Below are 247981 nucleotides of genomic sequence, written 5' to 3'. Positions count from 1 at the left end.
GGAGCAGGGAGGTACAACTGCAGTTGTACAAGGCCTTGGTGAGACCACACCTGGAGTATTGTGCGCAGTTTTGGTCCCCTAATCTGAGGAAAGACATTCTTGCCATAGAGGGAGTACAAAGAAGGTTCACTAGATTGATTCCTGGGATGGCAGGACTTCCATACAATGGAAGACTGGATGAACTAGGCTTGTACTCGTTGGAATTTAGAAGATTGAGGGGGGATCTGATTGAAACGTATAAAATCCTAAAGGGATTGGACAGGCTAGATGCAGGAAGATTGTTCCCGATGTTGAGGAAGTCCAGAACGAGGGGTCACAGTTTGAGGATAAAGGGGAAGCCTTTTAGGACTGAGATGAGGAAAAACTTCTTCACACAGAGAGTGGTGAATCTGTGGAATTCTCTGCCACAGGAAACAGTTGAGGCCAGTTCATTGGCTATATTTAAGAGGGAGTTAGATATGGCCCTTGTGGCTAAAGGGATCAAGGGGGTATGGAGAGAAGGCAGGTACAGGGTTCTGAGTTGGATGATGAGCCATGATCATACTGAATGGTGGTGCAGGCTCAATGGGCTGAATGGCCTACTCCTGTACCTATTTTCTATGTTTCTAATAGACACGAGAATATACAAGTGGAAACAAGACAGATGAAAGACCCAATTGGCTTAAAAGCTTGGACAGAGAGGGTATGGAATTGTTCTTAGCTTTTTTTTGGATCTTGACTTTTCAGATGCAGGAGTAAGCATAATTGACTAAGTTCTATGATCAAAAATGAGAAAATCTGCAGATGCTGGAAATCCAAACAACACACACAAAATGCTGGCAGAACTCTGCAGGCCAGGCAGCATCCATGGAAAAGATTCGGGCTGGGACTCTTTGTCAGGACTGGAGAAAAAAGGGTTGATTGCACAGTGTTTTGTTACTCTTTTTTGGGGGGGGGGGCGGAGTGGCACAAAAATGGATCTGCTCCGAATCATGTGCATTAATTTCAATCCAGTATAACTCTCAGTTTACCAAGGCCGGTTGTTGTCTCAGTGTTAAGTCCAGTGGTACTCCCAGTATGCTCTTCAAGGTCTCACTGAAAACAGTGACTAGTGCTGGAGAGATAAATGGCCTCCAGGAGGAAGAGATAAGAATGTCTTCAGATGAAGTCTAACCTGAATACTAAAGACAAAGCAAAAGCTTTCAAAACCTCTGAATCCAACCAGAAGTGCTGTTGTATAATCCATCTCTGCTTCCTCCTAAGATCTCCCCGAGGACAGAAACCATCCTTGAGTTAAAACAGAATTAATTCTGTTCAAAGTTTAAAGTACATTTATTATCAAAGTATGTATAAATTACACAACCTTGAGATCCATCTGCTTACAGTCAGCCACAAAAAAGAAACCTGAAAGAATCCTATTTTTAAAGAAGACCAACACTCAGTGCGCAGGAAGAGGGGGAAAATAACACATCGCGCGAACAATGAAAGCAAGCAAAACATTCAGAACAAAATTGAGTCCGTAGACATGAGACCTGGAATAGGTCCATAGCTTCACCGCAAAGCTCGCAGATACAAAGCCGGGAGCAGTCTCACAGCCTTAGTGCCACAGAGAGAGAAGTGAACGTCACAGAAGAGTGAGCAGAAATGGCCCGACTCTTGCCTTTGGTCCAGTCGCCCTGCCATTTCTGCCCAGCTAGGCCTGTCCAAACACCAGGTTGTCCCCTGCACTCAGACCTGGGCCCCACTACCACATTCTGGCCCATACTCGACCTTTCCAAATCAGCTCAGTGCTTAGATCAATCACCCTTGTCCCTGCTTCAGGTGGATGAGCTCCGAAACATTTCCACTCCAACTCCGTCTTAAAGATGCTCCGACCACTTCTCTCCAAATATGCCACGCTCTGACTTGGCATCGCACCTGTACGCCTTGACCGTCGAGTCAGCCTTGCCTTCGTTCGCCATGTCAAAAAGAGCTAAGGGGACTGGATATGTTGCAGAGAGTTTAGATATGCCTCAAGCCAAATGGTTTCAGTGTAATTACAGTACTGACAGACACTCTGCAAAGATGGTCAATGTATTGATAGAAAGCAAATCACGTCTTATCTAGGTAATCAACTACCAATCTTCCTACTCCTAATCCCAACAAACTGACTAAGTGCTGACATCAGTGCTACCAATTGGCACTTCTTTACCATGACCACCTCACATCCAGCCTTTGCCACAGTCTTGGTCTAAACAGGGACCGAAAAGAATCAAAATCTAAGGTTCAAGTCAGATTGACTGTTCTTCACACCGTAGCACCAAATGACAATAGCATCAAGGAGCCTAGGTAAAATTACACCAATAAGTAAAATAAAAAAAACTCCCAGTGGTTGGAATTATGTGTTCATTAATCTAGAACAAAAATAAACAATTGGTGGAGAAATTCAGCAGAGCAGGTGCCATCTAAGAGAAAACAAGAATGCTCAATGTTTTGGGTTGAGAACCTGAAAGCCCTACCTCATTCTCTCTCAGTTCTTTATATTGGCCTTATGCCCTCTATACTAGAAGTCCTGGCTGAATGGTGCCACAACAATAATCTCTCGCTCAATGTCCGAAAAACCACAAGAACTGATTATTGACTACAAGAGGAAGAAACTGGAGGTCCATGAGCTAGTCTTCATCAGGGGATTAGAGGCAGAAAGGGTCAGCAACTTTAAATTCCTCAGCATTATCATTTCAGAGAAAATGTCTTGTGTCCACCATGCAAGTGTCATTACACTGAAAGCACACAGCACCTCTACCTTCTTAGAAGATTCTGTATGTCTTTTAAAATTTTGACAAACTTCTATAGATGCATGGTGGAGAGTATATTGACAGGTTGCAGCACAGCCTGGAATGGAAACATCAATGCTTTGAATACAAAATCCTATGAAAAGTAGTGAATACAGCCCAGTCCACAGGTAAAACCCTTCCTGCAATTGAGAGTATCTACATGGAGCACTGTCACAGGAAATCAGCATTCATTATCAAGGATCCCACCACCCTGGCTATGCTCTCTTCTTGCTGCTGCCTTCAGGAAGGAGATACAGGAGCCTCAGGACCCACATCACCAGATCCAGAAACAATTATCACTCAACCATTGGACTCTTGAACCAAAGAGGATAACCTAACCCAACTTCACTTGCCCCATCACTGAACTGTTCCCACAACCTATGGACTCACTTTCAAGGATTCTTCTTCTCATGTTCTTGAAATTTATTGCTTATTTATTTTTTTTATTATTATTATCTTGTTTGTTTTTTCTTTTTGTATTTGCACAGTTCAGAATCAGAACCTATCTTTGTATTGTCTGCAAACTTGGCCACAAAGCCGTCAATTCCATCATTTAAATCATTGACATATAACATGAAAAGAAGTGGTCCCAATACTGACTTCTGTGAAACACTACTAGTTATCAGCAGCCAACCAGAATAGGCCCATTTTATTCTGACTCTTTACCTCCTGCCAGTCAGCCAATCTTCTACCCATGCTAGTACCTTTCCTGCAACACAATAGGCTTGTATCTTATCAAGCAGCCTCATGTGTGGTACATTGCTGAACACCTACCGCAGTTTACCTATTGCTACAATAGTTCAACGGTGAATGCAAACTCACTGGCTCTCTACTTGGCCTTGGATCACCTGGGCAATAGCCTTTTGAAAATCTAAGTAAACAACATCCACTGAATCTCCTTTGTCTCTCTTGCCTGTTATTTCCTGAAAGAAGTCCAGCAGATTTGTCAGACAATTTTTTCCAAACCATTCCAGAATCTATCGATTCTTGAAAGATTATTGCTAATGCCTTCACAATCTCTGCAGCTACCTCTTTCAGAATCCTGAATGTGGTCAAACTGGTCCAAGTCACTTATCTACCCTCAGACCTTTCAACTTCCCATATACCTGCTCCTTAGTAATAGCAAATACACTCACTTCTCCCACAGCCACTTGCAAATCTCTGGTATACTGTTAAAGCCTTCCACAGTGTAGCCTGATGCAAACTACTTAAGTTCCTCTTTGTCCCCCATAGCTACCTCTCCAGCGGTCTGATATCCACCCTCACCTCTCTTTACTCTTTATATACCTGAAAAAGAAACATTTGGTATCCTCTTTAGTATCTTTACTCTCCTCATGGTTTTATTAGTTGCCTTCTGTTAGTTTTTAAAAGCTTTCCAATCCTCCAACTTCACAGTATTCTTTGCGATATATGCCCTCTTTTTACTCTGATGCTGTCTTTGACTTCCCTTGTCAACCATGGTTGTCCCATCCTCCCCTCCCATTAGAATACTTCTTCATCTCCGGGATGTATCTATCCTGTGCCTTCTGAATTGCCTCCAGAAACTCCAGCCATTGCTGTAAAAGTTTAAAGGTTCACTTATTCAAGTCTTGAACTCTGAAATTCTTCTTCTCCAGATAGCCATGAAACTGAGAAAGAAAAGGACGGCAGCATACTCATCGACCCCAAATCCCCCCTCCCGCACACAAAAAATGAACAAAAACAGAATAGGGACATCAACCCCCAAATCCTCCTCCCCTACACCAAAAAACAAGAAAGATCAGGTGAAGAACACAATATAAAAAGTATAAGACTAAAAAAAAAGTCTATAGTCCAAGAAAATATCCATTCCCATATCCAACTGGCAGAAAATCTGGTTAACATTCTCTGGGCACAGTGGCTGGCCATACAGTCTCTCCTCTCTGGCAGTAGAGCAATCACACCAGTGATCAAAAGGCAGGCAGCCAGTACTCACCCTCCACATTCATCTCAATGTTTCCATCACCTTTGTCGCCTTAATCAGCAAATGTACTTTGTTTATTAAATTTACTTTAAAGTTTAATGTGGACTGTTGAAACTGTCAACCATCCCTTGACCTCTGAAGTTGCTGCAGTTACAGCTGGAATGATATGTTGCATTAAGGAAGGCAGTTGGTGGAAATCAATTATTTCAGCTCCAATATATAATGCAGAGCTGTGTTAAGATACAACAACTGCATTTGGTGATTAAGGTGGTTCTTGGGTGTATCTTACAGATAACCATGTGGGAAGGCACAGCTCAAACACCATCTATAATTTTGCCAATGACACAATTATTGATGGCGGAATTGCAGATGGTGATGAAGGGGTGTACAGGAGTGAGATAGATCAGCTGGTTGAGTGATGTCACAACACTAACCTTGCATTCAATATCAGTAAGACCAAGAAGTTAATTTTAGTCTTCAAGAAGGGGAAATCAAGGGAACACGCACCCATCCTCATCGAGGGATCAACAATGGAAAGGGTGAGCAGTTTCAAATTCCTGAGTGTTAACGTCTTTGAGGATCTGTCCTGGGCCAAACATCTCAATGCAGCTACCAAGGCGGCATGACAGTGGCTATATTTCATTAGGAGTTTGAGGAGACCGGGTCTGTCACGAAAAGACTCTCACAAATTTCCACAGCTATATCATGGAAAGCATTCCAACCGCTTGCATCACTGTCTGGTATGGAGGGGCCACTGCACAGGACTGGAAATGTTGCAGGAAGCTGCAAACTCAACCAGCTCTGTCACAGGCACTAGACTCGGGGACATCCTCAAGATGGCGGCATCTATCATTAAGGAACCCCGTCACCCCAGACATGCTCTCTCCTCAATGCTACTATTGAAGCAGAGGTACAAGAGCCTGAAGACACACACTCAACATTTTAGGAAAAATGTCTTCCGCTCCACCATCAGATTTGTGAAGGCACAATGAAGCCATGTATACTATTTTTTTGTTCTCTCTTTCCAAGACTTACTTAACTTAATTTTATAGTATATATATTTCTTACTGTAATTTATCATTTTTTGTGTTGTACTGTACTGTTGCCACAAAACAACAAATTTCACAGCATACCGTAAGCCCATGATATTAAAAGCAATTCTGATTCTGAACATAAATCACAGGGTAGTACATGATGACATACAGTATACTCGCCTTGATAATAAATTTACTATAAATTGCTAAGTGCTGATGGATAAAGAGACTTGGGTATTCTTGAAGACTAGTCACTGAAAAAGCTATCTGATGTAATAATATTTCCTGTTATTTTTATCATTATGTATTTATCTTATTATATGTGTTTTTTTGTGTGTTGCATCGGATCTGGAATAACAGTTATTTTATTCCCCTTTACACTTGCGTATTGGAAATGACATTAAACAATCTTGAGATCAAACACTGATGCCACAACCTGTTAAGGCAGCAAAGTTATGTTAGCCTTCATAGAAAGAGAATTTGAAAATCAAAGCAATAATATCTTACTACAATTACTGTATATAGAGCTTGGCAGGACCACTCCTGGAGTATCATGGACAGTTTTGATTGCCTTATCAAAGAAAGGATTTATTTGCCATAGAGGGAGTATACAGCCTTCCCCACCATTGAGGACATTTTGAAGAGGTTGTGCTTGAAGGAAGCAGCATCAAACAGCCTCATCGACCCATTACAACCATCAGGGATGTGGTACATGACCCTGAAGACCTAGACTCGGTGATTCAGGAATAGCTTATTCCCCTCTGCTATCAGATTGGTGAATGGTCTATGAATACCAATATATTAATCCTTTTTTTTGCTGTAGAACATAGAACAGTACAGCAGAATACAGGCCTTTTGGCCCATGATTTTGCACCAACCTTTTCACCTACTATAAGCTGCGCCAGGTGCGTCGAGCTGCAGCCCCTTAGGGATCAGATTAGGGAACTGGAGATGAAGCTCGATGACCTTCATCTGGATCAGGGAAATTGAGCTGATACAGAGGAGCTATAGACAAGTAGTGTGTTGTTGGCGCGTGGCCAGGTGGTTAAGGTGTTGGTCTAGTGATCTGAAGGTCGCTAGTTCGAGCCTCAGCTAGGCAGCGTGTTGTGTCCTTGAGCAAGGCACTTAACCACACATTGCTCTGTGACGACACCAGTGCCAAGCTGTATCGGCCCTAGTACCCTTCCCTTGGACAACATCGGCGGCATAGAGAAGGGAGACTTGCAGCATGGGCAACTGCCGGTCTTCCATACAACCTTGCCCAGACCTGCGTCCTGGAAACCTTCCAAGGTGCAAATCCATAGTCTCACGAGACTAACGGTTGCTATATATATATAGGCTAGTATTCACACCAGGGGCCTTGGGAGACAGATAAATGGGTAACAGTCAGGAAAGGGAAGGGAAAGAGTTGGATACTAGAGAGTACCCCAATGGCTGCCCCTATTAACAATAAGTACTCCTGTTTGAGTACTGTTGGGGGGTATGACCTACCTGGGGGAAGCAACAGTGACCACGCCTTTGGCACAGGGACTGGCCCTGTTGCTCAGAAGGGCAAGGGAAGGAAGAGGATGGCAGCAGTGATAGGGAACTCTATAGTTATGGGGTCAGACAGGTAATTCTGTGGATGCAGGAAAGAAACACAGATGGTAGTTTGCCTCCCACGTGCCAGGGTCCGAGATGTTTCGGATTGCATCCACAATACCCTGAAGTGGGAAGACGAACAGCCAGAGGTCTTGGTACATATTGGTACCAACGACATAGGTAGGAAAAGGGAGGAGATCCTGAAAACAGACTACAGGGAGTTGGGAATGAAGCTGAGAAGCAGGACCTAATAGTAGCAATCTCAGGATTACTTCCTGCGCCATGCGACAGTGAGTATAGGAATAGAGTGAGGTGGCGGATAAATATGTGGCTGAGGGATTGGAGAAGGGGGCAAGGATTCAGATATTTGGATCATTGGGACCTCTTTTGGGGCAGGCGTGACCTGTACAAAAAGGATGGGTTGCACTTGAATCCAGGGGGGAGCACTATCCTGGCGGGGAGGTTTGCAAAGGCTATTGGGGAGAGTTTAAACTAGAATTACTGGGGGTGGGAGCCAAACTGAAGAGTCAGAGAAAGGGGCAGTTGGCTCACAAATCGAGAAAGCTTCTAGACCCAGTTTGAGGGAGGATAGGCAGGTGATAGAGAAGGGATACGCTCAGACTGATGGTTTGAGATGTGTCTATTTTAATGCAAGGAGTATCATGAACAAAGCGGATGAGCTTAGAGTGTGGATCAGTATTTGGAGCAATGATGTTGTGGCCATTACAGAGACTTGGATGGCTCAGGAGCAGGAATGGTTACTTAGAGTGTCAGGCTTTAGATCTTTCAGAAAGGACAGAGAGGGAGGCAAAAGAGGTAGGGGCATGGCACTGTTGATCACAGATAGCGTCACGGCTGCAGAAAAGGAGGAAGGAGGAAGTTATATTTACTGAGTCTCTGTGGATGGAAGTGAGGAACAGGAAGGGGTCAATAACTCTTACTAGGTATTTTTATAGACCTCTCAGTAGTAACAGGGACATTGAGGAGCAGATAGGGAGACAGATTCTGGAAAGGTGTAATAATAACAGGGTCGTCGTAGTGGGAAATATTAATTTCCAAAACATTGATTGGCATCTTCCTAGATCAAGGGGCTTAGATGGGGTGCAATTTGTTAGCTGTGTTCAGGAAGGTTTCCTGGCACAATATGTAGATAAGCCTACAAGAGGAGAGGCTGTACATGATCTGGTATTGGGAAATGAACCCGGTCAGGTGTCAGGTCTCTCAGTGGGAGAGCATTTTCGAGATAGTGATTATAATTCTATCTCCTTTACCATAGCATTGGAGAGGGACAGAAACAGACAAGTTAGGGAAGTGCTTAATAGGAGTAAGGGGAAATATGAGGCTATCAGGCAGGAACTTGGAAGCAAAAAATTGGGAAGAGATGTTCTCAGGGAAATGTATGGCAGAAATGTGGCAAATGTTCAGGGGATATTTGTGTGATGTTCTGCATAGGTACGTTCCAATGAGACGGAAAGGATGGTAGGGTACAAGAACCATTGTGTACAAAGGCTGTCATAAATCTGGTCAAGAAGAAAAGAAGAGCTTACGAAAGGTTCAAAAAACTAGGTAATGATAGAGATCTGGAAAATTATAAGGCTAGCAGGAAGGAGCTTAAGTATGAAATTAGGAGAGCTAGAAGGGGCCATGAGAAGGCCTTGGTGAGCAGGATTAAAGAAAACCCCAAGCCATTCTACAAGTATGTGAAGAGCAAAAGGATAAGATGTGAGAGAACAGGCCCAATCAAGTGTGACAGTGGAGAAGTGTGTATGGAACCAGAGGAGATAGCAGAGGTACTTACTGAATACTTTGCTTCAGTATTCACTACAGAAAAGGACCTTGGCGATTGTAGGGATGACTTACAGCGGACTGAAAAGCTTGAGTATATAGTCATTAAGAAAGAGGATGTGCTAGAGCTTTTGGAAAGCATCAAGTTGGATAAGTCACCGGGACCGGACGAGATGTACCCCAGGCTACTGTGGGAGGCGAGGGAGGAGATTGCTGATCCTCTGGCGATGACCTTTACATCATCAATGGGGACGGACGAAGTTCCGGAGAATTGGAGGCTTGCAGATGTCGTTTCCTTATTCAAGAAAGGGAGTAGAGATAGCTCAGGAAATTATAGACCAAGGAGTCTTACTTCAGTGGTTGATAAATTGATGGAGAAGATTCTGAGAGGCAGGATTTATGAACATTTGGAGGCATAATATGATTAGGAATAGTTAGCATGGCTTTGTCAAAGGCAGATTGTGTCTTACATGCCCGATTGAATTTTTTGAGGATGTGACTAAACACATTGATGAAGGTAGAGCAGTAGATGTAGTGTATATGGATTTCAGCAAGGCATTTGATAAGGTACCCCATGCAAGGCTTATTGAGAAAGTAAGGAGGAATCAGATCCAAGGGGGCCTTGCTTTGTGGATCCAGAATTGGCTTGCCCACAGAAGGCAAAGAGTGGTTGTAGCTGCAGACATCCCACCTCTCTCGGAAGTTCCGGGAGTCTCCCGCATATTGATAGCGGCTCCCTGACGCCCGCAAATTAAATACAATATCCCGGAAATTGATTTTTTTTTTTGCGTGAGGGAGAGGGAGAGGGAGAGAGAGAGAGCAAGTGACAGATGTAGTGAGAGAGTGACAACAGAGAGAGCATCCTGATTGGTCTCTCTTTGTGCTAAGTAGACCTATCAGTTTTCTCTGTAGGCAGGCTTTACAGTCTATCTCTCTCTCTCTCTTTCATTGTTCATCAGTTCAGTTTAGTGTCCTGCAGCACCATGGCAGTGTGTTCCAAAAAAAGAAAATATAAAACTTACTTCACCCCATACTACACTAAAGTGTACCCCTGCCTAATAGGGGTAAAAATAATGACAGTGTTGCTCATTGCACTGTTTGCAACAGTGACTTTTCTATTGCCCATAGTGGGTTAAATGACTGTAAAAGACATGTTGAGGTGAGTTTAACAGATGTCATTCATTTATTAGCATAGTTAACGTTATTTAAACTAGCTGGCTAGCTGCTAAGGAACTACTCAACAGGGAATATATATATGTGTGTGTGTATGTGTAAATAGTTTCAATATGTGATCAGATAAATGTCCTGTATACATACACCCTTGGCGGTCGACCGGGAGGGGGGTGATATGGGGTTGTGGGGGGCGAGGGTGGTGGTGCTACATCCCTGAAATGAGATTTTGCAGGGTGGGATGTCTGTAGACGGATCATATTCTGCATGAAGGTCAGTGACCAGTGATGTGCCTTAAGGATCTGTTCTGGGACCCCTTCTTTTCATGATTTTTATAAATGACCTGGATGAGGAAGTGGAGGGATGGGTTAGTAAATTTTCTGATGACACTAAGGTTGGGGGCGTTGTGGATAGTGTGGAGGGCTGTCAGAGGTTACAGTGGGACATTGATAGGATGCAACACTGGGCTGAGAAGTGGCAGATGGAGTTCAACCCAGATAAGTGTGAGGTAGTTCATTTTGGTAGATCAAATATGATGGCAGAATATACTATTAATGGTAAGACTCTTGGCAGTGTGGAGGATCGGAGGGATCTTGGGGTCCGAGTCCATAGGACACTCAAAGCTGCTGCGCAGGTTGACTCTGTGGTGAAGAAGGCATATGATGCATCGGCCTTCATCAATCGTGGGATTGAGTTTAAGAGCCGAGAGGTAATGTTGCAGCTATATAGGACCCTAGTCGGACCCCACTTGGAGTACTGTGCTCAGTTCTGGTTACCTCACTACAGGAAGGATGTGGAAACTATAGAAAGCGTGCAGAGGAGATTTACAAGGATATTGCCTGATTGGGGAGCATACCCTATGAGAATAGGTTGAGTGAACCTGACCTTTCCTCCTTTGAACGACGGAAGGTGAGAAGTGACCTGATAGGCTTTTTCGAGAGCTGAAATGGCTAACACAAGAGGGCACAGTTATAAAGTGCTTGAAAGTAGGAACGAGGAGATGTCAGGGGTAAGATTTTTACACAGAGAGTGGTGAATGCGTGGAACGGGCTGCCGGTGCCGGTGATGGAAGCAGATACGATAGGGTCTTTGGGTAACCCTAGGTAATTTCTAAAATAAGTACATGTTTGGCACAGCATCGTGGGCTGAAGGGTCTGTACTGTGCTGTAGGTTTTCTATGTTTTTTTTCTATTCTAATGTCAATCTAACCCTTTTCTCCCACATAGCCCTCCATTTTTCTGTCATCCATGTGCCTGTCTAAGGAAGGTCCCTAATCTATCTTCCTCTGCCAACCCTGGAAATGTGTACCATACACCCACCACTTTCTGTAAAAAACTTACCGCTGACATTCCCAATCACCTTAACATTAGCCACTTCAGTCCTAGGAAAAAGTCTACAGTTATCCATTTAATCTATGCATTTTATCAGCTGTACACCTCTATCAAGTCACTTCTCATCCTCTTTCATTCACTCAATCTATTCTCATGAGACTTGCTCCCTCATCTCAACAGCATCCTCCTAAATCTCTGCAATCTCTCTAAAGCTTCCACAGTTTTTCCTCTGAGGAGGCAACAAGAATTGAACACAGTACTTTAAGTGTAGTCTAATCAGAGTTTTATACTGCAGTTTTGTACAGCTCTTGAACTCAGTCCTTCAACTAATGAAGGCCTTCTTAACCACCTCATTAACTTATGGGGCAACTTTGAGGGATCTATGGACACCAAGATCCCTCTGCTCCTCCACACTGCTAATAATCCTACCACTAACCATGTTCTCTGCCTTCGGGTTCCATCTTCTAAAGTGCATCACTTCACAATTCTCCGAATTAAATTCCATCTGCCACTTCTCAGCCCAGGTCTGTAACCTATGACAATGATGACACTATCCACAACCTCACCATCTTTCTGTCATCTACATGCTTACTTACCCACCCTTTCATTTCCTCACCCAAGTCATTTATAAAAATCACAAAGAGCAGGTGTCTCAGATCTGATCCCTGTGGAACACCACTGGTCAGCAACCTCCAGGCAGGATATGCTTCACCTGCTACCAACCTCTGCCTTCTGTGGGGAAGCTAATTCTGAATTCATGCAGCAAAGGTTCCTTGAATCCCATGCCTCTACTTTCTGAATGAGCCTACCATTGGGAACATTGTCAAACACAACTAAAATCCATATGCACCACATCCACATATCTAACTTCATTTTGTCAGTTTTAGTAATAGACTAAGACAACTACGCTCTCCTAAGAGCCTATATGAGGTCATTCTTACCCTTAGCCAATTGGCTCTATAATGAGTCAACCTATAGCCAGGCAAGAGATGACACCCCCCCCCCCCCTCGGCCGTTAGATTCTCTGAGGTAACTTATTTTTTATTCTTTCTTACTTCTCTTCTTATATTTGTATATATGTGCACTTCTAGTTCTGTGACATTAATTTCCTTTGGAATCAATAAAGTATCTATCTATCGATTAGCTTTCTTGAACAAAGGAGCAACATTTCTCACCCTCCAGTCTCCTGGTACTGCTCCTGGAGCCAGTGACAATGCAAAGATCATCTCCAAAGGTGCAGCAATCACTTTCCTCGCTTGCCATAGAAACTTTTCCAGCTCTGGGGACTTACCCTAAGCTCCTAATGTCCTTCAGAAGTTCCAGTACATCATCTTTTTTAAAATTGACGAGTTCAGCATATCAGTCTGTTTTACGTTGTCCTCACATTCATCAAGATTCCTGTCACTGATTGGTCCTACCCTCACTCTAGTCATCTCCCTGATCTTCACGTATGTGTAGAATGTGTTTTGGTTTTCCTTAATGCTGCTCACCCAAGCCTTCTCATGTCCCTTTCCAGCTATCCCAAGTACATTTTTAAGCTCCTTCCTGGCTACCCTGTAACTCTCTAGAGCCCTATCTGAACCTTGCTTCCTAAAGCATAAGTATACTTCTTTCTTCCTCTTGACCAGATGTTCCGCATCTCCCCCACCTTACCCTCATTTCCCTGCCTTAATGGGACAAACCCATTAGAACCACATGCAAGTTCTTCCTAAGCAACCTCCCCATTTCTGAGTACATCTGTTCCAAATTTACGCTCCCCAGATCCTGCCTAATAGCATCAGAATTCACCCTCTCCCAAATAATTTTTTTCCAATACTCTCTGTTCCTATCTGTGGCAAAGTCTATGGTAAAGGTTAGGGAGTTGTGGTTACTGTCTCCAAAATGCTCATGTACCAAGAGATCTATCACCCGACTAGGTTCATTGCCCAGTACCAGATCCAGTGTGGCCTCTCCTCCCATTGGCCTGTCTACATACTGTGTTGGGAATCCTTTCTGAACAATTCTGCCCCATCTAAAACTTTTGCCGCAAGGAGGTGCCAATCAATATTATGTAAGTTGAAGTCTCTCATGACAACAACCTTGTTTGTTTTGTACATTTCCAAAATCTGCCTCCTGATCTGCTCCTCATTGTCTCTGTTGCTATTGGAGCATCTATAGCATACTCCCAATAGAGTCATTGCTTCCTTCCTGTTTCTGGACCCACCCACCCACACTGACTCAGTAGACAATCCAGCCATGACGTCCTCCCTTTCTGCATTTGTGAGACTGACCCTGATTAGCAATGTTACTCCCCCACCCCTTTTACATCCCACCCTGACCCTTTGGAAACATCTAAACTCTGCAACATCCAGCAGCCATTGCTGCCCTTGTGACAGCCAAGTCTCTGTAATGGCCATAATGTCGTATTTATTTTGTAATTTATAGCAGTTTTGTGTTTGCATTGTACTGCTGCTAAAAAAACAGATTTCACATCATGTAGGAAAGCAACAACGAACCTGATTCTGAGCACAAATGTGGTATTGATATCAATGATCATTCGAGTGATAATAGGAAATGGCAGTGCAGGGCCAAAGAAAACAGTGGCCTAGTCCTCCTCCGGTGCACTGTGTAACCAGGGGCTGATAAGGCATGATGTGTGATGGTTCTAGCACTAGCTAGACTATTGCAAGAACACATGTTAGATTATATGTTTGCAATCTTCACAGACCTGGTGTACACATCAGTATTTGGATAGTAAATGCTTACAATAACAATACTATTTAGAAATAATGTTATTTTTCAATTTTCTTTTAGATTACTATTAACGTTTGAACAAGTTTTCTAAAATGATTTATTTATTTCAATCTGTCTGTTATACTTTTATTTCTAGTAAAATAATGAATCTAAATAAACAGCAGGACTCATACTTGTTCTTTAATTGATTAATCAATGATAATCTCTGGTCAAAGCTACCATGCTGCATTGGCAGATCATGAGAACTACCTCAGGGCTGTTACCTTGGATGCTTCAAAAGTGTTGGAACTGAAGGAGGAAAATTAAGCACCATGATTGGAAGTGGGAAATTCGTACTCAAGTGTGAATCATCCAGTAAAATTTTAACAATGGATTTTTAAACTCTTGCGCTAGATATAATGATGTTGGAACTATGCATAGATGGAAAACAATGCAAACTACGTAAAACAATCAAAGAGAAAGCTTACCGCACCGTTAAGTGTTTTTCATGGGCAGCTTTCTCAAGTGAATGAAGTCTCAATTTATAGACAGGCATAGAAACCCAGGCCAACATTCACTGTGGCGCCAGAAAACTGATGCACTGGCAGTGATAGCAATTGCTGGGCGAAACATTAAACTAAATTCCTGCCAATTCTCAGAACAAGGACTACTGAACTATGTTTAATAGTGGTACAACGCATAGAAAATGCTGGAAGAACTCAGCAGGCCAGGCAGTCCTGCTGGAGGGTCTAAAAGACCATAAGACCATAAGATACAGGAGCAGAAGTAGGCCATTTGACCCATCTAGTCCGCTCAGCCATTCACTCATGGGTTGATCCAATTCTTCCAGTCATCCCCACTCCCCTGCCTCCTTTCCATACACTTTGATGCCCTAGCTAATCAAGAAACTATCTATCTCCGCTTTAAATACATCCAATGACTTGGCCTCCACAGCCACTCTTTGCAACAAATTCCACAGACTTACCACCCTCTGACTAAAGTAATTTCTCCGCATCGCTGTTCTAAATGGACATCCTTCAATCCTGAAGTCATGCCCTCTTGTCCTAGACTCCCCTACCATGGGAAATAACTTTGCCATATCAAATCTGTTCAGGTCTTTAACATTTGGAATGTTTCAATGAGATCCCCCTTCATTCTCCTGAACTCCAGGGAATACAGCCCAAGAGCTGCCAGATGTTCCCCATACGGTAACCCTTCCATTCCTGGAATCATTCTTGTGAATCTTTTCTGAACCCCCTCTAATGTCAGCACATCCTTTCTAAAATAAGAAGCCCAAAACTGCACACAATACTCTGTGTGGTTTCACGAGTGCCTTAAGAGCCTCAACATCACATCCCTGCTCTTATATTCTATACCTCTAGAAATGAATGCCAACATTGTACTCGCCTTCCTTACCACTGACTTAATCTGGAGGTTATCCTTTAGGGTATCCTGCACAAGGACTCCCAAGTCCCTTTGCATCTCTGCATTTTGAATTCTCTCCCCATCTAAGTAATAGTCTGCTCATTTATTTCTTCCACCAAAGTGCATGACCATACACTTTCCAACATTGTATTTAATTTGCTACTTCTTTGTCCATTCCCCTAAACTACCTAAGTCTCTCTGTTTCCTCAACACTACCCGCTCCTCCACCTATCTTTGTATCATCAGCAAATTTAGCCACAAACCCATTAATCCCACAGTCCAAATCATTGACATACATTGTAAAAAGCAGTGGTCCCAACACCAACCCCTGTGGAACTCCATGGTAAGCAGCAGCCAGCCAGAATAGGATCCCTTTTTTCCCCACTGTTTTCTGCTGATCAGTCAATACTCCACCCATGCTGGTAACTCTTATTTTGCTAAGCAGCCTCATGTGCAGCACCTTGTCAAAGGCCTTCTGAAAATCCAAGCACACCACATCTACTGCATCTGCCTTATCTACCCTGCTTGTAATTTCCTCAAAGAATTGCAGGTGAGTCAGGCCGGATTTTCCTTTCAGGAAGCCATGCTGGTTTTGGTCTATCTTGTCATGTGTCTCCAGGTACTCCTTAATCTCATCCCTAGCAATTGATTCCAACAACTTCCCAATCAGTGAAGTCAGGCTAACAGGTCTATAGTTTCCTTTCTGCTGCCTCCCACCCTTCTTAAATAGCGGAGTAACGTTTGCAATTTTCCAGTCATCCGGTACAATGCCAGAATCTATCAATCCTTGAAAGATCATTGTTAATGCCTCCGCAATCTCTCCAGCTACTTCCTTCAGAACCCAAAGGTACATTCCATCAGGTTCAGGAGATTTATCCACCCTCAGACCATTAAGCTTCCTGAGCACCTTCTCAGTCGTAATTTCCACTGCACAAACTTCACTTCCCTGACACTCTTGAATGTCCGATATACTGCAGATGTCTTCCACTGTGAAGACTGATGCAAAATATGCATTCAGCTCCTCTGCGTCTCTCATTACAATATTTCCAGCTTCATTTTCTATTGGTCCTATATCTACCCTCAACTCTCGTTTACCCTTTATATATTTAAAATACCTTTTAGTATCTTCTTTGATATTAATCACCAGCTTCCTTTCATAATTCATCTTTTCCTTCCTAAGGACCTTCTTAGTTTCCTTCTGTAAGTTTTTAAAAAGCTTCCCAATCCTCTATCTTCCCACTAGCTTTGGCTTCCTTGTATGCCCTCTCTTTTGCTTTTACTTTGGCTCTGACGCCACTCGTCAACCACAGTAGTGTCTTTCTTCCATTTGAAGATTTCTTCTTATTTGGTCTTGGCCCAAAACATCGGCTGTATTCTTCTCCGTAGATGCTGCCTGGCTTGCTGAGTTCCTCCAGCACTTGCAGCCTTTTCTCGTTTTTAATAGCGGAGCATTCTCTGATAATAAGGATATAAAACATAGGAGTAGAAATAAGTCATTTGGCCCATCAAGACTTCTCTGCCATTTGATCATGGCTGATTTATTTTTCCTCTCACCACCATTCTCCTGCCTTCTCCCCATAAAATTTCATGCCCTAAAGAACCTATCAAGTTTCACTTTAAATATACCCAATAGCTTGGCCTCCACAGCTGGTTGTGGTAATGAATTCCACAGATTCACCACCCTCTAGTTATAGAAGTTCCTCCTCATTTCTGTTCTAAAGAGCATTCTTTCTTTTTTGAAACTGTGTCCTCTGGTCCTAGGCTCCCCCGCTGTTGGAAACATTCTCTGCATGTGAACTCTATCTAGGTCTTTCCTTGATGGGTTTCAATGAGACCCCACACCTTTATTCTCCTAAACTCCAGCAAAGCCCGGTTACCAAATGCTCCTCATACATTAACCCTTTTGTTCCTGAGATCATTCTGATAAACCCCTTCTGGACCGTCTCTAATGCCAGCACATAATTTCTCAGGTAAAAACCCCAAAACTGCTCACAATATTCCAAATGTATTCTGTCCAACATCTCATCAATTCCCTCAAAATAAACACTAACATTGCATTTGCCTTCCTTACTACCAACTCAACCTGAAGGTTAACCTTTAGGGAATCCAGCACTCAGACTCGCAGGTCTCTTGGCACCCCTGATTTCTGAATTCACTGTTTAGAAAATAGTAACTGTTTTATTCCTTCTATCAAAATCCATGACCATATACTTTCCTATGCTATATTCCATCTGTCACTTTGTCCATTCTCCCCATTTGTCCAAGTCCTTCTGAAGACTCTCTGCTTCGTCACCACTACCTGCTCCTTCACCTATCTTTGTATCATTTGCAAACTTGGCCACAAGGCCATCAATTGCATCAACCAGATCATAACGTACAATGTGAAAGGTAACTGAGCCCCGTGGAGCATCAATACTCAATAATCAACCATCAATAATCGTGGCAGAAAAGGCCCCCTTATTCCCACCCTTTACCTCCTACCAGTCAGCCAACGTTCTGTCCATCTGAGTATCTTTCCTGTAACACCATGGGCTATTATCTTGTTAAGCAGCCTCATGTGTGGCACCTTGTCAAAAACCTTTATGAAAATCCACTTAAACAACATCCACTGACTCTCTTGTCCATCCTGCCTGTTTCTCAAATAATTTCAGCAGATCCATCAGGCAAGATTTCCCTTTAAGGAAATTTAAGGGAAATGTTCAGCCTATTTTATCATGTGCCTCCAAGTACCCCAAAACCTCATCCTTGATAATGGACTCCAACATCTTCCCAGCCACAGAAATAAGGACAACTGGCATATAATTTCCCTTCTTAAAGAGTGGAGTGACATTTGTGATTTTTCAGTCCTGAAACCATTCCAGAATCTAGTTATTCTTGAAAGATCATTACTCATGCCTCCACAATCTCTTCAACCTTTTCTTGTAACCCTGGGTGTAGTCCATGTGGTCCACGTGACTTACCTATCTTTAGACCTTTCAGCCTCCAAAACTCCTCCTTAGTAACAAGCAGTTACAACTGGACTGATCATGAAAATTGTAGTTTCCAGGTCACACTAGTTTATCCCAATAAAACACTTACTTAAACTACAATTGAACTAACTTGTATGCAACATCTTTGTTGATTGAGGAGGCTGAGTTATTTAAAGTTTGAGGAAGATCCATCCTGTAATTTTTTGTATTTAAAAAGAAGTATTTGAGGAGTCTGATTCCTGCGCCACAAACAGGTTGGAAGGCATTGCATAAACATAAGATTCTGGAAATCTTGAACATCACACTAAGTGCTGGAGGAACTCAGTAAGTCAGGCAGCGTATATGGAGGGGATTAAACAGTCAACATTTTGGGCTGAGACCTTTCATCAGGAAGTTAATATAGCTGCTTTTAGAAAACATGGATAGCCCACAATTACTGTAAGTCCTTATCTATAATCAGGGCAAGACAATTTTCCTCAAAGGTTCTGGGCTACTGCCTCAATGAGTGTTTATATATGCATTTGATTTTTGTTTAATATTCCACGTTTTAGCTTTTTTTGTTGTGGTTCATGGGATTTCTTTGCATGTGGGGGCGGTGTTTGATGTTTTTCTTTGAATGGGTTGGTTCTATGGTTCTTTGTTTTGCAGCTGTCTGTGGGGACGACCAATTTCAGGGATCTATGCTGCATACATACTTTGATAATAAATATACTTTGAATCCATTTCCTTTCTCCACCTGGAAGTCGGGCTTCACCCTGAAGGGCATCGATGATAGCAATAATCCTCATCGGAGAATCTTCCATGATTGCACTGGCATTCCAGGATATTTTACCCACAGAGGTGCTTACCCTCAATCAGCAGGTCTCACCCTGGATGCAGCAAGTTGGCTTTGAAAACTCCAGCCTGACAGCTATTCTCATCTTTGATGACTGAACTCCCAAACAAGAGAGGCTGTTAAAAGTCAAGACAGCCTCAATATACTCACAAGATTTGCCCTCTAGGAACGATGGCTGCTGGGGAAGGCAAAATGTTTCCAGGTTATTCTACATTGCTTTCATTGTTTATTACTGAACCAAGTAATTGCTATATTGGAAAACACAAATCCTACTGTATTACTCAATGTTTTACTTTTCCATTTTGATTTATATTTGTATACAACTGAGGGGCAGCCACTTGACCCATCAAGTCCCCAAGCATCCCCACCCATCCTGCTTAATTTCCCATCAACCTTTCTGCCTTCAGCCCAACACTAAGGGGTTAATTTAGAATAGCCATTTCGCATACCAACTGTGGGAATTGGGAGGAGACTGGAGCCCTGGAGAAATCTTGTGCCGTTACAGGGAGAACGTGCAAACTCAGACAGAACCCCAGGTCAGAACTGAAGCTGAAACCCCCTGTCTGCTTTCAGAGTGATGCATTTAGCCTCCATTGACTTGGTGTCACCTAAGATAAGAAACTGTCTTCTTGTCGATACGGCTTTTAAAGAAGATGCACAGACACTCAATATACTTTGTATTTCTTTACCAAAACACAATCAAAACAGGATTCACTGTTAAAGTTTGGTAAAATCTACTTGAATACACTTTGAAACAAGAGTACAACAAAATAGAATATACTTCAAATGTTGAAACTGTACAAACATCTTCAGTCAGAACACTGGTAATCTCCCTAATCACTCATTAAGGAGGGAGTTTCAATACCAGAATCCAGTTTTAAAAAGCAGGTGGTTTTGAAGGGTTTAACATCGTTTTGGTCCATTGTTTCAGGTTTTTGAACACATTTGAACAGTGAGCACTGGTGAAATCCAAAGGCAGTACCAGGGAAAAAGGGAGAGAGTCGCCATGGAGGAGCTGAACATTAACTGCATATGGTACCTCAACAGTCCTAACCAAAACAATTCTCCCCTCCCACATACATCACAGTTCATCTTCAACATGTACATAAAAATTGATAAAATAGATGGACAAAAGGATGTTAATTATAATTTCATGTAACAGTTTTCTTTTTAAAATATTTGGGTCCTGATGGCAAGACTTCCTCTTTAATTGAAGTCAACAGGTTTAGAACTACCTGAAAAGGAACAGCTCATTGCACTAAGCTAGACTGAACATGTGACCTTTAAGTGGCAGGAAAATAAAAGCAAAATGTTTATACATACACCAAGGCAAAGTAACACAGGTATTATTTAAAAAAAAAGGTTATAGCCAAAGGTCGGTCACTTAACTTGACCAGAATCTGTGTCTGGCAGGTTCTAACTACCATAAAATAACATGTTACTCCATAACAATACTGTGCTTCATGTAAGATTAAAAAGAGCTTTTAACAAAAAGCTAGTTTGTATATAGCTTATCTTTTTTTTTAAAAAATGGAAAAACTCAAATGTCATTTAACATTGCTCACTAAATGTAATTATACAAATCCTGAAAATACCAAACCTCCTCCAAATAAAAGTAATAACTTCCGTTTCAACGTAATCCTTCACATTCCATACGGTTTGTAGAGAACTCACTTAGCACCAGTAGAAGGAAAAGTACTGTGTGCACACAGTGTTATTTAACAAATGTCAATATTCCTTTGAAATGCAATAGGCAGCATTTAGTTTTAAAAGAACCAGTGTTACCAGGAATTCTCTTGCAGGCCAACTCTGCAAGAAAATGATATTTCAGGGTAGTTTATGGTGACATATACGTACTTTGATAATAAATTTACATTGAACTCTGCAACAAGCTCTTACATTTACAGAGCAATGGGCTGTGAGTTGTTACCATTATATGACTCTTCAAATAAATAACCATTGTGCTAATTCATTTTATGATTCCAGGGAAGACCTATGAGGCTATTTTCTTAAAGGTAACAGGATGTGGAGTGTGAGACATGCTGGGAAGGGCTTCAAATGGAAATTAAGGGAACAACATTTTAAAGTACATTTTAGTCTGTGAAAATGGTAACTCTTAAATTGGGACGGATTTATATTAGTAAACATGACAGAAGACTACTGCTTTGCTATTTATTAAAACTGAACCAACGGAAGGATTGGAATGCTGGGAAAGAAGATGCAGTCCTCTGCTTCAAACACTAAGTTACAGCCAGTGTGAACTGTGTCGTCATTAACATGGCAAAGACAAGGTCACATCTGAGCTCAAAGACAATAGACAATAGGTGCAGGAGTAGGCCATTCGGCCCTTCGAGCCAGCACCGCCATTCACCGTGATCATGGCTGATCATCCACAATCAGTACCCCGCTCCTGCCTTCTCCCTATATCCCTTGACTCCGCTATCTTTAAGAGCTCTAACTCTTTCAAGCATCCAGAGAATTGGCCTCCACTGCCCTCTGAAGCAGAGCATTCCACAGATCTACAACTCTGTGTGAAAAAGCCTTTTCCTCAACTCCGTTCTAAATGGCCTACCCCTTAAAGCACAGACAAGACCTCATAATAAAATGGTGGCTGGGAGTGGAAGTAAATTCCTGATATCACTTGTGCTTTAAAATTTCTGCAGTCTTCAGAAAAACATTCCAAACCAAATCACCAAAACATTAGTGTTTCAGAAGTTCTTAATATAGACTTAAAATGTAGTGAAACACATGGTCCCTTTTTTTTTTGGATCAATACGCAATGAATAATCAATTGCATTCGAATTCATTGAAGTATCATTTGTTCCTATTTGAAAAGTTCCTTTGTCAGCATTTGATGACGTGGCTCACGACCCACGGCAAAGCGTGGGATGGAAAAGTCTACTACCTGCTGGAAAAGTCCCACTGCCAACTCTACTAACAGTTGCACAGCTATTTTTCACCAGTCACCGTGCCTTCTGCCTCTGTTTTCATTGTCAAAGGAAGGGCGATTGTTGAGGGTGCACTGACAACCACCCAACGAGTCACTGTTTTGCTGCCCTCCACTGAACGCTCTTCCTTAATCATGGGCATATTATGGACCTCGGCTCCCACCTTTGCAGCCATGCCTTCCTGTTTGACGTCTGCTCCTTTGATAACTGCAGTAATAACTCGAGCAGGACTCTGGCTGGTAGACTGCTGGGCAGGCACTGCTAGTCTCATCACAGGTGTTCCTCCTGCTATGGGCATCGGAGAAAGAGCTCGAATAGCTCCCTGAGCTCCAACGATGTTAATGCTGCCGGTCGTAGCCAAGCCTGCCTTTGTCTGTAAGTGACACTGGGTTATCTGTGTCGCAGGGATAGTAATAATTTTTGTAGGCTGCATGGTGACCTTGTCTCCATTCTCTGTTGTAGGAGGTACCATTGTTGGGATGGTTTGGATGAGAACCTTTGGAGTGGTAACAGTCGTGTTTGTGCTGGTTATTACTGTTGAAACCGGGTTCACTGACTGAACGGCCACTGATGAAATCTTCTGGCCCGAAGAGGTCATTACAACAGGCACCTGCATTGCCACACGGACAGTTCTGCTGTAGACAAACAAGCACAAAGTATGAGAAACGTACAACTATATTTAGGCTCCATTCTTACCATATGTTCTGCATCTGACACACTGGAGTTGTATAGTCACACAGAAACAGATCCGTCAGCCAATCTGATCCATATTGACCGAGAAATCCCAACTGAGCCAGTCCAATCTGCCTGCATTTGGTCTATATCCCCCCTCCCCTGAGCCTTTCCTATCCCACGTACCTTTCTGAATACCTTTTAAATTTTGTTAATGCACAGTACTGTAGTAATTTTATGTATTCCACTGTGCTGCTGCTGCAAAAAGTAACAAATTTCATGACATATGTGAGTAATGATAAATCTGAATGTGCTATTATGGACTGAGAGTGGGAAAGGGGAAGGGAGAGGTATTCCGTAAGGATCAGTAAACCTATTGTTTGGAACCACATGACTTTGCCTGGCATCTCAGGGCTGGGTGTGTCTGCACCCACACTACCATCTGCCAAAACACTTTCTCTCTGCCACCTGTATCTGTCCCCCAGCCTTCCGGTGGCACTCCACTCTCACCAATCCTGACATCCTTGGCTCCTGACAGATTTACAAAGTCGCTCTCCGCTCCACGTTGTCAAATACAGTACTGTGCAAAAGTCTTAAGACACCCCAGCTATATGTACTGTACATGCCCAAGACTTTTGCACAGTACTGTAATCTGACTCAACCACTTGCTCTGGCAGCTTGTTCCATACACTGACTATCCCCCAGGCGAGGAAGCCGTACTTCTGGCTCCTAATAAATATTTCCCTTTTCACCTTAAACATATGGTTCTTGATTTTCCAACCTTGGGATAAAGACTGTCGCATTCACCCTCTCCATGCCCCTCATCATTTTATACATCTCCTTTTCCGACACTTCAATCATAAAGTCGCAACCTGCACAATCTCTCTCAATAACTCAGTCCCTTAAGTCCTGACAACATCCTTGTAAACCTCCTCTGTACTTGTTCCTAGTTTAAAGGCATCTTCCCTATATCAGGGTAACCGAAACTGCAGCATGCTACCACCCACAATGGGCCCCCTACAATTCACCTACCAACACAATCGATCGACAGATGACGCAATAGCCACAGTTCTACACACCGTCCTTACACGTCTGGAGAAGGATGCTTATGTGAGAAAGCTGTTCTTGGAGTACATTCAACACTATTAATTCCCTCCAGGCTCGACAAGAAGCTCCTGTCAAGACCTTGGCCTTGACCCTGCCTTGTGCAGCTGGATTCTGGACTTCCTGTCAGATCGCCGACAGATGGTAAGAGAGGGCTCCCTCCCCTCTGACCCTCAACACAGGTGCCCCTCAGGACGTGAACTAAGCTCCCTCCTTTACTCTCTGTATACCCATGACTGTGTTGCCACCCACTGCTCCAATCTGCTAATTAAATTTGCTGACGACACTACACTAATTGACCTAATCTCAAATAATACTGAGGCAGCCAACAGAGAAGTCACCACCCTGACACAGCGGTGTCAAGAAAACAATCTCTCCCCCAATGTTGCAAAAACAAGGCAGCTGGTTGTGGACTGCAGGAAGAATGGAGACGGGCTAGCCCCTATTGACATCAATGGATCTGGGGTTGAGAGGGTAAACCGCTTTATGTTCCTCGGCATAATCATCACCAAGGATCTCACGTGTCTGTACATACCGGCTGTATGGTGAAAAAGGCACAACAGCGCTTCTTTCACCTCAGGTGGTTGAAGAAGTTTGGTGTGGGCCCTCAAATTCTAAGAACTTTCTAAAGGGGCAGGATTGGGAGCATCCTGACTGGCTGCATCACTGCCTGGTATGGGAACTGTTACCTCCCTCACAGGATTCTGCAGAGAGTGATGCGGACAGCCCAGTGCATCTGTAGATGTGAACTTCCCATGATTCGGGACATTTACAAAGACAGGTGTGTAAAAATGGCCTGAAAGATCATTGGGGATGTGATCCAGCTGCTACCATCCGGAAAACGGTACCGCAGCATAAAAGCCAGGACCAACAGGCTCCCGGACAGCTTCTTCCACCAGGCCATCAGACTGCTTAAATCATGCTGACACAACTGTATTTCTATGTTATATAGACTATCCTGTTGTACATACTATTTATTATAAATTACTATAAATTGCACATTTAAACAGAGATGTAATGTAAAGATTTTTACTCATATATATGAAGGACGTAACTAAAAAAAGTCAATTCAATTTTCCAAATGTGGCTTCACCAATGTTCACTACAACTGTCAGTACAATTACCTTTTAACAACATACTTGTTTTATGATCACAAGGCCCTGCTAGACATGAAGAACTTGACGTATCGCAGGTCGACCCCATCAGCAAGTTGCTCGTTGGCAGAGAAAGTGAAGGAGCTGGACTTGGTGCAGGAAAATATAGCAACCTCTCTTCTCTGCATTCTACTTATCAGACCCCCATTCGAAGTATTTCCACCCTAGCAAACATCTGTTTATTTACTTATTTATCAGGATACAGCCAGGAACTGGCCCTTCTGGCCCTTTGAGCCACACTGCCCAGCAACCGCCTAATTTAATCTGAACCTAATCTTGGGAGAATTTACAATGACAAATTAACCTACCAACCGGCACATCTTTGGACTGTGGGAGGAAACCAGAGCACCTGGAGGAAATCCACGCGGTCACAGGGATGGGGAGAACGTACAAACTCCTTAAAGACAGCAGCAGGAATTGAACCCATGTCACTGGCACTGTAAACGCTAACCACTACGCCACCGTGCACGTTGATGGATTCATGAATACACTCTTTTTATATTGATACCTCCCAAAGAGTAAACTATAGCTTTCCTCCCCTCACAAAAAGAGTGAACCACAAATGGCAAACATCTACCACAAACACAGTAAAGCTTAATATCAGAACCAGTGTCTTAGAATGAAAATTACACAATAAAATGCACTCTCCCCAGAAAGTGCCCAACCATTTGAAAGAACCATTTCCACATTCAATATAATCTTTGTTTTAAACTCTTCTTCTATACTGTAATGTTTTATAACACATTTTATGCAGGGATATTTACAATCAAAATCATGCCGTTTGTATTGTGCAGCCCATGCACTGCACAAAACTGTTACAAAAAAACCTTTCACAAAGTCACAAGGTTTAAACAACATACCATTCCTGAATCCCAGCTGTTTAAAAACTTTGTATGCAGATGATGAACTTCATGTGCCAAAATCAGATATATTACAATTGTGCGTGCACTTTGTGACACTTCTTGCAATATATTAGAGCTGTCAAATCACTCTTGCAATATTTCACTTTGTAAGCCTTTGTGGTTTTATTTTGGCTCTGTGGTAGAACCCATGTCTCTATATTGTTTTTCCTTCCCTCCATATGAACAGCAGACATGAACATACAAATTAAGAGCAGGTGTAGGCCTTTCTGCCCCCTCAAGCTGCCGCCACCATCATCCGAAAGTGATCTCAGCTCTCCAGTCCTGCCTACATCCTTTCACTCCATTGCCTGGCATAGACCAGGCAGCTGTATGTTAAATAAATTCAAGTACACTCAAGTTACATCAACAGATTAACTCCATTTCAAATCTTACTGAACTTTGTATGCTCTTCTTGCGGTCATTCAATCTGCTTCTAGTTTGCAACTTCAACTCCCGACTGACTCCCCTCCTCCAACCACGCTCACAAGCATGTGTACAGTTTTGGCTGCCATATTACAGGAAGGATGTGGTATCATGTATAGACAATGCTGAAGAGATTCTTCAGGAACAGAGGGCTATGGTTTCAAGGGAAAGAAGGTTTACTACCCCTGAAATGTAGGCGGCTGAGAAGTGACCTTACAAAGATGAACAAAATTATGAGAACACTGAGGAATTGATAGGAGCAAGTCAAAATCTTTCCCCCAGGACAGCTGAATCTAGAAGAATGTAGAGGTTTACGGTGAGAAGGGAGATATTTAAAGGAGATGAAGAATAAGTTTATCCTCACAAAGGCTACCGAATATCTGGAAGAAGCTGCCAGAGGAGGTGATGGAAGCAGATACAACTGCAACATTTAACAGCTGTTTGGACAAGTACTTGGGTTGGAAAGGCTGAGGGATTCAAGCCTAATTCAGGCAAATGGGATGAATACAGATGGGCATAACAATTGGCACGGGCGAGGCGTGCAAGATCCTTTTCTGTACTGTCCATGGGATTACAGCCGAATCTGGTCTCACCTCCTCTAAGAGGAGCAGAACCTTGTCATAGGATTTGGAGGCTTGCTGCCTCAATGATCGAGAGAGTTGTGTTGGCTGGAGTCAGTGCCTTGGCTCTTGGCAGGGTCACCCATACCAAACAGGTCAAAGAAGTCAGACTAAGAGTGGTCCACCGGTCCTCCAAGTTCAGGGGTTCAGCTCAGGCCTGACAACTGACCGGTAAACCAAACTGTTATCGAAACAGCATAAAGAATCCTTCTACATCTAAGTGTGACGGTATTCCTGAGTCTTCTCTGGCACTCGCCTGACTGACAATAGTGAAAACAGAGTGACTGACATCATGGTGGAAGCCCTGAATACCGCCAGAGAGAGAGAACCTTCATTGCTGCCCTAAACTCCAGCAGTGCAATGGGCAGTAGAAACTGGTCTTGCCTAATAGATTACAGGCACATGTGAAGATAGGACACTGATTACTGACTATAGTCCAATGCTTTTTAAGTTTATGAGCAAATTTGCTCCAAAATTGTTTACTGTGACAAAGAATTTCAATTAAAAATTAAAAAGTCCCACCAATTGTAACCCTGCAAGAATGACTTTTAAACAAATCGCATTTTCCCATTGAAGAGAAGCAGCTATTTTACCTCATCACTGGTGTATCCCTTTTAAGCTAAGCTATTCACATAGGATTAGATTAGTAAACTTTGTTCCTTTTGATATTTAATTATTACCACTAGTTATGTAATGTTAATAACTTAAGGAATCCCATATGCCTGGGTCAGTTTAGAGCAGAGCTGCTACACTGCACCCTAACATTAATTAACCTTGTTGTAGAACAACTGAAATTCATCAAGCTGATTGAGGGGACTTGCAATACAAGTATAATTATTTAACAATGAATTTAATGGAATTTGATGTACAAGTGTAGGCAAGAAGAATTCTTTAAGAATTGCAGAATCATAAATCTAGTTCTTTTTTGGTATTAATTTAATGGATTATGATCTGAAATAACAAGTTTGGCCACCAGGATTAAAGTGGTGTTCAGCTAGGTTTGTTAATTTTTTTTTAATGCTCAGATTAAATCTGAGGAGAAAACTAATTATCAAACACTTAGCTCATCTATTCACTTTGCAGAAGATAACCAGGCAGAGTTTATTCTATCTTTATTGACCACTGCAAAATTTTGACACCTTATTTATTCATGTGTTTTGATAATTCACTTCTAAAACCAAGCAAGATTCGACAAGAATGTTAAGGACAAAAGGTCCATCCTGGATTATTTGACGTCACAATCAGCTTTCACTTTTGGATGCATGGCATGATAGGAACACTAGATGGCAGCACCTGCAATAACTGGGCTGTGACCTCAATCAGCTGCAAATCATAATTCTTTCAACCAAAGAGCTAAGGGATGAGTTGAGCATTTATGACAGATAGGATAGCTTTTCTGTTACTTTCCTCTCTAAATGACAACATTATTTTGTGCATATCTGGATCATTTCCATAAATTCTTGCATATCAAACAGCAGCTGAAGCAGAAAAGCGAAAATACAACACAAACTATATAATTCCCAGCCATAAATAAATGAAGTTATTACAACAATATGGTGGGATCCAGACGAATTTTATTCTGTAATGATGCCATTTATTCATACTGAGCATAGAAAATCAGCATAATACATAGCATGGGTTATCCAACGAAGTGGTGACCTGCAGACTAGACATAGCCTGAGAAATATTCCGGAATATTCTTTGGTAAACGTCAACCAACAACTACAAATGACTAGCTTTCCTACAAGCCTCAAATGCCCAACTCCATTTTCTGCCCAGGTTCCCCACAGATCGTAACAGACTGCCGAGAGTGGCCTTGTCTAGCTAATATATTTGCACATGATCAACACTGGATATGAACACCAGATATAGCATTTAATACTGCTTACTTATTTCTAACCCGATAGAATCTATTTTATTGTACGTGCAACCCATCAAGTTGAAAGTGGCTCTCTCGCCACAAATGCTGCCTGAGCTGCTGAGTACCTATCTGCACTTCTCCACTAAGGTTCATACTTCATACTGCTATACCATGGTCAGAGCCAGCAACCAATTTGCCCCCGTATTCCAAAAGAGCAAGCTGCAGTTATTTATTTATTAAGCTAAAGCACGGAACAGGCCCTTCGTGCCATGTCACCCAGCAACCCCCCGATTTAATCCTAGCCTAATGACAGGAAAATTTACAATAGCCAATTAACATACCAACCAGTACGTCCTTGGAATGTGGGAGGAAAGGCATGCGGTCACGGGAGAACATACTAACTCCTGATGGGTATCGTCAGGAATTGAACCTGGATCACCTGTACCGCAAAGCACTGTGCTAACCGCTATGCTACCGTGCTGCCCCGTTACGCACCCCTCCAGCACAGAATGTTCCACTGCACTCCTCAGACGTGTAGTCAGAAATGAAGGAAAGAAATAGAATTGTCTAAGAGGTAGGGTGTTAATAAGGATCTTAAAGGACAAGGATTTGGAGGTGCTGAGAGAGCAAGTTCCAGAGTGAATCTTGTCAGTTTAAGATGCTAAAGAACCATTAAAGGGAACTGCAGTAATGGCCAGAGAGCTGAGGAGCAGGACACTGAGGGGATATTTGTAAGGGTGTTGTGGAATGGGCAACATATGAATGAAATTAAGCAACAAGGTAAAACTTTTCACTGTGTGGATTTGGGAGAACATAAGCCAACGTAGATCAGTGGGAATGGGCCAGCACATTGGCTTCAGGAGCAACAGAAGCAAACACTGGAATTACCTGGGTACAATGAAGCGCAAGTGAGGACAGTGACCCTGTACTGGACAGTGGACAGAGGAAGGTGGAGTAGTTACCAGCGGCTAGAGTTCAGAGCTGCTCAAAGAGGGGCAATACACTGATTACAGTGGATGTTCTTTGACTGTTCCAGTGCTTCAGCAGAGGCATAACACTGCTTGAAAAAAAAGAGAGACGGGCAGAAATTTAGAACACGGCAGCACGCTCAAGAATTTTGAAGAGGGAAGTGCTGTTGGAAATCGGGCACAGCTTGCGAGAATTGAGATGAGTGGGATGGGATGGGGGGAGGATAACAGCAGGTGAGAAGGAACCACAGAGAACCAATTAACAAAGAGTTGGGCTGACAGCACTTTGGTGGATCAGCTTCAGAAGGCAGGCTCTGGGACTCAGGAGCAAGGTGAACTGCTGAAGGCACAAGGGAATATAGAAGAGAACACACACACACAGATTTGGAATCACAGTTAGGCACTGGGGCTCAGGAACAAGGGAATATAGAACAGAACACACACACAGATTTGGAATCAGAGTTAGGGAAGCAGGTGTGCAGTGTGGAAGCTGCAAATGGGCAGACCAACTTCAGTGGCAAAGAACACCATGATTTATTATGCCTGTTAGGAAAGGGTGCTGAGAAGAACCAAGAGCAGTTTAAGGGAAGGCTTTTATTTGTAGAGTACTTACCATGTTATCAGACTTAATCCTATGAAGAACAATAACTGACATATAGAAAGTATGGCACCAACCGCAATGTCCCATAAATAAAAACATAATGAGATGTGATTTTACTTATAATGACTTAGATGATGCTACTGAAGATGAGCAACAGCTTACTGGCGGTTCATAAAGCAAATAATACAATTAAATGATTAATGTTTCTGTGGAAAATTGTGGCAAACAATCAACACAAGAATAGGTGAGAGAAGGCGAGGCTGACTAGGCGTGCGGGTACAAGGTGAAATCGAGGAAGCCCAGAACGTACTGATGTGGCGGGGCCGGGTCCCAGTGCAGGGGACAACGCAGTGTTTGGACAATTTAAACACTGAGCTGGATGGCCTGAAACGGCAAGGCATCAGGACCGGAGGCGAGGGTCAGGCCAGTTCTGCTTGGTGCTCTGCAACGTTGACTCCAGTCTCCGCAGCGTCAGTGCTCCGGGCCGCGAGCTGCGTGATGATTTGCCCCACTATCTGATGGATCGAGGCAGCGGGTCTATGGACTCACTTGCGTTCTGAATGCTGTTACTTGCTTTTATTCTTTGTAAGATCTGTGTTTTTCCTTCTCTCTCTGCACATTGCGTGTTTTTTGAAAAAATTGGGTTCTTTCCAGTTACAGTTACATAATTTATACACACTTTGATAATGAATTTACTTTGAACTTTGATATAAAATGTACCATGGCATTATTCTGTTCAGGGGACTGGTTATGGTACAGAATGCAGGATCCTGAAGTAGGATAGGAAACAGTATTACCACAGGAGTCCAAGAGGACTCAACACTTGATATAAACTGGATGCAACAATACATCACTAACCCAGTTGTAAACTACATATAACTAACCGGGTTAGTGCCAGATTTTCTAAGTGCTCATAGCATAAGAAGTGGAGAAGTCAGAGGAGAAAGCAGAACTGAGGGAATGCAGTATTAGTGAGACAGTTTAAAAGGGAGAGGTTAAACAAGGAAACGTGATCGAATAATTCCTGGAATGGGGGTTGAGTTTCAGACAGAAAAGAATCAATTCCGATGACGGGTCTTCAACTTGAAACATTAACACTATTGCTCATTCCACAGAGGCTGCCTAAATGTGCTGACTGTTTCCACCAATTTCTGTTTTAATTACTTTTGCATCATGGTCAAGAGAAGGGTGTGAGCCAACATGTACAGGCTCCATCTGCAGAGTGTCAACAACAATTAACGTAACATCCACACCAGGACCACGAGTCTCAAATACAGTCAGACTGATCAACACTTCCACCCATCAACACCCCCCCAAGTAAACGCACATCACCCAGTGTCATTTTATGTACATTCAACCAGTCATCTTGTACATTTTTATAGAATTATTTTTATATTTATTGTGCTTTATCTTGTGTTCTTTATGTTTATTGTGTTTTTTATGTTGCATCGGATCTGAGTAACAATCATATTGTTCTCGTTTGCACTGTATACTAAAGAATGACAATAAACAATCTTGAACCTTGAACTCCTTCCTCAAGAGTTGACTTTTATTCTCTTTAGTGAAAGTAATCAAGCGACTAATAAGGAATCAGACTTTCTTTTTAATCCAGCAACCTATTCCACTGTGCTGCCTCAAACAGGCATTGTAAACAAGTTCCCAAAATACTCGCAACCACTTACAGCAGAACCAACTAACCTTGGAACTGTTGAGGTTACTACCGGTAGGGAGGTTGTAGGCACCGGAGATAGGACTCCACTGGGACTTGGCGACCAGACCTTCACCGTCGCAGCCCTCCCCAGCTTCACAACACTCTGTGGTGCTGAACTCCTCGCTCCTCGAGAAGCTACTACAGATTTTGAGGAAATGTGAGAAGAGATATTTTCTAAAGATGGAGAAATTCCTTCAGATAAGTGGCCAACTACATCAGTCCGGATTTCAGGTGGATATGATCCCTCGTTGTTGGCATCAGCTTTGTCCTCATCAATAATTACTAAGTTCTTGGGCATTTCTTTAAACTGATAGACTAAGCGTTGTCCTTCCACCTTGGCCAGGATCCCCCTTTGGTAATAATACCTAAAGAAAGAAAAAAACAGACGTTGTTGTATAATATCTCACAACTCCATGTTATCCCGACATTATAGACTTTCACCAGTGTGAAAATCACTCAAGTCTGAAATATTAACAGGAAATGCAACAGTCGCTGGGGTTTCTCTAGATTCTTTCAATGCAAAGAAAACAATGAATTTCAAGAAATCCAAAGGGTCACTACCATATGACAAACTGGAATGAAATGGAACTGATATATTTGTGCAATTTATATCAGCTGAGTACACAAGCTTGATCCTTGCACACGTGACCAAGGATGGATGGTGACACTGTAGACTAGAGACTGAGCCAAAGTGTTGGCAATCTCACAATTTCTCAACAATGCTGCAGACTCCCATTCACCATGCAGAGTGCCCAGCCCACCTCTGTCACATCACCCATCTTCAGCCCATGCTTCAGGCCATCTACTGTAGAAAGCTTCATCCAGGTATTTATTACCACCAGAGGCAACGACTGTAATACCCTCCATCCACATTTTGCAAATTTTGGTTCAAAGGTTTATGCCCTTTATCCCAACGCCCATCAAATCTCATGTTTCACGCCTCCAGTCACCATCATCCTGTATCCACCATGTGGATCATCCTCAATTCAGTCAATGCCTGTGATTGAAAACTCTCACTCTTTCTTATAATCCAGCACGCTAATGACCATCTCTCGGTTAGCAACCCCATAAAAATTTCACTTTGCTCCGATTCTAGCTTTTGTACTTCTGTTGCTATCTATCCATCACTGACTTTATCCTCAGCTGCCCCTGCTAAGTGCCACAGCTCTTTTTATGAGCTTCTTCTCTTTGACATGGCCAATAGAGATAACAGAGTGATTTAGGCAGTGGTCAATCCAATAGACATTGATATGGGAATGACAGATCTGCAAACATCCTTGTTATTCCTCATTTGAACAATAATAGGAGGTGCAAGTACCTGGATCAGGAATGATCCCATAAGGTCCAATCACATTATTGTTATAAGACAGGAAGCTGCCAGCCCTACACCTCATTCTCTAATGTGTGCAAAGTAACTTGCCCTTTTGATTCTTCTGCACTTGCGTAACAGGCAAAGCAGAAGAGCAAATCATTCTTCATTTGTCAACTTGTTTTAAACAAACAGGCACTTTGGACTGAAAAGCTTAAAACTCAATAACAAGAGCTAATACTTTGAGATGGCCTTTACCTTAGAGCCCTCCCCATTGTCTCGTAATTCATGTCCGGCTTGTTCTTGTGCTTCCCCCAAAGCTTGGACACGGCCTTAGAGTCAACCAGTTTGAAGATGCCCTTCTCCCGCTGAGTCCACTTGATGTATCGAGGGCAAGTGTTTTTGTCTTGTAGTAAGTCAAGAAGGAACTCCCAGAGATATGTAGTGTTCCCTGGGGAGGAAAAGCATAAGATGCATGACACAATGCAAGACAAAATGTGAAGGCTCAAGTTCGAGTCAAGGTTTTGAAAAGTTTTCAGAACAGTACATCACAATACAGTGGATTCCGGCTAACTGGGACACATTGGGACCAGTATATTTTGGTTCAATTATGCAGCTGTCCCAATTAGCCGAAGTTTCATGGAAATAAGATACAGGAGCAGAAGTAGGTCATTCGGCCCATCTAGTCTGTACCGCCATTCAATCATGGCTGATCCAATTCTTCCAGTCATCCCAACTCCCTTGCCTCTTTCCCATATCCTTTGATACCCTGGCTAATCAAGAACCTATCTCTGCCTTAAATGCACCTAATGACTTGGCTTCTACAGCCGCTCGTGGCAACAAATTCCACAGATTTACCACCCTCTGACTAAAGTAATTTCTCTGCATCTTCATTTTAAACGGATGTCCTTTAATCCTGAAGCCATGCCCTCTTGTCCTAGACTCCCCACCATGGGAAATAACTTTGCCATATCTAATCTGTTCAGGCCTTTTAACATTCAGAATGTTTCTACTGGTTCCCCTCTCATTCTCCTGGACTCCAGGGAATACAACCGAAGAGCTGTCAGACGTTCCTCATACGGCAACCCTTTCATTGCTGGAATCATTGTTGTGAATCTTTTAACCCTCTCCAATATCAGTATATCCTTACTAAAACAAGGAGCCCAGAACTGTACAAAATACTCCATGTGGTCTCACTAGTGCCTTACAGACCCTCAACATCACATCCGGGCTCTTATATTCTATACCTCTAGAAATGACTGCCAACATTGCATTCACCTTTTTCACCTCCAACTCAACCTGGATGTTAACCTTTAGGGTATCTTGCACAAGTACTCCGAAGTCCCTTTGCATCTCTGCATTTTGAATTCACTTTCCATCTAAATAATAGTCTGTCCGTTTATTTCTTCCACCAAAGTGCATAACCATACACTTTCCAACATTATATTCCATTTTTCTGCTTCTTTGCCCATTCCCCTAAACTATCTAAGTCTCTCTGCAGGTTCTCTGATTCCTCAACACTACCTGCTCCTCCACCTATCTTTGTATCATCGGCAAATTTAGCCACAAATCCATTAATACTGTAGTCCAAATCATTGACATACATTGTAAAAAACAGCAGTCCCAACACTGACCCCTGTGGAACTCCACTGGTAACCAGCAGCCAGCCAGAATAAGATCCCTTTATTCCCACTCTGTTTTCTGCCGACCAGCTCCACCCATGCTAGTAACTTCCCTGTGATTCCACAGACTCTTATCTTACTAAGCAGCCTCCTGTGCGACACCTTGTCAAAGGCCTTCTGAAAACCCAAGTACACCATATCCACTGCATCTCCTTCGTCTATCCTGCACGTAATTTTCTCAAAAAATTGCAGTAGGTTAGTCATGCAGGATTTTCCTTCCAGGAAACCATGCTAGCTTTGGCCTAATTTTGCACGTGCCTCCAGGTACTCCATAATCTCATCCCTAACAATCGATTCCAACAACTTCCCAACCACTGATATCAGGCTGACAAGTCTAATGTTTCCTTTCTGCTGCCTCCCACACTTCTTACATAGCAGAGTAACACTTAACAATTTTCCAGTCATCCGGTAAAATGCCAAAATCTATTGATTCTTGAAAGATCATTGTTAATGCCTTCGTAATCTCTCCAGCTACTTCCTTCAGAACACGAGGGCGCATTCCATCAGGTCCAGGAGATTTATCCACCCTCAGACCATTAAGCTTCCTGAGCACCCTCTCAGTCGTAGTTTTCACTGCACAAACTTCACTTCCCTGACACTCTTGAATGTACAGTAGACTGCAGATGTCTTCCATCTCTGCGACTCTCATTACAGTATTTCTAGCGTCATTTTCTATTGATCCTATACCCATCCTAAACTCTCTTTTACACTTTATATACTTAAAAAGCTTCTTAGATTATGAGGACACTCAGTCCTTGTTTATTGTCACTTAGAAATGCATGCATTAAGAAATGAAACAATGTTCCTCCAGAATGATATTACAAAAAACACAAGACAAACCAAGACTAAAACTGACAAAACCACATAGTTATAACATATAGTTACAACAGTGCAAAGCAATACCGTAATTTGATAAAGAACAGACCATGGGCACGGTAAAAAAGCCTCAAAGTTCCGATAGCCTCATCATCTCACGCAATAGTTAAAAAGGTATTAAAAACACAAATTACTGTTTAACTGAGTAACATATTATGTATCTAAATGACATACAGAACAAATGCAAACACTACCAATGCTGCTACAGTTCTATAAAAACTGTGTATTAACTCCTAATAGTTGGAGACTTCCGGTAGAGCTCATGGAGTGAGGTCGTGTTCTTGACTCGCTCCATTACCTCTGAGTTTTTTTCCTATGATCAGCTACATTTAAGCTAACCATTAAGGCACCGATTTTTTTAAATACCTTGCAACAAATTGTGCTTTTTTTGATATTTGGAAGTTTTTAACGTCTGCTATGTCTAAGAATGGGAAAGACGGTAAACCTCTGGTTAGACCAAAACTTACCGATCCTCCTCCAAGTGAACCACCGTTAATTTTGAAAGCTATATCGGATCTGATTCAAGTGGAAATTTCAACTACTAACTGATTCGTGTGGAAATTTCAACTAAACTGCAGAAAATTATTGATGCAATCGATAAAACGGAAACATCTATCACGGAACATCAAACTGCTATATCTAATCTTCAAAAATCCACGCAACAAAATGAACTCAAGATGGGGAAAATTGAAGAAACAATTACTGTAATGAAGAAAAAACTCAACTTTCTCACTTTTAAAACTCTTGACTTAGAATGCAGAATGCGACGACAGAATATCCGAATTATTGGTATTCGTGAAGCTGCTGAATGTGATGACCCTATAAAGTTTTTTTCTCAACTTTCAAAAGGTGCATTTCCTATCTTATTTCCTGACCAACCACCACTATTGGATCGGGCTCACAGAGTCCCATTATATTCGTCCAAGTCAGATAAACCTCAGCATGTTATTTTACGATTTCATTATTTTCAAGACAAGGAGAAATTGCTTCGATTCGCTCGACCTAAAGGTTACATTGATTTCTCGGATCTTCATTTCCGTTTTGTGGAAGACTTTAGTAAACAGATTCGGGATCAACGTGTCCGTTACAGATCTGTGATGTCGGAACTCTACAAGATGGATTTAAAACTAGTGTTGCTTTACGCTGCACGTTTAAAGATTCGTTCGCCGGATGGGTCTTCCCATTTTTTCGACTCTCCATCGGATGCTCAGAGTTACCTGGATCAATTTTTACCTTCAACATCTTAATCGCAATTATTAAATCATCTCTGTTTGATCAGAGGCAGGTAATCTGTTGGGTTTAATTTTTTTTTCGCTTAATATGAGGGCAGAAAAGGTTTTTTTTGGTTTAATTAATTAACATGGTTGCCAATTTTTTTTTAACTGCGTCATTCCTTTCTTTTTCCCTGGGGATTCTGGGTGGCTATTCCCTCTGCATCATTTTACGTATTTCCTTTGAGGCCTTAAACTTTGTAGTTTTCAAACGTACTTTTTGTAGTTTTTCCTAACTAGTCTATGTTAATTATCTCATTTTCTTGTTTAATTACAGGGTCTGTTCTTTGTTAACTGTTTTCTTTATATTTACTTGTTTTTTCTTTGTATTATATCGTGTTCGTTTTAATCAGTGTACTTTTTTTTATTCCTCTAGTGTTTTATAACTAGTTGATCCTTTTATTTATATATATATATATATATATATATATATATATACACACACACTTTTTTTTAGTGAGCGTCTATCGGAAGTCATGGGGGTAGTTCTAGTGCTTGCTTCTTTCTGGCTGGTCTTTTTTAGATTTAGCTTTGGGGTCACGGGGGGCGGTGGGAGGGGCTTCACTTTTTAGTTTTTTTCTTCTTGGGCTACTTACATTACCGAAGTATTGGTCACATCTCCTTCCCGTTATCTCTTGTTTGTTCTGTTCCCTTTCCGGGTTCGTGGGTCGAACCTATTGTCAATCCTTTCTTTTGCGGGTTGACTTTAGGGTTTACGGCGGGTTGATTTTAGGGTTTATGGAGTCTACTATTAATTTTGTCTCTTGGAATACTAACGGTCTTAATCATCCAATTAAAAGGAAAAAAGTTTTTAAAGTATTCCGGAGACTTAAAGCACATGTCTTATTCTTACAAGAGACCCACATACGGAGGGGGGACAGACTACGTTTTTTTAAATTTTGGAAGGATCAACACTTCCATTCGAATTCTAACGCTAAGATTCCAGGAGTCCCTATTTTTATAGATCCCTCAATCACTTTTGTACAACACGATATTATTTCTGATCCGAATGGTAGATTTCTATTGATTAGTGGTCTACTCTTTAATAAAAAGGTAGTTTTGGTTAACATCTATGCTCCTAACAGGGACTGTCCGGAATTTTATAAATCATTATTTAATCATTTCCCAAATTTGAATGAGTTTTCACTAATCTGGGGTGGGGATCTTAATACTTGTTTATCTCCAGCTTTGGACCGTTCGGCTCCTTTACGGACCTTACCCAATAAATCTGCAACCTTGATTAACTCATTCCTTTCAGATTCCGGGTCAACGGACATTTGGCGTTTTTTGTATCCTCAGGAAAAAAATTTTTCTTTTTTTTTCCACATGTTCACCGTTCCTATTCAAGAATTGATTTTTTTTTATTGACTCTCGTCTTATTTCTTCAGTGGTTAAATGTGAATATGACTCTATAACCATTTCAGATCATGCTCCACTTAAGCTTTCTATTAAAATTCAGGCCAATACACAAAGTAATAGACAATGGCGTTTTAATTCGCTGTTGCTTCAGGACTCGGATTTTGTTAATTTTATGAATGAACAGATTGATCTTTTTTTTTACAATCAACTATACAGAAGATATTTCTATGAACATCCTCTGGGATACTTTTAAAGCTTATATTCGTGGTCAGATTATCTCGTACTCTGCTGCTTTGAGGAAGAAGTTGAAGCAGGAGGAGCTGGTTATTGTGGACAAGATTAAGGAAATTGATAAGAAATATGCTACAGCTCCCTCTGAGAAGTTGTATAAACAAAGAACTGAACTTCAAATGGAACACAGTTTATTACTTTCGTCCTCGATTGCAAATCAATTAATGAAATTGAATTTTATGTACATAGTGACAAAGTTGGTAAACTGTTGGCTAATCAGTTGAAGACTAATTATATTAAATTTCAAATTAATCAGATTAATAATCAAAAAGATCAACTGATATTTGATCAAGCTGAGATTAATCAATTCTTTTTTGATTTTTATTCCTCCTTATATCAATCAGAATCTCCACGAGACTCTAAATATATGTATGACTTTTTAGATAACTTAGATATTCCTAAGATTTCACAGGATATATCTTCTATGCTAGACACTTCCTTTACCACTGATGAGATTAAGAATGTTATTTTCTCTATGAACCCGGGGAAAGCTCCTGGCCCTGATGGGTTTACCGTGGAATTTTATAAATATTTTGCATCCTCATTAATCCCTTGGTTATTTAGGGTTCTGGAGGCCTCATTAAAACTTGGTAAACTTCCCGAATCCTTCTATAGAGCATCGATTTCTTTAATATTAAAGAAGGATAAAGATCCTGCTCAATGTGCATCTTATAGACCAATATCCTTATTAAATGTTGACTCTAAAATTTTTTCTAAATTATTAGCAAACAGATTAGAAAAAGCACTTCCTTATATTATTTCCGAAGACCAAACAGGTTTTATTAAAGGTCGTTACTCTTTTTATAACATTCGCACACTGTTAAACATTGTTTATACTCCCTCACAAAACGATCCTGAGTGCGTCACTTCCTCAGATGCTGAAAAAGCTTTTGACAGAGTCGAATGGCCTTACTTATTTAAGGTGCTCGAAAGGTTTAATTTCAGTTCTAAATTTATATCTTGGATCAAATTGTTATATCATTCTCCTATGGCTTCAGTTCCTACTAACTTTTTAAGCTCACCTTTTTTCCCTCTTTCTCGAGGTACTAGACAAGGTTGTCCTCTTAGTCCTTTATTATTTGATATTGCATTAGAACCTCTTGCAATTGCTATTCGAGAATCTCCAAATATTATTGGGATAACCCAGGGCTTAAAGTCCCATAAAGTATCACTTTATGCTGATGACTTACTCTTATATATTTCTAATCCTCAAAAATCTATCCCTGCTGCTTTAGACTTATTAGCACAATTTAGTCTTTTTTCCGGTTACAAGTTAAATCTCAGTAAGAGTAAACTTTTCCCGATTAATAAGCAACTTCCCTTGTATCAGAACCTTCCGTTTAAACTGATTAATAATCATTTTTTCATATCTTGGGATTAAAATTACCTGTAAACATAAAGATTTATTCAAGACTAATTTCCTACCCTTAATTGATCATATTACTCAACTTTCATTTAAATAGTCTCCATTATATTTAACTTTGATTGGCCGTATTAATGCGGTTAAGATGTTTATTCTGCCAACATTTTTATATGTATTTCAGGCACTACCGATTTTTGTTCCAAAATCCTTTTTTGACAAAGTTGACTCTAAAATTTCTTCATTTATTTGGCAAAATAAAAGCCCAAGACTGGATAAAATACATCTACAGAAAGCTAAGAGAGGTGGAGGTTTGGCATTACCTAACTTTAGATTCTATTATTGGGCAATCAATATTCGACACATGAAATTTTCGTTACTTGATCAAGATACACTATCCATTCCTAAATGGGTAATATTGGAATTACAATCTGCTCAAGGTTATGCACTTGGCTCCATTTTAGGTTCTTCTCTTCCTTTTGATTTGAAACGTCATAAACAGGTTTGTAACCCGATAGTTAAATATACCTTACGTATTTGGTTTCAATTCCGAAAATTTTTCGATCTTAATCAATTTGGGCTTGCGATTCCTATTTTAGGCAACATATTCTTTCCCCCCCCTTCCACGGATTGTGCTTTTCAAATTTGGAAGACTAATGGTATTTCACGGTTTTTGGATTTATTTTTAGATGGTTCCCTTATGTCTTTTGAACAATTATCTAACAAATATAACCTACCAAGAATACATTTTTTTAGATATCTCCAAGTTAGAAATTTCCTAAGTACTATACTCTCTTCCTTTCCAACGTTACCTCCTACATATATTTTAGATACTATAATTAACCTTAATCCATGTCAGTAAGGTGTAACGGCTATTATTTATAATACTATTATGAAACTTAGGAAAGCTCCATTCCATAAGATTAGGTCAGATTGGGAAAAGGAACTGGGCTTTAATATTTCGGCAGATGACTGGGCGCATATTTTACAACTAGTCAATACTTCCTCTATCTGTCCTAAACACTCCCTAATTCAATTTAAAGTTGTCCATAGAGCACGTATGTCCAAAGATAAATTAGCTCATTTTTAATCTCAGATTAATCCTCCTTGTGACAGATGTCATGGGGAGATAGCCTCCTTAACTCATATGTTTTGGTCCTATCCTACTCTGGAAACTTTTTGGAGAGACATTTTTAATATTATTTCAAAGGTATTGAATATAGATATCTCTCCCCATCCTATTATTGCTATCTTTGGATTACCTAAAGTTTCCAGTAATCTTTCTCCTTCAGCCCGTAGAATGATTGCATTTCTTACTTTAATGGTGAAAAGATGTATTTTACAACATTGGAAGGAGACTAATGTTCCAACTACGTTCTTTTGGTTTTCCCAGACGATACTATGTTTAAATTTGGAGAAAATTAGAAGTAATCTTTATGATTCTTCAGCTAAATTTGAGCAGACCTGGAGATCTTTTATTCAACACTTTCATTTAATGTAAATTTTTTTTCTCTCTCTCGGTCCATATTTACATTCCCCTCTTGCTTTTTAACTGTTTTTAATGGAGGTCGGGTTTGAGGACGTGATTGTTTTAAGTTGTTTAACTCTACTTGATTCCTAGCTAGCCCATTGCTTTGCTTTTTAGATTAGTTGCACGGTGGGTTTTTTTGGGGGTTTTTTTTGGGTTTTTTTCTTCCTTTCCTTATTGATATGTATGAAAACTAGTACACTATTATATTACCTTGTTATTTTATATCTAAACTGCACTGTTTGCACTAATTTTTTTTTGTGTATTAATATTTCTTGTAATGTTATATTGCAACAGTGTATTAGTGCCTATATGGTTTACCTTTTGTGTACTAATTCAATAAAAAGATTTAAAAAGAAAGAAAGATTAAGAACTCCTAATAGTTATAGAAACATAGAAAACCTACAGCACCATTCAGGTCCTTCAGCCCACAATACTGTGCCAAACATGTCCTTACCTTAGAAATTAACTAAGGTTACCCACAGCCCTCTATTTTTCTAAGCTTCATGTACCTTTCCAAGAGTCTCTTAAAAGACTCTATCGTATCTGCCTCCACCACCATGGCAGCAGCCCATTCCCCGCACTCACCACACTCTGCGTAAAAAACTTACCCCTGACATCTACTCTGTACCTACTTCCAAGCACCTTAAAACCGTGCCCTCTTGTGCTAGCTATTTCAGCCCTGGGAAAAAGCCTCTGACTATCCACACGATCAACTGACTATTTCATTCAGTGTATCAGAAATCTGGTAAATGGGCTTGTCAATACCATTCTGGGGCAGCTCACTCACCTTTGGTTCACACCGAACACTCAGCTCTCATCTGTGACTCTAAATAGCTGTTCACATGCGAGAGCAGCCACACCCCAGTACACTGCTTCACCAGGTGGGCTAAACCAGGTGAGGGTAGCCAGTGGGTCGATACTCCAGTAAAATAGGGACATGCCTATCCTAGCGTGTGAAGCCAGCTACGACTGACTGGGACAATGATGTCAACAACGAGATCCAACGGCCAAGAAGGTGGTTCTGCAATGCTTCGTGGACAGCGAAGAGCATGATAAGGCACAGAATTTACGGTTATCTACGACGGACAACCAACACACTGCCATGTTCTTCTTATTGACTGTAAATGAACAAAATTAACGCAGATACCTAGTGCAGATAATTAACTGCCCTCGTACAATGCTATCGATGACTGCATCGTCTAAATCTTCATTTTAATTGCAACATTCAAGATGACTGGCGATACCTTCAAATTCTTCGTAGTTCTCAGCTTGTTGGAAGTAGAAAATCATTTCATTTTTCACTCCTCACCATTTCTGGCACCTCCAAGCCTGAATGCTTGAAACCACAGTTAAAAAAAAAAGTCCTAAATTGTCTGCAACACGCATAAAAGTTGCTGGTGAATGCAGCAGGCCAGGCAGCATCTCTAGGAAGAGGTACAGTCGACTTTTCGGGCCGAGACTCTTCGTCAGGACTAACTAAAAGAAGAGCTAGTAAGAGATTTGAAAGTGGGAGGGGGAGGGGAGATCCAAAATGATAGGAGAAGACAGGAGGGGGAGGGATGGAGCCAAGAGCTGGACAGTTGATTGGCAAAAGGGATATGAGAGGATCATGGGACAGGAGGCCTAGGGAGAAGGAGGCGGGGTGACCAGAAGACTTTTAAGTTCCTAAATTGTCTTACTGCTTATTTTTCGCCAACTATCAGTGACAAAAAGACTGATTTTACAACACAAGCAACCGATACAATTTAAAAACTGTTTGCTTGAAGCACTATGTAGTGTTTAATGGCCACACCACGGTCACTTGACTAACACTAGTTAGAACCTGGTCGACCATAGTCTTCTGTGCTAATTAAGTGGCATAGTGTCCCAAATAAACAAAGGGAATCCCAGCTATTTTCTCAATTAGTTTTTTGTTCTTTGAGAGTTGTCCCAAATAAGTGGCTACCCCAATTAATCAATGGACCAATTAACTGGAATCCACTGTACTCCAGAAAGTACAATTAAAGCAATAGGACATACGTTTGACATCTCTTTTCTTTCTCCAACTGTATTGAGTTGTTAACATTTACCACATGACAGAGGAAGTTCTACTGTACAGCTGTCTCTCTACTGCCAACTACAGGCCAAATGGCATTGGTGCAGCAGCTATTCAGCAGTGATTGCTTGGACCTGCTTGACTAAGGATATACAAGACAGCATAAGCTATGCAAGCAGAAAAGGAACCACAAAATGGAATAGCACAGCCATGTGTACAGGCCTACTGGAAATTATAAGATAATGCAGTACAAGAATGTGCAAATTACTTTCTACCAAATATTCTTTAAATAGCAATGCAGAAGAGTGACAGAGCTTGCTAATGACCTTTGTAGAATCAACCACTTGTCTCAGGATATTGTGGGACTCATCCTTATGCCGCAAATCGCTGAAAGCCCCTGCAACACAATACAAGGAATGATCCAAGTTTCAAATGCTCTCTCTTTTTCCAGAAGCTTCCACTCGTTGCTGAGGCAGGACTGCTCAGGTGTCTGTCACACTTTGGTAGTTGGTGATTGCACCTGCAAGGTGAGTACCAACAACTCCATTGTGGAGAGTAGCTACAAGATCCAGCTTACAGTCGACGGTGAGTGAACCAACACCAAATAAATCACATCCTCACCAGCCTGCCTTTCAATATTGTCTATCCGTGATGGGATTAGCAGGAGTAACCACAGTATTTGTGGACACCATGTCCAAAGCTAACACAAACTACATCACTGCATTCAGGTACGATTACTGCACTGAAAGGAATAAACTTTCATCTCAAATCCAGATCAGACATTGCAGTGGTTCTGTGGATCATCACCACCATCACAGCTAAGCATATTCCTCACTTCACTGTTATCATCCAGGGAAAATACAAGGGGTGCCACCTGGACCTTCAGCTGTCATCACGGGAATGTTACCATTCAGGACAAGATGCACATTACACAGACCTAAGCAATACCACAACCAACCAGACCAAAGCTCGGGAATCAAGCAGGTTTGGTTGTAAATGGTGGGACTTGGTGAAATAACCAACAGGAGGCACCTCCTGAAATATCATCTTCCACTCCAGCCAGACTGAACATTTGTATCTTTCGTTTGTTATGTGCTGTGTCATATGACATGGGCGATCATGGTCTTTCCATGACCATGATTGCCCCAGCAAAATTTTTCTACAGAAGTGGCTTGCCATTGCCACCTTCTGGGCAGCGTCTTTACCAGATGGGTGACCCCAGACATCATCAATACCACCGTGCTGTCAGTGGTCACATACCAGGACTCGTGATATGCACCAGCTGCTCATGTGACCATCAACCACCTGCTCCCATGGCTTCATGTGGCCCTGATGGGAGGTGGTGGGGGGCTAATCAGGCCCTACACCTTGCCCAAGGGTGACCGGCAGGCGAGCAGAGGGAAGGAGCACCTTACACCTGCTTTGGCAGAGACATATCTTCACACCACCACCCAAACTTTCTTCACCATCACAATAACCAGATGAAATTATTTCACATGAAGAAGAAACTGGACACATTGATACAGAAAAGGGAATGGGTTCCAACAATTCATGCCCACAATGCTCAGGATATCTACTCCAGAACTTGCTGCGTCTTTAGCTATACTCTGCAGTTACAACACCTGTGCTAATAAGCAGTTTGGATTCTGCCAAGACTATTTCAGTTCTAGACTATGTAATCTGGCAACACAAAAATTAAAGAACTGAACTCCAAGATTAACCATATAACATCCATATAACAATTACAGCATGGAAACAGGCCATCTCGGCCCTACTACTCCGTGCCAAACTCTTACTCTCACCTAGTCCCACCGACCTGCACTCAGCCTATAACCCTCCATTCCTTTCCTGCCCATATAACTATCCAATTTAACTTTAAATGACAACATCCAACCTGCCTCAACCACTTCTGCCGGAAGCTCGTTCCACACAGCTACCACTCTCTGAGTAAAGAAGTTCCCCCTCATGTTACCCCTAAACTTTTGCCCTTTAACTCTCAACTCATGTCCTCTTGTTTGAATCTCCCCCACTCTCAATGGAAAAAGCCTAGCCATGTCAACTCTATCTATCCCCCTCATAATTTTAAATACCTCTATCAAGTCCCCCCTCAACCTTCTACACTCCAAAGAATAAAGACCCAACTTGTTCAACCTTTCTCTGTAACTTAGATGAAACCCAGGTAACATTCTAGTAAATCTTCTATGTACTCTCTCAATTCTGTTGCCATCTTTCCTATAATTCGGTGACCAGAACTGTACACAATACTCCAAATTTGGCCTCACCAATGTCTTGTACAATTTCAACATTACATCCCAACTCCTATACTCAATGCTCTGATTTATAAAGGCCAGCATACCAAAAGCTTTCTTCACCACCCTATCCACATGAGATTCCACCTTCAGGGAACTATGCATCATTATTCCTAGATCCCTCTGTTCTACTGCATTCTTCAATGCCCTACCATTTACCATGTATGTCCTATTTTGATTAGTCCGACCAAAATGTAGCACCTCACATTTATCAGCATTAAGCTCCATCTGCCATCTTTCAGCCCACTCTTCTAACTGGCCTAAATCTCTCTGCAAGCTTTGAAAACCTACTTCATTATCCACAACTCCACCTATCTTAGTATCATCTGCATACTTACTAATCCAATTTACCACCCCATCATCCAGATCATTAATGTATATGACAAACAACATTGGACCCAGTACAGATCCCTGAGGCACACCACTAGTCACCGGCCTCCAATCTGACAAATAGTTAGCCACCACTACTCTCTGGCATCTCCCATCCAGCCACTGCTGAATCCATTTTACTACCTCAATATTAATACCTAACAATTGAACCTTCCTAACTAACCTTCCGTGTGGAACCTTGTCAAAGGCCCTACTGAAGTCCATTTAGACAACAGCCACCGCTTTACCCTTGTCAACTTTCCTAGTAACCTCTTCAAAAAATTCAATAAGATCTGTCAAACATGACCTTCCACGCACAAATCCATGTTGACTGTTTCTAATCAGACCCTGTCCATCCAGATAATTATATATACCATCTCCAAGAATACTTTCCATCAATTTACCCACCACTGACATCAAACTCACAGGCCGATAATTGCTAGGTTTACTCTTAGTACCCTTTTTAAACAATGGAACAACATGAACAATATGCCAATCCTCCGGCACCATCCCCATTTCTAATGACAATTGAAATATTTCTGTCAGAGCCCCTGCTATTTCCACACTAACTTCCCTCACGGTCCAAGGGGATATCCTGTCAGGACCCAGAGACTTATCCACTTTTATATTCCTTAAAAGCACCGGTACTTCCTCTTCTTTAATCATAATAGTTTCCATAACTACCCTACATGTTTCCCTTACCTTACACAATTCAATATCCTTCTCCTTAGTGGATACCGAAGAAATTAGGTGAATGACTGCCTTCAACATCGAGGCACCATAATCACATGTGACATCAAGGAGCTCAGAATTAAAATCAAGTCACTAGGGATCAAGGCAAAGACTCTCCAGCAACTAGAATTATATTTGCACCACAGATGACCTTTTCTGTTAGAATCCTATTACCTGAGCCCTGGGACATCACTGCAGGAAATTCTTCTCTATCCTAATCCTAAACAATGGCATCAAATGCGGACATGCTGACTGATCAATATGCAACTCCTCAGACAGCAAAACTGTCTGTGAAGGATATGAATAATCAGAGCATCACACACAAAATGCTGGAGGAACTTAGCAGGTCAGACAGCATCTGTGGAATTGAGTAAACGGTCAATGCTTCAGCCCGACACTCTTCTTCAGGACTTAACCATGACTCTTGGGCAGATAATTGGTAAATAACATTCACACCGTATACCAGGCAATGACCATCTGCATCAGCTTAACCACGTACCCTTCACTTCACATGACATTACCAATCTTGAATTCCCCCCATTATCAGTATTTTGGAATTTACCACTAACCCTGAACAAGCCATATCAACACCAGAAGTACAAGAATAGGTCAGAAGGTTGGGTATTTTCCATAAGGTTCAAGACAGAGGCAGGAACAAACATCCTACACTCATTTGTAGTGAAAATCAGACATCCTTTGAAAGCTTGGCAAAATCCAACAAGGAGATTGCTTAAATATTCACTCATTCCACCCCAGGCACAGCAAGGCTGAAGTACCCACAGCCACTAAGGGCAGAGTCTCATACCCATGACCTTCATTACCCAAAAAGAACTGGTCAGCAGGTACACAGGATCATCACTACAGGCTTCCCTCTAAACCATTAACCACCTCACTTGGAAAGAATATCATCTCCCTATTACTGCCAGATGAGTAATAGAACAGTACAGCACAGGAACGGGCCCCTCGGTTTACCACGTACAGTACGCACCAAACATGATGCCAACCTAAGTAATCCTATCTTATCTGGCCAGTCTACATCTTTCTGTTCCCTGCCTGTTCATGTGTCTGGCTAACTGCCTCTTGTATCTGCCTCCACCAATTCCCCCGGTTCATGTTCCAAGCACCAACCACTGTGCATAAAACTTTTATCTTGCAAATCTCCTTTAAACTCTTCCCCTCCCACCGCAAACCTACGCCACCCAGTATTTACATTTCCACCCTGGGAGACAGACAGACTACTTCCGCTATCTTTCATAACCTTATATACACTGGATTCCAGTTAATTGGAACCCATTGGGACCAGTACATTTTAGCCTGATTGAGCAGCTGTCCCAATTAGCTGGAGTTTCATGGAAATAGATTAAAAAGTATTAATAAAAAAGACCAACTAATTATCATTGAGTAACAAATTATGTATTTAAATGAAAAATATAATGAATTAGAACATCACCAATACTACTACAGAACTATAAAACTGTGGATTGGCTCCTAACAGTTATCCACAGAGGAATTCATCCAGTGCACACTGCCATGTTCCATTGATTGACTGTAAGTGAACAAAATTTGTGCAGACACCTAGTGCAGATAATAGACTGCCTTCATACAATGCTTTCGATGACTGCATCCTCCAAATCTTCATTTTCATTGTAACATTCAAGATGATTGTTGATACCTTCAAATTCTTCATAGTTGCTAACTTGAAGTAGTAAAATCATTTTATTTTTCAGGCCCAGCAGATTTTGGCATCTCCAAGCCTGAATGTTTGAAACCACAGTGAGCAACATATTTGAATTGTCTTGATGCTTATATCTCGCCAACCATCAGTAATAAAAATCACTGATCTTTGACCACAAACATAGGTACTTAAAAACACAAATGACGCTACTTAAAAACTGATTGTTCTAAGCATGGTTCAGTGTCACGTGACTGACGTTAGTTAGAAACTGTCCGGCAACAGGAGACTGTTAATTAAGTAGCACAGTGTCCCAAATAAACAAAGGGAATTCTGTCTATTTTCTCAATCAGTTTTTGTTCTTTAAGAGTTGTCCCAAACAAGTGGCTGCCCTGATTAACTGATGGCCCAACTAATTGGATATCCATTTTGTATTTCCATCACATCTCCCCTCAACCTCTGATGCTCCAGGGAAAACGATCCAAGTTTGTCCAGGGGCCTCAACCCAAAACATCAACTGTCCATTTCCCTCCATAGCGCAACCTGAACTGCTGAGTACTTCCAACGTTCTGTGTGTTAATCGAAGTTTGTCCAACCCACGCTAATATTCTCCAATCCAGGCAACATCCTAATGAGTTTCTTCCAGAGTGCAGAGGCCAGAAATGCAAACAACTTTCTAAACTTAAGTTTTATGCAGCTGCAACATGGCTCCCCAACTTGAATACTCACTACCCCAACTGAAGAAGACAAGCATGCCTACGTTACCACCATGTGATGCCATTTTCAGGGAACTGTTTTGTCAACGTGGGAATTTGCAACTGACAGCTACACTTACCTTTCCCTTCTCTAGCCTTCTTTTTCACAGACAGATCCGACGCACTATTAGGTAACCCAGACTGCTGGTTCTTTGGTTTTCGACCAGCTGTAAAACACATTGGAATGTCTACTTACTACAAATCGCACCACGGCAATCTGGCCCCAGCTAAGTTAAACAGTTTAAATGCATCAAAGGGAGAGAAAAAGGCTACAGTGTACCTTTGTTTTAAAAACTACTTATTAGGTGATGTACAAGAAGAGGAGACCATAGTAAAAGCTTGGTTGCATAGCACCATAATAACTGGCGAACTCCAGAAATCAGGTGGCAAAAAGACAGTGCCAAGGGATGCAGTGATCAGGAAAGGGTAAGACAAAAACAGGCAGTGGTGGGGGGGGGGGGTAGTGGTTTGATCTTAAGGGGGCAGCAGGGCTAAAATTGGGGTAATTGAAATATTTGATACATGCTATATAACAAACACATGAGATTCTTCAGATGCTAGAAATACAGAGCAACATAAAATGCTGGCGGAACTCCCCTGATGAAAGGTCTCGGCCTGAATCGCCGGCTGTATATTCATTTCCATAGATGCTGCCTGACCTGCTGAGTTCCTCCAGCATTTTGTGTGTATTACATGCTAAATGGGCAAGCTTTTGTTGCATTGAATTCCTCCTGGCAATTCCTCCTTATCCAAAATTAATGTCGGCTTCAGAATTTTGTACAGTCACAGGAGTTAAAAATCAAATTTAGGTTCAAACAACCATTTATCTAACATGGAAAAATGAAACACTCATTTCAGAGCCTTTTAATTTTGGGCATCTTATTTAGGGGGGAGGGCGACATGGTACCATAACGGTTAGCATAACACTATTAAGCACCAGCAAACTGGGTTCAATTCCGTCACAGTCTGTAAGGAGTTTGAATGCTCTCCACATTTCGTCCAGGTGTTCTGGTTTCCTCCTACATTTCAAAGACGTACGTGTTAATCGGTTAATTGGTCACATGGGTGTAACTGGGCAGCATGGGCTCATTGGCCGGTAGGGCCTGATAAGATGCTGTATCACTAAATTTAAAAAAAACATATTTCTATTCCTCCCAGTGCGTTTTGTTCAAAATATTATGCACACAAATGAATGTGAATAGTCTTGATTCACCTCAGCCAATGAACCTCTTGCATAACAATAATGGCAAACTACTGAACACTCATCTCCGCGTTACAGCAGAGTAATCGTGACCAACCGATGTTTACGAGACCACACCATTATCAGAGGCACTAATCAACTGAATGAGGAACTCTCTCCCACAGCCTTATCCTCCCCAATCCAACAGGTAGATCCCAACTCTTAAACTGGAAGAAGCCAGCACAAATAAGGGAGTAAACTAAAAATCCTCTGACCATCTCACTCAGTACTAGCCTTTAAAGTATGTGGGAGAACAGTGGATGGATCAGCAATCTCTATTAATTTAAGCCAATCACATCACACTGAAACTCTAACCACCAATGGAGTTATATTAAACATCACTCTGATGGATACTGATTCAGTGGTTAACAGCTCTTCACGGCACTAAGATTTAACAGTTAAATACACAATTATAATGCACTTGTTGAATTTTATTTTATCCAGAGTGAACAAACAGAGCACAATATTCCCTCATTACAAAAATGCCATTTCCCTTGTATGCAGAAAGGAGATATATTTTATACCTTTCTTTTTTTTGGTTGGCTCAGGGGTTTCAAGTATCGGCACGGCAGGGGAAGTGTCCATGGGCTCCGGCTCCTCCGTCGACACTTCCACCACCGTTTCGGTAATCACATCAGGTCTCATTGCAGCGTGGACAAATTCTGGGGTCGACACACAGGGTGGTACAAATACCTGGACTATATAAGAGGCAAAAAAACACACACACAATTAATCCTCGTAAAATGCACACTTCACCATTTACTTCCTACTTGTAACTCTTCAAGTAAATAACTCCAACATTCATTTTAAAAGCTCATTACACATTTAGTACAAAGTGGCTTCCATTTTGCATCCAATTTAATAAAGTTACAGCTTCAACAATTGTCACTTCAACTAGTTACCATCCAATTATCTGTTCCAAAGTGAGGACACCTTAGGAAAAACGGTCTCTGCCATACACCTTCGCCACAACAAATACGAGTTGTTTCAGGTGGACGATGAGAGTAAACAGAATCACACAATTTCATCCAGCTCAAATCTTTACATGAGAAGTAGAATCAAGCAAAAACATGATGAAAATCATGCGACCCCAACTTGAAAGAGTAGGAATAGCAACAAAGAACATATATCAAAATCAAATCAATTGAACAGATCAGAAGGAAATTGGCAATTTTGTTTGGTCAAGTCAAGATGTGTGATTTTGTAGACTGTGTAGAATACTTTGCCGGCTGGTGGCACAGTGGCATCAGTGCAGAGTTCGAATCCAGCCGGCTCCCTCGCACACTTTCCATCCATGCTGGGCTGAGCGTCGAACTAGCAACTCGGCCTCGTAAAAATAAGAAAGCCTGCCAAAATAACGCAGTCACGACGGCGTCCCGATGACTCCACTCAGAGTTAAGGGCTTTCTTCTTCTTCTTCTGTGTAGATTACTGGGCAGACTCAAGAATCTAAGAGGCTAGTTACACTGAGTGTGTAATGAATGTCAACCCTTGACAGTCAGTGAGAATTACTGTCTGCTAGTTTATGTAGTGTGGTTTGGACCTACATACAACTATACAAGGTTTGCTTTTGCTGCTATGAAAAAAAAAACAAGTGCTGGAAACATTCAGCAGGTCAGGCAGCAGATACACAGAGGGAAATTGACTAAAAAGATCATCAACTTGAAACAGCCCAGAAATCTGTTGAGTACTTCTAGCAATTTTCTAGTTTTTTCCTTTGTCTTTTATCACATTTGATGGTGTTCAGCCTTACAAAGACTAACTAAACATTTGCAAAAGGAGAAAGAATACTTGAAAAAATGAGAATAATCAGAGAAACTATCAGTGAAAGTTGTGAAAAGAGAATTTTGTATTTCTATGGAATTCATTGTGTATTCAGGAAAGGACAAACCACAAAAGTTTGAAATCTTGTGGCTTCTGCATATAGATGAACACACATAGTGTTTCAGAGATTGACAAGAAGAATGATCAGCTCATATTACATGTCACCACTGGTTATGGGATGAATATTAATGGAAACACCAACATGAACTCTGCCCTTAAATAAAAAGCAAGAAATTTTATCAACTGCCTGATCAAGGAATTGTGGTTTCAACTCAAATGGCCCATCAACCAAACATGGACCCTTTTCCCAAAACAACAGGATGCCTTCAGTAGCGTGCTCCAGACATGGAAGGCCAGTCCAGATGTTACTTGTGTGTTATATCAGCCTGTAAACAGAGCTTAAGAAAACATTTCACCTCCAAACTGCAACCTGCAGAAACAGATACAAAATCAATTTTAAAAAGCAAAATGAATCTTAACACATCTGTAGAAAGTGTTCCACTGGCTCAGAAAGTAAGCCTTAAAATGGTCAAACTTTCCTCACTTGCACAGCTTTTCCCAGTTTAAACTTAATGGACCTGAAAGTTTGGAGAGGGTTGTGGTCCTCACTGCTGCCCACTCATTTCCTAAATGATAAAACTTACACATTAATGCAAAACTAAATTTAAAGTCTTCATGACCTTACACTCTCATGGCATATTGCTGTGTACCATCAGAACAGCCCATGGGTGCAAACGATGAAACTTTGCTACTGTAGTTTATTAACATAAAAGTAATAATCTTCACCTGTTAAAGCGACAATACAGTGGACTCTAATTAATTGGGCCATCGGTTAATCGAGGCAGCCACTTACTTGAAACAAAAATTAATTCCCTGGGACAAAAACTAATTGAGAAAATTGACGGGATTACCTTCATTTATTTGGGACACTGACATTTAATTGGGACAGGCAACTGTTGCCTAACAGGTTCTAACTAGTGTCAATCGCACACAATTTTGTGCCATTAGATGCCATAATGCACTTTGAGCGAACAGGTTTTAAATAGTGTCAGTTGCGTGTGTTCTGTTCAAAATACAGTGATTTTTGTCACTGATAGTTGGCAAAAAAAAAACAGTAAGGCAATTCCAAACTGTTTAGCTCACTGCGGTTTCAAGCATTCAGTTTTGGAGATGCCAGAAGTGGTCAGGAGTGAAAATGAAATGATTTCATCTTTCAACAAGTTAGGAACTGCAGAGAATTTGAAGGTATCAGCAATCATCTTGAATCTTGCAATGAAATAAAGATTCGGAAATGCATTCGCCAATAGCATTGACTGAAATCAGTCCATCACTGATTTTGTTTATTGCATACATTAAGTAAACTTCTCCTTTGATAACTATTAGGAACTAATTTACAATTTGTTCTGTATTTTATTTAACTACATAATTTGTTACTCAATTAAATGGCAGTTTTTAAATATATATATATACCTTTTTTAACTATATTCATGAAACTTCAGCTAATTGGGGCAGCTACTTAATTGGGCCAAAAGTACTGGTCCCAATGTGTCCTGATTAATTGGTTAATTGTATTTAATTAGGAAGTAGTCAATGAAAAAACTTCCAATCTATCTACTCTTCCTTTGTACCCCTTCCCACATCCTTCTTCATCTCTCTCTTGCCTAGCAATAAACCCGAAAGAGCTCTTTATACAGATCCACCTGCTTCAGTTCCTACAATATAACCGAGAGATGACACAACCCATTTGGATTCATTGTGTGATGCAGGTTATGTACAACTCTCAGAGTTAAATTATTGTACTCAATGACTCTGAGTACATCCCAGTAGTAAAATTTCAATCAAAAATGACCCACCACTTAAAAGGTGATCAACTCAAACCATCAAAATAAATTATTTGACACCAATTATCTTTTTTTTCAAATGACAATTAAAGTTTCAAGTGAGATCAGAAGGTTGTTGGTTGTATGTAGCCAGTCACAACAAAACAACAGGGATGTGCACATTTGTTTGAAACATTAAACAAAGCTCACATGATTTAGGAGACAGATTCAAAGAGGAACAGAAACCTCAGCCAGTATTTCACACTTGCTCAACCAACACTTGCATAAACAATTAAATGGTCACTGATAACAGTGGCATTTTTCTGGGGCAAAAAGTTAAGATCATTTTCAAACATACAACAGTGAATAAAGTACAAAGTGATCTGGCACATTGTAAGGAATAAAAAGCTATAGGAATGTAATTTCTTACTTTCCTTAGAAAATTTTCCCCAAGTAAAAGGGTTGCAAACAGAATCAGAATCAGGTTTAATATCACCGGTCGCTCTGCTATGGCAGTACATTGCAATATATAATAAAAATTATAAATTAGGACAAGTATACTGTACAAAGAGAGCAAAAAACAGTGAGGCAGTATTCATGGTTCATTGTCCATGCATACATCTGCTGGTGGAGAGGAAGAAGCTCTCTCTGAAACGGTGAGTGTGTTTTCATGCTCCTGTACCTTCTCCTTGACGATATCAATGAGAAGAGGGTATGTCAAGGATGATGGGGGTCCTTTTTGAGGCATTGTCTTGTGAAGGTTCCCTCACTGCTGGGGAGGCTAGTGCCCATGATGGAGCTAGCAGAGTTTACAACTTTCTGCAGTTTTTTCGATCTTGTGCAGTGGCCCCTCTACACCAGACAGTGATGCAACCAGTTAGCATGCTCTCCATGCTACACCTGTAGCGTGAGTTTTTGATGATATAACATGTCTCAAACTCCTAATAAAATATAGCCGCTATCATGCCTTCTTTGTAATTGCATCAATGTGTGGGGCCAAGGATAAATCTTCAGAGATGTAGGCACCCAGTAACCTGAAACTGCTCACCCTTTCGACTGCTGATCCAATGATGAAGATTGATGCGTATCCCTTTAATTTCCCTTTCCTGAAGTTCACAATCAATTCCTTGGTCTTGATGCTGAGTGCAAGTTTCTTATTGCGACAGCACTTAACCACCTGATCTATCTTGCTCCTGCATGCCCTCTCGTCACCATCTGAAATTCTGCCAATAATAGCTGCATCATCGGCAAATTTATAGTTGGCAGAATTTCAGAGGGTGATGTCATAATACTCAGAAGTAGCTCTCTGCTCTCAAATAAAACACACACCATGAACAGAATAAATTGACAATTAACAGCAAAATTTTAAAGACAAATTGATCAAGATTAATCAAGAAGGTACCCTTCAATACCTCTCTCAATCTGTTATGCCTTCCTGCCCTAGCCTGGTCTCATCTCAACGCAAGAGTGGTCAAAGCTACTCCTGCACAATGGCTTCTCTTTCCTCATCTCAGGGGAACCTCAAAACATTCCCTCTAAGTTTCATTCCAAGGGCTCAACCATTGCTGATAAAACACAGTATGTAAAAGGTAATGAGAGCTGTGGGAAGAGAAGGTTCGTCATGAGGAACTGGCTCACTAAACATTAAGCTGATGTCAAATTGGATACAGCCTGAATTTTAACTACAGGTACATTATAATCAAAAATAATCTGTAGTAATGCCATGATTATCAAACATCCTGTAAGAAAATTATTAATTCTCAAGAACATACCGTGCTGTATCTCTAAGCAAAAATAAATACAATAAACATGAAAGTTTTGACACACTTTCCCAACAGTTTAACTGTGAGAAAACTCTATAAAGTGCAGATCTAGATTTCTGGTTCATGAAGCTGAAAAAAAGTGTTCTTTATGTATGCAGACAAATGTTTGTGGCTGCTGGCTTGAATCAGCTCAGAAGTAAAATCCCATCTCCACAACTATGACAGTGACATGTCATTATAGACATCCTTCTATCAAGGTGGTCATTCTGAAGATCAGATATATAGCCAGGATCATTTGTAACATCCTATCCCAATTAGATAGTATTTACAATTATTCAAGTTAACAGAAAATTACTGGAAAGTAATAAGAACTCGCCATTAACAAGCCAGCAATTTTCATTGTAGGAGGTAAAACCGCAGAAATTCTTGGATTATTTACATTTCTTTGTAGTAAGTGTCGGTGAAGCCCCAAAATTGCCACTCACAATGGAAATAAATTTAAATCAAATTTTTGCCAATAATGAAAATTAACCTCAGTTAACTATCCAAAGTTAACAGCTTACATCCTCAAGATGCTGTCAAGAAGCAATTTATGTCTCTGACATAACACTCAATCTTAGTTCCAACCCAGTGAGCCTAACAGCAGTAGTGGGTAAATTATTGAAAGGTACTCTATGTGACGGGATATGTAAGTATCTGGATAGACAAGCCCTAATTACAGATAGTTACCATGGCTTTTTGTGCGGTAGGATGTGTCTAACCAATCTTAAAACATTTTTCAAGGAGGCTACCAGGGAAGTTAATGAAGGACGGACGGTGAATGTTGTCTATATGGACTTTAGCAAGGCCTTTGACAAAATCCCACATGGGAGGCTGGTCAAGAAGTTTCAATTGCTTGGCATTCAAGACGAAGTGGCAAACTGGATTCAACATTGGCTTAGGTGCAGAATCCAGAGAGTGGAAGTAGATGGTAGCCTCTCTGACTGGTGTGCTGCAGGACTGGTGCCGGGTCCATTGTTGCTTGTCATCCATATTAGTGTCTTGAAAGATAATGTGGAAAACTGGATCAGCAAATCTGCAGATGACACCACAATTGGGAGAAGTAGTGGACAAGGAAGGCTAGCGGAATCTGCATCAAGTGGAAAAAATGAGTCACAAATGGCAGATGAAATTTAACGCAGACAAGGGTGAGGTGTTGCACTTTGGGAGGGCAACCCAGGGTAGGATTTGCACAGTGAATGAAGAGTCACTGAAGAGTGCAGTAGAACAAAGGGATCTGGGAATGCAGATCCATAATTCTTTGGAAGTGGTGTCACAGATAGATAGAGCCATAAAGAGAACTTCTGGCACATTGGTTTTTATAAATCAGAGTACTGAATACAGGAGCTGGTGAGGCCAAATTTGGTGTATTGTGCACTATCTGGCCAGCTACCTACAGGAAAGATATCAATAAGATTGAAAGAGTACAGAGAAAATTTCCAAGCATGTTGCCAGGATTTGAGAGCCTGAGTTATAGGGAACGGATGAATAAGCTTAGGAGTATGAGGAGAGATTTGGTGGAGGTGTAGAAAATTATCAGGGGTATAGAGAGGGTAAATGCAAGTAGACTTTTCTCACTGAGATTGGGTAAGACTAGAACTACAGGCCATAGGTTAAGGGTGAAATGTGAAATATTTAAGGGGAATCTAAGGGGGAACTTGGTCACTAAGCCGGTGATGTGTGTGAAACAAGCTGCCCGTGAAAGTGGTGGAAGTAGGTTTGACTGCAACATTAAACAGAAGTTTGGGTAAGCACATGAATGGGATGGATATAGAAGTCTATGATCCAGGTGCAAGTCAATGGGACTTGGCACAGTAATAGTTGGGCTCAGACTAGATGGGCCAAAGAGCCTGCTTCTGTGTCATAGTGGTCTAAGATCTAGACAATGCTCTGAAGCGATTAGGAAGGCTAATAAAATGTTGGGCTATATAAAGCGCTCAGTAGAGTTCAAGTCCAGAGATGCTCTCCTTAAACTGCATAACATGCTTGTGAGGCCACACCTTGAGTATTCTGTACAACTGTAGTAGTCTCCATATTTTGTGAGGGTTGGGAGGCACTGGAGAGAGTCCAGAGAAAGGTGACTAGACTCATTCCAGGTCTGCAGGCTATGAGCTATGAAAAAAGATTGGAAGAATTATATTTTTTTTGCCCAAGTAGACTTAGAATAAGAGGAGACATGATAGAAGTGTTCAAAATCATTCAAGATATAACTAAAGTGGATGCCAGCCACTTCTTCAAATTTAATTCGTCAACGAGGGCACAGGGCCAGAGGTGGAGACTGGTTAAGGGGAGGTTTCAGACTCACATGAGGAAGCCTTTCTTTACACAGTGAATTGTGGACACATGGAACAAACTACCTAGTTGTGTAGTTGAGAGTAGTACCTTAGAGGCATTCAAATCTAAACTTGATAGATATTTCAACACACAAAATAATCTGCAGATGCTGTTGTCAAAGGAACACTCACAATGCGCTGGAGGAACTCAGCAGGTCAGTCAGCATCAGTTGAAAAGATTAGTCGACGTTTCGGACCGAAACCCTTCGTCAGGACTGAAGGAAGAACTTTGGGGAGGACTTGAAGAATGCTGGTAGTTGAAGAAAACAGTAATTTGAAAGACAAAGGGGTGGTGGAGGGGAAGCAGGGAGGTGATTGGCAGGAGAACAGCGCGTAGTAGAAGGAGGCGGAACTATGAGGGAGGTCATGCTACCAGGAGAAATAGTAGAAGCAGATACAATCACTATGTTTAAAAGGCGTTTAGACAGACACATGAACAGGCAGAGGATGGAGAGACAAAAACTACATATAGGAAGATGTGAAGTTTAAATTGGCATCATAGTCAGTACACACATCATGTGCCAAAGGGCCTGTTGCTGTACTGTACTGTGCTCTATTGCTATCCAGTGTCACAGTTAGTCGCTCTTAGAATGCAAAACTGTTTTAACACTCAAATGTAAATGAGAAGGATTTACTTCAGAAAATAATTTAGTATTCAGTGCAAGAATGGCTTCAGACATGACTGGGTTAGGAAAAATCATCTGGGAAGCCACAGTTCCAAACAAACTGTAGATTTGCTATATTTACCAGAGACAAGTCTTTTAGTTGTTATATATTGCAATGGAAATTTTTAGGTGTCAAACACGCTCAGATTTGTGCTGTTAACATTTGATCATCCACCAGATGGCCCCACATGAGGATTTCCCATCGTAAAAAGAGCAGCTAGAACCTGGCATGCTTCCAACCCTGCCAGCAACCCACAGCATTTAAACAGCTTATGGCCTTCTAAGTCTCAGGAAGCAGTCTGCATTCCAAACACCCTCGACAAATCGAGGGTGGATAAACGTTTATATACATAACGTTTTCTTTTTTTTAAACAAATGCATCTGACCTCCACATCCCAAACTCCACTACCTCTTCTTCATATTCAGGCTTCAGACCCTGAATGCAATCAATCCCACCAGTTTTGACCACTTCTCAAAATTAAGCAATATCTAAACTGCTGGAAACCAGACAAAAAATACTAACGTATGCTGGAAAAAAAATTATGCTCCACATGTGTTAACTTCTATTACTGTAGTGCCTTACTGAAGCAAACGTGGGTTTCAGTCACATAAATATCTATTAATATCCTTGCTAACTGTGAAAGGCTTAGAGAACTACAACATGGAAAAAGGCCTTTCAGCCCAACATACAAAATGTCTATCCACAGTAATCCCATTTTCCTGCATTTGGCACCTATCCTTCTATTTCCATAAGAAAGTAGGACATAGAAGCAGAAATACACCATTCAGCCCATCCAGTCTGCTCTGTCATTATTCCATCACGGCTGATTTATTTTCCCTCTCATCCCTATTTGCACAGCATCTCTCCGGAACCTTTGACACCCATACTAATCAAGAACCTAACAACCTCTACTTTAAACATATTCAACAATATGGCTTCAACAGAAATCTGTGGCAATGAATTCCACAATTCACCACCCTCTGGCTAAAGAAATTCCTCATCTGTCTGAAAAGGACATCCTTCTATCCTGAGGTTGGACACTCTGGTCCTAGACTCTCCCCTCATTGGAAACATCCTCTCCACGTCCACTACATCCTGGCCTTTGTATATTCAGCTTCAATGAATAGTCAATATGGCTTTATGTGCAGTAGGTTTTTTTTTGAGAAGGTTAGCAAGGAGGTTGACGAAGGAAAGGCAGTGGATGCTGTTTACATGGACTTTAGCAAGGGCTCTGACAAAGTCCTGCATGGGAGCCTGGTCCAGAAGTTAAATCACTTGGTATTCATAATGAAGTGGCTAATTGATTTCAATAGTGCCTTACTGGGAGAAGCCAGAGAGCAGTAGTAAATGGCTGTCTCTCTGACTGGATGCCTGTGACTACTGGCGTACCACAGAGAATGGTGCTGGGGCCATTGCTGTTTATCATCCACATGATAATATGGTCAACTGGATCAATAAATTTGTGCAAGATTTTGTGCAAGATTGACGGGGGGGGGGGCATATGGAAGCAGTGAAGGTTATTAAAACTTGCAAAGTGATCTTGACCATCTGGGAACATAGGCTAAGATAATGACAGATGAAAGTGTGAGATGTTGCATTCTGGGAAGACAAACCAGGTTAGGATTTTCACAAAGGTCAAGCACTGAGGTTTGCCTTAGAATATAGGAACCTAGGGAACATAGCCTCTAAATTCAGGGGAGTAGATTTAGGACGGTGATGAGGAGGAACTGCTTTTCCCAGAGTGGTGAATCTATGGAATTCTCTGACCAATGAAGCAGTGGAGGCTACCTCAGTAAATATACTTAAGACAAAGTTGGACAGACTTTTGCATAATAGAGGAGTTAAAGGTTATGGGGAAAAGGCAGATAGGTGGAGATGAGTCCATGGCCAGATCAGCCATGATCTTATTGAATATCAGAGCAGGCTCGACAGGCAGCTTCAGCTCCTGAGAACACACCAGAACAATGGAGTCTGCTGGACAATGGAGAGTGACACCTATAAAATGCTGGAGGAATTCAGCAGGTCTGGGAGCATCTATGGATGGAAATAAACAGTTTATGTTTCTGGCCGAGATCCTCTATCACAAAGCTGAAAAATTCATCATCCTGAACCTATAACACTCTCCTGAAACACAACCATAATGCGTACCACCTACATAATCCACAACCCTGTGTAGCATCTACTTAATCCACAATAATGTGTACCATCTACTTAATCCACAACCATATTGTGTACCATCTACAAAATCCACAACCATGTGTATAATCTACATAATCCACAACCATGTCAACATCTACAAAATCCACAACCATAATGTGTACCACCTACATAATCAACAACATAGAACATAGAATAGTACAGCACATTACAGGCTCTTTGGCCCACAATGTTGTGCCGACCCTCAAATCCTGCCTCCCATATAACCCCCCACCTTAAATTCCTCCATATACCTGTCTAATAGTCTCTTAAACTTCACTAGTGTATCTGCCTCCACCACTGACTCAGGCAGTGCATTCCAAGCACCAACCACTCTCTGAGTAAAAAAACTTTCCTATAATATCCCCCTTGAACTTCCCACCCCTTACCTTAAAGCCATGTCCTCTTGTATTGAGCAGTGGTGCCCTGGGGAAGAGGCGCTAGCTATCCACTCTATCTATTCCTCTTATTATCTTGTACACCTCTATCATGTCTCCTCTCATCCTCCTTCAAAGAGTAAAGCCCTAGCTCCCTTAATCGCTGATCATAATGCATACTCTCTAAACCAGGCAGCATCCTGGTAAATCTGCTCTGTACCCTTTCCAATGCTTCCACATCCTTCCTATAGTGAGATGACCAGAACCGGACACAGTACTCCAAGTGTGGCCTAACCAGAGTTTTATAGAGCTGCATCATTACATCGCGACTCTTAAACTCTATCCCTCGACTTATGAAAACTAACACCCCATAAGCTTTCTTAACTACCCTATCTACCTGTGAGGCAACTTTCAGGGATCTGTGGACATGTACCCCCAGATCCCTCTGCTCCTCCACACTACCAAGTATCCTGCCATTTATTTTGTACTCTGCCTTGGAGTTTGTCCTTTCAAAGTGTACCACCTACATAATCCACAACCATATTGTGTACCATCTACATAATCCGCAACCATGATGTTTATAATCTACAAAATACACTAGAGCAAATCTCTGAGGTTACTTCCACAGAAATCACCGAAATTCTTAACTTCGGCACAACAGAAAGAAAAAGCCAGCAGGCTTAAGGGAACCCATCACATTCCAGTTCACCTCCAATCCCCATGCTTTATTGATAATTCATCCAAAGGATTGCATGGATAGGTGACTGAAAATCTAAGGTTACTTTCACTGGAATTGAGAGGACCAAGGGACAAGTTGCTTGAAAGGGTGTTGACATGGTGTACAAAGACTTTCTCTTCATTCATTCAGGAATAAGGATTTCCCAGGCTGTCAGCATTTAATTCTCCATCCCTAGTTGCCCAAAGATAGTGAGCTCTTCATAAAGACAAGATATTCTGTAGATGCTGGAAATCCGGAGCAACACACACAAAATGCTGGAGGAACTCAGCAGGTCAGGCAGCATCTATGGAGAGGAACAAACAGCTGACGTTTTGGGCCGAGATTCTTCTATCAGGACTGGAAAGGAAGGGGGAAGAAGCCAGAAAAAGATGGTGGTGGGAGGGAGGAGGAGGAAAACAAGCTGGCAGAAGATCAGTGAAACCAGGCAAGCAGGAAGATGGGTAGGTGGGGGAGTGGGTATGCAGCAAGAAGCACATGGGTGATGGATGGAAAAGGAAAGAAGGAATCTGATAGGAGAGGACAGTAGAGCATGGAAGAAAGGAAAAGAAGAGGGGCACCAGAGGGAGGTGTTGGGCAGATGAGGAAAAGGGGTAAGAAGAGAGCCAGAATGGGGACTGGAGAGGGAGAGAAGGAGAGGGGGAGAGAAATTACTGGGAGTTGGAGAAATTGATGTCTGTGCCTTTAGGTTGGAGGCTACTCAGATGGAATCTTCCAACCTGAGAGTTGCCTCATCGTGACACCAAAGGAGGTCATGGATTGACCTGTCAGAATGGGAAGTCAAATTGAAACCGGTGGCTACTGAGAAATCCTGCCTTTTGTGGTGAACGGAGCAAAGGTACTTGACAAAGCAGCCCCACAATCTACATTAGGTCTCCTGAATGTAGAATCACGGGTGAAGTGTCACCTCATCTGGAATGACTGTTTGGGGTCCTGAATGGTGGCAAGGGAGCAAGTGTCAGGCAAGTGTAGCATCTGCCTACTTGCAGGGAGAAATGCCGAGAGAGATCAATGGGGAAGGACGAGTGGACAGGAGGGTCACAAAGAGCACAATCACTGTGGCACAGAGTGGTAGTGGGGAGGGGGGGGGAGAGATGTGCTTGTTGAAGATGGCTGAAGGTACAGCGAATAATGTGCTGGAAATGGAGGCCTGTGAGGTGGTAGGCAAGAAGAAAGAAATCCTATCCCTGTTATGCCGGCAGGAGGATGGGGTGAAGGTGGATATGTGGAAAGTGGCGAAGTGGGTGAGGGGAGTACCGATCGGTTTGAAAGGGAAATCCCATTCTCTGAAGGACATCTCAGATGTTCTGGAATGGAAAGCCTCATCCAGCAAACTGATGCGGAGGAGACAGAGGAACTGAGAAAAGGGAATAGTTTGACAGAGTGGGAAGAGGTATAGTCAAGATAGCTGTGAAAGTCAGTAGGTTTATAGAAAGATCAGCAGATACTCTGTCTCCACAGATGGATTCAAACAGATCAAGAAAGGGGAGGGAGGATTGGTAACAACTTCTCCTCTAGAATCTCCATCAGCATAGATGCACCACAAGGCTATGTGCTTAGCTCCCTGCCTTACATGCTTTATACCCACGATTGTGTGACCCTTAGCTCCAATGCCCTTGCTGACTTCACCACTGTTGCTGGCCAAATCACAGGCATTGATGAACTGGCAGATGGAAGGGAAATAGTAAACCTGGATGAATGACACCACCACAATAACCTCACACTTAGCGCCAGCAAAACCAAAGAGCTGACGAATGACGACAGAAAGAAGAAGCCAGTCCTCATTACAGGATCAGAGGTGGACAGGGTCAGAAACTTTAAAATCCTTGGTGTATCATAATCAGAGGATATGTTTGGAACTAACACATAAGTGCTATCACAAAGAGGGTATGACAACACTTTATCTTTTTTAGAAGTTTGCATAAGTTCTGCATGTCATCTAAAACTTTGACAAACATCTATAGATGAACAGTGGAGAGTATCCCAACTGCTTTCATCATGGCCTGGTATGGAAATACCAATGCCCAGCAACAAAATTGTCAACAAAAAAGTGGTGGATACAGCCCAGTCCATCACAGGCAAAACCATTGAGTACATTTACATGGATGGTGCACTGTCACACTGTCTTTATGCATAGTTTTTTTCCATAAATTCTACTGCATTTTGTCACCTTCCTGTAAATATCTGCAAGAAAATGAATCTCAATGTAGTATATGGTAATATACACATACCTTGATAATCAAGCTCAAGGATATTGTCATCTGATTATACAGGTGTCCCCCGCTTTTCCAACGTTCGCTTTACGAAACCTCACTGTTATGAAATACCTACATTAGTACCCTGTTTTTGCTACAGAAGGTGTTTTCACTGTTACGAAAAAAGGCAGCGTGCGAAAAAAAAGCAGCACGTGCCCCGAGCAGCCGCTCTCCTCCGGATTCAGAACTGCATTCTCGCCGGCATTGCTTAAACTTGTGCCTGTGAGCAGCCGTTAGCAAGATGAGTTCTAAGGTATCAGAAAAGCCTGAAAGAGCTCGTAAGAGTGTTACACTTAGCGTAAAACTAGACATAATTAAGCGTTTCAATCGTGGTGAACGAAGTAAGGACAACATGAGTTTGGCTTGTGGAAGTTGACGAAGATGATGTTGAAGAGGTTTTGGCATCTCATGACCAAGAATTGATAGATGAAGAGCTGATACAATTGGAAGAGGAAAGGATAACAATCAAAACCGAATGCAGTAGCCAACGGACTAAAAGTGAAGTCATCCAAGAACTGAACGTGAAGCAGCTGTGTGAGATTCTCGCTGAAATGATAAAGTACGACTTTAATTTTGAAAGGGTACATCGGTTTAGGGCACATTCACAGGATGGTTTGAGTGCTTACAAAGAACTGTATGATCTAAAAATGCACGAGGCTAAGCAGTCAAGCATGCCTTCCACATCAGCCACAGCAGACGACGAACCTCGACCTTCGACATCGAGGCAGGCAGACATAGAAGAAGATGACCTGCCTGCCCTGATGGAAACAGATGACACGCCAGTGTCCCACCACCCCAACCCCCGGGCCATGGACAGATACCAATCCACGGAGAATGAAGCGGTAGCCGGGACGTACCCAGCACATCTTTAAGAAAAAAGCCGAAACAAACAAGCTAATTAATTAGGTGCCGCCCGGCACGTAAACGTCGGCCCAGATCAGAGGTGATTGCCGATTGCGTCGCCTCTGATCTGGGCCGACATTTACATGCTGGGCGGCACCTACTTAATTAGCTTGTTTATTTTGGCTTTTTTTCTTAAAGATGTGCTGACTGCATTCCGGCCACCGCTGCACCCCTGCATTCTTCGCGGATCGGTATCGGTCGGCAGCCCGGAGGGTGGGGACCACTGCACCACCCCGACCTCCGACGACTCAGCCTAACACACCATTATCAATATGCTCGGTGCTGTCCCAATTCCGGTAAGTGATACTACACTGTACATACATTATTTCTACTTTATATCAGCTGTGTATTTTTATGTGTTTTTTGGTATGATTTGGCAGCTTCATAGCCTAAAGGTTACTGGAGAGTGCTTGCGCCGTGTTTCCGCCGAGAGCGCTTGGGTGAGATTTTCGTTACAGAGAACAGCGCAGCAATGATTGTGGAAAAGTATTTCTACTTTATATAGGCTGTGTATTCATCATATAATTCCTGCTTTTACTGTATGTTAGTGTTATTTTAGGTTTTATGTGTTATTTGGCATGATTTGGTAGGTTATTTTTGAGTCTGGAGACACTCACAAATTTTTCCCATATAAATTAATGGTAATTGCTTCTTTGCTTTACGACATTCTGGCTCACGAACCGTTTCACAGAAACGCTCTACCTTCGGATGGCAGGGGAAACCTGCACATATATACCAAACGAAACAACACTCCTCCAGACCACAGTGCACCCACAAAACATATCACACACAGCACATGAACAAAATATTACCACAAATAAGTTAATAAAATTCAAGATTCATGTAGTGATGTAACCTTGGTGGTGGCGAGGTATTTTAGTCTCACAGCCTGAGGGAAGAAGTTGTTACCCAGTCACGCAGTCCTAGTCCTGATGCTTCTGTACCTCCTCTCTGACAGGAATGGGTCAGAGATTGTGGGGCGGGTGGTAGTGATCTGCTGCTTCGCTCCCGATTAATGTCGGAAATTGGAGGAGAGAGGGGGAAGAGCTGGTCGTTTGTAATTATCCTCTGTAGGGTCTTACACCCCAACTCTGAGAGGTGTCAAGTGATAGTGATCTGCTTTCCTTGAGGTGAGAGCCACAATGCTGTTAGGGAAGGAGTTGAAGGATTTTAACCCAGTGAGGGTGAACAAAGGGGGATATATTTCAAAGTCAACATGGTGCATGGCTCGGAAGGCAACTTCTAGATAGAGACGTGCCTCTGCTTTTGTTGCCATTGCCCTTCTACCTGGCCATTTGTGTGGAGGGCCCTAGCAGTGCATCCTATACAGTGCCTATAAAAAGTATTCACCTCCCCTCCCCCTGGAAGTTTTCGTGTTTTATTGTTTTACAACATTGAATCACAGTAGATTTAATTTGACTCTTTTGACACTGATCAACATGAAAAGATTCTTTAATATCAAAGTGAAAATAAATCTTTACAAAGTGATCTAAATTAATTACAAATACAAAATGCAAAATAATTGATTGCTTAAGTACTCACCCAGTTTAACATGACACACCAAATCATCACTGCTGCAGCCAATTGGTTTTAGAAGTCACATAATTAGTTAAACGGAGATCACTGTGTGCAGTTAAGGTGTTTCAATTTTATTGCAGTAAAAATACACCTGTATCTGGAAGGTCCCACTGCTGGTGAGTCAGTATCCAAGCAAAAACTACACGAGGACAAAAGAACAGTCCGAGCAACTCTGCGAAGAAGTTATTGAAAAGCACAAGTTGGGAGATAGATATAACAAAATTTCCAAGTCACTGACTATCTCGGAGTACAGTTAATGTTGATCATCAAGAAATAGAAAGAATATGCCACAGCTGTCTATCTGCCTAGAGCAGCCCGTCCTCAAAAAGTGAGTGACCATGCAAGAAGGGGATTAGAGGGGGGGGCCACCAAGAGACCCATAACAATTCTGGAGGAGTCACAAGCTTCAGTGGCTGAGATGGGAAAGACTGCGCATACAACTATTGCCGTGGTGCTTCACCAGTCACAGATTTATGGGAGCGTAGCAAAGAGAACGCCACTGTTGAAAGAAAAAACTCATATGAAATCTCCGCTAGAGTCTGCCAGAAGGCATGTAGAAGTCTCTGAAGTCAACTGGAAGAAGGTTCTACGGTCGAATGAAACCGAAATTGAGCTTTTTGGCCATCAGACTAAACACTATGTTTGGCATAAGCCAAACACCTCACCTCATCAAAAACACACCAGTCCTACTGTGAATCATGGTAAAGGCTGCATCATGCTGTGAGGATGCTTCACTGCAGCAGGCCCTGGAAGGCTTGTGAAGGTAAAGGGTAAAATGAATGCAGCATTCAGGGAAATTCTGGAGGAAAACCTGATGCAGTTTGCAAGAGATCTGCGACTTGGGAGAAGGTTTGTTTTCCAGCAAGACAATGACCCCAAGCCAAAGCTACACACAAATGGCTTAAGCACAATGTTATTGTCCTGGAGTGGCCGTCAGAGTCTAGACCTCAATCCAATTGAGAATTTGTGGCTGGAGTTGAAAAGGGCTGTTCACTCATGATCCCCATGCAATCTGACAGAGCCTGAGCAGTTTGTAAAGAAGAATGGGGAAAGACTGCAGTGCATCAGATGTGCAAAGCTGATAGAGACTAATCCGCAGAGACTCAAGGTTGTAATTGCTGCCGAAGGTGCATCTACTAAATACTGATTTGAAGGGGGTGAGTAATTATGAAATCAATTATTTTCTGTTTAATAATTGTAATAAATTTAAGCCTATTTGTAAAGACCTGTTTTCACTGGCATGTAAAAGTTTTTTCCTCTGTTGATCAGTGTCAAAAAAGCCAAATTAAATCCACTGATTTAATGTTGTAAAACAATAAAACATGAAAACTTCCAAGGGGGAGTGAATACTTTTTATAGGCACTGTATATCAAGGGATAAGGAGAACTGAGAGGTGTATTGAGTTTAGGCATGTTCTTATTAAATGGTGAACAGGAAAGAGGTGCTGAGTGGCCTGATCTTATCCCTTTGGTCTTCCATCAGGTATCATCATGATATGGAAGTCCATTCCTGTGGACTGTCACTGGGCAAAAACTTGTAGCCAACACCTTCAGCACAGTATACAGCAGTTCAAGTCACCAACCTGCCAAGGGCAATTCACAAATTTGTGTCAAATTCTAAGTCTGCCAACACACACCTCATCCTGAAATGAACAGAAACAAAAGTGTAGTCACCCACAAAGCTGAAAACTAACGGGGTAAGATATAGGAAGCAGTATGTTTCCGAAAGGCAAAGGCTTGTGTGTAGTTTTTCCATTGATTCTATTGTATTTCTTTGATCTACTGTAAATGCCCGCAAGAAAATGGATCTCGGGGTAGTATATAGTGACATACATATACTTAGATTAAAAACTGCTGCTTCCAATTGTAAAAGTCAGGCTTGAGAGTGGAATAAAATATCAAAGTTTACATGTGGCATTGAACTTGGAGAAGGGGCACGTAAACACTAAAGCAATTTCAATGTGAACAAGTATGAGGTGGTTCATTTTTGGTGAGGAATGTAAGATTTGAAAGACAGAAATTCACAATTACAAGTTGCAATGCCAGTTATTCAAGTCATAAAAAGCACAAAGTACATGTTCATTCCTAGAAGTTAAAAAAGCAGAAGTTGCACTAAACTGATATAGAACCTTGGTTAGACCACATTTACCCCAAGTACTGTGCAGATTACGCGACCCCATATTTCAAGAGGAAGTGAAGACACAAGAAGTTGTAAAAGATTTACAAGGCTAAGATCAGAATGTAGAGGTTTTCACCAGCAGAATTGAACAGTTTGGGACTCTCTTCCCTTGCAAAAGGAAGGCTAAATAGTGCCTCAAAGAGGCCTTTTGAAAATATGAGAAGGTAACAAAACCAAAAACAAGGGAAACACTAAGGAGCTGGGTATGTTGAATACTGGGGTCATAAATACAGACTGTCACTAATAAATCCAGTAAGGATTCAACAGAAACTTCACAACCCGGAGAGTGGCCGGAACATGAAACTTGCTAATACATGTAGCATTTGAGTCAATTAGCATAAATCTTTTTAAAGAGCAAGAGAAAAGAATAGCATGTGCTGATAGGGCGCTACTAAACAGGATGAGAGGGGACACGTGTCGAGCATAAACATTGGCACAGATGCTTTTAACTCAATTACCACATACATTCAGCTCAGAGCAATACTGCTTAAAGACTAAAGATCCTCAAATGTAACTACTAGTAAAACTAAAGTCCCAAAGTAATTGAACAGATAAAATTATTGTTGCAAAAAGTTATACATTTTAAAACTTTTCTCTAACACTTTAAACAATGGAAATAATTGACAAAAAGGTAAAATTTACTATGTTTTCAAAATCCTTTGACCAGACTGAACAAACCACAGGTACTAAATAAAATTGGTACATTAACATGAGCACCACTACTTCCTTAAAAGTTTGTGCAGATTCAGCATTTCATCAAATACTTTTGACAAACTTCTCCAGATACTCTCAACTGATTCCACAACCTGCAGTCTTGCTTTCAAGGACTCTTTACAACTCATGATCTCAGTATCATTCTTTATTTGCAGTTTACCATCTTTTGTACAAATGTTTGTACATTGGTTGTCTGTCAGTCTTTATGTACAGTTTTCTCAAATTCTACTGTATTTCTTTCTTTTCCTGTAAATGTCTGCAAGAAAATGAATCTTAAGATAGCACATACACCTACTTTGATAATAAATTTACTTTGAACTTGCTACCAAAGAATGTTTGATGAAGAGACCAATTTGGGTGATTTTCAGTATTGTCTGTGAACACTACTTCATGTCAATTATAGGAAGGGCACCTGCCTCTCCAGAGAAAAATGGACACATGAAATCATCTCCAGTGGCCTAACAAATGTGGTCAGCATCAAGCTGCAAGTGCTTGCTACTGTCTAAGGGATGCTGTCCACACTACTTCATAGAGTTCAAGTAGGGTCAACCTGCACTTACAAGCCTGCATGATTCTTTATAATCACAAGGTAATGCCTTCTGCAACATGAAATCTCATGCTGGAGAGGGGAGGGGAGGGGAGGGTCAGGACACAGAACAAGCCCTGATCACAAAGCAGCTTTATGAAGTGTTTGTTTGCTCACTTTGTCCAGTCTAAGCCAAAATAATGATTTTGAATATCTGACATACTATTAGTTAAAAATAAAGAAAACTAAAACCTTAAACACAAGTTGAAGAAAATTTGTTTAACATATAAAATTAACAATCAAATATAATCCTTCAGTACTCTTCTCCTCCATAGAAACAAATGAAAAACCAGTCCTAGAACCAGGCTGTTCAGAGTGCGAACACCGTTCCCAACCTGCACTCAGTAAAAAGTCCAAGGTAAAGTCCATTCAAGAAAAAAAATCACTAAAGGCTGACCAACAAACAAACAACTGAGATATCTTCCTGTAAAAACAAGTCTAAAACTAGAGGGCAGAGGATTATAGTGAGAGGGAAAGAGTCAAAGGGAAAATGTGGCGGCAAGTTTTTCCATAGAGGATGGTTTGAGCTGCCAGACGAAATGGTGGAGGTGGGTACAATTACAATGGTTAACAGATATTTAGATAGGTTTGTAGATGGGAAAAGGTTGGAAGGATATGGGTCAAATGTAGGAAAATTGGATTAGCATAGATAGGCATCCTAGTCAGCTGAAAGATTTGCTCCCATTAGACCACCAAGATATAACAGCAGAATTGGCCATTTAGTCCATTGAGTCTGCTCCAATCATGGCTGATGTTTTTTTTTAAAAAAACTCCATTCTCATGTTTTCTTGCTGTAAAGCTCAACACCTTTACCAAATAAGAACCTGTCAATTTCTGTCTTAAATATACCCAATGACTTGGCCTCCAATATCCTAGGTGGCAACAAATTGCAGAGATTCATCACCTTCTGGCCAAAGAAATTCTTCCTCATCTCAGTTTAAAAAGGACATCCCTTTATTTTGAAGCTGTGCTCTTAGATCCTAGACTCTCCTACTAATGGAAACATCCTCTCGACATTCACTATCCAAGCCTTTTAATAGTCCATAGGTTTCAAGGCAACATTGCCTCATCCTTCTGAATTCCATCAAGCATAGACTGAGTGTCAAATGCTTCTCATACATTAGCCCCTTCCTTCCTGCGCTAACCATGCTGGAGAACTCTGTGAGTCAAAATCTCAGCCACTAATTATGTGGAATTAATGGACGAACTCTTTCAAACACCCTATCCAAATAGATATCACATACCTGCCCAGAATTTCAGTCCTACTACTAAATTTCATCTTACATTTAAAAGAAAGGTAGAGGAGCCCAAGCAAAAACACTCGTACCTTGACTACGCATCACCAACGGTGTATTTGAATGGAAATCATGCAAGGACATCCTAAACTTGACACATCAATATTTTTCTCTTTGTCTTAATCCCAGAGTCCCTAATACTGGAATCTCCCTTCACTATTATTTTTGGGCCTCATTCAAGTGCTAGAAAGCTTTTAAGCCTTAGCAGCTCAATAACAGCGCAAAATAGTTGACTCTGGATATCAAATCAGAGTCGGTGAGAATGTGGGAAGAATGAGAAAAGGGACTAAAGTAGAGTTAGGGTGAATAGGTGGTTGATGGTCAGTGTGGGCGCAGGGCCTGTTTTTTTTGCTGTCTCTCGATATGTCTCAGTATTTCTGAACCCAACCGAAACTGAATCCATTAAAAGTTCAATCAACATTCCCTACAGAACTAAAAATAAAAATCTCTCCATCAATAATCAAAATTTGCCAGCATTTATTCCAGATCTGAGCACGATGCCGCTGGGAGAGCATGCACGTGTGCACAGCTTCCTGGCACACAGATTTTCAGTTCTGCAATCCACAGAATGAGCTTCTGGATTACATGCCACAAGTTCATTGTGCCCAAGGTGGAATTCAAGACAAACACTTCATATTTCATCTAACATTAGGATACGTTACTTCAGGAAAGAAAACATCCAAATAAAAAATTTCACAGTCCCAAGAAGACTGGAAATAAGGGAGTTTACTTTACAATAGGCAAATTATAAATTACATTCAATGGTAATGAATCTTTGACAAACAGGGATGAGCTGTATAGAATAAGACTTAACCTTCACATCAAAGTTCAGAGCTTTCAACCTTCTGAGAGGATTACCTACCACTGTTCTTGTCATCCCTCAGGCTGGTTGGAGAATCCATATGAAGCAGGGCTTCAGCTGCCTCAATGGTCTTGTCTGTGCAATGGACATGACTGCTGTGGACAGATGCTTCCACTGTGAGAAGAGAGACATAGAATTTGTAAGCCAAAATATCAAGCGCTGCATACAATGTGCTATCCGAATGCAACAAGTCTTAAATCAAAGCTTTAACTTGCACTATAATTTTAGTAATGGTCTCATTTCTCAATGTAAACCAATTCTATTGAACTGTTAATACCTTAGGCCTCCAAAAGTCCCTTCCTACAGCATGGTCCAAGCCCAACTGTAAATACCTGCCTACTTGCAGTCTGTACCTGTTTTGGTTTCTTCATGCTGGACAACAGCATTTACAGACGCACCACTGTGCAACACCAACAGATCTGGAAGGAAATGGGACATCTTGGTAGGAAGCTCCATAACCCAAAGTGACAACTTTAGTTTTTTTAAAAATATATTTTAATGGGTGTTGGGTGGCTGCAAAATATTAAATAGAACCTTATACAAGTTAAATGTGCGAATTCCAGGTATTAAATACCTGTCTAATCAAAGTTTTCGGACCTGTCAGAACACTGAAAGTAGACAGTGCCGAACCAACTCATGGTTAAAACACAACTATTGTAGTCATACGTCAAGCCATGCAAATGGTTGACAGTGTCAAAGGAAGGGGAGGTGAAAAAAGAACACGCTTGCATCTCTTGGAAGCACGTGTAATAAAGGGATGTTTCTTTCCAACAATGGACTGTAGAAGCAGAGAAGCAATGAATTTTGCAACACTCTTTAAATCCGATGGAAAACTATATTTAAAAAATACTAATGATACTTTGTTTTAACGTGAGCACAAGAGGCAGAATACTAGCTTGTTAAAACCAAAGTTGTTATGCTCAAATTTTTAGCTATTTTCCTGATCGGAACAGAGCAATTACGTGTATGTAACTGTAAAACTGCAACACAAATAACAAATGTAAAAAAAAGTGACATTTTGTTCGAAGAAAAACATCACAAAATGTTGCAAACAGCACCATTTACATCCACTCATACACTGTGATGTGGTCAACAACTGCAAAGGAAACCACAACACTTACACTTGGAACTTGAGAAAAATCACAGTTTTGCTCTAGAAGCACACTGAATAAAATAATTCATATAGGCAGACTGTTAAAAGAAATTGCATAAGAAAAAGTATATTATTTTGATTTGATCACGTCATAGCACTTCAAAGACAATCATACACAGGGTAAGCCTTCAAGAGCACTTACTTAGAACTGAATATACAACCTTGATAGAAGACATAGCAGTCTGTTCATTTAAACTCTTAAAAGAAGATTCACTATGCTCAGCGACACTATTACTTTTTAAGAAGTGCACGTCACTGAGGGGCAAATTCAACTACAATTCTAACATACACAATTGAAAAGGTATTTGTTATAGACAGCACAACATTCCGGCCAAGACCATTACCAAGGGCAAATAAAACAACTAAGCACTCGCCCACCTACAGTCTGACTTTCGCTTCCCACAAAAGAATATTTTCAAAAGGAATGTAGTTCCAACACAGTTTGGGGGGAAAGAACTATACACTGCAGACTTAGATTACAAGTCAACAGAGGTGTCAGTGCATGCTTTTAAAATTTAGTGATCTATTAAAATTTCCATTGAAAGGCTGGTATCAATTTAGATGGTAACATTAAAGGTGAAACATTCAATTCTGTTTTCACACAGTAACACTGACAATACAGGCCATATCCAATTAAAAATTAATGAAAATGTTCCCCTTCACAATTTACAAAAAAAAATCTTTTTTAAAAAAAGAGAAAATTGCAGATGCTGGAAATCTAAGCAACACACACAAAAATACTGGAGAAATTCAGCAGGCCAGGCAGTATTATGGAAAAAGAGTATAGTCGACATTTCGAGCCAACACCCTTCATCAGGACTGGAGAAAAAAAAGACGAGGAGTTAAAAAGTGACTTAAAACATGCAAAATGGAGACAATTTTTAAAAAATTTTCTTAAGAGAATTAGAAACAGAATTTCAGAGTACTGTTTATTTTGAAATCAAATTGGGTATCCACATGTCAAATGAGCAAAGGAAAAGTGCTGTAATACATATACACACACAAGTGACAAAAGGTTACAATGTGACACATTTTAAAGGAAAACTACTCAGAAGTACTGGTAAATTGCACTTGCAGCATTTTGCTTCCACACGGAAACTTCAAACATACAAAGTGATTCCCACGTGAAACACAAACATGTCGTCTTAAAACTACACTTCTACAAGCACAAGAGATTACGCAGATACAGGAAATCCAGAATAACACACACGAGGTCAGACAGCATCTATGGAGAGGAATAAACAGTTGACGTTTTGGGCCAAGACCCTTCATCAAGTCTGTGTATATGTATCTCCACCCTTCATCAACTGGTGAAGGGCAGGGGTTGGAGAGACTGGAGTAGTGGTAATGGAACTATTAATAAATTCCTGGAAATGGATGTGGAAGGTCAATCATCCCAGCCTCAGGCCAACCAGCTTCAGGTACTCCATCGATAACCTTCCTTCCATTAGAAGGTAGAAACGGGGACGTTCCCTAGCGATTACACAGTATCTAATTCCATGTGCAGCTCTTCAGTGAAAAATGTCCACACTTGGACGAAGCAAGACTGAAAAATCTTCAAGCATGAGCCCGATAAGAAGCAAGCAAAGGTGCCAGTCCATGAGCACCTCAAAAGGGGATCTAACCATCTTCCCTTGATATCCAGCAGCATTCGGATCATTTGATCCCTCGCCAGCAACATGCTGGGTTTCGGGATGGGGGCGCTTCTTATTGTTCAGAAATGAACCAGCCCTGAGACTACCAGATGTCTAGGTTTCCTTTGCCAAGTAATTCACCTCCTGACACCCACTTGCAGACGCTATTTTGACAGCACTTCCCCATCTCCAGCACTGAGAGGTACGAGTGCAGGATACACATGACCACCATCTCCTTGAGGTTTCCCTCCAAATCACACCCCCACTGTATTATTGCCCTTCTCCCCATCATCCTTTAAACCCTGTAACACTCTCTGCAGCAGCACTGAGGAAGCACCTTCTCAAGCAAGGTTGCAGCAGTACTAAAGTTCAGCTGACAAGTACCTCTTCACAGGCAAAAAGTGATGGAAGTGAACTAGGCATGGGCCTTGGCAGCAATGTCCACATCCTGAAAACTGAATTAACTAAGTTAAAGCATTTACAAGGAGGTGCTACCATGCCAACATCAGGCCAAAGTTCACAGGAGTGAGCAGCAAACTTCAGCTCAACTGACATTTGAAGGGAAACAAGATTGCAGACCAGCGAGTTCATGGGACCCCTCACCTTCATTCCAAAGCAATCACTTTTAAATCTAAACATGACAACACCATTAAAAGTCACTCCAGTTGTTTCACCTAAAATATTAGTCACACTCAGTGGCCACTTTATTAGGTATACCTGCTTGTTAATGCAAATATCTAATCAGCCAATCATACAGCAACTCAATCATTAAAAGCACACAAACATGGTCAAAAGGTTCAGCTGTTGTTCAGACCAGACACCAGAATGGGGAAGAAATGTGATCGAACTGACTTTGACCATGGAATAATTTTGGTGCCAGATAAGGTGGCTTGAGTATCGCAGAAACTGCTGATCACCTGGGATTTTACACACAGGAGTCTCTAGAGTTTACAGAGAATGATGCAATAAATAAAAAAAACATCCAGTGAGCGGCAGTTCTGTGGGAGAGGTTAATGAGAGGTCAGAGAATAGCCAGATTGGTTCACACTGACAGGAAGGAGAAAGTAATTCAAATAACTACCTGTTACAACAGTAGTGCGCAGAAGAGCATTTCTGAAGGCACAACACATCAAACCTTGAAGTGAATGGGCTACACCAGCAGAAGAACATGAACTGTGCCTAACAAGTTGCCCACTGAATCTATTTTTACATCAATATCGAACCAGCAGTCACGATGCCATCTTTGTAGTCTGGAGGAACAGAGAGATCTTGGGGTCCATGCCCGTAGATCCCACAAAGGTGCCATGCAAGTTGATAGGGTGTTTAAGAAGGGTTATATTGTGTTGGCCTTCAAAATTCGGGGGATTGAGATCAAGAGCCATTAAGTAATGTTACAACTCCATAAAACCCTGGTTAGATCACACTTGGAATATTGTGCTTAGATCTGATCAACTCATTATAGGAAAGATGTGGAGAATTTAGTGAGGGTGCAGACAAGTTTTACCAGGCTGCTGCCTAGATTAGACAGCATTTCTAATGAGGAAAGGTTGAGGGAGCTAGAGCTTTTCTCTTTGGATTGAAAGAGGATGAGAGGTGACTTGATAGAGGTGTACAAGCTAATAAAAAGCATTGATCGAGTAACAGCCAGGAGATTTTTTTCTCAGTGTGCAAGTGGCTAATATAATGGGGCATAATTTTAAAGTGATTGTAGGAAAATGTAATGCAGATGTCAGATGCAAGTTATTTTTACACAGTAAGTGGTGGATGTGTGAAACGACCTAGGAGGGGTGGTAGTAGTTAGGTACGTCAGGGGCATTAAAGAAATTCTTAGATAGGCACATGGATGATAGAAAAATGAAGGGCTACGTTGGAGGGAAGGATCAGCTTGATCTTAAAGTTAAAAGGTCGGCAAAACATGTGGACTGCGCTTCTGTGTACCACTCTCCAAGTTGGACAGCCCTTTCCAGCATCAGCGCAAGGGCAACTATGCCAGTCTTTGATTCATGAATTTCCACTAAGCCATTTACTATTTGAAAACTGAGTACTCAGTTTACAAACTATTGCAAGGTATGGTAAATCCCGTGCCACTCTCTAAAAGCAGGTTACACTACATCAAGAAATCATTCAGCACAAAAGCCAGGAAGTTGATGCCAAATAAAAACAGAAAATGCTGGAAATTGTCAGCAGGTCACAGATGCTGCCTGACCCGCTGGGTACTTCGAACTCACCCCGTTCAGATTTCACGTTTCCAGCATCTGCAGCATTTTGATTTTGGAAACTGCTGCCCTTCTTTTCAAGGAGGAATGCTGACATTACCCTGCGGAAACACTGAATGCTCAAGTTCGTGAAGAGCAAGAACTTTCCCTACTTGCCCACTGAGCTGTGGCAGTGACCAATATATAAACACAAGAAATTCTGCAGATGCTGGAAATCCAGAGCAACGCACACAAAATGCTGGCGGAACTCAACAGTTCAGGCAGCATTAATGGACCTGATGAAAGGTCTCGGCCTGAAACATCTATTGCTTATTTTTTTCCATAGATGCTGCCTTATCTGTTGAGTTCTTCCAGCATTTTGTCTGTGAACAATATTGGCCCCTTATGTTGGGGCTTATCCATCAAGTGCAAGTGAAGTGTAACTATGTCTTGAATGCTGCTAAACTACTCCACTAGCACTTAAGATCAACTTTTATATCTATGTTATCTTGCTTTTTCAGATTCTAATTATTAGACATGTACAGTATATTTTAAGCATTAGCTGAATGTGTTACTTCCCCGATCTTTGCTTTCCACTCTGCAAGTTTCTGAGCAAGATTCCGCACTGAAATTCACTGTCCCACTTTGAGGTTGGGACTCTGCATCTACTGTTTCAATGTGATTTGTAAAGGAGCCACTCATTTGCTTGCCTGAGATTTACAATGAAAAGCTTCTGTGCAAAGGACCACAGAATGCAACTATGAATCCAATGAAGAACAAGCAAGAACAAGCAATGACAAGTGTCACGGAGTTCTGAATTTTTTCACTTTTCGATTAACAACTGACCACCAAATACAGACCATTTTTATAAAACCACAAGCAGCAGGTCAACTGAATTTTAAGCACATATACAGAACTGCTCTTTCTCCAGGCAGTGCATCAGATAAACACTGTCTGAAAGCTGGCAACACTGCAGAGCCAGTGAAGCACGCCAGTGCAACTGGGCCAGTGTGGTTAGATCAGAACTGTGAAGTTCCTCTGTTCCCAATGTTTCTGGATGACATGCAGGCATGATCTCAATGTGTTGACAAGAGCTGTAAACAAGTTACAGCTACGGAAGCAGTTAACAGTATCACAATTTGCACATTGTTCAAAGCAAGTAAAAAGAAAAAAAATCTCCTCACATCAGTTAAATACGTGAAAGATATTGGATCAGTTCGAAGTCTTTTAGTTATTCTCCACCAGAGAACTAATCCTTTCTATCAATGCCTAGGGAAAGGTTAGGGAAGAAGTTAGCTAAAAATTCAATCATACTGGCAAAAAATGTAGGCATTAAGACCTTGAGTAAAACACCAGTTATAGCGCAATGTCTCCAAGCATAGAATAATCCAGAAATAGGCATCGTTTAAATTTACATATGAATAATGACCTTAGTGAGACTGGCACTACAATCTCAACAAAAGTCGTAAAAATAACACTAACAACAACTTATCTGGCACTTCAATTAAAAGACAATGCATTAATCTATTAGTTGAATGTAAATCTGTCAAATTAAGGTTTTAATAACCTGATAACCAACTGTAGAATGATGGGAGGCTGATACATTTAACTAAGAGGCCAAAATCGGTTTGAAGGGCAGCTATAAATACACAATGTGTAGCTGGGGATAAATTTGGGTTCCTGCGTGGCCCTGGGGTTTCAGGTTTCACATTAGGTTAGTAGTCTGTTGCTCTCACATATACATATAGCCGGCCTGAAGCTTATATATCAGTGCCACCTGTTCGAGATCAACACAACTTTGGCCAAGGTGGCCCGCTCTCGGTTGCTTCCATTTATGGAAATATGCTGGATACCTAATCTTGGTGCGGAACCGGCCGAGTGAGTAATTATACACGGAGTCTGAACGCAGCTCAAGTTGCTCATCGCAGTCTCTGCCAAAGGCAGAACAGCAGGCACCCAGGAAACTCTTTACCACGGAAGGGAACGGAAAGCTGACTTGCCAGGCAGGGTGGCCATACTCCCGAAGACGACGTATTTGTCGACACGATTCCATTTGTGGATTTACAAATTGTGGGTCCTTAGCTCATACAAATCAGGACGAACTTTAGCACTAACTTTTCTTTTTTTAAAATTAAACACCACGCTTATTTGCCAAGTCAATCAAATTTGAATCGTGCGTTGAAGATGCACGCAGGAGATCAAACCGAAGTTTTGAATCCTTGTTTCGAGTATGTCCCGAAATGGAATGCGCTCAAATTGAGCTGTTTAATTTTATGTCCAAACCGAAACAGCAGGAGACTTATACATGCACTTGCCTCAAAACAAGGCCATGTGCCAAATGTCCAATGCTTTCGGACCAGACATTAAGCATAACGCTGAAGGGCGGGAGTATGACCACACGGTTCATTAATAAAAAGAGGTTTCCCGTTAGCCACAGGCAGACAAACCTTGGAGTTTACGAGTTGTTTGTACAAGATCCCTTCCACAAACGTTGGCATATAGTATCAACTTGAAAATTATTTGCTTCCTCTTTTTTTTCCTCTTGTTACGCTCATTAGAAGGATTACTGGTGATTTTTTTATGCTTTCGAGAAAATGGCTTTCGTCATCACTGAACTCAAGCAAGCCTCTATGACCAGCATATGTTTCAGAATGCACAGGTTTCTTCCGAAATGTGTGTGTTCGGGCAGTGTTTTATAAGTACGCACGAGGGGCGGAGCCAGAAACGATTTTTAAATAAAGCATTACACGTATTTCGGAAGATATTCCTTATAATCAACACTGTCCGAATAGATAAGGAGTTTATCTGTACTTGCTTAGTAATAGAAGTATTTTACAATAATTGTGATTGGGTTTTTAAACTGTAATTATGTCAGAACTATGCCAAATAAGAACGTTCGTAATACCAACCCCCCCGACCCAAGTTTAGAGCAGCGACCCCCCAACCCCGGAATAAAGTAAAGGATTTGTTCAGGTGTTGGGGCCGGCAGTGGTAGCGGTGGGTAATGGGGGCCGTGTACTGTGGTGGAGCGGTGTGGAGTGGTTAAATCGCGCGCTTCCGCGGCCAGGGGACGGAGCGGCGTGGCCGCGGCTCACTTCCGTGTTTACAGACCCTCCCCTCCCCGGCCCGGCCCGGCCCGCAACCCAGCCTGATGGCAGCCAGCTCCCCTTCCGAGCGTCCTCTCGCCCCCGGGCCCCCACCCCCGGCCCCCGGGCGCGTCTCCGGCCAAACGTCCCCCTCCCACCGAGAGCGGCGAACGCTGCGCGTCAATCACACGGAACCGAACGGCGGCGCTTCCGCCATCAAGATTGGTTGTGGCAGCGCAGTCAGGAGATGAATGATTTAATATATAAAAAACACACACCAACCCGCCCCGAACATCCCGCGACCCCTGTTTAAAAGTGCGAGCTCTTTCTGAATGGAGGAGTCATAAAATACATCAGTCAGAGGCTTCAACTGTAGATTTAAAGCCTCAAGTATTAGCGAGGCAAGACAGCGTGGCAAGACGTAGGAAAGACAACAATCCACCACACTTCCTGGTTCCGTAGCTATTAATATAAACTAACGGCAAACGCGCACAGTCAAATAGCGCTCTGCTAATAGACGCATTCCTCCCAATGAAATTCCACTGGATCACTAAGTCCTCCAAATAATATTTTGCAATGACGCAATATATAAAAAATAAGAATAATCAGGTTTTATTACCCTCTCCCCTTCAAAAAATGATCAGGAAGAGCTGGTCTCGCCATGCAGGTTGCTAACAAGGTGATCACTTCCTGATCAACCCCCCTCCCTTCCTTATAGTAACGGGACTTAAGCAGAGCGCAGACAGTCAGATACCACTGACACTCGCTGCGCAGCGCCCGCCGCTGTGCGCGGGCCGCAAAGTTCTTACTGATGAGTTTTACCGGCTTGGATGAGTAAATCCAGCTGATTTTTCCGACCCTCGTGAAGTGAAGTCGCCATCTTCTCCGCAAACAGCAGCAGCAGCAGCAGCTTCCCAGAGAGTCAGAGAGTGCTGCCGATGGTATCACTGCGCAGCGACAGGAAATCTTTACACACGCACACAGCCGTATCCGTCCGCACAGCCACACACTAACCGCAACTCAAAACAAATCTGAGCCGAGACCCGAGACCCGAGCCAGCAACAGCAGGAAGTAAAACAACCAAACAGCCCGCGAGAGAGGGAAAAAAATATTCACTGCAAACTGGCCCTTTTTCCCCCGATTTCTTTTTTTTTATTTTGCAAAACATTTAACCCTTCCATATGATTGATTTCACCAAGTGTGTTTCCGCAGCCTAAAAGGAATCATACGGCAAGGGTCGCTTCTCCCCGCACGTTTAAGGGTGAGAAAGAGATCCAGAGCTAGACACCATCCTGCTATTGTTTCAACTGCAAAACGCGCGCTCCGCTTTATAGCCGGTGTTAAGTGCGAGGGCAGGTCCACAGGGGAAGGATGTGATCGTAATCTTTCCCCAAACCGAAGGACGACATGAATACTTTCTCCTCCCCCCGTAAAAAAAGTAACAACACACATGTTGTTGTGTTAGGTCAATTTCAAAGTCTCAGCTAAGAGAGCGAGAACAGCTGGACAAAGTTCTGTTGAAAAACAGGACCCCATTCGGATTTCCGACTCAGTGGCAGTTACACCGCACATTACAGTGATTCGAGTAATAAAGACGTTACAGGTTATAAACGAATCTGCTAGAGACCCCCACTTTAAAAGTTTTGAAAAAGTTTTACAAATCTGATTAAAACCAAGCGTGTAGTTGCAAGTTTATTAATTTTAAGTAACATTTTTGCAGTTCCGCATTCCACGTCTAATTTGTACATTTCAGATACTTCACGAACCAGGCTAATTAATCTCGAGCATCGAAGGTCGAGAATTCCTAGCGATACCTGTTGCCCTAATTATTCTGCTCTTGCCCGACAAGAACATTTTAAAAAATGCATTAGATTTATCGTACCTCGAGGTCCACTACGCCCACCTTCTGCAAAAACATTCTGCTACTAGGAAGGAATAAAACTAGAGAATCCAGTCCCAGGCCAATCTTCCTTTTCTTTCATTGAACACCTCCTTGACTTCAAAGCGAAATAGCTACTTTAAAAAATTTGAAATATGGCACACTAACACAAATATTAAAGTTGTGGGGCATGAAAGTTAATAATATTTAGTATTGGTGTAACTATTACTGGCAGAGGGAGGTAAGACAAACACTATATTTACTAAAAGTTGAATTGCAGTATATCGTCCAGTGCTTTACAGTTATAAAGAACACTGGACTCGAATGACATTACAACTTTTTAAAATGATCGTGCATGTAAAACATTCCATTGGACTAGAGCATCAGAAGCACTAAAATGGAGCACAGAAAATCAACTGCTTCATTGAAGAAATGAGAATGTGGATCCTTTCACCTGTATTCTATGCTCTTGCAGGTGAAAAAATTTGAATATACAAAATATTGTGGTCGATATATTTAGCAAATAAAATCAAATTTAAAGCTGCAGCATTTAAGAATCCACCACAATTAGGTCAGGCAATAAAAGGGGATGCACTTTTTAAGCGCAAGCCCTACCAGAGCAGATTCATGGCAATGTTAAAAAGACATTGGACCAGAATTAGGCCATTCTATCACTGTTGATTTATTAGCCACCTGAACCTCATTCTCCTGCCTTCTCCCTGTAACCTTTGACACCCTTACAATCAACTTCCACTTCAAATATATCCAATGACTTGACCTCCACAACTGTTTGTGGCAGTGAATTCCACAGAGTCACCAGCCTCTGGCTAAAGAAATTCCTCCTCATATCTGTTGTAAAGGGACATCCTTATTTTGAGGCTGTGCCCTCTGGTCCTAGACTCCCCCACGATAGGAAACATCCTCTCCACATCCATTCCATCTCGACCTTTCAATATTCCAATAGGTTTCAACAAAAAATTCCATTATGTGCATTGCTTGTAAACTGTATCCTTAATTTGTAACATTAGTCATATTTATAATCTTTCAATTTTATTTTCACTCATTTTTCAAATTTATATTTGGATGATTCAGCTATGCACATGTCCACTGACTCCAGCTGCAGCTTACAAGTTTAGTCAAAATAAGCTTAAAGTCATAAAAGAGCTCCAAATACATAGTTTTTCAAGTTACGAATAATTCTTAAAGCAAATGCTTTAAAATACCTGCATTCTGCTTTCTTCAACGCAAATGTGAACTTCTAAATATTTGTTCATTTTTCATCATGAGTTATTTCAACAATCAAACTGTTCCATGCATTATAACCATCAGCTTATGAAATAAATCCAAGATTTCAGAACTCCACCTGAGATTCAACCTGTCTGATTTCATTAATACAGATCCCTGAAATAACCTACAGCTATATTCTAGGTCATGTTTCTGTCTGTTTTAGGAGCAGTATCACAGAACATTCAATCATAATTTAGTAAGTAAATTTGATATTCCCTGTTGTATGCTGCAGAAATAACCCAAGAACCTCAAAAATGAATGGAAAATTATAATGGGCATGCCTCATTAAGATGCTTGCAACTACAGATCTGTGTTTTAGGCACAAGATGGTGCTACAGAGCAGTTTTTAAACATTCTGAAGGTCGAGCAATTGCCCCTGTGCATTTTCTGTTTTGCAGGAAGTAACAAAGCAAGCACATACAGTTGTTCTTTTTTCCATAAACCATGTAGTCTTTGCTTCCCCTCTCCCCAAAACAATTACACAGCCATACCTAATATGAATATTCACCAATATTGGGCAAAAAAGCATGAACCATCTGTCATTGCTATAGAGTGTCAATTGGAATCAGAATCAGATTTATTATCACCTATGTGACACGACATTTGTTGTTTTGCCACAGCAGTACAGAGTAACCATGAAAATTACTATACATTACAAATAAATAGTGCAAAATAAGGAACAGGGTGGCATTTGTGGACAGTTCCGAAATCTGATGGCAGAGGGGTAGAAGCAGTTTCTGAATCATTAAGTACAGGGTCTTCAGACTCCTGTATCTCCCTCCTGATGTGGTAACAAAAAAAAAGGCCAGAAGGGTATGTCCCAGATGATAAGGGTCCTTAATAATGGAGGTTGCAATTTCAGGTCCTTGATGGTGGGGAGTGTTGTGCCCGAGATGAAGCAGGCCGAGTCTGCAGCCTCTTGCGATTCTGTCGAGACCAGGCTATGCTGCAACCAGTGAGCATGCTCTTAAGTGTACAGCTATAGAAATTTGCAAGAGTCTTTGGTGTCACATCAAATCTCCTCAAATTCCCAATGCAGCAGAGCAACTGGTGTGCTTTCTTCATGATTGCATCAACGTGCTGGACCCAGGACAGATCCCCTGAGACTCTGACACCGAAGCTGCTCACCCTTCAATGAGAACTGGCGTGTGTTCTCCATAAGTCCATAACCAATTACTCGATCCTGTTGGTGCTGACTGCCAGGTTGTTGGCGCGATGTCAATCACTCAGCCCAACCATCTCGCTCCTGTACGCCTCCTCGCTGCCATCTAAGATTTTTACCAATAACAGTGATGTCATCTGCAGACATATAGATGACATTTGAGCTGTGAGTGCCAAGAGTGCAGAGAGAGTAGAGGAATGGGCTAAGCATGCATACTTGAGATACGCCTGTGCTGAATGTCAGCAAGGAGATGTTGTCACCGATCCATACTAACTAGGGTCTCCCAATGAGGAAGGTAAAGGTTCACTTACAGACAGAAGTACAGAGAAAGGTGCATTCTACATGCAGACTATTTAGTATTTATCATAACTTGAAGGTTTAATTGATTTTAGACAGTCATGATTAAGACCGATGATAAAGATAACACCAAAACCAACAGCCGTTGAAACTGAGGGTCCACATACTCAATAGTTCAATGGTTTACTTTAATTTCAGAGAAATGTATACAATATACACCATGAAATTCTTATTCTTCACAGACATCCACAAAAACAGAAGCGTGCCCCCAAAGAATGAGTGATAGTAAAAATGTTAGAACTCCAAAGCACCCCTACTTCCCCTCCCACGCGCAAGCAGCAGTAAAGCTACAAACATCCCTCTCCCCCACTTACTTCAGCAAGAAAAAAGACATCAGCCCCCTCCATCCGCCAAGCACGCAATAGCAAAGCCCCCAATAAAGACCACGATCTGTAGTACAACAAAAACTAATCGTTCACCTGACGATTCAACATTGTTTTATACCTTGCTTTGTACTTTAAATGGGCTGCCGGCCTATGTTGTTACTACAACACCTAGAATGCAGCAAAGAGTTATTCCCCACCAGCAGTGAAATATTAGCCCCCTGTTTCAGCCAGTGAGGAGGCACTAACATATATAAAACCATAAGACAGTAGAGTACAACTAGGCTATTTGGCCCGTCATGTCTGCTCCGCCATTTGATCAAAGCTGATCCATTTCCCTCTCACCTCCCTTCTCCTCCTTTCACACCCTGACATATCAGTAATCTATCAACTTATACGCTGAATGTCTGGCTTCCACAGCCACCTGTCGCAACAAATTCCACAGTTTACCACCCTCTGGCTAGAGAAATTTCTCATTTCCATACTAAATAGACATCCCTCTATTCTGAGGCTGTGTCCTCTGGTTGTAGACTCCTCCACTATAGGAACCAACCTCTCCACACCTACTCTATCTAGGCCTTTCAACAATGAGATACCCCGTCATTCTATAAATTCCAGCAAGTACAGGTCCAGAACCATCAAACGCTCCTCATTGGATAAGCCTTTCAAAGCCAGAATCATTATTGTGAACCTCCTTTGAACCCTCTGCAATGTCAGCACATCCTTTCTTAGATAAGGGGCCCAAAACTGCTCACAATTCTCCAAGTGAGGCCTCACCAGTGCCTTATAAAGCCTCGGCCTTACATCCTTGCTCTTATATTCTAGTCCTCTTGAACTGAATGCTAACAATACATTTGCTTTCCTCACCACCAACTCAACCTGCAAGTTAATCTTTCGGGAGTTCTACACAAGAACTCCTAAGTTCCTCTGCACCTCAGATTTTTGAATTTTCTCCCCATTTCCAAAATAGTTTGCGCTTTTATTCCTTCTACCAAAGTGCATGACAATACACTTCCCAACACTGTATTCCACCGGCCACTTCCTTGCCCATCTTCTTAATCTAAGTCTTTCTGCAGCCTCCCTACTTTCTCAATGCTACTTGTCCCTCCACCTATTTTCATATTGTTCAATACATATCAAAGCATGTTTGCTACAGTGGGTACCCACAGTAAATATACTATTATATTACATCTTCCGTAAACAACTCTTACAATGCTTTCAGATCCAATCAAAATTTATGATGCTAACATTTTGAAATGATTCCTGATCTTTTTCAAATAAATTGATTCTGACTTGTGGTGTAGCAAAAATTTACTGCAAATAGGGTCACAGACAGAGCCATGCAGCATGGAAACAGGCCTTTAGCCCATTGAGTCTCTACTGGCCATCAGGCATTCACTTCTACTAATCTTACACTAAACCAATTTAATTTTCCTCCAGACTGCCATCAACTCTCCCTCAGAATCTACCACTAGAACCAACTTACACTGGCCACTCAGGAATTGGGAATTTGGGAAGAAATGGGAATAGCCAGAGGAAACCAAAGTAGTCACAGGGAAAGTTTGCAAACTCCACAAAGATGGCACCTTAGGTCAAGATTGAGCTTGGGTTTCCGGGGCAGTGAGCAAGCAGCACTGCATCCACTGTCCTTGAATCCACTGGATTTACTCCTTTTAGTCTAGCAGAGCAGAAAGAAGCAAACCCAAATGTTTAAATCCTTACCCCCATCAATTTTTTCCCCAAACTCAAATTATTAGTTATATTTGTAAGTTTAAAGATGCCTCATAAAATATGCATTTAATAACTCAATTTAACTTGTCTTTTAAATTGTTCATGTAAATGTGAGTTATTTCCCTCCCATCCCAAAGGCGTACCTATCATGTTTAAATTATTACTCTGGATGATCAGTGCATTAACTTCAAGCACAAGTTATAGCATGGAATGCCCTGCAATGTATAGCAAAGTGCAGCAATCAGAACCTCATTACCACACATCGGCAGGATTTCCCACAAAGCCGCTTGTCATGGTATGTACATTTGACTGACTTCCCTTCTTCCATAAGCCGGCTGGTGGCATAGTGGCATCAGCGCCGGACTTCGGAGCAAAGGATCCCGAGTTAGAACCCAGACAACTCCCCTGGCACGCTTTCCATCCGTGCTGGGTTGAGCTTCGAGCTAGCAACTCAACCTCATAAAAAAAGAAATAGCCTGCTACAGAAACATCAACAGCAAAAAGTTGATGGCCTATGCTCTCTCGTGAGTTTAAAGGCAATTTCCTTTTCCTTTCTTCTTCTATAACTCCAGTACAATTCCCAAGATCCTCCTCAACTGTGGCTAAAGTTGAATCAAACAGCTTAATCTTGAAAAAAAAGCCAGATGGCAAATATATTATTTGCGCTTATAATCTGAATACAAAAAATTTCTCACCTCCTTCCTAAAGGACGACAAAATCTTGCTATACATTGGAGAGGCCCAACATGGACTGGGGGACCACTTTGTCAAACACCTCAGCTCCATCCGCAACAAGTGGAATTTCCTGGTGGCCAACCATTTCAATTCTTATCATCATTCCTATTCTGACATGTTAGTCCACGGCCTCCTCTTCTGCCATGATGAGACCGCTTTTGGTTGGAGGAGCAACACCTCATCAGATTCCATCTAGGTAGCTTCCAACTTGATGACATGAACATCAATTTCTCCAAATTCTGGTAATTTCTTCCCCTCCCGATTCCCTCTCCTTTATTTCCCCCTCAGGCCTGTTACCTCTTCTCCTCACCTGCATATCACCTCCCCCAGGTGCCCCTCCTCCATCCCTTTCTCCCATGATCCACTTTCCTCTCCTATCAGCTTCCTTCTTCGCCAGCCCTTTGCCTTTTCCACCTCTCACCTCACTTCATGCCTCCTCCCCCACCCATCTGGTTTCAATAATCACCTTCCCGCCTCTCCTCCTCACCCTCCACCTTCTTATTCAGGCATCTTTCCCTTTCCTTTCCAGTCCTGATGAAAGCTTGTAACAGTATCTGGACCAACTGGAAAAAAAGCAGATGGAATTTAATGCCGACAAGTGTGAAGTGTTGCACTTTGGCAGGACCAACCAAGGTAGGTCTTACACAGTGAACAGTAGGGCACGGAGGAGTGCAGTAGAGCGAAGGGACCTGGGAATACAGGTCCATAATGCATTCAAAGTGGTGTTACAGGTAGGTAGGGTCGTAAAGAAAGCTTTTGGCACATTGGCCTTCATAGATCAGTGAGGAGGTGGGATGTTATGTTGAAGTTGTATAAGATGCTGTTGAGGCCTAATTTGGAGTATTGTGTGCAGTTTTGCTCAACTATCCACAGGAAAGATGTCAAAAAGATTGAAAGAGTACAGAGAAAATTTACAAGGATGTTGCCAGGACTGGAGGATAGGGGTTATAGAGAAAGATTGAATAGTAGAACTTAATTCCCTAGAATATAGAAGATTGAGGGGAGATCTGTTAGAGGTATACAAAATTATGAAGGGTATAGATGGGGTAAATGCAAGTCGGCTTTTGGGTGAGACTACAACTACAGATCATAGGTTAAGGATGAAAGGTGGAATGTTTAGGTGGAACATGAGGGGGAAACTTCTTCACTCAGAGGGTGATGAGAGTGTGGAATGAGCTGCCAGCGCAACTGGTGGATGTGATTTAAATTTCAATGTTTAAGAAAAAAGATTGCAGAGGTACATGGATGGGAGGCCATGGTCCAGGTGCAGGTTGATGGAACTAGGCAGTTTAAATGGTTTGGCACGGACTAGATGGGCCAAAGGGCATGTTTCTGCACTTTTGTTTTCTATGACTCAGGTTCTCACCCCTAAATGTCGATTGTTAGGATTTTGACGATTGTAGGGATGACTTACAGTGGACTGAAAACTTGAACATGTAATTATTAAGAAAGAGGATGTGCTGGAGCTTTTGGAAAGCATCAAGTTGGATCAGTCACTGAGACCGTCGAGATGTACCCCAGGCTACTGTGGGAGGCAAGGGAGGAGATTGTTGAGCCTCTGGCGATGATCTTTGCATCATCATTGGGGACGGGAGAGGTTCCAGAGGATTGGAGGGTTGCATAATTTGTTCCCTTATTCAAGAAAGGGAGTACAGAGAGCCCAGGAAATTATACACCAGTGAGTCTTACTTCAGTAGTTGGTAAGTTGATGGAAAATATCCTGAGAGGCAGGATTTATGAACATTTGGAGAGGCATAATATGATTAGGAATAGTCAGCATGGCTTTGCCAAAGGCAGGTCATGCCTTATGAGCCTGATTGAATTTTTAGAGGATGTGACTAAATACATTGATGAAGGTAGAGTAGTAGATGTAGTGTATATGGATTTCAGCAAGGCATTTGATAAGGTACTCCACACAAGGCTTATTGAAAAAGTAGGGAGGCATGGGATCCAAGGGGACCTCGCTTTGTGGATCCAGAACTAGCTTGCCCACAGAAAGCAAAGAGTGGTTGTAGATGGGTCGTATTCTGCATGGAGGTCGGTGACCAGTGGTGTGCCTCAAGGATCTGTTCTGGGACCCCTTCTCTTCATGATGTTTATAAATAACCTGGATGAGGAAGTGGAAGGAAGGGTTAGTAAATTTGCTGATGACACAACGATTGGGGGTGTTGTGGATAGTGTGGAGGGCTGTCAGAGGTTACAGCGGGACATCGATAGGATGCAAAACTCGGCTGAGAAGTGGCAGATGGAGTTCAACCCAGATAAGTGTGAGGTGGTTCATCTTGGTAGGTCAAATATGGTGGCAGAATATAGTAGTAATAGTAAGATTCTTGGCAGTGTGGAGGATCAGAGGGATCTTGGGGTCCGAATCCATAGGACACTCAAAGCTGCTGCAGAGGTTGACTGTGTGGTTAAGAAGGCATATGGTGTATTGGCCTTCGTCAACCGTGGGATTGAGTTTAAGAGCTGAGAGGTAATGTTACCACTATATAGGACCCTGGTCAGACCCTACTTGGATACTGTGCTTAGTTCTGGTCACCTCGCTACATGAAGAATGTGGAAACTATAGAAAGGGTGCAGAGAAAATTTACAAGAATGTTGCCTGGACTGGAGAGCATGCCTTATGAGAATAGGTTGAGTGAACTTGGCCTTTTCTCCTTGGAACAACAGAGGATGAGAGGTGACCTGATCGAGGTGTATAAGATGATGAGAGGCATTGATCGTGTGGATAGTCAGAGGCTTTTTCCCCAGGGCTGAAATAGCTAACACAAGAGGGCACAGTTTTAAGGTGCTTGGTAGTAGGTACAGAGGAGATGTCAGGGGGTAAGTTGTTTTTTTTTTAAATGCAGAGACTGGTGGGTGCATGAAATGGGCTGCCAGCAATGATGGTGGGGGCAGATACGATAGGGTCTTTTAAGAGACTCCTGGACAGGTACATGGAGCTTAGAAAAATAGAGGGCTATGGGTAACCCTAGGTAATTTCCTAAGTAAGTAGATCTTCAGCACAGTTTTGTGGGCGAAGGGCCTGTATTTTGCTGTAGGTTTTCTACATTTCTTCATTTCCATAGATACTGTCTGACCTGCTGAGTTCCTCCAGCATTTTGTGTGTGTGGCTCTTACAACCACTCTAGTTGACTATTCACAAGTCAGCTCTGCTGTAAACACTCCATGGGTTCTTTTTCACCAGAAGGCAACTCTTCATAAGGTTTGAGAAGATTATGTCTTCCTTAGCTGGGGCTGTTGGAACCAGAAAATAGTCTGGGAATGAGAAGTTGTCCACACAGAACTGAGATGCAAAGAAATGTCTTCACCCAGAGAGCAGAAAATCTCTGGAATTCTAGAGGCCTATGGAGGCTCAACCACATTCAAGGCTTATCCCTAATATCTAAAAACCTAAAGACATGGAGTCAGTGCAGGAATGTGATTCTGAGGTTAATTAAGAAAGGTATGACCTCACTGAACAATGAAGCAGGTACAAGGATCCTATCCCGAAGACAAGTTGAAGCAAAAATAAAACGTCTTTATCTCTAAACCTCAAAGTAAGTTTATTATCCAAGTACATATACATCACCACATACAAACCTGACATTCATTTTTTGTGGGTATACTTAATAAATCAAATAACCATAATAGGCAATCAGCCTGAAAAAGACAATAAACTGTGCAAATACAAAAAGAAAGAAATAATAATGATAATAAATAGATGAGCCATAAATATTAAGAACATGAAATAAAGAGCCCTTGAAAGTGAATCCATAGGTTGTGAAAACATTTCAATGATGGAGCAAGTGAAATAGAGTGAAGTTATCCCCTTTGGTTCAAGAGCCTGATGGTTGAGGGGTAATAACTACTCTTGAACTAAGTGGCGTGAGTCCCGAGGTTCCTATATTTTCTTCCTGGTGGCAGCAGCAGGGGGAGAGCATGGCCTGGGAGGTGGGGGTCCCAAATGATGGATACTGCTTTCCTGCAACAACACTCTGTGTAAATGCGCCCAATGGTGGGGAGGGCTTTACCTGTGATGGACTGGGCTGCATCGACTACTTTTTTTTGATAGGATTTTCCATTCGAGGCATTGGTGTTTCCATACCAGGCTGTGATGCAGCCAATCAATATACTCTCCAGTACACATCTGTAGACGTTTGTCGAAGTTTTAGATGTCATGCTGAATCTTCACAAACTCCTAAGGAAGTAGAGGGGAGGTCGTACTTTCTTCGTAATTGCACTTGTGTGCTACGCCCAGGACAGGTCCTCTGAAATGATAGTCTTCATGACAGGTCCTCTGAAATATTTTCAGTACAGTGAATATATCAGTTTTCCCATTGGTTAGTTTACCTCCTTCATAGCATTTTACTGAGGGCAATCCTTTTCTTTTGAAAGGGCCAGCACTTAGTCATTAGAAAGTAACCAAGTACCCAATATGCATGCACTTGCTGAGGGTCTGAGACACACTGACAGGTTTGGGCAGCAGGGGACAGGTGGAGAAGAGAATCTGTCTGTTTACACTCTGTGTAAGGATACAAAACCCAATTGAGTTTAATGGGAATAATAAGTCCGCAGACTAGAAAGCAAAGATTTTTTACCTACATTCATTTAAGGTTTTCAATCATGTATTTTTTTATTTTTAATTATTTCAAATTTTAAAAACTTGTGAATTTCTCTGCCAAAAGCATTTAAAAGCCATTAAAATGACTTACCATATGTCATACCTGGCAAAAACCCACTTTAAGCATTGCAGTTATTTTGGGTTCATGCTTCTGCTCAACACCTCCCAACACTTAGTCACCATTTGGATTTCATTGGTGAACTCTAAAGACATAAGGCTTGGGAAAATAGGCCCCTCACGTCCGGCCCAGGAAAACATGGGCATGCAGCAACCATGGTTACTGATTGGGGCCAGCAGTCCTTATTCAACATAACCTGAATTAATAGTCAGACCATGTTTAAAGCCAGAATAAATTTAGTATATTTTCATGGATAAGGAATAAGATTTAGCAATTTAACTTTCACACTTTAGCTTAAAGAGTAAAATATTTATTTTACAGAACTCTACATTAACGTGCAGTAAACATTTCTATTTGCTCAAAATAACAACATTATTTTGGTATTAATCACAAGATGAAACAATATAAGTACAATACACACACAATTTATGCACATCAAACACCCATCAGCTTTCATGGGGGGGGGGGTCATGTGATTTATACACCCTACATCAACTTTCATGCCTTTGCTTTCAAATTCAAAATGGGAGCACACTATCTTGAAAGCTAGAAATTGATGGCAATGCCAAGTAAAAAAAATTGCTCTGAAGCAGCTCACGTCATTCTTCAGGCATAATTGGAAATGATAATTTATAAATTGGTTCAGGTAATTATTTAACACTGCAATTCATAACCTTATTTGTGCACCTTAGTTCACCCTAGTTTCCTTGAAAACATCACCACTCGGTAAGTCAAATTTGATGGGTTTGTGGTAAAATCATATCTGAAAGTACTTCCCTGTCCACAAAACAGAAACGCAAACCACTGGGAGGGTTAAAGTGAGCAATGCACTGCACACAGGATTAACAAAGACTTCCTTTGTCATCAATTAAGGAAACAAGTTTTCCGTTGCGGTATTCTGACATTGCAATAGTTGCTTTAATGTCCAGATACAGCAGCTACCAAAACAGACTAGCTTACAATGATATCCTGGGGGCAAAAAATCAATTGTGGGGCAAAAAATCAATTGCAGGTCAAACTCAGCTGAAAAGCAGACAACATATTAATGAAGTTAAACAGTATTATGAAAAAGCAATTAATCAACAAAAAATATCTAATGCTATGTGGAATAGAACATTTACATTTCACCTCTCCAAGAAAAATTATTAATTTGCAGTACACCCTTCATTATATGGCGAAAGAAATGAGATATAACTACCAATGGCAACAAGTTCTGAACTATCTGATGATTTAATGGACTGAAGAAAAGTCAATAGCCTTATTGCACATTGACATAGGCCAAACAGTAGTGTTCTGCCTTCTTGAACTGACAGAAAGCCTAAAGTGGATTGACCTTAAGCCATGCCCACTGTTGCAAAACTATCCTCTACGCATATATAAAAAGCTGGTGGAACTCAGCAGGCCAGGCAGCTTCTATGGCCAAAACATCAACTGTTTACTCTTTTCCATAGATGCTGCCTGGCCTGCTGAGTTCCTCCTGCATGTTGTGTGTGTTGTTTGGATTTCCAGCATCTACAGATTTTCTCATACTTGGTATTTTCAATTCCTCTGAGCCTCAGCAAAGTTTATATGGATCGACAGATTTAAACATTTCCCTGGTCTCATTTAATGTAATGTCACTCTTTGGATACTTTCTACAGTACTGAAGATTTCCCCTGTGTTTTGTTGAAACATAGCACAGAATGAGCTGAAGCAAGTCTAACTGATCTAGGTTCACTGCCAACAACACCTCAACATTTTGCGTCAACTGCTAAATTACTATAATCTCTGTCCTGAACGCCAACTTCAGAACATCTTTTATGAGAGTGAATCCTTGCAAGACCTCAGGCCCTCATGGTAAACTGGGTAAGGCACTGGAAACCTGTGCCAACCAACTGGAGAGAGTGTTCAAGGACATCTTCAACCTCTCACTGCTGCAGTCGGAGGTTCCCACCTGCTTCAAAAGGGCGACAATTATACCAGTGCCCGAGAAGAGCAGGGTGAGCTGCCTCAATCACCATTGCCCGAGAAGAGCAGGGTGAGCTGCCTCAATCACCATTGCCCAGTTGCATTAACATCTACAGTGATGAAGTGCTTTGAGAGGTTGGTCATGGCCAGAACGAACTCCAGCCCAAGCAAGGACGTGGAACTGCTGCAATTTGCATATTGCCACAATAGGTATACAGTGGATGTAATCTTACCGGCTCAGCTTTTGGCCTTGGATCATTTGGGCAACAGCAATACCTACGTTAGGCTGCTGTTTGCTAATGTCAGCTTGGCGTTCAGCACCATCATACCTCAGTGCTAACCGACAAGCTCCAAAACCTGGGCCTCTGTACCTTCCTCTGCAACTGAATCCTTGACTTCCTCCTCACTGACAATCAAGTTCAAGTTTAATTGAACAAACAAAAATAATAATAAAGCCCAAGTCCCTGAGTGTCATGGCCCGTAGACTGAAGGTGCATGGATGTTGACCCGGAGCCATGCTGCCACAAGAACAAGCCACAGCAGTTCCTCATCTCGCACAAGCAAAGCCGTAGGTGAATGCAATCCAGCTTGTCTTCCACTGAGCGAACTCTGGTCTACAGCACAGACAGAAGGGGCCAGCCCCAACTCAGTATGGAATCCAGCTCCAAACAGCCAGCTCTGGCATCTCCTTCCCCGGGAGCCACAATAGGCGACCCCAAGGCACAGGGGCCTGCTCCACGCCACGGCTGAGGCGACGCAGCTCCCGCGCTGTTGGTCTTGCTAATGAACCAGTGACTCAGACTTGGTGTCCCACATTACCAATGTCCATCAGGGTCTTGCGATCACAATAAAAACGTCCAAGACAACCTCCTCCACCGTTCGTTGGATTGCGCACCACCTCTGACACCTTCTTCCCTGGGTAGCCGGTAACACAGAGCGCAACGTCCAGCTCCACTGCTATCGAGCAACTCACTGGTGGGGTAGACCTGCCTTACTTAATGTTACTAAAAGATGGTAAAAAAAGACAAAGGTCAAAGTAAAGTTATTATCAAAGTACATCTACGTAACCTTATACAACTCTGAGATTCATTTTCTTGCAGGCATACGCAGTAAGACCAAAAACACAATAGAATCAATGAAAGACCGCATCGATGAAAAGTCGAATAATTGCGCCTCTGTTTGGACTCAGAGAGACCACTGCTTCCGAGCGTGCTCCGTCTCACCGGAAAACACTGGCACACATCAGGATGAGTGCTTAGCCCACTGCTCTACTCTCTCTACAGCCACGATTGTGCAGCTAGGCACAGCTCAAATGCCATCTATAAATTTGCCAATGACACAACTGTTGTTGGCAGAATTTCAGGTGGTAGCGAGAAGGCGTACAGGACTAAGAAAGATCAGCTGGTTGAGTGGTGTCGCAACAATAACCTTGCACTCAATGTCTGTAAGACCAAGGAATTGATAGTGGACTTCAAGAAGGGGAAGGTGAAGGATCACACACATCAGTCCTTATCGAGGGGTCAGCAGTGGAAAGGGTGAACAGTTTCAAGTTTCTGGGTGTCAACATCTCTTAAGATCTTTCATGGTCCCAATATATCGATGCAGTTCCAAAGAAAGCACGGCAAGGGCTTTATGTCGTTTGGAGTTTCAGTATATTTGGTATGTCACCAAAGACTTCGAGCAAATTTCTACAGCTATACTGTGGAGAGCATTCTAACAAGTTGCATCACTGCCTGGTATGGGCGGGGGGGGGTGGTTCTGCACAGGATAGGAAAAAGATGCAGAAAGTTGCAATCTCAGTCAGCTTCATCATGGGCACTAGCATCCCCAACACTGAGGACATCTTCAAAAGGCATTCAAAAGGTGTTGCCACAAAAAGGCGGCATCCGTCATTAAAGACCCCCATCATCCATCAAGAAGAATTTACAGGTGCCTAAAGACACACACTCAATATTTTAGGAACAGCTTCTTCCCCATTGTCGTCAGATTTCTGAATGTAGAATGCACCCATGTACACTACCTCACTTTTTTTGCTGTCCTTTTGCACTAATTTAATATGCATCTTACTGTAATTTGTACTTCTATGTATTGCAATATAATGCTGCCACAAAGCAACATATTTCATGCCATATACCAGTGATGTTAAATCTGATTCTGATCAAGCTTTGTGCATTCACAGCCAAATCATTTACATAAATAATGAGTAAGAAGGGTCCCCATACTGACCCCTCTGCCGCATCACTAGTCACTGACCTCCATTCTGAAAAGTGACCTTAAACCGCCTCCTGCTTTGACCTCTGAGCTGATTTTGAACCCACTTCACTAGCTCTTCCAGATTCTATGGGAATTAAACTTCTAGACCAGCCTACCACGCGGGGCCTTGTTAAAGGCCTTGATAAAATCCAAACAGACAATAGCTGTTCATCTATGCTACCCTCAACTACCTTTTTGCTTACCTCTTCAAAAAAAATCTCTGAAAGCTTCACCAAGCACAATTTTCCATGATGACCTCTCCTAATCAGACTGCCTATCCAAATGCTGATCAATCCTGTCCCACTACTGATGTCATGCTGACCAGCCTGTATGGGCCAAGACACCGTATCTGGTCTTGGTACTTATATTCAGAAGTCTGTGCTTTCCATCCCTGCTATTCACTGTAAGGTAGGCTACCAATCTTGGATGTCCAACTCCCAATATCCCTTATTGCCTCAGCTGCAGGGAGCTAACATAGTACTTTCCTGAGCTGCCTACTCTCAGCAAATATACTTCTCTCGAGCTGAATTTTATCCATACAACTTGTTGCAATTTCTCCTTCCACATTCTTTCTTCTCTCTACAATGTTGGCCTGTAACCAAGATTGTCTAGTTATCCACAATTACAATTCATTTGTAGCTCTTTCTGTTTTCCTTTGCAAGTTATCAACATTATATCTAATATAGACTGGTTTCCAGATCTTAGCAATATCTATGGCTGTTACTAGATGTAGTACTGTTAAGGACCAAACACAAAATACTGTTAATAGATGTAGTACTGATAAGGGTCAAACACAAAATACTGCAGGAACTCAGCACGTCATGCAGCATCTATGGAAAAGAGTAAAGAGTCAACGTTTTGGGCCCAGACATTTCGTCAGGACTTTGTGTTTATTTACAAGTAGCATTAATTAAACATTATTAGTTTGCATTCACTTTAACAGTGCACTGGTTTTTCAATGTATTAATCACACACTATAGTCAAAATATACTTGAGTTATTGTGTCCACACTGGATTTCTATCCAACATATTGAATGCTGATGGCAATTGCAGCAGGATGGGATAGGGAATGTGGAGGTTGAATGAAGCTGCCGTTTGCTCCTATGCGCTGTACTCTGACCACCAATGGGGATGTGCGAGGCTGCTGAGGAACAGGTTGTTGGAGCTCTGTTGATTTTCTGCCTCATACACAACTAAAGGCATGATTTCATGAAGCCAGAGAAAAGCAGTTGACTAATCACTGCACAGCTCTGCAACCGAGCTCCTCTTCCTGGTGTGACAGTGAGGCAGAGCTGAAGCCACAGCAGCAGTGACACAAGAATGGCCTTCAGCAACTACCACACTCCCAGCAACGTTGAGAACAACGTACAGGGATATCAGAGATTGCAGACAGAACCTCTCTCAGTTGCAACAGACATCCAATTTTCCTTACTATTTTCACTAGTCGCATGACAGCTCCCCTTCCCTCCCTCATACTCTAAACTAAACCCCATGGTTGAGCCTGGAGCTCTCAGTGTTAAATGGTCCATTACAGAAAATTCAAGTCACACTCAATGAAAAACCTCTGGCAATATGGCTTAAACTGGTTCACCTGCCATATGCTGGTGTTTTGTACATGGCAACAACTCTGTCCAGTATACACATATGAGACACCCTGAAGTCTTTAAGCTAAACAAAAACTTATTCTTATTGTGCAAGCTGTGCCCAATATAGTCAAGCTATTTGATAATGACCACACAGCTGCAAACAACAGACAAGGAAAACTGGAGCCACGCAAAGTATGTTTCAAGAATGTGGTTATCTAGGGGTTGTAAAGCTGGAAAAGGTTGCAGAGGTGACGAGAGCTGAGCCTGTGAGAGGCTTTGAAATCATAGGATGCACTCAGAGGCGACTTTATCAGTGGAGCGGAACCCAGTGTGGTCTTCTGCTGCTGCAGCCCATCCACTTCAAGGTTCGACGTTGCATGTTCAGAGACGCTCTTCTGCACACCACTGATGTTACGCATGGTTATTTGAGTTACTGTCAGCTTGAACCAGTCTGGCCATTCTCTCATTAACAAGGCATTTTCACCCACAGAACTGCTGCTCACTGGATTTATTTTTGTTTTTCCACATCATTCCCTGTAAACTCCAAAGATTGCTGTGCATGAAAATCCCAGAACATAGCAGTTTCTGAGGTACTCAAACCACCCCGTATGGCACCAGTCATTCCACGGTCTAAGTCATTTAGGTCACATTTCTTTCCCATTCTGATGATTGGTCTGAACCTCCTGATCAGGTCTACATGCTTTTATGTACTGAGTTGCCACCACATGATTGACTGATTAGATATTTGCATTAACGAGCAAGTGTACAGGTGTAACCTAATAAAGTGGACAGATATATTGTATATATCTGCAAAGATGTTATAAAATGAAAGCATTTTCCAACAAACCATCCAAAAACAGGTATTCAATTATTATTTAACAAGGTATAAACTCAATTAATAAATTTCAATACTTCAATGATCCTTAATAATATCAATCCACACAGAAAAAGGGGACACGTTTATCAAATTCCCAATGAAAGTAAAGCTGTGTCTGAAAACGCACTGTGAATAGGAGAAAATTAACATAATCACCAAATAGTATGTCCAGCACTGAGGTTATGATGATAAAGAATTTGGGAACAAATGGAACATTTCATTGGACATAAATCAATGAAAAAGTTCAAGTTCAACATTCAAAGTAAATTTATTATCAAATTACATATATGTCACCACATACAACCTGAGATTAATCTTCCTGCAGGCATTCACAGTAAATATAAGAAACACAGTAGAATCAATGAAAAGTTGATAGAAACCACTCAGCAGGAAGAACAAACAACCAATGTACAAAAGACAACAAGCTGTGCAAATACAAAACAAAAGAAGAAAAAATAAGCAATAAGTATTGAGAAAATGAGTTGAACAGTTCTGTGATGGGACAAGTGAAGTTATCCCCTCTGATTCAAGACCCTGATGGTTTCCAAGTTCAAAGTACATTCATTATTAAAGTATGTGGACTATATACAACCCTGAGATTCGTCTCCTTACAGGCAGCCACAAAACAAAGAAACCCAGTAGAACCCAAAAACAATCCATGCAAGCAATAAGAGTAAGCAAATTGCATTCGGAACTGAAGTTCATGATAGCGAGTCCACAGCCACGAAACAAGTCAGTCATCCTGCAACCAATTCAGAAGCCCACTTAGTTGCAGGTCACAGCCTCAGTTCAGCGAAGAGATGAATAAACCTTGCGAAGCAGTGAGCTGAACTGGTCTGCCCTCACCTCCAGCCCCGACACCCTGATCTTTTCAATCTGGCCCGGTGGTTAAACTGCCCAAACCTCAGGTTGTTCCTCACTTTTAGAACTGGGCCCTGCTACTTCGATTCGACCTGTACCAGACCTTTCCAATTCAGCCTGGTGCTTAAATTCGTCAAAACTCGAGTCTTTCCTCTGGGCCCTGCCACCTTAACTCTGTCTTGCCTCAGTTCTGCCGCAACGAATCACCTCCCAGTCCCCCCTCAGCAATGGCCAAATATTGGCTCATTCCTCGTTCCTGGGCCCAGGTCCCACCACCTCATTTTGGACCATACACACTGTGCCGTAACCATCCTGCACCTTCAAGGCTTCATTCACACTGCAAAAAATGCCAGTTTGTACAGACAGTTCAAAAGCTCAACTTCAAAAGGGAAGTTACAGGCTACTGATTGCAATGATCGTTTTCCAGAAAATGTGTGACTAATAAAGTAGTTAATAGTTTTGTTCGCTACCAGCAAGTAGTTGCTGTGCTTCACCAGTGCCACCTTAAGCCAAAACCGGTTGAGAGGTAGTACCTGTTCCAGAACCTGGTCGTGTGGGTCCTGAGGCTCCTGTACCTTCTTCCTGATGGCAGCAGTGAGAAGAGAGCGTGGCCTGGATGGTGGGGTCCTTGATGAGGGGAAGGTTTTACACGTGATGGATTGGGCCATATCCACTACCTTTTGTGGGCATTGGTGTGTCCATAGCAGGCTGATGCAACCAGCTAACATACATTGCACCACGAGGAATTCTGCAGATGCTGGAAATTCAAGCAACACACATCAAAGTTGCTGGTGAACGCAGCAGGCCAGGCAGCATCTCTAGGAAGAGGTACAGTCGATGTTTCAGGCCGTGACCCTTCTTCAGTCCTGACGAAGGGTCTCGGCCTGAAACGTCGACTGTACCTCTTCCTAGAGATGCTGCCTGGCCTGCTGCGTTCACCAGCAACTTTGATGTGTGTTGCTTGATACATTGCACCAGACATCTACAGAAGTGTTTCAAAGTTTAGATGACATGCCACATCTTCACAATATTCCAAGTAGAGGTGGTGCCGTGTTTTTCCTCACAGTGGCACTTACATGCTGGACCCAGGACAGAGCTTCTGGAATGATAACACCAAGGAATTTAAAGTTGCTGACCCTCTCCAACTCTGATTCCCCAATGAGGACTGGCTCATGGACCTCTGATTTCCTCCTCCTGAAGTCAATAATCAGCCGCTTGGTCTTGCTGACATTGAGTGAGAGGTCATTGTTGTCACATCACTCAGCCTAGACTTTCAACTTCCCTGCTATATGCTGATTTGTCACCCACTTTTGTTTCAGCCAACACAGTGGCGTCATCAGCAAACTTAAAAATGGCATTGGAGCTGTGCTTAGCCTCACAGCCAACAGTACCAAACGAGTAGAGCAGGGGCTAAGCACACAGTCTTGTGGTGCACCTGTGCTTACGGAAATCGTGGAAGAAATGTTATTGCCAATCCAAACTGGCTGTGAGAAAAATCGAGGATCCAGTTGCACAAGGAGGTATTGAGGCCAAAGTCTTGAAGCTTATCGATTAGTTTTGAGGGGATGATAGTATTAAAAGCTGAACTGTAGTCAATGAAGGGCACCCTGAGAAGGTAATATTGTGCAGAAAGAGGCCAAATGGCAGATTATGTGTACTGGCAAATATTATATTTTGTTAAACGTACAACTAATTCACATCAGTGCAGTATGCACTGGGGACTCGTATAGCAGTAATCTTTAAAAGACTACTTAAGTAGTTCCAGCTCAATATCTCCAGATCTCCAGGCTGTAAACAACAATGCTGATCTAGTGATTCAACTTGTAAATGATAAAAAATGATTTTTAAGCTCAATAGGGGGTGCAATCCACACTGATGTAACCTGACCTTTCAATGATTAAATTTACTTTGCAAGCTCAACTGTAGCAAGAGACACCTTGCCAAGTGGGAGGGGTGAAGATGCAAACAAAACAGTAAAACTCTGATAATCCGGCACTCTTTGGACTAGCAGATTTTCTAGACTATTGGATGCTTCCCAAGCCTGAGAAATTTTGCTGCAAGTCTGCTGAGTCTAACAATTTTATTTTATTTAAAGAGCGCAGTAACGGCCCCTTTCGGCCCAACGAGCTTGCATCGTCCAATTGCACCCATGTGATCAATGAACCCCTATTAACCTTAAGTCTTTGGAACGTGGGAGGAAACCAGAGCATCTGGAGGAAGCCTGTGTGGTCAGTGGCACATGGTACAAACTCCTTACAGACGGTGGCGGGAACTGAACCCAGGTCACTGTTACTGTAATAGCGTTACGCGAACTGCGATGCTATGTGGTGCCCAAAATCACATGCTTTAGGTAAGGCCAGAACACACAGCCTTGGTACAAGTACGGCACACTAACTGATTGCGTCAATAGATTTCTAAAAGTTCAAGCACTCCCGAAACCTCCCTCCAGCTGCCTGCATCCCTTACCATGGAGCTCCAGCTCCAGAACTCATCCCTGGTTCCAGCCACATCTGGACCATGATCCAGACCCCATCCCCGGTCTCTCTGCTGAACCACAGATCTGCACTCACATCTCATTTGAAGTCTGGGCTTCTGGCAAACACTCCAGAGTAATGTGAGAGCCAGAAGTCAGATTGTCAGTATTTCCAAATGATTGGATATCGGGTCATCAGCGTTTTACTGTGTATTGAGACCCCACAATATGGCAGCTGGTCACCTCATTTCTGTACAACAATGCTCAGCACAACCTAATATCACTCATTGATCACAGCATTTTCTGTGGAAGCAAACAGACAAAAGGTCAATGTTCACCTACATAGAGGGAGAAATTTGAAAAGAAAAGAAACACTTACCTTCTTAACAGGCAATTAAGGAGCAGCACTGGCTGTCAAGTACACTACCATCTGCTTTACACACGGGAATATAGCAAACAATTTAAAAGCTGTATCAATTTGGGTGACATAGTGATGCAGCAGGTAGGGTCGATGTCTCAAAACTCCCGTGACCTGACTTCCAAAGCTGTCTGTGCAAATTTGCATATTTCCCTGTGAACCCCATGGGTTTCCCTCAGGGGATTCCAAAGATGAGCTGATGGGAAAGTTAACTGGTTACTCTAAACTATCCCTAATGTAGATGGGTGGCAGGATAGTCAGGGTGAAGTTGATGGGCAAATGGCAGGAAACTGGGAAATAAATGGGGAGAGGGGGAATGGGATTGCTTTAAAAGCTGGTGTACTCTCAATAGGCTGCATGGTCTCCTATGCTGTAAGGAAGAAGAACGGAAAATACAATGTTTCAAAGCATCCATTTAATCATTTAGTAAATGCAGTTGTACGTTAACTATTTCCAACTATTTGCTTCTACAACCTGGGTAAAATGGCCAACTTATTTTCGCTCCAGCTGAGTTGTTGTGCCGGAGTGTGCAGATTGTTGGGATGAATCCCAATGCATTTCCATCACACTCCTGCTCCCACCTCCAAGCATCCCATCCATACAGTTCTTACCTGCTTCTGCTGGATCTGTCTCAATCTCCTGTTCCTCAGCAACATCTTGCATCAAGTAAGTTTCATCATCATAGACCAAAATCTGTGCTGCATAGCTCTGATCGAGCCTGGCACTGGGAACTGGTTCTACAATCACTGCAGGGTACCCTGGACCCTTCTCTGCATCCTGCGGGACAAGGCAGTAGAAACATAGGCAGAATTGTAAAAAGATATCATTAAGATACTCTTCTCAGCACAGTATTTTTAATGGCTTTGCTTCTTTGTATTTTGTCATTCACTTAGTCATAAATGCCATCAGGAACATGACTAATTTGCTTATCTTTGTGTAATAGTACCACAAGCTAAGGAGACCATCACAAAAGGAGAGCTAATCTTAACTTCTCTCTTCACTGCTCCCGCTACTCAATACTAGATATGGTGAGGAAAAACACGAATAATCTGGTTTTATTTTATAAATAATGAGTTGATTAGATGGGCTGAATGAACTTTGGCTGTTTTATCTTAATTTTAGTCTTCGGATTGAATATAATCCAGCATAACTCATTAATCATCAACTGCTAAATATGAGAGAATCATTTTACAAAATTTACAAGATTAATTACAGAATTCAGAACCATAAGATTGTCATCCATTGACGTGTTTTTAAAAAACTTTACTGTATTTAAGGGTTAAGTCTTCAAACAGGTAAAGGGTGTAATCCCAAAAGTTAAATTGGTTTGAATGTCAAATGCTTCAGATGAATTATACAACATCTAAGTGGAACATTTACATTGAAAAGCTGGAATAGGAGGGAAAAAAATATACCCACTCGTTTCCTACACTTTCAAATGGGTTCTCCAATATTAATTTTAGCTGCTTAAATGAAAATTTATAGAATGGATTCCAAATGGTCTTAAAACTTCTGCAAATCACACAGGCTGGAGTACACCTCAACAGCATCAACAATGCAGGCAGAGAAGTCAGAAAGGAAAAAATAAGCTTGGAGTCCTCAATTCCACATACGTCCAACCCCTTCAACAAAGCCGTATGTGTAATGGGCACCAGATAAGGACAGAATTGAACCAGCTATCTATATGAATATTTGCACTGTTCACTACGAATCAGCAAACATACAAGTCTCAGCTCATAGCATAATATCTCAAGGTGTCAGCAACTAAAAAGATGAAGAAGGAAACTCCAAAGAAAAAGAATGGTGATACAATTGAGTGGGTACGAAAGAACAGGTACCTGTTGGAAGAGCAGTGGCAGAAGCAACATAGTTTTTTCCCTATCAACAGGTTTTGAGATTGCAGTTTTGGCAATTGCAGAGGAATTTCACCTAGGTTTTAGAAACAATGCCGTTTTCTTTGGAATAAGTGATTTCCTATACATTTATAACTTAGAATGAAACCATATTACAAGAATTTCACAGAACGTATTTAACAACTTGCAGGTTTGCTATACAATTTGATGTTTTCCATTAGCAGAATGCAGACCAGATGCCTATTCTCCCTGCTGCGTGCAATTGGATCTCTACGACGCCACTGGGAGCAAGCTACAGCAGGCATGAAGCAGAGACCATTCTTTACACAAACCAGTATTCTGCCTTTAACGTCAAAGCACGCCAAACCACAGGGTTATCGCTGCTGTGTGGCCGCAGGAGAAAGTAAATTGTACATCCTCTAAGTACTTCCCTACACTGTTAGAAAAGCGGCAGATGATGGAAATCTGAAATATATTAAAAACACAACAACAAATTCTGGAAGTACTTAGATCAGGAACCAAGTGAGAAGATTAAAAAAAAGAATAACTGTTTCTCTATGCACAGTTAGCTAGCTTCATTGGTGACATATCACTTAATGTGTAATAATAATAACAAGCAGACGTCAAACTAATGATGTAACGGCTCACTGTACAAGGAGATTAGTGTCAGAGCAGGAGTTTGGTGTCAGAGCTTTTCATCCTGGATCAGCACTATATCAGAACAATGGATGCCATAACTGAGCTAGTTCAGGCTTGCTGAGTTCCTCCAGTATTTTGTGTGCAGCTTATATTATCATGTGTATGTGTATCATACATAAATAGTCAATAATCAATTTTTACTCCAATACACTAGAAAATTACGCAGCATTGATAGTAATATTTAATTGTAGGTAATTTTTAAAAGTATACAGACCACCAAGGTTGTGGATTATTTTGTACTTTTTAAAATAAAATCTTACACATTCCAAAAAAAATCTGTATTGGCAGTAATATATACTGTCAACCGTGCATTTTGCTATAAGAATGCAGAGTTTAAAATGTGGTTAGCATGTAAAGACTACCGACCAATCACGTTTATTGGTACAGATCAAATACACTAGTCAATGTTACAACCAACCTATATCTGCAGTCAGGTACCCAGACCAGCACAGCTATCCGTGCCTGCTTTGAAAGGGAGAATATAACTGCAGCTGTGGAGATCCCTGCTGCACCTGGTGACCCTGTGATCTCTGTCTCGGAGGTCGATGTTAGGCTGTTTTTAAAGAGAGTGAACCCTCGCAAGGCAGAAGGTCCCAACAGAGTACCTGGTAAGACACTGGCAGAAGTATTCAAGGACATTTTCAACCTCACACTGCCACGGGCGAAAATTCCCACTTGATTCAAAAGGGCAACAATTATACCAGTGCCTAAGAAGAATAATGTGAGATGCCTTAATGACTATCGCCTGGTAGCACTCACATCTACAGTGATGAAATGTCTGAAAGGTTGAGTAGACTGAACTCCTGCCTCAGCAGGGACCTGGACCCATTGCAATTTGCCTATCGCCACAATAGGTCAACAGCAGATGCAATCTCAATGGCTCCCCACACGGCTTTAAACCACCTGGACAATACAAACACCTTCATCAGGATGCTGTTTGACTATAGCTCAGCATTTAACACAATCATTCCCACAATCCTGATTGAGAAGTTACAGAACCTGGGCCTCTGTACCTCACTCTGCAATTGGATCCTCGACTTCCTAACCGGAGGACCACAATCTGTGCGGATTGGTGATAACATCTCCTCCTCGCTGACGATCAACACTGGTGCACCTCAGGGGTGTGTGATTAGCCCACTGCTCTATTCTCTGTATACACATGACTGTGTGGCTAGGCATAGCCCAAATACTATCTCTAAATTTGTTGATGATACAACTATTGTTGGTAGAATCTCAGATATAGACGAGAGGGCGTACAGGAGTGAGGTATGCCAACTAGTGGAGTGGTTTCACAGCAATGACCTTGCACTCAACGTCAGTAAGACAAAAGAGCTGATTGTGGACTTCAGGAAGGTTAAGACAAAGGAACACATACCAATCCTCAGAGAGATCAGAAGTGGAGAGAGTGAACAGTTTCACGTTCCTGGGTGTCAAGGTCTCTAAGCGCATAATCTGGTCCCAACATATCAATGCAGCTATAAAGAAGGCAAGACAGCGACTATACTTCATTAGGAGTTTGAAGAGATTTGGTATGTCAACAAAAACACTCAAAAACTTCTATAGATGTTCCATGGAGAGCATTCTGACAGGCTGCATCACTGTCTGGTAAGGGGCGGGGGGGGGGGTGCCTACTGCACAGGACCAAAAGAAGCTGCAGAGGATCGTAAATTTAGTTAACTGGGTACTAGCCTACAAAGTACCCAGGACATCTTCAAGGAGCGGTGTCTCAGAAAGGCAGCGTCCATTATTAACAATCTCCAGCACCCAGGGCATGCCCTTTTCTCACTGTTACCATCAGGTAGGAGGTACAGAAGCCTGAAGGCACACACTCCGCGATTCAGGAACAGCTTCTTCCCCTCTGCCATTCGATTCCTAAATGGACATGGAACCCATGAACACTACCTCATTTTTAAAATATATATTATTTCTGGTTTTTTGCACGATTTTAATCTATTCAATATACATATACTGTAATTGATTTATTTATTTCTTCTATATTATGTATTGCATTGAACCGCTGCTGCTAAGTTAACAAATTTCATGACACATGCCAGTGGCAATAAACCTGATTCTGATTCTATGGGCAGAAATGTGCATCTCTGGATGTTTAGTTGCATCATGAACAATTTAACTGCAATTATAGAACTCAGAAGTTGTGGCAGGCATCTAAAAATACCTGATTTTGGCAAATGATCGCCAAAAAGATATTAATATTTATACATATTAAAGGTGTAATGTTATAAAAGATATAACATAACCGAATCTAAACTGAAACCTGAAACCTACTCCCAAGCATTCTGTATAAACTTTTAACGAGTATTTATCAGCTTCTATAGCAGTGGCCCTGGCAAACCAAAACTGGTGGCATTAAAAATTCAACGTGCACCACATAATTAGCAGGAGAGAATACTTGAATCTCTGATGCCTTCAAGCAGTAATGCAAGACACTATTGTATACTTACAATACTCAAATGATGAAAGAGTATCAACTTACAGATGATTCCGGCACCCAATTCCGTACGCAGAGTAGAAAAAAGATCCAAAAAAATGCAGACTGAGCTAAAAATAAAATTCAGTCACAAAGGCTACTCACCTGCTTCTGCGTACAGCTTCACAGCCAACCATCGTACCAGTAAACATTTCCATATTTCATGGCAATATCAATTTAATCAATGTAAGAATCAAAAATATTAACAGTTATTCATTCACAATGAACAGAAAACTAATACGAAAAGCTATAATAAAAAGTGTTACTTTTGAAAGCGACATTCCTTCTCAGAAAAGAATAAGAATAAAGCACATCTGAAGGCCGGTTATAGTTTGAGCTCCAAGTAGGTGCACCTGAGGTAACTGCTTGTGATGCTGCATGAACCAATGATGTACCTTCACTATGTATCTTGGAAATTTCATTAGTTACTTACAAAAATATACCTGTTTAAATTATAGAATCCAAAGAGTCATTTACTTCCAAGATCCATTAAAAAGTGATCAAACCTGGGCTGTATGTTCAGAAAGTTGTTCACTCTATTTATTCAGTACATTGCATGTGATTGTGTTTAGTACAGTGTGTGTACAAGCTGGGCAGTCTTGCACAGTGAAAATAGCAAATGGAAATCTTTCTCCAGGGAACCGATCCAGATGAGAGGGAAGTCATTGGTCAAGCCTGTCGGATGTCTGGGAAGTTATTCGGAAACTGTGCGTGTACTGCCTCTTAAAAGGAAGCAAGATTGGATGTGACTAAGTCTCAACCCAGGGTTTTGTCTGAAGGAGGGAAGTGATTTATTAGTTTTGATTAACAAACTTAAAGTTTTTCTGTCTTAGCAGTAACAATCCACTGCTTAAGGTCACAATTCAACACTGCATGGACTCCTATAGTTTCAAATAGATTAAAAAAAAACAAGTTTGAACGTCAGAAATGGTTATCATGAAACTATCATACTGTTATAGATGTCTGCCTTGTTTAATAATATCTATCAGAGAAGGCAATCTACCAATCTTACCCAGTCTGGCCTATATGTGACTCCAGACCCACCATTGTGGTTAACTGTTAACTTCTCAGTTCAGCATTATGGATGAATTTTAAATTTCCAGCAACATCCACACCCCATAATGAGTCTTCACTTTACATATTAGTTTTTACAAATGTTTAGAGAGTTAGCAGTCGCACCTTCAGTGTTGAGAAAGTGCAGAAAAGCACGCAGACTACGTACTAAAGACTCAAAGTATTCCAGATTTTGAATGGATTCAATGTGCCAGCAAAAGTTATTCATTGCATAACAAGGGAGGATATGCATGAATGTTAAATAGGACAGAAGCATAGTTATTTTGGAAAGAAGAGGGGGAGGCGGAAATGCCCCTTCGCTGACCTGCTGCTGGTGGTTCTCCATTACATTACTGGCAAAGTCAAACACCAGGCTTCCACAGTCCACCACTGCTGATGTCATAGCACATTTCCTGGGACTTTCAGAGCAACGGGGAACAAAGCGATCTCTCGCAACAGGAGGCTGCACTCAAGCTGTCCCGTGTTGGGAAACGGCCCTTTCCCTTCAGGCACATACAGAACCATACAGCACTTAGAGGTGTTGTTCAAAGCGTAGCACAATCAAAGATGGTGCAGCACAGAAATAGGTCCCCCTGGGGCATGTGTCCTTTCTGGCTCCACTTCCTCCGCTTATGACTTGAGGTAAATGTCATTCCAGTAAAGTGTTGCTTCTGCAAGAGGTTAGCGCACCTGCGGAAAGAAAAGCAGGTAAATTTATTGGCTTTTAAAGGCCACGCACAAAATGGAAAGATAAAACCAAAATTAAAACATACAGTGATTTCAGGGTTTTTTTTTGGTAACTTGACACTTGGCTTAACAAGCCCATAAGCGCCCATAGCTGGACTCTTTCCAACGCAAACCTTATCTATGCATCAATGCATCAGACTTGTTGAAATCTCTGCCAAAGAAGCGGAAACAGTGAACAGTCTTTCTCTTTAATAATGCTGAAGGGCAACAGAGGGCACTAGTGAGCAAATCACAGCAAGATCAACTAAACTCTGCAACACACACAAAATGCTGGAGGAACTCAGCAAGTCAGGCCTCATTACAGAGGGGGATAAACAGTCGACATCTTGGGCTGAGGCTCTTCAATAGGACATATCTGCAGAATCTTGTGTTGATGATTTGTACTAGACTGCACTGAGGTAGCAACACGATTTGGATCAGGACAGATATTCATTTAACACAAGCTTTAGACTATTTTTCATGAAGCTTGAAACTACTATTTTCATGATTTCTTTAAAAAACAATTTCACAAGAAACTATGTTAACTATGTGAACACACAAAATGCTGGAGGAACTCAGTGGGTCAGGCAGCATCTATGGAAATGAATAAACAGTCAATATTGCGGGCCAAGACCCTTCTTGAGTACTCTGTATTTAGCTACGTGCATTTTTTTTGCTTTGTAATCACAGAAATGCAATGAAAAGATCAAGGTGAGGAGGTAAAAGTTAAATTATATTTTTCCATGGTCGAATTCAATTCAGCAAAGCTTCCAACACAACTGGTACTGACCTCACTGTACACGTAACATTGGCTTGACCACCTCTGGGATTACCTGGTTATTACTTGCAGCATTTACACGTATTGTGACAAGTGGCAAATGATAAATGTCAGTTTCTTGATTGCAAATCAAAAACTAAAGCACCATGAAAGGTCACGGCACAAGGCAGATCAACTAAAGACAATTATTTGAAATCTTTATTGAAAACTTTACACAATAGAGAGGGAAAACCCTGAAATTTAATCTTGTTGTGAGGTTGAAATCATGTGCCCCAGCTGTGATAATTCCAGAAACATCCAACACTCACAAGTGCCCTAAAGAATTGAATCTAATATTATTCTTAATGTGGGCTTGTTTCTAAAGAAATCTAGAAACGCAGGAGTCCTAAGGAATGCTATGGCGTCAGCACGGAAATGGCTCACCCACCCGCTTAGGCCCATAAACCACTGTTTGGCCCAAAATCTTCTACACCTTTCCAATCTATCTACCTCTCCACTGTCTTTTAAAATTTGCTCTGATACCCGCCCAATCTCTTCAACTAGTAGCTCTTTTGACAATTGTGGAAAACAAACTGCCCCTCAAGTTCCTTTTAAACCTGTGCCCTCTTACCTTAAACCTATATCCTCTAGTTCTTGGTTCCCCAACCCTGGGGAAAAAGACGAAATGAATTCACCCTGTCTATGTCCCTCACGGTTTATACACCTCTATAAGATCACCTTCCAGTCTCCCCAGTTTTTAAGGAATAAAGTCATAGCCTGTTCAATCTTGCCCTATAACTTCGTCCCTCAAGTCCTGGCATCATCCTTGTAAATCTCTTCTGCACTCTTTCAAGTTTAATACCTTTTCCACAGCAGGGCGACCAAAACGGAACACAATACTCCGAGTGCGGCCTCAACACTGTCCTGTACAACTATACCATGACCTCACAACATTTATACTCAATGCCCTGACTTACAAAGGCCAGCATGCCAAAGGCCTTCTTCACCATCCTGACTACTGTACCTGTGCCTGTGACTTCATATTCAATGAAACAAGTACTCATACTGCAAGGCGCTCTGTTTTACAACATTTCCCAGGGCCCTGTCATGAAAGTTCTACCTGGATTTGACTTTCCAAAATGCAATACCTCACACTTATCTGAATTAAACTACCTTTGCTATTCCTCAGCCTGCTTACTCAGCTATCAAAACCCCTCTGTAAATTTAATAACCTTCTGCATTGTCAACAATACCACAATTTTAGTGTCATCTAGAAACTTACTAACCAAACCTTGAACAACATTGTTTTCTAACTTGTTGATCTGGATGACAAACAGCAATGGGTCCATTACCGGCCCCTGAGATTCAACACTAGTCACAGGCCTCCATTCCAAGAAACAACTTTCCACCATCACTCTCCACTTTCTACCTCAAACAACCAATAAATCAGCTCTCTCTGGATTCCATTCCTAACCTTCTAGAACAGCCTTCCATGTTGAACCTTAAACTTACAGAAATCCATACAAGCCATGTCTGGCACCGTGCCCTCATCAAGTTATTTGGTCATCTCATCAAAAAAACTTAATCAAGTTCATAATGATGTTGCTATATCTTATCTCCCAAAATACTCTCCAGTGAATTACCCATCACCCACATTAGACTTACTGGATTAGATTTCCCAGGTTTTCCTTTGATATCATTCTTATATAAAGGCAAAATTACTTGACAGCATTTTGAACTATAGTCCTGAACATTACTCAATACCGAGACACCAATTTAAAATTACAAAGGGAAAACAGATAAAGATAATTACCAGAGGAATCAAGGTGTCCATAAACTGACAGCAATATACCAAGGGCTGAAGAACAATTAACAAGAAACCAACTGCCCATCTCCATTACCATAACCATTATTACCTTAACCAAAAAATTCAAGAACAAACCCTTTGATATTTAAACAAAATATTAGCAATGCATTGCTGATTCATGCTGAACATCCCCTCAGGTCCCTTACTTTGCACTGGATGAACCCTGACAGTTCTTCCGCTGATACTCAACCCTTCAAAGAGCTATGGTCTCACTCACTTTCCGGGCCTTCTCTTCAGTGATCCAAGGCTGACACCACCTTTTCAACAATTTAGCTTCATCCCACAACAGGCCATGTTTTAACATTGAACTCTTTCAAATCATCTCCTCTCTATTCATTGTTTACTCTTCTTAGTCTAGGCCCTTGGGATTGGGGACAGTGTGGGAACCTTATACTCTGGCTCAAATTTCCAGTGTCAATTCATATACAGATATTGGCAGTGGTCAGAGACACAGTTCTTTTGTTTCTTAAAACCCCTATGGGTCATCCTCTTCTGTCAGCCAATCCAGCTAATTTCCTTCCCTTCCCACCCCTTGTCCATATCACCCTAGAGTAAAACCCTTCCCACACATCACCCTTTAGCTTGTACTCCATCTCCTCCCCCACCTTCTTATTTTGGCTTCTTCTCCCTTCCTTTCCAGTCCTGATGAAGGGCTTTGACCTAAAAAGTTGACTGTTTATTCCTATATATAGGTGCTGCTTGATGTGCTGAGTTCCTCCAGCATTGTGTGTGTGTGTTACTCTGGAATTCCAGCATCTGCAGAATCGATTGTGTCCAGATGTAGGGTCTCGATCAAACCATCCAGTGGTGCTGGTTGGCCATCTGAGTTCCAGCAGCACCTCCATGTGCATGTCAATTTCTCCACCCCTGAATCCTTCCCCCAACACCCAAACACAACAGATTTCCTTTCTGTCCCACTTTAATGTGAGCAGAAATTCCCATCAGAATGTCCATTCTCTTCAGAACAACCATTAAAGTGATGTCCTTGTATTCCCCATCCCCCAATTCCTCTGACGCGTTTCCTTCTCTGCCCATCAAGCATAAAACTCCCTGAATCGCACTTTCAAAACACACAACTGTTTATCTTTTCACCACAGCTGAAGCGCTCACTCACCTCAACTACGAATGCCTCTGCCTCAGTAAAGCCAGTGCCTCAACAAATTCTGTAGGTCAGGACTGTAATTTTTTTTTAACAAAACCACTCAGACCCAAGAAAGCAACAATAACCCGTAACTTTTCTCCACAGCCATCTGCCTCTGTTAACTCTCTACTTCTCAGTCCAGCCTCTCTTTCAACATGAAGCAAAAGGATTAAGTTGCTCAAAAATGAAAAACACTTCTCTCGTTCCCTTTATGACGTCAGATCGGAGATTCAGATTAACTTTATCTGTCACATGTACATCGAAACATGCAGTGAAGTGCATCATCTGTGTCAAATCAAATCAGTGAGGATCAGCTGGGGGCAGCCCACAAATGTCGCCATGCTTCCAGCACCAACATAGCATGCCCACAACTCACTAACCATAACTGCACATCTCTGGAACGTGGGAGGAAATCCATGTGGTCACAGGGAGTACGGAAAAAATTCCTGACAGACAGACGGCAGGAACTGAACCCTCTTCAGTGATCGCTGGCCTGTAAAGCGATTGTGCTACTGTGCAGCCCATATTCACCTGATCCACACTAAACACTGAAGTGGTTCGTTCCTTCCCCTTTGGGAGTCAATTCGCCCCCAAGAACACCTTCCCCAGAGTACAGACCCCAAACCCGGCTACATTCCAGACACCCGACCATTGAGGCTCACCCCCCTCAGATCCCAAACCCCCAGCTCACACTCCAAACTAATGAGCAAGTCGCATTTATGTAGGACTGCCAGAGCTTTACTATACTGGCTGAGCTCATTAGTACTATTAAAAGGACACCAGAGCACCCAGTAATCACGCAGTACCTTGGGTAACAGTTACCACTCTCATTCACATCACTGCTAAGTAACATATTGGGTTACAGACAGCAGTTCGAGCAGCTCGTGTCTGACCTCGAGGTTAAACTCACTTAAGAACGGACCATCAGGAAAATGGGTGAGCCAAAAGGTGCAGTGAATTTAGAAGTGTTTGGTCTCTCATTATCTTTTCATGTAGAAACAAATACTTTAAGTTCATTGTTTATAATTTGGATAGGTATTCGGGAGAGGTGGTAGGGTATAGCCTTGAAAGAAGTCACCTCAGCGTGAAGAGTTCTGAAATGACCGAGTTAAATGTGAGAGACAGCAACTGTAACTATCACTGCCTGTGATCAGGGATAACTCAGGCGTGTTCTACAGAAGAGCTCTCTGCATGAGCTCGCTAATTCACACTGGAAACAGGCAGGAGCGCTAAGCATTCTGAAAAACTAATCTACAGTTTGCACTGAACACTGTCCAATGTGACAAAACAGTACACTGCAGGAATAAGGAGTCGGCAAAATCAGCAGATTCAATTCACTCCATCTGTCCACAGCACATAAACTCTAAGGAGTTTACAGGCTGGGCAAATTTCAATTGAGAAATTAAATTCTTTTTTTCCTCTGCAGGTATCAGGCACAGTTTCATTCCAGTTGGACTACTGCACAAGTTTTCTCAGAGATTTGCAGAAATGTTCCACAGCCACAAGTTCAAATTCACCAATTATGAACAGGCCTCCTCCAAGATTGCCTTTGTTGAATTATCCTCCAGCGCAGAACTCGCCAATTTGATTTACTCTACCTGATAGCAAACAGGGAATGCAAATTGCAAGGAAGGTTGATTAATACAACCCTTGAAATGCAGACAATTCTAGTCAGCTATTCCAGTTCAGCTACAAAATTGAATCTAACCGGTGATGTGGAATACTACCCAGGTATATCCTCTTCAAAAAAAAAAGTACAGGACAATTCCAACCAAAGCAGTTAAAGCCTGATATATTTCAACAGCCTGATGGGGGAAATGTCATCAAGATTGTCATCAAATGGCCCTGACCAACAACGTACACACTGGTGCAAAGCTTGGGCCTCATCATGCCCCTAGCACCTTAGCTGGCTATCTGCACTGTACTTTCTCTGTAAATGTAACGCTATATTTTCCATTCTGACATTGTTTTCCTTGGTACTACGTCAATGCATTTACATTCAGAATGATCTGTCTGGAGAAAATTCAAAACAAAACTTTCCATTGCACCTTGGTTCTTGTGATAACAATAAGCAATTACCAAGTCTCCACTCAAATTACACCAAGCCAAAAATAATAACGGTCATTTAGAATGAGACCTCCGAGTCAGGAATTCGCTGCGTAATCTCATCAAGGTAAATGCACAATCATCTACAGTTGCGACATTTATTATCCTCTCCCTCAGAAAAAAAAACAAACGTGATGTTCACATGAAAACAAGAAAATAGGAGCAGAAATGGGCCAGCTAGCCCCACCATTCACCATGAACATGGCTGATCCGCCTCAGGCCCGAATCCACTTCTCTGCCAGTTCCCCATTGCCCTCAATTCCCCAATCAGTCAAACACTTGTCTTTCTCTTCTTTAAATACTGATGACCTAGATTCTATAATCCTCTGTGATTCCAGACATTTACCACACTTGCAAGAAGACATTCCTACACACCTTAGTTTTCACTTGCTGACAATTTCAGTGCCCACTCCCAAGTATTCACTACCCCTTGTCAAAATGCACACCCGTCGTCCAAAAAAGCAACCATACAGCTACTTGCTGCACCAAATCAGCAACACCTGACACCTGAGTAGCATCCTTAAAGTAACATGGCATTTCACCAAGACGCTAGGAGGCAAAATACACGAACAAGCTAAACAAAGAGATACGAGGACTGGTGATCAAAAGCCTGATCCAAAAAGTTCAATAACAGCAACAACTAATCACCCCTCTATCCTCCAACAAAACAGGCCAACTCCTTCTGACCAGCTACCACAAGCCAAGCTACACTGAGAGAGAGAGAATAGAGCTAATGACATTAGCTGATGTTCGGCTTCTAAACGCAGCAAATTACTATCAAACTGAAATTGCTTTATTGTATTGGTTTATTACTGTCACACGTACCAAGATACAGTGAAAAGCCTGTATTATACACTGTTCACACAGATCAAATCATTACACAGTGCATCGAGCTAGAATAAGGTAAAAGAGTAAAGATAACAGTGTAAAAGCTACCAAAAAATGCAGTACACATTAAAGTGCTAAATCACAAGTTAAGTTGTGAGGCTAAGAGTCTATCTTATCGTACAAGAGGTTCATTCAGAACTAAGATAACAGAAGCTGTTACATGCTTTCAGGCTTTTGTACCTTCTGCCCAAAGGGAGAGGGGAGAAGAGGGAGTGTCTGGGGTGGGTGGGGTCTTTACTGAAGTACAGACATAGCCCATAGAGAGCTACATGACTACAGATGTTTTATTTAATAGATAATAGCAGTGACCTTGAAGTGCACAGCATACCGAATTCTGGAAATGGGTAACTCCCTTTCTCAAGAATAATTTGCAGAAGAAACTTAGAAGTTGGTGACAGAAGTCCCTTCCTATTGTTAAGTGTAAAGTTAAAGAAGCAGACTTCCCAGAGCTCTGCACTTGTGAGCACAATCCAGTTGGCTTGCCTCCTTTGTAACAGATATAATGCCAATACAGTCCCACTCAAAGCAATTTCAGTTGAACCTCATTATAGGATTTAAATCAATCCATACCAGCTTTCATGCATCCCAAGTTAATATTGAAAAAAAAGCCACGAATACTCAGCAGGTCACAAACATCTGGGTAGCGAGAAACAGTGGAAATCACCATTTCCTTCTCCAATGGTGCCCTAACTAGTTGAGTATTTCCAGCATTCCCCATTATTTCAATTTTCCAGCATTTGCAATTTTTCTTTGCTATTCAGTTCAAGTTGAAATTATGGTAAAGCAGTGCCAGTGATAGGAGTGGAGAGCATGACGTGAGACCATTGAAGTTGGGTGTAGAGGTTCTGCCAGCTGCTCACTCTGTAGAACCTACTTGCTCCTTGGCTTTATGCAAAGAAAAGAGCCATCAAGACCATCACAGAGGCTGCTGAACAGGCCTCCAGGTGGCTATGGATCAACAGGTGTGACACGTGGAGCAGTGCTGCTGGGACACAAGCCTGTGCCTGATCAATCCTGACAGGGTCGCCTGGGCGACAGTATCTGAACTTGAAAAACCCGAAGCACCCTATAACCCCAGGCTACATCACTGGTGACGTGCCCTAGCACAACCCTGGATATATCTCAGCATCCACTTCCAACGGTGTTACTTCAATACAGTCCAGCTGACCTAAAATTAGAAAACCCGAACTACAGCGTTCTGAAGTATAACTAAAACAGTAAAGCCTTTGAAACTATATACATTAAGCATTATTCAGTAACACGGCTAAGTGTGAAATACATACTTGATTGCCATTACAGATTTTACAGCATACGCAACTCAGTTACTTGGCCATAAAAATGAAATGACTGCTTAAACACAGAAATTGCCACTTCAATGAAGAAACCAATGGCCCAAGTCACTAGAGTCAGGATTACATATCATACTGTACACAATACAAAGAGACAAGGCAGCAATAATGGCAAATAAATTTCAAACAGGTGACCATTCTTAAACCAGAGAATAAAAGGACTTTCACAGCTTCCTTCACATGGAGCCTCAACAATCCACATAGAGCATTTTTTTACATTACAGATAATTAAATACTTTGTTCAAGTGTAATTGGTTTGTAAATTGCTTAGAAGGTCATGAAAACCTCTGTATAAAAACAAATGCTTTTCCCCGCTGGAGTGGTAAGAGCCATCAATTCTACCTTCACTGGTTATCAACCACAGTCCTTTAGCCCAATTAGCCTCGATGACCTTTGAATGAGGAGAGGGTCACTGATTATTCTCTATCCTAATATAGCAAAATGACGCAATGCACTTCACAGAATGCACTCGGACCATATCAAATATTAAACCCCAAACAAAAATGTTGTTGGATCATAATCGGAGAGATAGACCTCTAACTGGGGCTTCTCCCACACCAAGTTACACAGAACAAAAACAGAAGTATGGAAACATCGAAAGCAGGAGCAGGAATGAGCTATTCACTCCTTCAAGCAGACTCCACCATACACACGTGACCACAATTTCCCATTCCCAACATCTGCCCAGATCCCTTGATATCTTTGCTCGTTTCTACACACTCTAAAGTCTTTAATGATTTGTCCTCACTTCTATGTTAGAGAATTCCACAGACTCCTTAGGTGAAATGAATTCTCCTCCACCACCACCCTCATCACCTGTCCTATATTGGGTACATTGTATTCTTTGGCTTTGGCACCTGGTTCTGGACTGTAAGGAATATCTCTACCACATCTAGTTTGTCCAGTCCCAACAGGATTTTATAACGTTCAATAAGGATCCTATCTAAACTCTGGCGAAAAAGCCAAACTGTCCTAAACTCACTTTACTCTCCCATTCTGCTATCTCAGGAATCAACCTGGTGAAATTCTACTACACTCTATCCATAGATAAAGACAACTAAAACTGCATGCAATTGACAAGGTATGGCGTTATCAAGGGCCCATATAATGACAGGAAGAAGTCTCTCCTGCTTACTCGAATTCCCTGACAGTTAAGTGCAACTTCACATTTGCCGTCTTCACTGACTGCAGTCATTCATTGGTGCATTAGCACACCAGGTTTCACCACATCTCTACTTTTCCTAATCTCTTGCTATTTAGGTAATAATCTGGTTTTCTGCTTTTGCCATCAGTGGATAACTGAATGTGCTTGCATTGTACTGCATTTACCATACATTTGTTCACTCACTCCGTTTCTCCGGATTACTCTGGAGTCCCTCAGCATCCTCCTCAGAGCTCACAATTCCACCCAGTTTGGAGGGGGGGAATATATATTTAATTCCCTCTTCTCAATCATTAACAATAGATTGTGAATCACTGGGGTCCAAGTCACTGCCTACCACTCTCAATAGGGTGCATGAATTCCAACTTTCTGTTTCTTGTTTGGCAACTAGCTCCCCATCCATGACAGTACACAAGCGGTTCCAGAATTTTCTGTTTTTATTTCAGACCTCAAACACCTGCAGTTTTTTTAAATTTTTGATATGTGCAATTTGCCCCAAAAGGTCCACTCTCTCTTGCCTTCATCAACCCATTTTCCCCCGGTCCTGAATTAATGCTTTGTAAAGTCTTCTCACCACTGTGGTTAAACTAGCTAGCCAGTAGTTCATGAGTTTCTTTTCAAACTTGGGTGCAATGTTCATCACTTTCCAACCCCATAAAATTTTAGCCACTGTCCCCATGATTTTCTCCTCTAATTCCCTCAAAATTATAGTATGCATCCCATCTGGTTTGGTGACTTAACTAGTTCAGAGTCAAAGTACATTTATTATCTAAGCATATATAACTTATACACAAGGGTTGTATAATTAATACATACTTTAATAATAAGTGCACTTTAAACTAGTTAAATCAGGGGTTCCCAAACTTCTTTGCACCGCAGACCGGTTTAATATTGACAATATTCTTGCGGACCAGCCGTCCGGTGGGGGGGGAGGGGTGGTGTTCAAGTAGGATTAAACTCACCTCAACATGTCTTTTACAGTTAGGGTTGCCAACTTTCTCACTCCCAAATAAGGGACAAAAGTAGCAGTCAAATCCTGGGACACTTTACCCCAGGAAAGACTACCAAGACCATGCAGACTTGCGCGGGCACCTGTGTGCGCATGCGCGTACGTGACGATCTTTTTCCCCACAAATCGGTTTTGCCTTCATCTTTCCGACTATACTGTACATACATTATTTCTACTTTATGTAGGCTGTGTACTTATCATATCATTCCCGCTTTTACTATATGTTAGTGTTACCTATTTGCGGTTTTATGGTATGATTTGTTAGGGTTATTTTTTGGGTCTGGGAACACTCAAAAATTTTTCCCATATAAATTAATGGTAATTGCTTCTTCGCTTCACACTATTTCGGCACGAAAGGTTTCATAGGAACGCTCTACCTTAGCGGGGGAAATATAGGACAGGGGCAGTCCCGTATGGGACAAACCAATTTAGCCCAATATATGGGATGTCCCGGCACATACGGGACAGTTGGCAACCCTATGTTCAAGTTCAACAGTGCGTGACAGGGAATGAGGAAAGGTGCAGCTGACTCATATTGTTTCCTCACAGCCCGGTAGCACATGCTTTGCGGCCCTTTACCGGTCCGCGGCCCGGTGGTTGGGGACCGCTGAGTTAAATCACCAGGACCAGATGGGTTGCATCCTATAACTCTGAGGGAAATAAAGGAGGAAAAAATTCAATGCAGTCAATTTTCTTATACCTCCATGCGACCATATTGAACATATACTATGCTGCTACTATCTCCTTCTTCCCCATCAGTTTGGAAACACCATCTTCCCTGGTGAAAATAGATACAAAGCACTCATTTTATTCCTTAACAGCTTCCTCAGCATCCACGGTTAAGCTCCCAATTTGGTTCTCAAAAGGACCCACTCCACCACATAGTACTATATATATGCTCATAGGAACTTACGACTTTCCAGTTATTTAATCTTTTCTGACCTTCTCTCTTAGCCTCCTTGGTGTGAGTTTTCATTGCCCTCTGATTCTTTAGTAATCAGTCTGGTTCTTATTGGTATTCAGAAATCACGCACGTCCTAGGCAGCCTTTTCTTTCTCACTTCATCTTCCTCTGTAGCTGCTTTTGTTATTGAGGGAGCTTCCTTCACCCAAAGAAAGCCCAACATTATACTACAATTTTCCCCGTCAACTTCTGTTTCCAGATACCCGGACCAGACCCACCTCAGTCCACTGAAATTGTCCTTCCTCCTGTTAATTACTTTTGTTTTGGATTGTTCCTTGTCCTTTTCTATTACCAGTCTAAACCTTATAATGTTATGGTCACTATTCAAACACCTCCAGTACCTAATAAAGTGGCCACAATGTGTGTTCATGGTCTTCTGCTTCTGTAGCCCATCCACTTCAAGGTTTGACATGTTGTGCATTCAGAGGTACTCTTCTACACACCACTGTTGTAACATGTGGTTATTTGAGTTTCTGTCACCTTCCTATAAGCTTGAGCCAGTCTGGCCATTCTCCTCTGACCTCTCTCATTAACGAGGCATTTTCATCCACAAAACTGCCACTCACCGGATGTTTTTTGGATTTTTGTGGAATTCTCCGCAAACTCTAAAGACCGTTATACGTGAAAATCCCAGGAGATCAGCAGATTCTGGGAAACTCAAACCACCCCGTCTGGCACCAATAATCATAACATGGACAAAGTCACTTGGAGCACATTTCTTCCTCATTCTGATGTATGGTCTGAACGAGTGAACTTCTTGACCATGTCTGCAAGCTTTTATGCATTAAGTTGCTGCCACATGATTGGCTGAGTAGATACGTGCATAAATAAGGTGTACCTAATACGGTAGCCACTGAGTATAGTTTCCCAATTCCATGCCAATTTAGTTTAAAACCTTCCCAACAGAACTGGCAAATCCTCACCCAGGATATCAATCCTGGTCATGCCTAGATGTAGCTCATCCAATCTGAACTGGTCCCACCTTCCTCAGAGCCCATTCCAATGTCACAGAGATTGGAATCCCTTCACCTTACACCAGTCCTCCAGCCACATACTCATCAACTTAGCCTGTTATTTCTACTCTGATTAACACTTGGCACTAGTAGTAATCCTCAGAGTACTACCATTGAAGCTTTTTTTAAAATTTATCTCCTGGATTCCTACGTTCAGCTTGTAGAAATTCTTATTTTTAATATAAAATTAATACAAACATAGACCATCACAACTTAATACCAAGCAGCTGTGATAGTTTAGTAAGCAACATCCTCTCAAACCCAAACAAAATATGCAAAAGTTAAAATCCTTCAGAACAATAGCAAGTATTTCCATTGCTCTTTTTGGATGGCAACACACCTCCAACGCTTCACAGATGGTTTGACACCTGAACATATTAGAAAGATATTAAAGTCAATAACCAAAATGTGTCATAAGTTTAAAGTTACAAGGAACATCTTGAGGAAGGAAAATGGTAAAATACAGATTTAAAGTAAAGTATATATACAGAAGACTACTCTGAGATTTGTCCTCCTGCAGGCAGCCACAAAACAAAGAAACAGCATGGAACCCATTCAAAAAAAATTCAAACATCCAACACGCAAAACAAAAATTGTGTAAATGGCAAAAAGTGAGCCAACAACACATAGAACATCAAACCAGAGGTAGTCATTTTAGATCAGTTCAGCACCGCGCCATGCTACTAGCCCAGCTGCAGGGGTATTCTTCACCAAAGTGCCCCAGTCCACATTGATCACCTGCTCAAACTGCTCAAAAACAGCAAAAAAAAAGGATCAACCAGAATCCAGAAACGCATGCAACTTGAATCTCAAAGTCCCCCAAAACAAATCCACAGCCTCGCTGATCAAACCTGGTAACATAGATCCCAAAACTCCCGCACTTTCCTTCAACAGCAGTTAAAGAACGGGAGAAGACGACTAGTCAAATGCAAGCACACGGCACCAAACACCTGCCCTTCCTCCACACTTATCTTTGTCAAATTCAACCTTGCTCGATGCTTCAATCGAAGAGAAGCAATGGAGTCAACCACGAGCTCACGCCCTCGATGCCTCAATTGAAGAGAAGCAACAGAATCGATCGTGGGCTTGAGCCAAGTCTCCAGGCTACCATTCTTCCAGGCCACACACTCTACTCCAAACCTATTCGTAAATCACAGGTTCCAATCGCACGCAGCTTCGTAGTAGCATCAGATTTGAAAGCAGCAAAAGAAGTAGCTTCATGAACTGGCAAGCAGGATGTCGCCATTGGTCGCAATGTTTACTGACGCCATCTTGAAACAGATGACAAGATTAACAATAAATTAATGGAGAAAATTTCAGAGTTCAGAACCTTGGCAACCAAAGAGCCAGTGGCTACTGGTGGACAACCAACAGTGGTCAAAGACTATTGAAATGATTGACAGCTAGAGGTGATTACAAGGGCAAGGCCACAGAAGGATTTGCAAACACGGATGAAGTATTTTTTAAATTAAGCCATTACCTTATCAATAGCCAAGACAGATCTAGTGAGTGAAAGGCAAAGGGATTTGGTTCTAATTAAGATTCACAGAGCTCAAGTGATCTCATGCTTTTGGAGGGGGTATAACATGGGCAACCAGCCAGAAACAAGGTCAAAAGAAGAATGTTTTCATTACATGAGAGCAGCATGACCTGCTGTAAACTGACAATTCATTGCTGTTTGTTAAAATCTGTGAAGTTCGGCACCTCCCACCCATTAAGTCTCGAAGCCGCCAGTACACTTCAATGCTCATTTTGAAGCCTCAAGCAAAAAATAACATAAATTCTCCCTTTCTAGCATGACCCATCTAAACATTTTTAGTTTTACCCATCAAGAGCTTACTTTAGATTTCTAAGGTATTCCTTTCTGACTTCCCTTTGTCACAGTATGCACACTTTACAGTTGTCACTGGTGTACGGTGAATAGCTTGCACACAGCAAAATCTCAGAAGCAGTAATGACTGGTTAATCACTTATGGGACAGTGTTGGTTGAGAAATAAATATTGATCATATCTCTGTTGCTTGCTTTGAAATGGCCACGGTGGAGACATTCACACCCACCCTAGGGAGTACGTTGAAAGAAGCACTTCCCATGATGCATTACTGCCACAGTACTGGAGTGCCATGTCAAAGAGGACTGCACGCTCAGGTCACTGAATTCATGACCTTTCTGACTCTGAGCCAAAAAATGTGTTAATACAGCATCTTTGTTGACCTCAGGACTTTCAATCCACTTTAAACTATTCTGGAACTGTAGTCACCACAGCAAGGCCAGAAACATCAACACTGTTGCAGACCCAGGTCTTATCAATAGAAATGTGACTATGATTGGATGACCCAAGTTTCTGAATATACTAACCAGGAAACAAATAGCACCCTGGACAATGAGGAGATCTCTCCTGCTCTTCAAGGAGTGACATTTTTCTGTACTGTACTCCCTTTTCACCTATTACTGCATTCCTGTACATGGTTCTAACTCCATAATCAAGTTCGCAGACGACACTATGGTGGTTGGTCTGATCAGAGGGGATGACGAGACGGCCTACAGGGACGAGGTTCAGCACCTGACAGCGTGGTGTGCCGACAACAATCTGGCCCTTAACACCTAGAAGACCAAGGAGATCATTGTGGACTTCAGGCATGCCAGGAGTCACACTCACATACCCATCTACATCAACGGAGCTGTAGTGGAGCGTGTATCAAGCTTCAAGTTCCTTGGTGTCCACATTTCCGAGGATCTCACCTGGTCCCTGAACTCCTCCATCCTGATCAAAAAGGCGCAATAGCGCCTTTATTTCCTGCGGAGCATCAAGAAAGCTCACCTCTGCCCCAGGATACTGACGGACTTTTACCGCTGTACCATTGAGAGCATACTCACCAACTGCATCTCAGTGTGGTACGGCAATTGCCCCGTATCAGACTGCAAAGCACTCCAGCGTGTGGTGAAAACTGTCAAGCGGATTACCGGCACCCAATTGCCCACCATTGAGAACATCTACCATAAACGCTGCCTGGGCAGGGCGAAAAGCATTATCAAGGATGCATCTCACCCTAACCATGGACCTTTACTCTCCTCCCATCCGGTAGGCGCTACAGGAGCCTCCGCTCCCGCACCAGCAGGCACAGGAAGAGCTTCTTCCCTGAGGCTGTGACACTGCTGAACCTCTCTTCACAGCACTAAGCAGTATTGCATCCGTATTGTACTGTCTCAGTACTTTCATATTTGTGTGCTGTAGCATTTCTTTTATTCGCAGTTATTTTGTAAATAACACTTTTCTTTGCATTTCTGGTCAGATGCTAAATGCATTTCATTGGCTTTGTATCTGTACTCAGCACAATGACAATAAAGTTGAACCTAATCTAATCTAATTTTTCTCTGAGTTGATGGATCTCAGTTAAATGCCTCCCCTAAGACAGCACTTCTGAAAGGCTCCACTCCCTCTGTACCAAACAGACTTTGGTACAGTGCAGGTTAACGACTCTGCATCCTAACAAAGCAGGTTAACGACTCTGCATCCTAACAAAGCAGCAAAAATATAACCCAAGCCAAGACTGATAGTTAGAAAACTGCACTGAGACCGATAAAGTGTGCAAATTCCCATTCAACCATCTGTATGCCATGATGAATAACCTCAGTCAATCCATGCACTCCCACCTGCTTGAAAAGGGCAACAATTATACCAGTGCCCAGGAAGAGCAGCGTGAGCTGCCTTAACAGCAGTCATCACATCTATGGTGATGAAATGCTTTGAGAGGTCGATCGTGGTTAGAATCAACTCCTGTCTCAGGAAGGAACTGGACCCACTGCGGTTTGCCTATCTGCAAACCGATAGGTCTACAGCAGATGCAGATGCGATCTCAATGGCTCTCCACGCAGTCTTGGATCACCTGGACAATGCAAATACCTATGTCAGGATGCTGTTTATTGACTATAGCTCAGAGGTTAACACCATCATCCCTACAATCCTGATTGAAAAGCAACAGAACCTTGGCCTCTGTACCGCCCTCTAAAACTGGATCCTTGACTCCTTGACTTCCTAACTGGAAGACCACAAACTGTGCGGATTAGAAATAATATCTCCACCTTGTTGATAATCAACACTGGTGCACCTCAGGGGTGTGTGCTTAGTCAAATGCTCTACTCTCTCTATACCCATGACTGCATGCAAAAGCAAAGCTCAAATGCCACCTGTAATTTCCTGATGATACAACCATTGTTGGCAGAATTTCAGATGGTGACGAAAGGGCATACAGGAGTGAGAGATAACAGTTAGTTGAGTGGTATCGCAGCAACACCTAGCACTCAGTGTCAGCAAGACCAAGGAGCTAATTGAGGACTTCAGAAAGGGTAAGACGAGTAAACACAAACCGATCCTCATAGAGCGATTAGAAGGGGAGGGAGTGAGCAATTTCAAGTTCCTGGGTGTCAATATCTCTGAGGACCTAACCTGGACGTAACATATTGACGCAGCTGTAAGGAAGTTTGGAGTTTGAGGAGATTTGGTTTGTCAACTCAAAACACTCGAAGACTTCTGCAAATGTAATGTAGAGAGTATTCTGACTGGCTGCATCATCGTCTGGTGCACAAAATCGAAGTAAGCTCCAGAAACTTGTAAACCTGGTCAGCTCCACCATGGGTACTAACCTCTGTAGTATCCAAGTCATCTTCATGAAGCAGTGCTTTAGGATTACGGTATCCATCAATAACGATACCCCCACCCACCCCACCCCCCAGGACATGCTCTCTTCTCATTGTTATCACTGGGAAGGAGGTACAGAAGCTTGAAGGCACCACACTCAGTGATTCAGGAACAGCTTCTTCCCCTCTGCCATCCAATTTCTAAATGGACATTGAACCCATGAACACCACCTCACTACTTTTTTTTATTTCTGTTTTTTTTGCACTATTTATTTTACCTTAACTATTTAATAGACATCCATGTACTTAATGTAATACAGCTTTTCTATATTTATCATGTATTTCATTGTACTGCTGCTGCAAAGTTAACAAATTTCACAACATATGCCGGTGATATTAAACCCAACTGACAATTCAGTACTACAAAAAGTGAGGCTATTTACTCGTAACTGCTGACCTCTGATCATTTCTAAAATAAAGTGCATCTGGAGACTGACCAGGAATAGCACACACAAAATGCTGGAGGAACTCAGCAGGTCAGGCAGCATCTACACAAAGGAATAAGGGGGTCAACATTTCCCTCCATCAGCTCTCAAAATGAAACGTCAACTCTTTATTCCTTTTCACAGATGCTGCCTGATCTACAGAGATCCACCAACATTTTGTGTATGTTACCCTGGATTTCCAGCATCTGCAGAATCTCTTGTGTTTATGATTAGTCTCAGCTCTATTTCCCTTTGTTACTGAAAAGCACAGTGATATTATCCAATACTCACATGCAACATTGACGGCTATTGCCCCATCAAGTCTATGCCAGATCCCAGACCAACCCTATCCATCCCATTTCCCCGACTTCCCCTGATCGCATCTTTTACAAGCTCAAGAATTCCAGTCTGATTCTCCCATCACCCATCTACAATCACATATGGCCATTTAAAAAAATGACAGCATCACATCCACAGAGGAAGGGAAAATAAATTCTGCATCATCGTGAACAAGAACACATTCCAAGGCAGATGTCCTGAAAAAGTCACAAAACAATTCTTCTAAAGTCTCTCATTAGCCTTCAAACACCCATTTGACAACAGTGCCCGGTCCAGTCTGTTCCATCAGCAATCATACACACATGCACGTTGTTCATTGCAGCCAGGCTGATCACAAAAGCACCTGCACACCTCCAGCTGCAGTTCCTGTTTAACACAGCCTGCTCTGGTGAGTTGGATTTATTTTTCTTTTCCCTTCCTGTCGACACTTCTCAAGTACTCTGCGTTCTCTTCGAAATGGCACGCAGCTGGATCCCTTTTAAGGCTCCACTTCTCGGAAGATGCCAGGAATCTTCGGATGCAAACCGGCATCAGTCATTCTCTCTTTCGACCCCTCCCGCCCTCTCTCTCCCAAACCACAAGGACGCAGCTACACTCTGCCCAGCAGCTCACAAACTAAACTCGACAATGGGAAATATCCAGAGGGTGGAGAAGCTGAGAAATAATAGTCACTTATTTCATCAGATAAGTAAAGCTTTTGATTTATGTTCAAATAATATGTTAACTTTTTTAAGCTGCTGTGAAATCTGGCACAATAGCGATGGCTTACTGCCCTCAGCTCTGTAATGAGAAATTGAATAACAGCATGTGATACTGATGAAGTTGCTGTCATTAGACTTCAACATCTCAAAGCCATTAACAGGAACACTTTCAGTCGGACTTCTCTTAATTCTTCAATGCAGCTGTCCTCCCACTCACAACCTCTCCTCCTGTTAATTATCAGGCTACTCTGCATCAATTTGTACCTTGGATTTCTTTCACAGCTCCATACAATCAGGTTGTGTTAGAGGCATTCAGTTCTTCGTTCCATTGTGTCATTATTGTCCCAGGATTGCAATTTCTCCAGTCCTCTGTTGTATTGACAATACAACAGTGGTATTAACTCCAAGGCAGTCAGCCATTCAAAGTCCCAGCATCCAGTGATTACATCACAAAGCAACACATTTGTACAATTAAAACATCTCACCACGTTCTTTCATTATTACTACACCCTGGTGAAAACACATCAAACAAACACCAACTGTTGTGCCCCCAGGGAATGTACAAACTTGGTAGCTTGATCACTCTCCTTCAACTTAAAGCAACGTTTGCAGAAGTCTGCCTCATCTCTCAGCTAATGTGAACCAAACCAACAGCAACTTCTAAAATACTGTTACTGTCAAAAATTTCTGCTTCAGCCTTAAGCATTTCAGAATCCAGATTATAACCACTGACATTATGTTCATTACTTTCGAGCAGCAGTACAGAGCAAGACAGAAATTGTGATACATTACAAAAACAAATAAATACCGCAAAAGACAATCTAAAACTGCTACCGTAGAGAGCAAAACCTCAGCATCACTCCAACTAGTAAAATTTCAATCTACTCTAAACCCAACTGCCCTATGGCTCCACACAATTTCCTTGAATTTTGGTAGCTTTGATACATTTTTATTGCAAATCCTCCCAAGGCTTTCTTTATATGAATGGAAACTATACCATTCTTCTGGTTGGAAGAGCAACTCTTATTCCATCAGTTGCCTCCAACTTGACGGCATAAACATAGATTTCTCAAACTTCTCATAATTTCTCAGCCCTCCCCCTCTCTATTTTTCCATTCCCCATTCTGGCTCCCCAATTAACCCTTCTCTTCTCTCTATCTGCCTATCCCCTTCCTCTGGTTCCCTAAAGAATCAAAGACCAGGGAGGAAAGAAAAGAATGGGTAGATGGAGAAATGAAGAGAAAAAACATTTTCTCATGAAAATATTTTCATACAGAGGATGATAGGGACTGGAACTCACTGCCTGAAGGCCCACACTCAACGGTTTATGAACAGCTTCTTCCCCTCTGCCATCAAATTTCTGAAAGGACAATGAACCAACCCATGAACACTACCTCACTATGTTTCTGCTCTTTTTGCACTACAAGTTTAAATACATATATTGCTTCTCTAATTTATAGTTTTTTTTGTCTTAAAATATACAACTGGCGCAAAACCACAAATTTCACAACATACACAAGTGATATTAAAGCCTGATTCTGAAAAGCTAGGTGAGACAAAAGGTATCATGACATTTAAAATCTCTCGGGATGTGTATCTGAAAAGCTATGACATGCAAGGCTATCGATTAAGTTCTCCAGCCTAATTTTATTTTCTAGCACTTAATTATATCCCTCGTGTAATCCAACATAGGCACAATGGGCCAAATGGTCCCAGTGTCATAAGCCTGACCTTGTTCAGGCCAAGACAATTTGATGACCAGCTAGAGTTTTGAAAAGATTGCTCTGGGATTTGAAGCAACTGGTTTTGAGATAACTCAATGTTTCATTTGAATTGTGGTCCCTGCTCACAATGGGTTACCATCAGGCTGGATGCTGAGCACAAATCTCAATCCAAACCACACAGACTGGAAACAATTCAGTGCAGTTGAGTTAAGCATTGCTAACAACTCAATATGCAGTCAGGAAAGGATGAACAATCAAGTTTTATATAAGCAACTTACTGAAAATCTGAAAAAAATACCAACTTACTACAACAAAAGTTTTTGGGTGACTCCATGACAAACTTTCCCTTCACCTCTTAGACTTAACTCAGGGTGAAAGGTTAAGGATGTTTGACTTCTTTGGGTAAAATACTAATATACAGTTGCAAAACAGATACTGGAAAACAGCATTCCAGATTAAAACTAATCTCATTTCAACAATCTCACCAGAAAAGGCTGCATGGTTAATGTGGCCATATCCGTAGGACACATGGGAAAAAACTAAATCTTCATGCCCCTATTTAGAAAAAAATTTAATGTCCTATCCACAAAGCACCTTCAGAAAACCAAGGCTTATTTTGTTAATATACTTAAGGTGAATAAATATACCCAGCTAATATAATGCATCAATTTTACAACTGGATTCAGTACACAATTTGTTAATTTTCCCCAAAAAATCCTCCACAATACATAGGGTTCCACATTTGCAGATTTCATGTGGGAATACAATTCAATGGTCAAAATTTGAAGTAAATTTACTAACGATGTGCATAGACGTTACCATATACAACGCTAAGATTAATTTTCTTGTAGGCATACTCAATAGATCCAAGAACCATGATAGAATCAATGAAAGACCACATCCAATAGGATGACAAACAACCAATAAAGTCAATTTAATTCAATGTGCAAAAAAACAAACTATGCAAATACAAAAGAGAAAAAATAATAAAAATAAATGAGCAACAAATATCAAGAACATGAGATGAAGAGTCCACGCAATTGAGTCCACAAGGCTGTGCGAACAGTTCAGTGATAGGAGAATTGAATAAAGTTGAAGAATAAATTTTTCTTGGGTTTCCAGCCTGGTACGGGTATAGGTTATAGCATGCGTTTCAATTACAAACTGTCATCTTCTTCAGGGATGATGCCTGGGCATGTCTAATCCAGTGGTATTTATAGATAAAATTAGAGGAAAAGAATTTTAAGAAAGACCAAAGGTCTTGCTCAATGCAAGAACTGGCATTCGATTGTAAACAAGGTGGGAGAGTGGAAACCTGATTGGATGAGGGGCATAAATACCACCAGACTAGACATGTCTAGGCATCATCCCCAAAGAAGATTGTATAGTTTGTCATCAAGACATTGGTTATAATCGATACCTGCACTCGGCTGGAAGCCCAAGAGGAGTTTATTCGTCATACATGCCACGAAAGCATTAGATCCTTTTTAAATAAAGGTATCTCCACTGGTTCAAGAGCTTGATAGTTAAGGGGTATGAGTGATGGTGTGAGTCCTGAGGCTCCTGTACCTGATGGCAGCTGTGAGAAGAAAGCATGACCTGGTGGGGTCCTTGATGATGGATGCTGCTTCCCTACAACAGCACTCCATGTAGTTGTGCTCAATGGAGGGGAGAGCTTTACCCACAATGGACTGGGCTGTATCTACAACTTTTTGTAGCATTTTCCGTTCAAGGGCATTGGTGTTTCCATACCAGTCGATATACTCTCCACTACATACCTACAGAAGTTTGTCAAAGTTTAAAGATATCATGCTGAATCTTGACAAGCTCTTAAGGAAGTAGAGGCGCTGCCATGCTTTCTTTGTAACTGCACTTATGCGCTGGGGCCAGAGCAGGTCCTCTGAAATGAAAATACTGATGAATTTGAAGTTACTGACCCTCTCCATCTCTGATCCCCTGGTGAAAACTGGCTCATAGAAACATAGAAAACTTACAGCACAATACAGGCCCTTTGGCCCACAAAGTTGTGCCGAACATGTCCCTACCTTAAAAATTACTAGACTTCCCCATAGCCCTCTATTTTTCTAAGCTCCATGTACCTATCCAAAAGTCTCTTAAAAGACCCTATTGTATCCGCCTCCACCATTGCCGGCAGCCCATTCCATACACTCACCACTCTCTGAGTAAAAAACTTACCCCGACATCTCCTCTGTACCTACTCCCCAGCACCTTAAACCTGTGTTCTCTTGTGGCAACCATTTCAGCCCTGGGAAAAAGCCTCTGACTATCCACATGATCATTGCCTCTCATCATCTTATACACTTCTATCAGGTCACCTCTTATCCTCCGTCGCTCCAAGGAGAAAAGGCCAAGTTCACTCAACCTATTCGCATAATGCATGCTCCCCAATCCAGGCAACATCCTTATAAATCTCCTCTGCACCCTTTCTATGACTTCCACATCCTTCCTGTAGTGAGGTGACCAGAACTGAGCACAGTACTCCAAGTGGGGTCTGACCAGGGTCCTATATAGCTGCAACATTACCTCTCGGCTCCTAAATTCAATTCCATGATTAATGCCAGCCAATACACCGTATGCCTTCTTAACCACAGGGTCAACCTGCGTAGCTACTTTCAAATCTCTTACTATCTCTTCTTTCAGTTAGTCCTGACGAAGGGTCTCGGCCTGAAATGTCAACTGTACCTCTTCCTATAGATGCTGCCTGGCCTGCTGCGTTCACCAGCAATTTTTATGTGTGCAGCTGCTTTGAGGGTCCTATGGACTCGGACCCCAAGATCCCTCTGATCCTCCACACTGCCAAGAATCTTACCATTAATACTATATTCTGCCATCATATTTGACTTACCAAAATGAACCACTTCACGCTGTCATGTGTGACGCCAAGCAGAGGTACCGGACGGATGATGCTAATGAGAGAGATAAGAAAGACAATGGAGAAACATTCAAAATGCTAATAAGAGAGAAGATAGGGATTAACGGGAAAGAAACACAATTCAGATATTGACAGACCAGTTGCTTTGAACCTGAACTGTTTGAAGTTTGATGGACAAGTGATACCCCAGCAGGGGGATAAAAGGAGCAGGTTTGCTAAGGCATGAGACACACCATGAGACCCTGGAAAGAGCAGTATGCCCCCACAAGTTGGTGAGAGTTTGGAGGACCGGTTCACGGGAATTGGTCAGAGGCTCACAGGGTGTAAAGGTACGATCGGTGGGAACCTGGGGTGTGTGTCCGCCCTTGCCTGGGTGCCGGGTTCACCGCGGAAGAACGATCGTATCCGGAACGGAGGGGTCACAGTCGGTGACCACAGCGGGATTAGAAGACATCAAAAGGTCTGCCTGAAACCAAATTGCATCTCTCTCTCTCTCTCTCTCTCTCTCTCTCTCTCTCTGTCTCCCCCCCTCCAATGGTACGACAACAGCAATTACTGCGAACTGCACTAAACTGAACTGAATTCTGCTTCACTTAAAACTGATCGTTATACCCCTAGACTGCGATAGAGCTTGGTTGATTCCTATTACCCTAGTTCTGTGTATATGTGTATTATTATTGCTAACCTGTTACATTTATATCTTTACAATTAGTGTACTGTATTACTGATTTCTTTAATAAAACTTTATTAGTTCCTAGTAACCCAGACTCCAACCAGCATTCCATTTCTGCTGGTTTGGCAACCCAGTTACAGGGTACATAACAATACTTAGTTGGGTTGAACTCCATCTGTCACTTCTCAGCCCAGTTTTGCATCCTATCAATGTCCTGCTGTAACCTCTGACAGCCCTCCACACTATCCACAAGACCTCCAACCTTTGTGTCATCAGCAGACTTACTAACCCATCAATCCACTTCCTCATCCAGGTCATTTATAAAAATCACGAAGAGTAGGAGTCCCAGAACAGATCCCTGAGGCACACCACTGGTCACCAACCTCCATGCAGAATATGACCTGTCTACAACCAGTCTTTGCCTTCTGTGGGCAAGTCAGTTCTGGATCCACAAAGCAAGGTCCCCTTGGATCCCATGCCTCCTTACTTTCTCAATGAGCCTTGCATGGGGTACCTTATCAAATGCCTTGCTGAAATCCATATACACTTCATCTACTGCTCTTCCTTCATCAATGTGTTTAGTCACATCCTCAAAAAATTCAATCAGGTTCGTAAGGCATGACCTGCCCTCGACAAAGCCATGCTGACTATTCCTAATCATATTATACCTCTCTAAATGTTCATAAATCCTGCCTCTCAGGATCTTCTCCATCAACTTGCCAACAACTGAAGCAAGACTCACTGGTCTATAATTTCCTGGGCTACCTCGACTCCCTTTCTTGAATAAAGGAACAACATCCGCAACCCTCTAATCCTCTGGAACCTCTCCCGTCCCCAGTGATGATTCAAAGATCATCGCCAGAGGCTCAGCAATCTCTTCCCTCGCTTCCCACAGTAGCCTGGGGTACATCTCATCCGGTCCCGGCGACTTATCCAACTTGATGCTTTCCAAAAGCTCCAGCACCTCCTCTTTCTTAATATCTACATGCTCAAGCTTTTCAGTCCACTGCAAGTCAGCACTACAATCGCCAAGATCCTTTTCAGTAGTGAATACTGAAGTAAAGTGGACCTCCAGTTTCCTCCTCCTAAAGTCAACAATCAGCTCCTTGGTCTTGCTGACATTGAGTAAGAAGTTGTTGTCACAGCATCACTCAGCCAGATTTTCAGTCTCCCTCTTATATGCTGATTCATCACTACCTTTGATTCAGCGAACGACACCAGTCCTCATAAAGAGAACAGTAGTGGAAAAGGTGAGCAAGTTCAAGTTCCTGGGTGTCAACATCTTTGAGAATCTATCCTGGGTCCAACATATTGATGCAATTACAAAGAAGACACAACAGCGGCTATATTTCAGTAGGAGTTTGAGAATATTTGGTATGTCACCAAAGATGCTCGCAAATTTCTACACTTTACCATGGAGAGCATTCTAACTGGCTGCACCACTGTCTGGTATGGGAGAGGGGTCACTGCACAGGATCAAAACACGCTGCAGAAAATTGTGTAAACTCAGTCTGCTCCATCATGGGTGCTAGCCTCTCCAGCATTCAGGACATTTCAAGGAGCCATACCTCAAAAAGGCAGCATCGATCATTAAGGACCCCCATCACCCAGCACATGCCCTCTTTTCATTGCCACCATCAAGGAGGAGGTACAGGAGCCTGAAGGCACTCACTCAGAGATTCCGGAACAGCTTCTTCCCCTCTGCCATCCATTTTCTGAATAGACATTGAATCCATGTATATTTTAATCCATGAATATCCATTGAATCCTGCAGGTACAGCAGGCGGTGAAAAAGGCGAATGGTATGGCATTCATAGCAAGAGGATTCGAGTACAGGAGCAGGGGTGTACTACTGCAGTTGTACAAGGCCTTGGTGAGACCACACCTAGAGTATTGTGTGCAGTTTTGGTCCCCTAATCTGAGGAAAGACATTCTTGCCATAGAGGGAAGTAAAAAGAAGGTTCACCAGATTGATTCCTGGGATGGCAGGACTTTCATATGATGAAAGACTGGATCGGCTAGGCTTATACTCTCTGGAATTTAGAAGATTGAGGGGGGATCTTATTGAAACGTATAAAATTCTAAAGGGATTGGACAGGCTAGATGTAGGAAGATTGTTCCCGATGTTGGGGAAGTCCAGAACGAGGGGTCACAGTTTGAGGATAAATGGGAAGCCTTTTAGGACCGAGGTGAGTAAAAACTTCTTCACACAGTGAGTGGTGAATCTGTGGAATTCTCTGCCGCAGGAAACAGTTGAGGCCAGTTCACTGGCTATATTTAAGAGGGAGTTAGATAAGGCCCTTGTGGCTAAAGGGATCGGGGGTATGGAGAGAAGGCAGGTACAGGGTTCTGAGTTGGATGATCAGCCATGATCGTACTGAATGGCAGTGCAGGCTCGAAGGGCCGAAGGGCCTACTCCTGCACCTATTTTCTATGTTTCTATACTACCTCACTACATTTTTCTCTTTTTACACTACTTATATATTAAAGTTAAATTAATACTTCTTACTGTAATTTACAGTTTTTACTATATATTGCAATGTACAAGTGCTGCATAACAATGAATTTCACAACATATATCAGTGATAATAAACTTGATTCTGATTCTAACTGACCTCATTAAGCAGTTAGGAGGCAGAAGAATCAAAGGTGAATTTATGCTCAGGCAAAGAAATGAGGAAAATTGGAACTTGTGGGAATGCACTTCTGGGAGCCAGCTTAGACTCTTCTTTCATTGTAATAAGTAAGCAAACTTGATTTAAAGGGCAACACGGTAAGGCAGTAGTGAAGCAATACGAATACTTTCTCCGTGACTGCATGAGTTTCATCAGGGTGCTCTGGTTTCCTCCCTACCCCAACTATGGCTATAAATTACCCCTTAGTGCCAGTTGGGGAAAAAAAATCAAAAGATAGTGTCAGACAGAATAAGTTACAGAGTACAAGGAAGTAAAAGAAAATAGATTAATGGGATTATTCCCTCGGGAGTCAACGTCAAATATGCTAGGAATGGCCTCATTCTGTACTTGTCAGAAGTCTAAGATACATGGATGTACAGCAAAAGTGGATATCAGGACTCATGATACACATCTATTGACGTGCTGTTATAATGCACTAAAACCCCAGCATCTGCTAGCTCAGCTTCACTGTGTACCTATTAAAGCTCTTGCAATGAGCACAACCCCTCAGTAATTCGAGCAAGGGTTTCTCGTGACCATCATTTAAAATTTGGGAAGATTTAAAAGAGTCACATGCTTATCAAGAAAGGCATTGTGCTGAACATCCACAGTGATATACAGCCTTTAAAAAATATTTTTTGAATGCAACTCTAACAACAATAATGGTTTTCAGAATGTTACAAACATTCGTCTTTCAGCTTCATGAACCTTTTCTCTTCCTCACTGTCACAGCCTAAAGTAATAAATCAAGATCATTTTCTGCTGCCTGGATAGAATTAACAGGCATATCTTGTTCCCCACCACCATATCTGTCCATCAAAAAAAAATGCTCTGCAGGAAATGTTCAGGAGTTATTTTGTTGTCCTCACCTTGCTCCCTGATCTGGACACACTTGCCCCTGAGGCAGATGAGCAGGAAATTCTGGTCAATTTGAGTCATAGCTCCTGACCTGCACTAAGTGCATAATGTTTTAACTTTAGACCTTTCAAATACAATTAAAGCCAAATCACTGTGCAATGAGAAATCAATCCTGACATAGAAAGAGAAATAAATGACAGCCTGGTATAAATTATCACCATTACATGTTAGAGAGAACAAAAATGATCTACTAACAAAAACATGCATCATTAATTATAAAGAGTTTGTAGCTTACTTCCAGGTTAAGCTTGCAGCAGACTTGCAGTAAATGACAAAGGCACATTGTCTCCGTTAAGTAGCACTCAGGATAATGAGAAGTTATGGTCCTGAGATCATACTTCTGTTTATTTGTGTGCCTTCCAAAAGTGGTCATTGAATTTATCTGATGGAGCCACAAATGAGAAATGGAAGTGTGCTGTTATACCCAAATGCGGTCAACCAACTACAAAAGCAAAATAATACAGAGCAACACAAAAGACTTTCAGGCATAGGAGCAGAATTAGACCATTCTCTGCTCCTATTTCTTATGTTCTTACTTGGCCTATTTAGTCTCCTCCGCCATTCCCTCGTAACTGACTTATTATCTCTCTCACCCCTATCCTCCCACCTTCTCCCTATAACCTGAGACACCCTTCCCAATCAAGAACCCATCAACCTCCAAACAACAGGAATTCTGCAGATGCTGGAAATTCAAGCAACACACATAAAAGTTGCTGGTGAACGCAGCAGGCCAGGCAGCATCTCTAGGAAGAGGTGCAGTCGACGTTTCAGGCCGAGACCCTTCGTCAAGGCTAACTGAAGGAAGAGTTAGTAAGAGTTAGTTTTGTCTTACTAACTCTTCCTTCAGTTAGTCCTGACGAAGGGTCTCGGCCTGAAATGTCGACTGCACCTCTTCCTAGAGATGCTGCCTGGCCTGCTGCATTCACCAGCAACTTCTATGTGTGTTACCCATCAACCTCCATTTTAAATATAACCAATGACTTGGCCTCCAATGAATTCCACAGATTCATCATCCTCTGGCTAAAGTAGTTCTTCCTCAGTAACACACACAAAATGCTGGAGGAACTCAGGTCCGGCAGCATCTATGCAAATGCATAAACAGTCCACGTTCTGGGCCAAGACCCTTCATCACAACTGGAAAAAAAGGGGGAAGATGCCAGAATAAAAAGGTAGAGGAGGGGGAAGGAGGACAATCTAGAGACAGGTTCATTTTTTAAAAATTTATTTATTCATTTATGGGATGTGTGCATTGCTAGCTAAGCCAGCATTTATTGCCCATCCCCAGTTGCCCTTGTGAAGGTGGTGATGAGCTGTCTTCTTGAACCGCTGCAGTCCGAGTTGTGGGTACACCCGGAGTGCTGTTAGGGAGGGAATTTCATGATTTTGACCCAGCGACAATGAAGGAACAGCGATATGTTTCCAAGTCAGGATGGTGAGTAACTTGGAGGGGAATTTCCAAGTGGTGGTGTTCCCAGGTATCTGCTGTTCTCATCCTTCTAGACGATAGTGGTCATGGGTCTGGAGGGTGCTACCGTAGGAACTTTGGTGTGTTGTTGCAGTGCATCTTGTAGATGGTACACACTGCTGCAACTGTTCATCGAGGGTGGAGGAGTTGGATGTTTGCAGAAGGGGTACCAATCAGTGGGCTGCCTTGTACTGGATGGCGTCAAGCTTCTTGAGTGCTGATGGCTCATCCAGGCTAGTGGCAAGTATTCCATTACAGTCCTGACTGAGCTTTGTAGATAGTGGACAGGCTTTGGGGAGTCAGGAGGTGAGTTACACGCTGCAGGATTCCTAGCCTTTGACCTGCTCTGGGAGCCTGGCACAGGTGAGGCCAGGTTGGTGGGGGAGAGGACGAAGTAAGAAGTTAGGAGGTGATAGGTGCAAAAGATAAAGGACTAGAGAAGAAGGAATCTGATAGGAGAGGAGAGTGGACCAATAGAGAAAAGAAATGAGTAGGGGCACTGGAGGAAGGTGATAGGCAGATGAGGAAAAGAGGTAAGAGGCCAGAGTGGCCAATCGAAGAAGAGGGAAGGGGGAAGGAAAAATAATTACTAGAAGGAGAAATTGGAGTTCATGCCATCAGGTTGGAGGCTGCCTAGATGGAATATGAGGTGTTGCTTCTTCACCCTGAGAGTGGCCTCATTGTGGCAGGAGAGCAGGCCAGAGGCCAACATGTCAAGACAAGAATGGGGTTAGGTTAGCCACCAGGAAATTCCGCTTTTTGCGGGTGGACTGGAGGTGTTTGACAAAGCAGTTCTCCAATTTACGTCAGATCTCACCAATTTAGGAGAGGCTGCATTGGGATCAGTGGCTACAGTAGACAACCCCAAAAGATTTGCAGGTGAGGTGTTGCCTCACCTGGAAGGACTGCTTGGGGCCCTGAATGGAGGTAAGGGAGGTAATGGACAGGTGTAGCATTTCTGTCACTTGCACAGATATGTACCAGGAGGGAGATCGATAGGGTAGAATGAATGGCAAAGGGAATAATGGGAGGAAGTGACCTCTGCGGAAAGCAGAGAGTGGGGTGGGGGGTAGGGGAAGAGGTATAGATGCGTTTGGTAGTAGGATCCCATAGAAGGTAGCAAAAGTTGCATAGAATGATGTACTGGATACGGAGGCTCGTGTGATGGTGATGAGGACAAGAGGAACTCTATCCCTGTTAAGGCGGTAGGAAAATAGAATGAGCATGCTTGTCCAGGAAATGGAGGACATGCGGTGAGGGCAGCGTCAATAGTGGAGGAAGGGCAGTCCCCTTATTTGAAGAAGGAGCATATCTCTGATGTCCTGGAAAAGAAAGCCTCATCCTGGGAACAGATGGAACTGGGCAGAGACTAAAGAACTGAGAAAAAGAAATATTATTTTTACAGGAGACAGGGTGGGAAGAGGTATACTCAAGGTAGCCGTGGGAAATTGCATGTTTATAAAAGATATTGGTAGACAGTTTGTCTCCAGGGATTTCTCATATTTATTCCAAAAGGCACGTCCTTCTATTCTGAAGCTGTGAGCTCTGGTCCTCGACTCCCACTCTACAGGAAGCATCCTCTCTATGCCCCCTCTATCCAGGCCTTTCACAATCACACAAAATCCTGGAGGCATTCAGCAGGTCACACGGCATCTAAATAATACAGATGCTGGAGACAGCAGAAAAGGCGACTAAAGGTGCTGGAGATACACATAAAGTTAAGCAGCATCTATAGGGAAAGAAAGAGGAGGGAAGTTAAGAGATGCGAGGGTTTACCAGGAAAGTTAGCTATTTTCCCTTTTCCACAGGTACTGACTGATACGCTGAGTAGTTCCAGAATTTTGTCTTTTTATTCGGGGGTCAATTGACCAGCTAATAAAGAGTGAGTTAAATCAACCCATCCAGAGTAGCTATCTTTCTAATGTACTGAGTTATTAATTATATAGAAACAAAGGCAGATGACATGCTAGTGTATATAAAGTTAGAACTTGCATTATAAACCTCAATCTAACCAACAGATAGATTACCTTCAGATCATGCTACTTATTCTCCCTTTGCTGACAGGATTTGATCAATTGTTACACAATTTAGTTAACCACCAATAACCAGTGAAATATGCATGCAACCCGAGAAATAGATGGCCTTATTATTCTAAAGTACACAATTTACAGAGGTTGATTAGGTTATCAAGTCACATGCCTTTGGGCGAGGGAAGAAACCAGAGCACCAAGACGAAGTCCATGCAGTCACAGGGAAAATATGCAAACTGCTCACAGACAGCACCAAGGATCACGATTCTTTCTTAATTTAGCGATACAACGCAGAGTGGTCCTTTCCAGTACCTCCAGCCACTTCACCCCAGCATCCCCAACAAACCACGCATTCCACAGGGAAGACATACAGAGACTCCATACAGAACGGTGCTGGAACTAAACTCCAATCCAGAATGCCCTGAGCTGTAATTGCCTCCCGCTAACTGCTACACTGACATGGCACCCCAACCTGGGTCGCTGGAGCTGCAAGGTAGTGAATAAAAACTGTTCCCTTCCACATCTTGCAGCGCATTGCGAGGCGACCTTGCCATTTCTTTAGCAGTTGTCTGTTTTTCTCACAAGGCCGAATCGCTAACTCGACACTCGACCCTGCAAGTGTGCAAGGAGCCGGCCGGATTCAAACCCGAGACCGTTCACCTCGAAGTTCGGTGCTGATGCCAGCTAGCACGTAAAAGTACTTCCACACATATCATATCTGGCAGACAATCAAAACATTTGCAAAGGGTGTGAAGTACAGAACCCAATGGATTTCACTATAAGGCATACTACAAGCCGCCAATCCCAGTTGATGCTGTGGATTACGCTTGAACAACTAAAACAATTTAAATTAGCTCATATTTATAACAGTTGGATGCAATTTTAAATAATATTATAATTTTTGTTGATATACTTCTGAGGGTGATAGCTTGGACAGAAACAGAATCAGCAAGGTGATCTCCAGTAATGGTCCTTTCCTCTGTCTCTTCTGTCAGAGAAGGTACAATTCTAGACTGATGGGTTTTTGAAGCCAATATCAAGTTCTTTACCAGGCTCAACAACTATGTATTTAATTCAAAGATCTGTTAACCTTCTTGGCTTTTGCTAATTTATAGACAAAACCACTGAGTTACTTCAGACCTTCCTGTACATGCACACAGTCTCTTTAACATTCTTTAGTATCTGGTGGCTGTGGTGTTGGAAAGAAAAGCAATATGTCCATAAATCACCACATGCTGCAAACACCAACTGAGGCAGGGAAAGGAAACGAGACACACATTCTGATAACAGGTCATAGAGTTGTACAGCATAGAAACAGGCCCCCAAGCTCACCATGTCCATGATAAATAATTATACCCATCTATAGTAACCCCACTGCCTGCATTAATTTCATATCCCTCTATTCCCTGCTCATTTCATCACCTATCCAAGATGCCTCTCAAAAGGTTGATACTGTTCCTGCTTCCACCACCTCCTCTGGTAGTTCATTCCAGTTACCAACATTTTGGTGGTAAATATTACCCCTTAATTCCCCTAGAAATCTTCTTCCCTCCAGGTTTTAGACACTCCATACTAAAGGAAACAAACTAGTGTTCCCTCCATTCCGGGGAAAACAGACCTAGTGTTTCCAATCTCTTCTGGTAACTCTAGTCATCCAATCCATGCAACATAATTGTGAAACACACACAAAATGCTGGAAGAACCCAGCAAATCAGGCAGCATCTATGGAGAGGAATAAACACTCAACATTTCAAGCCAAGGCCATTCATCTGGAGTAGAAAGGACAGGGGCCGAAGTCAAAATAAGAAGATGGGAGACAGCGAGGAAGAGGAGTACAAGCTAGCCACTGATAGGTAAGACCGGGTAAGGAGGAGTGAAAAAATATACTGAATAACTTGGCCTCCTCAGCCACCAGTGGCAATGAATTCCAGATTCACCACTCCCTGGCTAATGAAATTTCCCCTCATCTCCGTTCTAAAAGGATGCCCTTCTATTCTGAGGTTGTGTCTTCTGGTCTTAGACTCCCCCACCACTGGAAACATCCTCTCTACTTCCATTCTATTGAGGCCTTTCAACATTTGATAGGTTTCAATGAGGTCACCCTTAATTCTTCTGAATTCCAATGTGTAGAGGCCCAGAGCCATCAAACACTTCTCTATGACAAGCCTTTCAATCCTGGAATCATTTTTGTGAACCTCTCTTGAACCCTGTCCTATGTCAGCACATCCGGTCTCAGATAGGGGGCCCTAAACTGCTCACAATAATCTATGTGAGGCCTTACCAGTGCTCTATGAAGTCTCAACATGACACCCTTGTTTTTTTTTATTCTAGTGCTCTCAAAATCAATGCTAACATCACATTTGCCTTCCTCATCACTAACTTAACCTACAAATTAACCTTACTGGAATCCTGCACGAGGGCTCCCAAGATAGTTTGCTCCCCAGATTTTTTTCATTTTCTCTCCATTTAGAAAACAGTCTACACTTTTATTTCTTCTACTGAAGTGCGTGACCATACACTTCCCAACATTGTATTCCATCTGCCATTTCTTTGCCATTCTCCTAATCCATTTAAGTCTATCTGTAGCCTCTCTACTTCCTCAAAACTACCTACCCCTCCACCTATCTTCATATCGCCCACAAGCATGGCCACAAAGCCATAAATTCCGCCATCCAAATCGTTGACATATAACATTCCCCACACAGACCCCAATGGAACACCACTAGTCACCAGCAGCCAGTCAGAAAAGGTTCCCGTTATTCCCACTCTTTGCCTCCTACCAGTCAGCTATTCTCAAGGTAGCACAAGATGATATATACATGCACTTTGATAATAATTTTACTCTGAACTATGAAATATATTTCTGTCCTTGCTGCAAGGCAAGCTTTTCATAAATTACTAGCCAACTACTGCCTTGTACAGCAAATTTTAGTCAGGTTTTCCTCCACATCCATTCATAATTCCATTAATCAGATAAATTACCCCTACTGTCCAAGCACAGAGTTATAAAGGACTTTGCAAATTGGACTTATTCACTAAAATGATATTGTGGCAAACTTCAGGCAACTCAGTAACAAATTCTGATTGTGCACTTCAAATCAAATAAAGTTTAATTATCATTCAAACTATATACAGATACAATATTCCTTGGGGTCAAGGTGTAAAACCCTCAAAATGGCAAGCAAACATTCAAAAATAACGACTAACATAATCAAAATAGCCAGCATAAGAAACATATTCACTCAAAAAAAAACACACACATATATAGGCAAACACCCTAAGCAACAATATGAGGCAGTTGATGGTAGCGTACAGCCGCACGCAATCTAGCCTGACATTCCACCGCTCCAACATGGGAGGGCAGCACCAGCGGGAGGCCAGGCCCCTCCCGAGCACACACACTACACTGTAAACGCTTCTGCATTACTCACCTGGTCTGGAGCAGCAAGCAAGCCCGAGGCCTAATCCACACCACAAACAAAGCTACACAGCTCTCATGTCATCCGTCCCTCCAATAGACAAGGTTAACAAACCTGCGTCAACCTACATTATCACTGTCCGACAGTCTTGCGATCGCAAGTGAAATGTCCGAGACACGGTTATACTGCACCAACTCCGATGCTTCGGGATTGCCGCAGCAACACTGTCGCAGCCGGGTCAGCTCCTCTGAACCCAAACTGTCTCCTCCAGCATCCTGACTGGTTCCTCCGATATCCCGACCAGTCCCTTCAACACCTCAGCCGGCTGCACGGCCGACACTCTGATCAACGAGCAGCTCACTGATAGGGTAGCCCTGCAGTACCCAATGTTCTTGGGAATACAATTGTCTTTGGATCTTATATAAAAAAAACTAATTTTACAAGAGGCTACTGCGTTCACACACGCCACCATCGTACCAGACTGTTCACTGATCAATAAAAACACCAAGCCTGTGAACTATCTGCTTAATGTACTGTTTATGTGTAACTAGCTTTACTAAAAGGTAAGATAACACTGCTTGGAACAGCATTAACATTAGGAATGCAGATATTGCATTATCATCAATATCCTATACTGTAGCTTCAAGACACTGAAAAGGGCAACAAAAGGGCTTCAATATCTTCTCCACAAATGTTGTTACGAAAATCTCTGATCGAAAGGCTACAGGACAGGGGCAGTATCTCGATAGACAGAAGAATGAAAGGGTACTGCAAATCAAGAAATGATAATTAGAAGTTACAATGCCAAGATTTTAAAGAGGAACAGGAAGCTGAGGGTGAAGTGTATGTCTGGAAATCAAGTTACTATGATCCTGTCAACATTTTGCTACCGTATGGTCTACTTTCATGGTCTTTCCTGTTCTCTCCTTGTATATTTCAACCTTACAACACAGAATACTTCAGCCTGACTCATCAATGCTAACCATCAACACACATCAAAGTTGCTGGTGAACGCAGCAGGCCAGGCAGCATCTCTAGGAAGAGGTACAGTCGACGTTTCAGGCCGAGACCCTTCGTCAGGACTAACTGAAGGAAGAGTGAGTAAGGGATTTGAAAGTTGGAGGGGAAGGGGGAGATCCAAAATGATAGGAGAAGACAGGAGGGGGAGGGATGGAGCCAAGAGCTGGACAGGTGATAGGCAAAAGGGATATGAGAGGATCATGGGACAGGAGGTCCGGGAAGAAAGACGGCGGGGGGGACCCAGAGGATGGGCAAGAGGTATATTCAGAGGGACAGAAGGAGAAAAAGGAGAGTGAGAGAAAGAATATGTGCATAAAAATAAGTAACAGATGGGGTACGAGGGGGAGGTGGGGCCTAGCGGAAGTTAGAGAAGTCGATGTTCATGCCATCAGGTTGGAGGCTACCCAGACGGAATATAAGGTGTTGTTCCTCCAACCTGAGTGTGGCTTCATCTTTACAGTAGAGGAGGCCGTGGATAGACATGTCAGAATGGGAATGGGATGTGGAATTAAAATGTGTGGCCACTGGGAGATCCTGCTTTCTCTGGCGGACAGAGCATAGATGTTCAGCAAAGCGGTCTCCCAGTCTGCGTCGGGTCTCGCCAATATATAAAAGGCCACATCGGGAGCACCGGACGCAGTATATCACCCCAGTCGACTCACAGGTGAAGTGTTGCCTCACCTGGAAGGACTGTTTGGGGCCCTGAATGGTGGTAAGGGAGGAAGTGTAAGGGCATGTGTAGCACTTGTTCCGCTTACACGGATAAGTGCCAGGAGGGAGATCAATGGGGAGGGATGGGGGGGACGAATGGACAAGGGAGTTGTGTAGGGAGCGATCCCTGCGGAATGCAGGGGCGGGGGGGAGGGAAAGATGTGCTTAGTGATGGGATCCCGTTGGAGGTGGCGGAAGTTACGGAGAATAATATGTTGGACCCGGAGGCTGGTGGGGTGGTAGGTGAGGACCAGGGGAACCCTATTCCTAGTGGGGTGGCGGGAGGATGGAGTGAGAGCAGATGTACATGAAATGGGGGAGATGCATTTAAGAGCAGAGTTGATAGTGGAGGAAGGGAAGCCCCTTTCTTTAAAAAATGAAGACATCTCCCTCGTCCTAGAATGAAAAGCCTCATCCTGACAGCAGATGCGGCGGAGACGGAGGAATTGCGAGAAGGGGATGCTAACCATGATGCCTATCCAGCTGGTTCCATTTTCCTGCTTTTGGCCCATATCCCCGCGTTCCTTTCCTATCCACGTCCTTACCTGACCAATAGCTTTAAAATTTTCTGCTGCTTCTTGCCTTTCTCCCTCTTTTACTGAAGAAAGGCACCAAACCCAAAGCTAGGAAAGTACAGGAAAAGTGCAAATCATTCTTCCCTGCACATTTCTTCCAGAGACTTCACGTTTACTTCTGTGACCTTGCTCTGTCCAGTCCTAGTTAATTCATGTCTGGCACCCAGGGACTGGCCTGAAACAAAGCAGCTTTCGACTTGCTCAAACTATATCCCTCTCCTTCAGCTCCATGGCACCAAATCATTCAGGATTATCGAACTACAAGTAGCCAGCTGCAGTTTATCATCAGAGCAGGAGCTGGAATAGAACAGTGGCCCAATGAAGAATACAACACATACCAAGAACCTACAAACTCCTGCTTACCTTATTATCCAGAACCAATGTGAATTGAAAGAGGATTAACTGGAGATCTCACTGACAATAGTGGTGAACAAACTGAACTATGGTCATATCAATAGTACCTAAATGTCAAAATCAATTTATTAGTTATACCCACTTAGCAACATTATGTAACATACAACTTCATTGACAGTTTCCTATCTCTAATCCAAGCTGTTGTATTCTGTCTACTCTTGAGGCAATCCCACGGGATGGAAAATGGCAACACACACAAAATGCTGGAGGAATTCAGCAGGCCAAGCAGCATCTATAGAAAAAAGTAGAGTCGATATTTTGGGCTGAAACCCTTCAGCAGGACTGGAGAAAAAAGCTGGGGAGTAGATTTAAAAGGTGCGGGGGGAAGGGGAGAGAAACACAAGGTGATAGGTGAAGGGTTTCAGCCCGAAACATCGACTGTACTCTTTTGCTAGATGCTGCCTGGCCTGCTGAGTTCCTCCAGCATTTTGTGGTGTTGCTCGGATTTCCAGCATCTGCTGATTTTCTTTTGGAGGTGTTAGGTGAAACCCAAAGGGGGAGGGATGAAGTAAAGAGCTGGGAAGTTGACTGGTGAAAGAGACAGAAGACCATGGAAGAAAGAAAAGGGGGGAGGAGCACTAGAGGAAGGCAATGGGTGGGCAAGGGATAAGGTGAGAGAGGGAAAAGGTGAAGGAGAGGGGGGTGGGGAGCACTCCCGGAAGTTCGAGAAATCAATGTTCATGCCATCAGATTGGAGGCTACCCAAACGGTGTCGTTCCTCCAGTCTAAGTGTGGCCTCATCACGGCAGTGGAGGAAGCCATGAATAGACAAATTGGAATGGAAACTGGAAGTGGAATTAAAATAGGTGGCCACTGGGAGATCCCGCTTTTTCTGGGGGGGCGGAGCACAGGTGCTCAGCGAAGTGGTCTCCCAATCTATGTCAGTTCTCACCAACACACAGGAGGTCACACCGGGGGCACCAGACACTGAGAGTGTTTCACTTCCACAAGGAGACTTTCAGACAATCCATGAATATTTTCTTCTGTCCACCTGGAACTCACTTCCCATGACAAGGTTCAAGATATAATAACCATTCCAGGGTTCAGTGTTGAACATATAAGCAACAAACAAAGCAAAGTAACTAAAATTAGTTACTCAATGCTGGGAATGTTGCCCTGGAAGAGAACACCAATGTCCACAACTGTGCTCTGTCACTTGGTTTCAGACCAACAACCGTAAAACCACTGAAGAGTTTGGAATTTTTTTAAAATTGTGTATCAACGATGTTAACACTGGAAAAAATTAGTCAAATGTGTTTACTACATGTCAGAGACTTGCTTTTAAACAAAATAATAATTTTTACTCCTCATTACAACCATCTCAAGAGATGTCAGTCCCAAAATAAACCCCACCAGGAGTAACTAGGTGGTAACCAAAGAAGCACCAAAAAAATTTTTATGTACAAAAATTTGTTGTCTCAATTTGGGGTTTGAAATATTTTGCTGACATAAGTCAACATTTAAAAAAGAACAAAATCCTAGAGGAACTTAGCAGGTTGGCATCTATCAGGGAAAGAAATTGTGGACCCTGAATATAGACCATAAGATATCGGAGCAGAATTAGGCCATTTGGCCCATCGAGTCTCCTCCGCCATTTCATGATGACTGATCCTTTTTCCCCTCCTCGGCACCACTCCCCGGCCTTCTCCCCATAACCTTTGATGCCATGTTCAATCAAGAACCTATTAATCTCTGCCTTAAGTACACCCAATTACCTGACATCCACAGCTGTCTGTGGTAACAAATTCCACATATTCATCACCCTCTGACCAAAGAAATCTCTCCGCATCTGTTTTAAATGGACGCCCCTCTATCCTGAGGCTGTGCCCTCTTGTCCTAGACTCCCCCACCATGGGAAACTTCCTTTCCACGCTTGTTCTGCTAGGCCTTTCAACATTCAAACGGTTTCAATGAGAACCCCGCTCACCCTTCTAAATTCCAGTGAGTACAGACCCAGAGCCGTCAAAAAGTTCCTCGTATGTTAACCCTTTCATTCCTGGAATCATCCTTGTGAACCTCCTCCAAGCCCTCTCCAATGCCAGCACATCTCTTCTTAAATGAGAAGCCAAAAGCTGTTCACAATACTCAAGGTGAGGCCTCACCAGTGCCCTACAAAGCCTCTGCATCACATCCCTGATTGTTGTATTCTAGACCTCTTGAAAAGAATGTTAACATTCCATTTGCCTTCCTCACCACTGACTCAACCAGCAAAAGTTAACCTTTTGAGTGCTTTGCGCAAGGACTCCCAAGTCCCTCTGCATCTCAGATTTTTCCTCAACACTACCTGCCCCTCCACTAGTCTTCGTACCACCTGCAAACTTGGCAACAAAGCCATCTATTCCATTATCTAAATCAATGATATACAACATTAAAAGCAGTCCCAACACTGACACTGCGGAACACCACTAGTCACTGGCAGCCAACCAGAAAAGAATCCTTTTATTCCCACTGGCAGCCTGCTACTAATCAGCCAATGCTTTAACCATGCCAGCAACCTTCCTGTAATACCATGGGCTCTTAACTTGGTAAACAGCCTCACGTGCAGCACCTTGTCAAAGGCCTTCTGAAATTCCAAATATACAACATCCACTGCATCCCCTTTATCTATCCTGTTTGTAATCTCAAAGAATACCAACAGGTCTGTCAGGCAAGATTTTCCCTTAAGGAAACCATGCTGATTTTGTCTATCTTGTCATCCTTAACAATTGACTCCAACATCTTCCCAACCACTGAGGTCATAATTATAATTTCATTTCTGCTTCCTCCTTTCTTAAAGAGTGGAGTAACATTTGCTATCTTCAAGTCCTCTGGCATCATGCCAAAATCCAATGATTTTTGAAAGATCATTACTAATGCCTCCGCAATCTCTACAGCTACTTCTTTCAGAACCTATTTTGAGCACCTTCTCCCTTGTAATAGTAACTGCACTCACTTCTCTTTCCTCAGACCCTTCAACACCTGGCACACTGCTAGTGTCTTCCACAGTGAAGACTGATGTAAAGTACTCATTTAGTTCACCTACCATCTCCTTGTCCACCTTATTTTCTAGTGGTCCTATATCCACTTTCACCTCCCTTTTATTTGTAGCCCCCCCATTATTATTTCTCCCACCTCCTTTTCTAGCAGTCCTATATCCATTCTCATCTCTCTTTGATTTTTTTTTACATATTTGAAAAAGCTTTTACTATCCACTTTGATATTGATTGCCAGCTTGCTTTCATATTTCATCTTTTCCCTCCTAATGACTCTTTAAGTTGCTCCCTGTAGATTTTTAAAAGCTTCCCAATCCTCTATCTTATCACTAATTTTCGCTTTGTTATATGTTCCCTCTTTTGCTTTTACATTCACTTTGACTTCCCTTGTCAGCCACAGTTGTACTATTTTGCCATCTGAGTATTTCTTTACTTTCTCCCTATCAAATTTCAAGTTGAATTCAATCATATTGTGATCACTACCTCCAAGGGGCTCTTTTACCTAAAGAGCTCCGGTTCAATACATAGCACCCAGTCCAGTATAGCTGAACCTCTAGTAGAACTACTCTAACAAGCCATCTCATAGGCATTCAACAAACTCACTCTCTTGAGATCTATTACCAACCTCATTTTCCAAATTGACCTGTATGTTGAAACCTCCCATGACTATCATAACATTGTCCTTTTGACATGCCTTTTCTACTCCCCGTTGTAATCTGTGGTCCACATCCCGGCTATTATTGGGAGGCCTGTATATACCTACTATCAGGGTATAATCGATTCCATGCCAGTGTCACCAACTGAGGTGTCACGGGAGAAATGGAACATCATGAACACTGGATCTGGTGTCGGAGGCCTCTGTACTCAGGCGATATCCCCCTCCCCCTCCCTTTCTCTCTCGTTTGCTGCTCATTCTTGAGTTGGAGAACTCAGAATAAAAGCAACGCGGCGGGCTGTCACATCATAATCAGCGAGTTGTTTTGTTTTGTTTGTCTCTCTTCTCACTGCAGTGACATCTCTGTCCCTTGTAAAGGAAAGGGGGAGAGAGGCTGTGGCATGTCGAATTGTCGGGGTGAACAATTAGTGTTTGTTGGACGGCAGACCGTGATCTCTCCTTGGGAGCTTTGCCATGCCTTGCTTAGTGGGTGCTGATGCTTCCTGCTTAAATAAATGGGGGGGGGGGGGAGAGAGAGAGAGAGAGAGGAGAGGGGGGAGAGAGAAGAGAGAGAGAGGGAGAGAGAGAGGGAGGGAGAGAGGGGGGGAGAGAGAGAGGGGGGAGAGAGAGGGGGGGAGAGAGAGGGGGGGAGAGAGAGGGGGGGAGAGAGAGGGGGGGAGAGAGAGGGGGGGAGAGAGAGGGGGGGAGAGAGAGGGGGGAGAGAGAGAGGGGGGGAGAGAGAGGGGGGGAGAGAGAGGGGGGGAGAGAGAGGGGGGGAGAGAGAGGGGGGGAGAGAGAGGGGGGAGAGAGAGGGGGAGAGAGAGGGGGGGGAGAGGGGGGGGAGAGGGGGGGAGAGGGGGGGAGAGGGGGGGAGAGGGGGGGAGAGGGGGGGGAGAGGGGGGGGGAGAGGGGGGGAGAGGGGGGGAGAGGGGGGAGAGGGGGGGAGAGGGGGGAGAGGGGGGAGAGGGGGGAGAGGGGGGGAGAGGGGGGAGAGGGGGGAGAGGGGGGAGAGGGGGGAGAGGGGGGGAGAGGGGGGGAGAGGGGGGGAGAGGGGGGGAAGAGGGGGGGGAGAGAGGGGAGAGAGGGGGGAGAGAGAGGGGGGAGAGAGAGGGGGAGAGAGAGGGGGGGAGAGAGAGGGGAGAGAGAGAGGGGGGGAGAGAGGGGGGGAGAGAGGGGGGGAGAGAGGGGGGGAGAGAGAGGGAGAAGGCTGATGCTTTGCTGCTGTTTGTGCATGGGAAGAGGGGAGAGGGGGCTTTGGGATTCTAATGTTTTACTGTTATTCATTCTTTGAAGTTCTATTTTTCATGGATATCTGCGAAGAACAAGATTTTCATGTTGTATACTGTATACATTCTCTCATATTGAATGGAACCATTGAACCTTTGGCACCTCCCTTTTCTCTCTCTCACACACACACACACACAGATACTGCAGAATCCGCTGCATGCCTCCAGTAACTTGTTTTCTGCACCACATTCCAGCATCTGCAGAATCCTGTCTTCCCTCATTCTCAGGGGTTCCCATCCTGGCATCTATGGACCCCTCACAGTTAATAGCAGAGGTCCATAGCATAAAAAGGCTGGGGACCCCCGCTCTGTCTTATGGAGACAGAGGCCAAGAGTTTGGAGCTGATGAAAGTTGCCAGTGGGTTTTTATGAAACAAAATCTTGCATGAATCTGAAAGGGTTTTTGTTATCATGCGGCAAGTGCAACATGTAGAGCCACTCATGTTGGAGAAAAGTCAATACCTAACCTGAATAACTAACTTTTTAAAATAAATGATAGTGAAATTCAGCCCCCAGAGGAGATATCCCTGAGAAGATTATGGAACAAGTTAGAGTTAATTGTAGAACTCAGCAGGCAGGTCAGGCAATGTCTGTGGAAATGAATGATCAGTCACCGTTTCTGTCTGAGACCTTCCATCAGGAATTTGGCCACAGATTTTCAAATCTTGGAAGAGTCAGTTGAATTATAATATGTAATATCCAAAATATCTTCCTTTTTCAAGAATGCAAAATGCTCAAATTAATTACAGACATTGTAACCTGATGGAAAGACCCTTAGAATCCATTAGTTTAAGTTAAACAAATCTCAAATACTTTTGCTGTCCAAACCTTGTACATATTTGTTCAAAACAAATGCTATTTTTATTTTAAATGATTAAGTGGCGGGAAATGCATTACAGATACTCACTGGTAGGAAGGTAGAGAAAAATTAAACTGGCAGACCCAACGATAACTTTACTGTCACTTGGTTAACAAGCTGCTAAAGCAGTTACAAACAGAAAGAAAATGTGGTGAAAGGTGTGAATTCCTTACAAACTGGTTATAATGGCCCAGAGAATTCAGCAAATAAACCGTCTCCGCACATGTTCAAGGGTAGACCAGTTGAGAAGCAGAGGACTGACGAAACCCAGCTGCGGCCATATTACAATGCAAAACTAAATCTGGATTTTAACATTAGGAATATCCGGTTCAGGATAAAAACCTTCTTTTGATAACCCAAATTGGTACATCAGGATCAGAAAAAGGGTTGAATATCACTGCCCTATGTTACAAAATTTGTTGTTTTGCAGCAACAGTAGAGTGCAGTACATAATTTTTTTAAAAAACCTATAGATTACAATAAATATACATATTAAAAATCAAATTAAGTAGTACAAAAAAGAGAACAAAAAATAGTGAGGTAGTGTATAGGGGTTTATTGTCCCTTCAGAAATCTGATGGCAGCTATTCCTAAAATGTTGAGTGTGTGTCTTCAAGCTCCTGTACCTCCTCTTTGATGGTAGCAATGAGAAGAGGGCATGTCCTGGGTGATGAAGATGATGCTTTTTAAGGTCTTCCCTTGCGAAGATGTCTTCAATGCAGGGGAGGCTTGTGTTGATGCTGGAGCAACTTACTGCAGCGTTTTCTGATCCTGTGCAGTGGCCCCTCCATACCAGGTGGTGATGCAACCAGTTAGAAAGCTCTCCATGGTACCTCTGCAGAAATTTGCTAAGAGGCTTTGGTGACATACCAAGTCTCCTCAAGCTGCAAGTGAAATACAGTCACTGTCATGCCTTCCTTGTAATCGTATCAATATGCTGGGCCCAGGACAGATCTTCACTAATGCCAAGGTGCACCATGATCTTTGGTTATTCACCCTCCCCCTTGAGAAGGTTCGGCAGATTGTCTAATTGATTTACTCTTGCTCTTTAACTCAAGACAAAGCACTTTTTTTTTAAACCTTTGTTTCCATTCTGGCATTAAGGGCTTCAAAGGTTATGAGGAGAGGCAGGAGAACGTGTTTGAGAGGGATAATAAATCGGCCATGATGGAATGGCAGAGCAAACTCGATGGACCAAAGGGCCTAACTCTGCTTCTATGTCGTATGGGTTTATTGCATAAAAGATAAACTTCAGGCAGGAAAATATCCCGTTGGCAGGCTGTTGAGTCTGATACTAAAACAAGAGTGAAGTTGTATTTACATTATCTGCTGTTCCCACACAAACACTTCTGAGTTTGCAGAAATTAATCAAGAATAAGATTTCTATGCCTTTTCTTTGGAAGCTCTCCAAATGAGACCAGGGATTGTGGTCCAGTTCTGGAGTTTCCAATTTCCTATGGCTGTGTCACAACTCATTGTCCTTTATCATTTTGTTGAGTCATTTCTCTTGGCTGTTTTTCAGATCACAGGGATGATTGTATATTGCTTGTTATGAGGCACTATTGTGCTTCCTCTCATTCACTGTTGGACTATGTTATGTGCTGTACACTGCATTATGTTTTGCACCAAGTAATTATAACAGCCATTTCTAAAGACATACATTCCAAAGTGAGGTAAACTAGTAAATGCTGATCAACCCAACACAAACTTTTTCTTGTCTCACAAATGCTGGGTGACTTGAGCATTTCTAGCATATTCCATTTATATTTGCAAATCTCTGTAACCTGGAGTATTTATGAGAAAGTGTACAAGAGTTTGTTAAGTCCTAAGGAGAAATGCCTGAGCTACGCCTTCCTCAGGGCAACATTCCAGGTCAGGCAAACAAGAGCACGACAAAACCACCACATCAGAGCTCCACCGAGAGTTTACCATAAAACTCATACCCCGAACATTTGACGTTTTCTGAACCAACAGTCTGATTCATCCTGTGAATCAGGTCTGATAGTCATGGACTTCAATCAGGCTTGTTTGAAACAATTTCTGTCAATTACCATCAGCATATAACCTGTAGCACCAGGGGTCCCAACCCACTAGACCTCTCCTATACTACGATAAAGAATGCCTACCACTCTAGGCCAGACCACGTTTTGGGAAATCTGATCACCTGCCTATCTTCCTCCTACCTGCGTAGAGGCAGAGCCTAAAGAGCAAGCGTCCAGAAATAAGGACACCAAAAAAAGGTGGTCGTGCAAGGCAGAGGAGTGGCTATGGGATTACTTTGAGTCGGTGGAGTGGACTATATTCAAGGACCAGAGGGTCTGAATGAATACACAACAGTGGTCACACACTTTATAAAAAACAATCGTAGAACAAGTGTGTCCCCACGAAATCAGAGTCTTCCCCAATCAGAAGCCCTGAATGAACCACGAGATCTGTCATCTGCTGAGGGCCAAATCACTGGCATTCAGGTCTGACGACCAAGTAAGATACAAGAGGTCCTGGTACGATCTCTGGAATGCCACCTCATGATGAAGTGGCAATTCCAGACCAAACCTGAATCAATGAAGGATACTCAACACCTGTGGCAGGACTTGAATACGATCACCTCTCACAAAGTGAAACCAAGTGACATAGGCGACAACAGGGCTTCACTTCCAGAGGAGCTCAATGCATTCTATGCTTGTTTTGACCGTCATAACATGGAGGAACCTTCACGAATCCCAAATCCCGAATGACCTGTGATTTCAGTCTGAGGCTGACATGACAGTATCCTTCAGGAGGCTGAACTCACAGAAGGCTCCTGGCCTACATGGGGTACGTGGCCTAGCACTAAAGACCTCTGCTGATCAACTCACTGGTGTGTTCACTGTTACCTTTAACTGCTCACTTTGGTAGTCTGAGGTACCCACCTGCTTCAAAAAGGGTTAAAGTCAGATGACCAAGAACGTGGAATACTGCCTCAATGACTATCATCCAGTTGTCCTTACATCCACAATGATGAAGTGCTTTGAGAAGCTGGTGGTGAAACACATCAACGCCTGCCTGAGAAAATGAATCGCGGGGTTCTATATGATATACATACTTTAATAATAAATTTACTTTGAACATTTCTTGCACTGATGACAATATAAAAGGTGGGACACTGACACTGACTGAATGCACAGATGTCCTCATGCAGTGTCTCTGCCCAAAAACGCCAACAATTCCTCACGCATGCCTCCCCCCACCCCCCAGCACCCGCATGATGCGGCTCAATTGGCTGAGTTTCTCCAGTAGAATTTTTGTGTTGCTCCAGAAACTGGATGCATTTGTTTACTAAAGATGTTAAGATAACTGTGCTTAATCTTTGCAGAGGTAACCTTTGGTCAGGGCTACGTTATGCAAGTTTTACTCTGGGTGATTAAGAATGTAAACTAGAGCCCATGATGAGACATGGGAAGTAAAACAACTAATTTAGAGTCACAAAGTTGTACTGTTCTTCAGTCCACTAAGTCCATGCTGACATTTTTGCCCATCTGTACTGCTTCCATATACTTCAAAGCCTTGCCTAATTAAGTGCCTGTCTAAATGTGTCTAATTGTAATTATATCCTGCTCCACCACCTTAACAGGCAGAGGAGGTTACAGATGAATCACCCTGTGTTTTCCCAGCCTTTTAAAACTCCTTCCTCTCACTTTAAATTTATGCCCCATTCTTTTGATAATTTTCTGCATTTTTAGATTTTTAATTTGTAAGATTTCGATCACTTGACTTCGTAAGTGCATCACTTTGGGTTCCTCTTCCAGCCATAACAAGGCATGGCAATGCAAGGGGTTTGATTTGTAGGTCGATGTGTAATCTGATCTTGGGATGTACATTTGGCTGAGTAATATTGTTAGAGGAATAGTTTGTATTTGTAGATCTTCACTCCATGGATGCCTTGAAGCTGTTTTGTTAATCCAAAGAACTGGAAGCTATTACATTGGTCAAAAATTAATTTTAAAGGGCTTAAAAGAATGAAGAAAGGGGAAGGGAAGGAATTCGTTTTAGGAATTACAGACATTACTTAGATAGTTAAAGACCTCTGGCATTCAAACATTGTACAGAAGGCTGGAATCAGAGGAATAAGGGATTAGTGACATCAGGCTTCTGACTAAGTTTACCAAGGATTGAAATTGGAAGATATTTAGGAATTTAACATTTCAAGTGCTGGGGAGTATGAAATTGTGCAGCAATTACATGGTGAATGAATGAAACTTGAGGTTGGTTAGGATGTGGGTTGTAGAGTTTTCATCACAAACAAGAGAAAATCTGCAGATGCTCGATATCCAAGCAACACACACAAAATGCTGGAGGAATTCAGCACGTCAGACAGCATCTACGGAAATGAATATTGGCCCGAAATGCCGACTGTACTCTTTTTCCATAGATGCTGCCTGGCCTGTCGACTGTACTCTTTTCCATATATGCTACTTGGCCTGCTGAGTTGAGTTTTCATAACCCGATTGATGGAGAATGAGGAGTCAGCCAAGAGAGTATTAGAATAGTGGAGTCCGGAGATGACAGATTTAGAATTGGAATTGTTTCAAGGACTCTTCATCTTGTGTTCTCGATACTTATTGCTTTTTTTGGTATTTGCACGATTTGTTGACTTTTGCTTGCTGTTTGCACACCCAAATTGGTGCAGTCTTTCATTGATTCTATTATGGTGATTGTTCTGTTATGGATTTATTCAGTATGACTCCAAGATGAATCTCAGGGTTGCACATGGTGACATACATGTACTTTGATGATAAATTTACTCAAAAATTCGAATTTTGTTTTATTATTGTCATGTGTGCGAACATACAGTATGTAACGTACATGTGCATATGAATTATATAGATCAATTTACACCACAGTGATTGAGGTAGTATAAAGTAAAATAACAAGAGGCTGCTCCAGATCCAGCACATTATCCTCCGCAACTTCCACCACCTTCAACAGGACCCCACCACTAAGCACATCTTTCCCTCTCCACCCCTCTCCACTTTCCGCAGGGATCGTTCCCTCCACGACTCCCTGGTCCACACGTTCCTCCCCCACAGATCTCCCACCCAGCACTTATCCCTGCAAGCATAAGTGCTACACCTGTCCTCACACCTCCTCTCTCTCACCACCATTCAGGGTCCCAAACAGTCCTTCCAGGTGAGGCAACACTTCACTTGTGAGTCTGTTGGGGTCATCTATTGCATCTGGTGCTCCCGGTATGGCTTCCTCTACATCGGTGAGACCCGATGCAGATTGGGGGACCGCTTCGTCGAGCATCTCCGTTCCGTCCGCCACAAGATTCAGGATCTCCCGGTTGCCACCCACCTCAACCCTGCTTCACATTCCCATTCGGATATGTCCATACATGGCCTCCTCTACTGCCATGATGAGGTCAAACTCAGGTTGGAGGAGCAACACCTCATTTACCATCTAGGCAGTCTCCAGCCCCTGGGCATAAGTTCTCCAACTTCTGGTAATTCCCTCCCCCTCCCTCCCCCCATTCCAGTTTCACTCTGCCCCCTCCTCCAGCTGCCTATCACCTCCCTCATGGTTCTGCCTCCTTCAACTACCCATTGTGTTTTCCCCTATTCCTTCTTCACCTTTCCTGCCTATCCCCTCCCTGTTTCCCCTCCCCCCATCCCTTTATCTTTCCCCTTACTGGTTTTTCACCTGGAACCTACCAGCCTTCTCCCTCCCACCCTCCCCCCACCTTCTTTATAGGGCCCCTGCCCCCTCCCTCTTCAGTCCTAACGAAGGGCCTCAGCCCAAAACGTTGACTGTTCATTTCCACAGATGCTGTCCGACCTGCTGAGTTCCTCCAGCGTGTTGTGCGTGTGGCAGAATAAAGTATTTCAGTTACAGAGGACGTGCTGTGCAAGTGACAAGACAGTGCAAGGTCATAAAGTAGATTGTGAGGTCAAGCAGCATGCCAGATCATGATTCAACAGTCGTATAATAGCAAAGTATACTCTGTGCTTAAGCCTGGTGATATTTGCTTTTAGGCTATTTTATCTATACAAAAGTGAAGAGAGAATGTCTGAGGCAGTGGGATCTCTGAGGTAAAATCCACAGAGAGGAGGCCGGTTTCTGTGATGTGCTGAGCTGTGTCCACAACTCTGTAGTTTCTTACAGTCACAGGTAATTACAATACCAAGCCATAATACATCCAGATAGGTGCTATCTATGGTGCATCGGTAAAAATTGGTTAAGGGTCTACTGGGACATGCTAAATTTCTTTAGCTTCCTGAGAAAGTAGAGGCATTGATAAACTTTGATTGGACCAGAACAGGTAGTGTTCACTCTTCGGAACTCAAAGCTCTTAATCTTCTCAAGCCCAGCATCATTGATGAAGCCATCAGTATTTGCACTGCTCCCCTCCCTGAGGTGAATGACCAGCTCTTTTTATTTTGTTGATATTAAGGGAAAGGCTGTGGTCATGACGCCATATCATTAAGCTCTCTTATCTCCTTCCTGTACTCTGACTCATCATCATTTGAGATACCCTTGCAACACAGTCATGAGTGTACAGGGAGTGAACTAGGGTAAAGTAGACAAGCAAATTAACTGTAGATGAATTAAGGTGTATTGAAAGCAGTATTACAGGGGTGGAATTAGGCACACACAGCTGAAGGTCATGGAATACGATGCATACACTCAGTGGCCACTTTATTAGGTACCTCTTGTACCTAATAAAGTGGCCACTGAATATAAGTTTACGGTCTTTTGCTGCTGAAGCCCACCTACTTCAAGGTTCGATGCGTTGTGCATTCAGAGATGCTCTTCTGCACATCACTGTTGTGATGCATTATTTGAGTTACTGTCACCTTCCTGTCAGCGTGAACTAATCTGGCCTTTCTTCTCTGACCTCTCCCATTAATAAGGTGTTTTCACCCATAGAACTGCCATTCACTGTATTTCTTTTGTCTGTCACACCACTCTCTACAAACTCTGGAGACTGTTGTGCATGAAAATCCCAGAAGACCAACAGTTTCTGAGATACTCAAACCATCCTGTCTGGCACCAATGATCATTCCACAGACAAAGTCTCTTGGATCACATTTCTTCCCCATTCTGACGTTTGGTCTGAACAACAACTAAACCTCTTGACCATGTCTGCAAGCTGTATCACCATGCCTAATGCACTGAGTTGCTGTCACATGCTCAGCTGATTAGATAATTGTATTAACAAGGTGTATAGACATACCTAATAAAGTGGCCATGGCACGTATATCTTGTTAGGTGGGCTACTGTTTGGCTGAATACAGTAATATGTGAGGAGAATTGATTCTTTGTCAATGGTGCAGAGTTTGTGATAGAAGCCAAAAATGTCTTTTGTCTTCCCAGCGTTTGTATGCCTCTGTAAAACTAGAGTCAAGGGCAAGCAAGGTGCTAAAGAAGGAAGCGAAGCAGTCAACAGCAAGGAAGGAAAGTTGCTGCTGGATGTCATCAGAACACATGTGAAAGTGAACCCTGAATTATTGCCATGGGCCAGAGTGTAGTTTAAGAGGTGAGGCTGGATTCTTGAAGAAAATCATAAACAATAGATTCTGTAGATCCTCCAAGAGTCCCACAACCTTGTAGTGTGATTTGGAGGCTTGTGTGCCTCAATGACCCAGAGGGCTGTGTTGGCTAGAGTCGGGGTTTATGCTTTGGTTCTTGGTAAGGTCCCTATGCCAAACAGGAAAACTAAGAGTGGTCCACAAATCCTCCAGGTTTCGGGTTTCAGCTCAGGGCTAACAACTCTGACTGGTAAAAAAAATTGTTACAGAAACAGGAATGAGGAATCCTTCTACATCTGAGTGCGATGGTATTCCAGAGTCTCCACCCAGGGCCTGCATGACTGACAGCAGAGGAAGCTAATAACATGATGAAGAAAGCCCTGAACACTGCCAGAGATGGAGGATCTTTACTACTGCCCTAAACATCAGTAGGCATAATGGGCAGTAAGTTAGCAAGCAAGATTCTGTAAATGCTGGAAATACACAGCAACACACACAAAATGCTGGAGGAACTCAGCAAGTCAGGCAACATCTATGGAAATTAATAAACAGTCATCGATTCAATCTGAGACCCTTCCTCAGACTGAATCATTGACTGTTCATTCATTTCCACAGATGCTGCCTGACCTGCTGAGTTCCTCCAGCATTTTGTGTGTATCACTCTGGACTCTTGAAGAATCTTTATTTTAGAAGCAATGATGTTACTTGGTGGGCACGTAGCCAAGTGGTTAAGGCATTGGACTAGCTACCTGAAGGTCATGAGTTCGAGCCCCAGCCGAGGGAACGTGTTGTGTCCTTGAGCAAAGCACTTAATCACACATTGCTCTGCGATGACACTGGTGCCAAGCTGTATGGGTCCTAATGCCCTTCCCTTGGACAACATTGGTGTCGTGGAGAGGGGAGACTTGCAGCATGGGCAACTGCTGGTCTTCCATACAACCTTGCCCAGGCCTGTGCCCTGGAGAGTGAAGACTTTCCAGGCACAGATCCATGGTCTCACAAGACTAACGGATGCCTTTTTTTTTGATGTTACTTGGCCAGGCAAGGAATGACCTGAGTGTGGATGATCTCACACTAGGTAGGAAAGAGGCCTTTTGTAAGAATGGTGCAAATGACCTTTTTAAAATTTGGAGATCATGGGAATGAAAAATGTACTTGTTTCGAATCACATTAGTTACTTTGGCTGAGGCAATTTTGTTTTGCTGGAGAATGTTTAGAAACTTGTTTGATTTAAACAGAGTTGTTTGAAAGATAGGCACGGCCTTGTGCTGTGTATCAGAGGTGGAGTTAGAGTGTGAGAAGGCAGACGAGTGCCTCCATGATTGAGGTTTTGAAAAGAAGAACAGCAACTTACTATCACCTGGCATTAGTTGGTTTGAAAACTATTGTGCAATTGAATTGTTTCACAGAGCCAACGCCTTTCAAATATTTTAAGCACTATCCATATAAATAGGCTAGTTTCATTTCGTGTTTTTTTTTTAAAAAGCAGCACAAAGAACCCAATGACCTTGTTCAAGGATCCCAAGGGGTCTCTAATGAACAGTTGAGTTGGAAATGCAAACAAGAGTTGTTGTCCTGATGGCATTTCTAAGATAGTACTGTGAAGAAGTAGGAGTGTGCCTATTGTAATGTAGCTTGCTTCAGGGTGTGTATAGTGCAAGTTCTCCAAATATAACCGATGTGAAAGTTCTAAAGCTAAACAAAAAAAACTGGGGAAGGAGTCATGTGCTGTGTGAGGAAGGTTTCAGCGGCTGCTAAGATTGACTGTGACAGTAGTTGTATAACATGGCAATAGCTGTAACCAGACTAAAAATAGTCCCTTGATATGGATCATTTGGCTGCTTTTTCCTACTCTGACTTGACAGTTGGTAAAAGAGGATCAGCTTCTGAACCTGGGGTCTGTTGCCTATTTCCACAGTTCTATGCTGAAACTATTTCAGATCTTGAGTCAAGATTACAAGAATAGGATTGCACTCTCACTTGTTGGCTGGCAGTGAATTCAGCAGGGCAATGAGAAGGAAGTTTGGCGCACCTCAGGGTTGCGTGCTTAGCCCACTGCTGTACTCCCTTCCCAGCCAGGATGATGGGGCGAGGCAGAGCTCAAACGCCATCCACAAATTTGCAGATGGCACAACTATCATTGGCAGAACTCCAGATGGTAATGAGGCGGCATACAGGAGTGAAGAGGGTCAGCTGGTTGAGTGCTGTTGCCACAACAACCACCTTGCACTCAGTGTCAGGAAGACCAAGGAATTGGTTGTGGCCTTCAAGAAGGGGAAGTTGAAGGAACACGCACCAGTCCTCATTGAGGGATCAGCAATGGAAAAGGTGAACGGTTAAGTTAATGGGTGTTAACATCTAAAGATCTTATGGGTGTTATAAGAGAGGCTGAAAAGCAAGACCTCAAAGTTATTAACCTTTGGTTTATTACTCGCAGTGCCAAGTGCTGGTCAGGGCAGGAATAGAATGATAGAACAAATGAATGTGTGGCTGAGGAACTTGTGCAGGGGGCAGGGTTTCAGGTTTTCAGGTCACTGGAATCTCTTCCAGGCCATGGACGACCTGTGCAAAACAGACAGGTGAAACCTTAATTGGAAGGGAACCAATACCCTGGCCAGGAAGTTAGCTAGTGCAAATCAGGAGGGCTTAAAATAGTTCGGCAGGGGAGATGGGGACAAGAGCACCAGGTCGAGAGTGTAGAAGGAATGACAGGAGGTTAGATATTATAACCAGTATGAATAGGCAGGTGCAAGGTAATAGACACAATAGGACAGACTGAAGTGTGTGCATTTTAATGCTTGTTTTAGGAGTAAGGGTGATTAACTTAGTGTCATGGTCAATGACACTTGGTTGAAAGAGAGACAGGAACAGATGCTTAATGTTCCAGGGTTTTGAGGTTTCAGAAAAGATAGAGGAAAAGCAAGAGAAGGAGGTAAAGACTACGTGGGGGTGGGGGGAGGAAGGAGGAGGGGACCGTGAGTTGCACTATTAATCAGGGACAATATTACAACTGTATTCAGAGGAGGCATAATGGAGGGTCATCCACGGTGTCGGTATGGGTAGAACTCAAAAAAGAAAGAAAGGTGTAATCACTCTGATGGGATTGTACTTCAGTCCCTCCAGCCCCAGTAACCACTGGGACAGTGAGGGAACAGACAAGCATAGGTGTAAAATCAACAGGGTTGTTTCAGTGGGTGACTGCAACTTCCTTAATATAGATGGGACCTCCCGAGTGCAAGGGATTTAAATGGGGCAGAATTTGTTCGGTGCATCAAAGTACACCCATGTACAGGGCAGTAAAAACCTTGCCGCAGCATCACAGGCACTTATCATACAAGCAGCAATCACAAAAACAAGTTATACACAACTTTTATAATAACACAATTAAAACAAAAAACATGTCCACTTTAGTTAAAAGTGATCAGAGTATTGCTAAACTGTGATTACTGTTCTGCTGGTTGGTTCAAGAACCAAAGGTTTGAAGGGAGGTAGCTGTTCTTGAACCTATTGTTGTGAGACTTTAGGCTTCTGAATCTCCTGCCTGGTGGTAGCTGCAAAAAGATGGCATGGTCCAGAGGGTGATAGATGTTGCCTTCTCGAGGCAGTGTCTCTGTAGATGCCGCCAATGTGCCTCTGATGTAGTCGGCTAAGTCCCCTACTCTACTTTGCTGCACATTTGAATTGCCAAAGCAGACAACGATGAAGTCTATTAGAGAGTTTGACGATAAGCTGAACCTCCTAGGAAAGTAAAGATGCTGGTGCACGTTCTTTATGATTGCATCTATGCACTGGGCCCAGGACAGGTCGATATGTCAATGCCAAGGAATTTCAAGCTGCTGATTCTCTCTGCCAATCCCCCAATGTAGCCAGGTGCCTGTTTGCCCTCCTTTCCCTTCCTGAAGTCAGCAAACAACTCTAGTCCTGCTGCCATTGAACAAGAGGTTGTTCTTGTAGCACCACTCAACCAATGACCTATCCTGATCTGGTAAGCTGACTCATCACCACCTGTGATCTGTCCAAAAGTAGTGCTGCCGACATTTTTTCAGAAAGGCACTGAAGCTGTATAGGGAGTAGAGCAGGAGGCCAAGCATGCAGCCTTGAGGTGCACCTGTGCTGACGATCTGCAAGGAGGAGATGTTGTTACCAATCCTCTCTTCCTGCGCTGGGTGTTATAGTTCTCCCTATCAAAGCATGTGTAAAAGGTATTGAGCTTATCCAGGAGTGGCGGTTTGTTGCTGTTTATGCTACCCAACTTGCCTGGTCGGAAGAAATATTGTGCAAGACCTGCCACAGCTATTGAACATCCATCATGATTCCAGTCTAGTTTAAAATTGCTTCTTTGCACTCACAGTTGCCTTCCAGAGGTTCTACCTAGACTTCTCAAACAACTCTGTGCTGCCAGTGCTAAGCACCACAGATCGAGCCCTCAGATTACAAGCTTCCTGGTTCATCCAGGGCTTCTTGTTGGGGAAAAGACTCGGAGTCTTTTTGTGGATACACACTTGTCCAGGCACGTCCTCATGAAGTCATTGAAGACTACAGATTATTCATTTAGTGAATTCTTGAACATATTCCAGACCACTGACTCAAAGGAATCCTGAATTCAATCCTCTGCTTATGCCATCCAGCTCTCTGTAATCCTCCTCACTGGCGCCATATTCTTCAGCTCTCTGTAATCCTCCTCACTGGCGCCATATTCTTCAATCTGTCTGACCGTAGGCAGGTAGAACAGCCAGGTGTTCAGGTTTAGCAAAGCACAAACAAAGGATGGAGCGACAGGCATCCTTGATTGTGGTAAAGCCGTTGCTGAGTCCATTGAATCATAGTCTTACATGTGATCTCTTCATAGCAGTTAGGCAGGCTCTTATTCAAGCTGGCCTGAGTAAAGTCCCCTGCCACAATGTGGCAGGCATTGGGATACTACTTTGGTCCTTGGTAATCACAGTACTTAGATTCCCAAGTGCTAGCTTGATATCTGCCTGAGGTGAGATGCAAACTGCAGGTGAGAACTCCCATGGAAGAAAAGGCATTTGGCACTTTACTACCAGATGTTCCAGATAGGGTGGTAGGAATGAGATAAGACCACATCTGTGCACCATGACGGGTTCATCATAAAGCAGAACCCTCTGCCTTTTCCTTTGCCCAATGCTATGGTGGACCGTAAAACCCCAGGCTGGGGCAATGTGTCAGGAGAGTTGGGCAAGAAATAATTCTGTGAAATAGAATACACAGCAGCCCCTCATGGCCCTCTGATAAAGGAATCTTGTTCTGAGGTCCTCAGGCTTGGATTAACAGGATAAGAAAGAGGATATGCTGACACTTGGGACAGATGAATCTCTGAGGCTGCATGGGGTATACCCCGGTTTACTACAGGAAGCAAGGGATTGCTCTACCATTGGTGATAATCTTTCCATCCTCAATAACCAGAGGAGTAGTACCAGAAGATTAGAGAGTGGCAAATTTTATTCCTTTGTTCAAGTAGTAAGGAGTCCGTACGTCCTCCCCATAGAATGTGTGCTCCGGTTTCCTCCCAGTCCAAAGATGTACCAGGTAGGTTAATCTATGGACACCCTTATGTTGTGAGACACAGTGGTCGATAAGTTACCGGAGCAGAATTTTGGGGATAGTTTTTGTGAGCATTTGGAAAACCATAGCCTAATTAGGGACAGCCAGCATGGCTTTGTGCAGGGCAAGTCATGTCTTACAAACTTGATTGAGTTTTTCAAGTTGATGATGACAGTGATTGATGAAGGTAGAGCTGTGGATATTGTCTACATGGATTTCTTTTTTACTTCTTTTTCACTTTATTGTCACCAAACAATTGATACTAGAGCGTACAATCATCACAATGATATTTGATTCTGCATTTCACACTCCCTGGAGTACAAATCGATCATAATTAGTAAAAATTTAAATTATAAATCATAAATAGAAAATAGAAAAGGGAAGGTAAGGTAATGTAAAAAAAACCGAGAGGCAGGTCCAGATATTTGGAGGGTACGGCCCAGATCCGGGTCAGGATCCGTTCAGCAGTCTTATCACAGTTGGAAAGAAGCTGTTCCCAAATCTGGCCGTAAGAGTCTTCAAGCTCCTGAGCCTTCTCCCAGAGGGAAGAGGGGCGAAAAGTGTGTTGGCTGGGTGGGTCGTGTCCTTGATTATCTTGGCAGCACTGCTCTAACAACGTGCGGTGTAAAGTGAGTCCAAGGACAGAAGAATTGGTTTGTATGATGTGCTGGGCTGTGTTCATGATCTTCTGCAACTTCTTCCAGTCTTGGACAGGACAACTTCCACACTAGGTTGTGATGCACCCTAGAAGAATGCTTTCTACCGTGCATCTATAGTAAGGCATTTTAGTAAGGCATTTGACAAGGTCCCTCATGGGATTCTCACCCATGAAGAAGATTAAAATGTTTGGGATCCACTGTGAATTGGATGTTTGATTTCAGAATTGCCTTGAAGATGAGAGTAGTGGTCAACAGGATTTATTCTGGTTGAAAGTCTGTGACTAGTGGTGCTCAACTGGGATCTGTACTGAATCCTCTGCTGTTTGTGAGATATACAAATTGCTGGGGTGAAAACATAAATGGGTGGGTTAGTAAATTTACAGATGATACAAAGATTGGCATTGTAGATGTGGGAAAAGGAGAGGTCCCACAATAAGCTTGCTTAGTCTGGAAATGGCAGGGGCTGAGGGGAGATCTGATAAAAGCTTATCAGATTACGAGAGGCAGTGACAGACATCCCACCCTGCAAAAACTCATTTCAGGGAGGTAGCACCCCTGCCCCCCCCCGCAACCCCATATCCACCCCCCCCACCAGTCGACCTCCAAGGGTGTATGTAATACTTTGTTTGGTGATCTTGTCTAATCTGTAAACCAAGTTGGGTATATGCAGAAAATGTGACATTAAAACATGTACTTATATTATATTATCATGTTTGTTCTATTACAACTTTAAGCAAGTCTACAGTGAGTTTGGCCTCATCACGTAGGACATCAATAGCGTAGCTCCTTAGCAGCCAGCCAGCTAGTTTAAATAACGTTAGCTATGCTAGTGAACAAATGACACCTGTTAAACTCACTTCAACTTGTCTTTTACATTTTAACCCACCATGGGCAATAGAAAAGTCACTGTTGCAAAGCAACACTGTCATTATTTTTGAGGTCAACCCACAGAGAAAACTGATAGGTCTACTTAGCAGGGGTCCCCAACCTTTTTTGCACCGCGGACCGGTTGAATATTGACAATATTCTTGCAGGCCAGCCGACCCCGGGGGTGCAGGTGCTGTTAATCACAGCCAGAATATAGGTGATAAGTCACTTATAAATGGCTAATACACTCAATTTCATTTCTAAAAGGGTTTATCTAACGAATTTAATATTAAACACACAGCACATATTTTCCTCGCATGAATATAGTGATAAGTCAATTATAAGTCAATAGCATCATAACATTTTAAGTGACGTTTGGATATTAAACACACAGCGCATATTTTCCTCGTATGAACATATGAAATCATTGCCACACACCAATATCGCTGAATCAGTGGAAGCCCTGGGCTTGTTTCCCTGCAACAAGACAGTGCCATCGAGGGGTGATGGGAGACAGCGATACTCGAAGGGGGTTCTTTATGTCCAGTCTATTCTGCAATTTAGTTTTCATTGCATTCAGTGCAGAAAACTCCGCTTCGCAGAGATATGTTGGAAATGGAAGCAACGTTTTCAGTGCTTCCGTGGTTATCTCAGGATATTTAGCCCTGATTTTGATCCAGAATGCCGACAGAGATGTTATGTCAAACATACTTTTCAGCCCGCCGTCACTTGCAAGCTCGAGGAGTTCATCTTCTTCCCACACTGACATGGATGACGCAGGCGTAATGACCTCGCATGTGTTCAAGTTCAACAGTGCGTGACAGGGAATGAGGAAAGGTGCAGCTGACTCATATCGTTTCATATCACCAAATCATGTTGTATCCTCACGGCCCGGTGGTTGGGGACCACTCTTAGCACGAAGAGACACCAATCAGGATGCTCGCTCTCCCTTTCCCCCTCTTTCTCAAAAACAAATCGATTTCCGGGATATTGTATATAATTTCCAGGCATCAGGGAGCCACTATCAACATGCGGGAGACTCCTGGAACTTCTGGGAGAGGTGGGATGTCTGCAGTGATAGAGTAGTGAGTCAGTATCCTTTACCCCATGGCAAAAACAGCTAACACCAGAGGGCATGAATTTAAAGACAGATGGGGCAAACTCTTAAGATGTACAAGGCACTTTTTATTTTTCAGCACAGAGAGTGTAATGTGCCTCAAATGCACAGCCTGACGTGGTGATGGAGGCAAATCTGAAAAAGGTGCTTTAGAGGCTTTTAGTCAGGCACATGAATGTGCAGAGAATGGAAGGTCAAGGACATTGTGTAGGCAAAGCTAGTTTAGTTGTACATTTGATTACTGATTTAGTTGGGCGTAACATCATGGGCTGAAGGACCTATTCTTGAGCTGTACTGTTGTATGTTCTATGTGTGGACCACCTTCAGCCCAATGATATGAACACTGATTTTCCTGTTCTGGGTAACCCACACACATGGTGTTCTCCTCCCACTTTCATATGCCTATCAGCTGCACATTCATACATTCTCTGAATTTTCTTGCTGACATCTCATTCGTACAGGAGGTACAAGACAAAGTAACAGAGTTTCTAACAAGCCACAGACATGGCTAAGGCTTATCAGAAATTCACTGACACACACTGCATATGGGCACAATTGAAAATGCTCTTAAAAATTCCAATACCACTTCAATAAGAAAATGAGGAACAATAAACAAAAGCTCAATCTGTGTATTGTTATATTTTAACAAACATATGGAAAATGTTTGCCAAGCAAATATGAGCATTCATATCACATGCACACAGAAGATTAAAATGTGTATTAATAATTATTTTTTTTTAAATTCAGGAATTTGTAACATTAACAAACACAATTACCCATACAATTCCCAGTGACTGAAAATGGATCACACTGAACACTGCTGGTCCAACAGTGGACTTAACCAGTAAGGCTGTTTATGCCTATAATCAAATATTTACGATCTGCCTATGGCTATTAAGAATGGTGTGCACTGTGGGATTAGGCTGCAGGCAGAAACCAGTGAATCCTGAATTTGAGGGGCTTAGTGAGAAAACTCTCTAAGCCTCCTGGCTAAAGTAAAGTGAACGGACAGGCCAAATCCAAATTCCAGAGTACACTGACACTGCTCTTACTCAAAAGAGTGGCTTTGCAACACATCACCTCTGGAAGTGTTATTCAATACAAACAGGAATGAATTACAAATTATATCTGCATTCTTCACTGGGGCAGGGCAGGACATCAGGACAGTCACTACCTCATGAAATATAAATGCATTTTGTTAAGCTTTAAAACAAGTACTCTGCAACATCACCCATGTGTTATGGAATGAATTAAGATTTCAGTTCACACAAGCAATGTAGATCTCACAGTCACAGAACTGGAGATCAATCAATACTTTCTACTTCATACATGAAAAAATAGTTATATATATCAAAAAATACAACACATTGCCACGTCTCCAGTGGAATACATTGCAGCTCTGGCTTTGATCTGTTAAAGCACAATTCCAACATTAACATTAGAACACAGCTGAAGTTTAAAGCTAGTTCCTAAGATTGTTGCTACTGAACATTTCCTTGGGCCTATTCTGTAATGCCATTTACTTGGTACGTATGTGGTTCAGTTTGGCTCAATCACACACATCTAGTAAAGCAACAAAGTGTATTCAGTTACACAATTCCTGACGCTTTGAGCTTGTTGCAAGTTCATTTAAAGTACCAGAGCTTTTCCCCCCACAACTCTGAATTCACAACTCCTTTTACACATTCCACAAATTTTGCTCTGGAAAACATATAGGGAACAATAAATCAGTGGGCGAACCTAACAGATCAACAATAAAATTTACTCCTTTGAAAATCATTCTCAAAATGAACACCATGACAGCAAAACCTCACTACCCACAAACAGCCAAACCAGCATCACCTTGATAATTAACCTGTCAGGAGCACAATCTGAACTGATTTTTTTCCCATACATTCTCTTACTTTTCAGAATCAAAATCAGGTTTAATATCATCAGCATATGTCCTGAACCTTATTGTTTTGTGGCAGCAATGTATTGTAATACATAGTAACAAAACTATGAATTATAATAAGCATATATTAAAAAATTAAATTGAGTAAGTAGCACAAAAGGAGAGGTGACAGAGGTCTTTAGTGTAGGATGTCGCCTTGTTGAGGCATTGTCTTTTGAAGGGGCCCGGAATGCTGGGGAGGCTAGTGCCCATGATGGAGCTGGTAGAGTTTACAACTTTCTGCAACTTTTTCCAATCCTGTGTAATGGCCCCCTCCATACCAGGCAGTGATGGAGCCAGTTAGAATGCTCTCCACAGTACATCTGTAGAATTTGAGAGTGTCTTTGGTGACATACCAAGTCTCCTCAAATTCCTGTTGAAATATAGCCTCTTCTTTCTGATTGCATCAATTGTGTTGGGCCCAGGATAGATCCTCAGAGATGTTGACACTCAGGAACTTGAAACTGCTTACCCTTTCCACTTCTGTTCCCTCAATGAGGACTGGTGCGTGTTCCCTCAACTTCCTCTTCCTGAAGTCCATAATTGTTTGGTCTTATTGACGTGAGTGCAAGGTTTTTGCTGCAATAGCACTCAACCAGCTGATCTACCTTACTACTCTACACCTCCTTGAGGCTGAAAGAGTATTCATCCCATTTGTCATTACTATGTTAACTTTCCTGTGCAATTTCCTTACCAACTCACCCAACTTGTTGATGTAGAAAATTGGAGGATCACCTGTTTCAATGAATTCATAATCCCCTCTCCATATAAGGTCCAACAGTGCAGTAGATTTTCAACAGACCAAACCAAAATGAAGACAAAGGAGCATTCAAGGCAAGTCAGGGAAATGCTAATAGAGAAGCACAAAGGTAAGGAAGAGTACAAGACCATCTCAAATGCACTGAACCCACCTCAGAGCTCAGTGCAGTCCATCGTGAAAAAGTGGAAAAAACAGGAAATCACAAACCACACCACCTAGGTCAGGCCACTCTGCTAAACTTAGACGCCAGTGAAGAATGGCAATTGCAAGAGAGGTGACTGTGACACCAACAGTCTCTCTGAGTGAGCTACAGAAGTCAGTGGCTGCAAGTGGAAATGAAGCTCATGGCTCCACAATCTCTAAGGCCTTGTGCAGAAAGGGTATTTATGAAAGACTAGCAAGGAAAAAGCCCTGGGGGAGAAAAGCGTATCATTGCTAGTAAAGACTTTCCAAAGTGTCACTTAGAAGATACTGTGAAGAGATGGAAGAAGATCTTGCGCTCAAGTGAGATTGAAGTGGAACTCCTTGGCCTCAACACTAAATGGTACGTGTCATGTAAATCTAATACTGCATATCAGCCAAGTACATCGCTGTTGTAAAGTATGGTGGAGGTAGCATCATGCTCCCAGGAGGATGCTTTTCAGCAGCAGGGACTGGAAATCTGGTCAGGAGTGAATGCTGCTAAATACAGAGAGATCCTGGGTAAAAACATGCTTGCCTCTGCAAGAAAGTTTAAACTGGGAAGGAAATTAATCTTTCATTAGGACAACAACCTGAAGCACACTACAAGAACAACCAAGGAGTGGCTTCAAATGAAGAAAATTGATGTCCTTGAATGGCCCTCACAGTCCTGACCTTAACCCAATCGAACATCTCTGGCAAGACCCCAACATTGCTGTCCACCGTTGCTCCCCAACTAACCTGCCAGAGCTTGAGCTATTTTGCAATGAGGAATAAGCAAATGTTGCTCCATCACACTGTACTAAGCTAATAGAGACTTACGCAAAAAGGCGACTGACTGTAAGTGTGAGAGGTGGTTCAATTAATTACGGAGCAAAGGAGGATGAATACTTTTGAACTGCTGACATTTCAGTTTTTGAGTTTAAGTTTTCTGTGTTTTACAATTGTCCTTGTTTTTGGGCTCTACTGTGAAAAAAGGAAAACGTGATTCACAAATAAAAATTCCCAGTTAAATTGATCAAACTTTTAAGTTTAATACTCATTTACATGAACAAAGAGTTGGGGGCTAAATACTTTTACAAGGCAATGTATTTATGGAAAAATTTGTAAGCCATATCCCATTTACAGAAATGGAACAAAATGTATCTGGCAGTTATTATGATGTCAGTCTGCTTTCAGTCCTTCAGTGATGGAAGTGTTGTTGACAATGCGATCAGGCAGCCATTACTAACACATCACCTGCTCATTAAAGATCAGCTTGGGTTTTTCCAGATCATTCAGCTTCAGACTTCATCACCCTTCACATGACTGCTGGGATTCAACCTTTCTCCCCCTATGAAAAAAATTGAAAGTGACTGCCCTATAGATCAAGACAAAATCTGAATGGCGTAAAGAAGCCCTATTAAATCTGATGGCAGTAGAAATCAAGGAATAGCTTGCCAGTGGCTCGATTTGAGTGAAGCTCCATTAACTCTCAAGTAGTTAACAGGATCCAAAGCAAAGCAGCCTGCTTGATTGGCAACCCATTCTACCTCACTCTTCCACCAAAGGTGAGCTCCAGAAAGGGCTCTTCAGCAACTCAACCAAGTTTTTTTAAAAGCACATTTAAAATTTAACCCTTCTACTTCCCAGAGTGGCAAGCGTAGACACAGGTCCCCAGTCGCTCACCATTCTGTCTTGGAAAAGTAATTGCCAAATGCTTTTAGGCTCAAATACTGGAACTCCAAATCCACACTCACCATGGGAATATCTTCACCAGCAGGACTACAACTACTCAAGGTGGTAGCTTGCTTTTGTAAGAACAATTAAAGATGATCAATAAATGCTAGTTTAGCCTGCAACATTCAAATCCCATGGAAAAATAAACCATCAGAAAAGAACAAATGGCTTTAAACTGGAATTTTAAAACTCAACACCTGAAAAACTCACAGCCTTTACACAACTTTAGCTGACATTCAAAACCAGCTCTGGACAATCAGCGGCAAATAGAATGTTAACCACGCCCCGATACAATTCACCATTTGCAATTAAATTTAATTCCCAATGGAACAGGCAATAATGTGGATTGCCTTAGTCCAGCCTACTGAATAGTCAGGAACAGAATATTACATGATAACAGTGTTATAATTATTCTGCAGGTAATGATTTCAAATTGTATTAGAGAACAATGCTGCACATAAAATCCTCTCATAATGCACTGCTATGATTAGCTCCAAAAACATGGGAAAGTCGTGTGACATGATTTTCTTCAAATATCTAACAGATGTTCTTTACTGTGTGCCCACTTCCTAGTGCTGATGTCATCACCAAAATTTGCCCCATCCAAAATATACTCTATATGCATCAAGCCTCATGTTTTCATCTACAAGGCCCATAATGTGTATTTAAACCTTTAAAGCAATTAGAAATTATAGTTGTACAGTGTCCTCTGAAAACTTGGTTTCAAATCCAGTCGATACGACATGCCGAGCAACATACACAAAATGCTGAAGGAACTCAGCAGGCCAGGCAGCATCTATGGAAAAAAGCACAGTCGACATTTCGGGCCAAAACCCTTCGGCAGGACTGAAGAAGAAAAGCTGAGCAGTAGATTTGAAAGGTGGGGGAACGAGAGAGAAACACCAGGCGATAGGTGAAGCTTGGACGGGAGAGGGGATGAAGCAAAGAGCTAGGAAGTTGATTGGTGAAAGAGACAGAAAGCCATGGAAGAAAAAAGGGGGGAGAGGAGCACCAGAGGGAGGCGGTGAGTGGGCAAGGAGATAACATGCCAACAGTTTTTGTTTCCCCTCTCCACCAGTCATAGACTGAACTGGGTTGTGAATTCAAGCTTGGGCTAAGGGGGCTGCCCCCGCCCCACTAATAAATCAGCAACCTTTTGAGGGCTTTTCAAGGTTAACTCTCCAATAGGCAGAATTTATACAAACACAGAGGGCAGACTTGAAGACTGACTACTTTATTATCACATAGATGCTGGAACCAGGTGCTAGAAATGAAAAGTCATTCCACAATCAGTATTTCTTACCAAGTAGAAATGTATTTTCTTTTGGGGGGAAATATGCAGAGCCACAAAATCCACACAGATAAACAACATTTAAAAAGTGGTTGCAGTTCTTCCTTCTGATGACTGGATCACAATACTTCCGATCTAATTTTTAACCCAAATATCCAAATACAATTTACAAAGAATGTGGAATTTTAAAATTTCACAGCTTGAATTGGACAATCTATCTGGAACAGAGAGCTTTTCTCTTACAGGATTGGCACCTGAATCTTCACCACATCTCTGCATCCCAATCCATAATTACAGTCTCCCATCTCCGTCAGGCACATCAGCAACTGCATATAGTCCCCGAACTATGAAGTACAAGGAAGGGGCCTGCTGACACCAGCTGCAATAAATCGCAAAGTTGTAACTTTTACCTGCTGGTTGATTATTAATTATTGGCTAAATACCCGGAATTTTCAAGGCCTCCCCCCCTCCACCCCTTCACCAAAATATCTTGACAACAGGTCTTATTGTATAATGCACCTCACAGGATTTTACAATGGGCTAAGCTGCTCAAGGGTCAACAGCCTCCATTTTTATGCAGCACCAGAAAATCTGCAGATGCTAGAAATCCAAAGCAGTGCGCGCGCACGCGCACACACACCCCACACACACACACACACACACACACACACACACACATACACACAGGCTTACAGTCCTGGTGAAGGATCTCAGCCTGAAACATCAACTGTTCACTCTTTTTCATAGATGCTGCCTGGCCCGCTGAGCATTTTGTGTGTGTTCCATCATTCTGCAGACTATTTCTGCACCGGCCTGTAGTGTCCAATTCAAGCCTCCGGAGCCAGTGAAAGGGATTACATATAGTAAGTCTACGCCTATGCAATTTTGTCAATATTTGTCAAGACACACTCAGAAACCCAAGTACAAACAGGCAATTCAGGGCTACAGGGACCTGGCAAAGAAGAGGGAGTTTGAAGCCTGGAGGAGATGAGCCATGATCACAGAGAATGGTGCAGCAGGCTCGATGAGCCAGATGGCCCACCTACTTTCCTACTGTCTCATCTTCTTGTGCACCCTGCACTGATTGAAGGAAGCAAACAACATCTCTATCGTAGTTCAAACCTTTATAACATTAATATTTTAATCTATAATGAATGCCAAAGCAATTTCAATACAGCAATTATTGATAGAATTTCCTTGGGAACAAATCTGCCTCGACCAACTGCATATCACCACATTGGATACAAATTCTCCAGTGTGAATGTACTTCTCTAAACAAAATACAACCAGAACGTAACCCTACCTTGAAACCAATAATAGCTTTTACAAAGTTCAATGAAAATTTTGCTTTTAAACAACACAAATTAGTAATTAGTTGACAGAAGCATGAGGATGGGAGCACATCATTCAGCCCCTCAAAGCTGTTCTTCCATTCAGTGGGATTGAACATTGATGATCAGTGGTTTAACTGCATCAACCCAGCTTTACTTCAGATCCGTCAGGGCCTTTCACAACAATATTTCCTGCCACAGATCGCGGTGGTGGCCTAGCCCGTGCAGATATTTAAGGTGGAAGTTGATCGTTTCCTGATCGGTCAGGGCATCAAAGGATATAGCGAGAAGGCAGATGTACAGGGTTGAATGGGATCCAGGATCAGCCATGATGGAATGGTGGAGCAGACTCAATGGGCTGAATGGCATAATTCCGCTACGTCTTATAGTCCAAAATAAACCAACTGCCCTACTATCAATTGACATTTAAGAGTTACAAATTCTCTTATCAATTTTGCTTCAGTTCAGTCCTGAAAAGGCTGCTCTAATTTGCAAAGTAGTCCTCAGTCCCAAACAAGAGAGACTGCTTGCTTCTATTCGCTCTTCGTAACTTAACCCCTCAAAGGCATCATGTTTATTAATCAGCACATCATTTCCTCACAGGCCAGATAGAAAGGTTTCTGAACCAAAATATTCACTTTGCTTCTCTCTCTACGGACACTACCTGGTTCAAGTATTTCTGACATTGTGGTTTTTAATCTCAGATTTGCAGTAACAACAGGATTTGGCTTCTGCACCTCACCTAAGAAATAGAGCTGAAATCTGCTCACGATTTCACACACACACAGCTCTGAGATCACACACAGCTTTATATAACTGTAAGACGATAAAATCTGCAGATGCTGGAAATCCAAAGCAACACACAAAAAATGCTGGAGGAACTCAGCAGGTCAGACAGCATCTATGGAAATGAATAAACAGTCGACGTTTTGGGCCAAAACCCTTCATCAGCACCTTATAGCTAAAGCCTTCCTGATCAATCCTCCAGATATCAAGCATAGTGTTCAACTGTTTTTTTTTACTCTACACTCCAATGACTTCATATACCCAGCCCAAAAATAATCCACACCCTGCAAGTATTTTCAGACCTCAAAAATACAAAATGAAACTGAAACATTGGTTAAAATTATTTATGCTCAGAGCCAAACAACCACTTACCAATCAACAAAATCCAGATTTCAGCATCTGCAAATCTCTTTCAACTGCATTTTACTACTGCACCTGCTCCAACAATTTGATACTGAATGGAGCTTCAGAATCTATGTATTCAATACAATCTATTTTGGAAACTCAAGCAAACATTCAAAATGTCACATCTAATACTCTCAAAGAGCAAGTAACTCTCCCAATACACCAACCTGGGCCAAAACTAATAATAACAGATTAGATGGTCTTACAGCCATTCGTGGGATCATACTGTGTCCCATTTTAACAAAATACAACTATCCCTTTAATATCTTTGAAACTCAGTCTCAAATTTGAAATTAGCCTTCACACAATTCACCACACTCCAAAAATTAATTGCATTTGATACATTTCAAAATCCTAGAGCTATTTGATTTTTTTTAAAATAACTACATAAGCACAATCCTCATTTTACTTTTGGATGCAATGAATACAATGTTATGAAAATAACTGTTAAAACCATTTAAAGTCAGCTCTGGGTGTAAATGTGAATACTGCAGTCAGTGTACAAGATGGGGCGGCACGGTTAGTGCAATGCTTTACAGTACTGGGGACCCAGGTTCAAATCCCGCCACTGCCTGTAGGAGTTTGTACGTTCTCCCCGCGACCACGTGGGTTTCCTCCGGGTGCTCTGGTTTCTTCCCACAGTCCACGCTCCCACCATCTGGAAGGCCAATTGGACATTGTGGGCTAGGGGTAAATCAGGATTGCTGGGAGGCGTGGCTTGAAGGGCCAGAAGAGCCTATTCTGTGCTCTATCTCAATAAATAATAAAAAGTAATAAATAAATTGCACAACACATCTAACAGATCAGTACACTTTTTCTGCCTTGAACTTTTTCAGTTAATCTGAAACTGGCTTTATCTAGTGTCAGGAATTAACTGCTGTTGCTCAATAGAACAACACAACTGGTGTCATTTCTGTTCTTAAAAGCTTACCTATCATCTTGAGCTTATAAAAGCTTCTGGCACTAAATAATTAATTGAAGACCCTTTTGGAATATATCTAATGACTACATTGCAATGGCCTGGATGTTTAAAAACATAACACACACATGCATTATTTTCCATAGCCTCATTGTAGCACATCACTGAGCCAATCACACTTCAACATTCTTTTCCAGTAAAATACTCTCAATACACCAAAATGATTAGCTCACTTATAAACAATATTAGCATTCAATAACTGAAGTATATCCCTGACGTTGGATTAGAACTGCAGAGACAAGGTCACAAATTTCAACAATTACATTTTAAAAAATCAATATATTGAATGGCATTCCAAAAATGACCTCATTTTCCCCCTTTAAATAAAATCAGGAACATACTATATTTACTGCGTTGTAGGAGTGGTCTAGTTAATAGCATTCCTTTTAGATCTGTTCCATCATTTACCATAGAAAGTATGTTAAATAATCAGATGCTCCATTCTAGTATGCAATTGTGCATTATTTACAATGCGCCCAAAAGGAAATAGACAAACTCAAATTAAAAGTGAATTACTCTGCAAAAAAAAGCTAGGCAAAAAGGCAAAAGTTACAAATGTACTATTAGGGCTATTTCCAAATTAGAGGCCAGATCTGAAAGCCTAATCTCTGCTACTATAACAACCTCTTCAGACATCGGAGGGGCTGTCATTTTCCCCTTTTGAAATATTAACTGCACGGCAACAACTTTAAAAGTCATGTTGTACTGACAAACAGGAATCGAAACCAATTTATATACACCCCAGAAATGCATGTTTAAAATGTTCAAAGGTGGGGGGGGGGGGTGTTGAAGAGTGAATTTCATTTTCACCACGTTGTCCGCAGTTGAGGAGCCAAAGGGGTGGGGAAGATCATCTTTCTCCCTAGGCCTTGGTCATAAATAAAACCGAATTACAACAGCTCATTGCAATCAAAACTCAGTATACAGTAGAATTCAGCTGAATCGAAACCAAAGCCCTGGCAACTTCCGAATACGAAACTGTATAATGTTTCAAACCTAAAAACGTCTAGAAATGTTCTATTAACTTTAGAGTGGAAATAAGTTATAAACTGATTACATTCGGCAATTCCCCCAAGCTGTGCGGAGTGTGGAAGTGAAACGAGTTGAAACCGCTTTCTTACCTCTCAGAAGGCTTTCCAAACAGATCTAAATCCAAGTGGAAAAAGGCTGTGTTGTGTTGTGTTCTTTTGCTGTGTCACCAGGTTATGGGTCTGTGTATATGCCGTGTGAAGGTTCAACTATGCACGGTCTGGGTTGTTGCCGATCCCCTAGTTCTCCAGCAAGCCTGATGGTTTCGGTTTACACAGAGAGAATGAAGCACACTTAATGCTGCCTGTCCTCCCACCCTCTAGTTCTCTCTCTCTCTCTCTCTCTCACATGGGCTCGATAGGCTAAATCCAGGTCACAGCTTCCAGATTCTCACACAGCAACACAACGTCAAACCTACCAAAAAAAAATCCCCTTTCCCAGAAATTATTCCACTGGCCGAGAGGCGAGGATGGGAAAAACAATCAGCTGATTTGCATCACCCACCAACCATATTTCGAAATTCTACTCAACGTCATCTGATTTTTCTCGCGGGTCGCTTTCCAATGTTATTGTAAAAAGGCGCGGAAATGAAAGAAAAGGTAATTAATCCAATCAATACTTTAAATTAAATATTACCAATTTCCCTTGAAATGGGATGCTATTTAACTACCACTGTTATCAGCTGGAAGTAAAACAGAAGGTATGCCTCCTCAGAACAAGTTTGTTTACAATCTTTCCCCCACTCCTTAAAAAACCATAAGAAAAAAATGTAACGGGATGTTTTAGCCAGTTAATTGGTTTAAAAGATGACAATGTTTAGGCATGAAGAGGAGAATAACTTATTTTCTCTGGCCGGTGACACATTTTGATTAATGTTAATAGTAGGGTGGGCAGCACTTTCAGAAACGGCATCGGCCCTTCATGCAGTTGGACGATTTTCTCCAGTCCAACATTCGAAAACGGAACGACATCACACCAATTTAATGTTCCTAATTAGAACCTCGCCAACCCTGACGTTCTGCTTTGGAACGTACACTTTCGAGATCCGCATCCATTCGATGAAAACTTGTTTTTCTCACTCTCGGAAATAGGATGTTCGGTTTATGGGATTTTTTTTTCTGAAAACGACCTTCCACCCCATACTTTCCACCAGAGTTCAGCCGTGAACATGCAACTCAAGAAGAAGGGACGGGGTTGCTTTCGTAGCAGATCAATCTAGAATGGGCAACAGGAAGTCCCGCCTCTATCGCAGCAACAATTGGCTCTCGTCCTCCGACCGGCTGGTGGGACTGGAATAGATGATGTAACTTTAAAACGTGAGCAGGTGGACCGTGAGGCTGCTGCGAATAGAATTATCTTCTGGCATTCTGGAAGGGGCAAACTCATATATGGTATATGTGATCCGTTTTCTCCATGCAAGAAGATTGATGAAATATGTATGCAATCTAATTGACTCCAAAGTGAATTATTTAGCTGATTGAAGTTGATCATGAGGATTGATCTGAATAGATCAAGGACTGAAACTTAATCCCCAGAATATCCTGGAGAAAAAAACACTGGATCACGGAAATTTATATTTTCTGGGGGTTTTTTGGGTGTGTACAATTCTAGAAGAACTTCATAGCTCGAGAGGGAATGCAAGGGAGATATGGCAGAATGTTAACAAGGCTGAAGATTTGAAAATCAGACCGGTACAGCATAGAAACTCACGGGAGTTCAGTGAGACCCTTCTTCTCACTGTGTACGCCAGCCATCAATCACATATGCCCATGTTACGCTAATCCCATTTTGTTATTCTCTCTACATTTGTATTTACTTCCCTAAAATAACATAACTTTACAATGGAAAAGGACATAGCCTCATAACGTTAAATGGCTTCTCTTTACACAGATGCTGTTTGAGTTTTCACAGCTTTACTCGTTTTTAGATTTCAGCATCTGCATTTTTGTTTATTTTAAAATAACTTGCTATTCAACAGTTTAGAGATCATGATGGTTTGATGTCTGGTTCACTGAATAAATTTGCCATACTCCCCTTGTACTCACCAAGATCCCAGTTCTCATCTTCTTTTCCATTTTTCTAGGCCCTGGTTCAAAAACACAAATGCATACACACCTCCTTTGAACTTACCTCCCCACCTTAAGTGCATGCGTGCCCTTGGATATTAAGCATTTTGATCCTGGGGAAAAATATTAGCTGCCTACTCTGTGTCCCTCATAATCTTATAAACCGCTGTCAGCTCTCCCTTCAGCCGCCACTGCTCCAGAGAAAACAACCCAAGTTTGTCCAACTTCTTATAAAGTCTAGAAAGTACCCTGTTGAACCTCATCTGCACGCTTTCCAAAGTCTCTGCATCCTTCCTGTAATGGGGAAAAGAGAACTGAATGCAGTACCCTAGATGCAGCTAGCTGGAGTTCTATAGTTGCAACATAAGTTCTCAACTCTTGAACTCAATTTATAAAAGCAATCGAGCCACACGTTGCCTTTGTCACCCTGTCAACCTGGGCTTGCTGATTTATGTCAGATCCTGGTCCACTTACAAACTCTCCCCTCGGTTTTCAAAGCCTCAAGTAAGCCTTCACAATCTCGAGGTTCCACCACATCTTCAGTTCATTCTCTGCTGCCGTTGTAAGTGCTGCCTCCAACTGCCCGAGCCCCATTGCATTGGCACAGTTGGTAGAGCTGCTGCCTGACAGTGCCAGCATCCAGGGTTCGATCCTGACCTCTGACGCTGTGGAGTTTACACGATGCTTTACAGCACTAATCGGGCTTCAACTCACGCCCTTGTGTGTAAGGAGTTGGTATGTCCTCCCCATGTCCGCTTGGGTTTCCTCAGGGTGCTCTGGTTTTCTCCCACGTTCCAATGACCTACAGGTTAGGGTTAGTGAGTCGTGGACACGCTATATTGGTGCCAGAAGCACGGTGACACTTGTGAGTTTAAGTGGCTCTTTCAGGTGGACAAAGCAGACTCCGGAGCACCATTCTGCATTTGGCCTGTTATTCAGAGGCAAACATATATCCCAGATGATATGCTCCAAATTGAGAAATCAGAGGTGCAAAGGGTTTTGGGAGTCCGAGTGCAGGATTCCCTAAAAGTTAACTTGCAGGTTGAGTCAGTGGTCATCATCATCGTCGTTGTCCTACTTTAGCATTTAGATCTCCCATGACAATAACAATATCTACATCTAGATTCGAAAGACCTCGGCCTAATCAGAAATCTGTACTGGGAACAAACTGCCGCTGAAGAATAGATGGAGAAGTGAGTCCGTTTACAAAAATCAAGAGCGGCATTAGACAAGGCTGTGTTTTCTCCCCTGATTTATTTAATGTGCACAGTGAAACAATATTGCAAAAAATAAGAGACATCTTGGGAATCAAAGTTGGTGGTGAAAACATCAATAATTTCAGATATGCGGATGACACTGTGTTAATTTCAAGTACGGAGGAAGAACTACAAAACTTAATTGATGTAGTTGTTGAAGAAAGTGCAAAAATCGGTCTATCTATCAATTGCAAAAAGACAGAATGCATGGTGATATCCAAAAAGAAGGAGAATCCTATCTGCAGGCTGAGAATAAATGGGGAAGACATAAAACAAGTACAGAACTTTTGCTACTTAGGAAGCTGGGTTACATCAGATGACAGGTGCGACATGGACATCAAAAGAAGAATAGGGATGGCGAAAGACCCCTTTACGAGAATGAAGAGTATACTGAGCAATACTAAACTAGGCATGACAACTGGCCTCAGAGTACTGAAATGTTACGTTTATCCAGTTATGTAATATGGGTCAGAATGTTGGACAATATCTAGTAACATGAGGAAACGAATTGTAGCAGCAGAGATGTGATTTTTGAGGAGGATGCAAAGAATATCGTGGACAAAATGAATAACTAACGAGGATGTCATGAACAGAGCAAACACAAAAAGAGAAATAATGTATAAGATCATGAAAAGGCAACGTAACTTCATTGGACATGTGATTAGGAAAGAGGAGTTAGAATGCACGGTAATTATGGGAAAGATTGAAGGGAAGAAAGCAAGAGGAAGACAAAGACAAATGATGCTGGAGACAGCAGCCAGAGAATTGGAAATGAATACCAATGAATTGATCCACTTTACCCGAAACAGGAGTGTGTGAGCCATGGCAGTCAAAGCTCAAACTGGGCACGGCACCTGATGATGATGATGATGAATATAACCATTCGTTTCAAGATGACTAGAATATAAAAGCAAGGATGTAATGCTGAGGCTTTACAAGTCATTGTTCAGACCACACTTGGAGTATTGTGAGCAGTTTTGGGCCCCTTATCTGAGAAAGGATGCGTTGGCATTGGAGGGAGTCCAGAGAAGGTTCACAAGAATGATCCAGCGAATGTAAGTGTTATTGTATGAGGAGCATTTGATGGCTATACCGCTGGAGTTTTGAAGAATGAGGTGGTATCCTATTGAAGCTTACCAAGTATTGAAAGGCCTGGACAGAGTAGATGTAGAGAGGATGTTTCCAATAATGAGAAAATCTAGGACCAGAGGGCTCAGCCTTCAAGTAGAAAGATACCCTTTAGAACAGAGATGCGGAGGTACCTCTTTAGCCAGAGTGTAGTGAATCTGTAGAATTTGTTGCCACAGACAGCTGTGGAGGCCAGGTCATTGGGTATATTTAAAGTGGAGGTCGAGAGGTTCTTAATTAGTCCAGGTGGCAAAGGTTATAGGAAGGGGAATGGGGCTGAGAGGGAAATTAAACCATCTATGATCGAATGGAGGAGCAGACTCGATGGGCTGAATGGCCTAATTCTGGTCCTAGGTCTTACGGTCCCACCTTCCCTCTCAAATTATCTGGTTTGCTGGAAAATTTATTAATGTTACTGTGTTACACCTAAAGAGAGTGCATTAAAAGAGTGTTAGGGTATCAAAAGGGTCTGGGGTGGGTCTGGTTTTTCATTATGCTGGCTGATTTACCAACACAGTGAGAAGTGTTAGCGAAGTAAATATTAGCTATTGCAAACAAATCCACACTTAACAAGAAATGTCTATTTATATTGCAACCACCACAGATATTTTTCCCCCATATCTCTTTCAACAGCAGCACAATAGTATAGCAGCTGGAGCTGCTGCTTCATTGTTCCACTGTCTGTGTTCAGTCATGACCTTGGGCCCTGTATTCATTCTCCCTGTGACCGCATTGCTGTTCCCAGGTGCTTCATTTTCCTTCAACATCCCAAGAGTGCAATCCCTAGTGTGTAGAAGAGGAATAGAACCTGGGACAGGCTGAATGGTATGTGAGGAGAGTAAAATGGTATACTCTATAAGACCATTAAACATAGAAGCAGAATTCGGTATAGCTCAGAATTCGACTATAGCTCAGCATTTAATACCATCATTCCCACAATCCTGATTGAGAAGTTGCAGAACCTGGGCCTCTGTACCTCCCTCTGCAATTGGATCCTCGACTTCCTAACTGGAAGACCACAAACTGTGCGGATTAGAAATAATATCTCCACCTCGTTGACAATCAACACTGGTGCACCTCAGGGATGTGTGCTTAGCCCACTGCTCTAGTCTCTATATACAAATGACTGTGTGGCTAGGCATAGCTCAAATACCATCTATAAATTTGCTGACGATAAAACCATTGCTGATAGGATCTCATGTGGTGACGAGAGGGCATATAGGAGTGAGATATGCCAACTAGTGGAGTGGTGCTGCAGCAACAACCTGGCACTCAACATCAGTAAGACAAAAGAGCTGATTGTGGACTTCCAAAGGGGTAAGACGAAGAAACACATACGAATTCTCATAGAGGGATCAGAAGTGGAGAGAATGAGCAGTTTCAAGTTCCTGGGTGTCAAGATCTCTGAGGATCTAACTTGGTCCCAACATATCAATGTAGTTATAAAGAAGGCAAGACAGTGGCTATACTTCATTAGGAGTTTGAAGAGATTTGGCATGTCAACAAATACACTCAAAAACTTGTATAAATGTACTGTGGAGAGCATTCTGACAGGCTGCATCACTGTCTGGTATGGGGGGTGGGGGGGGCTACTGCCCAGGACCGAAAGAAGCTGTGGAAGGTTGTAAATCTAGTCAGCTCCATCTTGGGTACTAGCCTACAAAATACCCAGGACGTCTTCGAGCAGTGTCTCAGAAAGGCAACGCCCATTATTAAGGACCTCCAGCACCCAGGGCATGTTACCATCAGGTAGGAGGTACAGAAGCCTAAAGGCACACACCCAGCAATTCAGGAACAGCTTCTTTCCCTCTGCCATCTGATTCCTAAATGGACATTGAACCCTTGGACACTACCTCACTAGTTTTAATATACAGTATTTCTGTTTTTGCATGTTTTTTATGTATTCCAATATACGTATACTGTAACTGATGTACTTATTATTTTTTTCTCTTCTATAGTATGTATTGCATGAACTGCTGCTGCTAAGTTAACAAATTTCACGTTACATGCCGGGGTGATAATAAACCTGATTCTGAGAATTTGGCCTTTTGGCCTATCGAGTCTGCTCTGCCTTGCCATCTTGGTTTATTTATTATTCCTCTCAAACCCATTCTCCTGCCTTTTCCCCATAACCTTTGATGCCCATAACTAATCGAGAATATATCAGCCTCCACTGTAATTATACCCAATGACATGGCCTCCACAGCCGTCTGTGGCAACGAATTTCACAGATTCACCACCCTGTGGATAAAGAAATCCCTCTTCAACACAGTTCTAAAGGGACGTCCTTTTATTCTGAGGCTATGCCCTCTGATCCTAGACTCACCCCACTCCAAATGGAAACATTTTCTCTATGTCAACTCTATCTAGTCCTTTCAATATTCGGTACCTTTCGATGAGATCTCCCCTCATTCTTCAGAACTCCAGCAAAAACAGGTCCAGAGCCATCAAACACGTCTCATCCGTTAACCCTTTCATTCCCAGGGTCATTTTCATGACCCTCCTCAGTGTCATCACATCCTTTCTTAGATAATGTGCCCACAATACTCTGAGTGCAGTCTGACCAATGCCTTATAAAGACTACTGTAGGATCTGTGTGAGTGACTGCATGATGGTTGGCGCAAATTCAGTGGGTCAAAATACTGTACGACACGAGGTACCAGCTAAGGAGAAGTTACTTCAATCCCCCCCCCCTTGGTGAACACTTTTTCCTTCTTTCTACTAAATATCCAGACTGAGTTCCTGTTTCATGCATGCCTGAATGGTATAGCAAAGGGCTGAAATGAATATGCCCTTCAATTATTCAGACAAGATGCTAAGATGCCTGAGCAAATCCTATTTGCCATGTGTTGGCAGGTTCAAAGAATGGCTGCCTGGGCCTAAAGTCAGTTAATCCACTATGGCTACTGACTGATCATCCTCCGCCTCCTGTGTCATATTCTCCTGCCTTGACACAGGCATTCACACAAAAAAAATATATTTAGTGTCTGTTACTGTTTTATTAGTTCTAAGACCACAAGATTTTGTGAAATGTGAAGCCCGTGTCCATGGTCCCAACCCACAAAAATCACTCAGGTCAAAGTCAGTGAACTACTTAATTAGACAAAGGTAAGTGTAGTTTCTTTGTTCGTCTTCTGTAACTAACATGTACACATTTTTGTCCTTTTCCTACTGGATCAGTGCCCCACTATCCTAATAAAGAGCCCCATTGAGTTTTGCAAAGAATTTTTCTAATATCCTGCCCATTATTATTCCCTCAGCCTGAAGGCTAAATAGATTGAAAATAAAAACCATTCAGATATGGGACATCTGATATAAAAAAAGATGCTGGAAACACTCCGCAAGTCCGCAGCATTTATGCAAAGCGAAACAGATTAAACATTTAAAGTTGCATCAGAACTTTAGACTGAATAGATTATCTGGTCTTCATCATCATGTGAGGTGCTGTTATACACAGATTATCTGCTTCCTCTTACATTCCAACAAGGTTGCCCTGGAATACGTCCTGTGGCATACTTTCTATGTGGCTCCACAAGGAGAAGAAATTCAATCCAATGTCAAGTGTCAGTCCTGGTTGAGAGATAATAACTGCACTTCATAAGTACTTCATTGCCTGTTAAGTGATTTGGGATGTCCCGAGGTCAAGAAAGACACTATAGAAATGCAAATATTCCTTTTCTTTCTATGGTAATCCCCGATGCCCTGGGATCTAAGTGTATTCAAATATGGAGAGTCAGACACTCTCAGGATCAAGAGCTGAGATTAGGAAAATAGGAGGAGGCCGGTGATAACCTTTAATAATGTGAATCAAGACTGACACTGCAAAAGAAGAGGTGAAAAAAATAAAAACAAATTTAAAATGATTTTTTATAATTCAGTTTGAGGAAGCATGAATTAATGCAACTAATATTTTTAAATATATTTGTTGATGTGGTGTTTGGACATAAATGTTAGGACAGTTTACCGTATGTGAATTCACAGCAGTGAACACAGACACAGAGAATGAACAATCACAACATTATTGAACCAGCGATTTTGTTTCATGAGTTTAGAAATCACAAGGTTACTCTGGCCTCTGGATGTAAAATTCGTGTTGAATCAAAATTGTAACTAAAAATGTGTCTGTAACACTCTCGTGTTGATCAATAATAATGCACCCCCGCAGTGCCAGAGTTAACAGTACATCTTCTAGGTGACATTTTATCAATATCTCTAATTCAAATTCGATCAGAGACATCTGTCTGCAAACTGACTCATTTCAAAACATTCTTTCAAAATAGCCCCATTAGCATTGACTAGCCAAATGGGCCTTACTTTTCAGGAGTGAGAATATGTCCAAGTGATTGAAAGAAAGGAAATCAGCAAAATTATGCTGTCATTTTGAAGCCAGAACTAGGTCAATGGTGAGTCAGTTCAAAATGTAAAAGGGAGGCACAGGTGCAATCAATAAGTCACAATAAAACACAGACAATAACTGCAGAAGGGGCAAGAGTAGAGGGAAAATTTTCAGGCAAGCTTATTTCAAAGAAAAGCTGCATTTTGTACTTGAGGAATCCTGGCCACCGCTGCACTTTATGTGCCCTGGCAAGCTCGCTGTCATTATGACCTCCCCAATGGTTTGCGGTCAGGCAGTTGTGGCTAAAATGGATTACAAATATCATTCCTCACTTTAGAAATCCCAAGTGTAATAAGGTTGATTTTTCAAAATGTGATATGAACAACAAGGGCTGTTTTGGAGGATGTTACACTGTGCAAAGTTTTCCAAGCCTCTAAATCATTCCATCCTTCCACTTAATGGAGGGATTTATGATGAAGTGATTTGGCCATTTTGTTTGGGAGAGAAGATAACTGCGTGCATATGTAAAGAAGAAAAGGTAACAGTTTTCTGCCCTTTACCTCCTGCAGGCATTGAGATAATTGTTGCTTTCACTTCCTGGTTGGGCAATCAGGTGATGCAGCTTGTTGTCCTTTTGTAGGGTCTATGCAGTGATCATTCTATAGATTTCAAAGTAGAAATGGCAGGATGGGGATGGAAGAGACTGTAGATGCTGAAATTTGGAGTAACACACAAAACCTTAGAGGGGCTCAGCAGATCAGTCAGCATCTATGGATGGAAATGGATAGTCGACATTTCAGATCAAGACCATACATCTGGACTGAAAGACAGAGGGTTGATAGCCAGTATAAAAAGGTGGACAGAAAGGCTGGAGCAAGAGCTGGCAGGAAATAGGTAGGTCCAGGTGAGGAGGGAAGGAAGGCTGATGGTAGAGGAGAGAGTGGGAATAGCATCAGAAGCCAAAGGTTATAGGTGGAACATGGAATAAATGGAAAGATTGAGGGGAACCACTGGTAGAAGCATGTGTGGGTGAGGGTAGATGGAGAGAGTGTGAGAGAGTGCAAATCTAGAATCTGGAGCAACACACAAAACACTGAGGTACTCAGTGGGTCAGGCAACATCTGAGGAGAGAAAATGGGCAGATGATGTTTCAGGTTAAGTTCATTCGTATGGGCTGAATGACAGAAGGGAAATAGCCAGAATAAAATCATGTAGGGAAGGGGTGGAACAAGAGTTGGCAGGCAATAGATACAAGAGACTGCAGATAATGGAATTTAGAATAAAAGACTTTAGATGTGGACCTGGAAGTGGCAAGAGTTGGGTTGAGGGTTACAGAGGGAAAGTTGGTCAGGAAAGTCTACTTTCACCACACCATCCTGACTAAATGTACTTCCGTGCTTCAAGTGACCTTACCCAGTTTCAGGCATTCTACTCAATACCCACTGCATATAGCATTTGGTGTCCGGCAGCCTTCTTCAATGCACAGAACATAACCATAGAGTGCAGTCCTGCTTTTACCCACTGTCTATGCACAATTTTGAGCAGAGGAAACCTGAGCAATCGGTCCTTCCCTCGATTTGGGCAATTTTGCCTAAAATTATACCCAACCAGGTGGTGCAGTGGCACAACTAGTTGACCTGCTACCCCATGGCTTCAATGATCTGGGTTGAATCCTCATCTCCACTACTGTCTGTGTGGAGCTTGCAAGTTCTTCCTGTGGCCACATGGGTTTCTTCTGAAAATGTATGGGTTAATTAGCCACTCTAGGTGCATAGTTGAGTACTGGAATCTAGGAGAAGTTCATCGGAATGTGAGGAGAATAATTTTGGTTGGTGTAGAAATAGGAGTTGCTGAACAATGCAAGCTCATGGGCCAAATGGTCTATTTCCATAACTCTCTATGACAGCCATAGGGATTACTTGTTCTTCCGCTCTCTATTTCCTTATGTTCATTTTAAATAATGAAAAGAACATTGGTAGGAATTGTTGACTTTTTAAAAAAATTTACAAGCCCATTAAAGTAAGGTTTACTTCAGAAAAGTAATATTGCCCTCCTTAGTCAGTATCATAGCATTTTCCATCAAAACATATATTTCTATCAAATAACATTTAACAATTTAGATATTGAGACATAATGAACGAAGATGTAGCATTGTTTTTCTATTTGATCATATATAATTACCATAAATTGGAATATAAAATCATATTATGTATTTCTTTTTCTTTTTCCATTTCAATGATGTTCTAAAATTTGCAGTACGTCCCCCCTCATTCTCTTCATCTTGTCTTCAATTTCATTACTTGAGACCCTGATTTCAGCTCTTCACGTTGTGCCATTTAGGGAATCATGGAATAGAAATAGATTGCTTTGTTTCAGAATCGAGTTAAGTCACCTCTTTGCACTCAGCATAAGGCAGCTATTATCCTTTAAGTACTTATAGACCATGTGATTCTGCAAGCCTTAGATTCCAAGCAGCTTTTAATGATCAGAGAAAGGGAAACAGTGTGAATAATGAGTTTAAACATGGCTGAGTAATTGGTAACATGGAATCATTGCAGTAAAATCCCAGTGGTGACAAAACACCCACGTTAATTTCAAATGAAAATAGTCCAATCATTTTTATAAAATATACATTTTTAAATTATTTTTGTTATATTTTGTTTCAGTGCATTGCATAATTACAGATGTAAATTACAAAACTAAAATGATCCACAATTATTGTTTGAAGAATAAACTAGATATGTTGGAAATCTGTTATTGTTTGAAGCTGTCATTCGTTCATTTTGTTTCGAGATACAACATGACAACAGACCCTTCTGGCTGAAGGAGCCCTTGCCACCCAATCACATCCTCTTGTCTTTCGCTACCCAACCAAAGTCAAAGTTTCTACAGATGCCTTGTACTTTAACTATTTAAATATGCTTTTATACTTAAGGTGTGTTTCATTATGCTGAACATATTCTTGTTCCTTTTCTGAGTCACCTTATTTTGCATTATTGATTTAAGGTGGGTAGTGGCTTCATATGTCACTACTACAGGGTGTGACGACCCTGCCTTACACGAGTCCCGGGCTCAGCTGGCTCCAGCTGACAGTACCCGGTACGGGCCCCTATCCACGGTTACAGATCCCACTGCCTTGTGGGTATCTTCAGGAGAAGAGAAGGCTAAGGAGTAAACCCTACACAAATCCGGAGTGGAACCCTTAAAGTGGTTGGATGATGTATCACGTCACCTTCCGGCAGCTCCTGCAGCCAAGCCGATGGCAAATGTACTGCCTCAGATTCCTTTGGACCACATCCGCGAGGCTGAGGGGGGGATCTTGATGTCCGGGCAGCCCAGGATCTCCATATTCATCACTCAGGTCTGCACCCCGGAACTGGGGGCATCCATTGTCTACTTCGACAGACGGAGCCATTAACTCAAGATTATTACTGTTTATGAAGGTTAAAAGTTTTTTTACACACTGATTGGCTGAACAATAAGGGGCCAAACTGTTCCCTAGAGTTGTTCAAATAGTAAGGCTTTCACTTTGTGGATATCTTCATATGAATTTGTGCTTCTGAAATGAAATGCACTTTTTTCATCTTGTCACAATAACAGAAGCCCCAGTACTTTGGCTTCATGAAAGATGATGTTCAACAAAATAGGCCAAAGGTAGATTCCATCCTAGGTCTAGAGAAGCATCCAATGTTTACAATTTCAAAGTGAATTGATTCAAGAAGTAATGATCAGCTTAAGTAACTGACTTTTGGAGCTTATTCCAAATGACAAGCCTCAACCTTTCTGAAAAGCCGGATCCTCTATTTTACAATGGACCAAGACAATCAGGCAAGGTGGATCCTTTTCCCCAAATTCTCTGGGATCTGGGCAGTTCCCAGCAGATTGTAAGACCATTTAAAAAAGGATATAAACAAACCTCAGGAAACTATGGGTCAATTAGGTGGATGAATATAGTCAGGAAAATGCTTGAAACTGCCATGAAGGAATAAATGGTGAGACACCTGGATAGAAATAGTTCCATCAGGCCGAAACAACATGGATTCAGGGAGGACAGGTCCTGTTTGACAAACATACTGGAGTTGTTTGAGGATTGTAGTGTTCTATGACCCTATTGCTGGTCGATGGGATTAGGCAGATTAATGGTTCGGCACAGACTAGATGGGCCAAAGGGCCTGTTTTAATGCTGTAGTAATGTTCTACATAAAAAGCACAGTGGTTAGAGGGGGACAGGTGAATATTTTTTAGTGGGATTTCCAGAAGGTGTTGGATACGTTGCCAGCAGGAAATAGAGGATGGGAGCCATTTTTGAGAAAGTGTGGGATTAACGGAGATTAGAAACAGTCAACAAACATCGGAGAAGAACATAGTGAAACATTCACAGAATCCATTTGGGAGGACAGATACTGATGTTGGGAAATCTTCCGTGCAGAAAATGGTCTCAAGGAGAGTGTGCAGATAGCTTTTAGTTAGCTATTTAGCACACGACGTTGAAGGAGGTTCGATGTCTTTTTCTTTGTATGTTGTATGAATATTTGTTTCCTGTGTCAGGCTGTTCAGTGCAAAACCATTTCAGTACTGTGAGTAAACAAAGTGAAGTAAACTGGATCGATTACACAAGGATGAGCTCCAACGATTATGTGCACAATATCATCATCATCATCATCATCATCATCAGGTGCCATGCCCAGTTTGAGCTTTGACCGCCATGGCCCACACACTCCTGTTTTGGGTAAAGTGGATTCACTGTCTCCATCATCATTTGTCTTTACCTTCCTTTTGCTTTCTTCCTTTCAATCTTTCCCATAATTACTGTGCATTCTAACTCCTCTTTCCTAATCACATGTCCAATGAAGTTACATTGCCTTTTCATGATCTCATACATTATTTCTCTTTTTGTGCTTGCTCTGTTCATGACATCCTCGTTAGATAGTCATTTCGTGCACAATGTAGACTGTTACTTATAAATATGATGGCCTTTATTTTGTATTATAGAGTATCATTGTATCTGTTACAGCTTAAAATTTTTCAATCTAAGTTTATACTGGTGTGAGTTCAATTATTGTTTCCTGGGTGTATCAGTGTTCATACAGTAACTGTCTTCATTTCCCTTGGAAAGAACATTCAAACTTTTATGTCTCTGTATAACCGAAATCATATTTACCCAAGACACGTTTATTTAATGGAAATGACCTCTGTCATCATTGTTCCCATGCATTGTGGAGTTATGTTGCTGTTAGGCTAAATTCACAGCAATAGCTAACTCATCACAGGCCTATGCTGAGAGAGTCACATAAAGGTAATTGGAAAAAATTAGGTGTGTGAAGCTGAGTCCACAGCAAGATCAGCCATAATTTTATTGAATAGTGAAGCAGTTCATTGGTTAAATTGCCTATTCCTGTTGTTAGTTCTTATGTTCCTAACTCAAATTAGTTTCATGATAGGAAAGTAACGGTCAAGGATTGCTTTTGAGATTGGAAGCCTGTATCCAATGGTACTGAGATCCTTTCTGATTGTTGCTGCATGAACAATCTGCTTGTGGCTGCAGGAGTTGTGATTGAAGTCTGCAGATGAATAAAAGTTGGCGGTGACATTGAGAGTGAGGAGGGTAGCATTCGGAATGTGGAATAATATTGATGTTTGCCAAGAAGTGCTGTTGTTCCTTCCTTATGATGGACAAACCCTCTGATATGAGAATGCCAAGGAATTTAAAGCTACTGGCCATTTCCACCTCCAGTGACCTCGTGAAGACTGGCTCACGGACCTCTGGCCTTTTCCTCCTGTAGTGACTAAAGTGTGTCACCACACTATTGAAGGGCATTATGGCACTGGAGAGATGCAGAGGAGATTCACGAAGATTTTGCCTGAGAGGGGACATTACAGCATTTGAATGGCCATGGGGTTGTTTTGTTTGGAGCAGAGAAGGTTTAGTTTGAGGTATTCAAAATTATGAATAACTTAGATCATGAGAAATGATTTTCTTTTGCATAAGTTTAATGCCAGGAGAAGAGGATTTATCTGAGGAGGTGGCAGAGGCAGAATTCTCACAGCATTTAAGGATTAAGATGAACAGCAGCAGTGCCAAGGCAAAAGGATGAATGCTAGAAAACTGGAACTGATATGGATATGTGCCTGATGGTGGGTATTGGCGTAGTGTTCCAAGTGGCCTTTTTCCGTGCCAAATGATTCTATTGCTCCATAGGAATAGTCTGTAAGGCAACCCTGGAAAGATATCATCAACACTTCCTTCACAAATCATTCAAATTCACTGGTAGACAAACAAACCAATTTTTATCTCTCTCAGATCAGAATCCCAATCATTGAGATCTGAGTTTCACTCAGTTGCTAAGTTGGGGAGGCCATATATTTGCATACCTAATGCCAGACTCCCAAAAGAGACACTCTATTTTGAGTTCTGTCACAAGAGATTACACAGTGTTTAGAGGACTAGATTCAAGGATGCCTCCATGAAGAAATGCAACATCCCCACTGTCACCTGGGACTCTGTCCCAAGACCTCTCAAAGTGGAAAAGCAACATTAGGCAAACAACAGGAATACTGCAGATGCTGGAAATTCAAGCAGGGGGAGAAAAAGGAGAGAGAGAAAAAAAGAATGTGTGTATATAAATAAATAACGGATGGGGTACGAGGGGGAGGTGGGGCATTAGCGGAAGTTTGAGAAGTCAATGTTCATGCCATCAGGTTGGAGGCTATCCAGACGAAATTTAAGGTGTTGTTCCTCCAACCTGAGTGTGGCTTCATCTTTACAGTAGAGGAGGCCGTGGATAGACATATCAGAACGGGAATGAGACGTGGAATTAAAATGCGTGGCCACTGGGAGATCCTGCTTTCTCTGGCGGACAGAGCGTAGGTGTTCAGCGAAATGATCTCCCAGTCTGCGTCGGGTCTCGCCAATGTATAGAAGGCCACATCGGGAGCACCAGACGCAGTATATCACCCCAGCTGACTCACAGGTGAAGTGTTGCCTCACCTGGAAGGATGTCTGGGGCCCTGAATGGTGGTGAGGGAGGAAGTGTAAGGGCACATGTAGCACTTGTTCCGCTTACAAGGATACGTGCCAGGAGGGAGATTGGTGGGGAGGGATGGGGGGTGGGGGGCGAATGGACAAGGGAGTGCCCGTCCCTAGTTGCCCTTGAGAAGGTGGTGATGAGCTGTCTTCTTGAACCGCCGCAGTCCCTGACCTGTGGGTACACCCAGAGTGCTGTTAGGGAGGGAATTCCATGATTTTGACCCAGTGACAATGAAGGAATGGTGATATGTTTCCAAGCCAGGATGGTGAGTGACTTAGAGGGGGTTTTCCAAGTGGTTGTGTTCCCAGGTATCTGCTTTTCTTGTCCTAGATCAGGGGTAGGCAATCTTAAGCACAAATGATTTTCTAGCATGCATTATTCATTAATTTGAGCCAAAACATAACTAGATGTATTTAAATGGATAATTCCCATGTTTCAAGTTTTTTATGGCATTTATCTGTCCCACCATCCGCTCATTAATACACAATCCAGCCCACAGAGGCAAAAAGGTTGCCGACCCCTATTCTAGATGGTAGTGTTTGTGGGCCTGGAAGGTGTTGCTTTAGGAACTTTGGTGTGCTGTTGCAGTGCATCTTGTAGATACTACACACTGCTGCAACTGTTCATCGAGGGTGGAGGAGTTGGATGCTTGTGGAAGGGGTACCACTCAAGTGGGCTGCCTTGTACTGGATGGTGACAATCTTCTTGAGAGTTGCTGGAGCTGCACTCATCCAGGTGAGTGGTGAGTATTCCATTACAGTTCCTGAGTTGAGCCTTGTAGATGGTGGACAGACTTTGTGGAGTCAGGAGGTGAGTTACAGGCCACAGGATTCCTAGCCTTTGACCTGCTCTGGCGGCGACATTGTTTATATAGCTAGACCAATTCAGTTTCCTGGCAATGGTAACCCCCAGCATGTTGATAATAGGGGATTCAGTGATGGTGATGCTGCTGAATGTCAAGAGATGATGGGTAGAGCCTCTCTTGTTGGAGATGGTCATTGCCTGGCACTTGTGTGGCTCAAATGTTACTTTCCACTTGTCAGCCCAAGCCTGAATATTGTCCAGGTCCTACTGAATTTGAGAGTGAACTCTTCACTTTCTGAGGAGTCACAAATGGTACAGTCATCTGCAAGCATCCTCACTTCCGACCTATGACAGAAGGAAGGTCATTGATGAAGCAGCTGAAGACAGTTGGTCCTAGGACACTTCCCTGAGGAACTCCTGCAGTGATGTCCTGAGAATGAGATGATTGACCTCCAACCAACACAACAATCTTCCTTTTTATCAGGTATGATTCCAATCCGTGGAGGTTTTTCCCCTTAATTTCCATTGACTCCACTTTAGCTAGGGCACCTTGATGTCATACTCAGTCAAGTGCTGCCTTGATGTTGAGGGCTATCACTCTCACCTCACCTCTGGTATTTAGCTCTTGGTCCATGTTTGGACCAAAGCGGTGATGAGGTCAGGAGCTGAGTGGTCTCGAAGGAACCCGAACTGGGCATCCGTAAACAGGTTATTGCCAAGTAGTTGCTGCATGATAGCACTGTTGATGACCCCTTCCATTACTTTCCTGATGATTGAGAGTAGGCTGATAGGTCAGTAATTAGCTGGGTTGGACTTGCCATGTTTCTCGTGTATAGGACATACCTTGGCAATTTTGCCGGGTAGATTCCGGTGTTGTGCTGTACTGGAACAGCTTGGCTAATGGCGCAGCAAGTTCTGGAGCACAAGTTTTTATGCATCGTGTTGCTCTTTAAATATGTTCAAATAATTTATTTGTTGGTAGCTTAGATTTTGTAAATTTAATAGTAAGTATAAATGCATTTAGATAATTTAGGGATTGGGGGTCTGATGTTCTTGTTTTTTCTGTGTGGGTGATCTCTAAGATTTTGTGTATGAGGTACATAGGGCTTGATGCTATTATCCCTGTTTTTTTGTGAGGGAGGGCTTGGGGGTTTGATGTTCTTATTGCTGTTTTTGCAAGGGAGGGGTTCAGAGTTTGATGTTATTGTCACTTTTATTTTGCAACGGAGGGGGTTACGGTTTGTAGTTCGATGTTCCAGCCGCCGTTTTCCATGTGGGCGATTAGTTAGCTTTTGTGTGTGGGGGTGTTGGGATCTGTGTGTTGTGCTTCTTTTTCCTTTTCATGCAGGGAGGGGTTGATGTCTTTTTTCTGTATTTCATGGCTCTCTGGAGAAGATGAATATTAGTGTTGTACTGTACATGCATACTTGGAGAATAAAACGAATGTTTGAAACTTTGTAATTGTCTTTCAAATTATAGAGTAATATAGGGTACTGAGATGACTAGAGTCTTGTCGAAAGGATTGTGAAACAATGGTAAAAGTGGCTTTAATGATGTGAGAAAGTACTTTTTAGAACTATCAGAAGTTATATGTTTTACAAACTGCATATTTTATCCACAGTTTGACAATACAGTTATCTAATATTTGATAGTCTTGAGATAGATGCTCATGCTAACTAAAGGATGACATGACACAAATCTAAGAGTGTTGCGTGGTGTGTAGACTCCCTTGCATTTTTTCCAAAACACTTCTAAAATCTCCTTTCAAAGATGAGGGTGTCATCTTTTTCTTCCCCCATATCAATTTGTGATTTCTATACTTCCCAAAAAAATCTGTATTAGTTGTACTTCTGTAAATGCAAAACAGGGCCATGGTTAAATATAAGTTTTGGAAATTAACTTGGGATGTGAGTGATGTTGTTTAAAAATCATTGATTGGCTGCATGAATGTGAATTTTCACCCAGGGAAAGCAGTTAGTCAAGCATGGTGTGATCAGTTACCTGGAGTCCTGCTTGCATGCATGGGGTAAGGATTTGGTGGCTGTTAGAACAACTGGAAAGAATTTCATGTTGTTGCTCTTTGGGAAGAATTGGTTATGTTAGTCCAGTACCTTCTCTCATTTAACAGATTTTGATGATTTAAAACAAATCTCATTCTCTGGCTGTTTCCTTTGATATGTTCTGATCATCCAGATAGGTTGGTTGAGTTTCTCAAAAGCAGAGGAGGAGATGTATACCACATGATTGTCACGGTCCTGATTGGTTATTCGCTGGTTCCCTTTAAATTTCCTTTGTGTCACAATGGGGACCATTGACTCCTTGTTTTCCTTTAATTTATTGTTTCCCCGTGTTTCTTGGGCTCTGTAATTAAAGGCACCTGATTCTTAGCCGAATGAGCAGTATTTAGTGACCGGCTTTCAGCTTCTTGGCACTGGACCATCACCTCACGTCACCGAAGCAAGTGCACACAAGTCACCTTGCTGGAGTGAGCCAAGTCACATCGCCAGAGCAAGTCAAGTCTTCTCCCCGAAGCGAGTGCCAGTAAGTCACCTCTCCTCGCTGGAGCCAGTCCGTTAAGTTACCGCGCCTGAGCGAGCCTGCTTTGCTACCTCGCCAGAGCGGGTCCGTCAAGTTAACCTGCCGGAGTGAGTCAAGAGCCGCCATCTGTAGTTCCAGGGCTGAGTCGAGAGCTCGCCGCTACCTGGAGACATTTCGTGCCAAGATAAAGAATTGTCTATTGTTGTGTGGTTTTGTCTCTTCATGTCCTCACCTCCTCTTGGTAGATCCGGCCGTTTGCTGCTACCTTGAGTTGGGAATTGTCTCTTCGTGCCCTCATCTCCGCTGGGTAGGTCCGGCCGTTTGCCGCTACCCTGAGTGGCGAACTGTCTCTTCATGTTCTGTGTTCTGTGTGCTGTATCGAAGGAAGAGTCCCAGCTCTATGTCCTGTATCCAAGAAACAGTCCTCGCTCTGTGTCCTGTGTCCAAGGTAGAGTGTCGCCTCTGTGTCCTGTGTCCAAGAAGGGTCCCGGCTCTGTGTCCTGTATCCAAGGAAGAGTCCTGGCTCTGTGTTCCAATGTTCCAGGTTCCAAGTCCAGGCTCCGAGGTTCTGAGTTCCAAGTCCAGGCTTTGAGGTTCCAAGTTCCAAATCCGGGCTCCAAGGTTCCAAGTTCCAAGTCCAGGCTCCGATGTTCCGAGTTCCAAGTCCAGGCTCTGATGTTCCGAGTTCCAAGTCCAGGCTCTGATGTTCTGAGTTCCAAGTCCCAATCCAAGTCCAAGTCCGGGTCCCGAGTCCCGGGTTCCCAGGCCAAGCCCAAGTCCAAGACCGGGTCCCGGGTTCCCAGGCCAAGCCCAAGTCCAAGTCCAGGTCCCGAGTCCAGAGTTCCCAGGCCAAGCCCAAGGGCAAGTCCTGATCCCGAGTCCCAGTCTAAGTCCAAGATCAGAGCCCAACTCCAGCCACACATATTCTCGTTTCTGCTTCATTCACTCCTTGATGCCTCTCTGTACAATCCTTGCTTCCCTGTTTTCCTAGTAACTATTAATAAACTCTATTTTTGTTAACGCTACAAAACGTGTTTTTGTCCTGCGTTTGGATCCACCCATGCTCTGCACCTGTGACAATGATTAACTCCTCATGGTGTACTAATGTGTTGGTGATGTCCCAATATTGCTCAGCAGACCTGGAGTACCTTCAATGAAGTGCCGGCCATTTTACCTGTCGTGGGAGATTTCAGGGATCACTTTGGTAGCAGTGTACATTCCACTCAGGCCAATGTCAAACAGGCTCAAGGTGAACTGAGCGATGTTATCAACAGGCCCAAAACTGCACATCCTGATGCCTTCAACGTCATTTTTGGGGATTTTAATCAGACCAGTTTGAAAAAGTCACTAAATAATTATTATCAATAAATCAGCTGTAGTACCAGAGGAACTAAAGTAATGGACAACTGTTACACTAAGTTCAAAAGTGCCTACTTGTGGTATTGCACACCCACAGTTCGGGAAGTCTGATCACCTGGCTGTACTTCTATTCCCGAAGTACAGCTGGAGACTGAAGACTGCAGCAACAGTAGTGATGACCAAGAGGGTAAGGACAAAGGAGGCACAAGAGCATTTACAGGACTGCACAGAATCAGTGGACTGGACTGTATTCGGGGAGTTCTCCTTGAGTGTGGATGAGTATGCTACATTTGTCATTGACTTCATTAAAAACTGTGTGGGTGAGTGTGTGCCTATGAAATCTTACTATAACAAACCAAACCAAACCAAAAGCCAAGGATGAACCAGGGGGTTCATCGTCTGCTGAGGGCTAGGTCTGTGGCATTTAAGTCTGGCGACCCAGGTCTGTATAAGAAAGCCAGGTATGACTTGTGGAGGGCTATTTCAAGAGTGAAGAAACAATTCTGAGTGAGATTGGAGGTGACGGCAGATGCAGGCTATTACTTCGTACAAAGTAAAACCCAACATCATGAGTGATGCTTCTCTCCCAGACAAGCTCAACACCTTTTATACTCAGTTTGAAAGGCAGAATGAAACTACAGCTGTGAGGATCCCTGCGGTACCCGGAGACACTGTGATCTCAGTCTTGGAGACTGATGTCAGGCTGTCTGTCAAGCGGGTGAACCCTTGCAAAGTGGCTGGGCCTGACTGAGTGCTTGCCAAGGCTCTGAAAACCTATGCTAACCAACTGGTGGGAGTATTCATTCAAAGACATCTTCAATCTCTCATTACTACAGTTGGAAGTTCCCAGCTGCTTCAAAAGGGAAACAATTATACCAGTGCCCAAGAAGAGCAGTGTGAGCTGTCTTAATGACTATCATCCAGTAGCACTTCCATCTACGGTGATGAAATGCTTTGAGAGGTTGGTCATGGCTAGAATCAGCTTCTGCCTCAGCAGCGACCTGGACCCATTGCATTTGCCTATCACTACAATAGGTCTATAGCCTGATGTGATCTCAATGGCTCTCCACAAAGCAAATACCTATGTCAGGAAGCTGTTTACTGACTATAGCTCAGCACCTAACACCATCATTCCTACAGTCCTGATTGAAAACCTACAGAACCTGGGCCTCTGAACCTCCCTCTGCAACTGGGTCCTTGACTTCCTAACCAGAAGACCACAATCTGTGTGGATTGGAAATAACATCTCCACCTTGCTGACAATCAACTCTGGCACACCTCAGGGGTGTGTGCTTAGCACACTGCTCTACTCTCTCTACACCTACGATTGTGTGGCCAGGCACAGCTCAAGTATCATCTATAAATTTGCTGAAGGTACAACCGTTGTTGGCAGAATTTCAGATGATGATGAAAGGGTGTACAGGAGCAAGATATACCAGTTAATTGAGTGGTGATGTAGCAACAACCTTGCACTCGGTGTCAGCAAGACAAGCAGCTGATTGTGGACTTCAGAGAGGGTGAGACAAGGAAACACAAACCAATTCTCATAGGGGGTTCAGAAGTGAAGAGAGTGAGCAATTTCAAGTTCCTGGGTGTTAATATCTCTGAGGACCTAACCTGGATGCAACATTTTGAAGCAGTTATAAAGAAGGTAAAACAGTGGCTATATTTCATTAGGAGTTTGAGGAGATTTGGTTTGTCAACTAAAACACGCAGAAACTTCTACAAATGTACTGTGGAGAATATTCTGACTGGCTGCAGCACCAGTTGGTATAGGGGATGGGCAGCTACTGCACAAGATCAAAGTAAATTGCAGAAACTTGTAAAATTAGACAGCTCCATCATGGGTACTAGCCTCCATGGTATCCAAGACATCTTCAAGGAGTGGTCTCCCAGGAAGGTGGCATCCATCATTAAGGACCCCCACACCCAGGACATACCCTCTCCTCATTGTTAACGTCGGGAAGGAGGTACAGAAGCCTGAAGGCCTCAGCAATTCAGGGACAACTTCTTCCCCTCTGCCATCTGATTTCTAAATGGACATCAAACCCATGAACGCTACCTCAGTACTTCTTTATTTCCGAATTTTTTTCACTCCTTATTTTAACTATTTAATAGACATATCTATACTTACTGTAATTCAGTTTTTCTCTATATTTATTTATCATGTATTTCATTTTACTGCTCCTATAAAGTTAATGAATTTCATGACACCAGCATGGTGATATTAAACCTGATTCTGATTCTGTACCTTATAAAGTGATCACTGACTATATGTTTGTGGTCTTCTGCTGCTGTAGGCCATCCGGCCTATCAAGCCTGCCCCACCATTCAATAAGATCATGGCTGATCTGTCTGTAAAAGTTTGTATGTTCGGAGATGTTCTTCTGCACACCACTGTTGTAATGGATGGTTATTTATGTTACTCTCACCTTGCTGTCAGCTTCAACCAATCTGGCCATTCTCTGACCTCTCTCATTAACAAGGAAGTTTCACCCTTAGATCTGCTGTTCACTAGATTTTTTTTTTTGTTTTTTCACACCATTCTCTCTAAATTCTAGAGACTGTTGTGCGTGAAAATCCTAGGAGGTCAGCGGTTTCTGAGACACTCAAACCACCCCGTTCGGCAGCAAAAACATTCCACAGTCAAAATCACTTAGATCGCATTTCTTTCCCATTCTGATGTTTGGTCCCAACAACAACTGAACCTGTTGACTATGTCTCCGTGTTTTTTTATGCACTGAGTTGCTGCCACATGATTGGCTGATTTGATATTTGCATTAATGAGTAGGTGTACAGGTGTACCTAATAAAGTGGCCATTGGATGTATTTATCTACAAATGGCGAAGATAGATGCACTTAAATCCTCTTCACAATATAATTTCTCAGTGATGACTGCCCTGATGTTTTGACCCAATACAAACAGTTCTCTTGCTGACTGTGAATAAAGAACTTCTGGCAGGCAGGTTCCCTGCAATCAGCTAGAGCAGTGTTTCCCAACCTTTTTTAGCCCAACACCCTCCTGAAGCACTTACATACTTGCCAACACCCATCTAAAGAACCTTCATACATGCCAACAGCCGCCTAAAGCACCTTCATACTTGCCAACACCCCCTAAAGCACCTTCATACTTGCCAACACCCCCTAAAGCACCTTCATACTTGCCAATGCTCCTCCTAGGCACAATATACTTTCTGGCACCCCCTTAGTGTAACAACATGTTTACCATATGCTAACTTGAGAAAAATGATTCAACTTTAATTTTTATTTGTCTTTAAAACTTGCTTCTTCATTCTGAATTTTCATCATTTCCTTCAAGCTCTCTTCCTGTTCTTCCACCTTGCAAAACAAGGGTCAATTACCCTGTCCAGAATTTCCAGATTGTTCACATCCTTGAATGATTCTGAAAATCCTTCTTCAGTGACTGCAGGTGCAAGCAGTGTTATTGCAAATTACTGTCTGTGAAAGAGAGTGCCATACATTCCATGCAGGGAAACTGTGAGAACATTCTGCTCCCAAAGTTTTCTTCATGTTTCCAATTTTCCAATAAAAGTGGACCTTGCACTTTTTGCCTGGATTAAATTGAAATTCACACCCTGCAGTTACATATTTAGAATGTCCATTTTGTCGTACAGATTGGGTAGGTGTGTCACATCTCCACGTAGTTCAATCTTGTTTTCCAAGTTCTTGTTGACTTTGAGCAAAAATTCAACCAGTGTCAAAAAGATAAAAGAAACGTTTCAAGCAGCAGCCTTTTACTTTTATCCTCAATATACATTTTGAGCTTGGTGTAGATTGATTCTCCATTGATATTTGTTTTTAACTTTTTACGAAAGACAATCTCTTCATAAACTTTTCCACTTCGATAAACCATACATATGCCATTAGCAATGCCTCATTGTCTCACACAGTTGACTCGTCCAGTTGTATCCCAAACTCTGTTTTTTGTAGCTCCGTGCATAGTTGGCATTCGATGTCTTCACTCATTTCACCCATAGGATGAGCTACAGAGTTATTACTCAGAGGAATTGATTTTAAAATACTGGTATCAATTCCGAGAACTGTGGTGAGCCCTTCTGATACAACAGGCATTATTAATCTTTCAGATTTTCCACACTTTGCTATCTGTTTGGAAATGTTATAAGAAGCAATGAGACCATTATCAAGGTCATTTTTAGATTTCTTGGCAAATGTCTCAAGCGGGCAACGCTTTTCAAACGCTGCTTTCATCTTCTGGAACTGAATAATAGCGTAACTAGCCTTGTCAGGATGTCTTTTATGGAAGTGTTCCCGCAATCTTAACGGTTTTCTGGCTTCCTTAGACAGTGCAATATTACAAATAAGACACATGGGGCATCGCTGATCTGATAGGAACGGAATGAAACCATACTCCAGGTAATATTCGTGAGCCAGTGGGGTTGGTTGGTACCATCTGAGGGGAATAATGTTCATAGTGATTTTTGGCAAGGTATACATCTCTAGAGTTAGAAAATATGTGATAACATTGCACCAGTGGTAGCTTTATGTGTGCTATCATGCATTTTATAACACTACCCTAAAATAAGCATTTCTGACAATTGGCCAATATAAAGTACAACATGTATATTCAACCGGGTGGTATTTTGTCATCGGTGATCCCTCAACATTGAAATGAGTCACTATGATAGCTGAGTTCAACCACTTTTCATCAAATGTTGTTATAAAATTCTGCATTGAAAACTATGTCATTGGTGGCACTCGCAGTACAGTGCCCAATTTCAGGAGAGTGAATCATTTCATTTTTAGAAAAATATTTGTCTGTTGTTTATTTTGGAAAAGTCAGTAAAAAACCCTAGGACACATATAATCACATGTTATTCAGGAATTCAAATAAGTAATCACTTTTTGTATATATTCCATATTAACATCGGTACAGCAGAAAATGTTACCCCAGCCCCCAAATGCTTTTTACATGACTTGGAGCCCTTCAGAAATTTCATCTTATTACAAAAAATGCAGATTTAATCATACAGCCCTGCTTCTGATGAAGATCTCCTACTTGGCCTCTTTGATGTACAGGTATTCTCACCAGCTTCATCAGTAATGCTTTCCTTGGCTTTCCTTTTCAGAGTCTCTAAGTCTCTCTTCATGGTGAAGAGGCTTGGGCATCTTCGGTGATAGTAGATTCTTGGGACTTCTTTTTCTCCAAGTTCTTTAGCAACGTCTAAAATAAGGTAATAGTTTCTCACCTTGGCTGCTTCAAGTAATGTATTCCAGGATTCATAGTCTTGAGGACTAACTAAATGGTCATCATCTTCTTTTGATATTTTCCGGTGTATGATACACTGTTTCTTAATAGATTCTTTTTGCATATGGCTCTCCATTCTGAAGCAAAGTGATTCAGCTACTCCAGATCTAAATCTACTCTACTCTTCCCTCTCCTCTATTGTACAGGACTATCCCACCATCACAGTACCTGTAACAGAAAAAAATCATATTAACATTGCTGGTGGAAAAAGCACTTGCTGCAAAGGTGATATAAATGTATGTATAAATGGTGATATACAAGACATAAATGTGAAACAGAACATGAAAACAGAAGTACATTTTATGTAATGTATAGTCACTGTGTTGTCACTGCCAGTAATAGACAACATTTGTAGAGATGCAGCAGTGCATTGCAATGTATAATAATAAAAACTATAAATGACAATAACAATGAGGTGGAAGGGATGAATTAGTGCTGCCTGGTGTTTGAAGACCATAGTCTGCTGGTGAATACTGTACATCCACTTGATGTGAATTCATTTACTACCATGGCAGTCTTTAACTTCAAGGGCCTCTGTCCAATAATCCTGCCTGTAAACTTAGACATCCTCTGTCCACAAAGCTCTTCCTAAATCTATGGGGCTTCTGACTTCTACACTGTTCCTCACCTAGAGGGCCTCTGTCTCCTGTGTTGCCTTTCCTCGACTGACAGAATGTCTGAAGTACAGTACTATCTTAACCAGCACCCTGCTTCATCGGAGGACCTCATTGCAGCCAGGCACTTGCATGTATTCGATCCAAACAAGAGAATTCAAGGATTTCAGCCTTGACCGGTACTGATTGTTGTTGGACTAGCCACCACCCAAATGACTGTGTAATTTACACCACATCAGCCTGGCCTCGAAATAACGCAGCAAATAGGAACATTCTACAAAAAGATCAAAACAACCTGCAAAACAAAAAAAAATCTTCTCAAACAGTGTCTTACAGACAAGTCAGTGATACTTAAGGATCAACTTTATTCACCATATAAACTGAATTGTATTATCGTTACATAACTACCAGCATGTATTTACAATGTAGAGAGCATTATAAAAAGTGGTTGGAAGTGTTAACAGTGCAGAACAGTGACTGGGGTAATAGACAGGGGGGATGAAGGGGCTAACTAGAATGATTGATCAGATTATCTGCCTGGTGGGAAAAAGAAACTTTTAAGATGACATGAAGTTTTTGCTTTAATAGCCTCATGATGCTTTCCAGAAGGGAGCTTCTGGAAAGTGCAATTTGCTGGGTGGGTAGTGACTGCAATGACTTTCCTACCAGCTTCTTCGACCTGGACATGTACAAGTCCTGCAGTGATGGTAGTCTGCAGCGAAGGACCCAACAGTTTGCTGTCAATTTCGTATGTTGAGAGAGGATGCCAAACCAAACCAGACAGTAATGACTGATGTGAGGATGCTTTCTATGATGGTAGTGTAAAATTGACCAGTATGTCACAACTAATGTTGTACCGTGTCCACAGTTTTAACACCTCTTAAATGATAGCACCTGTTTTGTTTTGGCATTTTGTTCAATATTGATTCGGTTATGGGAATGCAGACTAAATATTCAAAATTTGCAACTGATACAAAACTCAAACTTTTGGTAAACAATGTGAAGGTTATTGTAGTGTTCAAAAGAACATGATAGGGTGGAAGAGTGGGAAGTCATGCGATAGGATGATATCGCATGTAGTGAAGTGTGAAATCATGCCTCATGGCAAGAGGAACAAGCAAACAGTGGTGACTACAGGGTACATTCCAAAGATTGTGTAAGACAGAGAGATCTTGTTATGTTTTGTAGCGTCAAAACATAAAGGCTAATTGAAATAAAAGCAAGGGAGCCCAGAATAATGTATTAACTTCATGTCTACTTTAAGTGAGGCATGCACATACCATGTGGTGGATTATCTAAACAACAAAGAATGCTTAACCAATGTATTTACAATATTACTCAAATATTGCTGAAATATTAAATACACAACACTCCTCCCTGTTTAGCTATAGACTCCAACTCAATGGAGGATGCATTTCAACTATGTACCCAGTATACTATACAATACAACTATCAGACAGACATGCACTGCACAGTAAATTTTAAATTGTCCCATTCAAGCCTAAAGATTTGATTGCTGTGGAGGATTTCTTACTCTTTGGAATGTTTTTCCTGACAAGGGAGGTCACTCTGCTTGGCAGGTGAGACTTGTGGCTATGAAACAATCCCAGGTCCCGGGGCCTCCTCTGTGGTGGTTGTAGAAGTTGACTCTGAGTCTGCAGGATGTGGTTCTGACAGCTCTGAACAGCTTTCTTCTCCTTTCCTAGGCTCTTCTATCTGGATCTACTTTGATCTTTGCTTCTCTCCCACTCCCGACTTCTTTCTCTCACTTTATCCTGCTCTCGATCCCTTTTGTTTTCTTTCTCATGTTCTTTCTCTTTCATGCCTTTCTCTTTCTCACTCACGTTATTTCTCAGTCTCTTCTCTCCTTTTCAACTTCTTGTCTTTCTTCTTCTCTCCTTCCTTTTTTCTTCTAGTTTCTTGTGATTATCTAAGAAACTAGGTCTTGTTTATTTTCCATTCCCATAGCACTTGTGTTATCCTCCTCTTCCTTTTCTTTTTTCTTTCTAGTTTGTGCATCTTGATCTTGGGAAGGTGCTTTTAGTTCACTGGATTATTCTCTAATTAATCCCTATATTGCTCCCTTTAGGATCTGGTCTCCTGTCTTGGTTTCCTCAACCACAACATCATCTAACAAGCCCTCTGCTTTTGTATCTCCACTGACTCTTTTTGCCTTCCGTTCATCCAGCTGGGCTTTGGTCTTTGCATCACTTTTACAAGCAGCTTTTTGTCTTCCACTTGAAGTTCAAGCACTAACCTTAATGCATGCAGAGTAGATTCTGGTTCTTTTTACTCACAAAAGCCCAACGTTTGCAACTTTCCTAAAGCAGTTTAAACTCTCTTCCAACTTAAAACCAAACCACATTTCACAAGTAACTGTCTGATTAACATATCAGAAGCTTTCTCAGATATGTTACCTACAAAAACTGTTGTAGTCAGACCACTGCTTTTGTCACTTTCATGATTCCTCTGAGCAGCATGGTCCTCCTTTAATCCAAAATGCTTTCCAACCAGAGGCACTGAGGCTGGCACATTGTTGGGCCATTGTTCATGGTATACAACATGGAGACAGCTGTGGCATCATCCAGAACCTTTCTTACTTCCCTTTCAGTTGACTCTGTTGCAAGGGAGGTAGCATGCAAATGGTGGATAGATCTCCAATCAAGTTGTAGTTGTCTCAGCCTCTCATACCCCTACAATGTTGGCCTTATCTCATATAAGCCCAATGTAGCTTGTTGGTTGTTGTGTTTCACTGTTAAGAACCTCAGTCCCATGGGAGTTAACTTTTCGCCAGTATAAGTTCTCAGTTGGATAGCTGCAGGCTTCAGTTCAATATCTTTGAAATGTCATTCAAACTCATTTTGTGGAATGACTGAAACAACAGGGTCAGTGTCCAATTGCATCTTAATTAATTTATTGTTCACTTCTACTGTAAGCCATATTGCTTGTCTATTGATAGTTTCCACCTTGTAAATCTCAAGGCCACACAGTCCTGTGTCACTCTCATCATTATCAGAGTTTTCATCGGCAGCACGCAGCGCATGCAGAAGAGTGCTCTTTTTGAAACTGCAACTTGACCTTTTATCTTTTTTGCTTCCCTGTACTGTCCATTAATCTTTGTTTGTCCAACATGCTCTCTGTATGTGCCATATTTTGCATTTTCTGTAAGTTTCACCTTCAAATCTGCATTGGTCTGGTGAATGTGAACCCTCTCTACAACATTAACATCATTTATTTGGCCGGGCCAGATTCTATTTAGATGTTGTAATTTTGTCCGTGCTCAATGTCATTCCTGACTGCAACCCAATTGCATCTCTGTCTGCTGTTACCGTGGACACAGCTATTTCAACTGCTGTTTTAAAGTTAAGTTGTATCAGTTAGGAGCTGTTTCTGAATGCTTTCTTGCAAGATTCCATAAACTAAGCGATCTCTCAGTGTATCATTAAACCCATCACTGAACTGACAATGCTCAGACAATTTCTTCAATTCAGCCACATAGGCTGAAATGGACTCAACTTCCTTTTAATTCTGCTTATGAAACCTAAAGTGTTCTGCATTCAACAATAGTTTTGGTTGTAAATGTTCGTGCATTACTTTCATGACATCAGCAAACCTCATTTCAGCTCAAGTCAAGTCAAGTCAAGTCACTTTTTATTGTCATTTCGACTATAACTGCTGGTACAGTACACAGTAAAACCAAGACAACGTTTTTCAGGACCATGGTGCTACATGAAACAATACAAAAACTACACTGAACTACGTAAAAAACAACACAAAACTACACTAGACTACAGACCTACCCAGGACTGCATAAAATGAACAAAACAGTGCAGGCATTACAATAAATAATAAATAAGACAATAGGCACAGTAGAGGGCAGTAGGTTGGTGCCAGTCCAGGCTCTGGGTATTGAGGAGTCTGATGGCTTGGGGGAAGAAACTGTTACATAGTCTGGTCGTGAGTGCCTGAATACTTCGGTGCCTTTTGCCAGATGGCAGGAGGGAGAAGAGTTTGTATGAGGGGTGTGTGGGGTCCTTCATAATGCTGTTTGCTTTACGGATGCAGCGTGTGGTGTAAATATCTGTAATGGCGGGAAGAGAGACCCCGACAATCTTCTCAGCTGACCTCACTATCCGCTGCAGGGTCTTGCGATCCGAGATGGTGCAATTCCCAAACAGGCAGTGATGCAGCTGCTCAGGATGCTCTCAATACAACCTCTGTAGAATGTGGTGAGGATGGGGGGTGGGAGATGGACTTTTCTCAGCCTTCGCAGAAAGTAGAGATGCTGCTGGGCCTTCTTTGCTATGGAGCTGGTGTTGAGGGACCAGGTGAGATTCCCTGTCAGGTGAACACCAAGAAATTTGGTGCTCTTAACGATCTCTACGGAGGAGTCATTGATGTTCAGCGGAGAGTGGTCACTCCGTGTCCTCCTGAAGTCAACAACCATCTCTTTTGTTTTGTTCACATCCAGAGACAGGTTGTTGGCTCTGCATCAGTCCATTAGCTGCTGAACCTCCTCTCTGTATGCTGACTCATCGTCCGTGCTGAGGAGACCCACCACGGTCGTGTCATCGGTGAACTTGATGATGTGGTTCAAGCTGTGTGTTGCAGCACAGTCGTGGGTCAGCAGAGTGAACAGCAGTGGACTGAGCACACAGCCCTGGGGCGGGGGGGGGGGGCCCATGCTCAGTGTGATGGTGTTGGAGATGCTGCTTCCAATCCGGACTGACTGAGGTCTCCCAGTCAGGAAGTCTAGGATCCAGCTGCAGAGGGAGGTGTTCAGGTCCAGTAGGCTCAGCTTTCCAATCAGTTTCTGAGGAATGATTGTGTTGAATGCTGAACTGAAGTCTATGAACAGCATTCGAACATAAGTGTCTTTTTTGTTCGAAAAAAAGCTGGTTCCTTTCAAGCAGTTAAATTTTCTAAGCAAACTGTACGCCCTTAAATCTAATACACTTTGCAAAATTGGTATTTCTTTCTTATTGGTTATTTTATTTGCTTTAAAATACTGCTCAATCTGTCAGTATACATGAGCCAGCTATCCATTGTGCAATGGAACACATCTGTCTTTCCAATTTAGCCAGCTGTTTCTGCTTTTTTTTAATGATTATTACCACCTGATACTCACTGTTTATGAACCTGTAAATTCTTCTATTTTCTGCCTTTTTTTAAACTCGATCATCTATCCTTTTGTAAAGAGGACATGCAGCTCTGAAGAAAAAAACACAATGTGCTGCTCTTTTTTTTAACTCAGCCATTTCTCACTGTGCTTTTCTTTTATTTGAAACATCTCACTGCGCTGCAACAGGTATGTAGTCAACTTCAGTTCATTTTTAAAATACCTCATCACCATTGTTATGTTTTGTAACTCCCAAACATAAAAACTAATCAAAATAGAAACAAGGGAGCCTAGATTTATGTATCTAACTTTGTGTTTACTTTAAGTGAAGTACGCAAGGGACATGATAACATGCTATGGATGTACTTCTACAGTCAACCCACAATGTATTACGTTTGTATGTAAACAACAAAGAATGTTTTGTCAAACAATACATTTACAGTATTATTCAAGTGTTACTGAAATATTGAATACACAACAGATCTGGATGCACATCTACCAAAATCTTCATATTTTTGAGAGTGTAGTTACAACCTATAGGATCTTGGTCTTCAGAAATAGAGGTAGTAAGTACAATAGCAAGATGCTTATGTTTATAAAACATTGATAAGACCAGAATGGAGTACGTATCCAATTCCGGTCACTACCCTTTAGGCAGGAAGTAGAAGTCTTAGAAAGGATTTAGAGAAGATTAGCCAGAAAGGTTTCAAAGATGAGGAAACTTCACAACATGTTTAGATCGGGAAAGCTGGGATTGTTCTCCTTGGAGCAGAGGAGATTGTGAGGAAGTCTGATAAACGTGTACTAGATCTTAATACTTTTATTTCAAGCAATTTTATGAAATGTTTCTGACTGTTTTTGTCATGTTAAACTGTTATATTAAGAATAACCAATAAGATGCTGGAGGAACTCAGCAGACTGGGCACCATCAATGGAGGGAAATTGGCAGTCAGTGTTTCAATCAGGATGGAGGGTCCTGACCCAAAAGGTCAACTGTCCATTTCCCGTCTAGATGCTGCCTGACCCGCTGAGTTTTATTTTATTTTATTTAGCAATACAGCACAGAGTAGGCCCTTCCAGCCCTCTGAGCCACGTTGCCCAGCAACCCCTGACAAGCTCAATTAACCCTAGGCAAATCACAGGACAGTTTACAATGATCAATTAACCTGTCCCGTACATCTTTGGACTGTGAGAGGAAACCGGTGGACATGGAGAAAACACACATTCCATGGAGAGGACGTATAGAGACTCCTTACAGAATGGCGCCGCGCCAGATTTGAACTCCGAACTGTAATAATGTTGTGCTAGCTCTTCTTTCAGTTAGTCCTGACGAAGGGTCTTGGCCCGAAACGTCGACTGTACCTCTTCCTAGATATGCTGCCTGGCCTGCTACGTTCACCAATAACTTTTATATAACGTTGTGCTAACTGCTAGGCTCCAGCATCTTGCCTGTTGCTCCAGATTTCAGCATCTGCAGTCTCTTATGTCTCTGTATTATATTGTCAAATGGCATGGTAGCATCTCAGACTAATGAAGTTTCCATTTGTCCAAATGTTACTTATGAAACTATGAGTACTATAAAAAAGTGAGGACTCACACTCTATTAGCATTAACATCTTGCCTGCCAATACTTTCCATGGTTAAATTACAAAATATTTCACAAGGTTTTGAAAATGGTGTTGTTTATTTAAGCTGAGATTGTTGTGAGTTTGAGAAATATCTTCCCCTTACTTCACCAGGCAGCCCTTTGCTGCTACAGTATGCAGGAGGATATCAAAATCAGATTTATTATCATGACATATGTCATGATATTTATTGTTTTGCAGCAGTGGTGTACAACATGGAGACAGTTATCGTTTTACAGAGTAATGCATTAAAAATACTTTCAGTTACAATCAGAAATATAAAAAATAATTAAGTAGTGCAAAAAGTGAGCAAAATTGTGAAGAAGTGAGTTCATGGACTGTTCAGAAATCTGATGGCAGAGGGAATGAAGTTGTTCTGAAATGCTGAGTGTTATTTTCAGCCTCCTATACCTCCTCCCTGATGTTAGTAATGAGAAGGGGGCATAGCCTGGGTGATGAGGATCCCTAATGAGACATCGCCTTTTGACGATGTCCTCGATATAGGAGCCAAATGAATACTATATATTTTAAAAATCTTTGTGAATGTACAGTTGCCGGAATTCATCAATGCCCTAAGGATGAGTTAACTTAGCATTGCTTGGGAGCCATTTTGGTTTAGTGCGCATCCTTCTGATGTTTGAGTTCCAATGTTTTGCAAAGTCTATAAATGGGATCATTTTTTGCAAAGGCTGAACTAGTAGAGGAAATCAGCTGGGTCATAGGTTGTGCATTTGGGGTAGATAAAGTGGTTGAAAAACAGCAGTAGGTTGGTGATAGGGATTTGTTTGGAATTGAGAAGGATGGTTGAGGACATCAAGGAAAATCTTATATTTCTGAAGACCAAATGCATATCAAAAACATAGTTATTTTAATTGCAGTTCTATTCCAGTACACAGTATTTTGCAACTTATTTCTCGGAAAGGTCATCTCTTAAAAATCTGTTGTAAAATACTGTGCTCATTTCCACTTCATTGGTTTATAAACAGAAATATTAGTGATTAAAATAAACTTACGTGTGGTTATTTTTCGATCCGGTTTGAATAGGGTGCATTTGAAAAAGTGAGGATGGTCTGTTCACATATGCCACATTTTAATTTCCTGAACAACAGAACTAAAACTAGAACTGCATCCTGAATCAGCCAAACACCTTTCTCCTCGAGTGTGGGTTGGTCTGCTTGCAATTGATTGAAACCAATTCATCAATGTTGCAAATTCAACAATTTACAGGGTGAGCTTCCCAAGAGTGCAACAAAGAACGACTGTTTGTAGCTCACTGGTACTGCTCACCCTTTAGGATTCTGTGACTCTACCCTCCCATTAGGTATGGCAGGGACAGGAATACTTCGAAGGAAAAGAATCCTTGGATTTATATGGCTAAAACACCATCAAAGTTCAAAGTACATTTATTATCAAAGTATGTATATGTCACTGTATATAACCCTGATTCATTTTCTTGTGGGCATACTCAATAAATCCATAGGATAATAACTATAACACATTCAATGTAAGATCGCCCAACTAGTGCGTTCAACCAGAATGCAGAAGACAACAAATTGTACAAGTACTAAAGAAGAAATAATAATAATAAATATTATTTATTATTGCAATCAGAAGGGAAGATGGCAGCGTGACGCAGCTCACAGCGGCCACTCCGGTGGTGATGTCTGTTATATGTCAAGTAGGGTGCCGTGCACAATCCTGATTTGATGGAGACGGATGTGAGAGCACGGAGGAACATCTGGTGAAACCTCTGAAATGCCTGCTTCGCTGCTGCTGCTACTGTGTGGTCCAGAATCTCCGGAGGAGAAGGCCCCAAGTCCTAGGCTTTGCTTGTTGCTCGGCAGCCGGGGTGGAGTCGGAGCACTTGGCTCAGAGAGGCTCAGATGGTGCTCAGAGAGGCTGTGTCAGAGGGGCTGGTCGGAGGCTCGAAGTTTTCAGACGGACTCAGAGTCTGCTGCAGTCGGGTGCTTCAATGGTGCTGCATCGGCAAGTTGGCGGCACTTGGAGGTTCATGGCGGGGAGAGTTCCTCCCTTTTGCCGCCTGCATGAGATGATGAGTCTATCGGGATTTGAGACTTTTTTTTACTGTACCCATGGTCTGCTCTTTATCAAATTATGGTATTGTTTTGCACTGTTGTAACTATATGTTATAATTATGTGGTTTTGTCAGTTTTAGTCTTGGTTTGTCCTGTGTTTTCTTGTGATATCATTCTGGAGGAACGTTGTATCATTTTTTAATGCATGCATTTCTAAATGACAATAAACGAGGACTGAGTGTCCTCATAATCTAGTAAATAAGCAATAAATATCAAGAACATGAGATGCAGCCAGTCAGTATACTCTCCACTACACAAGTTTGAAGTTTGTTAAAGTTTTAGATATCATGCTGATCCTCTTCAAGCTCATAAGGAAGTAGAGGTACTGCTGTGCTTTCTTCATAATTGCATTTAAATGCTGGGCCCAGGACAGGTCCTCTGAAATAGGAATTTAAAGTTGCTACCCCTCTCTATCTCTGATCCTCCGAAGAGGACCTCTGGTTTCCTTCTCCTGAAGTCAATAATCAGCTGGTCTTCCTGACATTCAGTAAGAGGCTCTTGTTATGACAACACTCAGCTAGATATTCATTCTCCCTCCTCTTTTCTGATTCATCACTGCCTTTGATTCAGCCAACAAACTGGTGTTCTGGTGTTGTCAGCAAACTTAAATATGATATTGGAGCTGCGCTAAGCCACACGGTCATAAGTGTAAAGTGAATAGAGCAGCGGACTAAGCACACAGTCCTGTGTTGTATGTGTTGATGGATATCTTGGAGCAGATGTTGTTGCCAATCCAAACTGATTGGGGTCCGCCAGTGAGGAAATCCAGGATCCAATTGCACAAAGAGGTGTTGAGGCCAAGGTCTTGGAGCTTATTGATTAGCTTTAAGGAGATTTTTGGTATTGAATGTTGAGCTGTAGTTGATAAAGAGCATCCTGATGTTTGTATCTTTGCTGTCCAGATGTTCCAGGATTGAGAGAAGAGCCATTGAGATGGCATCTGCTGTGGACCTGTTGCTCCAGTAGGCAAATTGGAGTGGATCCAAGTCGCTTCTCAGACAGGAGTTCATATGTTTCATCACCAATCTCTCAAAACACTTCATCACTGTGGATGTAAGTGCTACTGGGTGATAGTCATTGAGTCAGGACACTACACTTTTCTTGGGCACTGATATAATTGAGGCCTGCTTGAAGCAGTGGAATACCACACACCACCAAAGTGAGAGTTTAAAGATCTCAGTGAATACTCCAGCCAATTGATCAGCACAGATCTTTAGTACTTGGCCAAGTACCCCAACTGGGCCAAATGCTTTTCGTGGGTTCACCCCCTGAAGGTGGATTGCGTGTCAGCTTCAGATATTGAAATCGTTGGATCACCAGGGGATGTGTGAGCTTGTGATGGTTCCTCCATGTTTTAATGGTCACAGTGGGCATAGAAGGCACTGAGCTCATCTGGAACGGAAACTCTGCTATCACCCTGTGTGGCTTCATTTTAACTTTATAAGAGGTGATCATATTTAAGCTCTGTTACAACTGTCGAACATCCTTTATTGATTCAAGTTTGGTTCAGAATTGCCACTTTGCCCAAGTGATGGCTTTCTAGTGATTGTACCTGTACCTCCTGTAACTTTCTTGGTCACCAGACTGGAATGCCACTGTTCTGGCTCTCAGCAGATTGCAGATCTCATGATTCATTCGGAGCTTCTGGTTGGGGACGACTCTGAATGATTTTGTGGGGAAACACTCATCTGGAACTGTTTAATAAAGTCTGTGACAACCATGGTGTAACAAAGTAAAACAGGGAAATTTAGGACCCTGACCAACTATCAAGAGGAAAATTTCCCCCAGATTATTTTGTTTACACACTTCCTATACAAAATATATCTGTTCAGATAAAAAATCAGAGGAGATAAATTAGCTACATGTTGAAACTATGATATTGGATTAGCCTACCTTGGAAGGACTGCCACCTAATGTTGGTTTAGGGTACTCACAGATTCTCTTGATTCATTCTCTCTCACTAGAGATCAACAGGCTATGTCAGGATTGCAGGCTTTTCTGCTTGCCATCTATCAATTCCTTCCTATATTGGAACCAAAAATATTTCTGACTGTCTGCCAGGTGTACAGCCATAGATAGCAAATCAATCCAGGACACAGCCCAGTTTCCTGGCGACAGCCACAAAGCTGTAATTCTGCACCTGAGCCATCTTGGCAGTCAAAGGCTGGCTCCTGGCCAACAGGAGCAATCTGCTGAATAAAATGGCTGATAACTCTGGTTTACAACCCAACTGCAACAGGCTTATCGTGAAAGGCCCATTGCCTCAGAGAATGTGACAAGCAGATCGCTGACATGAGATAATGCTTCCAGTACTTGAACTGCTGTCTGAGATTCATCGACTTTGAGTAGCAAAAGATCTTTTAAGAGCCCTAAAATGATGTTGCTTGCTGTATTGTCTGTGGCTGTAGCTATGGGTTTCAGCTGTAGCAGTCTAAAATGGGAATATTTGAAAGTTTCCATATCCACAGTCTTTCCATATCCCATTGCATAACATGCCCTTCCACCTATCGTCATATCATCAACAGACCTGGAAACTACTTTTCATTCCCTCCTCAAGATCATTAATGTAAATCGTAAAAAAAACGAGGGTTAAGAACCAATGTCTGGGGAGCTACACAGATTACATCCCATTTATTCCCTATTTTTTACATGTCATCCAGTTTCCAATCCATACTAACACACTTACTCCAATAATTTATGCACCTATCTCTAAAGTGGCAGCTTGTCAAATGCATTTTAGAAATCTAAATAGACAGGTTCCCCTTTATCAACTCTCCCGATCTCATCCTCAAAGATTATGAGTAAATTTGTCCAACATAATTTATGTCCATAAATTGAAACCTGACTAGGTTTGATTGATTTCAGCTTTCCTAACTGGTTGGTTATTTTCTATTTGATTATTGGTTTCAGAATCATGGCAACAAGAAAGGTTAAACTGGTCTATAGTTCCCCACTTCAGTCTTTCTGCGTTTTGACCAGAGTGGCTGTTTTCAATCTTCTGGATCCCTCCTGCAATTTACCAAGCTTTGAAAATTTGCAATCAATGGACTGACTAATTCTGCAGCCTCTTCCTTTTGAAACCATTGGGTCCTGGTGATATGTCCACGTTTAGCCCTGTGAGTTTCTCTAATACTTTTATTCCTTTTGATTAGGAATTTTACAAGTTCCTCAATTTTATTTAAAATTAATTAATCTGTTATCTTAGGGATATTTCCAGTGTCTTCCACAGTGAAGACTAAAGCAAATTTTTGACTTAACACATCTGCCATTTCCTTGCTTCCTGTTATTAATTCACCAGCCCCATTTTCTAGAGTCTCGTTTCTTCACATTGAGCCTATGTATTTTGTAGCAATATAACTAATACAAAAGAAATTATCACAAAACAGGTCTGGCAGTTCAAAATTCAGCATCCGAGAGTTTATGTAGACCATCAGCAACAGAATATGCCCTGTCACACCCAGTACCCTCTTGGCTTAGAATTCCCAGACTCTACTTTTACTGTTTACTATTGAAACCTGGTTCCATTAGAAGGACTAAGAGGAGCAGTACCAGTCTACCTAACAATGATGAGGTGCAAACAAAGTGAAGTTGTAATAAAGTAATACTTATATATGCTAACCAAAAAAACTGAATACGAGAGAGAGAGAGATAGAGAGCTGTACAATAAGCACTAATTAGTTGATTAGCTAAATACTAATCATTGTATGATTAAATAAACTCTTGGCCACCTTATTGCCTATCTGCACAGCACTTAATTTGTAAGTGTAACACTGTATTCAGGAGACTGTTATTACCATCGATGTACTGATGTGATTAAATAATCTGTATGGATGCCATGCAAGATAAAGTTTTACATGTGATGATAACAGACCAATTTGCTAGCAAGCTCAAAACTAATGGAGCAGATGAAAGCTCTGCTATCCTGAATGCTGGTGGACAATTATACAGCTAATAAGAGGATAAGGTTCCAAGACATCCCCATTCTCATCATTGACAGGTCTGAAACACTCATGAACACACTCAACCAGAAATTTCAAACAGATGATCCACCTCCAGCTTCCTCCTGAAATCCCACCATCTCAGAAGCCAACATCCAGTTAATTTGATTCACTCACCAAGATATCAAGAAAAGTTGAAACAATAAAGATTTCAAATGCCATTGCACCAGACAACATTGCTGCACTCCAGAATTACTGCATCACTAGCCAATCTCTTCCAGCACACTTACAACGTCGGCATCTACCCAAAATTTGGATAATTGCACAGGTCCATCCCACTCAGATTCTCTGGACCTGTACTCACTGGAGTTTCAAAGAATGAGTGAATGGGTGGGGCGGGGGAATCTCATTGAAACCGATTGAATATTGAAAAGTCTAGATGGGGTGGCTATGGAGAGAATGTTTTCTATGGTGGGGAGTTGAGGACCAGAGGGTACAGCCTCAGATTAGAAGGACGTCCCTTTAGATCAGAGATGTGGAAGAATTTCTTGAGCCAGAGGATGGGTGAATCTGTGGAGTTCATTGCCACGGATGGCTGTGGATGGCCAAGTCATTAAAGTGGAGGTTGATCAGTTCCTGCTTAGTAAAGACATGAAAGATTACAGGGAGAAGGCAGGAGAATGGAGTCGAGAGTGATAATAAATCAGCTAAGAAGCAACAGTGGAGCAGACTCAATGGGCCGAAAGGCTTAATTCTGATCCTATGTCTTATGGTTATTAATAAAAGCCAGCAAATCTAATCTAGCTAATTACCAATCAATCAGCCCACTCTCAGCAAAGTGTTGGACATAACTGTTAACAATGACAACATTCACCAAAAACCTACTCACTATTGCACAATCTGGTTTTTACCAGAACCACTCTGCCCAATGCCCCATCACAATCTTGATCCAAAAATGGACCAAACGTGTGGACTCCAGAGGTGAGTGAGACAGTGCTTTTGTCATCATGGTTACACTTGACTGAGTGCAGCATCAAAGTGCCTGAGTTGTGATTATTGGAGGTCAATCACCCCAGGCCCAAGACATAAATAGAAGAGTTTCTCAGGGCAAAGTCCTAGACCTAACCACCTTCCATGAATGATCTTCCTTTAATCATTACGTCGGGGTGGGTATACATTTGTTTGATGATTGTTCAGTGTTCAATTCTATTTGCAACTCCTCAGCTAATAAAACAACCTGTCCTTGCATTCCACAAACCTGGACAACATTCAGACTTGGATTGATAAGTGACAAATAGTAGTCATAGTCATAGTCATACTTTATTGATCCCGGGGGAAACTGGTTCTCGTTACAGTTGCATCATAAATAATAAATAGTAATAGAACCATAAATAGTTAGATAGTAATATGTAAATTATGCCAGTAAATTATGAAATAAGTCCAGGACCAGCCTATTGGATCAGGGTGTCTGACCCTCCAAGGGAATAGCAATCACACCACAAAGGTGTGAAGAAATGAATATATCCAACAAGATAGAATATAACCACTTCCTCCGATGTTCAATGGCATTACCATCACTAGGTCACCAACTCAGATTCGGATTTATCACATGTACATTGAAACGTAGACTGAAATGCATCATTCACGTTAACAGCCGAGGATATACTGGGGCAGCATGCAAGTGTCAGCAGACATTCGGGCACCAACATAGCATGACCACAAATCTTAGCAGAACAAACACAACAAGCAACTAAACAACAACCGGGAACCCCCTTTCCCCCTCCCACTCGCCCTCTCACATGGACAGTCCTCCCACCCTCAGCCTCCATGCCTACAGTTTCCTTGCTTCAGGCTTCAGCCACTGGGCTTCAACTTCCAGACTTCCAACTGCGCTTCAGGTGTTGACCCATGGACTAGCTGATGATGGGAGCCTGAACTCCTGGGCCCCCTGACTTATGGACCCTCGTGCTTCCTGCTCAGATAGACCTCCAATCCTGGGACCCAGCAGTCTGCCAACCACAGATGACACACACCCATGTGGTTGGCCATCAAGGGCAGAGTGGATTCCTGGACTTCAGGTATCCTTCATTCTACATCCACAGCACTTGCCTCCAGCGCAGAGCGGGATCCTAGACTCCGGATGTCTTTCATTATTCATCCACTCAGCTGACCTTCAAATGCGGGGTACAGAGCAGAGGTCTAGACTCTGGCCTAACCTCTAACTCCTCCATATCCCTATCCCCAAACACTAATCTGACCTCTAACTCCTCTGCACTCTTATCCCTAAACCCTGCCCTGATTCCAAAATACCCTCTCTGTCTCCAAAAAACATCCTTACAAACTTAAAAAAACATCTAAATCTGAGCACAATCTTGATGAAGAACACAGCTCAGCTCATCTTGACGAGAAAAATGACCCATATCTTGGGGCTACAATTGAGCAGGAACCCAGTTGAACTAGCTCCCTAAATACCATGGTTACAAGACATTGCTGACAGTTACTAATCCTGGAACTCGCTGCCCTACAGAACTGTAGGATTACTCTCCAGTTTACCTGGTAGCACTTGAAAGAGATGACTCACCACCATCTGCTGAAGGGCAATTAGAGATAGATAAATGTCCGCCCTACTGAATCTATCCAGATCCCGATAATGAAGATAATTATGAAATTAAAGCAGATTTATTATCAAAGTACGTATACTGTATGTCACCATCTACTACCTTGAGATTCATTTTCTTGCAGGTATTCACAGTAGAATGAAGAAATACAATAGAATCAATGAAAAACTACAAACAACCCATTTGCAAAAGAAGACAACTTGTGCAAATACAAAAATATCAAACAACATAAATAATACTGAAAACATGAGTTCTAATGTCATTAAATGTGACTCCATAGGTTGTAGAATCAGTTCCGTGGTGAGGTGAGTGAAGTGATCCACACTGGTTCAGGAGCCTGATGGCTGGAGGGTAATAACTGATTCTGACCCTGTTGGTGTGGGACCGAACTCTCCTGTATCTCCTTCCCAATGGCAGCAGTGGGAAGTGAGCACGGCCTGGACAGTAGGGTCCTTGGTAATGGATGCTGCTCTCTTGTGGCAGCACTCCTTGTAGGTGTGCTCAATGGTGGGGAGGGATTTTCCTGTGATGGACTGGGCTTTTTGTAGCCTCTTCTGTTTGTGGACAGCTCAAGATGAGACAACACCTAGATTATTGCAATTTCCTTACCTAAACAAAGGCTATAACTTCTTTACAGAGAGTGCAGTCTCTTTCCTGGACAGCTGATCTTCTACATAAGAAGATATTAAGAATGATGGGTTTCCATTCTCTTGTATAGAAGAAAGAGAAGTGATCTTCTTGAAACTTATAAAGTTCTTGGAGGACATGGCATGGTAAATGCAGGAAGAATAGGGAACTTAGAACATGTCTAGTAAATAAGGGTATGTTCATTAGGACTGAGGTAAGGAACAAGTTCTTAACTCATCTCTACCCAGAATGCTATGAAAGCTCAATCAATTTAGTGCAACACTATAACTGCTCGGGGAATTAGAGTTCAGAGTTCAATTCTGACATCCTCGGTGAGAGTGTTTGTATGTTCTTCCCTTGCACGCATGGGTTTCCTTCAGGTGTTCCGCTTTCCTCCACAGTCCAAAGACGTTCTGGTTAGTAGGTTAATTGGCCATTGTAAATTGTTCTGTGATTAGGTGAGGTTTAAATCTGTGGCTTACTGAGCTGCCTGACTTGCTGGGCCAGAAGGGCTTGCTCTACACTGTATCTCTAAACAAAAAACTCCATACAAAACAGAAATTAATACACTTCTGGATATCAAAGGAATCTAAGGATATGGGGATTGAGCAGGAACAGAGGGTTTGAGGGTAAAGATCAGCCATGAACTTATTGAAAAGTGAAGCAGTGTGAAGCAGGCTCGTTTCTGGTGTTCTTATATTCCAGAAATGTCCTGGGTATGACTCTAAACTGCAACCAGTGATGAGGCTCTGATTGGGGACTTACAGAGCTTTGGGGAAAGTGGAGTTACCCCTTAGTCATTCACTGCTCCCAGGGCCGCTCTGACCCGGAACGGTAGCACCTGCAAGGGTTCCTGCTCAGGATACGAGCGAAGGCCAATGGCAGATCCGGCAGGTTCAGTAACTGAACTTATGACAGAGAAGGCAGATGAGCTAGGATCTCAAGTGTCAATGGCTATAGTGCAGGCAGATGAACATGTGGGAAGAGAAATGGCGATTTCGTTAGTTCGCCTAACAGTAGGCAATAGCAAACCACCGTTGCTAGATACTAGGTCTCCTAGATTCTATTTGCCAAGAAAACCATGGTCAAACTCATAAAATGTATCACACAACAACAGTGTCAAGAGGATCTTCAAGACAATTCTGAAGATGCTTCGCTCGGTAGGGTTGATTCTGGTCAGCAGGGGATCCCCGACCATCATCAAGCTACTGTTCATAAAATTCAAGTAACACAAAAGAAAATTATTGCCACTTGGAATGTAAGGACCTTATATCAAGCAGGAAGATTGGACAATGTGATAAATTAAATGGAAAGACTAAAGATTAACATCATGGGAATTAGCGAAGTTCGTTGGATAGGTGCTGGAACATGTCAGAATAGAAATAAAACACTAATTTATTCTTGTGGAACATCCCATACTAATGGAGTAGGAATTCGTATGGATGAAAACATGGCAAAAAGTGTTTTAGGACATTGGGCAATATCAGAAAGAGTGCTCCTTTTTAGATTCAGAGGACAATCATTTGATTTAGCAATTATACAGGTATATGCACCAAGAACAGATGGAACAAATGAAGAAATAGATAAATTCTATGAAGAGCTTGAACAAACAAAGAATGGATGCAAATCTCAAGATATTGTTATTGTCATGGGAGATCTAAATGCTAAAGTAGGACAAGGTGCTGATGGAAATACCATAGGAAAGTTTGGATGAGGGGAAAGAAATGAAAGAGGTGAGAAATGGGTAGAATGGTGCAAGATGAATAATCAGGTCATTATGAATACCTACTTTAAAAACTATCCAAGACGCTTGTGGACCTGGAAAAGTCCAGGTGGTAACACTAGAAATCAAACTGACTTTATTATTATAAACCAAAGATTTAGAAACTCAGTGACTCAATGCAAAACATATCCAGGTGCAGACTGTAATAGTGACCGTAACCCAGTAGTATGTCATGTAAAAGTAAAACTTAAAAAACTAAAGAAGCAAAAACCTGAACAATCCTTTGACTACTTGCAATTAATTAAAGAAGAAAACTTAAGGCAAAAATTTACAATTGAAGTGAGGAATAGATTTCAAAGTATAGAAATAGAAACTGTTGAAGATGATAGCAATCATGTAGAAATGAAATTTAACTCTCTAAAGAATGCCTTGGTAGAATCAGCAAAGTCAGTGATTCCTAAAAAAGAAAAAAGCACAAAGAATAAATGGATGACAGATGAAATCAAAAATCTAATGGAAGAAAGGAGATGGAAGAAAGCAAATCCTATAGAATATAAGTCCTTAGATAAAAAAGTTAAAAGCTTATGTCAAAAAGCCAAAGAAGAATGGTTAAACCAGGAATGTGAGCAAATAGAAAGAATCCCTATTACCGATCCAAAAAGGTTACATCAACAAATCAAGAATATCACTGGTAAAAAGCTCCTCTGTTCTTCAGGTGGATGTTTGAAAGCAAAGGATACCATTATCATGGAAAAAGATGAGATTATGAACAGATGGACTGAGCATATTCAGGAATTGTTTGAAGATGATCGAGGCAAAAAACTAGAAATTAAGAAAAACATTGAAGGTCCAAGTATTTTAAAATCTGAAGTTCATAATGCAATAAATAAGATGAAGAAAGGAAAGGCAGCAGGTGCTGATTATTTTGTAATAGAACAAATTATCGCCTTTGAAGATTATGGAATTGAAAAACTTACTGATTTAATCAATGACATTTATAAGACTGGAATAATATCAGAAGAGATGAAAAAATCAGTATTCACATCAAAGTTGCTGGTGAACGCAGCAGGCCAGGCAGCATCTCTAGGAAGAGGTACAGTCGACGTTTCAGGCCGAGACCCTTTGTCAGGACTAACTGAAGGAAGAGTGAGTAAGAGATTTGAAAGTGTCCTTCAGTTAGTCCTGACAGAGGGTCTCAGCCTGAAACGTCGACTGTACCTCTTCCTAGAGATGCTGTCTGGCCTGCTGCGTTCACCAGCAACTTTGATGTGTGTTGCTTGAATTTCCAGCATCTGCAGAATTTCTGTTGCTTGCGTTTTAAAAAATCAGTATTTATCACTTTTCCTAAGAAACCTGGAGCAATAGAATGTGAATTACATAGGACCATAAGTTTAATGAGTCATATCACCAAGATACTTCTAAGAATTTTGATGACAAGAGCTAAAAGTAAGATACAAGCTGAAACAAGCAAAGAACAATGTGGTTTTGTGAAAGACAAAGGTACAAGAAACGCAATATTGACGTTGAGGATACTATCAGAACGAGCTATTTAAGTGCAAAAAGATTTGTTTGTTTTATCAACTACACAAAAGCATTTGATAAAGTGAAGCACGGTAAGTTATTTGAAATATTACAGAAAACTCAAGATCTAGACTTGAAAGACCTCCACCTAATCAGAAATCTGTACTGGGAACAAACTGCCACTGTAAGAATAGATGGGGAAGTGAGTCAGTTTACGAAAATCAAGAGAGGCGTTAGACAAGGGTGTGTTTTCTCCCCTGATTTATTTAGTGTGTACAGTGAAACAATATTGCAAAAAATAAGATACATCTTGGGAATCAAAGTTGGTGGTGAAAACATCAATAATTTCAGATATGCAGATGACACTGTGTTAATTTCAAGTACGGAGGAAGAACTACAAAACTTAATTGATATAATTGTTGAAGAAGGTGCAAAAATGGGTCTATCTATCAATTGCAAAAAGACAGAATGCATGGTGATATCCAAAAAGAAGGAGAATCCTATCTGCAGGCTGAGAATAAATGGGGAAGACATAAAACAAGTACAGAACTTTTGCTACTTAGGAAGCTGGGTAACATCAGATGGCAGGTGCGACATGGACCTCGAAAGAAGAATAGGGATGGTAAAAGACACCTTTACAAGAATGAAGAGTATACTGACCAATACTAAACTAGGTGTGACAACCCGCCTCAGAGTACTGAAATGTTACGTTTATCAAGTTATGTTATATGGCTCAGAATGTTGGACAATATCTAGTAACATGAGGAAACGAATTGTAGCAGCAGAGATGTGGTTTTTGAGGAGTATGCAAAGATTATCATGGACGAAATGAATATCTAACAAGGATGTCATGAACAGAGCAAACACAAAAAGAGAAATAATGTATGAGATCATGAAAAGGCAAAGTAACTTCATTGGACATGTGATTAGGAAAGAGGAGTTAGAATGCACGGTAATTATGGGAAAGATTGAAGGGAAGAAAGCAAGAGGAAGACAAAGACAAATGATGGTGAAGACAGCAGCCAGAGAACTGAATGAATACCAATGAATTAATCCACTTGACCCAAAACAGGAGTGTGTGGGCCATGGCAGTCAAAGCTCAAACTGGGCATGGCACCTGATGATGATGATGATGATGATATTTCAGAAGCTGCTAGGATCAGTCCAGAAGTGTACACAGGAAGATGGCCAAAACTTTTCCCTGGAAAGAATAGGCTCTAATCTTTACATGTGGTTCTGTATTAAGTTGTTGCTGGATTCTACCATGCTCCTTAACATTGCTCATGCCCTGAGCAGGAGACTATGAGATGGCACATTTTTAGCATTTCAGTCATCACCCTGCTCTGTCTGGTCAGGCTTCAGCTCTTGAGTATCTGAAATGAGAAAGGATCAAGGGTGAGAATATTGAATGGGATTGGATGGAAATAAAAGGAGCATGCTTCTGACATCTGCATGATATAAATCCGAAGAGTGGGAGTTTGGATGGGTGGGGCACTTGTAGGAGTGTTGTGTATGTGAGGGTGTGGTGGAACTTATTAAGACTAGACCAGTGAATCTTTGCTGCACCCTCCCTAAAGAAGTTATATCCTTTGTTTGGGTAAGGAGATTTCAATACTCCAGGGGTTGTCTCATTTAGGTAGTCCTAAATGGCAGTGATTATTGGTAGATGAATAATGGGGAACTAAGCATTGGCTAAAGTTACTGGTGCAATGTGTAGATTATGTCATTTGGTGATGTGCTCAGTAATCTTTAATATAAGCGGAGATAATTGAACTACAATGAGGAATGAACAGTTCACTGCAATACAGACTACATATCAAGCCTTAACCCACGAAATTGGCCTCTAGTCTTTGGTGTTCCTATATTTCCGGTACTTGATGGTCTCTTGGTCTTTTTTCTCACCTTTCTCACATGGGTCTTCTGAAAACCATGCAGTCCATATTGCACTGATCTTTACATTTTCTCAAGTTTACCTTTAGTTGTGAAGTGCTTGATCCAAGAACATTGCACTCCCATTTCCCTGGGTTGACTGAGCTGGCTAGTAGATGCATAGTATTAGCCCAGTGAAGTGTCTGACCAATGAACTATCTTGGAAATAATCAGACAGTAAAAGCTGATGTGAACATAGAACATAGAATAGTAAAGCACAGTACAGGCCCTTCGGCCTACAATGTTGTGCTGACCTTCAAACCCTGCCTCCCATATAAATCCCCATCTTAGAATCCTCCATATACCTGTCCAGTAGTCTCTTAAACTTCACTAGTGTATCTGCCTCCACCACTGACTCAGGCAGTGCATTCCACGCACAACCACTCTCTGAGTAAAAAACCTTCCTCTAATATCCCCCTTGAACTTCCCACCCCTTACCTTAAAACCATGTCCTCTTGTACTGAGCAGTGGTGCCCTGGGGAAGAGGCGCTGGCTATCCACTCTATCTATTCCTCTTATTAATCTCTTAAACTCCCTCAATCTCTGATCATAATGCATACTTTCTAAACCAGGCAGCATCCTGGTAAATCTCCTCTGTACCCTTTCCAATGCTTTCACATCCTTCCTATAGTGAGGTGACCAGAACTGGACACAATACTCCAAGTGTGGCCTAACCAGAGTTTTATAGAGCTGCATCATTACATCGCGACTCTTAAACTCTATCCCTCGACTTATGAAAGCTAACACCCCATAAGCTTTCTTAACTACCCTATCCACCTGTGAGGCAACTTTCAGGGATCTGTGGACATGTACCCCGAGATCCCTCTGCTCCTCCACACTACCAAGTATCCAACCATTTACTTTGTACTCTGCCTTGGAGTTTGTCCTTCCAAAGTGTACCACCTCACACTTCTCCGGGTTGAACTCCATCTGCCACTTCTCAGCCCACTTCTGCATCCTATCAATGTCTCTCTGCAATCTTTGACAATCCTCTACACTATCTACAACACCACCAACCTTTGTGTCGTCTACAAACTTGCCAACCCACCCTTCTACCCCCACATCCAGGTCGTTAATAAAAATCACAAAAAGTAGAGGTCCCAGAATAGATCCGGGACAGCACTAGTCACAATCCTCCAATCTGAATGTACTCCCTCCACCACCACCCTCTGCCTTCTGCAGGCAAGCCAATTCTGAATCCACCTGGCCAAACTTCCCTGGATCCCATGCCTTCTAACTTTCTGAAAAAGCGTACCGTGTGGAACCTTGTCAAATGCCTTACTAAAATCCATATAGATCACATCCACTGCACTACCTGCACTGTAGCCTGTATTGCAGTGAACTGTTAATTCCTCATTGTAATTCCAGAGGTCATCAGATTCAGATTCCTCAATGACTCCTTTTGTACTTGCCTTCATTAAAAGATTCCAGGATCTGCTCCTTACAACTGGAGGACCAAGAGACATTGCCTCGGTGAGTATGTGTGGCACTGTGAAGCCCTGATATATACACAGTAACTTAAGAGCTGAACGCCTTTGGGAAAATAATTAGCTGCCAGTATTACAGTGAAAAATAGAGCAAAGATGGATTTTTAAAATCACTGTTTAGCAGATCTGCACTGGGTTAGATTGGTGACAGCATTATGAAGCTTCTTTACCAGGATGCTTAAGGCAGTGAAAGCCTTTATTGAATGTCTGCGTATTCATGTTGTCAAATTGCTTTGGTCAGCTCTGTGCACGATACACTGTGCAACCCTGTAGCCTTACCCTTCATACGATTCTGCATAGAACAGCAAATTAATCCTTGGGGCATCTTAATTCTGATTAGCTCTGCATTATCTCAAGAGCACAGTTGCCACAACCCTTAATAGCTTCAATGCAAGGTTCTTATTTTTAACATACAACTGCAACATAAGCAAAGAACATTTGGAGATTTCAATCATGTTTCTTTAAATACCACTGCAGCACATGAACAAATTGACATTCTTGGTAAATTCATGCTAACTCCAAGTGTAGATATCAATCACACACAAACACACACACACACACACACACACACACACATCTCTCTCCAAGGATCTAGGAAGTTAAATCAGTTCATGAAGCACTAAATGGCTACAGTTGCCAAAGTCTCTAAACAAATAGATCTTGGAGGCCTTTCCCCAAGTGTGGTGGTGAGATAGCAGACTCAACGAGAGCCTGCCCAACTGCATAATTCAATTCCACTGGCAGAAGTATACATATGAGTCTCTGGTGTTAGACCATAAGACCATAAGACAAAGGAGCAGAAGTCGGCCATTCGGCCCATCAAGTCTGCTCCGCCATTTTATCATGAGCTGATCCATTCTCCCATTTAGTCCCACTCCCCCGCCTTCTCACCATAACCTTTGATGCCCTGGCTTATCAGATACCTATCAATCTCTGCCTTAAATACACCCAATGACTTGGCCTCCACTACCACCCGTGGCAACAGATTCCATATATTCACCACCCTCTGGCTAAAAAAATTTCTTCACATTTCTGTTCTGAATGGGCGCCCTTCAATCCTTAAGTCATGCCCTCTCGTACTAGGCTCCCCCATCATGGGAAACAACTTTGCCACATCCACTCTGTCCATGCCTTTCAACATTCAAAATGTTTCTATGAGGTCTCCCCTCATTCTTCTAAACTCCAAGGAATACAGTCCAAGAGCAGACAAACGTTCCTCATATGTTAACCCTCTCATTCCCAGAATCATTCTAGTGAATCTTCTCTGTACCCTCTCCAACATCAGCACATCCTTTCTTAAATAAGGAGACCAAAACTGCCCACAGTACTCCAAGTGAGGTCCCACCAGTGCCTTATAGAGCCTCAACATCACATCCCTGCTCCTATACTCTATTCCTCTAGAAATGAATGCCAACATTGCATTCGCCTTCTTCACCACCGACTCAACCTGGAGGTTAACCTTAAGGGAATCCTGTACGAGGACTCCCAAGTCCCGTTGCATCTCAGAACTTTGAATTCGCTCTCCTTTTAAATAATAGTATGCCTGTTTATTTCTTCTGCTAAAGTGCATAACCATACACTTTCCAACATTGTATTTCATTTGCCACTTCTTTGCCCATTCTTCCAATCTATCCAAGTCTCTCTGCAGACTCTCTGTTTCCTCAGCACTACTGGCCCCTCCACCTATCTTTGTATCATCAGCAAACTTAGCCACAAAGCCATCTATTCCATAATCCAAATCGTTGATGTACAATGTAAAAAGAAGCGGTCCCAACACGGACCCCTGATACCACTGGTAACCGGCAGCCAACCAGAATAGGATCCCTTTATTCCCACTCTCTGTTTCCTGCCAATCAGCCAATGCTCTATCCACGTATATAACTTTCCCATAATTCCATGGGCTCTTATCTTGTTAAGTAGCCTCATGTGTGGCACCTTGTCAAAGGCCTTCTGAAAATCCAAATATACAACATCCACTACATCTCCCTTGTCTAGCCTACATGTAATTTCCTCAAAAAATTGTAATAGGATTCCTTTAGGGAATCCATGCTGAGTTCTGCCTATCTTGTCATATGCCTCCAGGTACTCTGTAACCTCATCCTTGACAATCGATTCCAACAACTTCCCAACCACCAATGTCAAGCTAACAGGTCTATAATTTCCTTTTTGCTTCCTTGCCCCCTTCTTAAATAGCGGAGTGACATTTGCAATCCTCCAGTCCTCCAGAACCACGCCAGAATCTATCGATTTTTGAAAGATCATCGCTAATGCCTCCACAATCTCCACAGCTACTTCCTTCAGAACAAAAGGGAAGACTTGCATTTAAAACTTGCCTTTTGTTACCACAAGATATCCCAAGAGAAGAAGTGATTAACAAAGTACTTTTAAAACGTTGGCAAACAAAGTAGTTAATGGTGTACGGCAAGGTAAGATCAGCAATAGAAACGAAAAATGAAGAATGGAATGCAAGGAGTCCAAACCATAACCTGAAATTGCCGGAAGCACTCAGCAGGTCAGGCAGCATCGGCGCAGAGAGAAACAGTCGACGTTCCTGCTGAAAGACCCTTCATCAGAAACAGAAAAGTGTGAGAAAGGCAATGTGCGTTAAACTGCAGAGATGGTCAAATTAATAGAACACAGGTTTGTATGTTGGGGTGCAGACCAAAGTTGTCAAGATAACGATTGGTTTAAAAACTTGCAATTACAAAGAGCAATGTTTTAAAAAAAATATAAGGAAAGGTACCAAGGAGAAAACAAAAGGTGATTATCTGAAATACAGTAGTTATATTCAATCTTAAGCTCCATGGACCGTAACGTAGTCAGTTGGAAGAGGAGAAATTTGGCCCATGATCTCTGTGCTAACATGATTCAAAACTAAAGTAAACCTCTTCCGTCTCTGCCTCCATTCCCCGTATATTCACATTCCTGTCCAAAAGCTATAAACACCACTTTTGTATCTGCTTCCACCACTGCCTCTGGCAGCCCGTTCCAAGCATCTGTTATTCTGCAAGCGTACATCGGGCCTTGACAGAGCAATGTGAGAGGTCAAAGACAGAGGGGGAGCAGAGAAGAGAATTAAAGTGACAGGCAACAAGGTGTTCCCAAAACAAAAGCAGAAAATGCTGGAAGCTGGATAGCAAGGGCCACCCTTATCTTCCAATCAGCTGCTACTTCAATTTTCTGCCCCATTCCCACTCTGACCTCTCTATCTTTGATCTCCCATGTTGCTTCAGTGAACACGAGAACTGATTACAGTTCTGGTCACGGCAATTATGGAAGAGTGTGGTAACAATAATGAGAGTATTGAGAAGATTTACAAAAATGCTGGTGGGGCTGGAGGATTATAACCATGAAGGAACTCTGTCTAGCTGGAGTTATTTCCATTACAATCTGGAGGCCAGGCAGAGATTAAATGAAGGTGGATAAATCATGGAACTTGCAATGGAATGGAAAGAGAGTTTTCTTTTGACAACAGGAAAGATAACTTTTTCAGAATGGAGCCTATGGTCTAAATGAGTTTCTTCTTCAATATCTTTGATTCTGTAATTCACGGGAGGGTGTATCTACTGTAGTTAGTCAGTATATTCTGCAGTCTGACTGACTCACCTTCATTCTGTTAGAGAAGGCAGTGAAGGAGTGTAGTGAGTGAAGGAGGACTACATCACTGAAAGCAGCTTCACGATTTCTGGGTTTAGCATCACATGCACTCAAGTCCTAAATATTCACAGGTCACGGTGTAACTGTGGTAAGCAGCAATACTTGAGCAACATGTCTTTTGTTAAATCTGAGCCATTTCTCCCAGAGGAAAGCAATGCAGGAAAATAGAAACTTACTTATTTTGACAGGAAGAATAGAAAAACAGCGTAGAAGTTCAATCTCAATCAGTCATGCTAATTGAGGACAGGCAACAACTTTGTATTCTGATTGCGGAACTTTGAAGTTTAGATCAAAGCCAAACAATTTGCTGGTTTTATATGTGTTATTCAAGTGTTACTGACCAAATATGAATTTATTGGCAAGAGTATTATCAACAGAGTTAATATTAGACTTTATCATAAGCCTGAACAAAGAGAACACCAGGTTGGAAACTTGGGGGAAAAGTCATCTTTGGTCACTCTCACTAAACCTGCTTCAATGAACCAGACACGAAGAATTCTGCAGATGCTGGAAATTCAAGCAACTTTGATGTGTTCGATGAACCAGATTTTAGAAGCTAGCTACAACAGATACCTGCTACGCAACCACATTTAGCAAATGAGGTTGAATGTTTACCTCCAATCATTCACCTCCAGCTCCATCTCTACCATCCCACCTCAACTGAATGAGTAACAAATAGCTTAGGACAGGGGTTCTTAACCTGGGGTCCACAAACCCCCTTCGAGTTACATCTGTATTTTCACTAACCTCTAAGTGAAATTTAGCATTTCCTTCATTTATGAATGTAGGCAACAAATCACAGTAGGATTAGCTGTACCTGTGACTTTGTCACCAATATAAATTACAAATATTTTCATATCACATTACAGCCATTACAAATATCTCAAAATATCGTTTACGGCATGCTCACCACTACTTTGCCATTAGACCGAACATGATTGCAGTCTTCCTGTCTGTAGATGCTCAAGCAATGTAGCTGGTCAACTATTGGGCAGTTCTTCACCTAGTAGTTGTACAGCTACCAAACGGTGAGGTCTTGTGTTCTTACATTTGTGACCCAGACATCTCCATTGCTCTCCATTGTTCCCCGTCTGTGTTGATCAATGCATGGAAGGAGGTCAGTTGTCCTTATTGTTTGTTAATGTTTTGCAAAACTAGGCAGTTCAAATGAGAATTCTTCATTCTCCATAGGGTCTCATAGCCTTTTGTAAAATATGTGCAATAATAGCCGAATTCTAAGAAGGACACGACCTGAGCTACTGTTGTAATCCTTGTGTCTCGGAGTATCTAAAAGCCATTGAAAGTGTTAGAACTTTGGATAAATTGTAAAACCTGCATTATATTACTATGTATTATATGGTTTCACTTGCATTAATTGACGTGACAGAACACAAAAGCTTCAGCGTTTTTTTTTGCAGTAAATTTCTTATGAACAGAAGTATGAAGCCAGCAAAACTGACAGAGCACCTCACGTCTGTTCATCCTGAAAATGCACCTTAAGAAGCAGGGTTTTTCCATGCAAAGAAAGACTCAATTCAAAAAAGTTGGGACACTTCCAAAACTTGGATTTGCCATTTCACAAATACCTTTTCTTGAAGCATCCTATAAAATTGCTTACTGGATTGCTTCACACTGTTGGAGAGACTTTAGTAAAGCTATGTGCACTGGAAATGGTTGAGCTGGTTGTGGACTGGAACAGAGAGAAAACCTGGAAGCGATTCCCGTATCAAATAATGTGAAATGTTCGAGAATAGTTGATATTTCTTTTAACATCTTGAAGCAGGTCATTGAGAAATTGGCAACCTCACAATTCCAATTCAGTATGCAGTTGGGTGAAACTACAGACCTGCAATGTAGTCATCAAAGAAAAGTGCTTATTTTGTGAGTCTCTTTTGGAAACTACAAAGGCCGTTGACATTTTGGAAATGGTAAAAAGTTTTTTTTGCCAAACAAAACTGACTGGAAAGAAAAACTTCATACTCTGCAGAGATGGATCTCCTCCGATGCTTGGTAATACATCTACTTTAGTGAAAAAGGAAGCTCCTCACGTTGTTGTCACTCATTGCTTTTTACACAGACATGCACTGGCAACAGATACTCTTCCAACAACCCTGAGAGAGGTTTTGTCAACAGCCATAAAAGTCACTAACTTTATTAGAAACAGGTCTCTGAATAATCGCAGTTTTAAAAGACTTTGTCAAGAAATGGGAGCAGAATATGAAATGTCTCTTTACCACACAGAAGTCTGTTGGCTCTCAAGAGGACAAATTTTGAAGTGTTGTTCGAACTAAGGATTGAAGATTCATTTTTTTTTCTGAAGGAAAAAGAAACCCCACTCTTGGAGCAGTTTGGAAAAAAGATTGTATCCATGGGTTGGCTTACCTGCCAGATATTTTTAACCATATGAATGAAATAAATCTTTCAATTCAAGGTCCTGAAGTGACTATTATGGATGCTTCTGCTAGCTTTCTTGACTAAGCTGCCGATATGGGAGAAGAGGGAGTAGAGGCTGACATCTTTGCAAACTTTTAAACGCTGGAGGAAGTGCTTTACCAAGATGGGAGTTGAGATACCAAATTCTCTGTCAATTTCTTTGAAGAGAGAGACAGCTGTGAACACCTGGAAACACTTCAGAACTCTTTCAAAAGTTATTTGATGGCATTAAAGTAGAAACATGGATCCACAATCCTTTTCTTTCTGATATAAACTTTATCGAAGATGTTGATCTACCCAAAGGTGAACTCATTGATTTTAGGACAAAAAACTTATTACAATTGGAGTTTAATTTAAAAAGCCTTGGAGAATTCTGGTGCTCCTTAAGAGAAGCCTATCCTCACCTTGTAAAGTGAGTTATGGAAGCTTTAATTCCATTTGCAACAACATATCTGCGAATCAGGAACCTTTAAAACAAAAAATCATAATCGATTGGATGTCCGACATGACATGGGTGTTGCTTTGTCAAAGACAACCCCACAGTTTAATGTTCTTATTCAAGCTGAGCACCAACTACCTTTACGCCGATACACTTTTAAAAAATAAATTTAATTTTAAATTGCCTGTATTTTAAATGTATAGTCTTGCATTAATAAAGAAGCACATATATTACTATATCACAAATGTGTTTTTAAAAGTATTTTGATAACCTTATTTCAATGCAATTTGTTTCTTTTATAATTCTATGTATTTTATTTTATGTATTTAAATACATTATTCTGAGAAGGGGTCCACAGGACTGCCAAAGGGGGGAAACGTCAACTCAGACCGTGAGAGGCCTGCGTCGGGCATTTTCATGCCTTACAAGGCGCAGATTGGAAGTCTGTGTGGGGCGCCACTCCTCGCACAGACACTAGAGCAATGTGTGATTAAGAGCCTTGCTCAAGGACACAAACACGCTGCCACAGCTGAGGCTCAAACTAGCGACCTTGAGATCACTAGACGAACGCCTTAACCACTTGGCCACATGCCCACAAAGGGACAATGGTATTAAAAAAAAAATTAAGAACCCCTGGGTTAGGAGGAAAAGTAAACAGAAGCTCAGAACAAAATTTAAATACTGTGAGAGAGTAAGTGGGTTCAGTTCAGTAATTTCTGCTCCTCTTTTAAAAAGTAAATAGCTGCTGAATTTTAAGAGCACAGAACATAGAACAGTACAGCACTGTACAGACCCTTTGGCCCATAATGTTATACTAACCCTATAACCTACTCCAGAATCAATCTAACTTTCCCCCCCACATAGCCCTCCATTTTTCTTTCATCCCTGTGCCTATCTTAAATGCTCCAAATGTTTCTGCCTCCACAACCTTTTAGTTCCACATTGTGTGTGCATGTGTGTATGCGTGCATGCATGTGTGAATGCTCACGTGTTTGTGTGTATTGGAGTGCACATGCCTGTACATATGTGTGTTCAAGTGCATGTGTTAATGTGAGTTGGGTGGGGTCGCATATTTATGGGTAAGTTACACTTAGAAATGTGATTTTTAAAGTATACATGATTTGGACTTAATTTCTGCAATTCAAAGTCATTTAGATGATTCTTGGTCTCTTTTCACCTACTTGAGAATGGGAGGATCATGCACAGAATCTTGGAAGTAATTGCAATTACATCTGAATCAGTAATGTGAAATAAACGTCTTAATCTATTACTTAAGAAGTGGAAGTTTACCTTAAGTTTACAAAAGTATCTAAAGAGATGATGACAAATAAACCAAGACGTAAAATATTGAGCAACATGCAAAGGAGCTGGAGGAAATCAGCAGGTCGGGCAGCATCTACAGAGGGAAATGAACAGTCAACATTTTAAGTCATGGCGCTTCATCAGGTCGGAGAAATTTCCAGTATCTGCAGCCTTTTGTGTCCCGCTACAATATTAATTTGTTCTGGAAAATAAAAAGTCCTCTAAAACACCCAAATAAACTGTTAATACTTTGACTATTTGCTTTTTACTTTTAACAATATATTTGATGGTAAAGTCCCTCCAGGGCTGATAAATGGGAGAGATCAGCAATTAGTGATGACCTGTGTGAGTATGTAATATGTAACATGGAAATCTGCTCCACTAGAGGAATCTCTTGTAAAATTACTCTTTTTTTTATTCTTGGGTAAATTTGAATAGATTACCTGGGTGCATTTCAAGGAAAATTAAGCAAGTGATGGTCGGGTGAAGTTAACAGAAGTACAAACGAGAATTCTAATTAGAAGATTTCCTCTGGAAATTTTTTTCTATATTTTAAATATATATACATTTGATAACCTGACCAAAGCGTGGGGGGATGAGTAACAATCCCTAAACCCTAACCAGATCTGCAGATATCAAAGGAAGCCCAGACCTTATATCAGATGTTGCTTGCACTATTATAATGGATAATGTCTGATCAGTGTTTGATTTGTTATGTGTGGGAAAATGGCACTACAATGCATGGAGTTATTTTCCATGGAGATGCTTATTTATTTGACCAGAGCATGAAATAAAATAGTCAATGTGATTCAGGATGGTGAGGGAGCTCTCCAAGTTACCAATCCACTGAAAAGCATTCACTCAATAAACTACAAACAAGAGAAAATCTGCAGATGCTGAAAATCCAAGCAACACACACAAAATACTGGAGGAACTCAGCAGGCCAGGCAGCATCTATTCAAATGAGTACTCTTTCCCATAGATGCTGCCTGGCCTGCTGAGTTCCTCCAGCATTTTGTGTGTGCTGCTCTCAGTAAACTAGCTTATTCAGGAAATATTTTGGATGGGTTGGAACCCTTTCAGTGGAATTAAAATTGAACTTGAAGTGGAGAAAAGCAAGATTTTAAATGGAGCATTTGATTGACAACAATATCTAGCAAGAATAAACCACCAAGCAAATTTAGGAACACAGAATGCTAGAGAATCTTTAGGACTAATTTTTTTGATGATATGGTAAACATTAGCTTTCTCTGGAACGTGTAATAATTTCCTTCGTATCAGAATGAAATACATGAAACTGATTGTCACAAAGGCAAATTAAAATTTCTGCGCCTCATGCAGCTGGCTAAGATATAAAATCTAGCGAGGAGCAGGGGCCTAACTCTCTGGCCTCAAGGCAGATGCTGCAGAAATTTCAAGATTCAAGATTCAAGACTGTTTATTGTCATTCTTCAGTACACCAGCATTAAGGAGAACAAAATGATTGTTATACTCTGGATCTGATGTAGCATAAAAATACATAGTAAGCATAAAGCACACAATAGAAAAACACAATAAATACAAATACATAAGATTAGCTGATATATATAGACTAATTGTACGTACATAAAGTGACATTAGGTACAGGAGTACCTGCACATAAAGTGACTGACAGGCAACTTGGGATAATATTTAGAGGGACAAAGCCTGAGAAGGTTAAACAGCCAAAGCACCTTTGTAATTGGTGTCCTGTGATAGTGGATTGCTTCCAGGTCTTTAGACCAACAATGAGTGGGTGCAGAAAAAAACTGGTTGCAAGGAAGGAAAACCTGTTTGAGACATACAGTAATAACTTGTCTGAACCAGTCTGAAATATGAACTATATCTTCTGCCACTCCCAGCACATCATCATGCATACTGGAAAACCTTGTTGGACTATAATCCCGAAATGGTGATAGTCATAGTCATACTTTATTGATCCCAGGGGGAAATTGGTTTTCATTACAGTTGCACCATAAATAATAAATAGTAATAGAACCATAAATAGTTAAATACTTCCCTTTAACAGTGGTATTTTCAGTAGGTTAGCTGGATTAGAGAATTATTTCCCTCAGGAAAGAGCTTGGATTTCCTGGCAGCTCAACGAGTCACTGGTCTGGGGGATACTATTGACTCTCACTCATCCACCTTCAGAATCCACAGCAGCCTGACCTGGAGCAAGCGCACCAAACCCAGTAAGAGGAAATTGGAGAGATTATCTTCTTGATTTAATGAAGTTAATTTGCATGTTTTAATTATGTGTGTTATAGTTAGTAAAAAAAACCTTTAATCTATTTATTGCTTTACTTTTAACGGTTCCCATGTGATTTGCACAGCGAAAGTGACAAGTTTGACAACCGGTGAAACTATGGAGCAACATTCAATCAGCATTTATTGCCATCTACTCCTCCCACAGGGAGGGGCCCTGATTGCACCACACCCAGTGGCCATTATATTATGTACCTCCTGTACCTAATAAAGTGGCCACTGAGTGTTCGTTCACGGCCGTACCCCATCAACTTCAAAGTTCGATGTGTCGTACATTGAGATGCTCTTCTCACCACTGCGGTAACGCATGGTTGCTTGAGTTACCGTTGCTTCCCGTCAGCTTGAACCAGTCTGGCCATTCTCCTCTGACCTCTCTCATTAACAAGGCACTTTCGCCCACAGAACTGCCGCTCACAGGATGTTTCTTGTTTTTCAAGCCATTCTCTGTAAACTCCAGAGACTGTTGTGCGTGAAAATCCCAGGAGATCAGCAGGTTCTGAGATACTCAAACCTCTCCTGTCTGGCACCAACAAAGTCACTTCGATCACATCTCTTCCTCTATCTGATGATTGGTCTGAACAACAACTGAATCTTTTGACCACATCTGCATGCTTTTATGCATTGAGTTGCTGCCATATGATTAATTGATTAGATATTTGCATTAATGAGCAGGTGTACCTAATAAAATGGCCACTGAGTGTTGTGTTTACACAGCTCCAATCAATATACTATGGACTGGATTTCAAGTGGAAAATTGTGTCCAAACCATCTTGAAATGAATGGTGAGGTCCAGGCACAGCCAGCCAGAGTCCTGAGCAGCTGATTATCTGAGGGGTGTATGGGGTGTCAGGGAGGGGTATCACCTCTGTTGGGGGAACATGTCGCGTCCTTTTCAGGGCGATTAGTCCACCTTTGGTCCCCACCTGGCACTCAGCTCTCACTTGTGGCTCCCCGTAGCTGTTTGCATGCGACAGCGGCCACACCCTGGGCAACGGCTTCGACAAGCTGGCTAAACCAGGTGAGGGTAGCCGATGGGTCTCAAACCGTCGGTGAGATAGGGAGTTGTCTATCCCAGCATGTGAAGACAGACTCCGGTGGATTGAGCGGACGAGACCAGCGGAAGGTCCAACGGTTAAGAAGGCTGTCTCTGCAAGCGTTGTGGAACGTGTAGAGCAGGACAAGACACAGAAGACGTCCTGGTCATCCACTGCGCCTAGTCCCATCCCCAGCCGTCTCGACCCTTGTCTTGCCACTGGATCCTGATGGGAATTGGGAAGAGAGAGTGAGGCTGACGCTGTGCAACTCTCCCTCACTTAAATCCGAATCAAGTGCTAGTCTTGACACCATCAGCCAGCTGGTAGCATAGTGGCATCAGCACTAGACTTCAGGGTGAGAGGTCCCGAGCCGGCTCCCATGCATGCTCTTCATCTGTGCTGGGTTGAGCATACTAATGGTGTTGAGCTCTTCATCGGTGACGACGGACGAACCTTATCGGATTGGAGAGCTGGCAGGCAATTCAAAAGCAGAGCCATATCTGATGAATTACTATGAACGTTGAAGCACAAAAGGTAAATTATAGAACATTTCTGGCAACAGAGGATTCAATAAAGAAGCATTCTAACTATATGAAAATTTCTATTCATAAAATTGCACAAAGTTATGTGTTGGTGTTACAGCTATTGACTAAACTTAAAATGAGTTAGGTGATGGGATAGAATGTTATACATCCAGATTTAACAATTTCTGACAGGAACCAGTGCAGGAAGCGATGTTGCTGGGGACATAAAATTACAACTAAATTAATTGAAAGGGTAAAACACTGGAAAACAGACTTTAATGCAAGCAAATATCTACATTGAAATTTTTAAAAAGATGAATAAAACAGAGAAATCTCTCCAAAAAAGAACAGTTTGTCCAATGATAATTGATAGTCATTAATCTAAGACAGATAGATCCATACCTTGCTCACTGTTCCATTGGCCACAACCCCAAGCCCTGGTTCAGTCCTTTCAGGCTATATGTGCCACAACTGACCCACAGATTGTCATTCTCCAATTTCTGGGCACGTCCTGCACAGTCTATACTAACTCCCCCACCCCCACAAAACCTGGCTTTGGTCCTAGCAATCACATGCTTCACTGCAAAATTGTGCAATATTCATTTAGATCCTTGAGTCCTGGGTACTACGGAAATTTTGTGTCACAACCAAAATGGACCTTTGTGTCCCACTTGGGTTTACTGACTTACCAAGGAAGTTAAGTGGCAATGAAATGGAAGTGAAATCAGAGGTATGAGAGTGAAACAATGCGGGGAGGGGGAATAATATTTATGTTTGTGCAAATACACAAAGAGACAAATTGAACCGTGAGAGCAAATTCAACCTGGAGGACATGACCTGGTGACTGTTGCTAGGCCATGCTTGCAAGATGATTGTGACTAAATCCATCAAAGTACATTAGGCATGATTGTACTTCAGCCAGGGTTTCCATTGCACACTGTCGGCTACCTGGTGCTCGCTGTTTAACTTGTCTACAATATCCTGTCTCTGTGGTAAAACACTGACAATAAGAAAATCAGGAGCCAGCACTTCTGGCCAGGTCCTGGTCAGCCATTGCCCAGTAGCAGAGCTCAACCATAATGACTGGTGATGGTTGGAATAAGCAGCACAACACCACTGAGAGGGATACCGCAGGTAAGTAACTTCCATGGGCTTAATGTTCCCAATTAATTTTATAATACTTTAGGGAGTTTATGGTTTTATTGCCAAATATATTATTTTTATTTATTTTTAAATTTTATTTACTTAGAGATAGAGCAGAGTAACAGGCCCCTCTGGCCCACTGAATCCTCTGTCACCCAATTGCACCTATCTGACAAATTAACCTACTATCTCATCTGTCTTTGGACTGTGGGAGGAAACGGGAGCACCTGGAGGTAACCTGTGCAGTCGTGAAGAGAACATACAAACTCCTTTCAGGCTGTGGCAGGATTTGGTGCTGTCATAGCATTACACTAACTGCTATGCTGCCAAACTAAGATACTGAGAAATACCTTCGTTTATCTGACTGTTTTTAAATGTCTCTGTTACTCTGCACTCAGTAACAAAGCCATGATGCCTGCTAGCAAACTCAATAACTGTACACAAAGATATTGCAATCTCTGAGTCGTAAACTTCTCTTTTTCAAACAACAGTTCTTGTCAGAATTCACATTCAAAGGACCAGAGGTGTCCAGCAGACAAGATGTCATCAAACTGGCTAAGCAATCATATTAAAGAGTTCTCACAGGTGCCAAGCCAGTAAGAAAAAAAAGTCATTGTTTAGATGATATTTGAAACACTTTATAGTCCCATTAAGTAAATACCAATACACAAATGTTATAAAGACTGAGAGCACAATATAACTTCTTAATAATAAAATTCACATTTATTATTTCAAAGTTAATTATATTTTTAAACATTTATCTGAAAGGTTTACAATTCATATTCATATTTTATAAGCCAAAGGAATTTGCTAATTATAACTTGGAGTATCTTAAAATTCATTGTCTTGTGTCCAATCTTCACACTTTCACTGTGCTTTGTGGAGAGTTTGCAACTGCTTGAAATTTTCATCACTTCATGATTTCCTTTTATTGTGAAAATTTTGGAGAAGGACTGAATAATTGACAGCAGCCAGGGATTTCTGTGGTAAACTGAGTATGTAGGGAAAATCCTAGATTACTGTCAATTTCATGGTGTAGTTACAGTGGCTATATTAGGTTCACCCCTATTATTACTGGAAAAGGAGGGTCAATGAGTGAATTCATGTGGTTTTCCACAGTAATATATCCTAGAGCTAACAATTATTAAATTTGAGATTGAGAAATGATGCTGATTTAGTCAGCAATATTTTATCTGATGTAATTACAAAATGACTGACTTCAATGATATAGCTGAGTGGGAGAAATGTGTAAGAGTTATAAAGGTAGCAGACCCAGAAGATAGACAATAGATGCTGAAAACCTGGAGCAATACACAATGTGCTGGAGAATCTCAGCATGTCAGCCAGCATCTGTGGGGTGGGGGCACAGACAAAATGCTGGAGGAACTCATCAGCTGCTGCCTGGCCTGCTGAGTTCCTCCAGCATTTTGTGTGTGTTACTTTGGATTGCCAACATCTGCAGATTTTCTCTTGTTTTATCCTCAAAAAGAATAAGGATCCAATTGAATGCTCTTCCTATAGGCCAATTTCTTTATTTAATGTTGATACTAAGATCCTGTCTAAAGATTTGGCCCATAGGATTGAAAATATTTTACCATCTGTCATATCTGATAATCAGACTGGAATTATCAAAAATCGATATTCTCATTTTAATGTTCATCATTTATTAAATATTATCTATTCTTCTTCTATATCCGAATGTGTGGTATCCCTAGACACTGAGAAGGCTTTGGACAGAGTTGAATGGAATTATTTATTTAAAATTTTAGAAAAATTCAATTTTGGACCTGATTTCATTCAGTGGATTAAATTGCGTTATTTAGCTCCCTCTGCTAGGGTTATTACTAATTCTTGGAACTCCAAACCATTTAGGCCTCAACATGGCACCAGACAAGGCTGTCTGTTGAGACCTTTGCTCTTTGATCTGGCCTTAGAACCCTTAGCCATAGCCTTTCGAGAATCTAATGAGATCACTGGTATTCTAAGGAGAGGCACTATCCACAAAGTTTCACTTTATGCTGATGATCAATTGCTCTTTATTTCTAATGTCGAGACTTCGTTAACCCATGAGCTTTCTTTACTCTCCTGTTTTAGCCAGTTCTCAGATTATAATCTGAATTAACATAAGAGTGAATTTTTTCCTTTGAATAATTGGATATCAACTAATTCTAACCTTCCTTTTAAAATTGTAAGAACCCAATTTACTTACTTAGGTACAATAATTATTAAATATCATAAGTGCTAATTTAAAGAAAATTTTCTTACCCTATTGAATTATGTAAAAAGGACTCTATCAAATTGGTCGCCTCTTTCAAATTGATTGGTCGAATTAACTCTATTAAAATAAATATTTTACCTAAATTTATATATCTTTTTCAGGCATTACCTGTTTTTATCCCTAAATCTTTATTTGATTCTCTAGATTCTAATATATCATCCTATATATGGAAAAATAAGCATTCTAGACTAAACAAAATTCAGAAAGCTAATAAGAATGGAGGGCCAGCTTTACCAAACTTTAGGTTTTATTATTGGGCAGTTAATATACGTAATCTTACATTTTGGTTATATTACATTAATTGTGAGGATTGTCCAATGTGGGTTTCTTTAGAAGCTAACTCTGTTAATAAATTTTCTATTATTTCTCTTCTTGGGTCCTCACTTCCTTTATCCCTGAATAAGTTAACTGACAATTTGATAGTTAAACACACTATGAGAATTTGAGTACAGTTCCGAAAATACTTTGGCTTATTGAGATTTTCTCCTCAAGTCCCGTTTTTTCTAATTATTTTTAAATCTTCTATGATAGACGTGGCTTTTAAAGAATGGGATAGATTGGGTATTAAATGCTTCCAGGACTTGTTTGTGGAGGGAAGTCTCCTTTTGTTTGAGCAACTGTCAGCTAAATATAGTTTACCCAAAACTCACTTTTTTCAATACCTATTTTTCTCGCCTGTACGGGCGGGAGGAGAGAGAGCAGCGCACCATGCGTGCGCCGCCTTCCAGTAAAAAATGATATCGTATCCATTAAGTAGGGGCCATGGACAATTCTGATTTGATGGAGACGGACATGAGAGCACAGAGGAACATCTGGAGAAATTTCTGAAATGCTCGTTCCCTGCTGTCGTTACTGCGTGGTCAGGGAATCTTCCAGAGGGAAGGCCTCAAAATCCCTAGCTTTGCCTGCTGGTGGTGACCGGGATTGAGGTCGAATCGTTCAGATAGAGATGGCGCTCAGTAATCAGTGTCAGAGAGCTGATTCGGAGGCTCGAAGTTTTCAGATGACTCAGAGACGGATTGTGGTCGGGCATGGCAGGGAGAGTTTTTCTTCCTTCTCCCGTCTGCGTGAGATGTGGGACATTTGAGAGACTTTGAACTTTTTTACTGTGCTCATGGACTTCTTCATCAAGTTACGGTATTGTTGCACTGTTGTAACTATATGTTATAATTATGTGGTTTTGTCAGTTTTTTCAGTCTTGGTCTGTCCTGTGTTTTGTGATATCACAATGGAGGAAATATTGTATCATTTCTTAATGCATGCATTACTAAATGACAATAAAAGAGGACTGTGTGTCTTCATAATCATATCATGAGATTTTTTACCGTCTCAAATAAGTACATTTCCTAAAAGTCCTGATAAGAATCTACTAGATGTAATTTTTAATTTGAAACCTTTTTATAATGGATCTATATCTAATATTTATAATATGTTGCTGGGAATGAGAAGTGTTCCTTTAGATAAAATTAAAAATCTTTGGGAACAAGACTTACCGACTTCAATTTCTGAGGAAACTTGGAATGAAATTTTTAAATTGGTTAACACTTCATTGTTACATGCTCACCACTCTCTCCTACAATTTAAAGTGGTCCATAGGGCCAGCATGACCAAGGATAAGTTGTCTCACTTTTATTTAGATATATCTCCTTATTGTGATAAATGTAATAATGGAGAAGCTTCACTCATTCATATGTTTTGGACATGCCCGAGTCTTGGAAAATATTGGAAAGAAGTATTTCAAACCTTCTCGGACTTTTTAAAGTAAATTTTAAGCCTAATCCTTTGACCGCTTTATTTGGTATTGTTGGAGGAAAGGATATTATTTTGGAGCCACCTGACTTGCACATTTTGGGTTTTATTTCTCTTATGGCCAGAAGGACGCTCTTGCTTAAATGGAAAGATGCAGCCCCTCCTATTCACGCTCAATGGTTACGTGATGTGATGTCACGTTTAAATTCAGAGAAGATTCAGTATTCAATTTCTGAATCTAATCAAGACTTTCAAACACTGTGGGGACCTTTTTTGAACTATTTTCAAAACCTTTGATTTGCCATTAAAGCACAGATGATGGCCAATAATATACTTTTTTTTTTCTTTTTCCTCTTTACTAATCAGCTTCGGTCTTGGTAGTGGGTTAATTTTTTTTCCATATAGTAAATTTACTATATTTCAATATTATGAATTAATTAATTTGTATGAATATAGAGTCAGGAGTTTGTATGTGCGATTTAGTATAATGTATTTGAAATTTTTCTTGAACTCTGTATTCTCCCATGTAGAAAATTAATAAAAATATTGAAAAAGATTTTCTCTTATTTGTATCTATCGAGGTAAATGGACAGTTGATGTTTTAGGTTGAGATCCTTCCTCAGGACTGGAAAGAAAGAGGGTTGACAGCTATTATAAAAGGTGGATGTGACAGCTGGTGAGGTGAAAGGTGAATTCCAAATGGGAGGAGTAAGATAGGCAGGTGGGAAGGGGAAGTGGGAATGATGCAAGAAGCTGGAAGGTGCAAGATTAATGTTAAGGGACACAGGAAGATGCAGATGCTGGAATCTGTAGCAACACAATAAATGCTACAGGAACTCAATGGGTCATGCAGTATCAATGTAAGGAAATGGACAGTCAACATTTCGGGCTGAGATCCTTCATCTGGACATATAGAGGTTAGGCTGGTTTCAGCACTATACAACCAACAAATCAGATACTGGAAAAAAAGATCAGAAGTAGGTGTCTAGAAAATAACTAGATATGATACTGAATTTTTTATGATCCGAAGGGACAAAGGAACAAGCTTCCAACCACCAAATAAAGCAGCTTCAGATGACCAAAGTAAGGGAAAGCATAAAACTGAAATGTAAGATATACAAAATATACTAAAAATATACACTGAAAATGGGAGAGATTCCAAAAACAACAAGAAGTGACAGAGCAAATATAAGAGTTACATAGAAAGAGAGAGAGAAAAAAAGAAACTGGAAATACCCAAATTAATATTAAAATCAATGCAGCTGTTATAGAGAAAAGGTGTGCTTAGGAGCTGTGTAGCTCTCTAAAAGTGAGAAAATTAGTATTGTAAGTGAAAAATAAGGAAGTGAAAGACATGTTTAATGCTATCAATGTTTACTATAAAGGAAGAGAAATGCAGGCAAGATGCCCCTTGGAAATTGGTACTGTATCAAGGATTTAAATCACCCAAGTTAACATAACACTAATGAAGAAATTAATGTCACTCAGAAATCTTTAATTCCCCAGAATCAGATTATTTCCATTGTGGGGAAGAGGGAGAGAGTAGGTTGGGCTATAAACTTAAAAAGCCAGTTGACTGAATATTAAAGTTATTGAGGGAATCTGACAGGACAGAAAAGTAGGAATTAATTTTGCTTGTTAGAAATCTGGAATCATTTTTATATTGCAAAGTTTTTTTATCATTAAGCCAATTTGACAACAATCTTTTTTTAACCAGGTGTGTAACAGCATTTCCTACTCTTGAATAGAAGAAAAACTAGTCAGCCCTTTTGTGAGTGAAGTTGGAAAACAACTCTACAACCAAAAGGTTCATCACTTCAAATTTGTTTATCAATGGTATGAAGGGATGTGGACAAAGATTAGGAAAATGAAGTTATGGATTAGCCGATGTTCTCTTTGAATCAAAGAGGAAGCTGTAAAGGCTGAATAACCTAGTTTTGATTCCACATTTGCTTCTAAAACTACTGCTAAATTCAGATGTCTTTTCCAGGCAGATAATTCCTGAACAGAAATCCCAAGTTGAACCAAAGCAGCTTTAGAGATTATAATTATTTCATATATTATTCCTCTATAAACAAATTTTCATTTGTATTTCCAGTGGAAGTATTAGTTAAATAATAAACTACTACTGAGTTTGACGCAAAGTACTGGATGATCTCAATGGATTGAGCAGGATCTGTGGGGGGAAAGGAAATATTGATATTTTGCATGGATACTCTGAATCAGGACTGTATGTGCAGAAGGAAGATAG

At 41.8% G+C, this 247981-nt stretch overlaps 1 protein-coding gene across 16 annotated transcripts; it reads right to left on the bottom strand.

The window, feature by feature from the left end:
• Positions 1–20247: 20247 nt before the first annotated feature.
• Positions 20248–180940, bottom strand: LOC140196661 (ETS-related transcription factor Elf-2-like). 16 transcript variants are annotated; one of them, XM_072256225.1, is made up of 11 exons: positions 179879–180795; positions 133959–134019; positions 110551–110915; positions 104744–104909; positions 73809–73874; positions 73456–73569; positions 51856–52029; positions 50172–50258; positions 34108–34300; positions 32528–32905; positions 20248–23159 (listed from the first exon to the last, which is right to left on the bottom strand). In XM_072256225.1, exons 3-11 carry the CDS (start codon positions 110626–110628, stop codon positions 22526–22528), a joined length of 1890 nt encoding a protein of 629 aa, XP_072112326.1. In that variant the 5' UTR covers positions 110629–110915; positions 133959–134019; positions 179879–180795; the 3' UTR covers positions 20248–22525. The 16 variants fall into 16 exon arrangements, with proteins under 16 accessions (XP_072112326.1, XP_072112327.1, XP_072112328.1 ...); XM_072256226.1 differs by having other exon boundaries at positions 180205–180795; XM_072256227.1 differs by lacking the exons at positions 133959–134019; positions 179879–180795 and adding an exon at positions 180821–180940.
• Positions 180941–247981: the final 67041 nt, after the last annotated feature.

The sequence above is a fragment of the Mobula birostris genome, chromosome 4, assembly GCF_030028105.1.
Source record: "Mobula birostris isolate sMobBir1 chromosome 4, sMobBir1.hap1, whole genome shotgun sequence".
Classification (NCBI taxonomy): Eukaryota; Metazoa; Chordata; class Chondrichthyes; order Myliobatiformes; family Myliobatidae; genus Mobula; species Mobula birostris.
The sequence above is the reverse complement of the archived record's forward strand: the minus strand, read 5'-3'. Positions and strand labels throughout refer to the sequence as shown.

What these genes read in the sequence shown, in the direction of transcription:
- LOC140196661 (XM_072256227.1), bottom strand. Translation starts at nt 110,628, where the DNA reads ATGACATCAGCAGTGGTGGACTGTGGAAGCCTGGTGTTTGACTTTGCC. An exon ending in GACAGATCCAGCAGAAGCAG is followed by an intron (nt 73,875 to 104,743) that starts GTAAGAACTGTA and finishes ATTTCCTTCCAG; the next exon opens with ATCTGTTGGTGTTGCACAGT. An exon ending in GCATGAAGAAACCAAAACAG is followed by an intron (nt 73,570 to 73,808) that starts GTACAGACTGCA and finishes CTCTTCTCACAG; the next exon opens with TGGAAGCATCTGTCCACAGC.